Below are 288358 nucleotides of genomic sequence, written 5' to 3'. Positions count from 1 at the left end.
AGAGAACCGATGTGAATATCAATAGCTCTCTCTCTTCCGCTTGATATTTAAATGGTTTTACTATTACTCAAAGGAATGAAATCAGCAACTCTCTCCACACTCTAGTCAACACTCCAATTTCCAAAGCCGCAATTCGCAAACGTCAGTTGGGCGGGGATGGTGGGGGGTCTTGAAGTAATCCAAAAATTCCTTTCCCCTCAGCTAGTCCACCAAAAGATGTTAAACCAAATCCAGCCTATTGTAAAGCACGGGGACCTCCCTTCCAAGGACACGGGACACGAGCACAGACACCACTGCGAAAAGCTGTTCAAAAGCACCTAGCCCGACAGAAACGTAAGGGGCCCACATCAGAACGAATTAGAACCCTCAGGAGGGTCCCGCAGACTCAGCGGAAATGAAGGCGGCATTTATTCAGGGTAGACAGCTACGAACCAAAGAAAGTTACCCCAGCCAGTCTCTTGGGCCTCTCTCTACCCAAGTTCAGGCTTATGACAGAGATATTTATGGGGTCCCTTCCCCTTCAAACATCACAGCCCGCCTCCGAGGCTCACTGTCGCTCAAAGGGAAGACCCTTCAGCTTCACATCCGTTCATTTTGCCCTCAAAGGCAGAGGAGCTGTCGAGCGGATCTAGGGCTGTGGGGCAGTAAAAATGCCTTGTTCGGGCCACCCATCTTTGGGCCTAGCTTCATCTGCGATGTCAGCACCAAAGGGTTTTTGTTTTGTTTTCTTTTGTTTTTACAACGCACCCTGGGCGGGTGTATGCACTGGGGGCGAGGGGGGGCGCGTTGAACCGAGGAATCCAGGCAGTGGAGCCTGGATTACAGAACGCTCCTTCCTCTCCCCTCCTTCCAGGGTTGCTGTGCTGGGAGTGTCGGCCACGTCTGGCGCACAGTCCCAGGCCCTGGGGCGAAGATGGTCAGGGGAAATGGGGCTCAAGGATTGCTAAGCAAATGGCATCACTGGTGGTCTCCACCGCCTGCAGAGGTAGGATTGTCTTTTTTCCTTTTTCAAGGGGCGTGTTATTTTGTTCTTTTTGGGGGATAGAAGGGGATTCATTCGTTCCTCGCTGCGGGGCGAGGGGGGGGGATGTTACTGCACAGCCTGGGTCCCCGAGAGGGAGGGTGCGGGGTTGTCTGCAATGGTACAATAATTATTCCCGTGCTGAGAGGGCAATTAGAGAGGACGTGGTGGGCGGCACCTCGAGCTGTGGCAGTGGCAGCAGGGAAGGTCGCGAGGGGCTTACCCGGGCGGGCGGGCGGGCGGGCGCTGTCCTGCCGCAGGTGAGGGAGGGCGCAGGCTGGAGGGAGGAAGGGCGCGCGCGAGGCAGGCGCTAGGCAAGCGCGAGGAGGGGGGAGGGGAGGAGGGCGCGCGCGCGCACACCTGTCCCGGACAACGGCGCTAGCCGAGCTGCGCCTCACTCGATCGAGCTCTGCGGGCTGAGCAGGGAGGAGGGCGGGCTGGCAGGCGGGGGCGGGACGCCGAGGGGAGGAGGAGGAGGCGGCTCGGAAGGCTGGCTCGGCTCTCGCTCGTTCTCCCTCCCGCGGGCAAGTCCGGCTCACACCCAGCTTCTCCCCCTCACTCACAGCCCCCTTGGCTCTCCCTCCTCCTCCTCCTTCCCCAGCGGGATCCGCTCGCCGCCGCCGCCGCCGCAGACGGCAAGTCGTGGCAGCCAGACGTCGGCGCGTAACCCGGCGCTCCGTGCGTGACTCTGGGCGACGTCAGCGCGCGCTCCGCGTTCGCCACCCCTCCTCCCCTCTCCGTGGCTCGCGCCATCGGCTCGCGCGTCCCTTGGTTTTGGTTGCCGCCGCGCGGGCCGCCAAGCGCACTCTCCTCCGCCCCCTTCTAGCGCGTGAACGCGCGCTCTCCGCCGTAGGCGCGTGAACATCCCGCAGCCCAGGCCCCGGAGCTCGTCTGAGGGAGCTGTCTGTGGCCTCTCTGCCCGCACTTCCTCCGCCCACCGCCCGGAGCGCCCCAAGTAGGACTTATCCCCTCGTTGGGCTTCTGAAGGCCGAGGCCAGGCTCTAGCGGGATAGAACCTTGTAGGAGCTGCGCCAGCTCCAAATTAGGGCCCTCAGCGTCGCTGCGGCTTCCGCTACCATCTCGTCACACGCCCCTCGCCCTCACACCGCCCCCATCTCTCTGAAAGGCAATGGGCCTTTCATCTCTCCGGAGGGTCTCACCTTGGACTTCAGACACCCGCTGAGAAGGGTGGAAAAGCAGAATTAACATAAAGAAGAAAGGCTAGACCACATTTGGGTTCTAGCCCCAGGAATCTTTGACAGGAAGCGCGGGTTGCTGCCTTGCCTCCCACGCAGAGTAGGTGAAGCCGGGCCCCTTTGAGGGAATGTGACTAAGGACAAAACCCTGATAAATATTTTTATGCGTCCTCGGTCGAGAGGGAGAGAGTAAAAGTTAATTTTCATACATTGCTATGCAAAGGCGAAATGCAGAGCTGTAAAATATTCTTTTAGACAGTTTTCTTGAAATCTTACCAGAAGTTTGACAAGGTTTTTGGTGCACGGTAACTGTTTGCCTCGCTTTGTATGCTGTGGAATCTCCGTTCCGCAACACTGCTTACATAGAATAACATGGATCAGCTAATAATTATCTGCTGTAAGATAAATGGAAAACTGCCTTTACCAGCTTTATCATTATTTAAATATACCTCTGAGAAGTCAACCTGTGATTTAGGAAAACTTAGTCATTGTCCTAAGCTATTTAACTGAGTATATGTTATTCTGAAATTACTTTGCAAATACACCACAAATACCCTTTTATTAGGCAATGGTAGACTTAAACTCACTTCTCAGAGGACCAGTTTCCCAGAAGGTTATCTAGTTCAGCCTGCAAAGCAAGCAGGAATGAGGTATAATGAATCCCATTTTATATATGAAAAACATGGAGTTACCAAAGTGTAAGTCAGTTGCTCGGAATTTCAAGGAGCCTGTCACGGATAGAGGGAAAAGCCTAGGTCTGTTGTCACCTGCTTTATCCACTAAACCAGAAATCCCTCAATTGTTTTCTTCCAGGTATCTTTTGATGCCCCCTCTTATATATTGTAGACAGTGCTGAATGGCTGAGAAGAATCCCAGAGGACTCTTAAAAGGTTTGAGTTTGAAATTTTCTGCATAGAAAATTACAGCTCAGTGATAAGTTATTGTGAAACAATTCAACTTACTAACAACAACAAAAGGCTTATTAATTCCTACAGATGAGAAAGGCTTATTAATTCCTACAGATGAGAAAATTTCTGACACTGCTTAAGATGATGGGTCATTTCTTTCGAATTGCTGCTTTATTCACCTCATCTTTAGGTGGCAGCACTACTATATAAATATTTTTTAAACTACAGTGTTCTGCAACTTAATATCCTAAAGAGTATTTTGTCCTAAATGTTTCCAACTATTATAGATTAGAAACTGGTGGAAATATGAAATCAGAGCTGAGAATGAGAATATTTAGGAGGTTCTAGAGAAGGAAAAACAGGCTGTCAGAGACATTAATAAAATTCATGGAGCTACTGAGAGAAAAGAATAGAAAGTATCCACAAAATTTTTTTTTAGGTTGATGAAGAGTGAGTAGCATCTTTAAGCCTGGTCTCTTATTGAAACATAGCTCAAGATATCTTTCCAAAGCAAACCATAGTTTCTAAATACTGCATATTTATCAAGCATTTATATGTTTAAAGTTGCTGGTTGTATAGTTGCCAGTACTCTAACTGCAATTTAAAAAGTCATGTGAAGTTTTTTCCCATTAAATAGCATCAAGCTGATGAATACCCTAAATAGGACTTTATTGTTGACCCTTGTTGAAGAGAACTCTTCTTGGCTTCTTTTCTGGCTTTCCTAAATTGTTCACGTACAAAGTAAACTACCATCACTGAAACTTAGACAAGTGAGAAGACAAACTGAACCAGATGTAAAATGGTGTAATTCTGTATCTTAATTTCCTCGACATTTTTTAGGGTAATAAATTGTGATATATGGGGATTATTTTGATCAAGTGTTTTCTAAGTAGAACTTTATCATAAATTTTGTGTATTTATAATACTTCTCCTTGTGCCCCTTTATCCAAGCAACCCAATAAAATTGCATTTACATGCGTTTCAAAATAGACTGCATTCGATTTACTACGTAAATATAGTTACCAAAGAATATGGAGATATGACAATCAGGAATGGGAAATAAAATTATTTCTGAATAGAGGATAAAGTACTAATAAACACTTTCTTGATGGAAGCTTCCATTTTTCTCAAGTCAAACTTGAGGGAGGAGTCTTAAGCAAATTGGTAGTACTCAAACTCGGCAGTATTATGTTAAGATTTTAAAGCTCTTTGGTGCCAGCAAATCATGCAGCCTGGGGGCCTTTGCTCCAAACTTCTGCCAACTCCATTTTGGCAGTAAAATGTTCTGTTGAGCAAAGTTTGCACGTGTTTAGGGTGTGAAGTGGCTCCTCAGGCATTTATCTGGTTTTATTCCAGTTTAGGGACTTGAAGACAAGGGTCAAACTTGTAAGACTTGTACAGTTCATATGTGCTCTGAAACAACAGACTATACTAGCAATCTTGAATTTTCATTTAAACGAGAATAGCTTTTTTCTTTGCTGGTGTTGGAATTATTGAAGTGGATCCTTTAGTTTACTCCTTAAATTGCTAACATGATATCAAACTAGTTCTCCTAAGCAGGTAAACAGGACCCACTCTGTTGAGGGTGTAAGGCTGGGAAAAATCATTCCTCCTTCTCTACTTACACCACCACCAAAATGTGTTTATTCAGATGAAACTCACCAAATAATAATATGCAACTTGAGAGCAAAGGGACCAGTAATTATTTAAACTTTATCTCATTTGTCAAATTTTATGTAACTATGAGCCCCTGATCTTTTTTAGTGTCATTCATCGGGCTTCATCTTTTGGATTGACCTCCTCCCATCCTGCAGTCATTGATTAATAACGCCTGAGCCAGATGTGTTTGCTAATTTGTCTTATTCCAAGGGTTCCTTTTCCTACAGAAAACATATAACCTCAATTTCTATTTTTTTAAAGGAATTCTAGTAGAAAATCCCTGCAGAATCTGGAATAACAGTTTGAAAGTTGGAGTATTTTCTTCTTATTCCTCATTTAAGAGTGAGTAATGGACAGAAAAAAAAGACAAAAGTAACAGGTATTGAAATGATACTATTGTCATACATTTACCATAATCAGTGGGATATCAATTTGTAGGTTACAAGTATTGTAATTTGAAAATGCCAGTTATTCTTGATAGTATTGTCAAGAGTGTGGCCTAAATTCTTATTTGCACCTTTTCCTTTTCTTTCTTTCTCTTTATTCATTAATTTATTTTTTTTTGAGACAGATTCTCACTCTGTTGCCTGGGCTAGAGCACTGTGGAGTCAGCCTAGCTCACAGCAACCTCAAACTCCTGGGCTCAAGCGATCCTCCTGCCTCAGCCTCCCAGGCAGCTGGGACTACAGGCACATGCCACCATGCCTGGATAATTTTTTTTCTATTTTTAGTTGTTTGGCTAATTTCTTTCTATTTATAGTAGAGATGGAGTGTTGCTCTTGCTGGGCTGGTCTCGAACTCCTGAGCTCAAGCAATCCTCCCGCCTCAGCCTCCCAGAGTGCTAGGATTACAGGCATGGGCTACCATGCCTGGCCATCTTTAAAAGTAATTCAGATGTCAGAATTAACACGGGGAAGAGGTTAGAGATGGAGAAGAAAGCCGGGCCTTTCCAAAGAATGAATCTATCTGAACTAGAAAGCACTGTTGAACTTTGTTGTATATTTTGTGGTAACCCTAAAATTCCTTTGCTTGCTTACTGTAAATATCAAGATGTTGCCATTTTACTACCTGGAATAAGACTAAATACAGTAAATATATAACATGCATACATACAACTGGATACCACTGCCTTCTGAGGCTATTCCAGGTCATTTTTACAACCTAATGCAGTAGCACTTGGCAATTAGATGAAGAAATTCAGTGGGAATTCTTTATATGGTGAGTAAAATGTGTTGGTAGGGGGAGGGAAATAAAGACAATACTCCAAGTGAAAAATACAAAGAAATTTATTTCTTTATTTTGTGTTACAGTAATTTTTTTAACTTTTGAATATGCTTTTTTCTTCTTGTCTACTTAAATAAACAAAATACTCAAATAAAATTATTTATTAAATGTAAATGCAACGACAATGAGACATCATCTCACCCCAGTTAAAATGGCTTTTATCAAAAAGACGAAGAATAACAGATGCTGGTAAGGATGTGGAGAAGGGGGGACCCTCATATATTGTTCATGGAAATGTAAATTAGTATAACCACTATGGAAAATTATATGGAGGATTCTCAAAAAAGTAAAAATAAAATTACCATGTGATACAGCAATTCCACTACTGAGTATATATCCAGAAGAAAGGAAATCAGTATATTGAAGAGATAACCGCACTCTAATGTTTATTGCAGCACTACTCACAATAGCCAAAATAGGGAATCAACCTAAGTGCCCATCAATGGATGATGAATGGATAAAGAAAATGGAATATTATTCAGCCAAAAAAAGAATGAAATCCTGTCATTTGCAGCAACATGGGCAGAACCGGAGGCCATTATGTTAAGTGATATAACCCAAGCACAGAAAGACAAATATCACATGTTCTCACTCATGTGGGAGCTAAAAAGAGTGTATCTCATAAAGATAGAAAGTAGATTAGCAGTGTAACAGCTCTATTAGAATTTGTCTAGCAGGTCTTCCAGCCCTTACTGGAAGGCCCTATTAAAAAAAAAAAAAGAAAGTAGATTAGCAGTTACCAGCCGCTGGGAAGGGTAGGGGTGAAGGGATGATGAAGAGAAGTTGATTAGTGGGTACAAATATACACTTAGAAGAAGAAATAAGACCTAGTGTTTGATGGAGCAGTAGGGTGACTTTAGTTTACAACAATCTATTGTATATTTCACATTAGCTAGAGGTGAATAATTTGAATGTTTGTAGCATAAAGAAAACTTTAAGGTGATAGATGTCTCAATTACATCAATTTGATCTTTACAAATTATATGAATGTATTAACAATGTATCCCCAAAGTATACACATTTATTATGTACCAATAAAAAATAAAAAATTTAAGGTACCAAAAAGTAAATGTAATGATTAGTTTTACTTCTTAGTAAATCAGTATTTACTTGATAAGTATGTGTATGATAAAGAAATGTTTTTTGTATTACTATTTTGGAATCTCATTAATAGATAAAGTACATAAACAATACAATTTATGTTTAGATGGCTTCCCCCCCCCCCAATTTGAGCTTCTATGTGGAAAGTAGGTATGACCTAATGACCTATTATATCAGGACTAGTTCTTGGAATCCTTTGCTGTTTATCAGTCAACCTTATTTTCTTGGGTCATTTGTTGAACAATATTTTTCGAGTACCTATTTGACAGACATTGTTCTAGATTCTTGAACAGTAAGAAGTTTCTGCTCTCATAGAGTTTCTAGTCTATGTAAGATAGTAAGACAGATAGTAAACAAATACATAATGCTAGATAGTGATAAGAGCTAAAAATAAAAAAATAGGAAAGTTTCTGTGTGATTATGTGTGAATGTATGTGCATACCTCCCACCTTATATTTTAAATAGAGTGATCAAGGAATCCTCTCTGAAGAAGTAACATTTGAACAGATATCTTTTCTTTCTTTCTTTTCCTCTTTTTCTTTCTTTTCTCCTTCCTTCCTTCCTTCTCTCTATCTCTCTCTTCCTTTCTTTCTTTTTTTTCTTCCTTTTCTCTTTGTTTCTTCCCTTCCTTTCCTTTTCCTTCCTTTTTCCTTTCCTCTCCTTTTCTTTCCCTTCCCTTTCCTCCCCTTCTCCTCCCTTCCCTTTCCTTTCTTTTCTTTCTTGACAGGATTTCCCTCTGTTGCCTAGGCTAGAGTGCAGTAGTGCAATCATAGCTCACTGTAACTTTGAACTCCTGGGCTCAAGAGATCCTCCCACCTCAGCCTCCCCTGTAGCTAGGACTACAGGTGTGTACCACCACACTCAGGTAATTTTTTAAATTTTTTGTAGATATGTTGCACGTGTCCAGTTTTCCTGTTAATGTGGTCTTTCACTATCCTTTTCCTTTCCTCTGAATGCCTTTGGATAATTATGAGGCACCTTCTTTATTGTTGTGGTCTTGTCAGATGTAAGATCACATTAAAAATACAAGGATATACAAGGAAGTCAAACATTTCAATAGCAAAAAACTCCAAACAATCCTACTGAAAAATGGGCAAATGATCTGAATAGACATTTCTCAAGAGAAGGCATAAAAATGACCAAGAAATATATGAAAAAATGCTCAATGTCACTAATCATCAGGAAAATGCCAAATCAAAACCACAATGAGATATCATCTTGCCCCAGTTAGGATGGCTATTATCAGAAAGACAAAAAAATAACAAATGCTGGCAAGGATGCAGAGAAAAGGGAACTCTCATACGCTGCTGGTGGGAATGTAAACTAGTACAGCCATTGTGGAGAACCGTATGGAGGGTCCTCAGAAAACTACAAATAGAACTACCATATGATCTAGCAATCCCACTATTGGCATTTATCCAAAGGAAAGGAAATATGTATGTCAAAGAGACATCTACACCCCTGTGTTTATTGTAGCACTATTCACAATAGCCAAGATATGGAATCAACCAAAAAAATCCAACAACAGATGAATGGATAAAGAAAATGTGGTATATATACACAACAAAATACTATATGGTCATAAAAAATGATAGGAATGAAATCCTGTCATTTGTGGCAACACGGAACTAGAGAACATGTTAAGTGAAATAAACCAGGAACAGAAAGTTAAACACCGCATGTTCTCACTCATGCAAAAGCTAAAAAAAGTTGATTTCATACAGTTTAAAAGTAGAGCAGAGGATACTAGAGTCTGGGAAGGATGGGAGGAAAGGGAATATAGGGAGAGATTTGCTAAAGGATAGAAAATTACATTTGGAATAAATTCTAGTTATTTACAGCACTACATATGATGACTATAGTTAACAATAATATATTGTTATATTATTGCACTATATGATAACTATAGTTAACAATAATATATCATGTAGTTTCAAATAGCTAGGAGGAGTATATTGAATGTTCCCAACGCAAAAAAATGATAAATATTTGAGATGATGGATATGCTAATTACCTTACTCTGATCATTATACATTGTCTGTATCAAAACATCACTATGTACCCTTTAAATATGTCCAATTATGTCAATTTAAAAATTAAATTTAAAAAATTTGGATCTAGTTTGCTTAGCAGTGGCACTCATTAAATAAAGCTCTGTCACTGCTTTGTAGGGTTCTCTCACTCAATGAATTGCATAATTTGCTTTAGATTTGCTTTTACTCTAGGCATATTAAATTTGTATTTTTGAGTTGGAATTGATTTTGTTTTCATTAGTTTGTTCTCAGGTAAGAGTTTTCCCATAAACAATCAGAAACTGAGATAGTTTCTGTTATTTTTATTTATTTTTGATCCTATAAAAGCAGGATGGATTGAGCATGTATTGTATCATGAGATTTGTCAAAGACTCTATTATGACTGTGTGACATGGATAGGGTCCATTTGAATATGTATAGTATATTGAACTTTCCAAGTACCTGTTTTTGATTGTCCCAGAGATCTATTGTAGGCATTAAACAAATCACATTAGTTGTTCTCTGTGAAAATTACTTTGTTGTCCTTGAATACAAAGATGAAGGTTCTGACACACTGTCTGTAAAGCATTGTCTTTTGTGTAATATTGATAGACTTGTTCAGAGCCAAACACAATTCCTTTGGGGTCACTCAACAGCTCATGTTTGTTAAGTTTAGGGGTTTAGTTCATGGCCACCAGAGCTAAACAGGAATTAAACTCATTGATTTTACCTTACTAGCACAATGCTGAACCAAATGAGCAATCAAGTCAGTTATTGCCGAGAAGGAAAAAAGAGAGACTGAAAATATGTATATGTATTGAGATTGGCTATAAAGTACATCAGTTTATTATATAAGAAATTGAGGGTTTTGCCAAGGCTCACCTTGGGTAACTTTCTCCTTCTATCTCATGAGAGATCTAAAAAAATGAGGATTTTTGTCCCCCTAAGATCATGCCCCAGAGACATAGCTTTTCTCCACTAATTCCTCTGCCATATTTTACCACCATAGTGTCCAGCACAAAATTTTTGAGGCACACCAGTGATATTTACCAAGAAGTAACAATGTGTTGGGGGGTACAAGTTTAATAGTTAACAATTTACCTCAATTGAATAAAAGCACACATTAATGAATTCATGTGATAAACAACCTTAACTCTTCTGTTTTTCCTAATTTTTAATTGGGAGACCCCTCCTCTATTCGGTATGGTGGTCAAGAACATGAGTCTGTGTAACTTATAATTTCCAGGGTTCAAAACTCTGCCTTCAAATTCCTGTATGACTTTGGGCAAATTACTTACTCTTTGTAGACCCCAGTTTCCTCATTTATCAAATGAGGATGATAATACCAACTACCACATAGGTATATTATAAAGATTAAATTAGTTAATTCACTAACTAAATTAGTTAAGAAGCACTTAGAAGAATATCAGGCACATAGTAAGTAAGTACTCAATAAATGTGAACTCCCACCTCCTGAGGCACCACATTTTTCTGCCCTCTCCAGATCGAAGCCAAGCACGCTCTCTGTCTCTCTCATTCTTTCTTTTTTTCTCCATATTTCAGACTCACAGAGGATAAGGCCTTTTAGGGACTAGGCTCCCATATATTACTATCTTCAGGCCTAAGATTAAAACTGTCCTCTTTCTCATGACTAGATTCATCAACTACATTGTTCTTGAAAACCTCCAAGTATTCTCCTTTTTTTTTTTCTTTTTCATTTTGGGCCATTTTCCTTTCTCTATATGAACACTTCTTTATGGGTTCTCCTATAGTAGTATCTCTTCTATTTACACATTGAAAGGTTTTCCCCTGATTACCTGAGTGTGAGTTTCTTGAGAGTGGGGACTGTGTCTTAACTATCTCTGTGACTACAGTCCCTTTCCCCTCCCTGCAACAGAATCTATGCTAAAGAAAAGTTTGTTGAGCAAATACATTAATTAATTTAGCTTTTGTATTTTTCTTCATTTTCTCCTAGGTATTCTAGGCTGACTCCAGTTTTTCTGGAAATTCTGCTCCTTTTATCTCTGGAAATTTTAACTTTACCTAATAATACTGAGACCCTATTCAGCATTGTCACAATTTATTTCCTGATTGGCAGGTAAGAGGTTCAGTTTATGGTATACTCCATTAGCATGTTAGGGGGAAAATCCCATTGAATGCATATGGATTTAATTTCATTTACATTCTCTTGGCTCCCTTTAAAATCTATCCATAACTTTGAGAGGGATTCTATTTTCGCAGAACTCTTTATCTCATTCCTTATTTGAGGATAGGGCCATGTCACTCTTATTTTCTTTACATGCAGAGTAAAAATCATCTTTCTTATTTCTCACTTAGAGGAGGTAAGGATGAATTCGAACAATCTCTTTAAAATTTTCTTTTTAATATATACAAAAGAGATATGCAACACATATATTAAGTATAACAACAGGATGAAGACCTGTGAACCTCTACCCAACCCAAGAATGAGAACATTTCCTACTTACTTGCATCTACTGTTATATGTCCTCTCTTTCTTTCTTCCTCCTTCCTCCAAGGATAACCAGTATACTAAATTTTGTACTTATCATTCCATTACAATTTTCTTTTTAAAACCTAATTTCATCACAAATGTATGTATGCTAAAATAATATTCTATTTAATTCGCATTCTATTCATTAAAATGCTATCATCCAATATATAGTTTCCTGGGATTTGCTCTTTTCACTCAACATTGTGTTTCTAAGATTCATCCATGTTGTTGTATATAATGATAGTTTGTTCATTTTCAGTATGATATAACATTCTATCATATGAATATACTACAATTTATTCTTCTGTTGATACGTACTTGTATTGTTTTCAGGATTTTAAAAAATCATTACAAACACTGCTGCTATAAATATTTTTATGCATGACTCCTGGTCACATATGCAAGTGTTTCCATCTAGGAGTAGGGTTGTTGGGTTGTGGAGCATGCAAATATTTAACTTTGTGAAATCATTAATGCCAAATAGTTTTCTCTCTCCCACAGTTTATAAGAATTCTATGTAGTCTTTAATACTTGGCACTGTTATACTTCTTAATTTTTGCCAGTTTTGTGGAGGTAAAATGGTATGTATCTATTTTCTATATAATGGAAGAAAGAGTCATCTTTATTTGAAGTAAATTTCCTCTTCCTTTTTCTATTAAGAACTTAAAGCTTCACTTGATGTTGCTGTGCCTGGGATTTCTTTTGAGAGAAAGCCATTTATTTGTGTGGTAGTTTCTGCTAAGGATATAAAAACTGAGATGGGGTGGAGGCTACTAACTGGATTGCTTGAATGTTGCTTTTAAGTTGATCTTACAAATAAATACCAAATTATGCACACTCTAAAATTTCTTGTTAATACTCTACAGAAACAGAAATATGTAAAATCATATTTTTTACTATTCTTTACTATCACAAATTAATCTAGTCTTGAGGTTATATGTATTTGCAAAACTATTTTAAATAAAGGATCCTTTAATCTGTTGATCTGGAATATTTCCATTGAAATAAGTTTAGTAAATGTACCTTTGTGCCTTACCCTGTATTTTAGTTGTACCAAAGAGATTCAACTTACCCTTTTTTGACATGGTTACATGATGCAGTATCAATTAATCTCTCAATGAAATTTCAAAACCCCAAATGCTCACTGTATCCTTGTTATCTGCGGAATTGACCCCCACACATTAACCAGAAAAATAAGCCCAAAACAGATGGTGTAGCTACATTGTGCTCTAAAATATTTTTTAATTGAAAAGGCCATTTTGTATATAAACAGTTTTCATTAATAACTAAAAACACATGGAGATAGAAAAAGAGATCAAGTTAAATGGCAATATATGTATATTTTTAAGATGAACTTTTATGGCTACTTGTGTTTATAGTCTGTAAAAACAAATAAATAATGGCTTGTGATTTGTTTATTTTTTCCTGCCTTTGAGTGAAAGATAGTTGGAGGGAATGTGTATTTGTTTTATGTTTTTTTATGATATTGTTAAGTATAGTGGCATATCCCAAAGGGGCACTCAAAAAATATTAATTGAGTACAAAATCCCCTCTGTACTATTAATATTTATTGACTGACAAAAGACTGAGTGAATATTCATGATCAAACCATAAAAAGCAGTAGTTACTTTCTTCTTTACGGTACTGTAGCTATTCTTGGAAGTAATCATTCACCAGGTGAATACATTTATGCCAGTTGAGTGTTTTTCAACTTTATTTATATACCTAATACTGTGTTTAGTCAAGTTGCTATCAGCCATTGGTTTCTTCAGTGTTCTCTTTCAAAGACAAGTATTATGCCTCATTTCCTTATTCCTATAATGCTGAATATTAACTTCTGTACTGATCAAGGGATATCAGGTGCTGCTGAAGTAAAACTGACTCTTGCCAAACCTCCCTCTAAGTGGGGGCTTTTCTTTTATGTCATGCAATGTAAGTGAGCTTTTTGTTTGTTACTTTCTATGTGGTGATCTAGAAGATGGAACAAAGCTAGAGTTTGAGCCTTTACTTCTAACATGGATTGCAGCATGACCACATTCTTATTATATTAACAGTAGCCAGCATCCAAGATGGCCTTTAGTATTTTCTACACGTTCTTGCATAGCTCTCTCCCACGTTGTACAATGATTGGTTTATATGGCCAAAGACTATGGCAGTAGAAGTGGTGTGTCTCTTGCAAGATTAGGTTATAAAAGACTGCAGGGACCTAGTCTTTTATAACCTAATCTTGCAAAAACAATTGTCCACTATAAGGCTTTCCAACTCATTGGCTGCTATACTCCCCTTTCTAAATCTCTACTTAACTTGGCCCATCCATTTATTGTTCCTAATACATGGTGCTCATCCCCATCTTTCCTACATAGGAGTATTTAATCTCCTCCAATTTCTCCCTGAATACTACCCATTCTTTGAATTTTTCATGGAGTCTCTCCTGGATACACTGACCTTTCCCTCTCAAGACTTCATTAGCTAAAGCATTCAAGTAAACTTATCAGGGTACAAATAAAGGAGAATGATGTTATTATAATAAGCTTCAATTCTCTCTAATTTGTATGTGTATGAAATAATGTACAAACTCTGATACCTTAACTATTATGGATACACATTATTGTAACATGCTGCAGAATTTACAGTGTCGTACCACTATACTGAGGCATCATGGTTGAGAGCTGCAGGTGATATAGACTACTCACCTGGTCAGCTCTTGTGCTGTTGACTCATACTATATTATTTTTTCTAACATATTAATTTTACATAATTTTTAAACATACCACCAAATTGGAAAATGTTACTTAACACTTCACAGCTGTATTGCTTCTTTAGCTTTTTATATGTCATCACTCAATCCCAACCAGATTAGAAATTTCTTTGTCCCTTTGTCTGAGTTAAGTAGGCAATTAAATATTTTGTAAATGAATGAATTAAAACAAACCAGTGATGGGGAAATACTATAAAAAGGATAGTTCTATATAATTATAGTAGCAGCTTAACAAATCTATGAAGTAGAAAATGAATCTTCCTATTATTAAACTTGCTCCACGTATGTGTTCCCACAGTGTTTTATTCACATTGCATTTAAAACATAGGATTATAATTTATCTTTTTTCTTAACCGTCTCCTAAACTGTGAGCAACTAGAATGCAGCATCTGAATATTATTCTTTCTTATATTCCTGATTCATAGTAGATGTCCAGTTAATGTTTGTGGAAAGAATAACAGTTGATTTTGAGATCAAAATACTAATTTTACTGCCTGCTAAAATAAGAAGGACATAGCTCCTTAATCCTTCTACTTTGAATATTTTGATTCAGTTTTTCTTCTAATACATCTATAGTAGAAGCAATGAGTAAGGCTGGCTGGTTATTTTAGGCTAGAGGCACAGATTATTGTAGCTTGGTAGAGTAACTATAGTCTAACGTCTATTCACTAATTAATACTTTAGGCAGTAGCAACCTAGCCAATTCTTGAGCAAGGAAATGACATGATTGTAGTAAAGAGATATTAGTCTGTCCATGATTGACAAGATAGAAGGCTGTTGCATTAATCTGAGTATGAGGGAATAAGAATCTGATGAACTGTAATAGAAGTAATAGAGGAAACACATTCTCTATATCTATTTTTATTACATTGATTTTACTTTCTGATTTAAAAAGTAATACTTTGATTTTCAACAAGGGTTCCAAGACTGTCTAATGGAAAGAATAGTCTTTTCAACAAATAGTCACTGAAACAACTGATATCCACATGCAAAAGAATGAGTTGGACCCCTACCTTATACCATATAAAAAATTAACTCAAAATGGATAAAAAATATGAGTCATTATATTTAATAAGAGCTAAAATTACAAAACTGTTAGAAGAAAATAGTGTCAAATCTTCATGACCTTAGATATGGCAATTTCTTAAATATGACACCAAAAACACAAGCAACGGAAGAAAAAATAGATAATTAGACTTCATCAAAATTAAAACTTTTGTGTATCAAAGGACATTATCAAGAGAGTGAAAAGACAACTCACAGAATGAGAGAAAATATTTATAAATCGTTTATCTGATATCGTTTATGTGATAATCGTTTATCTGATAAATCGTTTATCTAATTGTTTATCTGTATCCAAAATATATAAAGAACTCTTACAATTCAACAATAAAAAACTCCAGTTTAAAAATGGGCAAAGAACTTGCATAAACATTTCTCCAGAGAATATTTACAAGTGATCAACAAGCACATGAAAAGATTCTCAACATCATTAGTCGTTAGGGAAATGCAAATCAAAACCAAGAGAAGATACCACTTCATACCACTAGGATGGCTATCGTAAGTAAAGCAAACAAACAGAAAATAACAAATGTTGACAAGGACATAGAGAAATTGGAACTCTCACACATTTCTGGTGGGTATATAAAATGGTGCAGCCCACTGTGGAAACCAGTTTGGCAATTTTTCAATAAATTAAATATGGAATTTTATATGATTCAGTAATTCCACTTCTGGGTATATACCTAAAAGAATTGAAAAAATCAATTGCAAAAGGACCAAAAGGACATATACCAAAAGGTTAAGAATGATTACCTTTGGTTATTGAGGTTATGGGTGCATTTTTCTAGTGTTCTATTCTGGCATGTATATTCTAGGCTTTCTACTTTGAAAATGAATTATTTGCGTAACTTGAAAAGAATAAACAATGAATATTATTTACAGCAAAAAATATATCCCAGAATCATTATAAAAATATAGAAAAAATTTTAAGAGAAAACAAACATCATTTAGTATCCCACAACTTAATGAGAGACGCTGTATTTGGGATATTTTCTTTCACATGCATTAGTGCTCACTCTTGTACCTACTTTGTGTGTATGTATGATATATATACATATGAATTAATAAATCCATAGAAATATATAATATGTTAATTACTTCAATTACTACATATTGATTACTATAAATTAATATTTGTTATGAAAGGACTATATGGTCATTGTAAAAATTTAAAGGGTAACAGAAACACTTTATAAAGTACAAGTCCCCTATTTTCCTAAGCCTTCTCCAATCCCACTGTAAATAAGTAACTACTAATAGTGATGTTGTTCCAGAAAATTTGAGTCATAAATATCACACACATACACAAGTATCTACATTTAGTTTTACCTAAATTGGATCATACTATTTGTATTGTTTTGAAATGTACATTATTTACTTAATAATACATCTTGGAGACTTTTCTACATTATTAAGCATAAATCTATAGTATTTTTTAAATAGTGTCAGAGTTTTACATAGTATGAGTTTATCATAATTAACTAGTCTCCTACTGATGCACATTTAGGTTACTTCCAAGATTTTTATTTTTTTGGCTATTACAACAATAGTAAAGGAACCACCCTGTTCATATGCTTCTGCATGCTGATCATGGTATTTCTCTAGATATTTATGACTTTTTTTTTAAGAGACAGGGTCTCCCTCTGTCACCCAGGCTAGAGTACAGTGGTGTAATCATAGCTCACTGCAGCTTGAACTCCTGGTCTCAAGTGATCCTCCCACCTCTGCTTCACAAAGTGCTGGGACTATTGGTATGAGCCACTGTGCCCAGCCATGTATGACATTTTTAAAAAAGAAATGATAAGACTTAGTGACAGGTTGTTCAGAAACTTGATTTTGTCAATTCAATCAAGAGTCGAATTGGGCATCAATTCATGCTAACCAAATTTATAAAACTGAATCATAAACCAGGATGCTATTTCATTAAATTATAGTAGCAGGTATAAGTGTTTATTTGAAAATGGAAATCCATTGTCCAGAGCACCCCTTTCTTGGTTACCAATTATCTAATAACCAGAAAGTTATCTAATAACAAGGTATCCTAAAATAAGGAGGTTAAATGCACTAAAAGGACTTTTTCAAACTGTGAAGGATTAAGTTGTTCTTCTTCACTGTACTATCTATCTGTTGCATATATTGCAAGGCTCACACCCTCTGGTTAGGTACTTTTTCACTTGGACAGTGATGGAGGCATGTGAACGTAGGCTTTTACTTATCAGTTCCATTTTTTTTTTTAAACACCTCTACAGTGAACTTGCCCTTGTTATTTATGATATCAGCTTTTGTCATACTGGGCTCCATCTCATTTTGGGACAGGTAGTCCTCTGTTCACTGGTTGGTTTCTTTAGATGAAATTCTGTGCAGTTTTCATACCAGGCTACTCTTTTCCTTTCCTTAGTTCTTCCAGCTCCCAGAGGAGCTGGTGGGCGGGGGGGATGAGGAACAACACTTCTTCCTTTCCTCTTTTTTAATTGGTTCTCCACTTTGTCTCAAATGGAGAAATCAGTCATCTGGAACCTTCAGGCTTTCCACATTTTAAGTGGCGACCCAGAGGAGAAAGAGGGCAGTTTCAGCTTTTAGGGGCTCTTGGCTCAAATTTCTACAGGAATGGTAGAAGAAGGGGGGTGGCTATTTCAGTCATGAGTGATTATGTTCTCCAAGGTTAAGCCTATAAATATTAAATGCCAATTTCGTGGTGGTAACTGCCACCAAATTGGATTGCTTTTAAAACTACACATAACCCTGGCAAATGTAATTTCAGCTCTTTTCTCACACTGCAGTATCCTTTTACTTACTCTATACTTTGACAGAGAAAGAATGGAACAAGCTTCATTTTGATTCATGAATGTTGTTTTTATTCTAAATGCCCCATGTGAGGGGAATGCAAATGGACACAAGATATATGCAAATTCACTTGCATACCCAGAGAAGGCAAATGAGGCCTAGTTCTTAGTTAGATTCCTTGATCAGGCTCCCTGGGTGAGAAGGCTAAGGAAAGAGGTGTCTGTAACTGAATTACAGAGAACGTCATGTTTGAGAAGGGAGGAGAGATGTTGGCTGCCATACAGCTCCCAGCATTCCAGAACCTGCATATAAAAGTGAGTGCAGCTGCCAAGGCAAGGAAAAGCGCTCAGTGAAAGACTGGCCTTCACTAGCATGAGGGTGCCTAGGGCACAGAATGCATACAGCAGGATAAAATGGAATCTCCAATATCCCACTTTAGGCTTTAGGTCTTGACCCCAAATCTCTGCATAAATCTTTAAACCACTAATTATGTCTTCCTGACTCTTCCCTCTCTCTTTTATAGTCCAGGCCAGGACTAGGATGCCATGAATGAGGGGCAAAACTTAAGGGGAGCGCTGGGCATGATTGCTCATGCCTGTAATCCTAGCACTCTGGGAGGCCGAGGCAGGCGGATCGCTCAAGGTCAGGAGTTTGAAACCAGCCTGAGCAAGAGCAAGAACCTATCTCTACTAAAAATAGAAAGAAATTAATTGGCCAGCTAAAAATATATATAGAAAAATCAGCCAGGCATGGTGGCGCATGCCTGTAGTCCCAGCTACTCAGGAGGCTGAGACAGAAGGATCGCTTGAGCCCAGGAGTTTGAGGTTGCTGTGAGCTAGGCTGACGCCATGGCATTCTAGCCAGGGCAACACAGTGAGACTCTGTCTCAAAAAAAACAAAAACAAAAAACAAACAAACAAACAAAAAAAAAACGCAAGGGGAGCTTAACACCTCAGGAATCAAGCAAAATAAATGTTTCAATGCTATATGTTTAAAAATTCACAATTAGTACAAAAATCCATGATGAACAAAATAACATTTAAAATAAAACCAGGATTCTATCCTATACTTGTAAGATCCCATCTCAGTTGCCTCACCCTAAACCTCACTCTGGTTCCAATAAAACTTTATTTGCAAAGCAAGTATCTAGCTATAGTTTGCTAATTTGATATTTTAAGTTGTTGCATTAAAATATTATTTATCTTGATTCCTGAGTGTTTCAGAGCCCTCTTCAGTTTGGTGCCTGTGGTAAGTCTCACTTGCTCACTCTAGTCCTGGTCCTGTTTCAGCTCCTCCTTTTTTTTTTTTTTTTAACTTTATGATGACTGTCCGTGAACAAGTGCTTGAACTTGGCTCAATATAGTGAGGAAATATCAGGAGATATCAGGATGTGGTTTTTGCAGAGAGCTTTTCTTATTGTCTACCCTTTTTCTTTTTATTTATTTATTTATTTATTTCAGCATATTACAGGGGTACAAATGTTTAGGTTACATATATTGCCTTTGCCCCACACGAGTCAGAGCGTCAAGCATGTCTATTAGGTATGTGTATACCTGTGCCCATCTCCTCCATCCCATCTGTCTGACATCTGATGAATGTTATTACTATATGTGCACTTAAGTGTTGATCAGTTAATACCAATTTGATGGTGAGTACATGTGGTGCTTGTTTTTCCATTCTTGTGATACTTCACTTAGTAGAATGGGCTCCAGCTCTATCCAGAATAATACAAGAGGTGCTAGATCACCCTTGATTTTTGTGGCTGACTAGAATTCCATGGTATACATATACTACATTTTATTCATCCACCCATGTATTGATGGGCACTTGGGTTGTTTCTACAGCTTTGCAGTTGTGAATTGTGCTGTTATAAACATTTGAGTGCAGATGTCTTTTTTATAGAATATCTTTTGTTGCTTTGGATGGATACCCATAATGGGATTGCTGGATCAAATGGTAGTTCTACTTGTAGCTCTTTGAGGTACATCCATATTACTTTCCACAGAGGTTGCACTAGTTTGCAGTCCCACCAGCAGTGTATGAGTGTTCCTATCTCTCTGCATCCATGACAACATTTATTGTTTTGGGAATTTTTGATAAAGGCCATTCTCACTGGAGATAAATGATATCTCATTGTGGTTTTGATTTGCATTTCCCTAATGATTAGAGATGTTGAGCATTTTTTCATATGTTACTTGGCCATTAGTCTGTCTTCTTTTGAAAAGTTTCTGTTCATGTTCTTTGCCCACTTTTTGATTAGGTTGTTTGATTTTTTCTTGCTGATTTTCCTGAGTTCTATATAGATTCTAGTTATCAGCCCTTTATTGGATGTGTAACATGTGAATATTCTCTCCCATTCTGTAGGTTGTCTCTTCTCTCTCGATAGTTTCCTTGGCTGTGCAGAATCTTTTTGATTTGATCAGGTTCCGTTTATTTATTTTTATTGTTGCTGTGATTGCCTTTGGATCTTTTTCATAAATTCTTTCCATAGGCCAATGTCTATAATATTTTTTCCAACATTTTCTTCTAGAATTCTTATAGTTTCATGCCTTAGGTTTAAGTCTATTATCCACTGTGAGTTGATTTTTGTGAGAGGTGAAAGGTGCAGATCCTGTTTCAGTCTTCTACATGTGGCTATCCAATTTTCCCAGCACCATTTATTGAATAAGGATTTTTTTCCCCAGGGCATGTTTTTGTCTGTTTTGTCAAAGATTAGATAGCTATATGAGGATGATTTTATATCTGGGTTCTCAGTTCTGTTCCATTGGTCTATGTCTCTGTTCTTGTGTTAATACCATGCTGTTTCAGTTACTATACCCTTCTAGTATAGCTTGAAGTGTGATAAATTGTTGCCTCCCAATTTGTTCTTTTTGCTATACTGGGTCTTCTCTGGTTCCATACGAAGTGTAGAATGATTTTTTTCTAGATCTGCAAAAAATTACTGTTGGTATTTTAATAGCGATTGCATTGAATCTGTAGATCACTTTGGTCTACCCTTTTTCTTTGGCTTCTTCCTCTGAAACCTGTTCCCTAGCAGAGCTTCCTTAATTGTCCTTTTCTGTCCTTTTGTTGTTTCACTTCCTTTTTTCCAAGTAGTATCTCCTAAATTTTTTGATCCTAGGTCTCTGAGTTCAGAATACTTCAAAACTTGACAGCTTCATCTGTCATTTCAAAAAGGCCCTCGATTCCTATGCTGATTTTAGACAACTAGGAGGAAAGAGAAATTTGCCCTGCTTGTGACAGAGGTTTGTATGCTTGGATAATGTCTAGGCACAGGGTAGGCCAAGACGGCTTGCTTAGAAGAATGGACTTTGTGGATATGCCATGACACAGACATGTCAAATACCCCTGAGGTACTTAGTCTTGGTGCTGCATTTGATAAAAGAGGATTTATTAACATTCTTTACTTTGGAGTATCCTAGCATTTATGTTTTATTCTAGATTTATATTACAGTGGAGTAACATCATAAGTACTATTTTAAAATTATGTACCTTCAACTATATATACTCAGTAAGAAAGAGAGAGGGAAGCCAGGCGCGGTGGCTCACGCCTGTAATCCTAGCACTCTGGGAGGCCAAGGCAGGTGGATTGCTCGAGGTCAGGAGTTCGAAACCAGCCTGAGCAACAGCGACCCCGTCTCTACTATAAAATAGAAAGAAATTAATTGGCCAACTAATATATATAGAAAAAATTAGCCGGGCATAGTGGCACATGCCTGTAGTCCCAGCTACTCAGGAGGCTGAGGCAGAAGGATTGCTTGAGCCCAGGAGTTTGAGGTTGCTATGAGCTAGGCTGACACTACGGCACTCACTCTAGCCTGGGAAACAAAATGAGACTCTGTCTCCAAAAAAATAAAAAAAGAAAAAGAAAAGAAAGAGAGAGTAAAGGAGAGGAGAATTAAATTTTGAAGGTAAATCTCAGCCATTTCCCTAACTGAGGATATATCCCAGAGAGAAAATAAGAAGGGAGATGTTGTTTTCTTACAGATCTATGTATATAGAACTGTACTTTATAAGCAATTTAAGGCATTTTAGGATAATTTGTCTATGTTTAGTTTCTTCCTTACATGTTGCTTTGGGAACCAACCCCCATTAGATGCTACCCTACTGTATAGTAACATATGATTGTTGATACTATGTTTCGCAAGAATGTTTTTCAATTGTTTAGTGCATTTGAATTCTCTTCAGTCATCTAAATTGACCTTCTGTGAAAAAAAATGTGAGGTCATAGCTATCACACAATATTACATTTAACCTTTTCTCCTCAGAACTTGCAGAGGGCACCAGTGAAGACCATGAGTTCCAAGGGTGGGCTGCTGGGTTCAAAGCCTAGCTCTGCCACTTATTAGCTGAGTGACCTTGGACAAATTGCTTATTAAGCCTCAGTTTTTCTCATCTTTAAAATGGGGATAATAATACTGACCTCATAGGGTTATCAGGAGGATTAAATGAAATAATGCATGTAATGTGCTTAGCCTAGTGCCTAGTATTTAATAAATATTCTAGAAATATCATTAATAGTAACTATTCTGGTAGGTCTAGGGTTGCATGTTGCGTGGTAAGTCTGCAGTTTGAGGAGTTGCCACTAAAAATAGTGATCTTGGACTATGATAGTAAGGTCCAAACAATCAGGCTTCCTTCTAATAGACATCTGGTCAGCATGTGATTCCAGTTGGTTATAAGTTTCTTTCTACAATAATATATTTAGTAAATTTACAGATTTGAATAATTATTCACTTCCAAGGACCACAAAGAAGTGACATACTTAAAGCATAATGTTAACAAACAGACTTAAGTAAAGTTTGGAGTTTTCTTTAAAATTAATAATTGCCACTAACAGTTAACTCCCTGGTTCTATTTCTAGGTGTTAATAGGAAATAGTCTTCCTCCTATCTATAACAAGCTTGCTTTGCTTGTTTAAAACACCAGCTTTGGCACTGGTGCTGAAAGGCTTTAGCAGCTTGGCGAAAAAGACCATACAGGCAGTTTTTTCCTTATTTTCAGTTTTCTCATTCTCTTATCTGGTTGGTGCTCAGTCCTTATTCCATCAGATTTCTTAGGGGAAAAGTCTCTTTACCCTTCTAGTGATTTTCTTTCTCTTCTCCTTTTAGCAAAACTTACTGGGAACGATAAAAAGAGAAATGTGACTATATTGTGCATACCCTTTTTATAATCAGAGGTTTTCTGAGAAATTCCCCAGCTTCTATCACTCTTTTTTAATCATTGCGTAATGTTATTATAATTGGTTTCTCTAGCACAGGGATTGGCAAACTACAGTCCACCTTGTCTGCCATCTGTTTTTGTAAGTAAAATTGTATTGGAACACACCCATGCCCATTTGTTTACCTATTGTCTGTGCCTGCTTTCCTGCCACAATGACAAAGTTGAGTAGTTGCAACAGAGACCATACGGCCTACAAGCCTAAAATATTCACTATCTGGCTCTTCAAGAAAAAGTTTATGGACTCCTTGGTCTAGAGCATTTATAGCTTTCAGCTTTGTGTTAGCTATCTATTGCTGAATAGCAAATTATGTCAAAACTGACCAGCTTAAAATAACAAATATTTATTATCTCACAATTTCTATGGGTCAAGAATTCAGGAGTGGTTTAGCTAAGTGGTTCTGGCTCGTGGTCTCTCTCTCGTTTTTTTTTTTTTTTGTTTTTTTTTTTTTTGAGACAGAGTCTCACTTTGTTGCCCAGGCTAGAGTGAGTGCTGTGGTGTCAGCCTAGCTCACAGCAACCTCAAATTTCCGGGCTCAAGCAATCCTGTTGCCTCAGCCTCCCTCCCAAGTAGCTGGGACTACAGGCATGCACCACCATGCCTGGCTAATTTTTTCTATATATATCATTTGGCCAATTAATTTCTTTCTATTTATAGTAGAGACGGGGTCTTGCTCTTGCTCAGGCTGGTTTCGAACTCCTGACCTCAAGCAATCCACCTGCCTCGGCCTCCCAGAATGCTAAGATTACAGGTGTGAGCCTCTGCGCCCGGCCTCGTGGTCTCTCTTGAGGTTGCAGTCAAGATGTTGGCCAGGACTCCAGTTATCTAAAGTCTTGAATGGAGGGAGGTTAAGGATCCACTTCTGAGAGGGCACACTCACATGGCCATTAGTAGAAGGCCTTTGTTCTTTGCTGGCTGTTGGCAAGAAGTCTCAGCTCCTTGCCACGTGGACCTCTTTATAGGGCTACCAGAGTGTTCTTACAACAGAGCAGTTGTCTTCTCCCAGCACAAGTGATCCAAGAGAGAGCAAGGAGAAGATTGTACCACCTTTTATGATCTAGTCTTGGAAGTCACACATCCTTGTTTATGCTGTACTCTATTTGTTAGAAGGTAGTTACTAAGTCCTACACACACTCAAGGAAAGGAGAATTAAGCTCCACCTTTTAAAGGAAGGAGTATCAAAGAATGTATGGAAATTTTAAAAAATTATTACTGTTTTACTAGTGAGATTTCTGTCAAGTTGCTTATCTTATAAGATAAGCTTCAGTTTTTCCATATGTAAATTGGGGATAGAATGTGTGCCTTATAGGGTGTTGATGGTATTTAATGAGCTCATTTATACAAAATGACTATCTTAGAGTAAGTGCTGTATAAATTACAGTAATATTATTGCCACCGAAATTATTATTGTAGAATAGCTTACATAGTATAGCCCTGCACAATATTTGAGTGGGCCGTATGGCTATTATTCATCTCATAGTCTCTTGTAATATACTATGTATCTCTTTCACCTCTCCTTTTCTAGTGTGTACAACAGTGCCTGGCTCACATTAGGTTCTCAGTTAATATTTGCTAAAAGAGAAAATTTATCTTTTTCTGGAAATCCACAGGTACTTCAAACTCAACATATAAGGAACCCAAAACCATTAGCTTCCTCCAAAGCATATAAAGTGTTTAGAACAGTGCCTGGCATGTAACAACTGTCAAAATAACAAGTTAATATGGGAATATTCTAAAACTACCATGCTTAATTCCAAATGATTTGGGGGAGGTTTTTTTAAAGACCTAAAACGGGTTGGCAAACTGTTTCTATAAAGGGCCAATTAATAAATATTTTTAGCTTTAAGGGCAATACAGTCTCTAAATATTTTTAGCTTTAAGGGCCATACAGTCTCTGTTCCAACTAATCAACTCTGTATCAGGAAAGTAGCCATAGATAATAGGTAAATGAATGGGCATAGCTGTATCCCAATAAAATTTTATTTAAAAGTAGGCAGGGAGTTAGACTTGGCCCATGGGCTGTAGTTTGCTGACCCCTAGTCTAGAAGATCCTTTTATAAGAACATAAATCAAGAAGTTGACTCACATAGAAGATGCATACTTGAAAGCCAGACATGTACTGTGCATCTTTGACCCTACCCAACAAGTTGTAAGCTTCTTCAGGATAAGAACCATGGCCTATGCCTCTTTTTATTTTCTTTCAGCACTTAATTAGGTTCTGGGCATGTATTATAGTTGCTATTTATTTAATACTTATTTATTATTTAATGGATTCATAGTATTCTATTACTATTTTAATACTATTTAATATTAATACTAATTACTAACTCTAATTACTAATAGTAATACTAATTACTAATAGTTTATAATTAGTATTTCTAATAGTATTAATACTATTAGTATTATTATAGTATTATATATTATATATAGTATTATATATTATATACTATTAGTATTATAGTATTATATATATTAATACTATATAGTATTATTAATATTATAAATTGTATTAATACTATTTAATACTATTCATAGTATTCTATTACTATTTTAATACTATTTAATACTATTAATATTTAAATAATTATTTCTGGTATTTTGTTAGTACAAACAGGCTGCGATAAATATGCTTTTACATATATGTGTGTTTGTGTGTATATGTTTATATGTATACTTGTACACACATGTGGGTATATTCTAGGATCTTGACTTGCTAGGTCAAGATTATGTATACCCTGGACACAATGGCATGTACCTGTAGTCCTACCTATGCAGGAGGACCACTTGAACCCAGAAACTTTGTTTATAGAATTATACTTGCTGTGTGATCTTCACAGGACCCTGTATGCTCTTTCTACAAAATGTAGTTCAATTAAGTACTGATAACCAATGTACCTATTGTCAAGGTGGGGTCTGGAAGTCACAGAGCAGGCAGAAATGAAATTTGTCTCCTGTCACTATGTTTTCAGAGACTTCTTGAGGTGCTTCATAGAACTTGTAGAATCTCTAGCACACGATATGGAAACCACCTCTAGCACTGTCCTTGCCATGTAAAAAATTCCTATCCTGAAGTTTTGTTAAAACACAGATATATTCAGGGGGCAGTATATCCCCTTATCTCACTATCATGTCATTGTATCCTAGGGAAGTGCCAAGGGATTGGCCTTGCATCAGTGCACCAAGAAAGGTGACATATTAAAAAGTCATTCATTTTTTTTTCTTTTTGAGACAGAGTCTCGCTTTGTTGCCTAGGCTAGAGTGAGTGTCATGGCATCAGCCTAGCTCACAGCAACCTCACACTCCTGGGTTCAGACAATCCTTCTGCCTCAGCCTCCCAAGTAGCTGGGACTACAGGCATGTGCCACCATGCCCAGCTAATTTTTTCTATATATATTAGTTGGCCAATTAATTTCTTTCTGTTTATAGTAAAGACGGGGTCTTGCTCTTGCTCAGGCTGGTTTCGAACTCCTGACCTCGAGCAATCTGCCCGCCTCGGCCTCCCAGAGTGCTAGGATTACAGGCGTGAGCCACCTCGACGGACCAAAAAAAGTCATTCTTAATTAAAAGAATTATCATAGGGCAGGAGAAGAAGAGACTAAACTGTATTAAGTACTTAGTGTCAGAGTCTTTACTCATGTTTCCTATTAAATTAGATACTATCATCTTTCTTTCATAGATGAGGAAACATGCTCAGAGAATTTATTAGCTTTCTGAACATGTGGCTATTAAATGGTGGTCAGGTTTGATTTCAACTCTGGTCTTTCTAATTCCAAAGCTCTTTCTCCTATATTCTGCAGCCTCCCAAAGTGCTCAGAATGCATTGATATCCCTAAGATAGAGACACAGAAGACTCCAGGGTGCAGATTTTCCTAGCCTGGCCTTGTGACACTAATGAATCAGGAAAATTTCAGCCACCGTTCTCTTTTGCTCAAAGGAGAAAGAAGTGGGAGCTGTCCATCTGAAAACAGACTTCTTCTTAGCGGGTAAACGGAAGCCAGTAAAAGATAGCCAGAATAGCAAGAAGTAATTACCTTGCTCTAGAGTGGGGAGAAATGTAATGATTAAACTTAGTCATGTTTTCTAGTCGTTCTGCTAGGAAATAAAAAGGGGAAAAAGAAAAGCAAATGAAAAGGAAAGGGGTGGTTGTAGGGGGGAATACCTGAGAAGGATGAAATTATTTGCTAATTATGGTTCCAGTGAGGCAAAATCAAAACTGAAACTTCTTTGCTTCTTATAATTTTACTTTAGGAGAAAAAAATCTATTTTACTCTGTTTCAGTTTCTCTAATAAATATTAGAAACAAACTTAGTGATCCTAATAACTTCTTCTCTGCCTGTCCTAGGAGATTGTTCTTAGATTGTATTTCTTCCTAATAAGTAATATATTAATATTTATTATAATATAATGAACAACCATTATAAATTTTATTCATTTGGACTCTAATAATTTAGAATTTATAATAAAAATTAGTCATATGTTGTGCTGACATTTCTGTCATTGGGAATATAGGTTTAAAAAAAGATAATTGTGTCTCTGAAAAAACAAATGATGCTATTCAGTTTATTTAAGGGAATTAGTTTCATGGGAGCAATTTAACACCCATTTCATACTTACTGCTTCAATCTGAATTCAGAACAAAAATGTTAAATTTATTCAGTAAAGAAACCTTTAAGCCAGGTGCAGTGGTGTGTGCCTGTAGATCCAGCTACTTAAGAGGCTGAGTACAGGAGCTCCAGACCAACCTGGGCAACATAGTGAGATCCCATCTCTAAAAAATGGGGAGGGGGGAGAAACCCTTATTTGCGTGGCATTAAATAACAGTTGATTAATTCCTAAGGGAATAATATGCAGCTTTTTAGGAATGCCGAAAGCAAGAGGTTAAAAAATAATATTTGGCTGGGTGCGGTGGCTCACGCCTGTAATCCTAGCACTCTGGGAGGCCGAGGTGGGTGGATTGCTCAAGGTCAGGAATTCAAAACCAGCCTGAGCAAGAGCAAGACCCTGTCCCTGCTAAAAAATAGAAAGAAATTAATTGGCCAACTAAAAATATATAGAAAGAATTAGCCAGGCATGGTAGCGCATGCCTGTAGTCCCAGCTATTTGGGAGGGTGAGGCAGGAGGATTGCTTGAGCCCAGGAGTTTGAGGTTGCTGTGAGGTAGGCTGACTCCACAGCACACATAGCCCAGGCAACAGAGTGAGACTCCGTCTCAAAAAAAAAAGATTATTTTTTAAAAGAAAGCTATTTCAAATGCCAAAAGGAAGTAGAGGACATTTAGGGTCTAGAAAATATTAGAATTGACATGTAAGAGGTTTTTTGTGACATCAAGGGGTAGTTTTGGTAGTGTGATATGAATGGAAGCAAAATTTTAGGGCTCTCAGGAATGATTAAATAGTAAGGAAATGGAGACTTCTAGAGGCTGGTCATTCCACATATTTGGGAGAAAATAAAGGAGAAAAAGGACAGTAACAGTGGCAATGAGTACAGGTGAGGATTTTTCCAAAAAGCAGGAGAATTCTGTATGACAAGATAGAGAAAGAAGACTATGATAGAATAGGACAGAAAAGAATGGGATTAAAAGGCTGAGTAGAAAAGGAAAAACAACAAACTGGACTTTAAAAACAAAAAAAGTTCTGCTCTTTGAGAAACAGAGAAGATGAGAAGACAAGACACATACTGGGAAGAAACATTTGCAAAACACATGTCTGATAAAGTTTTTGTAACATGGATATATAAAAGACTCTAACCTCAATAATAAGAAAACAAAATAGTCTAGTAAAGATGACCAAAAGATTTGAATGTGCTTTAGGGAACAGTTTGGCAATTTCCTATAAAGTTAAACACGCACTTACTCTATGACCTAACATTCCTACTCCTAAGCATTTACCCAAGAGAAATGTCAACTTGTACCCACACAAAACCTCTGTGGGAATATTTGTAGCATTTATCTATATTTAAAGAAAAAAACTGGAAATATTCCAAATGTCCATCAACTGGTGAAACAAATTGTGGTACATCTATACATTGGAATGTGGTACATCTATACACTGTTCAACAATAAAAGGGAACAAAGTACTGATACATGCAAAAACATTAATGACTCAAAAAATATGCTTTGTGAAAGAAGCCAGATTCAAAAGACTCCATATTATATGATATCATTAATATGACATTTTGGAAATGGGAAAACCATAAGAGACAGAAATCCAGTCAACAGTTGCCAGGGTCTGAGAGTGGGGAAGATTGACTGCAAAGAAGTACAAGGCAACTTTTTTTGGGTGATGGAAATATTATATATCTTGCTTGTTATAATGGTTACATGACTATAAGTTTGTAAAAATTTATAGAACTTTACACCTTAAAAGGGTAAATTTTATTATATGTAAATCATATCTTAAGAAACCTGAAAAAAAATCAAAAGGGCTGGGTAGAGAATATTTTCTTGGCATAAGTAGGAATACTTGGGCATGCATGTTTTTTCTTGCCTTAAAGTATTATATACATGTTCCCCCTATTTAGGGAGTCTCCCTCCTCCCCCGTTTGTTTCTTGAATAAATCCTTTTTCTCCTTTGGGTTTCAATAAAGTATTACTTCCCCCAGAAAACTTTCTCTGACCCCATAGACTAGGTTAGTTTTTCCTGCTATGTGCTCCTATAGCACCATTTATTCTTCCTGCGGTAAGGTATATCATACTCTGTTGCAATTGCTTATTTAATTGTCTTTCACCTCCTTTATCCTGCAAGCTCCAGGGGGCAAGAATAACTTCTATCTTAGTTAACCATTGTATTCCCTGTATTTGACACAGAGCCAGGAATGATATTTATTAAATAAATGGGGAGAAAGCAGAAGGTTTGGAATGGCTCAATGAAAAATTGAAAATTAAATTGATAAGGGATGAAAAATATGTTATTCCCCAAACTATGTCTCCAGTCCTGATCTCTAATCTATATTCCATCACCATAATTCTGATTGTCTGTGTGATATCTTCACGTGGATATACTGCTGTTACTTATCCTTAATATTTCTAAACAGAAGTAATGTCTCCTCCTTAGTTTCATTCAAATTGGATTCTTTCTCCAGTTATTCTATTTTGATCAAATAGTATCTTTATTTTCACAGTTTTCCAAAAGAGAAACTTTAGGATTACATTTAACTTTTCCTTCTATTTGCTCCCCTCTAATTTGATATTAAAATTTGTAGATCTTTTACATTCTTTTAAAACATTTCTCATTCACACTTGCTTTTCCATTACCACCGATGTTCTCATGGGCCAAATCTGGTCAGGGAGGTGAGGTAGGCACTAAATAAGGAAACACATGCTCGAATATATAATTATGACTTGTGATAAGTATTATGGAAGAAATAAACAGTGTTGTACAAAATTATGGGATGGGGGAGGACCCAATCTATATAGAGCGGTAAAAGAAAACTTTAAGAGGGATGAGAGAAAGCCAGCAATAGGAAGAATAGAAAGAAGACCATACAGAATGGAAGGAAAAGAACAAGCATAGGTGTTGAGATGGGAAAGAAACTGGTATTCAATGATAACCTGTTCAAGGAACTGAAAGAAGAGTATTGTAACTGGAAGTCAATGAACAGTGGGGGAAGAGTAGAGTGAAAGGAGATTGGAGAAGCAGGCAGGGGCCACTTCATGCTAACTATTGTGGTAAAGGGTTTGAGTATTATTCTTTCTCATGTAAAGCCACTGAAGGATTTTAATTAAGGGAATAACATAATGAAAGAAGAAATGGTAAGCAAGAAAATTGCTAAACATGAGCATATCTAAATAAGCACTGATTGTAAACAATATTAACAGTGATATTAATGTCTAAATTGAGAATATGTTAAAACTAAAACACTAGATAACAAGAATGAGCAAGATGGGAGGAAGGGTGATTGGAGATAAAACTTTGTAAGGCTCTTGATCATTCAGGAAGGGAATAGATAAAACGATTCACTTCAGACTTGCTAATGTGCATGTTACAAATGTAAGGATAATTACCAAAAGGATAGAAACATAAAGTCTCTCGACCTTCATAAATACCTCAATAAAGGTAAAGAAAAAGGAATAAATAAAACTAGACCAATCCAACAAAAGGCATGCAAGGAGAAAAAAAAGAGAAAAAATATCATTATACATTTTAAAAATCATATAATTATATAAATAAGTCCAAATATGTCAGTAATTTCAATATATAAATAGATTGAACTTGTCAATTAAAATCAGAACTCCTCAGAATGGAAACAAAATTTAGCTATATTATATTAACCATACACATAGCTAAACATGAGGGCATAGAAAGGTTGAAAGTAAATGAATGGAAAAGTATATGGTGGGAAACTATTATCCAAAAGAATGCTAGTGTAGCACTAATAATGCCAGAAAAAATAGACTTCAAGATGAAAATCATTGTTAAGAATAAAGATTAAAAAAAAAAACAGTAAAGAAATAAAGAGATGGAACATCTTTACCAAAGAGATGGAACAATTCTGAATCTATATGTAATTTCTAGGACCTTTTCAATACATGTATAGCAAAAATGTCACAGAATTGCAAGAAATTAACAAATCTACAATTACAATGGGAGATTTTTCTTTCTTTGCTATATTTCCTAGAGAAACAGAAAAAGCTGACAAAATGTTAATAATGATATAAAAGATATGAAAAACACAGTTAACAAGTTTGATTTAATGAATATAGCCAGAATCCTTCACCTAATGGAGAGTACGTGTTCTTTTTAAGTACACATGGAAAACTTGTAAAATGTGACTACAAAGCCAGTCTCAAGAAATACTAAAATCATTTATATTATTCATATCATATTCTTTTTTATCATAATATAATACACTGTGAATCTACAAAAATCCTTATACACCACAATAGAGTGACTTTTAGTTTCTGGCGTAAGCAGTTGGGTAGACAGCACTGTGTCATTTACTGAAATGGAAAAGACTGAAGGCAGAAAAGATTTTGAAGGTGGGTGGAAATGGGGTCAGAGGAAAGATGAATCAGTTCAGAGATGTCTGGCCAACCAACACCTAGTGAAGTATTGAGATAGATGTATCTCAACTGACTCACCAGGCATAGATTAATGTGTCTGTTGTAACCACACTTCTCTTTAAGTAAGCCTCTATTTTGGAATTTTGTAAATTTGAGTTTGAAAATCATGATTTAAGAAAGGGTATTGCCAATTAATTGGTCATGCCTCCACCTAGTGGTATATTTTAGAATAGCAGACATATCTTAATTACACAAATTCCTGTACCCAATTTTTAAAAAAGAAATCAAGGATTATAAGATCATTGGTTTCATTGTTCAGAATATTGCCAATATCACTATTGCCTTTATGTTAATTTATTAATATTATAAAACTTATATTCTCAAATGGAAAAAGTTTAATGCACAAAAATTATACAAATAGCTAATATTTGTTGAATGCTTACTATGTGATAGACACTGTAAGTTTTTTACATGAACATTTCGTTTAATACTCACAACAAAACTATGAGTACTATTATGTCTGACTTGAAGAAATTGAGGCATAGAAGGATAAATAATTTACTGAAAATCACACAGCTAGTAAATACCAGAGTTGGGATTTTGAATCTAGGTGATATGGTTCTAGAATGTTTAAGCTTAGCCACTGTGAACATTGTTTAAAAAAGGAAAAAAATGAAAGTAATTTAAATTTTTGACAATAAGGAAATGGCCTAGTAAGCTCTAGCATATCAATTTGATAGAATGTTATGCAGACATTTAAAATGATAAAAGATTATGTAATAAGATGGAAAACTATAATATGAAAAATCCAGCCAATGTTATGCATATAGTATGAGATCAAATAAGAATCATCAATAGGAATGATTCTTCTAAGAATCTAAAGGAAATTTTTGGTGAGGCGTAGGATATTTGCATCATCATAAAATGCAAATTTTAAGTGCCCCCCCCCACTTCTTATTAGTTGCAAGAAAGAAAGAGAAAAAGTGATTATACAATGGAAAAATAGGCATCATCTTGACTGGATGATCAAAATTAATATCACCTGTGAGAGATAGATGGACATGATGTGCCTCCAGATGGCACACCCTGTAGTTGTCAGGTCTCCATAATATATGACACTTGAATATATTTTTTATTTCTTAACTTTTCAAAGATTCACCTATTGCTAACATTTTACCCATTTGCTTTATTATTTATTCTCTCTCTCTTCACGTACACGTTATTTTTTCTGAACCATTTGTGATAACTTACATACGTCATGGCTTTTACCCTTAAATACTTCAACATATATTTCTTTCTTTCTTTTTGAGATGGGGGTGGGATACTGTGGTTGGGGCGGGGGTGTGGTCTTCCTACAGTGCCCAGGCTGGCCTCAGGCTCAAGCCTCCTGTCTCCACCATGAGTGGCTAGGACTACAGGTGCCTCACCACACCTGGCTCAGCATGTATTTCTGAAGAATAGGGCTTTGCTCAACAGTTATTAGCTTAATAAAATTGCATTGAGATGATGTTTTTATTTAATTTACTATTTTTCAGCTGATCTAAAATGTCCTTTATAGGATTTTCCCCTTCCAGTACAGGTTCAGTTTTAGGGTCAAATATTGCATTTAGTTGTCATGTCTTTTCAGCTAGCTGCCTTAAATCTGGAACATTTCCACAGCTTTTCTTTGTCTTTTTTGACATTGACATTTTTGAAGAATACAACTCTCCCACCTTTTTTTTTTTTTTTAATGGAACACTTCATTTTCTGTTTGTCTGATGTTTCCTCGTGATTAGGTTGAGTTTATACACTCTCAGCAGGAATACTGCATAGGCGATGTGGTAACCTTCTCAGCATATTAGATCTGGAGGAGCATGATGTCCATCTGTCTCTCATGGGTGATATTAATTTTGATTATCCAGTCAAGTTGATGCCTAATTATTCCATTGTATAATCACTTTCACTTTTTCTTTCTTTCTTGCAACTAAGAAGAAGTCTGTGGGGGGAGACATTTTAAGATGATGCAAATATCCTATTCCTCACCAAAAATTTCCTTCAGATTCTTAGAAGAATCATCCCTATTGATGATTCTTGCTTGATCTGATCTTTAACATGAAGGTTCCAAAGTGATGACTTTTCGCCTTAACACTCTGTCCACATTTAGCAGTTGTCCCTCACAGGACCACATTATGACTTCCTGGGCCCTGGGCACTTTTGTCTGCATGAGCCCCTTCCTCCATAAAATTTTTTTAAAGTTATGGTTTATGGTTGTGTTGTTATAAAGATGACTATAATCCCAGATGGATTTATTGATGTTACATTTATTTTTCTTCTGATTTTTAAAAAGAAATTAAAATTAAAACATTTTCATAGGCCTTTTAAAGTATCATGGGCCTCAGACACTGTGCCTAATGGATCATTTGGCCCTGGGCCCTCTGCATTCTTCTCTAGCAGAGCTTTCCCTTCTCCTCCATCTATCCATCTATCTATCTATCCAGCCATCCATTGCTATGGACTTGTAGATTGCTATTTTTTCAATGGTTTATAATTGATTACTGTATTTACTTAGTTTGGTGCTCAAGCTTTTCCAGATTTGGCAAGTGCGAGCCCCTTCAAGCTGGTCCCTATATCCTTGCACTATGTTCCCATAATTTTTTTAGCACTTTCTTATTTTTTGGGATAACAGGATGTTCCAGCCTCCAGTGTACCTATGCTGACCCAGCCCTGGAATCAGCCACTTCTCAAAGGAATCAGATTCCTTTTAGGGAGGAATGGTATGAAAAACCAAGATCCAAGGACTAGGCATGCTCATTGCAACAGGGTTGTATTAATATTTGCTTCTTGAACCATTAAACAGAGCTGGGAAATAAAGGCATGCATACACACATATGTATACACATACATAAAACATATACATGTGCACATACATATATCTATATATACATATTCATATTTTAGAAATCATGATTTCACACCAGTTTATCCAGTTCCAATCCATGTCCATGAGATTCTTTTTTGTCTTTCCCCATTCCATACTTACATGTTCTTTCTTCCAAAATATGCCAGTGCATGGGTGGTTCAGTGGTAGAATTCTCGCCTGCCACGCGGGAGGCCCGGGTTCGATTCCCGGCCCATGCAGCCCACTGTTTCCTTTTCAAAGAAAAAAAAAAAAAAAAAAAAAAAAATAAAATAAACAAAATGAGAATACTGGCTCCCAAGAACAGGAGCACATTTACTCATTTGCTCAACCTTATATTGCATCTAAAATAGTTTCAAAATTGCTTTGCCTGTACCACTACAATTAACAACCCTACTAAAAAGAGGTCAGGACTTGTTTGCACTTTTCTCTCCCCACTCCATCCCAAACTGAGGCTATACTGTTTCCATAAATTCTTTGGATTAGTTCTTTCTTTTTTTTTCCTATTCGATGTGGTCTGGTATTTATTTGAAATAAATTATGTTTATTTATTTCAATTGGCATTGGTTTTAGGTTTTTCCCCCCTTATTCTTATTGATTTATTTTTGAATATATAAGATATTAATATGCTTTCAAAAGTCAAAACTATACAGAGTTACACTCAGAGAAGGCTTACTCCCTCCTGTGTCCCTTCCACTCATTCCCCCCATCCCTACTCCTTGTAGAAAACAAATTTTATTGTTTTCTGGTTTATCCTTCCTGCATTTCTTTTTTCTTTTTCTTTTTTCTTTTTTTTTTTTTTTTGAGACAGAGTCTCGCTTTGTTGCCCAGGCTAAAGTGATTGCCGTGGCCTCAGCCTAGCTCACAGCAACCTCAAACTCCTGGGCTCAGGCAATCCTCCTGCCTCAGCCTCCCAAGTAGCTGGGAGTACAGGCATGTGCCACCATGCCTGGCTAATTTTTTCTCTCTATATATATTACTTGGCCAATTACTATCTTTCTATTTATAGTAGAGACGGGGTCTCGCTGTTGCTCAGGCTGGTTTCGAACTCCTGATCTCAAGCAATCTACCCACCTCGGCCTCCCAGAATGCTAGGATTACAGGTGTGAGCCACCATGCCCAGCCCCTGCATTTCTTTTTGTAATGATAATGTATATATTTTTTAATTTTCCCTCTTACACAAAAGATAGCATATTATATATGCTCTTTTGTACTTTGCTTTTTTGACTTAAAATCTCCTGGAACTCGTTCCATATTGATAGTTTCCAATATTTTGAAATTATAAATAATGCTACAATATATAATCTTGTGCATATATATTTTTGTATTCTTGGAGTGTAACTAAGGATACATTTCCACAAGTGGAGTGTGTTGAAGGGTAAATTTTGATGTGGTTTTGTCAGATATTACTGTATTCCCACTAGCAATGTACAAAAGTAGCTCACAGAAGTGAAAGGATGTGCCATATATTTTGAAGATTGAGTTGACAAGACTGGGATTAGATGTGAGTGATTAGGGAAAGAGTGAATTCAATGTCTTGCAGGAATTTTGGCTGAAGCATCTATGCAGAGGGCAGTGCAGTTTACCAAAATGGGGAGGAATAAGTTTGGAGATGGGATTGGAAATCAATGTTCTATTTTGAGAATGTCAAATTTGAGATGCTTGTTAGACTTCCAAGTGGAGATGTCAGATAGGCAATAGGATATGTGATTCTGGAGCTCATAGAGGAGGTCATATATAAATGTGGGAGTCATCAGCTCTCAGATATATTTAAAGCCACAAGAGTGGATGAGATTACTTAAGGAGTGAGAGTAGATGGAGAAAAGAAGTGGTCCCTGTACTGATGTCTGGGGAATACTAACAACCTGAGGTTGATTAGAGGAGAACTAATCAGAAGAGAAGACTTTAAAATAGTAACCAGTGAGACAAGGTAAAAATCAGAAGTGTGAGATATAACAGAAACCAAAAGAAGAAAGTGTTTAAAGAAAGGAGTGATGAATTTGTGTTGAACGTTGCTGAGAGATGGAGGACAATGAGGATGGAATATGAATGTTGAATTTGGCAACAAATTGGGATTTGTTGAGAGAGTAGTATGTGAGAAAGTGAAGACAGGAACCATAGACAACTAATTTAGGAAGTTTTGCTATGAATGGAAGTGAGAAAATGGAATAATGGGTGGAGGGGATATGGAATCAAAGGAAGTTTTTACAAAAATAGATGATATTAAAGCATGTTTATTTGCTGATGGGAATGAGTCAACAGGGAAAAATGGATGATGTAGCAGAAGGAAAATATAATTGAATGGAGTCCTTGAAAAGGAAAGAAAGGATGGGATCTGGAACACAACTGCAGGTTGCCTTTTGATAGAAACAAGGACAGTTCTTCCTATGTAACAGAGGAAAGGTAGAGAGTGTGAGTACAGCTGTAGAAAGGTTAGTATTTGGTGGTAGGAAGAAGGAGAATGCCTGTCTGATTTTTTCTTCCTTCTTCCGCAACATAGTTGAGTTCATCAAAACAAAATATATGCCTACTGTTATGTATAAGGGAGGTAAACTAGATAATCTCTAAATAGTCTTACTTAAGGTACAGTTTCAGTATATATTGCTCTCTAACAAACCACAGTTGATCCTTGAGCGATGCAGGGGTTAGGGACACTGACTTCCCCGTGCAGTGGAAAATTCACATATAACTTCGACCCCTCAAAAAAACTTAACTACTAATAGCCCACTATTGACCAGAAAGACTTACTGATAACGTAAACAGTTGATTCACACATTTTTTTAATGTTATATGTATTTTATACTGTATTCTTACAATAAGGTAGGCTAGAGAAAAGAAAATGTTATTAAGAAAATCTTAAGGAAGAGAAATATATTTACCATTCATTAAGTGGAAGTGGATCATAGTTCATGCCTGCAGTCTTCACATTGTGTAGGCTGGAGGGAGAGAGGAAGAGGAGGAGTTGGTCTTGCTATCTCAGGGGTGGCAGAGGTAGAAGAGGTGGAGGAGGTGGAAGGGGAGGCAGCCACACCCAGTATAACTTTCATTAAAAAAATTCCGCATACAAGTGGCCCCACACAGTTTAAACCTGTGCTGTTCAAAGGTAAACTGTACTTCCAAACTTAGTCACTTAAAACAACAATTTATTATTTTGCAGATTGTAGATTGTAGATTCTATAGATTGACCAGGTGATTCTTCTGCTTCACAAGGTGTTGACTGGGGTGCTGAGAATGGTAGAATGTTCAAAACAGCCTCCTCCCTTGGCTGTAAGTTGGTGTTGGCTGCCAGCTGGAAGCTCAGGTGGGGCTGTGAGCCAGAGGCCCTGGTTTCTTGGTTTTCCTCCACGTGGGCCTTTCCATATAGATGGTTGGGTTTCCTCACTACGAGGTGGTCTCAGGGGAAAAGGACTTCTTATATGTTGGTCAGCTGGATTGTTTGAAAGGGATTCAGTATTAGGTTAGTTTCAGCTTTGGGGACCACATTTTAAAATTTATCTACCCATATAGTCTGTAACTCAGAAACCATATCCATATTTTGACTTGCTAATTAAAACTGTCTGATAAGAATTCTTAACAATAGCAACAACATTCATGATTTTTCTTACACCTAGAAAATAAGTAAAGTTTCAGTTCCCCTTTTGGTGGTTTGAATTTCTTTTCCCAGATAGAAAACTGCCACCTGTTACCAAGACTCCTCTTATTTTTCTGTGCACATGGCAGATTTATATAGGGTGCAAAATTTAAAAGTCCCATTTCCCCCCATACTAGTTATAGCATTTTTCTGATGTGCTGTCAAATACCAATAAAAAGGGGAGCATTGAAACAATGATTGCACACTGGGGAAACAGAGAGCTCTTGCTCCTGACTCCATAGATGTAAATGTAATCAATGTGAAATTACGCTCAAAGCTTTGTGTTCCTAAGAGAATGGAGAAAAGAAAACCTGAAAATGTGGCATGTTGATCAGTAAGAAACTCCACTGAGTTAGAAATATGAAAGAGAGCTAACTGACAGGTCCAAAAAAAAAAAAAAGTAGCTTCTGGGAAAAACCACTTGGTCCATACAGATACCCCTATAGTTTTCCATTTTAAAAAAGTTGGAATGTAAGCATTATAATTCATTATAAAGTGAATTCTGTGTTCCCCTGGACTTATATCACAAAAATGCAAGCTAAAAAATACCTGAAATTAAATATGAAATTCCGCTGGAAAAATATTTTTTTGGTGAAGAAGTAGTTGGTAGGGGAACCATTCCATGCAATATTATAAACAGTGTATCATCCTTGTACTCTATGTCTACTACAAATTATGGTTAAATTGCAATTATGGTTAAGTTGGAAAACCTTATCTTTGCCACGGTGTCTGTATTTTATAGCATTTTCCCTACTTTTGCTCACAACTCCCCTTTTCCAGACCATGGGAATTTCTTTCATATCTGAGGTCCCTCTGCAGGGCTGTCCAATAAAACTTTTTACAGTGATGGAAATCTGTATTTTCACTGTTCAGTACAGTAGCCATTAGTCATATATGATGATTGAGTGCTTGAAATGTGGGTAGTGCAAATGAGGAACATAATTTTAAATTTAAAATGTTACAGTTAATTTTAATTATACTTACAACTAAAATGTAAATTGCCACATGTGGTTAGTGACTACCATATTGGATAGTACAGCCTGATGTCTCACTTGTAGTTCATATTAGTAGAATTCTGCTCACCTCCTTTTCTCTAGAAGCTGAAAAATCTGAACTGCAATATCACAATATACTGATGAGCATTGTCCTATCATATAATTTTTATTTGTAGTAATTTGACCAATGTTTATATCCCTCACTGAACCACAAGCTCCTTAGGGACAAAGGCTTTGTCTGTTTTTTCTCATGTTTATATTATGTCCAGTACCTAGTACAGTATACAGAACATAGTAGGTGCTTGATAAAGTAAAATGAACGAATTAAAGAACATTCATACAGCTTTGATATAAATGAGGGCTCCAGTATTTGCGTGTGTGTATATGTGTGTGTGTGTGTGTGTGTGTGTGAGAGAGAGAGAGAGAGAGACAGAGAGACAGAGACAGAGAGAGACAGAGAGAGGTTGCCTGATTCCAGAAAAGAATCCAAAGATATGGGGAGGAGAAAAAGACCAGATTTTTAAAGAGAAATAGTGCTGGTTGCATAATACTTCAGAATTAGGAAATTGGCTTTATGAATAATAAGACTCTTTTTAAACATTTATTATATGCTAGACAGTATCCTAAGTACTTTACATGAAGTGTCTTATGTAATTCCTCATAAGATAACCCTGCAGAATAAGTACTATTATTATCCCCATTTTATAGATGACATGAAGGATGACAGAAGTAATTTACCTGAGGTCACACAGCTAGTAAGTAGTAGAGCAAGCATTTAAACCCAGGCAGTCTGACTTCAGAGCCTACCTTCTTAACCACAATGCTGTATTGCTTTCTGTTTGATTGTGTCCATATGGTGACAGAAGCTTAGTGACCTCAAATGTCTGCATTGGTCTTTTGTCTAAATTTAAGCTTCAGTAAGCCAATGTCTCCTGGAGGTTTAGGCCTCTTTCCAGTGGTGCAGGTGGAGGGAAGGTGGGGGTAGTGGTACTGAGGATAATAGGATATGAAGATCTGCACAGGATTCTTTTTCTCAAAAAGTCAAACAAATATTTTTATAGCTAAGATTTTTTTTTTGCCTTCTAATAATAAAAAGAAAATAAAAGTTCTTCATAAATAAAAAAAGCCACAAAATAGTCAATCTCCCCCTTCTCCAAATCTCTGGACTAGTAAGAAAGATTAATGAAAACTGAGAGTTACTGTAGTTTTACTGTGAATTAGCTAGTTTTACTTAGTTTTCCCTCTCCTCTCCCCTCCCCTCATCTCTATCACAAATGTAGTGCTCCTTAGATAGTCCATAGTTGACATTCCCATTTAGTGGCTTCTTTAACTATTTCCTGTAAGGATAGCTTATCTTCCTGTGCTAATTATACTCTGTTTGCCCCGGCTCCCACTCATCAGATTCACTCTTCACCCTTCTTGTCTTGCTCTGAACCCTGGACACTGACCTCTGTGGGTTCCCTTACACTCTGACTTATGATAGGGTTCGTTCAACAGAAGCTCAGCATGGGGATAGGAAGAAGAGCAGGAAGAAAGAGAGATTGAAGAGTTTCCTCCCCAACTTTCTCCCTACTTTGGTGCCAAGTTCTCGCAGGAGCTGTTGAACAGCCCCTCCTACATGGCTCTGGCACTCACTGGGACCTGGAGGTACTTTCTTCACATTGCCTCTGCATGTTTAGGGAAGGAAAGGTTTTACCACTCTTGTTAGCCCCTGAGTACCTCTATGTACCACTTATTTCCCTTAATTCTGCCCACATCTTTGTAAATAGTCCCTTTAATAAATGATTTTCAGTAAACTTTTTTGAGTAGAATACTATTTTCTGCTTGGGACCCTGCCTGATATATTTCCCCTCTGGTGGTTTTCAAATTTCTTAAACAAAGAGAGGAGAAGAGAAGAAGAGACCTAGACGTCTAAGATTAGATAGGCCTCATGGCTCACTACAACCTCAAACTCCTGGGCTCAGCCTCCCAAGTAGCTGGGACTACAGACATGTACCACATACCTGGCTAATTTTTCTATTTTTTGTAGAGATGGGGTCTCACTCTGGCTCAGGCTGGTCTCAAACTCCTAACGTCAAGTGATTTTTCCGCTTGGGCCTCCCAAAGTGCTAGGGTTACAGGCGTGAGCTACCGTGCCCAGCCTCATCAGGTTTTTTGTTTGTTGGTTTTTTTGTGTTTTTTTTTTTTTTTTATGGTTTGAATGAAATTACCTCACAATTATTCATTCCCTTTTCCCTTAGACTCTGATCATCAAGCAACCTTGTGATTTCTAAATTGGCTTCCTAGGTAACATGATCCAAAGAAAGGGGTATCTTAGAGGATAGACACCAACAGTTCAGATCCTGAAAAAGTATAGTCTTCTTTTGTATTAATCAAATGGATTTTTTTTTAAGAAAGAAAAGAAAAAGAATGCAGTTTTCCTCTTCCCCTTTCCACAAGCATACTACCTTTTTCCTTTCCAGCTTGTATTTCTCAATCACACATCTTTGTTTTCCCTTATGGTTTAAGCCCTATAAACTAATCTGTATCCATTCTCTGATACTGTATCCATACTCTGTCTTCCTTTCTGTTTTTTTATTTATTTTTGAGACAGAGTCTCGCTTTGTTGCCCAGGCTAGAGTGAGTGCCGTGGCGTCAGCCTTGCTCACAGCAACCTCAAACTCCTGGGCTCAAGCGATCCTCCTGCCTCAGCCTCCCAAGTAGCTGGGACTACAGGCATGCGCCACCATGCCCAGCTAATTTTTTTGTATATATATTAGTTGGCCTATTAATTTCTTTCTGTTTATAGTAGAGACAGGGTCTCGCTCTTGCTCAGGCTGGTTTCGAACTCCTGACCTCAAGCAATCCGTCCGCCTCGGCCTCCCAGAGTGCTAGGATTACAGACGTGAGCCACCGCGCCCGGCCTTCCTTCCTGTTTTAATGGAATAATAATTTTTCCTATCAAAGATCAGCTCCTCTGTGCTCTTATGGCCATGCTTCTTGTTTACTCAAAGGCTTCCATTTACCCCTTTTCTCCCTCAATTTCTTCTTTCTTATTTGAAGATTCCCATTACCATACAAGCATGCTCCTAGCATCTCCTATTTTAGTAAAAACCTCTCCTTGACTCCAATTCCCTCTCCAACTAGTGCTTCATTTCTCTGTTTCTTTGCACGGCAAAACTTTTTTTAAAAGCTGTTTATACTGACTGTTGCCACTTCCTTACCTTTCATTGACTCCATTCTGGCTTCCTTCCAGGAAGCCATCACTCCATTGAAGCAGCTTTAGTCAAGGTCATTAGTGACCTCCATGTTGCTGAATGCTATTGCTGTTTCTCATCTTACTCAGCCTCTTATAAACATTGGACACAGTTGACAAGTCCCTTTTTAAAATACTTTCTTCTCTTGGCTTCCATGGCACCATTCTCTCAGTTTCGTTTCCTGAATTCTCCTCCTCCATTCAACCTTTAAAGTTGGTTTGCCCCAGGGCTCAATTCTAGACTTACAACATCCACATGCGGCTACTGAGCACTTGAAATGTGGCCAGTCTGAAATGAGATATACAGTAACATAAAATATGCCCTGGATTTGAAAGACTTAGAATGAAAAAAGTGAATGTAAAATATCTCAATAATTTTTTTATATGAGTATACGTTGAAACAATATTTTGGATACATTGGGCTATTAAAATTAGTTTAATCTATTTTTTTTTAAGTTTTTAATATGGCTGCTAGAAAATTTAAAGTTATACATGTGGCTCTCACCTGTGTGGCTCACATGTATTTCTGTTAGTGCTGCTTAGACCCTCTTCTCTATCACCCTTCTCATTTCATCATCTTATTTAGTTTCATAGCTTTAAATACCATCTATATGTTGATTCTGAAATTTAGGCCTCTAACTCTGACCTCTCATTTAAAGTCCAGACTTAGCTACCCAGGTGGCATTTGAATTTTCACTTGCATGTCTAACAGACATCTCAGGATTAATATGTCAAAAATGAAATGTTCTATTTCCTCCAGACCCATTATGTTAACTTGCTGAGTTTCTCATCTCAACCAATGGTACCATCCATCATCTGTCCAGTTGCTCCCAGTTGCTCAAGCCAAAATCTTGAGTCATCCTTGATTACTCTGTTTTCCTCACCCACTTTATCTAATCTTCCAGCAAGTCTTGTTGGTTCCAACTTCAATTTTTCCTCATCTCTACTGCCCAAGTGGCTCAAGTCTAAACTACTGTCATCTCTCACCTAGACTTCTGTGACTGTGATGACATGACTATTGGTGTGAATCCATGAGCTTCCCAACTCATTGATTCTATTCTTGCACCATTACAGTGTCTGCTCCATATCTCAGAGTAATCTTTTTAATTTTAATCATTTAATTAATAGTTATTTATTTATTAACTTATTAATAATTTATTTAATTATTTAATAGTTGTATATCTTTTCAGAGTGATCCCTTTTAAATATAAATCACATCATGTCATTTCTCTTTTTAAACACTCCAATGACTTCCCATTGTACTTAGAATGAAATCCAAACCTACCTTAGCTTGCAAGGCCCACCATGAGTCTGATCACTACTTATCTCCCTAACCTTATCCCATGCCACTCTTCCTCTTTGTTGTAACAATCTCTAACCTCACCAACCTTCCTTCTGTACTTGAATCATGTCAAACTTATTACTGCCTAAGGCCTTCTGTATGGTATTCTTCCCCCTGCCTCAAATACTCTGGTCCCAGAGTTTTGTATAGTTGGCTCCTCTTCATTCTTCAGGTTTCAGCTCAAATATTACCTTCTTAGACCATTCTTGCAAATAGTATCTTATCCTAGTCATTTTCAATCCAATCATACTCACATACTCTCTCTTTCTTTCTCTCATAGAAATGTTTTTTGTTTTTTTCCTTTTTAGTGTCTGTCTCCCTTTAAAAGTGTAAACTCTTCAAGAGTAGAGATCTTAGGTATGTTATTTGCCCTTGCATTCTCAACATTTGGTATAAAGTTTGATCCAGAGTAGGCACTAAAGGTATTTTTGAATGATAAGTTTCAAAATAAATATTAATTAAATGGATTTTTTAAAAGAACGAATGAATAAAAATATTTTTGGAATGAATAAATTCGTTTTAAAATAAATAATATGGAATGCCTTAGAAACTAAGGTATAACTTAAGGAGTTATGCATTAGGCCTTACAGATATTAATTCCTTAATGTTACTGAATTTGTTATATCAGCAAATATTGAGGACCTAGCATTCGCAAAGCATACTGTCTATTCCCTTAGAACTGGGAGAGTCAAAAGAGTAGTGGGACACTGAGCCTCTGAGAGGCAAAGTGGAGAGATGACCTTAAATGAGAAAGGGGTATGTGTGTGTGTATGTTTTGGGGGAATCCAGAGCAGGTGTTAGTTCAATTGATAGCAGCTCCCCTGAGTCCAATTTTACCTAAATTTTTAGCTCTAGTAGGAATCATGGCTATTATTTCTTTAGCATGTGAGTCAGTGCTATACATAGTAGGGTTTCAATAAATGCTTTTTGGTAGACTAAAGAAATAAATTTGTGGCTGGGCGCGGTGGCTCACGCCTGTAATCCTAGCACTCTGGGAGGCCGAGGAGGGTGGATTGCTCGAGGTCAGGAGTTTGAAACCAGCCTGAGCAAGAGCGAGACCCCATCTCTACTATAAAAATAGAAATAAATTAATTGGACAACTAACATATATAGAAAAAATTAGCCGGGCATGGTGGTGCATGCCTGTAATCCAGCTACTCGGGAGGCTGACGCAGAAGGATTGTTTGAGCCCAGGAGTTTGAGGTTGCTGTGAGCTAGGCTGACGCCACGGCACTCACTCTAGCCTGGGCAACAAAGCGAGACTCTGTCTCAAAAAAAAAAAAAAAAAAAAAGAAAGAAAAAGAAAAAGAAATAAATTTGTGAATTGTAAAGAAAACTCAAGAAAAGTAAAGTCTTGGCTGAGTGTGGTGGCTCACACCTGTAATCCTAGCATTCTGGGAGGCCGAGGTGGGTGGATCATTTGAGCTCAGGAGTTTGAGACCAGCCTGAGCAAGAGTGAGACCCCATCTCTACTAAAAATAGAAAGAAATTAATGGGCCAACTAAAAATATATAAAAAAAATTAGCTGGGCATGGTGGCGCATGTCTGTAGTCCCAGCTATTCAGGAGGCTGGGGCAGGAGGATTCCTTGAGCCTAGGAGTTTGAGATTACTGTGAGCAAGGCTGATGCCACGCACTCTAGCTCAGGCAACAGAGTGAGACTCTGTCTCAAAAAAAGAAAAGAAAAGTCTTAAAATGACTGACTTCATATGATATTGGAAGTGTCTAAGAACCAAATGAAAAAGAATGCACATAAACTGAAAATTATAAGGTAGAAGTTTGGTTGAATTGAACACTCAGAGGTATACTAGCCTGAGGATTTGGGATAAAAATAACAATTCATTCTTCTTATCCTGTTTCACGCCCCCAGAGTTGAATCAAACTCAGAGTTTCTGTTAATCTCACGAGAGGATTCCAAATACACAAATCAGGAAAACAGAGGGGGAGGGGAAATCTTTGAAAGTTAAACAACAAAAACATCCATCTAGAGGGCATCTCATTTTTTTCCCAATCCAAATTAGATCTACGATGACATGTAAATGAAAACTAAGGATGATGTCAATCATGAATGTATTATCCGGTTGTGATAATACAGGACAGATATATCTGTGTCCAGACTGTGCTTCTGTTGTGGTCTATTTTAGGGAGTTTCTGGATTTGGATCTAAAAGTGATATCTGGAAAAGAGATAATAATTTGTGCTTACATAGTGCTCTTCATCCAGATGTCTCAAAGCACTTTACAAAGAAATAAGTATTATTATCCCAGATGGAGCAACTCAGACAGAGGGGCTGCTGCCCTTTGTAGCCAATTGGGGAGTGGAAGCCCTGAACTCCAAACATAGCCCTAGGCTACAAACTATTGAATCATGGTTTCTTTTGATTGGGTGCTGGCGCTACCAATGAAGAGCCCCTTTTCCCTTTGAAATAAAGCAGAACATTAGGCTCTAATGTTAAGAATTTTAGCACATGTTCAAAATTTATGAAAATGGATGCTTAAAAAAACTGCTGAATTTTGGGCAAAGTATGGCTACTTAAAATAAGACAAATGGTTATTATAGCGAGACTAATAATGGCTAACATGTGCTGAACATTATTCTAAGTGAGTTATATATATTATTTTATTAAGAGCATAACATTTTTTCTTTTCTTTTCTTTTCTTTTCTTTTCTTTTCTTTTCTTTTTTCTTTTTTTTAAGAAACAGGGTCTTACTCTGTTGCCAGGCTAGAGTGCAGGGTATCATCATAACTCACTGCAACTTTGAACTCCTGGGTTAAAGCTGCACAGGTTCAGGACAGTAACCCTGGCTAATTTTTTAATTTTTTTGTAGATTTGGGGTCTCACAATTGCCGGCTGGTCTCGAACTCCTGGGCTCAAGTGATCCTCCTGCTTTGGCCTCCCAAAGTGCTGGGATTGCAGCCATGAACCACCGTGCCCAGCTTCATACCAGTTTTAATGAGGTAGGAACTATTATCATTTTATTCATTTTACAGTTGAGGAAATTGAGACAGAGAAGTTAAGTAACTAGGCGAAAATGTCAATTAAACAAGTGGCAGAGCTGGAATTCAGACATAGGCAATTTGACTGCATTGCCCTCACTCTTAGCAAGTTGCTCTGTGCCAGGTACTAAATGAGGCATTTTGAGTGAATTATCTAACTTAATCCTTACAAAACTCCTAAGAGGTAAATATATTAACATCAAAATTTTATTAGGGAAAGAAATTAAGGGTTAGAAAGGTAAAGTGACTTGCTCAAGCTCATATGCCAGTAGGGATGAAGCCAAAACTTTGAAAAGTAGACAAGAGAGCAATAGGGAAGGAGTCAGGGTATTAGGCTATTCCTTCCACTAACTAGGCTGTGTGACCTTGGACAAATCAAATAATCTCCATGGTCTTCATATCTTTCTCTGAAAGGAGAATGTTGAGCCTACATTGACACTAAAGTCTTTCCCAGTGCTAAAGTTCTGATTCTCAGTATCTGTTTTCTATTTAGTCTCTTGTTTGAAAATCCTTGGAGGAAAAGAAATTAACCACACAGAACCTGAAAGTGACTCTGGAAGCCAAATTTAGAAAGCAGATCTCAAAAGGAAAAAAAAGAAGTTTACAAAATGTCTTTATTTAGAAAGTGAGACTGTCCTGTAAAGTGTTTGGCTTGATTTGTGAGACTCAGTGGCCAGATAAAGGCCACACATAGCTCCTTGACTGGCCAGTTTTCCTGGATATAGTAAGTCATGTAACCTGCTTCAGTGGCACTTTTGCTTCAGTGGCCTATTATACTGGCTACACTGGCTAAAGCTGGAAGAAGCCCATCTTGTGTGGGAGGGATCTGAGAAAAGAAGCCAAGCTTTTCATGTGGGTGTTCTATCTTGAATTCAGAATGTCTATACCATTCTGTCTACTTCTGTTTTTGTTCTTAGTGATTATTATATAGTGACACAGCCCACTGCTACCATGAACCAGTTTTTTCACAACCCTGTGGTGAGCCATGGTGTAGTGAACAGGTCTGGCTTCCATTTCTCCATGTGGTTCTGTTCGAAAGTATGGGCTTGAGTTTGTGATAAATCTTGGCTAAAAAAAAGCTATCTGTAGCTTTGTGATCTTGGGAAAAGCACTGAGATTCTCTGTGTGTCAATTTTCCTCATCTTTTTTGTAAAATGATGCTTATCCTACTTGCTCTTCATTGTTACGGATTTCAAATAGTATATTTGTGGAAGTAGTTTGGAGAGATTAGAGACTTCTTAGATGACAATGAAAGTGATGCTGAGAGAATGCCTCTCACTCAGAATCCTGGTGGTGTGTGCACAGAGCAGGTGCTTTGGCAATGAGCAAACCTGAATTACAGTCCTTGCTCTGCCTGTCATTTGGACAAGTCATTAAACCTCTATAAATTTTCAATTTGTAAAATGCAATGTTGTTGATGCACAGAAGTAATAAACATGAAGCTCCTGACACACAATAAACCATTAATAAATAATAGCTATTACTATTTTTATTATCGACTATTGAATTATGATGCAGAGTTAGCAGGTTCAGAATACCAGGTCTTATTTTCTAAGACATGCATTCAATTTGAACTCCAGGAAAAACAATGAATTTGGTTGTCATTCTAGGAAACCAACTACCCTAAATGGCTGAGGCCAAATCTGGAAGTTTATCCTCATACACATCACACCTTGAGGAAATGTATTTTAAAAAGTACCTTTCTTTCCTTTAGAAGGCTCTGCCTAAATCCCTACCTTCTATGACTGCAAGAAGTCTAAGAGATTGTTAGGATCTCAAAACTTACCCTTGTATTCTAAGTTTCTCTTAACAGGATATAATTATAGTGAAATAATTCCCAACTCTTTTTAGCATGAGAATCTCATTTTAAGGTAAAAAAAATTTCAAGAAATTCCACATAATAGTTCTACTTTAAGTAGCCTTTGAGAAAATACATGATAAATATTCAGCAACACTGAAAAATTAGAGATAGTCCCTTTAAAAATTTTTGTAAGCACATGAACTTGATAGACTATTTACAGGGTACAAAAGGGAATACCATAAAAGAATCCTTCTTGCTACCCATCCTTCAGTCACATATTGCCCTTCCCCGGAGCCAATTATCATATCAATTTCTGCTGTGTCCTTTCAGAGTTAACTATTCACCACAAACACTTACATATTTATCATTTTAAAAAAGACAAAATGGTGGCATATCTTACTACCTTCTTCACCTCACTTTTTTTCACTTACCAATGTCTTGCTATACTTTGTTGTACTTTGAAATAGATATGTTAAAAAAAAAAGACTACATACTTTTATTCATCATGGCATGTGCTATTGAAAATTGCATTGCATTTTTTTTTTTTTTTTTTTTGAGACAGAGTCTCATTTTGTTGCCCAAGCTAGAGTGAGTGCCGTGGCGTCAGCCTAGCTCACAGCAACCTCAAACTCCTGGGCTCAAGCGATCCTACTGCCTCAGCCTCCCGAGTAGCTGGGACTATAGGCGTGTGCCACCATGCCCGGCTAATTTTTTCTATATATATCAGTTGGCCAATTAATTTCTTTCTGTTTATGGTAGAGACGGGGGTCTCGCTCTTGCTCAGGCTGGTTTCGAACTCCTGACCTCGAGTAATCCGCCCGCCTCGGCCTCCCAAAGTGCTAGGATTACAGGCGTGAGCCACCGCGCCCGGCCTGCATTGCATTTTTTAATATACAGAAAATCCTAGTGTGCAATTACTATATACCACTTAGAGATTCTCAGCTCTTAATTGGGAACCATGGGTATAAGTAAAATATCAATAATATTCAAGATAATTTTGGCCCTTACTCTGCACCAGGCATTGTTCTAATCACTTTACATATTATCTCACATAATACACATCCTCCTCATCCTTTTAGTCTCAGTTTAAATGTTATCTCCTCAGAGAAGCGGTCCCTTATCCAAGTAGACCTACCGTAGCTTTCCCCTTTCCATTATTCTCAATTGTTTCATCCTGTTTATTTCCTTCAGGATACTCCTCCCTACAAATAATTAGTTACTTATTTGTCTGCTTGTTTACTCTTGTCTCCCTAACTAAAGTACAAGCTTTCAGAGGAGGGACAGTGTCAGTTTGGCTCAGCACAGAATACCCAGTAACTAGTACAGTGGCTTAGTACTTGGCACAGAGGAGCCATTCAACTGAATATTTATTGAATAAGTACATATTGAGCAAAAAACAGCTTTATGAGATTGACTCTATTATTTATTCCATTATACTAATGAGGAAACTAACACCGAAAGAGTGAAATAGACTTAATCCCAAAGTTAGTAAATTACAAAATTGGTTTAAAATCCAGCTGTACTTGACTCTAGAGCACAAGCTCCTTTACCACTATTCCAGTCTTGGAAACAGAAGACTAAGTATAATTCTGGCTATCTGAGATCCTGAGTAAGTCCCTTTTCTCCTCTGGGACTTTTTCTTTCATTGAAAAAGAAGAGAGTCAATGTAGCCATCTTCCTTATGGCTATGTTTTGTGATTTATGAGAACTGTGATCTATGAGAATGAAAGAGGGGACATTGAAGTGGCCAATGAGCTTGGCCTGATGCTTTTAAGAGTGCTAATGTTGGCCGGGTGTGGTGGCTCACTCCTGTAATCCTAGCACTCTGGGATGCCGAGGTGGGTGGATTGCTCTAGGTCAGGACTTCAAAACCAGCCTGAGCAAGAGCGAGACCCCATCTCTACTATAAATAGAAAGAAATTAATTGGCCAACTAATATATATAGAAAAAAATCAGCTGGGCATGGTGGCACATGCCTGTAGTCCCAGCTACTCGGGAGGCTGAGACAGCAGGATCACTGGAGCCTAGGAGTTTGAGGTTGCTGTGAGCTAGGCTGATGCCACGGCACTCTAGTCTGGGTAACAAAGCAAGAATGTCTCAAAAAATAAAATAAAATAAAAAAAGAGTGCTAATGTTTACTTCTTTTCTTCTTTCCCACCTTCTTTCACTGAAAATTTGCTGATCTTTCTTTTATGCCAGGCATTTTGTTGGAGGTGACAGGGATCCAAAGACTAATAGGAGATAGTACTTAACATTGAGGTGCCTGGCTCGGTGGAAGATGCAGACCCATTAACAGCTGCTTGGAGTACAGTATGGGCCAGTGCCATAATAGTAATACTATGTGTGAGACACACAGTAATACAGAGGAGGACGGGATTAATTCCATCATGTATGTATCTGGTAGTGGGACTGGAGGCGGATATAGGAAAGGGGATGAGGTATAATACTGAGCTGGGCCTTGGGGACAGAAGGATTTTCCAGGTGGATGAGGTGGAGATGAGGCTTCCTGGACACAAGAGACATGGTGTGTAGAAGCGCACTGAGACACAGCATGGTGTGCTGCAGGTTGCTAGGGTAGGAGGTCAGCTCTCAAGCTATGAAGCTGGCTAGGTAGAAGTAGCCCATGAAGAACCTCGCAGAAGAGTTTGGACTTTACTCCTGAAAGCAGTGGCATGGCCAAATCATATTTACATTTCATTTTTAGAAAGATCACTCTTGCAGTGCTAGGAGTGGAGGTGGGCAATGAGGAAAAAGGGATGGAGTCTAGTTAGGAGGCTTTGAAGTTATCCAGGTGAGAGATGATGAGGACTTGTACATAGGTATTTGCAGCAGAGTTGGAAAGGAAGTGGATAAATAGTAGATTTTTAAAAGGTAGTGCCAAAGGACTCGGTGACTGATTGGAGGAGGGAGAATGAGAGATGAACTAAGGGATTTATTGTAATGGATTGGGTGGCCAAGTATAAAATGATGCTGTTAATAATGATAGGGAATTTGGAGTGGGGTGGGAGAAATCATGCTGTTGGCTTTGCATATATTGAGTTTAAGCTGTCTCTTAGACAGGAGGAAAAGTGTAGCTCCCTCCTTCCTTTCCAGAATAGCAATCCTAGCCTAAGTCAGACATCCTTGGGCCGGTTTCCTGTGGGGCCTAGTCAGGGATAAAATTCTCCAAAATCTCACTGGCATCCTTGAGCTCAACATCCTTCAAAGATAGAAGCTGGATATTGAAAACTCTCTGGACCTTCATTGATAGGAGAATGAATTATGAACCCCTTTTTTTGTTTGTTTTGTTTTTTGGTGGTGGTGGTGGTATGTATGTGTGTGTGTTTAAATCAGATACTGGCTTCAGTGGAGCACACTCTTCTGCCTCTTGCAAGCTTCAGACTTGGAAAAAGAAACCATTTTCATGGAGTGGCCTCAGCCCTGACAGGCTCTGCCTCTCAATTGGCTCCCAAGAAGCACCCCCACCTCTCCTGGGGAGCAGATTTTTAAAAGAAGATGAGGTTCTATAAGGCTCAGCCTGGTCCCATGTGGCTGCTGGAGAAAAGCTCAGAGTCTCGGCGACTGGATATTCTCCCAACCACCGTCTCTGGTTAGGTGTCCTCAATGCCAAGGCTCCTTGTAGCCCCAGCTCTTTCCAAAATGACAGGGCTGGGATCCTCCCCTACCTCAACTCAAATATCCAGCGCTCACCAGGCGGTGGCAGGGCCGAGCACGTGGGATCATTTAGGGGCTGGCCTCCAGGGTCTACCCAGGGAAGGGGACAGCCCAGGAGGCAAGAGGCTGGGGTAGCAACCTCTCTGGCTCCTCCAGCTGACGCCTTAAGGCAGGGGCACGCCCTGTGTCCCATTCCCACGTTCATAGGATGCTGCCAGAAGCCGTTATCTTTTCTTCGCCCTTTCCTCATGCACTACCCCCACTGTCATGCTATAAATCCCACGAGCAAAGGGTGGCACGATTCCTCCCGCGCCCCAGCGGGCTGAAGGCGGGCACTAAAGCAGTGCAGTCCCAAGCTTCCCCTGCAGAAGCCGCGCTCCCCACTCGGTCCGAGGGTAGAGGGGGCGCGAGAGAGCAAGTGGGCGGGCGTCCCATCCTCCGCATCCTCCTCCAGGTCCTGGCGCGCAGGGTGGGAGCGCTGCGCTGCGCCGCGCTGCGCATCGCGGCCCGCTTGCCGCCTGCCCCCTGCCCTAGCTGGGTCACCTCCCCGGGCCGCCGGTGGAGGGCTGCGAGGCGCTAACGTTACGCTGTTTCCGGTTTTCCAGCGGGCTCTGTTTCCCCTCCCAAGGCGGCGGCGGCTGAGCGGCGGAGCCCCCCAAATGGCCTGGCCAGATGCGGCAGGTTTGCTGCTCAGCGCTGCCGCCGCCGCCACTGGAGAAGGCTCGGTGCAGCAGCTACAGCGACAGCAGCAGCAGCAGCGAGAGGAGCAGCAGCAGCAGCAGCAGCGAGAGCGGCAGCAGCAGCAGGAGCAGCAGCAGCAACAGCAGCATCTCCCGTCCCGCTGCGCCCCCAGAGCCGCGGCCGCAGCAACAGCCGCAGCCCCGCAGCCCCGCAGCCCGGAGAGCCGCCGCCCGCTCGCGAGCCGCAGCCGCCGGCGGCATGAGGCGCGACCCGGCCCCCGGCTTCTCCATGCTGCTCTTCGGTGTGTCGCTCGCCTGCTACTCGCCCAGCCTCAAGTCGGTGCAGGACCAGGCGTACAAGGCACCCGTGGTGGTGGAGGGCAAGGTACAGGGGCTGGCCCCGGCTGGCGGCTCCAGCTCCAACAGCACCCGCGAGCCGCCCGCCTCGGGTCGGGTGGCGCTGGTGAAGGTGCTGGACAAGTGGCCGCTCCGGAGCGGGGGGCTGCAGCGCGAGCAGGTGATCAGCGTGGGCTCCTGTGCGCCGCTCGAAAGGAACCAGCGCTACATCTTTTTCCTGGAGCCCACAGAACAACCCTTAGTCTTTAAGACGGCCTTTGCCCCTCTCGACACCAACGGCAAAAACCTCAAGAAAGAGGTGGGCAAGATCCTGTGCACTGACTGCGGTGAGTCACCCCCTCCCTCTGCTAGAGAAAGGGGGGAGGGGCGAGGTGGTGGAGAATGGGGGTGGGGCGGGGAGGTGCTGCAGGTGCCCAGGCCTGGCAGCGTCCGGGCGCTGGGGGGTGGGGCCGCCCCTGGGCAGGGCGCCTGGCACGGGTGGGTGAGGGGGCTAGGGTTGGGGAGAAGGAGGATTAGGTTCAAAGTGTGCCAGGGGTGGGGGCTTGGGGGGGGGCGCCGGTCAGTGCCAGCAGGGATCTGCGGCTGATGTATGGCATGTGGGGCTGGAAAGCTGCCATCATAGCCCAGTAGCGGAAGGAAAAACGGAGAGGTCCAGGCGGTGCTGGCCTGAGGCTCAGTGAGTCAGGAGTGACCCACGGAGGCCTTGCCCGCTCGGCTCCCACGGGCCTGCTGTGCCCAGGTTGGCAGGGTCTGCAGGAGCAGCTGGGCAGACTCCCAGGCTGTGAAGGCCTCAGCTTACAAGTTCTCCTAGGGAATGATCGCCCCCCGCCCCCTCCTTCCTCTCCTGGGTTTGCTGCTCTGCTCATCCACACCGCTGGCGTAGGCAGAGTTGGACTTTTTCTGCTACTGTTTTCCGTCCTCCATGTGGCTCCGGTGTTTTTCTCCATCGTGATTGCCTGTCTTTGCTGAGCGGGTAGCACAGCCTTCTTTTAACCTCCAAGACTAGCAAGCAGACACCTCTTTTGGCTATTTCTGGGGGATCTTACTAGGTCTGTCGATTGTGATGATGATGAAATAGAGTAACTTACTTCTGCTGAATGTTTTAAGTTAAGCTCTGACATCTTACTGGCCGGATGTATTGACAGCATCTCTCATCTTCATGATGTTGGGTGCTGCACAGGAATGCAGGTGATTAGAAACAAAACACTGAGATCTATAGGTCCCTGCAGCTGGGAATGGACGCCTCCCATGTCAGAAGTCAAAGAAATGTCAGTCTAAGAGCTTTTTCTTCTTGTCCCTGGTCCAGTACTTACTTCTCAGTAAAATATTTCGAATTGAATTATCCCCACACTAGAGTATTTGGTGTTAGCCTGTCTTGTGCTTATTCATATTGGGGTTTCATTTTGTGTCAACTAAGGCTGCATTTGTTGGCATGCGGTGTGTTTCTCTGGACTGTATAATCACTGAATTATGATAGATGTTCTGAACTCTCAGAGAAGTTGGTATATTTGCCAGTTTACCAACTGATTCTGGGTAGTATAGACAGGCTTTAAATACCAAAATATGTGTAACAGCTTATAGTAAGTTTTGCTGCCCTCATCTTTCTAGATCAATGCTCATGACTTTTGGAAGCTTCCCTCCCCCCACCCCCTTCAAGAGACAAATTTTAGGAGTTTAGCTGTGGGAGTATATCTAGGTACTATGTTAAACTGTGATCACTTTAGTGAGAAGTATCTTGGCAGTGTCTTAATAAAGAGGGGAAAAACTTTGGGGATAATAGCAGTTTATTGCTCTGACATTATCCTAAGGAATATTGTTGACTGCTTTTTAATGTTGGTTTTATGCTCTGAAATGTTTTATGATGACAAGTTGAAACCAGCTAAGAATTTCTAATTTTTTATTCTATTAAGTATTTTATCTGAGATCCCTTGGGGAGCTGTGGAATTGTATTATGCTTTGAGAAATAGATAGTAAAAACATTTATTGAACCTTGTCCAAGGACAGCTTCTGTTTTGTTTTTTGGTGAGTAGCTCCTGAATATGCACAGTGCACATCTCCACATAATCCCTAGCCACTGAGGATTGTCAGATAACCCCATAAAAAGCTTCTCTGCTCCCTTGTCCCCCTCCTCCTACTTTCTCCTTTCCCCAACACAGCATGCCTTGTTAATTATATATTCTTTGTTTTAGTGAGCATTTAATAGCTTAACAGTTGAGTACAGAGATCATGAAAGATTTTAGGGTCAGAAATATAGTATGCTTTTAAGTTGTGATCATCTCATATTATTAAAATGTATAGTATAGTTCTCAAACAGCTAAATTTAGAACTGTAATCTTTGGTAAAGGGGAGGCCCTCACACATCACACATTATAATTCAAGGAGCAAGTGTGTATGGCAGTAAACATTTTGGAATGCAAAAAGTTTTGCTTTGAATTGGTTTTGCTTTGAATTGTATGGATAGTTGTCAGCTTGAGGGGCCTTATAAAAGGGGATTGGAAATTATAGGACATATATGTGAGACTTGTGGAGTTGGCAATAATATGACAGAAGAATATAAACTGTATTTTCTTATTTTGTATATGTGGTTAAAGAAAACATGTACTAGTAATAGTATAAAAAGTAAGGAAGCAAAATCATCCTAACTAACCACAACACTGTCCTTGTGTTCAGCAGGAAATAGCTAACAAATTCATTTTATGTTTTCTATTCTAAAGAAAGCCCTCTGGGCCACAGGGTCATTGGCAACCTTTTCTCCTTGGAGAAGATTTGCCCATTGCAAAATAGGGAAACTGGCACTTGGAAACTGTCATCATAGCAGTTATGTTGAGCAACTGAGGTTGCATTGTTACTTTGTTTAGCCAGTTTTAGTTCTGAGTGTGGGTTCTGAGAGGTGTAGTTCCTAGGCAGGTCATCTAGAAAGCTGTGGGGTTTTGGGGGGGGGTGGTCAGGATTTTGGGATAAAGAACCATATCAAGGGATATATTGTGCTTAAAAGTTGGCACATGCCTCAAGGTAGCATCAATGCAGGGGTCATACTGGAGTTCTTCTAAAAGGTCCTCATAAATGGCTAATTTACACTGTGAAATGTTGACTTGAAGTCTGTGATCTAAGGTGGGGAATGGTGTACAGGGGTCTTGCTGAAATAGCATGACCTGCAAGAAGGACATTTTGACAGATCTACTGTGTATCATTTATCCAAAAATGCTACATCTAGTAGTAAAGAGTTGAGTAAAATCTTTGCATTTCTAAGAAGATTGCATACATGGAGGAAAGTGTCTTCTATGCCTTCTATGGAAAGAAGAGAAATAATAGTTAGAAAGGCCTTGCAGGGATTAACAACTCTATACAATGTTATAAAGGCATCGCGTTCTGCGAATAGTCCTGCATTTTACAAGATGGTTGCATATATTTCAGTAAAATTATACCCTATATTGTTGTTTTCTTATATTCATGTTTTTAAGCTGCTTCCTTATTGAATAGATGCAGTAGATGGCATTTTAAAAAAGATAATTTCTTCCTTTGGGATTTTCTGATTAGCAGTTTTCCAGTGTGTAGTGTACTTTGTTATTAAACATGGAAAAGGTATATTCTTGGGAGACTTTACATTCTTTAGAAATAGTTTTAAATTAATTTGGCATCAAGATTCACATATTAGATGAAGGTGGTTCACAAAATTCAGTATAGCAAAAGCGACTGTATATTTTTAAAATGCTGTTTATTTAAAGAATCTTTTCTTCCCCAGCCAGCTGGAAACCCAGCTGTGCTGCAGTTTGAAGATGGGAAAGTGAAACTAGATTAGAAACTGACCAGTCTAGTGATGAAGACAAGTCTTGGTTATAGATTTAGGGTTTGAATTACTACCTCTAAATAATTACCATTATTTCTTAAAGTGGCTTGTTTCCTCTGCAGACTACAGTTCCTAGGGCAGGAATAGTATCTTTGAAGTATTCTTTCTCCTAGCTTCCCTGCTCCCCCCTCCTCAGTTTTGGTACTGTGCCTGGCTCATAGAAGGACTTTTCATAAGTGTCTTTTGAATGGATGAAGTCAAGTGAAGTTAAAAAAGAAAGCCTCTAGATTTCAACTAAAGCAATCTTAACTCTCAGATCCATGACACTAAGTCCTGTGCTGAAAAGCTGAGTTTGATGATAGCCTTTACCTGTCGCTATGGGAACCTTTTTTTCCAAAGGAATCGTTATCAACTAGAGTACTTAACCACAATGTGCTTAATCATTGTGCTGATTAGTGTTAATGGGATTTGAGCCCTGGAGAATAAAGGTTTTGCTGGAGAAGACTCTTTTTTCTTTTTTGGAGGGTAGATTACCACTGGCCCACCCTCAAATTTAAACAAAAATAAGACAACTATAAGTTTGAATTTACAAACACTTTTGGAGCTAAAGAAGATGATTTATTAACCGTCTAGGTGACTAACTTCCTCTTGGCCTCCACTCAAAGCAAGCGTGCCTCTTTACAATCTTCTATTATCTAGGGCATTGTAATTTTATTTCTTAATAACATTGTTTTTTCTTTATAAATTTGCATTTATATTTTTGGATATGTAGCACATTTATATGGCTCAAAATTCAGAAAATACATAAGGATATATGGTGAAAAGTTTCCCTCTTAACCCTGTCCTCAGAGCTACCCAGCTCTAAGGCTCTTTTGTAAAATAACTTATTCTTGCAGTGTTTATTTCTCTAAATTCACAATGTTTTTCAGAGCAGTCCAATACTTTTAACAGATGGAGAATGTTAATTAGTAAGCTAATTTTATGGTAAATACTTCCTAGGTAATATGTATTTTTTTTTGTTAACCTAGCCCAAGATCTTAACTATCTCTGAGTCCTTTTCTATCTCAAGTATCTAGTCAAAGGATCCTCTTTCTCCCTTAACGAGTACCTTTCCTCACAAATATAATCCTGGGGTCAGGAACGAAAATACCAATTTATTTTTCAGACACTTTGCCATTAAGAAGGTGTCTATAACAATGAATTTTGTAAGACTTAACTGGCATGCTCAAAAGAGAGATCCAAAGGTTTGTCACTGAGATTTAGGTCTGCAGCTTTGTCCATACAGCAGTTCCTACTGGTTCACACACTTGGTACTCTCACAGTAGTGTCCATGTGGGAAATCATACCACAGATGGAAAGAGAAAAACTACACAGTGCATGATTACTTTGATTTTCATTCAGAAGCCAAAGACCCCAGTTGCTGATGAAGAGTTTGATTTTGACCATCTTCATGCACAACTGGTCTGATTCCAGGAGACTTAGCTACCCAAATACTGTTTTGAAGTACAGTTTTAAAGTTAGCAGATTTGAACATAGTGTTAACATTTCAGAGGATCTTCCGATTGTCATTTGGATTAGTGGAGAAAAAGTAAATATGCAAATATCTAAACAGCAGGAAGTCTTAACCCTCTAAAGCCTGTTGGCATAGTGGCATCTGGCAATTTTGAACCTCGAGTTGGGAAGAAATGGTGTTATCATTATCATTGAAGTTGTCCCTGTGCAGTCTTCAACAATTTCTTGAGTCTTTCTTTTCAAGGCCTGAAGTGCTGTTAGTATAATTTGCATTCAAGGTAAAATAAATTTCCTCCTAAATTTTGAATTTGAATGGATGAATGGATGGACATGATATGGGGAACGTTTCTAGCAAATTAACCCTCTCCTCCCACTTTTTGGATTTATACATAGAAATAAATCCAGTTTACAAATTTCAAGAGATAATATAGGAAACTTCAGAAAACTTGGGAAAGTAGATAGATGAATTGACTAGAAGAAGTGCTAAATTATGACAGGTTGGAAAAGGACTATTTTATATGAAATTAAAGTAGACTCCTTTAAAAACAACAATATACGGATGAATCTTGCTGAGCTAGAGCGCCATGTAAGGTTGTAAGAGCTGAAGCAAACAGGGAGGATGATTAAAAGGCATTAGGATAACATGAAAGAGGACATGCTGTACCCAGGCAAAGAGCTGGGAAGTTTTGCTAATCTAGGGTCAAAAGACAAATTCACACTGATTGAGATTAGTTGCTGCTAATCAGCTGTGATGTTTTTGATAATTACGCAATGAGGTTAGGTTAAAGAACCTTTCTTCTCTGGCTAGTTGCTGCTGGGAGAGTGTGGCATATGAACTCCATTCTACAGTAACATTCCCTTCCATTTTGTACATGTGGTGAGATCCAAATAGCCACTCCAGGGACCTTGTCTGGGACAAAGGCCTAGCATCTCCAGAGCCTGTTATCTCTTCTCCAGGCCTCTGCTCAGGACCTGATTGTGTTGCTAGCCTCCTGGGGTGGGACAAGAGTAGGTGGTTAACATTCCATTTACCCTTGCAGATGTTTCCAGAGTGGCAGAGGCACAGATATCCTAGGGAGTATCTGTATTCTACTAGTAGCACAGACCCCCAAGAGGTAATGTTCAGGTTACTTTTATTCTCTCTCCAGAAACAGAATTCATAATGCTTCTCTTTATCATTCACATTCCTGCCCTGTGCTGAGGTCATTCTCTCTCCTCCCCTCCCTGATCCATTTAATAAAGACTGATGGTCTGTCTTTGTCCTTTAGATTGGGATGTTTCACTTGGTCATGATCTTGATATTGGTCCAACTAATGGAAATACTTGAATTGAATGAGAGGAGGATTACCACATGGCCAAATACCTGGTCTAGTCCATGCAAAAGTCAGGACATCATTAATTCTATCATGACATCAATGCGACTTGGAATAGAATCCCAAAGATTGTTACTAAAATAACTTTCTTTTAATTCTGTCTTTTAAATGTTTGCTTCAACAAGTTTTGAATATCCGTTCTGTGTAAAGAACTGGATACAACTCAGGAGAGTTGTATTATTAAATAGGTACGGTCCCTGTCATCAATGAGCTTATAATAACAGTAATTCAACCTAGGATATGATAAATACTATAAGATATGCTGGCATAGTGCTTTTGGGAGGAGAAGAGTCATAAAGGAAAGAAAGATCATATCTGGTTAGAGGATTAAAGAAAGTTTCTTGGAGAAGTAGTTTGAGATGAGATTCCAATAGTCAGAGATGGATGAGGTGAGAGTGGTTTGTGAATAAAGAAAGATGAATGAATTGATTAAATCTATTTCATGCAGTGAGAGCAGCATTTGCAATGGCAGAGGGGCATGTTTGTGTTATACAAAATAACCAGAATGAAAGGGAGAAACAGGTGAGAAGCCTGGAGAGGTAGGTTAGAGTGATATTTTCACCAGTCTTCCATGCTACGCTGATTTATTTATTTTTAATAATGTAAGTAGTATTTGAAGGCTTAGGTTAAAAGTAACTCAGTAATGTTTTGTAATTATCAGTGAATGGGTCTTGCATGTATTTTGTTAAATTTATCTCTAAATTTTATGTTTTTTGCTATGCTATTCATGCTATGTTATTATAAATTGTATTATTAATTTAATTTAATTTTCCAGTTACTCATTATATTATATAGAAAGATAATTGCTTTGTTTTGTTTTTATATTGATTTTGTATCCTAAGACCTTAATCAATTCACTTATTCTAGTAACTTTTTTTATAGATTCCTTGGGCTTCTCTATGTACATGATTATGTTGTCAGTTAAAAAAAGACAGTTCACTTTTTCTTGTCTAATCTGTTTGCCATTTGTTTCTTTTTCTTGTCTTGTTGCACTGGGTAGGACTGCCAAGTGCAACGTTGAATAAAAAGTGGTAAGAGCAGACATCCTTGTTTTATTTACTGGGGAAAGCATTTAGACTTTCACTATTAAGTATGAGGTTAGCTGAAAGTTTTTCTCAGCTACCCTTCCTTTAAAAAAAAGTCGATTAAATACAGTGTAATGACTACAACCTTGGGCTCTACAGTCAGATGGACCTGGTTTATTTTTTTTAAATTGAGGTAGAGGCTGGGTGCGGTGGCTCACCCCTGTAATCCTAGTTCTCTAGGCCGAGGCGGGTGGATTGCTCGAGGTCAGGTGTTCAAAACCAGCCTGAGCAAGAGTGAGACCCTGTCTCTACTATAAATAGAAAGAAATTAATTGACCAACTGATATATATATATATATATACATATATATATATATATGTATATATATATATATATAAAAATAAATTAGCCGGGCATGGTGGCACATGCCTGTAGTCCCAGCTACTCGGGAGGCTGAGGCAGTAGGATCGCTTGAGCCCAGGAGTTTGAGGTTGCTGTGAGCTAGGCTGACGCCACGGCACTCACTCTAGCCTGGGCAACAAAGCGAGACTGTCTCAAAAAAAGAAAAAAAATTGAGGTAGAGATTCACCATATTGCCTCCACTGCCTCAAATACCTGACTCAAGTGATCCTCCCACCTCAGCCTACAGAGTAGCTGGGACTACAGGCACGTGCCACTGGGCCTGTCTGGACCTGGGTTTAGAAACCATCTTTTGCATTGTCCAGCTGGGTGATGTTGGGCAATTACTTTCCATGTCTTAGTTTCCTATGCAGTAGGGGTAGTGATAGCACTTAATAGAATTGCTGTTAGTATTAAATGAAATAATGCGTTTAAGATAATTAACATATGAATTGCTCAATAAATCTTAATTATTAACAAAATCTTATTAACTTAGGACAATGTGAGCAGAAAAACTAGGTAAATGAATATATCAAGTTCTAGAAGTAGAATGGATAAGCAAGGGGAGAAATGTCCACAAACAACTATATTTTTCACTCTGGGCTGGTGGAGGTGTTGGTGAGAAGAGAATGGATTACATGTGTGGTCTCATTTGGAGAAGCCTATATGAGTCCCAGGCTATGAATGCTGGTCTTGTTGTGGAGGTGCCAGTCAGGCCTACAAATCTTGATGTGCCCATGGTTATCTCTTGGTCACTTTTTTGAGAAGCCTGCAGATAGATGTTGTTTTTCTCCATTTCATAAATAGGACTGAGAACTAAACCCGGTAGCATCTCTTTCAAAATCTCATCATGCTTATGGGGTAAACCAAGTTCTGGAGTCCTGCCAAGGCTACTCTTTGACTTCTTCAGGTCTTATCGTACATTTCACTGTTGTCGGGAGGAGTTGCTGAGAGTCCTGGAAAATGTCTGAAATCTCCCTTATTTTCAAAGAAGGGTCCCTGACTCATCCTGCTTTGATTTTGGGGCTTCAGTAGTTGAGAATTGGTTCACACTGAATCATATATCCTCTCTCTTTCCTTGTTTCTGTACTGAGTTGGAATGGATCTGGTGGCTGCCCAGCGTCAGAGGAGTAGAGATGTGATCATGTAACAGGTAGCATTTTTTGAGTTTGTGGGATTTTATTTTTATTTTTATTTTAAATAATGAATTAATTGATATGTGGAACCTGATAAAAGTATGAAACTTTACTCCTTAAGTGTTTGTAGAAAAAAGACTCCATGCTTTGAGTTCTTTTTCTAAATACTTTTTGGATATTATTACCCCTCAGGTCCTTGGCTGGCCACAGAGCCCTTGACCTCAGGAAGTATAATTTAGCCAAGTGATGTGGCTCATGCCTATAATCTTAGCACTCTGGGAAGCCGAGGCTGGAGGATTGCTTGCACTCAGGAGTTCTTGCCTGAGCAAAAGCAAGACCCTGTCTCTAAAAAAAATAGAAAAATTAGCTGGGCATGAGCCTGTAGTCTTAGCTACTCGGGAGGCTGAGACAGGAGGATGGCTTAAGCCCAGGAGTTTGAGGTTGCAGTGAGCTATGATGATGCCACTGCGCTGCACTTTCCCCAGACTTTGTCTCCAAAAAAACCAAAATAAGTTTTCTTCATTTTTTCTTAGAGTCTTCCTATTTATGGCCTATATCACTGACACTTATCATTTAATGTCATATATTGTTAATTATCCTTTGATCAATATCTTAAATCCTTTACCTGATTGTAAAATATCTGCGGACAGTAACTTAAAATATGATTAAGTAAATATTTGATTGCTGGCTATTGCCAAGTAAAAAGGAAGCAGTGCATCCATTTACTTTCTCTACTAACCACTTTTGTCCTAGACAAATTTCAAGATTCATCAAATGACAACCTAGGGTAAAGGACTAGAATAACCATAGAAAGTATCTTCAGACATTTTGACTAAGGGCAGAATTTTGCTTCTCAGTCATGTTTCAGTTCAGTTTTTCTTTTTTTTTTTTCCTTGGAGACAGGGTCTCACTCTGTTGCTCAAGCTGGAGTGTAGTGGCATGATCATAGCTCACTGCAGCCTCAACTACCTAGCCTCAAGTTATCCTCCTGCCTCACCATCCCAAGGAGCTGGGGCTATGGGCATGTACCACCTCACCTGGCTGACTTTTCTTATTTTTTGTAGAGATGGAGTCTCACTATATTGTCCAGGCTGGTCCCAAACTCCTGGCCTCTAGCAATCTTCCCTCCTCGGCCTCCAAAAGTGCTGGCATTATAGGTGTGAGCCACCATGTCCACCTTTTTTTCATAATGGTCCACAGTTTCTTCATTTTCCTCTTTTACTCAGTTTTAGAATTATCTCTAGGTAGTTTTCCTAATGTTTGTCAGTACTTTAGCTTGTGTTTTTTTCTGTCTTTTGGTTAGTTGGCATTCTACAAAATTCACCAGTTCTCACTTGCCACCTGAGCTTTTTGGATACCATTCTGGTCTCCCCATTCTGGTCTCTCGCTGGAATGCCCAGTTATACTCTATTAATCTGGCCTGTTTGTGCCTTAGGCTAAATACCTTAAGAGGCAAGAGGTATGACCAGGTGCCTTTTTTGTGATAAGCTGAGGTCATAAATTAGGAGTGGTTGTACCTTTTTGCCTAGTAGGAAATTTAAGGCTTCTGGAGGCAGTACTGTTTCTTAGAGCATTGTTTTTGTTTTTTGGATTTCTTTTTGAAAGAGGAGGATAGTGGGAACTCAATGTTTCTTTCTAATGTCTCTCCTTTGGCATGTTCATTCTTTTACCATTTCATTGAAGTGACGCATTTTCTGCCATGTCTGCTTGGCTGATGTATTGGGTGGCTACTTCAGAAAGAGTTCTCTTCCAGCTCTGAGTTCCTGCGGACTATTAGTTACCACCTTGCAGGAGGCTCTGGCACTCAGCTTCACTGAGTTGCAACGCCCAATTGATGACTCTCTTATTTGTATGGCTTTAAAGGGCTGGGTTTATTTACCAGTCAGGATGGAACAGGTAGATTAGGTAGATGATTTGTCATGTCTGAATCCCTGTCTCTGGGTGAAAGAAAACAGCAGGGATGCATCCAGTGCAACTTTCCCAGCATTGTCATTGGATGGCTTGATTTCAGGGGAAAAAATAGTGAAAAGAAGATTTTTTGAAAAAGAATGAAAGGAGTTTCATAACATGATCCAGTTGTCACAGAGCGAGACCAAGGCTTGGAAGTGAAGAGTTTTTTTCAAAGGACAGTGGGCTTCCAAAGGTAGCCTATCTGACTGCTTACTGTTAGCTGGTTTTTTTGTCATAGTCTGTTCATGTGGGTTTTACTTCTGACACCCTCTTATCTGAAGCTCCTCCTCTCCTACCTCACCTGACCTTGCTCCTCTTCCTATTGAGGCCTGCTGACATAATTGCTTTTGTCTAAATGTAACAACCACTCCTCAGCCCTCATTTGCAAGAATCAGAAAAATTTCTAGAAATTTCTAGTACAAAGTTCCCAACCCTTCCTTGGACTTTATGTCTTACGGACCTAGATGGGAAGGTAGAAACAAGGCCTGGGATAGGATAAGAGCGGAGCCACATCCAACGAATCTGCTAAATTTCTCTCAGGTCAGGTTCTTTTGGACAAAACATGGGGTTTTCCCAAGAAGGCCTCTCTCATACTTCCAGGTCTTATTTTCAAAGGAAATGCTTTCTCCAAAAAGGCTAGTAACAGACCCTGGCCTCTTAGTAACATGTACCTTAAATTGTCTTGGCCAAATATTAACAGTGATTCCTTTCAGATGGCACTTCCAGGGCTCAGCCCGGGTGATTCAGGCCAATACTGAGAAGATCCTGAGATGTGGAGCCAGGTAGTATCACACTCTGGGTAGAGCAATACATCACCGCCACTGACAGAAACGCCTCGCTGCTGGGAAAGAATCTAAATTGTAAGCTGAATGGAGGCATATGGAGGCCCCCAGATTGTGAGGGAGCTTTTTCTCTTTGTTTTTCGCTATGTAGATTATCTGAGTAGGTTTCCATTGTGCATGGTGTGCACTCAGCCGACAGGGCAAGTAGGAACTGGAGCTGAGACTGGCTCCCTGGGGAGCACTGAGTTCTCCTCTGCTAGATTCATCCTTTCCCTCACATGTACCACACACCGTGGGCTCCAGGCTTCTCCTGTGTGGTGTCAACCTCGGAGTCTCTGGTGAATGGTCTGCCTTAGGCCTAGGGCTTGTTGAACAGAAGTGAAGGTTAAAGGCATTGGTTTTAGATTAGTTCTATAAAGGGACCACTTAAAACTAGTGCATCCTAGGGAGCTGTGTCTAAGAGAAAACATCATGTTGGTAAAGAGTCCCAGGGTTTGATGATCTTCTGTGGGCCATGGTCATGAACCATACCTTTATTTAAAGTAAGGATAAGAGCTTACTTTCTTCATCTCTGAGGTTAAATAACAGTGTAATCATTCCAGAGTGAGGGGCAGTCATCATAAGAGGGAGAAAAGGGCAATAGTGCTGTTCTGTCCACATGACTCAGGCGTTAATCCAATGGACATTACTCTCCATTTTATGGTTCAAAGATTGCTTTCTTTGGGAGAGTTTGTTACTAGCAGTGTGAGTTTGGGAGAGGGGTTACATAGCTGGCAATGAGTTATGCAGTTATCCCAGTCGCTGATTGAAGCTGGTTTGTTGATCCTGCAATAGGTTCCTCTAGGAATGTTGTAGATGTAGTGTTTGATTTTTCTGACATGCTTCTCAAATCCTTCTTCCCCTTCTCCTCTCCTTCTCAGATCATTCCATCACTGTCTCTTCTTTTGATTACTTTGTAGAAGGTGCAGTTCCTCAGGGCTGTCCTTGGTTCTCTTCTCAATTGGTATAATCTGATTTGATGGTTTCACCTATACATAGCATAGTGGTTAAGACTGCATGTTCTGGAGCTGACTTTTAAGGGTGAATCTAACTGTGACTTATTACCTGTATAACCTTGGGCAAAATAATTAACCTCTTTGTACCTCAGATTCCCCAACTGTAAAATGGGGCTCATAATAATACCTATCTCATAGTATTGTGATGAGGATTTGGTGAGTTACTCTGTAAAGGGCTTAGAACAGTGCTTGCTTGTAGAAAACATTCAATGTAGGCTAGCGGCAGTTACTGTTATTGTCATGTCTGTTGTTAGTGGGAAGAGAGTGGCTTTGGATGTGAACTTGGGAAAAGTTCCTTAAATTTTTTGAGTCACAATTTCCAACTGCCTATGGCACATTGTTTCAGTTATTTATTGCTGCATAGCAAAACGCCCCAAAATGTAGTGGCTTAAAACAGCAACAATTATTTGTTATAGTCTCCCACAGTTATGGGAATTGAGGAGCTCAGCTAGGAGGTTTCGTATCTTCCATGTAGTTTTAATCAGATGGCGGCTGAACAGTCAGATAGTACCTGAGACTGGGTCATTTCAGAGTTTCTTCTCTGACCTTTCTAGCAGATGATGCTGGCTAGTTTTCATCTGGGAACTTAGCCGGGGCTGAGGGCCAGGGACCTTGCCTGGGTTTCCTCACAGCATGGTGGCTAGGTCCAAGATTGAGCATCCCAAGAGGGGCCAAATAAAAGCAGTATTGTCTATTATGATCTAGCCTTAGAACTCTTCCACCGTATTGTGTTGTTGGAAGAGAGTTACTGGGCCCCGACCAGATTCAAGGGGAGGAGAATACACTGCACCTCTTGATGGAAGGAGTGTCTAAGAATTTGCATCAGGCTCAGGCTCAGGCACCAGGGTCTGTTCTCTAAGTCAGGTCTAGGTGGATTTGAGGCTCCTCCAATGCAGTTCCGTGGGGATAACAACTTGAGTACTGTTCTGCTTGATCAGAAGACTGTGAATGAAGGAGACAAATTATCTGCCCTCCACCCCAAATGTGATGGTGGGATAGATAGAGGATAACTGCTTTAGATGCCTCTTTTTAAAAAATTGGTAATGCTTACATTTTAAAATGATTTTATTTTTATTTTTTTACTTTAATTTTGAAATAATTTCAGACTTAGAAGAAAGTTGCAAAAATAGTACAGAGTTCCCAAATACCCTTTACCCAGCTTCCCCAAATTACATGTGTAAAATTATCAAAACCAGGAAATTAACAGTATTGATGCAATACTATTAATTGATCTACAGACTTTATTCAAATTTTGCCAATTGTCTTACTAATGGCCTTTTCCTTGTTCAGGATCCAATCTGGGATCCCATATAGTATTTAGTTGTCATGTCTCTTTACTCTTCTATCTGGGGCAGATGCTTCCATTTAGAAAGGGGAGAAACATCAGTCACTAGTCCATAGCAGTTCTGAAATCCAGCCTGGCATGTGAGTCGGGCTCAGTCCTACTGCCTGGGAGTGATTCTGCACTGTTTTTGGTTCTACCATATGAGCTCCTGGTTCTGTCCTCTGAATTATCCTTTCTTTTCCATAAAATGTAACGTGTGCTTGCAGCTAAATAGTTTTATCAGCCTGCTTCCTATTTGTAGATATTCCTTTTAGTCCAAGCTGCTGGTGTTCTTATTACTACAATAGTCCCCACTTATCCTTGGGGAATATGTTCCAAAACCCCCAGTGGGTGTCTGAAACTACAGATAGTACTGAGCCTTATGTGTACTATGTTTTTTCCTATACATGTATACCTATGATAAAGTTTAATTTGTAAATTTAGGCATAGTATAAGATTAACGACAACAATAATAAAATAGATCAATTATAACAGTATATCTTATAATAAAAGTTATGTGAATATAGTCTTTCTCTCAAAATATCTTGTACTGTATCATGGAAAGTGAAACTGAGGATGGGGGTTGGCTACTGTATACTTCTTTTTTAAGATATATGGTTTTCCAATGAATCTTATTGGGTTTCACTACGTTAAATAAAAGCCACACTTGCAAATCTTTGCAAGGTAAGCTCTTCCCTACCTGGTCCCCCTGTGAGGCTGCTGGAGGATGGTACCCTTAGGATGAGTAGAATACCTGTTCTTTAATGGAGCACATTCTTAAGATCCTGGGGGACCTTTTGTCTGTCTCAAAGATTGTTTGAGGCATTGCCTTCAATCTTTCTGAGGTCTTAACAAAGAGTACAATTCAAAATGTCTCAAACTGAGCTCAATATCTTCTTACCATATCCTATTCTGTTTTGGACACTCCCGTCATAGATAGCAACATCTATCTAGTCTTCCAAGCTATTAGAAATGTCAAAATCATTTTTAGCTCCTTTCTTCCTTACTCTCCTGTATACAGGACATTGACAAGTCATGACAATTTTTACTATAGTAAAGTCTCTTCAATCCAATTCTTTTCATTCATGATTCTCTAGTTGGGTACTTTTGTTTTTAAGGGACTAGGTCTTGCTATGTTGCCCAGGCTGGAGTGCAGTGGCTCTTTGCAGGCACAATCATAGCGCACTGTAGCCTCAAACTCCTGGCCTCAAAGGATCCTCCTGTCTTAGCCTCCTGAGAACTGGGACTACAGGTGTTTACCACTGTGCTGGGCTTCTAGTTGGGTACTTACATCTCACTTAGACTGCCATAGTAACTGTAAATGCACTTCTCTAATTTCAGAGTCTCTGTTCTCTTTCATCCATTCTCTATTGCTAAAAGCTACTTTTTAAGACAAAGTAATTACCTCTCCCCAACACAGAAGTCTTTGATAGCTTTCTGTTGTCTGCGAAATAAAGTGAAACTTCTTCACAGGGTATGCAAGACCTTGCACAACTTGGCCCCTACCTGCCTGTGTGCTTTCAGCTCACTCTCTCGCACTTACTCTTTGACATAGCCAAAATGAACTGCTTGAAAATTTCACACAAATTTTACATTTTTCTTTTTTAATGTGTTTCCTTGGCTTAGTTCACCTTTCTTTTCCTTTCCTTCTCAGTCAGTTCCTAGCCTCCTCATCCTTCCAGGCTCAGCTCAGATCCCACTTCTCCACAGAGCTTTTCTGATCCCCCCAGTCAGAATGAATCATGGCCTCCTCTAAGTTTCTGTAGCAGGTCATAGCTGTTCTGTAAACAGAGTGGCCTAGTCTATCACTTAGCATAGACGCGTGGGGGAGGAGGATGTGTGTGTGTCCTGGCCTCCAGACCATGAGCCTTGAGTCCAAGATGGAGCTGTAGCAAAGGATGTATCTTATTTATCTTTTTGTGCCATACATAAGTCAGATGGCTAACAACTGCTTGGTGACTTAACGAGAGTCACCTTAGGATTTTACCTTAGGATTAGAACTGGTCTTTGGGAATAAGCATCTGGCTCACGGAAGGAGATTGGCCTAGGTAGGTAATATGTTGGTAGAGATATGAGGGCAGTTAATTGACATAGTCACTTTAGATAAAAGTTGGGAGGGGGGTTTAGTTACAAAGTACTATACTGGACTCTCTATTATCATTGTTGCTCCCATTTGTAAAGTTAATAAAAGCCAAATCTTTGATACATTGATTGGAGTCTCTGTTTTATTAGCTTCTATGGGGAGCACCTTGAAAAGATTATTCAAGGATTAGAGAATTTGGCAGTTTTGTATACTGCTGTATCCCTAGCACCTTCTTGGTACTTAGTATACAATAGGAGCTCAATAAATATTAGTTAAGGGAAAAATGAATGAAGAAACAATTTCTTCTTCTATGTGATTCTGCAGGGTACCTACATGTGCCATACCCGTGGAGCATAGCCAGGACAGCTGATTCAGAATCAGCCCAAGATAAGAGGAGGTGTATTTATTACAAGTGATTTATCCAGGGTCCTCTTGATACTCAGCTTTCTGCTTCACTACAGAGGAGTGGGAGATATGTGGACAAGGTGATTGGTAGTAGTAAGTGAATAGCAGAATTACAAACTGAATCAGGCAGTCAGAAGTGACAGCATCTTATTTTAGGTGGCCAGGAGGAGAGTTGGGATATGTGTCCTTAGTTGAGGAAGAGGAGACTAATCAGGCCTTGTCAGGGATTTTTATTTTGTTTTGTTTTTAAATGATGAAAGTCCTAGAAATCAGCCTCCTTGGGTTTAGTCTTAGTCTATACTGCATTCTGTATGGCCTTATGCAGGTTGTACTCAAACTCTGGGCTTTCGTTTTCAGGATACAAATTGTGTTTTCTTCTTCAGCTGTGAGAAATGGTGGAGAGAGTATTTTAAGCCAGTTAGGTAAGTGACATGGCATCAAAACCCTGTATGGGTTTATAGTTTTTCTTTGAAAATTTTAGCAAAATCCTGGGCTGAGGAATAATCTAAATGTCTGTAATGCTGAATTTCTTTCTTGAAGCTGGACTTCCCCTGTATTTCATTCTGAGTATCAAACCCAAGCAGCCTCCATGAGTCTATGATTGTGATAATTGGATGGGAGGGGTTTAGGCAATTTAGGAAGATGATGGGGGCCTGACCTCCTCCTGCCTTTGAAATCCACAAAGGAGGGAGAATGGGAAAATGATGAATAGTTGATCAAAAAATGGGGAGCATCCTTCCCAAATTAGGACAGCTGGCTCAGTGATAAAATTGTTTTACTCTGTTACTAGCCCTCAGGACCAGATGCCATGAAAACAGAAATTAAGCTGACTTTGGGCAGCTCTCTTCATACAGTGAGGGCAGTATAACTTCTTCTCTCTGCCCTGGCCAGTTATGGATTCCTCTGGGGTAGTTCTAAGAGTCTTTATGGAAGAGGATTATTGGGACTGTGTCACTGGATTCTAGGGATGGGGTAGATTCAGTTGACAGATGTCTCAGGGCATGTCACTTTTGCATCTGCTTGGCCTTTGGCTTCACCTTGTAGGTTCTGTGTCTTCCTGTTCTTGGTAGGGCCAGCTCAAGGTGACTTCCCTGTACTCTATAGATAGCAGAGTTGGCCTGCTTGGTCTCTTTGATACTCCTGAGAAACCAATTTTGCTACAGGGCTAGGTGAACCATATGGCATCCCAGATTACAGAGATTGTTGGCGTTTGTCAACAGAAAGAGCAGGCTTTTTGGCTATAGCAAATCCCCCCAGTAGGATTGCCATACCATCTGTGATCACAGCATATAGGCTCAGGTAGGTGGGTATGTAGTCCCATTCTCATTCACTTCATTACTCCAAAAGGAAGGTAGAGGCAAGTTCAAATCAAATATTGGTTAACGGGGTTTTTTAAAATCTCCTTGATTGGTATTTTCTTCTAAGGATGCAAGGAAGGTCTAGTTATTATGTATCTTGACCTTGAGAAGTTTACAGTCAAGTTGAAGATATCGGACTAACATGAATCAATAGCAAGTGACATAAAGCAAGAGATATGTAATAATGGCACAAAGGTAACATAGACAATAGAATTCAGATAAAGAGAAGATCAATTAGGGCTGGAAAGTTTCTAGGACAGAGTTGGGACTGGAGGTTAGCCTTGTAGAATCAATAAGGTTGGGGAATTTAGGAGGATAGGGGGAAGGCTGCAAAGCCAAGAGAACAATTACAAGCAGATGTAGAGACAAGCAAGCTGTCTTTACAGGACCATGCAGAGATTAGTAGGGTTGGGGTAAGAAATAGGGGAGATAAGATTGGGAAACTAGAGCTGGACTAGATTAAAGAGGATCTGTAGAGGCATACAAAGGAATCTGGACTTGGTTCTGGAGGTGATAGGGTGCCATTGTAGGTATTAAAGCAAAGATATGGTGGGGAGAAAGGAATGTTTGCAAATACTTGGTACACATAATTCAAAGTGGACTGGAATTGGGTAGTGATCCATGTTCTGGAGATCAAGGAGGGAGTCATAAAGTTCTAGAAGCCATGGAAACTGGGGAAATAGGCACATAGCCTAGACAGTTACTTTCCAGAATCTGTGAGCCTTGGTGATGAGCTGGGTAGGAGCCGTGAAGGGGAGAAAAAAGTCAAGGTTTTGATCTTGAAAAGCTGAGAAGAATAGTAGTGCCATTAACAACAATGGAGGAATTATGAGGAAAAGTAATTTTAAGGGGGAAAATGATGCATTTAGCAATGATTTTGTTTGCTTAACAAACACTTATTTGACACTTATTATAGACTTGGTACTGTTCAAAACACTTTATAAATGTTAACTCATTTAGTTCCTACAATAACCATATGAAATAAATACTGTTATTATTATCTATTACAAAGGGGAAAACTCAGGATAAAGAGGTTAATAATTTTCCCAGGATCACAAAGCTGTAATGTCAGAGCGAGGATTCTGAACCCAGGCCATCTATGCAAGGCTCCCTCTTATTGATGCGAGACTCAGTAGAAATACAGTAGATAGTAGGAAATCAAATATTTGTTGGGTGCTTCCTTTGTGCAGAGTCCTTTGCAAGAAAAGTAAAAATGAATATGACACGGACACACCATGAAGGGGCTTATAAAGATCTAGTGAGGGAATGGCAAATGGCCAAGTCATTATTAAGGATACTAAGACATGCTACAAGAAAGGGTAGCACATAAGGAAGTAGAGAGGGGGGGACCAGCATACTGCACTGTATACAGCTCAGGACCTAGTTCTGCAGATCTGAATGAGGATGGCAGGTGGTTTTAGTTTGGCTGCAACATAAAGCGTGAGTTCAGCTGCAACATAAAGAGAGAAGGCTGGGACTGCGTCATAGAGAGCAGGAACCTGGGTGAGAAGCTTGGACTGGAGATGTAGAATTGGAAGTCCAGGCATCCAAGTAAGGAGGAGATAGTTGATGTATACACAGAGGATGCCTGGAGAGATGACTGTAGGGGGGAAAGAGATGAGGGTTGGGATGGAGCCTTCTTGTTTTGTGCATGCAGATATCTAGGCTGTTCTAACTTCAGGATGAACTTAAATTTCTCTAAAATAAGGCCTGTTAGCTTGTAGCATTTGGTTTCTTCCTCTCCTAGACTGGGAGACTATTTCTGGCTCTCTGCTTTTGTTCTTCAGGGGGTCTCACAGCCACCTGGGGTAAATGAAGTTCTCATTGTTCTTGATGCCTATGTATTCAGGAATCCCAGGGCCCTTCTGCCCGGACTCAAGAAGGAAATAAAATACTGGGTCATGCTCATGTTATTGATACAGAGGTGATATTTCAGGGAATCACGAGTTCCTTGTGTGATATGAAACAAAAGTGGTAAGATTGCTCTTTCTTGGGTCATGGGCAGTGACTGCCAAGGGATAGGCAAAGCATGGATTATTCCAATATTCCATACTTATCTTAGGCCTTAAAGGGTCATTCTTAGGAAAGTAGTGGTGAGTAGAGACAGAATTAAAAAATACAGAGGTTAGGCATTACATGTAGAATTCTTCATTGACATTCTGAAATAGTCTTAACCTCAGACTTTGTCTGATAAAAACAGAGAGCACAGACCTAGGAGGAAAGAAATGTTGATTTAAACTCTAGTTTATCACTTACTAGCTCTGTGACCTTGGGATGACTGACCTTTTCAAGCCGGTTTTGTTAACTGTAAAATAGGGCTAATGATATTTGCTTTTCTTACCTAACAGGGATATTGTGAGGATCAGCAGAGATAACGTCTGTGAAAGTGCTTTGAGATTGCAAAGTGCTATATCAAAGTATGCTGTGATTATTACAACCAGGAACCAGTTTGCTCGCTCTTAAAGATTAATGCTCTGAGAGTGCCTTTTGCATAACCTATTCACAGTCCCTCTGCCAAGGACTTAAAGGGCAAGGCCACACAGTGGGAGTTAGAGACATTGGATAGAATATTTCTTCCTGCAGACATATCCTGTTTCATTGGCTCTAAGATATACTGACCAACCCCTACCCCCACCCCACCATCCCTATACATTAACATCTCTGAAATTTGGGTATGCCTTACAAATAATGGCATAGTGGATGTGATGAAATCAGCTAAAACTCTTTTCTGAAGCAGGTGGGCCATATATGCAAACTTTCCTTTTTCTACATGAATAGTTATTTTATCTCAGCTTTTGCTAGAGAAAAATCTTGCTAAGATGCACTGAGGCGTTTGCTGCTTCAGTAAGTGTAGAACTCCCTATGTCTTTGAGCATCTTGTGGTGTGACGTGGTCATCCTTTCTCATTGCACAGATTTCTGGAAGCAGAAGACTGACTTGAACGTACGTATGTCCTGATCCTGGGACATATGTATTGATTTTTAAAAAAATCTTTAATGACAGTTTTATCATCATTTCCTTCTTCTTCCTTAAAGTAGAAGGCAAGATGCATTTTGGTTAATAAACAGTTTATATTATCCTGGGTTTGACCTTATTGGGCTCTGGAGTGTTAGAAGGTGAAGAGCTGGGTCTCCTACCCCTGCCCTGGAATTCCCTAACATAAACCATCCAAGTGACAGGACAACTAGTCAGCTCTTCATGAAGCTTCACTTTAGTATGAATTCTGTACTTGTTTTTTTTTGTTTGTTTTTTTTACCTTTTGAAAGCTCTTCAGATTTGACTACAAATCCAGAGCCGCCTCCTTAGTACCAATTCTTATTGTTTCAGTCTCTTATTGATTATCTGGGTATGATAATCTACATTTCGAGATGAATGGCAAGGAGACTTCTGAGTCACTAACCTCTGTCCTCTTATTGTATGTTCAGGGAATTTAGATGAATAATTTATAATTAAAAATGTAAATCCTCAGGTAAAGAGGGATAAGAAAGAGGTACTAATTATTCATTGAGCATGTACTCTTAGACATTACTTCATTTGATTCTCATGATGACCTAGAGAGGTGGGCCTTCCCTTCCCAATGTTACATCTAAGAACTTGAGGCTCAAAATGAGTGAGTTCCAAGCTTGATCATACTAGTTATAAATGGTGGAGCTAATTTGAACCCATACTTTCTTTTTATTTTTTAAAGGCTAGTCAAGTGAAGCATTGGGAGTGGAGAAAAAATAAGGAAATCTGTAACTGGTTGTGATCAATTAATTGTAAATACCACTACACTGAACTCATACTTTCTAGGAAGAGTCAATCTGAAAACAAAGAGAAGTGATAAGGGGATTATTTGCTCTCACTGATTACCCAGTCATTCCCTTCTGGCTGAAGTGGAGGCTCAAGAGATGATTTGAAGTGGTTCTTTGAAGGGTTCTGTGTTTTCTTTCCCCTTCCCCCAATTCTGGGGGTGAGGTGGTGACCAAGCCCCCTGCAGGGAGCTGTGCTGTGTTTTTCAGCCTCTGATTGGCCCTCCTTGGCCCCTGCTTCCACTGGCTCTTGATTCAGGTCAGATGCTGCTTAGTGCCCTAGAAATAACCGGGTTTCTAGCCCAGCGTGACTCCCTTGAGCCCCTGGGCCTGCTAGGGCAGTGCTGACAGCACCTCTCCCCAGAGCTGTGTTTATTTCTCTTATGTCATTTGCTTATTATAGGCAGTTTACTAAATGTTAGTTATCACTTCCCTGTGATTCCCTGCCTTTTCTTCACCTTTCGTCTTCCCCAGTGCTCTGAGGACTTTGGATAACAGGGGACTTAGGTGGCAGCATTCTAAGTGGGCTCCTTCTCTATTTATTCTCCATTTGGAATTCAGCTTTTCTGCTAATTTTCCCTTGAGGATGAGCTTTTGTTAGAAATGCTGGCACTATAAATGAGTGTCCCCTCTGTGGTCCAGGAAAGGAGTGCCCCAAAAGGTTGAAAAGAGAGCAAACTGGAGGAGCAGGACCTGAATTGGGGAGAGAGTGTTGGTTTGGATCTGTAGGATCTAGTGCTGACCTATGATTTGGCAGTCTTTGCGTTTTGGTCTCCTGCTTCCTTGTCACCTTGGCATGCACTTGTCCTCTTAAACCTTTATATATTAGTGCTGTTTTTGCAGTTGGGCTAAGAGATGCTGATGAATTCTGATCCTAGAGTCAGAGCCATGGCTATGAGACAGTGAATTGGAGAAACTGTCCTGGATTCCAGGCTTTGGGGAGCTATTGGTTAGGTGGCTGGGCAGCGACTTGGGTGGCATTTCACTACAGACTAGTGTATAAAATAAGATCTTAGTCTGTTAGCAGGTGGGCTGTACCCCACTTCTCCTCTTCTAACTGTGCTTTTCCCTACTAACACACCCATTTCTCATCTGCAGGGTGGTACTTTGTGACTTCCCCTTGACTTCATAGCCATTTTCAATCACTTCCCCTCATTTGGCCTGGTTACCCCTGGGCCATCTCTTAGGGATCCTGACACATTACCTGTGAATAGCTCTGGTTGCAGTAGCTCTTATTTTACCTGGGTCTGACTCAGGAGCAGTACAGAAAAGGGAGTATGGTTTTGTACCAAAGGTCAAGGTAGGGCCCATAGAGGTTGTTTGCTTCTTGGGATCTACATTACGCACCCAGAACACATGCGCCTGTGGATTTCTCTGGGAAATGAGTGGAGCTAATTTTATGACTTTGTATGTTTCAGGCATGGCTATAAACTGACCTTCATACTTGCTCATCTTCTCTTCTTCTTCTTTGATGCAACAGATGTCCCTTGTTGTCTGCAGCCAGTCCTCCCCCTGTGTCCTGTAGCCTATCCCTTCTTACCTTCTTAGGAGCCTGACACCATCAACTATCCTTTCTCTCTACTGCCCTTTCTCTCTCTTTGTCTCTACTCAATCCTTTCTATTTATTTTTCACCATACTCAAGTCTGTCCCATCTTAAATTATCACCTATCATTCTTTTCTCTTTCACAGCTAAACTTCTTGAAAGAACAATCTGTACACCTTTCATGGTCTCTCCTTTCACATGCATTTGTCTTCCTTCGCAACTCCCACTCCATCAAAGTTTTTGTAAGTGAACTTACAGTCCCTAATGTGTATGTTTCATTCCCCATCTAATTTCACCTCTCAGCACCTTGATACTGTTGACTAATCCTGACTTTCTGAAATGCATTGCTTGGTTGGCTTCTATCATGCCGCACTCTTAGTTGTTCTCTTATCTCTCTGATCATTCCTTCCATTCTATGTTTTTTAGCTCTTTTCTCTTTGCCCAATTTTTATTTATTTATTTTATTTCAGCATATTACAGGGGTACAAATGTTTAGGTTACATATATTGCCTTTGCTCCACCCAATTCAGAGCTTCAAGCATGTTCATCCTCCAGACGGTGCACACTGCACCCATTAGGTGTGTATATGCCCATCCTCCTCCCCCTGTACCCCATTTTTTTTTGAGACAGAGTCTTGCTTTGTTGCCCAGGTTAGAGTGAGTGCTGTGGCATCAGCCTAGCTCACAGCAACCTCAAACTCCTGGGCTCAAGCAATCCTGCTGCCTCAGCCTCCCGAGTAGCTGGGACTACAGGCATGTGCCACCATGCCCGGCTAATTTTTTCTCTATATATTAGTTGGCCAATTAATTTCTTTCTATTTATAGTAGAGACGGGGTCTCACTCTTGCTCAGGCTGGTTTCGAACTCCTGAGCTGGAGCAATCCGCCCGCCTTGGCCTCCCAGAGTGCTAGGATTACAGGTGTGAGCCACTGCACCTGGCCTCTACCTCATTTTTAAACATGAGAATCTTTCAAGTCTCTCTCCTAGACTATATTTGTTTCTCTTGTACTACCTCTGTATACGGTTTTCATGGCTTCAGTTATCGCGTCTTTGGAAACTCTCAAATTTATATCTCTAACTCTGTAGTTGCATTCCATTGAGCTCCAGATTCACATATTTACCTTCTTACTCATCTTCTCTATGTGATATCTTGCAGATATCTCAAACTAGGCATGTCTCAAACTAAGCTATTACACTCCCTTTCCAAACTTGGTCCTCTGGTAGCGTTCTCTAATATAACTGCTTGGGTTGCACTTTGGTACTTTTTTCTGTCTCGCCCATGCCACATCTTTTCACTTTTACCTCCTAAACCTCTCTTGAATCTATGTGGTTTTCTACTGACATTACCCATGTGAAATACTGATTGTCTTCCACCTGTATCTTTACTGTAGTTGCTTCATAACTGGTCTTCTATATCAACTTGTGCTTCTTAGAGTTCATTCTCAACATAGTGAGGTTTTAAAAACACAACTTTGGTCACATTTCATTCTGCCACCGGTATTACGCTCCAGTCCCTTTAATGTATATTAGGACCAAACCCTTTTCATGGTCCCTGAGGCCCTGTTTGATCTCACCTGTGTTGCCTTCGTCAGCATCATATCTCCCTTTCTGCTCCTCACTCTGCACTTGGTCACACTGACCTTGACGAAACACGATTCCTGCCTCAGGGTATTTGTATGTGCTCTTTCCTTTCTCTGAAATGCCCTCCTTCCTTCTCACCTGGTTCATTCCTGTCTCTCCTTCTGAGCTCAGCTCAGATGTTACTTTGTCTGGAATCCCAGACTAGGCCACAGATGTGCTACATCTGTTCATACAGTGACACTATCACTTCTGAGTCTCTCTGGCATTTATTCATGGTAGTACCTAAAAAATAATTTGATGTTGGGTGTCTATCCCTGCTAGACTATAAGCTCATGAGGGCACAGACTATGTCTGTCATAGTCACTGCTATACTCCCAGCCCTAGCACAATGCCTGGTACATAGTTGACACTAAGATATGTTTGCATTTATAAATGAATTGCAGCTGAGCTGGGGAAGAGGGAGTCAAGATGAATTTGCAGGGAGGTGTATGCAGACAATTCTGTCCTCCTCAAGGGTCGATTTGGAGAAGTCAGTAATAGTTGAGTTTTATAAGGATCATATAGCTAGATTATCTGGTCCAAAGTTTTGGTTTTAAATATGAGAAAGCTAAGGCTCAGATAGTATAATGGCTTGACTAAGGTCATAGAAGGAGCTAGTAGCAGAGTTATAACCCCTCTCCCCTGACTTCTGGGTCCACACAAGCTGTCCTGGGCTACCACAGCTTGTGCCTCTCCTGCAGGGGACAGACTTTGTGTTTTCCAGTTGAAAGCAGGGCCCTGGAGCCGGCCAGGCCTATTGCTTCCTCCCTGACTTCAGGGTGTGGCAAGTAAGAGCCAGCTTCTCCCACAACTGCAGCCTAAGGAGCCGTTTCACTCCCCATCCCCCGTGTGTAAGTGAATGATGGCAAAGGTGTCTGAGCCAATGCCAGATTCACCTATTGAGATGTGGAGCCCTGAAAGGAGAAGGACAAGGGATGTGTTTGTTGAAGTAACTTGATTTTCCAGTTTCTGGGTTACCAGAATTTGGGGCCTGGAAACCTGACATAGAAGTGAAAGCTTATGGGAGCCTGTTTTACCTCTGTTATCTGTGAGGTCACTGTGTGTCTACCTGGAAACTCTATCTGTGCAATCTGATGGTGTAGCCTTGGTTAAGGCCTACAGGGAAGCTCTACTTCAGTGGGTTCTCCCTTCCTCCATTGTGTTTTCCTGACCAGTTCATTCCAATAATTGAGAATTATATCCTGGAAGATCCAGAAATGGAAAGCTCCAGGCTGGGGGTGGCCATGGAGGAAACAGGATGCTTAAAATGTGAACCTAGAATGCTGGTGCCTCACATTTCCAGTCTTACCTCATTCATTTCAGGTTTTTTTTTCTTCTTAATTAACCAACATTTATCGAATCCGCATTAATATCTTAGATACTGAGGACACAACGATGAATAAGTCACATCCTTGCTTCACAGCCTAGTGATAGATAGACCATTTATTTATTCATTCACTTTGTTATAAAATATTTGGTAGGCATCTATTATGTGATAGGCATTACACTGGGCTTATTCATTCAATAATATTTGAGTTCCTTCTATGTATTAGGACTTCTTCCAGGTGCTTGGAATACTAAACAGACAAAAATCTCTTCCCTCATGGAATTTACTTTCTGGTGGTGAGAGACCAATAATATACATAATAAATAAGTAAGCTAAGTAGTATTTAGAAGGTTGCAAATATTATAAGAAAAAAAAAGAATGGAAAGAAGTAGTGGGAGTGCAGAGGGGTGAGTTGCAATTTTAAATAGAGGGATTATGGTAGCCTGTATTACCAAGTGACGTAAGAGCAGAGACTTGAAGGATGTAAGGGAGTTAGACCTGTGGTTATCTTGGTGAAAGAAATTTCAGTCAAAGGGGGTTCTACCTAAGGTAGAATAGTGACCGGCGTGTTTGGGGAACAGCAGAAAGGCCCATGTGGCTGGAGTAGTAGAGAGGCAATGGTGTCAGATCATATAGGGCCTTGTAGGTCATTGTGAAGATCTGGCATTTTCTTTTAGTGAAAGAAGGATCCACTGGAGGATTTTGAGTAGAGGAGTAATATCTGACTTATTTGAAAGGGATCACAAAGTCTGCTTGTTGAGAGTAGACTTTCAGGAGCAAGGGTGAAAACCAGAGGCCACTGCAGAAATCTAGGTGAGAGATGATGGTGGCTCAGAGTACTGTGGCTGCAAAGGAGAGGATAAGAGAGGTTTGAGCCTAGATATTTAAAAGATAGAGCCCAAAGGACTTCCTGATAGATAAAATGTGAAGTGAGAAAGAAAAAGAGGAGTAAAAAAATGAACCCAAGCTTTTTGACCTGAGTGATTGTAAACATGATATTGCCATTGAGATGGGGAAGACTGTAGGTGGATTAAATTTGAGGGACACTTAAAGGGTTCAGTTTTGGATAGTTTGTGTTAAGTGGAGAGTAAGATATGGGCTGGAGATATAAATATGGGAATAATCAGCATATAGGTGGTATTAGAAGCCATGAAAAGCATGAATGTAGTTGAGATCGTGAAAGGAGTAAGTATAGGTAGGGCAGAAAAGAGGACCAAAGGCTTGAGCCCTGGACAATATAATATTAGGAGGTTAGAGAGAAGGGAGGAGGCAGCAAAGCAAGTTAAGAAGAAGGGACTAGTAAGGTAGGAAGAAAATCAAGAAAATGTGGAGAACTGGAAGACAAGTAAAGAATGTTCACCAAGCAGGAGGGAGAGATTGCCTGGTTCCATTGCTGCTGAGGAGTAAGTAAAATGAGTACTACTGCCAATAACCGCTGGATCTGGCAATGTGGATGACGTTGGGGATCTATCTTGACAAGAGCAGTTTGAGTGCAGCAGTGAGGGTTAAAGCCTTATTTGAGTGGATTTAACAGAGAATAGAAGGGAAGAGAAGGAATATGTGCAAGCTTGATGCAAAGGAGAACAAAGTAATGGGGTGGTAGCCGCTAGGGAAGTGGAATCAGGAGGGTTTTCATTTTATTATTTTTTATTGTGGTCAAATAAAAATAATATAAAAGTTACTATTTTAACCATTTTAAGTATACACTTGAGTGGCATTAAATGCATTCACATTGTTGTGTGACCATCACCACCATTCATCACCAGAACTTTTTCATCTTCCCAAACTGAAACTCCATTATATATTACTTTTCTTCATTTGGGAGAAGTAACATCAGGTTTATATGATGGTGAGAATGACCCAAGTTGAGAAGGGGAAATTAATGATGTAGGAGAGTGAAGGGAGATTGTTGAAATGCTTTCCTAGAGTAGGGGAGGGGTGAGATCTGGCACACAGTGAAGGAATTGGCTCAGGGACCGTGGATAATTCATCTACAGTAACAGGAGGGAAGGCAGAGTTATGTGTATGAATGCTGATAGGTGCATATATGCTGTGGTGGGAGTCTGTGGAAATTCTCTTCTGATTATTTCAATTTTCTCAGTGAAGTAGGAAATAAGGTCAACAGCTGAGAGTATGGGGGAAGAATTGTTAGAAGTTTGAGGGGAAAGAGGGTGTGAGGTAGTCATCTAGGAGAGTAGGTGGGTGAATAGAATAAACTAGGGAGGTATAGTATGATTGTCAGGCACATTAAGGGCTCATCTTTGGCTCGTGGTCATGAATTTAAAGTGAGACCAGTCTATGTGGTTGTATGCTTTTCTCTAGCTACATTCAATTGCGTGGGTGCAGGTACTGGTGGATTTAACTAGGATTGTGGTTTTGCCAAGTGTGGAAAGGAAATTATTATAAAGACTGATCATGAGGCTGGGCGCGGTGGCTCACGCCTGTAATCCTAGCACTCTGGGAGGCCGAGGTGGGCGGATTGCTCGAGGTCAGGAGTTCAAAACCAGCCTGAGCAAGAGCGAGACCCCGTCTCTACTATAAATAGAAGGAAATTAATTGGCCAACTAAAATATATAGAGAAAAAAACTAGCCGGTCATGGTGGTGCATGCCTGTAGTCCCAGCTACTTGGGAGGCTGAGGCAGCAGGATTGCTTGAGCTCAGGAGTGTGAGGTTGCTGTGAGCTAGGCTGATGCCACAGCACTCACTCTAGCCTGGGCAACAAAGCGAGACTCTGTCTCAAAAAAAAAAAAAAAAAGACTGATGATGAATGTAATCTGGGAGAGAAGGGAACAGAGAACACCATATTCACTGTGAGAACCTGTAAAGAGATGGATTGGAGATCATGTTAGGATAAAAGAATTGCTAGAGTCCAAGTACTAGCTGGAAGGTAGGAGGTGGTGGATAGAGAGTGGTATGTATGCATTTGATATCATGGAAGGGTTGTAGTACTTGGTGATTACAAGGACTATGCTATGAGCATGAGAGTCAGTGGGCAGAGAGGGTGGAGCACAAGATGACTACAGAAGAAGAGTTCAAGGAACTGAAAAGCCAAGGTATCGAAATGACCACTTATGAGTATAATGAAATTTCTAAAAGCTAAGACGGAGCTAATATATATATATATATATATACATATATATATATATATATATTAATAACAGACATGTGCCCTGCTCTCAGAGAGTTTACAGTCCAGCCCAGTAGATTAGCAACTCAAAAGCATTTATGGCATAATGTAGTAAGTTCTATGATTGGAAAAGTACAAGGTAAGGGGGAACACAAATGAAGGATACCTAAACCCAGCCTTGGGAGTTGAGAAATCTTCCTGGAGGAAAGAGATTTGAGCTGGGACTATGAAGAAAAAAATCAAAATTAATGAGGTAAAGAGAGAGGGAAGAAGTATTCCAGAAAGTGGGAACAGTAGGTGCAAAGGGACAAAGTGAGACGGGGGCATACTGAAGTATTTGAAAGAAGATCATTTACCCCAGGTGCCACGGCAGTGGGGGAAGATGAATTTGGGAAGGTGAGCTGAACTGAATCATCATGTAGGGCCCTGGGGGTTATATTAAGGAGTTTGGATTCATTCTGTGAGTATCGGAAGAGGTATAGATGGGCTAGGGGAGGGAATGCTTAATAGATGAGTGATTTTCAAGCTGAATCCTCTTCTCAGTTATCTGTAGCTACATAACAAATTACCACAATACTTAGTGGCTTAAAACAACAAACTCAGTTTCTATGAGTCAGGAATCCAGATGTGAGTTGACTGAGTCCTCCAGTCTAGGGACAAGGCTACAAATAAGGTGTGGGCCAGGGCTGCAGTCATCTCAGGCTCAACAGGGGTCTTTTAAGCTCATTCGTGTGGCTACCATCAGGCTTCAGGTCCTCGATGGCTGTCGGCCAGAGACATTAGTCCCCTGGTACATGGATCTCACCATAGGTTAGTTCATGACATGGCAGCTGACTTCGACTGGAGCAAGTGAGGGAGAGAGAGAGAGAGAGAGAGAGAGAGAGAGAGAGAGAGAGAGAGAGAGAGAGAGAGAGAGAAGGGAGGTCTGGGGCAAGATCGTGGCCTTTTTGTGACCAGCCGCAGAAATGACATCCCATCACTTTTGGCATATTCTATTTATTATTATTGGTCCGAGTCCAGCCCATGCTCACAGGAGAAGGATTGCACAGGAGCAGGAACACTAGGAGGTAGGATCACTGGGGCCATGTCAGAGGCTGCTGTCCACGGTCCAAAGGAGGGTTAAGGAGTTTGTCAGACAGAGATGAGGAACAACAGTGAAGGCTTTTTTTTTTTTTGAGATAGGGGTCTCGCTCTATCACCCAGGCTGGGGTACAATGGCCCTATCATAGTTCACTGCAACCTCAAACTCCAGGGCTCAAGCGATCCTCCCACCTCAGCCTCTCCAGTAGCTGGGAGTACAGGCGTACATCACCATACCTGGCTAACTTTTTTTTATTTTTTGTCTTATTTTATTTTTTAAGGATGGGGTCTTACTATGTTGCCCAGGCTGGTCTTGAACTGCTGGCCTCAGGGGATCCTCCCACCTTGGCTTCCCAAAGTGCTGGGATTATAGACCTAGCTCCTGGTCCTTGAAGGCTTTTATATAGGGAAGTTCTTGGTCTCTGGCAGCTATATGGGATACCGTTGGAGGGTCTGGTGACCAGGAGAACTCCATAAGTAGGATCTTGAAAAGATGCGTGGAGGGAAGAGGATGGCATGAACCAAGGCAATGGCAATGAGCATTGTGAAGTGGGGCAGATTCAAAGGATGTTTAGACAATAAATAACAAGTCTGAGAGAGCACAAATATATCACATGCTTTCAAAATTCTCCACCTGGATCACTGAGGGTTCTGCCTAGAACCCAAGGTACCGTCTACATCATAAGCAAGACACTGCCCCTGAGAGGGGAAATCAGTGCTGGTATACCTGGGCTTTGTCTGTGAACTTAAGGTGCACATTCCTAGTTCTGTTTGTTGACAATAAAGAATTATTTAATTCAAAGCATTTTTTTCTTTTATCTTGGAGAAGTTTTAGGTTCACAATAAAATGGAAAGGACACACAGAAATATCCCATATACTGCCCCCCACCCATGTACAGCCTCCCGATTATCAACATCCCCCATCAGAGTGATACATTTGTTATAACTGCTAAACCTACAATGACACATCATCACCCAAAGTCCATACTTTACATTAGGGTTTGCTCTTGGTGTTATATATTTTATGGGATTGGACAAGTGTATAAGGACATGCATTCATTATAGTATCAGAAGGAATATTTTCACTGCTCTGAAAATCTTCTACACTCTACCTATTTATCCCTCCCTTCCCTAACCCCTGGCAGTCACTGATCTTTTTATTGTCTTCATAGTTTTGCCTTTTCCAGAATGTTGTATAGTTGGAATCACATAATATGGAGCCTTTTCAGACTGGCTTCCTTCACTTAGTTATATGTATTTAAGTTTTCTCCATGTTATTTCATGGCCTGCTAGCTCATTTCTTTTTTTTTAAATACTTCATCTTAAATTTTTTTTAATTTATTTTTTATTTCAAAATATTAAAGGGGGTACAATTGTTTTTGTTACATGGTTATCTTGTATAATGCTTAAGTCAGGGCTCTGGTGTGCCCTTCACCAAAATGGTGTTCAAAACGTACCCAATAGGTAAGTTTTTATCCTATATCCCCCTGTTCTCTTCCCCACCACATTGGTTTTTCATGTCCTTTATATCGCTTTGTGCCAATAGCTTATTTCTTTTAGCACTGAATAATATTTTATTGTCTGGATATACCACAGTTTATTTATTCATTCACCTACTGAAGGAGATACTTTAGTTCCTTCCAAATTTTGACAATTATGAATAAACAGACAACAACAAATGCTGGTGAGGATGTAGAACAACAGAAACCCTCATACCTTGTTGATGATTGAAATGCAAAGTGGTACAGCCTCTCTGAAAGATAATTAAGTGGTTTCTTACAAAACTAATCTTAACTCTTATCATATAATCTAGCAATTGCACGCTTTGGTATTTACTCAAAGGAGTTGAAAACTTATGTCCCCACAAAAACCTGCATAGGGATGTTTATAGCAGCTTTATTCATAAATATCAAAGCATTTTTTTAAAGTATCTTCTGTATATAGAATCCCATTCAGAGTGTCATGGGGAATACAGAGTATAAGGCTCGAGTCTTTTTTTTTTTTTTTTGTAGATCTTTAAAAAAAATTTTAAATTATCATGGGTACATAATATTAATAATTGTATATCTTTATAGGGTACATGTGATATTTTGATACAGGCATACAATGTGAATTAATTAAATCTGAGTAATTGGGTATCCATCACCTCAGGCATTTAACATTTCTTTGTGTTAAGAACATTCCAATTCTCCTTTTTTAGTTGTTTTAAAGTATACCCTAACTTGTTGTTGATTATAGTCACGTTGTTATGCTATCAAATATTGTTCATTCTATCTAACTAACTATATTTTTGTAGCCATTAACTATCATCACTTTATCTCCCCCTCCCTCTACCCTTTCCAGTCTCTGGTAACCATCATTCTATTCTCTGTCTCCATGAGATCAATTGTTTTTAATAATTAGCTCCCACATATGAGTGAGAACATGCAAGATTTGTCTTTCTGTGCTTGGCTTATTTCACTCAATATGTTCTCCAGTGGCATCCATGTTGTTGCAAATGGCAGGATTTCATTATTTTTTGTGACTATATAATATTCCATTGTTTATATGTACCACAATTTCTTTAGCCATTCATCCATTGATGGACACTTAGGTGTATTCCATATCTTGGCTATTGTGAATAGTGCTACAGTAAACATGGGAATGCAGATATCTTTTCAATATACTGATTTCCTCTCATTTGGATATATACCCAGCAGTGGGATTGCTGGGTCATACGGTAGTTCCATTTTTAGTTTTTTGAGGAAGCTCCATACTGTTCTCCATAGTGGTTGCACTAATTAATATTTCCACCAACAGTATATGGGGTTCCCCTTTCTCCACATCCTCACCAGCATTTGTTATTACCTGTCTTTTTGATAAAAACCATTTTAACTGGGATAAGGTGATATCTCGTTGTAATTTTGATTTGCATTTCTCTGATGACTAATGATGCTGAGCATTTTTTCATCTATTTGTTGAAGAACACACTCTTGAAGAGCCTTCAGCTTAGTTCTGATTAAGAAGAGATCTAGTTCTTAGAGTTAGGACACTGACTTGAAGGACAATTTTACTCTGAGGCAAGGCAGATAAGAGACTCCATGTGCTACAGGCCTGCAGCAGCAGCAGCAGCAATTGTCTGAGATGCTGCTGATTTCTCAATGGGGCTTTGAAGAGTAGTAAATCCTCAGTATGTTGAGCTTCTACTTTTATTGGTTATGTAACTCAGGGAAGTCTGTGGTGCCATTTGCTAGGATCTTCTGGGGAAAGGGTAGGATTGGATTAGAGGATGAGCACTAAGTGGCTCCTAACTGCCAGAAATAATAGTTACTGAATATGTACTAACGCTATGTGATTATTTTGCTCTCTCATTCAGTCCTCATAACAACTGTAGGGGGTTGATACTATTGCTCTTGTCCCATTTTTCATATTTGAAACGGAGATTTAGAGAGGTTAAGTAACTTGCTCAAGGCCATACAGTGAGAAATAGAGGCAAGTCTGTCTGGCTTCTGAGCCCATATTCTGACCATAATACTATACCACCTGTCCTCATGCTTTTATTTCATTTTTTTTAACTTGTCAGTTTTGTCTCTGACTGTATCATTTGTCAGAAGGTTATTTTCCCTCCATCGATGGAGTAAATAGGCGAGTCTCTTTCCTTCTAGGTTTTAAGTTGACATTTAATGCCAACCCATCTGGAATTTATTGTCGTATATATACAGTTCATTTGGTTTTAGTTTTGCTCTTTTGGTCACAAGCCAAAGTTAGAGTCTCCCAAGCAAGGTCAGGTAAAGATGAGCTTATTGTAGATAACTTAGAGTGGTAAGGAGTAAGGGATCTCTAAGCAAATCAAGAAGAGGGCTGTAACAGGACTGGACCTTAGAGAGAGACTAGATCAGATCAAATGGCCTTTGCCCAGCTCAGTTTTTGGATCACAGTAGGTGCTTAATAAATGTTTGTTAAATAAATATGGCAAACAGTCAGCTATTCAGTAAAAGGGGGCCAGCAACAACTCTAGTAGGACCAGAGACCTTTTGTCTGGCTGAAATAAATTTTACTAGGCTACTCAAAGGATGTGCTAGTAGCAACACTGGAGATTTGCACCTGTTGTGGGATAGATCTCTGATTTCCCCATGCGTCTTCCTCATAGACTCTGAGCTTGTCTTCAGTGGCTGCAGCCAAATGGGACATATGGATGTCAAGCTGCCCGTGTGAACACATTCCTGTGTGGTTCCCCTCACATCTGTTCTTATGTGAAATGCCACTAAAGAGTGGCAGCTTCCTCGACAGGCTTGGTCATTTTGGGTCTCACAGCATCAGATGATACTGTTAAGGAATAGAGAGATCTAGGTTCAGGTATTGGCTCTGCCATAACTACATGACTTGGGCCTAATTCTTAGCTTCTCTGGCACTTAGTTTCCTGATCTGTAAAGGGAGGGGAGTTGGGCCAAGGTTCTTTCCAGTACTTGTGTCCTATGAGTTGCTAAGAAGGGCCCAAGGTCACAGGAAAAAGGAAATGCTGGCATCACCTTCATTTCCCCTTGAAAACCCTGGATAAGTCTAAGCAGGTGGCCTTGTGATGGAGGGAGTTTCCAAGAGGAGGAAAAAGTCTTTCTCAGGGTTTGGTAGAGGTCTTTCCTTTTCTCCTACCCTAGAGCTACTTGGAAACAAAGTCTAGCATGGTCACCCAAGACTCTTGAGGTCTTGGAAGTGAAGATGCAGAGGGGGGGGATGCAGACAGGCCTCTTGCGCCTCAGTGCAGCTGGCGTCTCCCACACCCCTCCACCCCGACACTTGGTTCAACTGCCCTCTTTGAGCTCTTGATCCTAAGCTGTGTTCTGTTTGTGTCTGTTATGACTCTAGAGTGAAATGAGCAATGTGTTTTTCTGCAGCTGGAACCAGAAGGTTGCTTAATATAAATAATAAAGTCCTTGGTGCTCTACACCCTGGGGCCTGTTAACTGCCAAGTCAGATCCTGTTTGAAACAGAAGGCTCTACAGCTCATGTAGGATGCAGAGCAAGTTGGAGGTTCCTGATGTACCTTTGAGCCACCTGAGCTTTTTCAAAGTCCAGGCAGGGATGGGGGGATAAATTCATGGTCCCTTCTAAACCAGGGTTTCTCAACAGTGGTACTGTGACCATTTTGAGCCAAATGATTCTTTGTTGTGGGGTACTATACTGGGCATTGTAGGATGTTTGGTGGCATCCCTGGCCTCTCCACTAGATGCCACTAGCATACCCTTTCATCAGTTACCACAACCAAAAATGTCTCTAAACATGGCAACTGTCCCTGGGGTGCAAAATTGCCCCAGTTAAGAACCACTGTCCTAGAGCTTCCACTGCACACATGCAGGCAGCTTGTGAGATGAGCTAGACCAGGGGTCGGGAACTTTTTCATGTCGGAAGTCTGCATTAAGTCAGCTGTAATCAAATAAGGCTGCATTCAAGAAACTTCAATTAGATATACTTTAAAATGTACATTATTTTGTAAAAGTCCAACTGCTATGTACTTAACAATTTCAAAAAATGAAAACTATTTGTCAATTTTAATGTCAACTAATCTTTTAATGCCTTTGTTGTGTCTGCTTTTTGTTGGAAAGCATTTGAATATTTTGTGGCAGCATGGAGGTTCCTCTAGATGGATATCAGTCATTTGTGACCTTAAGGGCATCTTGATTTGGGTTAGGTAGCAGGATGTAGATTTGTAGTAATAAGTGTTTGAAAAGCAAGAAAGCATTTTTTGAGCATGTTGCCAAAGGCGTGGGTATTCTAGTGCATTTTTCCATATTTCAATTGGATCTTTCTTAGCATCAAACAATGACTTTAAAATGTCACCTACTGAGAGCTCAATCAATTCAACTCAACTACCATCTGTATTTCTTTAGGGGCCTTGGTGGAATCAACTAGGTGAGGCTGAAATGCTAATTTGAGTGTGATGTCATGATTCTCAAAGTCAGTGAAACTTTCATTGTATTCTCCAATTAATAGGCCTATAACAGCTGCATATTCTTCAAATGATTCGCATATATCATCCTGCTCATCAATAACCTTTGCTAACTGGGAAAATTTCCTTTTGAAGAAGATGTTTTGAAAAAAGATAGCTTTTTTCGAAATGCTTGGATTTTTTTTGCCATATATCATATATAGACTTAGTTTTACCTTGCAAATAAATATTCAAGTCATTTTGATTTGACATGATATCACACAGAAATGCTGCATTCCTATAGAAATCTTTCAATAATTCACATTGCCTATTCTATTCTTCATAAAATTTAACTATCTGTTTTTGCAGATATAAAATTTTGGCTAACACCAGTCCCTGTGGTAGCCAACATGCTTTAGAATGATACAGCAAATCCACACTGAATACCTTGTCTTTCAGCTTTAGTATGTTATGAAACTGAAGATGCCATGTTGCATTTGCATGAATATAGTTAACAATACTTATAACTTGTTGCAAAGTGTCACTTAAAATAGTAGCTTTAGCATAGAGATTTTGCTGTTGCAAGATACTGCTGAAAAGAAATGCGAGAGCATCTCAATCTGTTAATAATTTTTTTATCTGTCCAATAAACCCTTCATGTTTTCCTGTCATGGAAGGTGCACTGTCTGTACATACATTCACTAAATTTACTCAATTCCATCCAACTTCAAAACATTTATCTTGATAGTTGTTGAAGATATCCATTCCTCATGTTCTGTTTGCAAAAGTACCTAAAGTAAGTAACTCTTCCTAGCAAAGAAAATCTTCTGTTATCTGAATGAAGTATAAAACCTGTGCCAAGTCAGTAGTATCCATTGATTCATCCAAAGTGATTGGATAATATGTTTTCCTTTTGAAGTATTATATGAAGTTGTTCTGTTAAGTTGAAGGCTAATTCATGCTGCTGATCTGTTATGGTTCTCCATGAAAGAGGCAGTTGTTTGTTCCTTGAAACATTATTGAGTCTAAGCATCCTATAACTTCGACAATGCATTCTTTCACGATTTCTACTTCACTGAATGGCTTCCCTTTTCCCCCCAAGTATATAAACTACTTTATAAGTTGCTTCAGTGGCATTATTTCCAGGTCTTATTGCTGCTTGATAGAATTGTCTTTGCTTTTGCTTTTCTTTTAATTTCTGCAATACAACCTTTCATGCCTCTCCCTCTAATTTAAAATATTTGTCGTTCTTGTGAGTGTTATAATGCTGGTGAACATTGAATTTCTATAATGTTGATATTGCAGTACCACAAAGCAAGCAAATCATCTTATCATTAGCAGAAACAAGATAATATTGCAATTCCCAATCCTCATTAAAAAGCTATTTTTTTCCTTCAGTGTTCTCTTGGTCTTCTTTGACATGATGGGCTGTTAAGCAGACAAGATTAAAAAATACTGTCAAGCTGTGCAACTATTCACAAATTCCACTTCAAATGGAAACACAGTGCACCGTTGTCAAAAGCTGATAACAGACTGGCGTACTCAACTCCCATAAACTCTTGCCAACCAGCCTCATGCAGTAGTGGTGCCAGTTAGGCAGGGGAAGTTAGAACTAAATCATGAGGTAGCAGCTGTCAATTTAGCTGTTATGGCTTACTAATGTTCTAATCGTGCCAGTCAACCTGGGAGGATTATTTAGTTGAAAATTATTTCATTCTTTGATATTTTAAATAAAAACAAGCACCACATGTACTCACCAGCAAATTGGTATTAACAGATCAACACCTAAGTGGACATACAGTAACATTTATCGGGCAGGTGGGAAGGGGGAGGAGGGGATGGGTATATACAAACACAATGAGTAAAATGTGCAACGTTTGGGGGATGGACAGGCTTGAAGCTCTGACTCAAGGGGGGAGGGGGACATGGGCAATATACATAACCTTAACACTTGTACCCCCATAATACACTAAAATAAAAAAAATAAAAAATAATAAAAATTAAAAAATAAATAATAAAATAAAAATATACAAGATGAACAAAAATATATTAATAAAAATGAAAGGAGTTGTTCTGTAAAATTTGGACTCAGAAGGCTGCACTTAAGGACTTAGAAGGCCACAGGTTCCCCACCTCTGAGCTAGGCTTTTGAGATCCATGGTCTTTATTTTTGGCTTTACTTCTGACTCACTGAATACTCTAGAGCAGGTTAATGAGACTCTCTATAATGGGAACTATGTATTTTTCTTATTAGAAAAATATCATATGTTTGTTGGAGAAAATTTAGAAGCAACAGAGAAATATAAAGGAGAAAAATGTAAAGAATCTGTCTGCATCTCAAACTAGAGATAATCACCATTAAGTATATTTTCTTCCTATATCTTTTATTTGTATGTTTCTCCTCCCCCACCCCACTCCCACCAAATGAAGATCATATCTTAATATATGATAAACCATTCTTGGAAAATGTGATTTTTAATGGACATATATTAGACCATCCTAGGAATGTCCCATATTTATTCAATCAACTTTCAGTTGGGGAACATTATGGTAACCAGTTTTCTTACTACTAGAGATAATACTGGGATGACAATTTTGTACGCTAATTTTGTGTGCATCTCTGACTTCCTTAGGATAATTCCTAGAAGTGGAATATCCAGGCCAAAGGATAGGAACATTTTTAAGGCTTTTAATACATGTTATCATGTTGCCCTCCAGAATGGTTGTGCCATTTCATATCAGCAGTATATGAAAGAGGCAAATTGGGGAATCTGTACTTAAAAGCTCTCTTTGGTAGCTCAGGCTTCTACTGAAGCTGAACAATGTCCATTTTGTTTATAATGCTGCACAAGAGCCCTACAAAGCACAGTGGTAGTCTGCTTTCATGATACAGCTGGGCACAACGTTATACTGACCAGGATGAGTGACAGATGGCACATTTTAGTATTATTGGCAGAAGTTAAGACTCAAGACTAGAGGGCCCTTGGCAAGTCACACCATGAGATAATCCTTTCTTTTTGGCCTGGCCCCAGGAGTGGGGCAACATGTGCTAATGGCCCTTTTCTAATTAGAGTTCTGAAAGGACCACTGATTTTCAGAGCCTTTGACCCAGTTATCTTTGGCATCTAGTTTTCTAGAGTAGGAACCCAGTGGCCTTTGTGGAAGGCCTAGAGGGTCATATCTGAGGTGGAGTTGGCTAGAAAGAATTATTACTAGTGTCAGTGCTTTCCTCCCTGTACCCTTCCCAGCACCCTACCCTCTCCCATACATCTCCCCAAGCTCCTTGACGTATTCTAGGCACTCTTGGTAAAAGAAACATGCTAAAAGTATAATTTCTCATCTTGACATGAGCCTACATATATATGACCCTAAGATGCCTGAGGAGCTAGGAGTAGACTGGGCAACAGAATGGGCACATGGTACCTAAGGTGTTGGCTCTGTGCAATTGCAGGCATGATTTTGATGGCCCCGCAGAGAATTTAGTGACCAGGAGCACTCTTGCCATGGCCGTCTCTGTCCAAGGATGGAGTCACTGTGGGGACTGGAAGATATACAGAGGGAGGTAGTGATGCAGTCAGAGAGACAGGTTTTAAGACCACAAGCTTGCCCCTTCCTATAGAGGAAGACACTGTCAGACAGTAGCATAACTCTGTGAGTAAAAGCACAACCAGCCTATGCTCATGGTGCTAGAGAGGAAGATCAGTGTGAGCCCTGCCGTGCTGCTGGGTGACAGTGTCTGGGGGAGTACCAGCTTCTGGTCCCTGACCACCTTTCTCTGGCCAGTGAAATCAAGGTCGCTAGTGAACTAACTGGTGTCATTAATGGCAATTTTGGGCCTATTATCAGACATTTGATGTTCCCAGGAGTGGTTCTTAAATGTAGGAAGAGCGTTACTTAAGGCTTTGGGCCTTCCCTTTCAAATCCTCACTTTTGGCCCCAGGGAGATCAAGGCCTAGTAGACATTTTTAAGGGGAAGATCCATTTAATTCTGAGAGAATGTCAAATTCATTCTTTTTTACAGGTAAAACTGAGGGAAAGGTGTAGAGTTGTAGGGTGATGTTTAATCAGTGGTAGATCTAGAGGCATAATCTTTCTTTTTAACTTTTTATTTTGAACTAATTTTAGACTCTCAGAAAAGTTACAAAAATAGTACAGAGAGTTCCTGTACAACCCTCACCCAACTTCCCTAATATTAACATCTTATATAATCATCATACAATTATCAAAAGTAGGAAATTAACATTGGTACAATACTATTAACTAAGCTATAAGCCTTATTTGAATTTCACCAGTTTTCCATGCATGTCCTTTTCTGTTCCATGAACCAACGTAGCATTTAGTCATTATTCCTTCTTTGTCTCCTCTAATTTGTAAATTTTTCAGTCTTTCCTTATCATCTACGATCTTGACACTTTTGAAGAATATTGATCACTTATTTTGAAGAATATAAGAATGTACTTTATACCTCAGTTTGGGTTTGTCTAATATTTTCCTCATTGTTAAAGTGAGGTTATGCCTTTTTGATGGGATTAACACAGAAATGATGTTGTGTGTCTTTCTCAGGGTATCTTACTGGTGATGATAATCTTAATTAGGTTATGTGGTGTCTGAAGTTACTATCTTTCCCTTTATAATTAAAAAAATATCTTGGAGGACATACTTTGAAACTGTGCAAATCCTTTTTCTCTTAGAACTTTCAGTCACTTATTTTAGCATCCATTGGTGGGTCCTGTCTGCAGCAGTTCTTTGTAGTGTTTACCTCACGGTGATTTTGTATTGCCTGAGTACTGTTTCCATTTATTAACACATTAACCGCCATGTGAGTTGTATTTAACTCATGCTAGTTTTGAGCCTGGGGCTTTGTGAAGCATACGTAACTCACACGTCTCTTTACTTTGGGAGCTGCATGAACTATTTTTCAAGTTGTGTGTAACTCATGCACAGAAAACAATAAAAAATAAGTTTTTTTTATCACATTCAAAAAGATTGTTTTGCTTTAAAAGTTTTTATTCTATTTTTGTGATAAAACACCGTGGCCCCATGGAAAAAAATTTTTTCTAGTGTGACAGTCAATGTGTAAATTGTAGAATACTGCACTGGTAGAGCTAGAGATATATTCTTGATGAGAGATATTACTCCTTGGTGTGGGCTTTACTCAAGAGCAGTAGCTCTTTACAAAATGTGATCTATTTATCTCATATCTCTAGTTTCCTATTGGTGCTCACAGAAAACTTGCAAAAATAATACAAAAGGCTCCCATGTGCCCCTCACCCAATTTTATCTAATATTAACATGCTACATAACCATAGTATAATTATCAAAACTGGGAAATTACCTAGTTCATTTGAAGGCTATTAAAACAACTAGGCATTAGAGAGATGATAAGAGGTAGTTGGATTCTGGATGTATTTTGAAGGTAGAATGTACAGGATTTGTAAAAGGATTGGATATGGAGTGAGAAAAGAGAGGTGGAGTAGGATGGCTCCAGGATTCTTGACTTGAACAACTGATCTGCCATTTTTTGAATATGAGGAAGATTACAAATGGCATCCAGGAAATTCTGTACAACAACTGACATACTCCCCTTTTCAGCCACAGTACTGAAGAAAAGTTACCACAAGTTACTCCAACTTAGTAGTTTTAAAAAATACACATTTACTGTGTTACAATTCTGGAGGTCAGAAATCCAAACTCAGTCTTAATGGGCTAAATTCAAGGTGTCAGCAGGACTGTGTTCCTTGTGGGGGCTCCAGGGGAGAATTAGTTTCCTTGCCTTTTCCAGATTTCAGAGTCAAGGTGGATTCCTTTGCTCCATCTTCTATCTTTAAAACAAGCAGTGAAGCACCTTCCAATCTCTCTCTCTGACTTTGACCCTCCTGCCTCTTTCTTTTATGGACCCTTGTTATTATAGTGGGCCCACCCAGATAATCCAGTATCCTTAATTTAATCACATCTGCAAAGTTCTTTTTGCCATGTAAGGTAAAATATTCACGGGTTGTGGGGATTAGAATGTGGACATCTTTAAGGAGCTGTTATTCTGACTACCACATTCTGCTTCTCTTTCTGTCCTTTCTATAATTACATTTTGTTTTATCTGCATTTCTTTAGTCAGGACTCCCATTGATGATGTAGCAGTTTGTCTCAAGCACGGGTTTTCTGATCAGTTATCCATCAGTCAGTTTATGAAGAGGTACGTTTAGCACCTCTCATGGTGCCAATCACTGGGGCCGGGAAGGGGGTTTTTCAGTTGATGAGTAAAATTGTCTGGATGTCTCTTATAATCTTCTCCAGTTAAAAAAAAAATGGCAACACTAGTTATTCAGGTCAAAAATCCTAGAGCCATTCTGGACTCCCCCTCTCTTTTCTCACCCCATATCCAATCCTTTTACACAGCCTGTTTGTTTTACCTTCAAAATACATCCAGAATCCAAATATTTCTCATCACCTCCCCAATTATCCACTTGGTCTAAGCCATCATTATCTTTTGCCTAGTTGTTTTAGTAGCCTTCAAATTGGTCTCTTTGCTTCCACCCTTGCCCCTCTCCAGTCTGTTCTGAACACAGCAGCCAGATTGGCCGAAAAATGAAAAATAAACCAGCTAATGTAATTTTTCTGCTCCAAGCCTCACATGGCTTTCTTTCTCACTCATAGTTAGCTGACTAACAGCTTACTTGCATATTCTGGTCTGTTACTGCTCTAATCCCAGCTCCTACCTTCTCTCTTCATTTTTCCCACTTAACTCCACTTGGCCCTTTTTGTTATTTTCTGAACCTGCCAAACATGTTCCTGTCTCCAGATTTTTGTATTGTTGTTCACTCTACTTGAAATATGTTTCACCTAGAAGTATGCACAGCTTGTGTTCTTACTTCCTTCGCCTCTACATATGCTACCTTCTTGGTGAGAATTTCTCAAGCCATCCTATCCAAAATTGCAACCCCATAACCCTTCCTATTCCCCCCCTCTTATTTTTCACCTTATCTCTTATCATTATCTAACATCTATATATTTTACTGATTTATTTTATAAATGTTGTCTGTCTCTTTCCACTAGAATTATAGACTTCAGGAGGACAAAGACTTTTGTCTTTTCCCCCCCTGCCACATCTCTAGGATTTAGAATAGTTCCTGGCAAAAAGCAGGTGCTCAATAAATATTTGTGGAATGAATGAATATCAGCCTTTATAATTGATAATATATTTATCAATTGCTTACTGAGGCATACCAGGCACTATGCTATATGTTTAGGCAGATAAAAAGAAATTTAAGACACGGGCTGTATTTTCAAGTTGCTTATAATTTGGTTGGAGTAACAAGATACCCATGTGTGAAAAGATAACTAATGGTCTCATAAGCTGTGCATGTGTGTTTAATACTATGAAGTAAAGGGCACAGTGGTAGGTACTAGGGGCAAACATATGTCAAAACACAATTTCTTCTTTCAGGCTTTTTAGGCTACTTGTTATGACACAAAGGAAAGCAAGCTCTGCCTGACTGGATGAGCCAAGTGCCAAATAAATGCTGTGGATGCTGATGGGAGATCAGAGGGAGCCTGCAGTGGCAGGCTTCATGTCAAAGGTCTCATCTAAACTGGGTCTGGAAAACCCAGGGAACTCTGAGAAGTCTGATGTAGCGAGAACATGGGGTGTGAGGGTAGAGAAAAGGCAGCAGACAAGGTTACCAAAGTAGGTTACAGAGAGATCAGAAGGACCTTGTGTCCTATGTTGGAGTTTGGATGTCATTCTGTAGGTGGTAAGGAGCCACTGAAAAGTTTCTGAAGAGGGGATTGAAGTGATCACATGTGATGTTGGTGGAGATGGTTTAGAAAGGTCTGAAGGTAGGGAGAGCAGTTAGGAAGTTCCTATAGGAATCCAAGGGGAAGGCGAAGAGGGTCTGAAGTACAACAGAAGGTAAGGGATTGGAGAGAGTTTGAAGGAAGAGTCAGTACACCTAGGTGAGTAATTACACGTGGGGTAAGAGAATGATTTATTGAGGATGATGCTGAGGTTTCTGACAGATGACTAGTAGAACATAGAAAGGTGAGTAGGGCTGGGGGTGACAGGAGCAGTGAGGGTGGAGAGTGGAGTTTGGAGGGTGGAGGGTGGAGGTGACGGGTAAGGAGGTCCATGCTCATCATCCTGCTACAGTCTGCCTTTGAGCTTCTTGAGCTCCCTGGTGTCTGGCTTATATAATTTCTATGGCTGCTGGGCTGGCAGGGATTAAGCCTGTCCCCAGGGCTGACTTCTGGTGCTCCAGGTCAGAGCTGCTCCTCTGCCTACTGCCTCCAGCTTCCAGAGGAGCAGTGCAGAGTCAATCCTGGCCCCAGCAAGAGGAGGTGTGGCACCTGGAGAGCATCCTTGAGGGCTCAGAAGGAGCTGACAGAGAGGAGGAAGGAGGGTTGCAATGCCTGGGAGCCAAGTTCAGCTCAGCTCTATTTTGGGTGACAACATTTACAATGTTCCTTCACCCAGAATCATTCCGCCTGCCTGCCCGCCTTCCGCATTTCCAGCTGATGGGTTCTCACGCCTACTTAACAACTGGCTTGGTTCAGCGGCTCCCTGGCTCACCGACTGCTGCCCTTCAGTCCCCTCACTGTTCAGCAGGAGGCCTAAGTGCCTGGGACAGCCAGAGGGCTAAGCTTGGTTCCCCGTGGCTCTTAGGCAGGCGGAGCTGAAAGATCAGTGCAGAAGCTAGAGGCCTGGAGGGGTGGTGCCACCACATGTCAGAGTTCGGGCATGAGGCACGTAGCACTGCACTTCACTTCCTCTGAGGGACCAAGTGGCTGAGGGAGAAGGCATTTGATAATGATAATATTTTGTGTCTCCACATCTCTTGTCTAAGAACCTCCAGGCAGAAAATCTGGAGTCTGCTGTTGTCCCACATTACCCCCTCAACTAAATCTGGGGGCGTTTATCGGTCATGTTTTGGGATCTGCAGATATCATGATGTAGAAGGGACAAATGTTCTTTTATAATTAAAACCCTAAGAGTATTACACATTCATTGTGGAAAACACATAAGAGTATAAAGAAAAGATTGAAAATGACCCATATGCTCATTACTCAGGGAGAGCTCTGGTTAATATTTAATAGTCTGATGTGTCTCCCTTTTTTCTGGGTATGTGTGTTTTTCTGGGTATGCGTGTGTTTGTGTGTGGCACACATGCATGTTCTATTTTCTCAGGCTCCCTCTGGGTGGGCACAGGCCAGGGCACACATTGTTAACACCAGAGTGTTCTCATGCAGAGTGTATATCCGGTATAGTCTGGGTGATCTCCCTCCTGTGACTCTCCTTTTTCAAAAGTGAAGTCATGCCCCTCGTAAAGACTCTTTGTTCTTCCAGGAGGAAATGATGTATGGAGGAGCTCAGCATGGGACAGTGGACAGTGGGAAAGATGAGACTGAGGCTGTATAATAATCTTCCCTCCTGAGCAATGATTCCAAGTGCTACCGGGCTCTAGTGGGGACCTTCCGCTCCCTTCCCTCCTTCTGTGAGCCATGCTGGACAGGGCAGTGCAGGCTGGGTTTGCCATTAAGTTGAGTAACTGAACGTGGTGCGTGAATGGCAAACCAAGGGCATTACAGAGAAAACTTTTCAGAGCCATTTGGCATTCCTTGAAAAAAGATGCCAAGTGACCCTAGAACTCTTCAACCAGTTTATAAATCCCAAATTCTCCACTGATATTTTGATTTGGGTTTACTTGGAAGCAGGACCTGATGCAGGGATCGGGTATAGATAGTAATAGTTCATTTGAGAGGTAATCGAAGGAAGCAGGAGTGAGTGAGCAGTATGAGTGGAGAAGGAGGAGAAGCTAGTACTAGGGTGTGTTATTAAGATTCTTACTGTGTGCAGTGTTGACTCAGTTTCACCAGAACTTACCGAGAATCACACAGAACGCCTTGTGGGATTATCTGTATGCAGGAGGAGAAGCCGGAACCCCTCATCCCGCAAGCAGGCTCGCTTCTACACCCCACTGGCTGAGTGTTGTCTTTGGTCAGAGAAGGCCCTGAGGGATTGTGTGTTTGAATTGTGGCCCTTAAGCGGGAGGTGGGGCTGAGCCCACACAGGACAGCTGTGCTGAGATAGGAGGTGGGCCAGGGGGTGTGATATAGGGATAAGAGGCTCCTCCTCTAACTTAGGAAATTTAGAACCTTCTTTGGTTTCACTGATGTAAATTCTTTCCCTTATCTTTATTCTTCTTCTTGTCTTCCCCTAGTCCTCCAGTTCTCTGGTCTTACCGCCCATTTCCAGTGATAGGATGTTTCTTTGACTTTGGATGGTAGATGGTGTTTGTTTGTTTGTTTGCAGCCAACTTCAAAATTCTGACCCATAATTCAAAGCTCATAATTCTTCTTCCAGCCTTGTCAGGATCAAACATTAGGCCTCTTGAGAATTGAGATTCTCTACCTCAGATGACTTTGAGTTCTGTACTTCTTGGTACATCCAGTAGAGACCAGACCTGAGGAATTGGAAGGGATGAGAAGAATAGAAAGGGTGAGACAGGTTACCGTGAGCTGCAGGCCCCTGGCTGGATTGGGCTCCAGTTTGAATAGGGAGTGGACACTGTGTGGCTTTGTTTTTGGGTTGGTGTGCCAGGAGACCCTAACATAGGCATCCGGAATGTATCTGAGAGGGAGAGATGGCTGGCCCTCCCAGGCTTTCTTGGGTTTAGTCTGGATGTATAGATGTTGACTACAATAGAGACATTTTTGCAGCCCTCTGGGTTTGTTTTGTTTGCACTCCCTGCACTCCCAGGCTGGAGTGCTGTAGTACAATCATAGTTCACTGCAGCCTTGAACTCCTGCATCAGTCTTCCAAGTAGCTCAGACTACAGGTACATACCAACACATCTGTAAATTTTTAAATTTTTTTTTGGTAGAGACTGGGTCTCACTCTGTTGCCCAGGCTTGTCATGAACTCGTGGCCTTAAGCAATCCTCTTTTGTCGGCCTCCCAGAGTGCTGGTATCCCAGGTATGAAACATGGTATCGTGTGTGGCCCCTCTGGAGTACTTTTTTTTTTTTTAGAACCATGTTCTGAGCTGGTAGCTTTTCTGTGGGCTGTACTGGGATTAGACTTTAATTTTTCTAGTGTAAAAACTAGAGGCCTAAAGAAGTTAAGTGATGTACCCAAGGCTGTGTCATTTTTCACTGGTGACAGAGCTAGAATGAGAGCTATAATCTAGGCCTCCTGACTTCTAATCTAGAGTTCTTGACTTTTGACTCACCACCTCCACCCTGACCCCTGCCCACCAACATAGAAACAGAGCATTTTTGTTTCTATTCTATCTCTAACTTCAAGTTTCTGGCCAGACTATAACTCTATGAGGAGAAGGGTCCATGCTCTATTTCCCACATACACTGCTGCTCTTAGCCCAGATGTAGGCAGGGCAGGCATTTAACAAAGCTTTGGATTTATCTGGAGAGACAACCCTCAGAGCAGCTGAATACCAGACAGAAGAACTAACTTTGGGCCCTCCCCTGGCAGGACTCTGGCCCACGGCACTCCCTCAGTCCCAGGCCCCATTTAGAGGGGAGCCATGTCCCTCACGATAGACCTTAGCCTGTCAGCAGCAGGCTTGGAGGTTCTGCCTTCTTTTTTTTTCTTTTTTCTTTCGGCATATTATGGGGGTACAGATTTTAAGGTTCAATAAATGCCCATTTCCCCCCCCCCTCGGTTCTGCCTTCTTGATAAGCAGGATTCACGGGCTAGCTTTTCCTGGGAATTTGCTTCATTCTGGGGCCTGTTGAGGGCTCGGTGAGGATATCCGCACTGACTACTGAGCCCTTGGCTCCAGGGGCTGTTTTCCATCTATTTCTGCTCTTTGGCAGATGACGCCCCATATGGCAGAGTCAGCTCTGCTGTGTCTGTCCTTAGCCTGGGATTAGGCAGTGCCCTTAACCTTTGCAGGCAGGTCTGTTTTGTTGACCTTTGTTGTCCCCCCACTTTCACTAAAGAGCATGTAAAGTACTGTTTGGAGATAGAGACAGTTTATTGCTTAACTCCTCAGAGCCTCCAGCACTGGCAGATCACGTGCTAGATGGTCTTTATAAGATCATTGCATTTATTCCTGCTGTTCTTTGAGTTATAGGCAGAACTCTGATTGTTTAGGGCCAAGGAAATGAGGCCTGGTCAAAGGCAGAGTGCCACCCATTAGTAGTGCCTTTGGATGGAAAAGGAAGGGTGGGCTTTTTTTCTCATTCTCAATAACTACCCATAAGTCCTAATTAAAATGAGAGGATTTTTCCTTACGTTTTCACTCAAGCTTTTAAATGAAATAATCTAACAAATGTTTGAGTACTAATCACATGTGCTATCATTTGGGGACTAAAAGAAGTATTTGATGTGATCTCTGCCTTCAAGGGTCTCATGGTATAAGAGAGAGACAAGGGGCACATATGGCAAAGGCCAGGCCAGACAGGTTTTAAGTGCCAAAGGAAGGGCGTGACTGCTAAGCAGGGCATCAGCATACTAGTGGGGGAGAGAAAGCACGTTGGATTGGTCAAGAGAAGCCTTCCTGAAAGAAACAAGGTTTGAGTCAGGTCCCCAAAGGGACGTGTGCTTTCCTTATGGTAGGTATTGCAGGAATTTTCCTTCGGGTGGGATTTTACTGCACATTCACTACAACAACATTAGGATCCTGGGGACAAGGTTATTTGGTTTCTAGGCGTTTGTTGTAGTATTATTCATAATAGCCAAAGATTAGGAACAACCTAAATGTCCATTGATGGGGCACTGGTTAATTAGACTGTTGTCTCCCATATTCCCCACATTATAGAATACCACACAGCCCTTTCACATCATTTTTGTAAAAGTTTATTTATGGACATAAGAAAATATTCACAATAGATAGTTTGTTGAAAAACTAGTATGTACAGTACGAATCCATTCATATTCGTTAATGTAGTAAATGCTAAAACACACCTTTTAAAAATCTTTTTCTGGTTTATCCATTTTCTTATTTTTGCTACATGTTCATTAACTTGTAAATAAAATAGCTTTCTGATGTTTTCCCTTCTTTTCAATAAGCAAGTTGGAATGCCCCATAATACTTGTGGGTGGACAGGTCCATTGAAGTCATATGTTCCTTATTTTGTGGGGACCATTGCCCATAGCTCACTCTGGTTTTCAATGCCAGAGGACAAGTTAGCTGGTTGGACACTGGAGTTGCTGGGGTGCGTGCTCTCTGCTGGTCAGGAGAGCAGTGCCTGGGAAGAAACCTCAGAGTATTCCCCTCTAGTTCTCAGGCGTGCAGCAGCTGGGGCTGAATTGCTCCTGTCTGTATCTGTGGGAGCCCTACTTTTTAATCCAGCCTTCTTCATACTTTGCATTTTAGTCAGGAAATCACTGCTGTCCACTGTCTACCTAATTACAGTGCCAGGAAGAAAAAAGGGCTTTTGCAGTTCTGAGTCTCTCTGGGAAAAGGTTAGGAGACAAGAGTGATGGAATCCATCTTTTCACATTAGTGGTGGGGGGCAGGGTCTCTGTTCCCTGAAAAGCTTATTCAGATGACCTATTTGGTCTAGACTCTGTCTGTCTCAGCAATAGCTGTCATCTGAATGTCAGATTAGGAGATTTGGGTGCTTCCTTTTCCTTCCCTTTCATCAGGTTTGACATCAATGTGTACTATATTCTAATTTGAATGCTAATTAGTATTTTTAAAGTATCCCTTTTATCACATATTTCCCAAATCTAAAACCTTCCACCTTTTCTCATTGCCTCTAGGCTCAAGTCCAGATGCCACAGCCTGGTATCCAAGGCCTTTCACATTCTGACCAAAGCCACCTTCACACCCTTACTCCAACTACCCACCTTCTTAAATCTGCTGTGGTTCATCAGAACCAGTCTATCCAGTCACTGGCCTCAAATTCATTTGTATGTGGGCTCTTGCATAACCCCCTCAGAATCACCCTCCTTCCTTACATGGAACCCAGGTCTACTTCTCTTTCCTAGGCCAGCTCAAGCCCTTCCTCCTAAAGTCTTCCTAGACCTCTTATGTGCACAGTGATCTTTCCTGGTCTAAGCTCTTAGCACTATCATCTGTACCAGCTGGTATACTTTATTTGGCATTTAAAAAGAAATTGTGGTAAAAAAAAACACATAACATTTACCCTCTGAACCATTTTTTAAGCATACAGTTCAGTAAAGTGTATTCATATTGTTATGCAACAGTTCTCCAGAACTTTTTCAACTTGCAAAACTGAAACTCTATACCCGTTAAACAACAACTTCCCATTTCACTTTATTTGGCATTTTATCAAGGACCATGCCATGATGTGGTATGTGCTGAACTATTTAATTCCACTAGCATTCAGTGAGCACCAGTGTTCCAGGTAAATCACTGGTAGGTTCTACTGGGTTATGAGGCTGGGTAAGACACAGCCTCCAAATAAGAAAAGCTTATAGTTATTAAGAATTTGCCCTTTTATTTGTGTGTATCTCATGTCCCTAAATAGATGACATGAGACTGATGTTCTTACGAGTCATAACAATTCATTTTTTTTAAATAATGAAGAATAAAGTGACTAAATAAATGCAGATATAATCCTTAGGTTCTCTATGACACTCAGGATAGGGATGGACATACACCTACTATGTGTTGTTGATAATTATATATGCTGATGTAAATCAGTTCTGGGCCATTTGGGGAGTCTTTATGGTCTCTCAACTAGATCATACATTTTTTTTAAAAAAGAAATTGTTCTTTCATCATAATAAGGTTACTTTTATCATTTTTTCTTATAATAAACACAATATGTGCCTGTCAAAGAAGTAAAAAAACCAGAAAGGACACACAAGCAAAGAACATAAATATTAGTAATAATGATGACTGCTGTTAGCCCTGTGTTTTTGTCCTTTCAGATATTTGACTATATGGATTCAGACACACTTACAGATATTTTTTTTAACAAAAATAAAATATTATTATGGATAGATACTCCTTTTGTCAGCTTAAATATAGTTTCAGTATCTTTCCCTACAAATAGATAAATTCTTGTAATATAATTTTGGTACAACAAATGTTTATTGAGGACCTACACAGTGCCAGGCACTAATTTAAGTGTTAGGATTAAAACAACGAACAAGAGTCATATAACACTTACATTATGGGTTGGGGTGAGATGATAATCAAATAAATAAGTGAACACGATGATTCCACATGTTGATAAAAGATTAAAAACAAGTGATATGAGAGTGTCTAGGGTGCTACTTAAAATTGGATAGTCCAGGAAAGTCTTCTGGAGGAAGGAATTTTGAGCTGAGACCTTAATGGTACTAGGAAGCTCCCATGTAAACATCAGGGGAGAGCATTCCAGAAGAGAGAACAGCTAACACAATGGCCAAAGCTTAGGAATGAACTTAGCATGTTTGAGAAACCATAACAAAGCCACTATGGCTACAACACAGCGAGGAAGAGGAAAAATTGTACTTTAAGTCAGAGAGGTAGATGTAGGTGGGACTTTTTGTAGGGCCCTTTTGGGCCTCCTAGGCCATGGTCAAAACTGAATTGTTTTTCTTTTTCTTTTCTTTTTTTTTTGAGACAGGGTCTCGCTCTGTTCCTCCTGCTATAGTGCAGTGGCATCATCATAGCTCACTGCAACCTCAAACTCCTGGGCTCAAGCAGTCCTCCTGCCTCAGCCTCTCTAATAGCTGGGACTACAGGTGTGAGCCACCATGCTCAGTTAATTTTCCAATTTTTTGTAGAGAGGAGGTCTCACTCTTGCTCAGCTTGGTCTTAAACTCCTAGCCTCAAGCAATCCTCCTGCCTCCCAAAGTGCTAGGATTACAGGCCTGAGCCACCACGCCCAGCCTCAAAACTGGATTTTATCCTGAGGTCAGTGAGGATCCATTGGAGAAAAGTGACATGATTTGATTTGTTTTAGGAAGATTGCTCTCCATAAATATAATTGACCTCATTAACAAATTAAAAGAGAGAACACCTCCCCTCCACACACATAGTCATCTCATTGGATTCAAAGAAACTTTTGATAAAAATCAACACCCAAAAAAGGAAAGCACCTTTCCTTCTAAAAAAGGAAATGACAAATGATCTGGTATCTTCACCTAATGGATTGCAAGAGAGAAAAAAAAAGAGATGAAGGGACAGCCTATAGATCAAAAGAGATCCGAAAGACATATTTAAAAATCAGGCAAAACCAAGCCATAGTGTTTCTGGACTCATGTTTGAGTGATAGAACCATGAAAAAAAAAAAAGTAAGAAGGTGGTCAGGCAATTACTGAAAAGTCAGGAGAGCAGTTATTCTTAGGTAGGAGGAGGAAGGGCCTCATAACTAGAAAAGGACACATGGGGGAACAGATGAGGGGCTAATTTTGTCTCCTTTCATGGGTAGTGGTCCAAAGGTGTCTTATAATAATTAAGCTCTATTTTATGTTATTTTCTATATTTGTGTTATTCTAGCTATGAAAAAGTTTTTCTTTTTAAATCAACAACTATTCATGATAAAATGGAATGAAAGGGAACTTGTTAACCAAATAAAAGTGACTGTAAAAATACTATGGCAAACATCTTTCTAAATGGGGAAATGTTAGATGTATTCACTTTAAAACAAAGCATGAAACAAAGATGCCCATTATCACCAGTGCAAAAAGACAAGAAAATAAATGAGATGCATAAGAATTAAAAAGGAGATGAAACAGTCATTTTTTTGCATTGTTTGTCATTATTTGCATAGAAAGCCCCAAAATAATACACAGACAAATAATTAGCCATAATAGGAGAATTTAGCCAGTTGGCTTGATATAAGATGAGTATGTAAAAGTAATTTGCATTCTATACACCAACAGCAAGCTAGAAATAATAAAGAGCAGACACATTTAAAATACTACCAGAGCAAATCAAATACTTAAGAATAAATCTAACAAAGGGTGTACAAATCTTCTACAAAAAGTATGCAGTTTCATTAAGAGATATTAAAAGAGAACTAAATAAATGAGAGGAGATAGCATATTCATAGATAGGAAAATTTAATATCATAAAGGTATCAATTCGCCAGCTCTCCCCTATTTGACCTATAGGGTTTTTCATGATACCTGATAGGGATTTTTAAAATTCTGAAAAAGAGGCCAGGCGCGGTGGCTCACGCCTGTAATCCTAGCACTCTGGGAGGCCGAGGTGGGCGGATTGCTCGAGGTCAGGAGTTCGAAACCAGCCTGAGCAAGAGCGAGACCCCATCTCTACTATAAATAGAAAGAAATTAATTGGCCAACTAATATATATAGAAAAAATTAGCCGGGCATGGTGACGCATGCCTGTAGTCCCAGCTACTTGGGAGGCTGAGGCAGCAGGATTGCTTGAGCCCAGGAGTTTGAGGTTGCTGTGAGCTAGGCTGACGCCATGGCACTCACTCTAGCCAGGGCAACAAAGCGAGATTCTGTCTCAAAAAAAAAAAAAAATTCTGAAAAAGAAAAGTAGGGAGAAAAGACTTGCCCTACCAAATATCAGGACTTACTATGAATTTAAGGTAATTAAGACTGTGATATCAACATAAGGATAAACAAATTAATCATCAAAATAGATTAGAAAGCTCAGAAACAGACTCACATAGATAGGGAACTTTGGAATATGACAGTAGTAGCATGTCCAACCAGTGGGAAATAAAGAACTATAAAATAAATGGAACTAGAAAAAAATGTATATGTAAAAAGGTGAAATTGGATCCTTGCTTGTACCTTATACAAAACATCAACTCCAGATGGCTTAAGAATTGAAATGTTAAAAACATTCCATAACTTTAAAACTCTTAGTAGAAAATGTAGGTGACTATCTTTCAGAATTGAGTAGGAAGATATTTTATATAACACAAAAAATATTGATTATAAGTGAAAACCCAATAAATTTGATCATATTAATATTAAGAATTTTGTATATAAAAAGACACCACAAAGAAAGTGAAAAGACAGTTTATAGACTAGAAAAAGATCTTTGCAACACACACAACCATCAAAGGATTAATGTTAGGAATACATTAAAAAAAAACTCCCACAAATTAATAAGAAAAGCACACACAACCAATTGAAAAAAAATGGGCAAATAACATAAAAAGGATTTAACAGAACAGGAAATGCTTAAGATTAATAAAAATATGAAGAGATGTTCAACATCATTAGTGATCAGAAAGATGCAAATTAAGACCACAATTAGATAACTTTTAGTACCCATTTATTAATAATTGGCAAAACTTAAAATTTTGCTAATAGCAACTGTTGGAAAGATGGTGGATCCACAGAATCTCTTTGAAATTGTCAGTGGGAGTATAAATTGGTGAACAATTTGGAAAACAATTAAAGTTTAATATTTCTATACCCTGAAATGCAGAAATTCCACTCATAGATATATAATATTAATATATCCAAGAGAAGCTCTTCCACATATACAGTGTTCATGGCAGCATCATTCACAATAATAAAAACCTAGGGAAAAAACCCTTAAATGCCCATCAATAGGAGCCTGGATAAACTAAGTCTAAAAACACACTGGAATATTACACAGTAGTTAAAATGAAGAAACTACAGTGACAACAATATGCATGAATTTTAGTAAATACTACTAAGGACAAAAAATATTGCATACAATGATACTCTTTTATCAAATTAAAAGCAACCTTAAAATATGCATATTTAGAAATTCTTATAGATGCAATAACAGTAAACAATAAAAAGGAGAGCAAGGGAGTGAGGATTCAGGATTATGGCTGCCTGGCATGGGAGGAGTTCAGAGATGGCACATGTAGGGACTAAATGGTTAGATGTAGGTGATTATCGAGATCCTAGCTTTTACTTTAGGTAATGAGTTTATGTGCACTTATTATACTTTAAACAGTTAGCTAGCTAGCCATCTGGCAAAGTAGACAGCCCTGGCTGCTATGTGGAGAAATGGGTTGAAGGGATAGAAGTGGGAGCAGGATGGCCAGTTAGGAGGCTGTTCACGAGTGAAAGGGGGTGGTGCTTTATACCCGGATGGTGGCCATTGCAATGGAGAATCATAAAAAGAATCATAATTTATTATTTTGGAGGTAATGGAGAACTTGCTCTGATGGCTTAGATGTGGGAAGCAAGGAATATTCTATTTTACAAAGCTACCATTAATTTATTTAATACTCTGTGCTTATTGTACATCTAGATTGTTTACACTATCTTTTGCTCTATAAAAAGGTCTAAAGTGAACATCCTTGTAGCTTAATCTTCAAATTAATTTCTTTTTTCATGGTGCAAGGTAGGTTCCAATTTTATTTTATTTTATTTTATCCAATTTATTTAAGACTTTATTTTTTAGAGCAATTTTAGGCTCACAGCAAAATTAAGAGGAAGGCACAGAGATTTCCCATACCCATACCCCCTACCCCGACACATGCACAGCCTCCCACTTATCAACATCCCCCACCAGAGTGGTGTATTTGTTACAATTGATACTCCTAAATTTACATACCATTAGCACCCAAAGACCATACTTTACATTAGGGTTCACTCTTGGTGTTGTACATTCTCTGTGTTTGGATAAGTGCATAAGGACTCTTATTCATTATAGCATCACACAGAGTATTTTCACTGCTCTAAAAATCCTCTGTGGTCTACCAATTCATCCCTCCTCCCCCTAACCTTTGGCAAACACTGATCTTTTTACTGTCTCCATAGCTTTGCCTTTTCCAGAATGTCATATAGTTGGAATCACTATATGTGGAATCACTAAATAACCTTTCCAGAATGGCTTCTTTCACTCAGTAATATGCATTTAAGTTTTCCCCATGTCTTTCCATGGCTTGATAGCTTATTTCTTTTTAGTTTATTTAACCATTCATCAACTGAAGGACATCTTGGTTGCTTTCAAGTTTTGGCAGTTATAAATAAAGGTACTGTAAATACTCATGTGCAGGTTTTTGTGTGGACGTAAGTTTTCAACCCATTAGAGTAAGTACCAAGGAGGATGAATATTGGATTGTAGTGGTAAGAGTATATTTACAGTTTTGTAAACCATCTTTCAAAGTGGCTGTACCATTTTGCGTTCCCACCAGCAGCAACTGGGAGTTCCTGTTGCTCCACATCCTCACCAGTATTGTCAGTCTTCTGGGTTTTGGCAATTCTGATAGATGTGTATCTTGAACTAATTTATTAAAATCAGCTTCCAGAAATGAAACTGTTATACCAAAGGATATGTGCATTTAATAAGGCTTTTGATACATAGGACCAAATTACCTTCCTGAAAGTTTGTACTACGTTAACTCCAACCAGCAGTATGAGGCAGTCGCCCCACCAGGAAGTGGTGTTCTGTCCTTTTCTCCATCCAGAGCTCTTTCTGGCTGTGAGGGCAGGTGTGTCTTTCTAGTGAATCTCCCCTAGAGTGCTTTATTTGTGGTTGCCCGGCACCCTCTGACCAGAATCTCTACTATTCACAGAGCATTGTCCTGCTTGCTGCAGTGGGTGTCCTTAGAGTGCTGGACTCCTGCACCGGTTCCTTTCCTGGACCGTGCAGTCCACAATATGAGATGGCATAATCTCCTTTTTTTTTTTTTTTTTTTTAAGGAAAACCTGTTTAGCACATGGGTCAAAGAGATCTCTTCTCTTCTTTCCTGGCTGGAGTCTTCCACTCAGACTCTGCACACCCTCAACCCCCAAAGAGCTTTCAGGATTTCTAATAAACCTGGGATTTTTTTCTGAGTCAGTTTGGTAAAGGTTAAGCAGGCATATAAAAGAATTAGTTAACTACTCAAGTTTATGTCCTCTTATAGCCTCTAGAGTTGCTGTCCAATAGCCACAGGTGACAATTTAAATTGGAATTTAAATTAATGAAAATAAATAAAATGGAAAAATTCGGTTCCTTGGTTATACTAATCACATTTCATGTGCTCAGTAGCCATTTGTAGCGAGTGGATACCATATTAGACAACCAAGATATGGAATATTTCCATCATCACAGAAAGTTTTATTGGACAGCAATACAAAGGTTGGGTTATGCAAGAATATTCCCAGGGGTCCTTTTAGATGTGAGGTTGAGATGTTCAGTGAGGGTGGGTGGAAGTTATTAGTATCAATTAATATAACTTGCTAGATTTCTCTTTGCTGATATAGAAATCAGTTCTCATCGTATCTAGGTTCTTTTATTTAACCTCTTCCTCTCTGGTTGAGCAAGGGACTCCAGTTCTGTGACAGTTGTGTCTTAAGGACTGTTTGTATGTGTGTTTTATAGGAGAAGTCTGATCACTGATTTATGTCATTGACTGACTTAGGCCAAAGCCCTTTTCCTCTAGTGCAAGGTCCTGAGGGTGTGGGGGTGGTATCCCAGGCGCCACACCTGACCACCTGACATGCAGACAGGCTGTGGTTTCTCCTGGGTTTGCAGTGATCCTAAGGAATGATGTTGGGGCTGGAAGCAAAAATACTGAATTCTTTTTTTTTTTTTTTTTTGAGACAGAGTCTCGCTTTGTTGTCCAGACTAGAGTGAGTGCCGTGGCGTCAGCCTAGCTCACAGCAACCTCAAACTCCTGGGCTCGAGCGATCCTTCTGCCTCAGCCTCCCGAGTAGCTGGGACTACAGGCATGAGCCACCATGCCCGGCTAATTTTTTTTTTATATATATATCAGTTGGCCAATTAATTTCTTTCTATTTATACTAGAGACGGGGTCTCGCTCTTGCTCAGGCTGGTTTTGAACTCCTGACCTTGAGCAATCCGCCCGCCTCAGCCTCCCAAGAGCTAGGATTACAGGCGAGAGCCACCGCGCCCGGCTTGAATTCTTAATTCCTTCCTTTTGCCTCAGTTTTCTTGTGCAGTATGAAGGTGGAGTTGCTCCTAAGCATTTTGGAGATTCAAGAAGAAAGTGCTTGGGGAGGGGGGATGAAGCCCAGATTCTTTATTCTTTCTGGAGCTGGTGTTAGCATTTAACTATGTTTATACCCTGCCTATGTCCAGACCCTACTGTGAGAAGAAGCACCTCTTCCCAGTGGCCTAAATATAGCCCCAGGAGCCCCAAATGCCACATTCTAGTCTTGGCTTGTACCCTGACTCATTGTATGACTCTGTGAAAGTTATTTCCTCTCTCTTCCCAGTGGGTCATTGGGAGTAGGGGGGAGGATAATGGCCCTGAGTCATTTCCCAGAGAGGAGCTAATTAGGGCTCACTGAGGCAGAGAGGTGCAAGCTGAAAGGGCAATGGAGAATCAACTCCAGGTTGGGCTCTAAGGAGGGGCCTGGCTTACATAGTGTCTGGGCAAGCTGTCCACTGAGACATGGAAGCCTGGGGTCTATGGTTAGCTTCAGAGGATCTGTAAACCTCCTTGAATTATGAACAGGGGCATATGTGAGCTTGCATGCATTTTTCAGGGGGGCGGGCATAGCTTTCATCAGATTCTCAGAAGTTAACCCCCCAAAAAGGTTCTGAATCACAGCTTTAGGAAGTTTGACTCCATGGGTCCATTGGATTCTGAGGAGAGGAGATACTGTTCCTACTTGAGGAGGGGCAGCAAAGGCCAGGCTTCCTCAGGAAGTCAGAGGGCAGCTGTTCTAAGTGCTTAGAGCAACCCATGCAGAAGGCCCTGGCCGGCAAGTATTTAATGAGCCCCTACCAACCGCCTGGCACTGTATCTGGCCCTTGGGGTGGAAATGAAATACTTTTTGACTCATCTTCATTTCCTATCCCCTACTCTGAAGTCTGCTCTTCCCAGACATTTGGCCCTAGTGAGGTTGGTATCTGTGTGGGCACACCCCAGAAGACAAGGTTGAAGTGCATGTGCCAGGCTAGTCTCTGGGCTGAAAGTAAATCATGACTAAGGAATAGGAAAGCAGTCATCTGTGGAGGCCATATGGGGAAGCAAAAGGGGTCCTGGGCTGGGTCTGAGGACACTTGGGTCCTCATTCTGATGTTGACCCTAAATCACTTTGTGACCTTAGTGGTCACTTAGCTTCTCCGGGCTTATTATGCCATCTGTGGGCAGGCTAACTTCCCCTGCCCTAAATACTGACAGTGGCTATTGTGAGAAATAAAAAGCAATTTCATAAAAATTAGCATTTGTTATGTTTTCTTATTTTAAAGGTAATAAGTACTCATTATAGGAAATATGGAAAACCCAGAAACATATGAAAAAAAGAAAAATCATTTATAACCTTACCATGCTAAAGTACATCCTCTTATACAGTCTTGGTAATTTTTCTTCCAAATAATTTTTCCAAGCATATATTTGTTTTTCTTTATAAGATCTTTTTTTTTTTTTTTTGAGACAGAGTCTTGCTCTATTACCCAGGCTAGAGTCCCGTGGCATCAGCCTAGCTCACAGCAAACTCAAACTCCTGGGCTCAAGTGATCCTCCTGCCTCAGCCTCCTAAGTAGCTGGGACAACAGGCACTCACCCTCATGCCCGGCTAATTTTTCTATTTTTATTAGAGACGGGGTCTCGCTCTTGCTCAGGCTGATCTCAAACTCCTGCCCTCAAGCAATCCTCCCACCTCAGCCTCCCAGCTTACTAGATCTCAGTGTTCATGTAATTTTATATACTGCTTTTCTCACCTAATGTTAGTGACCATTTATCCATGTCATTAATTGTTCTTCAGAAACCTGATATTAAATGGTTAATGTTCCATCATTTGAGGGTACCAACATTTATTTAACAAATCCCCAAATATAGACCATTTATAAGCTGCTTCCAAATATTTCATTATTATAAATAAAGCTATGTTGAATAACCTTGTATATAAATCTTTGTACTTATCTCTCTTACCTTATAATAAATTCTTAGAACTGAGATTAGTGTAAAGTGTAAAGCTGATACAAAGTATAAAGCTGACACAATTAAATATTTCAATATATATAGTTAAAAAAAGTTTAAGGCATTAATGAGAATGATGATGAATACCTATTCATTCATTATGAATATAAATCCTTATATGCCTATTATAATTGAGGCATTTCTGTGTATGTGAAGTGAATATGTCCATGATCCTGGAGCAGGGAGTGAAATTTTGCATTTTACTAGTGGAATAGAGTTAGTGTCTATTTCTCTCTTTTGGAATTATACCAGGAAAGCAAATGATTTATGGTAAAGTTTTCTGTATGAGAGGGCAGGGAGTTTAGGCAAGGTATTAAAAAAGGATAAACAATCAAGCCTAAGTGATGGAAACTCTGAGTTTCAATCCACACCCTGTATAACGTGTTAATAACGTGAGCAAGTCACATTATTTCTCTGATTTCAGTAGCCTCTCCTACAAAATGGGAGACTGATCCTTAACCTATTTGACATAAAGGAACATGGTGAAGAGCTAATGGAATCGTGTGTCTGTGGAAGTGTAATAATGTAAGCAAAGGTTGTTCTTTTGCCTTCTCTTTATACTGAGGTTGAGGGCTGATGGGAGGCCAGCTGTGTCCTGGGGACCACTCTCAGACTCAGGGCATTGATGTCTCTCAAGAAGCAGAGATCTTTCTCACTTGACACAAGGTACCTTGAGATTTAACTCTCTGGAAAGCAGTTTTAGCGGCTAGCCTGGTCAAACTCACAGCCACATTCTCTTCCAAATCCTAAGATAGGCTCCTGTTCTGTGGGAATGGGGGAGGGGAAGGAGGCCGCTGTGGGCCATCTGCTTACCTCCAGGGGATTGACTGTGAGAATCAAGAAGGAATATCCTGTATAATTGGCTCCTCCCTGTCCACAGGAATGTGCAGCACTCCCCAGCCTCCAGCAGCCAGAAACCTAGTGTCATAAACAGAGACTGTGGTACTGAGCGGTCAGGGAGCGTTAATCCTCCAGACATCAGAGCTTGGCCTGGTAGAGATGGAAGCTGGGCTGATAAAGCCTGATAAAGGGGAGCAGCAAGCAGAGAGAAACTGCAGAGATGTGATGTGCACCCCTGGGAAGGCAATTTCTGATGAAGGCAAATCGTAAAAAGTCCCTTCATTTGTTCCTCTGCCTCTGGGCAAGACGACTTCTCAGCAGCTAAGAGTACTGCACAAAAATCTGCTCTTCAGAGCCTGTCTCCTGCTTACTGGTCTGGGGAAAGCAAGGCACCTTGCAAGGGAATGGAAGGAGGATAAAACCTGAAAGTTGTAAAGAAATAATTACTGCATTTTCTGGGCCTGCCTCGAGCCAGGAGAGATTCAGAAGAACAAGTCCAACATGGTCCCAACTCTCAAAGAACCGCAAACTTGCTGCATGGGACAGAGCCCACAGGCTGATAGAGACAGATTAAATGGCACATGCAAAGCACAATAAGCATCTCCTTTCCAGGCAGCCTGAAGCCTCCAATGCTGAACTGGGCCTTCCTCACAGTGCCTCTGGAACCGTGGAGCCCTAGATGGAGTTCTGGGAGTCCTGGGACCTGTCCCTCGACCACTTCCTTATTTCTGAAGGGAATCCCTGATGTTTTCATGCCTGGGATAGAACCAGAACTTCAGCCAGGCACTACACAGCCACCTGGACTCCCTTTGGATTAGCACCCTCATGTTAAGAGGAGAAAGGCCACAGGGGATGCCTTCCTGCGACAGGACTCAGACACTGTCCAGCATGTGGGTAAAGACTCCGTAATAGTCCCACATGAAGAAGATCTTGAGCAGGGAGGGCAATGGCTGCTGGAAAGACCACCCCCTTACCCGCCGTTGTGGCAGTGCAGGGTGAGTGGGCTACATCTTCCTGCCTGAGGACTCCAGCCCTGGGAGTGAGAAGAATGGTCCAAGCCACCTCTGGGAGAAGGGGATGTGGGAGGGAGCAGTGCCCACTCCCAGATAAGCAGCTGGCTCAGGCTCTGGGCTCAGCAGCCGCTATCCTCTGCCTGGCCTCAGAGCATGAACAGCAAGCCCGGCCTGGATGCTGCTGGCCCTGTTCTGGCCCTCCCTTTTGCATCAATCAAACCCCAGGAAGCCCTTCATAGGGAGCTGCTGCCACTGTTGATTCTTTTGCCCACTCTTCACAGCCACACAGCACCCCAGGAGCTAAGGCGCAGTGTCTCCATTCCTCTGCCTGCCCTCTCTGAGAAGCATTTACAGAAACCTCTTCTCTGCACAACCAAGCTCCTAATAGGGGGTAATTAGGTCAAGAGATGCATAGATTTCAGCCATTTGGGACAGGAAAGTAGGAGGGTGATTCACCAGGGAGAAGGAGCTGCCTGGCTCCTCCAGGGTTTGGAGGGAGGATCTTTAGTGGTGGGAAGTAGGGACAAGGAAGGAAACTGGGTGGCAATTCTGTATGGGAGCCAATCGATTATAGAGATTCGTGCTGGTATCCAGGTGGAGTCCATCCTGTCTGAGCAGACAGTTTTCTCTCCATCCTTTCCCCACTGAGCTCAGTAGGGTTGGAGGTGCTGAATGGCAGTCAGAGATTCAGACTCTTCTTGGAGGGTGGATTGTCTTCCTGTCCCCCTCCCTTCAAGGATTCTACCTGGTGGGAATGGGGGTAGGTTGTCTGTCCTAGAGGGGACATACTGAAACCAGATTTGGGCTGAGAGCACAGCATATTTGCCTGTGCATGCCTATGGGTCTAAGGCTTGGACTCTGATTTCGAGAGGTTCTCTGTATCCTGGATGGCCTCAGAAGGAATAAAACGAGGTACAATGGAGATGTCAATTTTTTGGTGATTCAGTGAACATCCTGTGAATTAGAAAGACAAATCCCCCAAAGAGCTGAGGCTGAATATATCTTGGGACAACTGTTTGGCTTGGCCTGAAGCACAGCCCCTGCTTTTTTAAGAGTCAGGAGAGAGCTGGGCTGCCTCACCTGAGTGTCCCTGGCCCCCAGAACTCCTGAGTTCTTTCCATTGTGGGGAGAGTCTCATGGGCTGTCATCACCAAACCTATCTGCCTCCAGATGTTCAGGAAGTATGAGAAAGGAAGAGGCAATGATATGCAGAAATGGCATGGGATGTGACAAACTGAAGGGCCTTCCATGGAATCTGATGGGCCTGAGGGTTTTGTGTTGTTTTGTTTTTGGCTTTACCAAATTTCTTAGTTTCCAATGAAGTGTTTTCACAGATAGTCTCTTATAGTAGTTATTTATTGCTGGATTCAAAATTTACTTCAAATTTAGTGGCTTAAAACAACAAACATTTTTTATCTCATAGTTTCTGTGTATCAGGAATCCAGGTGCGACTTAGCTGGGTGCTTCTGGCTCGAGGTCTCTTGTGCAGTTGCAGTCAGGCTGTCATGCGGGACTGCAGTCATTCAGGGTTCAACTGGGGCTAAAGGATCTGCTTCGAAGATCATCCACATGTCGTTGGCAGGCCCACAGCAGAAGATCTGCTTCCAGGCTCACTCACATGAGGCTGTCCCCAGGGCTGCCTTGTAACATGGCAGCTGGATTCCCAGGGACAAGCAATCCAAGATGGCAGCCAGTCTTTTCATTCCCTAATCTCAGACATGACATCTCATCTTTCACCATATTCTATGTGTTAGAAGCAAGTCAGTAAGTCCAGCCCACATCCAAGGGAGAAGATTACACAAGAATGCAAATACCAGGAGACAGAGATATTTGAAGGCTGCCTACCACATCTCTCATCTTGACCTCACAACAACTGTGCTCTAGACAGGGAGAAACAGTCCGCAAGTGAGAGGAAAAGGAGCTCTGGGAGCTGAGGGGCTCTGCTCAGGATCTCAGAGATGTGAAGTGGGAGATTTAGAATTTGAACCAAGCTGTCTGTCTGACTTCAGATTTAGTAGTCTTTTTCTGACACCTTAATGCCTGTCAAACCCACTGCCTATGGATATCCATGGTTGGAGATTGGACCAGACTTGAGTTGACTGAATATTAAGGGCTTTGGTGCTGGCTGGCTTGCTGCTTGATTCTTTCTGGCTGTTTCTGGATTTTTAGGGACATGGCTCATAATCATTCCCTTCTATAACAAGGAGAACTTCTACTATCCTCCTTTATATATTTTTAAATAAACTTTTTGTTTTAGAAGTTTTAGATTTACAGAAAAATTGCAAAGATAGTCCAGAGAGTTCCATATATCCTAACCCAGTTTTCTCTATTATTAACATCTTATATTAATGTGGTACATTTGTTACAATAAGTGAACCAATATTAATATATTATTATGAACTAAAGTTTATGCTTTATTCATATTCCCTTACTATTCCTTTGAAATTGAGCCAGGCACTGGGGCTTTACATTATTTTGATTAATTCTTAGACCACTCTTTTGAGGTTGGCACCATTGTTATCTGTTTTACAAAAGAGGAAAGTGAGACACAGAGAAATTCAGTCACTTGGCAAGATCACAGAGCTGTCCAGAAGCAAAGTGAGCACTTGAACTCTGAGCTCTCTCACTGCCATGTAGTGCTCTTAACCATTTATGCTTCTCTTCCTCTATCTGATCTTTAGACTCTTGCTTATAGGGAGGGGATTATGCACCAAGCACTAATCTAACATATGGCCCTATCACTAGGATCTAAGTTTATGAAAAAAGATAAGAACATGCCTGAAGACTGACAGTGTGTTAGTATCTCCTCCTTCTGCCTCAGCTTTCTCATCTGTGACATGATAGATTTAGGTTAATGACCCTGGGGTCTCTTCTGGCTCTGACTTTCTGCAACCCTGTGAGTCTGTCCCAAAGAGCTTGTCCAGAGGACTTTGGGGCTGCTGGTGGGAAAATTGGGGAGGAGGTGGGTTCTGCTTCCCCAAGCACGGAGTCATTGGCCCCTCAGGGAATGAGCCCTGCCTGTTTCACCTACTCGCTTCTTCTGCACGTTGGTACAACAGATCAGTCATTCTGTAGGATTGACTTGCGTGGCTGCCCTGCCAAGTTAAGGCACCAAAACTGCTAGCTCTGTATTTGAGGTTATTGCCCTTAACTGCTTCAAAGACTTCAGGAATAAAGCCTCTGGAGAAGGCACTCTGAGCAATATCTTCTCTGGAACATAAATGAAACTTACTCTTTGAGGAGCACAAGCAATATGCAAAGAATTTCTCTATGCATATAAAGTGTTAAGGAGACTCTGACAACCATGACTTGTCAGCAATCTCCAAAGCAGGATCGTCCAGTGTGTCCCAGAGTGGTGAAGAACATGGACTTGAGAGTCATACAGACCAGGCATGCCTCTCATGTGCCGGTGACCTTGGGCAACTCTCTTAGCCTCTCTCTGTTTCCATTTCAGGAATATGAGGAAAATATTAGAATAGCTACCTTATGGAGTTGTTCTTAGGATTCAATGTAATAATTTAGGTAAAATGCTTAATTGAGCCCATAATCAATGCTTAATAAATGGTAGATATTTTTAGGATTTGTTTGAATAATAGACCAATTTTAACTCCAGCTCTAAAAGTTATTCTTTCTTTTGATTCTGAAGTCTCTTGTCCTATGGGAGGCCAAAGTAGCTAGATAGTGCCAATTGCTGGGAAGCATGTTCAGCCCTAGGATACAGGGGGCTTTATTCTCATGGACTGACGTGCGGGTGGCGTGGGGACTTGTTTAACTTCACCAACTATTTCCTTCTCCTCCAGCTGCAAAGAAGGCCTGCAGTCTTGGCAGGACAGTCCCAGCCCAGCCCTGACTGCCCAGCCAGCCCGCCTTGGTGCAGCCTGGTATTCCCCAGGTGGTTCTTGGGCTCTGGAGAGCCTCCTCCCCTGTCTAAGGAGGTGAGCAGGACTGTCCGCAGGGCTACTTCTAGACTTTCTGGGACTGCACCTGGCATTATGTCAGCTCTCTCTGGCTTTCCACAGAGAGGCTGGAGTGCTATGTACTGGTCAGGCTGGGGGTCCTGGACACCAAGCTCATAGAGGGGTCATGAATCCAGCTCCTCCATGAAAGCAGGACTGGGGTGAGGGTGGCAGAATAGGCCTGGCTTGGCCACACAGCTAGACTGACTACTCTAGCAGGAGGCTCCCCTCTGTGCCTCTGAGGCCCTAGGGGCTAGCAGAATAGGCAGAGGAGTCTAACTGTGAGTCCCTGCAGTGCTGAGAAAGCTGTTTAGACCAGGCCTTTGGGGGTATTTTTGTTTTGTTTTTCCCCTTTTCACCAGAAAGTACCATATCAGAGAAGCTGGACTTAATTTTGATTACAAGTCCTTGGCTGACTGTGGTTAGAACTGGCTAAGTGCTTCCAAGAGATTTAAGAATGGGGAGGTACAAGGACATTACTATATTACTGAGTGTGGCCTGGACATTTGTACACATGTAGTATACATGACAAGTAGACATTTATAACCTAACATGTGGCGCCTGTGTATCGGCATTCAAGAAACCTCTTTTCCAGAGGCAGCTTGGCTGCCAGCCCATTCAGGGGGCCCATGGCCCACATTCAGACCAGGAAATGGGTTTTCCACATCCAGGGAACATTTACTGCATCTAAGGAGTCATTCCGTGGGCCTGTCCCCACTTTGGGTTCAGGAAGGAAGCAGCCTAAATCTGTGGATGGGAAGCAGAGGTCTGCTGAAGGTGCAGTGCCCAGCGAGTGCCAGTTTGGAGAGCTGCTATCCTCAACCTTGGTGCTGAGAACAGTTGGTCCTGGGGTCTGGGTGGAGGACCCATATCTGAAGCTTGCATCCCATGTGAAGAGAAGTAGGAAATGGAAACAGCTGAGGAAGAAGAGGAGGTTGGAATTTTAAATTTTTAATGATTTAAGTTCTGACTGGCAGAAAACACTATTGGTAAATTATGGTAAAAAAAATACATATATATATATATGATTATGACGATTATGGCCTTAGTTGAGTGTGTGATTGCCTTGTTTCTGCTCACAGACCTTCAGGGAGCCCTGACCTCTCTTACCCAAAGCCGTGCTGTTTTGTGTTTTGGGTGGTAGCTCATGATCCTCACATTCATGTGTTGCCAACTGAACCCGAGCTCCCCTCTTTGCCAGCCTTCCCCTGGCTCCGAGTGACCAGTGTTGCCGTGCCTTGTGTAGTGCTCTGCTGCCCTCCAAGGAACTGTCCTTCCCCATTTTGCAGGGACAGAGGTACTCCCCTTAGAAATGGAGGGAGGGGAAGAAAAATAAGGGGGAAAAGCGGGATCCTTGTCATGCTATGTCATCTTTTGCCTTTTGTGGTAATTCTTAGTTTTCTTGGTGAGGAGCAAAAACCTGAGTGAGGAATTGGAATGAAACTATTTGAATGGGAGTGTATATGTTTCTAAGCCATGGGGTTATCTCTTCTTAATGAAACATTTTTATCTCCATAACAAAGAGGGCCAGGGAAGATTGGATACCTAGGAATTATAAGTGGCTCCTAGTGGTTTTTTTTTAAGTTATAATTACACAAAAGTACTTAATATCAAAAAATTAGAAAACATGAGTGATTTACAAAAAGAAAAAAACAAGAACACTCATAATCTCACCATTCAGCAATAAAACTAAACATTTTGGAGTAAATTCTTCCAGAACTTTTATTATATATTTAACATAAAAACTGTTTTAAAAATGGGATTTTACTATACCTACAGTCTCATAACCTGCCCCCTTTATCATGTGAAAGTATATGAAGAACATATTTCTATGACAATATATGTATTTTTATGTGATATCATTTTAAAAGGTCACATAGATATTTCATTGTATGAATACATCCATAATTTATTTTATCAATTATTATAAGAAATTTAGTTTAGTTTTAATTTTTTTGTTAATGCCAGTTGTGCTTCTAGATAAAGCTTTTCGCATATTCTTACTTCTTTAGGGTGAATTTCCAAATGGAACTGCAGGGACTAAAGACATGCACATTTTAAAGCTTTTGATACTTATTGCTAAATTACAGTTCAGAAAGACCGTGCCAATTTATATTTCACTACCAGTATGTGAGCGCTAATTTTGGCACACCCTCACCAATGTTCTTTTTTACTTTTACAAATCCGATATGCAAAATGTTATTTCATTTTACTTTCTATTTTGTGGGTTTTTAAAAATGTCTTCACCCATTTTTCTATTGAGGTATTTGTCTTTTTCTTATTATTTTGCAAAGTTTTTTATATATCTAGAGCAGGCGTCCTCAAACTACGGCCCGTGGGCCACATGCAAGTATTTTTGCCTGTTTGTTTTTTACTTCAAAATAAGATATGTGCAGTGTGCATAGGAATTTGTTCATAGTTTTTTTAAATTATAGTCCGGCCCTCCAATGGTCTGAGGGACAGTGAACTGGCCCTCTGTTTAAAAAGTTTTAGGACCCCTGATCTAGAGTATTAACCTTTATTTTGATAAATGTTGCATGTATTTTTTCCAGTTTATTGTTTGCCTTTGGTTTTGTGACATTCTTTAACACAAAAGGTTTATATTTTTTAATGTGGTAAACATATCACTATTTCTTTTTGGTCTGCCTTTTGTTCTACTCTTAGAAAAACTTTTCTATTCCTATATTACATAAACATCCACTTAAATGTCCTAGCGTTTTATTTAATGTTTAAGTCTTTTAACTGTCCGCATTTTATTTTTCAAAATTATAGGTATGGTATTTTAAGAGTTTTGTTAATTTGTTATTCCAGTATCATTATTGGATACTTCATCCTTTTTCTCTTCATATGAAATGTCACTTGCCATCCTATATGCATCTGTAATATTATATTTTATACAAACACTGCTACCCTTCATGAAGCCTTTGTTAAACACTTGCAGTTGTTTCTTGGCTTTATGTTATGTTCCATTGATCTATCTATTCTGGTACCTGAACCATACTTTTTAAATCATTGTAGCTTTATAATACATTTTAATATCTGGCAGTACAAGTTCCTTTTTTTTTTTTTACTATTCTCCTACATTTATTCTTCCAGATAGATTTGAGAATCAGTTATGCCCTTGGGATGTTTATTAGATGGTGTTAAATTTAGAGGTTAACTTGGGGAGATTTATACTGTAAAGTACTATCTTTTTCTATTCATTTATGTCTTTTTGTTTGTTTCCTTTAATAAAACTAGAGCATGGTTTTCTATTGCTGGATCTTGCATGTTTCTTACTAACTTTATTCTTATCATTTTATGTTTTTATTAATGTTAATAAATGGTATTTTCTTTATATTTTCTAATTGTATATTGCTCTTGCATGTGTGAGCTCTTGATTTTTTTATATGTTGATTTTGTAACTGGAAGGCAAACATGCTGTCTTCTGGCTTTTCCTTTTGGGGGTTTGTGCCAAAGGCATGTTTGACCTAATTTGAGGCCATTTAATTTCCTTCTGGGTCCAGGCCACAGCTCCTCCCTGTCATTCCCTGTTGTTGTAACATGGGGCTTGGGGAAAGAAGGGCAGCTCCTTGTCAGCTGCTCCTAAGGATAGACATTCTGCGGCATAGGTGCCCACTTAGTTCTTTCCCTACTCCACCCCTAGCCATTGAGATGCTGGGGAAGTGACTTACCATCTGGTGAAAAGTAGGCACAGGAATCAAAGCTGAGGCAGGCAGAGTGATCAGGGAGGAGGTGAGTATTGAGATGAAATTTGGTGCCAACTCCAGGAGGAACCTCTTAAAGACCTATGAACGTCATCAGCTTGGTCTCTGGGGTGCCCAAAGGCATCTGACTGAGTTGGTCCTTAACGGTGGTCCAGACGCAAGACTGGGTTGACTTCTTTTCTCCTTATGTTAGAGAAACTGAAGCTGAAGAAATGCAATGGGCTCCAGGATGGTTGTGTCATATTTGTGTAACCCTTCTAAGAAGAATGGAGATTTATCAACTTTCAAACTCAAAGGAAAAAAAGAAAAACTGTTCATGGAGACTGGCCTCATTGTCAAGTCTGAAGCAAACTCACATTTGGAAAGGTTTCGTGAATAGTGCTAACTAAGGATTGCTGTCAGGTTTTACACATTCTACTTTAGTTACATGTAAAGATGAGCACTGCCATTTCTGTCTGATTTTTAGCACTAGGGTTATATCCCAGTAATGGACACTCATTCAACTCTCCACCTTCCTACTAGTCCCTACCGCAGCCACCGCCTCTCTTCCTGGCTTTCTGGTCTTTTGTGCACAGGTTGCGTGCTGAGGAGAAGATGGCCCCAGAAGTACCCTCGAAAAGGAGATCAGCCCCTCAGAGGGCCACAGGGCTGGGATAGTTAGGGAGAGATGTGGAGGGACAGAGGAAGTCAGGGGACCCGTGGGCACAGAGGGTCAGAGTGCAGAGTAAAACTTAGAACTCGATGCTCTGCCCAAATCAACCTTGCCTGCATCTCTTGGTACTCATTCTGAGTGCCCCTCTAGGGAACAAGGGATGCTGCTCTAGTCCTGGTGTCCTGGGGAGGCGACCTCCTTATTATGTGGAGTTTTATCAGCCTGGTCCAGCCATGTGCCCAGACCCTATCCAGTGACCAAACCAATTCATTTTCTCTACTCTCTTCCTCTTATCACTAGAACCAAATGGAAATCTAGGTTGTCTTTAAAGTCTTCCAAAGAAGGGAACATCACAGTCTCGATGGGTATTTTACTCCAATGTTTTGGACCATATTATTCCCAGAATGTTCTACTCTATAGCTATCCTGGTCTTCTTGCAATATAAAACCATTGTCCTAGGGCATGAATGAGAGAATGAGGAGGTCAGATGCCTTTTTTTGTATAGCCCTTTAAGGACTTGAAAAGGTATTAAGTTTGCCTTGGAATTTCTGCCAGCACAATAAAGTAAAAATAATACTTGTGGGGGGCACAATGCCTGGCACATAGTAAAATGAGGTTGGTTGTTTTATTGCTATTATTTATACTATTACTCTCAGGTCATGATAGCACACCAAGTTTGCAGTATTATTTAAGTTCATATGTCAATTGGAAACATAAATTGTTCCAACAAAGATAGGAAGGGTACATAATATTTCCCTTGCTGTTCTGTTTGAGAGGTAAACATAGTGTAAGCCAAAGGTCATAATATATTCTTTGGGGCGGGGCTAGAGGCTAGAAGCTCACTATTCCACTAAATTCTAAAATCTTTAGGGGCAAGAGTTGTGTCTTATTAACCTGTGAAATCTTTGGTGCCAAGCATAGGGTTGAATCAATAAATATTTGTAAAGAAAGATAGGGAGAGAGGGATAAGCCGTTGTGGTATCTCGGCATTGGAAGGGACACTAAGATCCCTGTAGAAAAATTGCCTCTTTATCATCTCTGCCAAGTAGGGATCCTGCCTTGCTAGAATGCACCTGTTGCCTGGTAGCTCACTCCTTTTGAAGGCTGACAGTGGGGTCAACTTGAATTAGTAGAAATGTTCCTTCCATTGAGGCAGAATCTGCCTCCCCTTAACTTCCACCTGTTAGTTTTATGTCTGTCCCTTTGAACCTCACAGAATAAATTTAGTCCTTCTCCCTATGGATATTTCTTGAAATAACTATCATTCCTTACTTCCTTTTGCCAAATCTGGAACTTGCTTCAGAAACACTGTAGGAAACTCTGCGTCAGAGTCATAACAGGTTGTTAAAAGCCAGCTATATTGGCCCTAATCTTGGAGGGTTAAATTAGAATGGTCTTTTCCTAGTACTGCCTCAGGGCCAGAGTATACTCCCTGGGTTAGAAGAATATGATATGGCCTCTGAACCTCTGCGCCAGCCTTCCCCTCCCTCTACCCAGGTCAGTCCAGCAACATCCCCCTCCAAGTCCAAGCTTAACCCATGTGCTACTCATTCCCGTTACCTTTGGACAATATATCGTACTGATCAAGGGTGCCAGCTCTGGAGTTAAACTGCCTGGGTTTGTATCTTGGCCTTGCCAGTTATTTAACCTCTCTCTGTTTCAGTTTCTTCTTTTGCAAAATGAGGTTAATACCTCCCTACCTCATAAGGACTTAAATTAGTTCATATAAGCACTTAGCATAGTGCTTTGCATATAGTAAGCACTCAATAAGTGTTAGCTATTATTATCATAATTAAAATTGTATCTGTTCTGGCTCATGCTGTAGAGAGAATTTTGGATAAAATTCTGCATTAGCCCTGCCCAATATTCTGTGTGTAATTGTTAGTGTGCTTTTTTGTCACTCCACAGACTATGAGTGTCCCTTGGAGAGGGGTCATTCTTGTTCGTTTCTGTTGCTATAGTGCCTGACAAATAAATATCAGGGACTGGAAGAATGTTTGTTTAATGCAAAAAAAAAAAAAAAAAAAAAGCCCTGGGTTTGTATTTAGGCGCTACCATTTAGCAGCTGTGAGCCTTCGGACAAGTCATTTAACTTCTTGGAGCTTGAATTGTTTCAGTGTAAGGTGGGAATAATAATACATACTGCTCCAGGTTTTGATGGGGAGGTGTCGGGAGGGAGAGAGAGAGAGACAGAGAGAGAGAGAGATTACGATTACTCAGGTAAAGATAGTAGAACCTTAGTTCCCTAAGGGCTAAGATCAAGTCTTGTAACTTATTCCCCTTCATAATATCCACAGTACCTTACATATAGTACGTGTTTCTAAGTATTTGGTTGGATGGATGAGTGAGTGGTTGGATGGATGAATGAACTGAATTAATTGGCTAGGTATGTGCAATCGCATTGTCTAATCTTTCGTGTAATAAGCTTTGTTTTCCCTAAACAACTGTGAGTCTTGAAGTACTAGGGTCATGCCCTAGGGCACTACATCCTTCTTATTCTAGCCTGGGACTGCAGGTTGCCAAAGGGCTGCATGTGAGCTCCAGAACCTGCTGCCCAGCTTTCCACCAGCTGGCAGGGCTCGAGTGCCTTCCTCCTTTGTCCACCAGGTGGCAGGATAGGCTGAGTATCATTCCTGCGATGGCCTCTGGGAGGGAGCCCCTCCTGGGCTGAGGCTAGGAAGAAGCCTAACCAGGCTGTGGGTGCTTTTAAAGTTCTCCTGCTTCCCTCCCCAGGGAGTGCCGGCTGGTGCCTCTGCTGCCCTGTGGAAGGGGTGGAGCTGGGCTCTGCTGAGCTCACTGTCGAGTCCTGTGCAGCCTGGCAGACTTCGATGCTGCTCGTCAGTGTGTCCAGAATACAGCCAGACAGGAGTAGGCCCTCGCGAGTGTGAGCTGCGTGGAGAGCTCCTGGCGTGGATGGCTGATGGATGCTGCAGCTCAGACTGCCTCTCCTGCCCTCGCCATCTTCCTTCCTCCTTCTAAACCTGGCAGGTCTTAGAGGGAGGTGGCTGCTGCCTCTCTGGCCCACCTCCTTTGGCAAGGATCTACTAGGTTCCTCCCCTCACACAAGTGGGATAAAGACCAATCTCAGGGCTGGATTGCAGAGTCCAACAAAATTCTAGTTCCACAGGCCTCTTCTCTGAAGGAAGGTTGTTCAAATCTTGGCCTGCTCCTCTTGGGACTCAATCCCCAGGCCCCCACTCTCCAATTTCACCCAGGGCCCCTCAGCTCAGGGCCCATACCACGGAGTCCCTTTCATTTTGCATTCTGCTGCAACAGCTGCTTTCAGCTTCTTGCTTCCATTTCCTTCCATTTCCTTCCTATCCCTTCTCAGATAGTCTGATAGATGTGGTGATGCTGGGCCTGACCTTGGTGTTTCACTGGGATGGGCCTATCAGAGAGTGGGAAGGTCCAACATGAGGCTGTGGGGAGGAGGGTATATGTATCCTGAGAGTGTCTGAATGGGTTTTCTATTCCTCAGCCCAGGAGGAGTATTTCTTGGGCATCTACCTTGTACCTAGGGCTGAGCAGGATATAAGAGATTAATGGTAATAGTCCCTGGAATGAAGGTGCTTGGAATACAGGAATGAGATGGACTCTAAAGAGCTTTTTTGAGTCCTATGGTCCTTGGCTCTAGCACTGCTCTTTGCCTCTTCTTCCTCTCCAGGCATTCCCATGGACCCCTACCCCGTGGGCTGTGCTGTGTGGGAACCGCTGATGCATACTTCCCACATGACTGGATGACTGGCATCTTGGGTCTCCTGTAATCCCCTGGGCATCTCTGGGAGCAAGGGACAAGCAAATATCTGTTGACATGGAGCCACTGGGGAAGGTTGGGGGCCTGCATGACTCCTGTCTCCTCCCAGGCCTCTTTTTGAGCAGCTCCCATATTCCCCTTCCCATCTATGAGGGACAGAAGGAGGGCCACTCGCCTTCTGCCCAAACAGGAGTGCTCTGAGCTTCCTTTTCTACACACTAAGGAAATTTAGATTCCTTTACTTTTCTGTTCACAGCCCATCAGAAGCTTGCCACAGAGTTTTCTAGGCCCTCTAGGCCCTCCTGCTTGCCTCTACAACCCCCTCCCTCAGCATTTCCTCACCATCACTGGCCACTCTGAACTTGCCTTCTCTCCTTGTTTAAGCCACCTACTCTATTATTCCTAGACTCTTGCATATATTGATCCCTTTTAATGAAATCTTCTTTTCTTCCCGCTTTCCTCCCCCAACCTTTGCTGGCTAAATCATACCACTCCTTGGAATTCATCTTAGATGTCCCTTCTCTGGGAAAGCTTCTCAGCTCCCTCAAACTGGGGTCTGCCCTCTGATCTTACCTCTTATGGTACTTGTCAGACTGAGTTGTAGTCATTTGTTTCTTGATATGCCTTCCTTACCAAAGCGGCATCTCCTTAAGGGAGGAAGCCAGTGGCTTTGCGTGCATTTGTTTCATGGAGGAGTCCTCAGTCGCCAGTGCAATACCTGTCACAGATATCAGGATGGATTTGTAGAATGTGGTATCAGTGGGTGGGTGGATGGGAGAGCTGGTGGGCCCTCTTGAAGAACTTTCTGTCATTTCTAATCGGGATTCTCTGGTGTTTAGGCACATCACTCTTGTGTCTCTGTGGCAATGTAGCACAGTGCACAGGGGCTTTATGGACAGAGACGATTCATTCATTCAATAAATATTACTGAGTTCCTCCTATGTGCCAAGCACCATGTTGACACTGGGGATACAATAGTAAATAAGATAGACATGGTCCCTAAACTCGTGGGCCTTACAGCCTAGTAGAGAAAACAAATAATAAGTAAGAAAATATAAAAATAACATAATTACAAATCATGAAAAGTCTTAGAAAGAATATGAATAGGCTGGCCGGGCATGGTGGCTCATGCCTATAATCCCAGCACTTTGGGAGGCCAAGACAGGAGGATCGCTTGATTTCAGGAGTTTAAGACCAGCCTGGGCAACATAGTGAGATCCCATCTCTAAGAAAAAAAAATTAAAAATTAGCTGGGTGTGGTGGTGCATGCCTGTAGTCCAAGCTACTTGGGTGGCTGAGGTGGAAGGATCACTTGAGCCTAGGAGTTCAAGGTTACAGTGAGCTATGATTGCACCACTGCACTCCAGCCTGGGCAACAGAACAAGACCTTGTCTCTAAAAAAAAAAGGAAAGAAAAAAGAGAAAATTAATAGGCCAATATAGAGCAATAGAGGGTGGTATGACAGAATAGTGGGAGGGGACTTGCCCCAAATCCCCTCTCCCCCTGTGGCTAGCACATCTCTTCCTCTGCAAAGGCCTAGAGTCCCCACATCCACCACATCAATTGGCTGTACCTAAGACGCATATCCTGACAGCTTTTCCTTTCAGCACTGACTGCGTCTGGGGCAAAGGGCTCTGGGAAGGAGATGTGTCTGGGCAGAAAGTATAGCTCTGTGCTTTGCTACTGCACAGAGGCCTTCAGGAGGGCCAGGACTCATCAGGAGATGTGGCAGGGTCCTTTAGTCTGAGGGCCTGATGGGGTGAATGTTCAGTCCCTGATTTTGTACTGGGGCATCAGCAGCACTGGTGGGGGTGGCACGAAAACCATAGTCCCCTGCTGACACCCGGGCCTGCCGCCATCACTTTTCCGGAGGATTGCGTCACTCTGCTCTGGGGCTGGGGAGTGCCGTGCCTCCAGTTCTGCTGGCAGCTGAGCTGGTGTGGGCTGCTTTCTCCTCTGAGCAGCTGTTTGCCTTCTTGGAAAACCTGTGGATTTTTTTGAGGGAACTCATGTCAAGGGAGTCGGGGTATCCCTCTGGGGCACTGTCCTCCGACCCAACCTGGAACATAGTGAGCTATCTAGCTCCTCACCTCTCCCCCACCTGGTTCCCCTCTGTACCACTCATGCAGGCTCTTGAAGTCTTAGAGGGAACTTGTGCCACTTGTGCCTGGGGAGGAGGTTGCTGCTGTGGAGCCAGGTGGGGAGATGGAGAGCCAGCCTGACTAGGAGGGGTTAATAGGGCGGTGGCAGGGTTCTTGCCCTGGGGTGGTGCTGATGTGTCTACTGCCACCAACAATCCTAGTGCCCTTGCATCAAGGCACCTTTGTTTCCCCTTCAGCTGGCAGAGTGGATGCCAGCCCCAGGTTAGAGGCTCCTGATGGCCCAAGGCCAGAAACTTCACTCTCCTCCAGGGAGACACAGTGGCGTCTCCTGACAGTTGGATACAAACCATCCTCTTGGCATGAGCTTGGCCTCTATTGGCTCAGGACTAGACAGGCTGTGCTTTGGGTGAGGGACCATGGGGTGACTTGGGAATGGCCCTCCTCCCTCCCTGGACTGGATGGAACCCGACCAATTCAATAACTTCAGAGATTTGGTAAAGCAGGGGGCTGAGAACTAGAGGTCCCATGAGCTTGGGGACCACTCTGATTCAGGGGTCTAACTCCAGCATCTTTTGTTCTTTGGGTCTGTCTATAAATGCTTGTGCCCAGGGACCTGGTATAAACTACCCAAGCATGCATGTGACTATGTTTGTGCCTGGGAGAAAGGGTGTGTTTATGGCAATGTTTGAAAATGTGATTGAGCGCACACACTCATGATTATGTGTCGTAGCTTCAGGGGGTTTTCTGTCCCTTATGGTTCCGAGTACCTCTGTGAATAACACTGGGCTGGGATATGTATATGTTTAGGACAGTCTGCGATTCTAGTGTGGGCATCTGTGTGTGGCTAAGTGTGTGTATGTACATGTCCATGTTTCTGTGTGTGACTAACCACACATTTCTCTGGAGCTACTTCACCAGGCCAGGAAGAAGATACACAGAGTCCCAAGAGAGTAGGTTACACATGGGGCTAGGAATTAGAAGTTATTATGATTTTCCAATACCTTTCCTTGATCTGCTTTTCTTCCTATCCTTCCTCATTCTCTCACCCCAGCCTTGGCCTATGGATACATGGAGGAAGAGAAGACCCTAAAAAGGCTTTGTGACCAATGGTCCTGCCAAATTTGGGGGCCAGGCATGGCTGGACTTGTCCAAGAGTCAGAGAAGTAAGAAACTGGGTAGCACAGAGAGAGATGTTACAGTTCCTGGAACAGAGCTCTCTTTTTTTTTCTTTGTTCTTTTTTCCTGGCTTGGAAATAATAGGTCTTCAATCTGAGATTAAGAGAAAAGGAAACAACCAGAAAAGGAACCAGTTTGAACAAGGACAAATTGCTGGACATGAACAACCCCACCCCCCGCCGTCGCCGTTGTGATCTCATATTCTCACCTAGATGAAGTTCTGCGTGCTGGGGTGGGGGAGGGGTGGAAAGGGAGCAGTGGGGACATTCAAGACCACCAGGCCTAGGGAGAGGCAGGACAGCAGGAGCCGGTGGGAGGGTGGGTGCTAGAGTCAGACAGCCCAGGGCCCAAGCACACCTCTGTAGCAGCCAGACTTCACCTCTCTGAGTCTCAGTTTCCTGTTCTTTAAGCTACAGGGTGGTTATGAGGACCAAATAGGAACATTATACAGTGTTTGGCACAGTACCTAGCACATGGTGAGCATAAATGGTACCTATATGGATAGAGCTCACTTCTTGCCCTATATGAAGAGCATTGGGATAAAGATAAGGAGGAATTTCAGGGAGGTAAGTCTTATCAAAAAAAGACCCTTGGTTGAAATGGGATGGGTTTTCCCCCACAGGCTAGTGCTTATACTTTATTTGTACATGTAAATACATATGTACATGAGTGTGTATGTAAGAATAGATAAGGAGGCCGGGCGCTGTGGCTCACGCCTGTAATCCTAGCTCTTGGGAGGCCGAGGCGGGCGGATTGCTCAAGGTCAGGAGTTCAAAACCAGCCTGAGCAAGAGCGAGACCCCGTCTCTACTATAAATAGAAAGAAATTAATTGGCCAACTGATATATATATAAAAAAAAAATTAGCCGGGCATGGTGGCACATGCCTGTAGTCCCAGCTACCCGGGAGGCTGAGGCAGAAGGATCACTCGAGCCCAGGAGTTTGAGGTTGCTGTGAGCTAGGCTGACGCCACGGCACTCACTCTAGCCTGGACAACAAAGCGAGACTCTGTCTCAAAAAAAAAAAAAAAAAAAAAGAATAGATAAGGAGGGAAGATATCCATGTTTTCACAGTAAGAATGTGGCCTAAGAGTATCTCTAGACACCCCCTGGGCAGTGGCTATGCATATATCATGTCAGGTTGTTAAGGGAATTTAGGGATGTTGGGGGACTTCTATCTGACATCTGCTTCAGGGAGGTCAAAGTGTTGTACTTGTCTGGAAATGATTTGTTTGTTCATTTATTCACCATTCATTTATCTTGTCACAGTTATGGAGCCCCCAGTACATGTGCCATGTCAGTCATGGGAAGCTTGGTATAGAGAAGAAAACTGTTGAGTTAAACCTGGAACAGAGAAATCTGAGGGGGAGCCCCAAAATGACTTCAAATCTAGAGAAGGCTTTTATATAACTCCATCTTGCCTGTGAACCAGAGAAGTTGTATGTTTAAACCACAGCAGAAAGGATTCAGGCTAGATTTGAATTCAACAAATATTTGGCAGTAGTTGTTTAAAAAAAAAAAACAAAAAAGGCTTCCTGACATGGTTAGGCATAGTCAGAAGCCCATTTGTCAGGATCCAGACTGCCTGGGGCAAGAGGTGGAGTAGGTGATCTCTTGAGGACCCCTCCAGGCCTGGGCATCCAGAATATTCCACTGGCTTTGATACTGATTTGCTGTAAGATCTTGGGCCGATGACTAAGCACTACTGAGCCTCAGTTTTCCTGTTATATAGTGATGAGAGTGTTTTCTTTCAGTTCTTCCCTGCCTGCCAACCCTTGGAAAGGATGAAGGAGCCCACCTCTCTAGGGCTGTTTTAATTTCTGCAGAAAAGGCCCTGTCTTTTCACTTTGGAGAGTTCCCATGGACACAGTCTAAGCCAACTGCCCTGGCTACACCTGTACTCCCACCCTGGGTCCACATGCTTCCTCCACTGCCCAGGAGTCCCAGAGCACAATATGGGGTCACTCTTTATTTCTGCCCGGCCTGCATGCCCTGTTGAAGCTGATTCTTCTACAGATGTCCAGCTACTTCCTGCCTCCTCTTCTTGCTCATGGTAGTACCCAGCCTGGAATGCTCTTCTCCAAGCATATCCCATTCTGTCCCGACCATTCCAGCCATGCCGTTTTCTGACCAGCCCTTCTCTCACTGGAGGTTTTGTTTTCTCTCCTCCCCATCTCTAGAGCTTGTCTCCAGCATAGCCTTCCTCTTTCTATGCTTGCCTTAGCTATCCCCAGTTCTGCTGCATTATCTGCCATAGGTGCTTGGCAGCACTGGTGGAAGGAGGACTACGGAGGGCTGGACTTGGGAGGAGGGGGAGCTTGAGGGAGAGTGGAGAAGGGGAAAGGATGCCAGGGGTCAAGGGCTAGTTCTTGAGGCCAGAAAGACAGATAGATCAAAAGAGGCAAGCAGGCGACCCTGTGCAGTGCCTCCTGCCATCTGGCCATCCATCCCCCAAATGACCTGTTGCTGTTTGTACTGGTCAGGAAAGCAAGAGCCTCAGTGGAGAGGAGACACCTTGGGCAGCCAATGGGCATGTGCTTGGGGCTGCCTCCACTCCCACGTCACACTAGGATCTAGGGCTGGATGAGTTTGCATGTCTGTCCCCAGGCTAGTGCCAAGGTCAGGACAGATGCTATTGCAGAGGCTTCCTGGAATTGAAATGAGCTGCCAAGGAAAGAACTCTTCTTTTAGGGGAGTGGGGAATGGCCTGATATCAGCTGCTCTCTGCTTTGCTGGCCCCATTTCCACCTCCAGTTCTCAGAGGGGAGCAGGGGACCAACCACAATCTGGAAACTGAACTGGTGATACGTAGCAGAAATGGCCTGGCAGGGCCTTCTGGAGAAGGAAGGGAAAGCCTCCCTTCTCTGGTCAGCTTCCCATTCGAAGCTCCCCAGGGGGAAGGAGGGACCTGCAGCATCTGACCAGATGTGGAGGTCACAGAGGGAGTCCAGCCCCATGCTGATCAGTCCCTTCTGGATTGCCGTCCCTGGGCTGGTGGAGGGGGGCTGGCCTTGGGGAATGTTTTATTCTTCTGGCTGCAGCAGCCTAAGACCATGGTTTCCACATGTTTATAAACAGGCTTGATTGTCCTCTGAAGTGATGTGTCACATGCAGGGCTGGAGCCTAAGTCTTGGCAGGAGGGGGAAGAGGTGGTGAGGAGGCAGCCATGGGAGTGAGGGGTAATGAAATTCTCAGGGAGGCAGAACAGTAGGGGCTCAACCCAGGGAGAAACCTAGAAGCCCTGAAGAAACCTAGGTCATGGTAGATGCACTGGCATGGGGTAGTAGGGCAGATGAGGGCACTGGCCAAGGCTCCCCCTTCTCATGCAACCACAGACCCACTCAACACCCCCACCCCAGTCCTCCACTACCAAGGCCTAGAACCCTAAACAGCTTGAGTCAGAGCTGGGCAGCAGCTTACGAGCGTGTTGGTTCTGTCATTAGCTGTAATAGCAGCATCTCACCTGGCTGTTGTGGCCTTTCATCCGAGCCTCTCAAAGAACTTGACAGAACAGCAAAGCGTTCTATTATCTTCCTATTACTAATGGAGAAACCAAGGCCCAGACGAGACTGGCAACTTTTTCAGAGTTCTTAGAGGGGCTGGCAGAAGGCTGGGAAAAGGCAGGTCGCTGGATCTTGGACGTGTTGGCCTATCCTACTGCATTCCTGACTATGCTGACATGTGCCAGAAGGCTGTAGGGATTGACTTGCCCCCCAGACTGGTGTTGAGAGGTTCTGTCCCACGTAGGAAGTAGGTTCTGGTTTCTTAGGTATCTCCCTGTTTATTCTTCCTTCCATAGGTTGCCAGTGTTGAATAATTAACAACAGTAATAATTGCTACAACTTACATAGCACTTACTATGAACCAGAGGATGTAGGTGCTAGTATTACTTCCATTTACAAATGAGGAAACTGAGTTACAGAGAAGTTAAGTAACTTTCAGGTCATACAGCTAGTAAGTGATAGAGTTAGGATTCACACCTAAAAGTCTGGTGCCATAGTTTTACCATTCTGGATCATACCTAGGGCAGATCCCTCATGTCAAGGCAGAACTCCAACCTCAGCTTTGAAGAGAGGAAAGCTCCAGTCCCCTCTTTCTTCCTCATGTGGGGGAAATTGTTCTGGGGAATGAGGTCCCAGGAGCCTTGGCCCAGATCTTGGTTATAGGGATGTTGTGGAGGAGATTCCTGAGTGGCAAAGTTTCTGGTGCATCAGAGCCTGGGACCCAGGGACAGGGGTGCAGTATCACCAACCCTTACTCACCTTTCCCTCAAAGACAGCTGTCTAAGAGCTGAGGGCAGAGAGATGTCCCAGGCTATTGGGGCAGTGGCCAGTACAGTGAATGTGCTGTTTGACAGGAGCCTGCCACCCTCACCTTCTAAAACAGGAAAGAAGACTTTTTCTCTGTCTCCAAGCCCACAGTGTCGTCTCCACAATGCTCACCTGTTTCAATGATGGGCATGCCAAAGCACAGCCACAGGTGGCCACTTATCCTGGCTTCCTGGAGAGGCCCAGAGACCCTGCCTCAGTCTGCCCTGAAGCATTTCTGGAGATGAAGGTGACAGCCTGGTAAAAGCCAGACTGGGGATCTGGTTGTGCCTAAGTTTGCTATGGGACCTAGGGCAAGCCACTTATGCCATTGGTGGGCCTCAGTTTCCCTATCTATGAAATGAGGATGTTAGCACAGTGCTGAGGTCTCCCCAAGCACTCACTTCAGTGCTTGGCTCCTGGGTCTTGGTTGCCTAGAAAGGAAGGTCTCCTGGGAGATGCCTGGATGTATCTGAGGCATGAGTAGTGGGCAGGGATGGCAGGAAATAGTGGGAAATTGTGCTAAGCAAGGTTGCCAGCCATTTCTATTACATGCTTCTATTTCAGCTATTTGTAACTTTCTTAAAGTTCATGGTTTGGAGATTTTTATTTTTTTGGTCATTTTTTCCTTATTTGGTCATGGCCTAGGGCAATGATTTTTGGAAAGATAGACTAAAAAACCCCTTCAGCTGTTTGTGAGCATTGCAAACACCCGCAAAAAATATCCTTTTTCCATCTAGGAGAAATAACAACTTAGTTATGTTTTCCTTTTCAGTTCAAATAACTCCCAAACAACTCCAAAGATTTCAGACTTGGCTAGTAATTAATCCTTAACAAAGAGGACTGTACAGTGTGTGCTCTGCAAGGTTTGGAAAAGAGAGGTTTCAAATTAAGAAAATTATTAATGCTTTAAAAAGCTCAGCATTCTTTCCCTGCTTGCCGGCCCCAGCCTCTATACAGCAGCCCCTTTCTAGGAAGGCCAGAGTAGATCCCCAAGGCTCATGTGGGAAGGATTTGAGAGCAAGGTAGCCATACCTTCTGCTTGAAGATGCTAGTTGTTTCCTTCCCACTCTGGTGGTCTTTGTCTATTTCACAGACTGAGGGACTGAGGCTGGACAAAGCTGGAGTCAGGCCTTGTAAGATGAATTAAACTGGGCTTTGGAAAGCTTATGTTTGGGATCCTCGTCCCAGGAAACTTACAGAAGGTGCCTTACAGTCCAAGCCCAGGAAGCCAGGGAAGTCATTGGTTCTGACGTCCAGGACCCACCAGAGTGAGAATGCAGAAGGGATGACGTGATGATGGCTCAAGTGCCTGTAGGAAGTAAGGGGCTCTCCCTTGGGTGAGTGAGGAAACCCTCCTTCCATGAGGCTACATCCCCTGGATCACATCCCTCAGAGACCAGTAGTTGGGGCCTCCCTTCTGCCATCTACCTACTCCCTTTCTTGGCTTCTTTTTTGGGGCACTTTTATCCTGCTTACTCCAGGAGGAATGTTAGTGCCAACCTGGAAGAGAACTTGCCGTCTTTCCATTGCTTTTCCTCACTCTAACACCTGCATGTCACCTTCTGCAGCTCTGGACAGTTAGCACCTGAACTCAGGGAAAGAGTCTCTCTCCATTCTGCATATCAAGGCAGAAACTGGAAATGGCAGTTTGGGAGATGGAGCAGAGTGGGAAAAGGGTGGCAGTGTGGAAAGACACTAGACTGCTGAGGTCTGAGATCTAGGCTACTAGAGCTACAACTGACTTCCTCCCTGCCCCTGCAGACCTCACCTTCTCTCTTTCTTTGCTGCCTTACCTAGATAGCAAGTGGGTGGGGCTACATCCCTCCACTATCTTTTTCAGGGCCAGGGCTCTGACTTGGCCTCTTGTTCTCAGGATTCTTTATGTGAACGTGCACATACATATATACATACATAGAAACACACACAAACACCACCGTCTCCAATTTTTTTACTGGGGGATGGTGAACAGCTAGTTCCCAACTCCACGGAACAAGAGAATGCATTGATTCTGGTGTGGACCAAAGCCAGACATGAGAAATTACTTGGCCAACCACGGGAGCCTGCATCCTGGGGCTACATGACCACAGGAGGTGTGCAGGCAGGCATGGATGGAGGTCCTCGAGAGGCCCTGCCAGCTGGGAGGGTTGCGCGTAGACCCTAAACCTGCCTACCAGCCAATGCCAGGATGTCATGTTCTCACATCTGGTTCCACATCTGGAACCAGCCAGATGTTCATTTCAAAGTGCTGATGAGGCCCACCCTGATTGCCTTAGGGAGAAGGCGGTTTGGTGACACTCTCCCTGGCCCTGTCATCTTCCCCAGATGGTAGCCCGCTTTTCAGCTTGGCTTCTTTGGGCACACTCGCTGTACCATGAAGCTGGGGAGGGCTTGACAGCTGCCTAAAGTGAGGCATTGCCTTGGACCCCTTTGTCAGGCACTAGAAACTGCCAATTTGGATCACAGCACTCACTGTGCGGCTGCTTTAGCCTTTCCATCTGCTGGCCATGTGGCCACTGTTTCCAGCTTATGGCCCTTGCCTGGTGAATCTGATTTGGTGCATGTCAAGAGAGACCAATCTTCTCCTCCTCTCACTCCCTGGAACCCAACTCTGGCCCATCCAGACTGTCATGTCCTCTTCACACCTTCAGAGAGGAAGGAGCAGGAAGCAGTAACCCAAAGCCTTTGGGAAGCCTGTGCCGGGGACCCCGGAGGAAGCTGGAGAGGCAACAGACTGACCCTGCCCCAGAGAACTTAGAATCTCAAGGGTGGGAGGGACCATCTGAGAGCACGCAGAGGGAAGTCAAAGTCATGTACTTCATGGTCATGTACTCCAGGTGCTCCCTGGAATTGCAAAAGGTCAGAGAAGTGAGAGATTACTGCAAGTTGGGGGTCAGGGAAGGTTTCCTGGGTGGGTGCCAACAGGCAGGACAGGTACAGCCTGAAGCCATCTAACCTGATTCTTCAGGTGCCTATATTATGCAGTGTGTTGGGAGAGGGAACTGGAGGCCACGGATTGTTACCAGCAATTCTCACAAGCTGGAGAGAGAGACGTGGGCAGAGGGGCACATGCGGAGGGGGTGGGGGAGTTGCTAAGAGGCACACATTTGTTTATTTTCCTGATTGGCTTGGGCTCCCTTCATCAGCCTCCAGAGCCAGCTGCATGGTGGGTCCCCTTCTCCCTGTCTCAGCATCTGCTGCTTCTGCCTTTGGTAGCAGCGTGCCTGTACAGGGCTTTCCCCTGCACTCTCAGGTGTGGTGGGCAGGTGGACAGATGGCTTGAGTCTCACCTTACAGAGGAAGAACCTGAGGGTGAGGACATCACCTGGCTTTTCTCAGGCTGCGTGCAGCTGGATGCTGACCCAGGCCCCCTTCTCCAAAGTGCAGAATGCCCCTCCTATACTTCATGGCCTCTCTGACTTTGTCACATTTCCCTTTCTCCTCCCGCAACCCTTCAGACTGGAAGGAGCTCCCGCTGTATGCATGACACAGTGTGATCCAAGGTCTGCCTCCAAAAAGTGTCACATAGAGAGCTACTTACTGATATCCTACCTTGTGGAAGAAAGGGATGTGAGACGGCTCTGGGGACAAGACTGACAGATGTGAAATAGTTAATAATAGCCCAAGGCCCGTGTATTAAGGGTCAAAGTGAGCACTGCAGTCCCTCCCACGAGTCCCCATTTTCCACCATACTGGGCCCCAGCATCCTAGCCCAGCTCACACAGCCTTTCCCGGTCTGGCTCCTGCCAAACGTCCCCAGCTGCAGCTTTTGTTATTCCTCCTCTGCAGCCCATCCTTAACCTTCCTGAGCTCCTTGCAGTTTCCCGAGCCACCACCCTCACCTTCCCCTCCACCCATGCTCTTCCTCCCCCTTGCAGCAACTCTCCCTCCCTCCTGTGAACTCCTGGTCAGCTTTCGGTCCCCCTATGCATCACCTCCTCTGAGAAGGCTTCCCTGCTGTCAGTGCCAACCCTCCCTCTGCACCCGTGTGTGCTCGGGGCTTGTGTACTCTCGGCCCAGCACTTGCACAGCTCTGGTAACTGCCTTTCACTGTTTAACTCCCTCCAGACTGTAAGTTCTTTGACAGCAGGACACAACTACTCTACTTCCTCCCTGCTGCCCGGTGCCTAGCAGAGTGTAGGGTTCCCTGCACCCAAATATTGCATGAACAGAAATGAACTGGGCTGGTAAATGTGAGAAGGAGAGTAAGGAAAATCTTGGATGGGCAGATTAGGTAGATAACACTCTAGAGAAGGCAGAACTTGGGCTCAGATGGAAGGTAATGACCAGAACAATAATAACAATAATAATAGGTAACATTGACTGTGTGCCAGGCTCTTTCCCAAACACTTTCTAATTTTATCCTTACAAAAACCCTATGAAGAAGGCATTATTACTCTCCCAATTCTACAGGTGAGTGAAATATCAAAGGGGAATAATAATGAGTTGGTAGAGAAGAAAAAGCATTTTAGGTTCAGAAAATTGCATAAGCAAAGAGGGTCTTGGCAGGACATGTGCAGGGACCTCTGCAGAGAGTAGCTGGGGCGGGGCCTTGGTTTGCAGAACCGTGGGAGTTAGAATTGATGACGTCCAATGTTGCTAAATCACAGACACCTTTTCAATTTGGGCTTGGAAGTTTATCTGGATTGAGGCATTGGAGAAGCCATTGCCACTTCCTCAGCACGAGAGTGGTGGGGTCTGGCCACGGTGAGATAGATGAATTAGGAAGGAGAAAACAGGCAAGACAGCCAGAAAGAGAATGTTGGGATGATGTCCCTCTCTCCTCGCTCCTCCAGCATGTGAATTCTTCTCTCTCGTCACTGCCTGCTCTAGGTGCTGCCATGGGTAACTGTGGAACCCCAGGGCTGGATAGCCACTGCAGCTCTCCTGGGCCCTCAGCCTGCTCCTCTCTGGCTTGGCTGAGGCTGGCTGCTCAGTGCTGTGACCGTGACCTGGGCTGGGCTGGATTTCTCCTCCACAGTCACTTGTGCTAATGAGAAGCAGTTGTGCTTGCCACACTCCTGCAGGAGAGGGGAGAGGGCCGCCAGCCTGGCCCCTGGCTTGTTCCATGTATCTCCCACCCCTCTCAGGGTCTCATTCCTCACCCCACCGACACCCCCCCACCCCCACCCAAGTGAGCAGTTTACCTGCCTTCAAGGCTGGCACATTCTTTCTGGTTCTCTGTGGGTTTCCAGTGCAGAGGAGCTGCCTGGGGTGAGGGCCGCAAGCCCATTGGATCCTTGTCCCGGCTTCCTCCTGCCACACACACCCCTTTCTTCTCTTTCTCCCTATGGTCAGATGAAGGGCTTGGACCACCTATGCTCTGAAGTGCTTCTAGTTCCCATGTGATTTTTCTCTTTCACTCTTCCTTTCTCTGTTGTCCGTCTCCAGCTCAGCTTCTCAGGGACCAAGGGCCCTCCTACACTGAACAGAACATGCCCTTTCCTCTCTCATCATCTAGCCAAATTCTGCTTATCTTTTGAGACCTCATATCCTCTAGTGAAGCCTTTTGTGACCACCCTACCTTGTCAGTGTTCCAGAAAAAGCTGGCTGGGCCCAGCCCAATGCCCCTAGTAGTGAGGCAGCCCAGCCCCCATATCCTTGCTTTGAGACTTTGTGGCTTGTCTGGCTGGTTCTCTCAGGAATGGGGGCGGGGGGCACAATGGAGAACAGAGTGAGGATGGAAGTGGGGAAAGTAAAGAGGGGAGGAGTAGACAGATATCCTAGTGCTTTTCCTGCTGGAAGCATCCAGAATACCTGGTTTAATGAAGGCAAGAGAAAGAGGCCCAGAGTTTTTCTCTGGCTTACCTTTTTCTTCCAGCTCTTCCCAGACTTAGGAGCCCCTTACCCCCAAATCACAAAGGCTCCTTTTGGCTGTCCATGGCTTTGAGTTTGTGTTAATAGTAGCTCTCTCTGCCAGGCAGGAGCTACACCTCCCAGCTCACACCCCCTCCTCACAAGCACAGGGGTGGCGAGGGCCCAGGGTCAAGTGTGAGCCCAGACTCCCTCCCCAGCTCACTCCCTACCCCAGAAAGTGTGTCAGAGGCCCACTGACAGCTCTTGGGGCCTTGCTCTTTCTTCTTCTCTTTTTATTGAGGCCTTTTTTTATGGCGATGCTGTTGATAGTGCACATATTCCAGAGTAATATGTTCAGGATTAGGCCGTACAATAAGGTTATGACTTCCTCCTGTGCAGCCCCCACCCAGGGGAACTTGCCCTCCATCTGGCCGGCTCACATCTGGCTCAGGCTCACAGCTGGCCAGATGTTGCATCCCTCTGAACCCAAGCCTGCAGCCTCCTCTGCTAGGGCCTGGAGCTGCACACACGCACGTGCGGACGCACACACCCCTCCCCACAGCTAGCACTGAGGTCATCTGGCTCTCCAAGTGGGGGGAGGAGGGAGCTTGGCCTTGGTGCAATTATTCCTGCTCTACTCCACCGTGGTAGGGCAGGCAGGCTGTTGGGACACATCTGCAGAGGTATGTAAATATCAGGTTCCCTGCTTCCAGCCCAGACAGGCTAGTGGGAAGGACCTGCTCGAAACCAGGCTCTGAATCTGGAGCCTTCCCCCACCCCATCCAGGGGCCAGCTGCTCTTAGCAAATTCCGTTTGTACTGATCTTGGGGTGCTTTGGGGCCCTGAGCCACACAGGCTCTCTTGTCTCGTGCTGAGGCTCCCCTCTTCCGCTTCCTTCTGCCCACCCACCTTCTTCCCACCCTTGTCTTATTTTCTCTTTCCCTTTTCCCACCTCCTGTAGTCACAGACTGTGCAGTTTAAAGGACAAAACACTCAGAGGCTGGCCCTGGACCCTCAAATAATTGAGATGTGATCTGCCAAATTTGTTTGCCCATTGGTGTTGTCAGAGGCTGGGCAGGGGGAGCAGGGGAGGAAAAGGAAACCACATTTATTGGGTGCCAACTATGTGCCAGGCACTGAGCAAGGTGCTTTAAATGTATTATCTTGGTTCATCCCTGCAAAGTAGATGATATTATCTTTGTGTTACACATGAGGAAAGCGTGGCTCAGAAAGGTTAAATCTCTTGCCCAAGGTCACATGTCTAGGAAGGAGCAGAGCCAGAATTCCACACCTCGTGTGTTTGACTACAAATTACATGCCCTTATGCCATGCTGTCTGCCTGGCAACTTAGTTGGTAGATTCCTCTACCCATCTGTAGGTCCTCCTTCCTGGCCAGTGCATTTCCTGGCTCTTCCAGGGCTAAGACCCTGAGGCTGCGAACTTTGTCCTTCCTGCAAGGGCAGGCAAGGCTGCCTGGGGAAGCCAGGGGAGGGTACAATAAGAGGGTGCTGGGGTGAGGCTGCAGTGTTGTAACCAGTTGGGTTTTCTGCATGGTTGGTCAAGGGCCTGGGGATTGAGGTCTCAGAAACACAATTCGGAGTTGGGAAAGCTGGGTGGTGTAGGATGAAAAGCAGGCAGATGGGCTGAGGATGCATCTCTGGGGAACTTGGGAGCTTTCCATGACTGTGGGACAGAAGGAAACTCATTAGAGGGAAAGAAGGGAGCCACAGAGCCTAGGCTGCTATTGTTACCTTATCATTCCATCAGCCCTCCAAAAGGCTCCCAGCAGATGGAACATTCCAAGGGCCTTTCAGGGTCCCCTCTTCCTAACCACAGAATATGGCACCCTAGAGAGTCAGTAGGGGGTGGACAGGCGCCCTCTAGTCTGGCCATGACTGACTAGGTCCCCATAATAGCTCTGTCATTTGATTGCCCTGGGCTTAGAAAGCATAACAATGGATGGCCTCACCTCTGCCTCCCAACATGTAGCCAGAGATACCCACAGACACCTAAGATACACACAAACGTTGTTCTGTATCTCTCTGCCTCAAACAAAACCAACATTTTAGAGATGAAAGTGCAGCACAGAGAGTGAGTGACTTGTCCAAGGTCACATTTGCATGTTCTCCTTCTCAGTCTGCATCCAGAGCTTGGCCCACAATGGGGAGACAGCATGGGGCAGTGGAAAGAGCATAGGTTCTATCTCTTCTCTGCAGTGTGACAGCGCCTTGGAACCACGGTTTCCGTTTCAGTGAACGTGCATATTTTCAGTGAGGATTCACAAATAATTGTTATGATCACTTCAATTATCACTGCCACCACTTCAACCCACCACTCAGCCCCTCTCCTAGCCCCCACCCTAGCTGCATCCCAGCTACTAGCCCAGCCAGTGTCCTGGCCACTGCTGCCACTAACACTTTACACTCATAGAGCACCTGCTATGTTGTCCCTAATCCGCATTACCTAAAGATGTAGGAATGGGAAGGTGCTCTTTAGGTTTCAGTGAAAGGAGAGACATTAGCTCTCTCAGCAGCAGGGAATATTTTACTTTGAAAGAAAGCTAAATGTTCTACAGAAGGTGTATAATACTCTGGGTGTGAAGGAAGTATTAGAATGCCCAGAACTGTATTCCAGCTCCTAAGAAATGGAAAATCCCTCCAGCCCTCCCCTGGGGTGAGTTGAGATGGTTCTGCCAGTCAGGGAAGGAGCCAGCATTGACCATCTGTGTCCCTGGCATTGGGAGTTTGGTCTCTGGTGTGTGGCTCACTACAGCTGACCTTTTGGGGGACATATTAGAAGTGCTGAAACAGACCTTGGTTCAAAGGCAGCTCTACCCTAGGGACCCTGAAATTTTTCTTCTACTAATGATCTTTTGAAATAATCCTTTTAATGAGGTTTCCCTTAGGAAGAGTCTGGGACACCACTCTCTTAACAAATTTTCACTTGTCTCTTAGTCACAGACATGCCAGTCCTAGCAGCTTTTTGCTATTTAGACAGAGGTGGGAGCCATTCAACTGGTATAGCAATTCCACTTGCCCTTTGGGAGACCTCCTCCCCTGCCCAGCCCCCTGCCCAGCCCCCTGCCCAGGCTTTAAGGGTGTCTATTACTTCCATTTTTTTGTTCCCAAAAAGAAGTGAGCAGGGCTTGTACAGAGGAAGCTGGTAAATGTGAACACCTAGCCATGGCCAGACACCTAGAAGGGCCTTATATAGAAGCAACCACCTATATAAACCTGAGAGACGTGACTTCTGAAGGTTTGAGAAAGTTCTCTGCACCAAACAGCAGCCATACTGGGGTCATTCCTTAGGCTAAGATGTTCCTCTTAAGTAAAATATGAATCCCCTAGTTAAAATAGAAGCATAAAAGGAAAAAATAGCATAGAAGTCTGACAAGATATAGACAAAATGTTTATAATAATTCTCTTCAGGTAGTAGATGTTCTAGTAGTTTTTATGTCTTACTTGTACTTATCTGTGAATTACTTTTATGATAAGAAAAAATTATATTAATTCAAATTTCCCTTAAAGGAAGATCACATTGAGACATTACTCATTGGGCTTCTGTAAAAATCAGTTCTGGATCTTTTCCTAAGAGCATCATTTGCTTTTAATAGAAGGAGGGAGATCACTTCTGAATCCTTAAGTCTAGAATAGTGATGTCATACTTGGTAGATAGCAGGTCCATTACATGTCTATGGAATAATTTATTGATTGATTTTTAAGGGCTAATGGAGAGAGAGAAATGATGGAAATTTGGTAGAGAAAAGATGGAGCTTCCTGAAGATCTTTTAATATGCAGCTTCTTTTTCCCTTAAAGGATGAGAGGAGAAAGGACTCTATTTCTGTAGTGGTTAAATTAGTCCTATCAGTTTTATTCCTCACTGAAATGCCTAGATTATAGATCTTTGGGGAACCATTGGTAGGGATCTGAGTGATCTGGTCTTGGAAGCCTCAGGGATACCAAGACTCACAAGCCTTACCAGTTAATGAGAGGCGGCTGCCCATGGCTGCTGAACATCGCCTATGCTGAGGGAATCTTGACTCTAGCCTTTGCCTTATCCCCCATGTCCAATTTGAAATTGAGTCTTATAAATTCCACCTTCTAAACACATCTCAGATTCTATGACTTCTCTTCATCCTTACTGTCACTCACCAGGAATTATTGCAACAGCCTGCTAACCAGGCTCTCTAACTCCAGTCATACTTCTCTATGCTCTCTTTCTACAGTCAGAATAAATCTTTTAATAGGCAAATATGACCATATGATTATATGGCTTAACACCATTCTATAACTTTCCCTAGCACTCAAAATAAGGTCCAGACCTCTTGGTATGCAGGTTTGCAATGAGGATTAGAGACAACATAGCAGGTGCTCTGTGAGTGTGAGCTGTCAGTGGCAGCAGTGGCCAGGGTATTGGCTGGGCTAGTAGTTGGGATGCAGTTATGATGGAGGCTGGAATGGTGGCAGTGATCATCAAAGTGATGGTAACAATTACTTGTGAAGCGGACGTCTGTTTTGGGGATAAGAGTGGTCTATCCAGGTTAGGTCTCTCAGGAAGCCCAGAGCTGAACTTCTTTCCAACCACTAGAAGGGTTGGTATGTGAAAGCCCTGAATTTGGATATGACCAGATGTCTGGTGCAATGAGTTGGTTTTGTTCTGGCATGTAGAGAGTATTTGTCCCAAAAAAAGAAGCCCGCTGCCTGTTTTGGTATGGTCCATTGACATTATGCTAAATGAAATAATCCAGCCACACACACAAAAAAATACTGTATGACTTCATTGATATGAGGTACCTGGAATAATCAAACTCATAGAGACAGAAAGTAGAACAGTGGTTGCCAGGGGTTGGGTGGGGACCGGGTAGGGGAGATAGGGAGTAGCTTTTTTTTTTTTTTTTTTTGAGACAGAGTCTCACTTTGTTGCCCAGGCTAGAGTGAGTGCCGTGGCGTCAGCCTAGCTCACAGCAACCTCAAACTCCTGGGCTCGAGTGATCCTTCTGCCTCAGCCTCCCGGGTAGCTGGGACTACAGGCATGCGCCACTATGCCCGGCTAATTTTTTTTTATATATATATATCAGTTGGCCAATTAATTTCTTTCTATTTATAGTAGAGACGGGGTCTCGCTCTTGCTCAGGCTGGTTTTGAACTCCTGACCTTGAGCAATCCGCCCGCCTCGGCCTCCCAAGAGCTAGGATTACAGGCGTGAGCCACAGCGCCCGGCCTGGAGTAGCTTTTTAATAGATACAGAGTTTCCATTTTTTAAAGATGAAAAGAGTCTGGAGATGGATAATGGTGATGGTTACACAACAGTGTACATGTACTTGATACTACTGAGCTGTACACTTGAAAATGGTTAAGATGGTAAATTTTACATTATGTATTTTACTACAATTTTAAAAAATTGGAAAAAAAATGAGTAAAGGATCTGAATCGGCATTTCTCCAAAGATATACAAATTGTCAATAAGCACATGAAAAGATATTCAACATCATTAGTCATTAGGGAAATACAAATAAAAACCACAATGAGATACCACTTCATACCCACTAGGATACCTAGAATAAAAAAGACACACAATAACAAGTGTTGGTAAAGATGCGGAGAAATGGGAATCCTCTTATATTGCTGAGGGGAATGTAAGATGGTGTAGTTACTTTGGAAGATAGGCAGTTCCTCAAAAGGTTAAACATAAAGTTACTATAAGACCCAGCAGTCCCACTACCAGGTATGTCTATACCCAAGAGAAATGGAAACATATGTCCTTACAAAAATTTGTACACAAGGATTCTTTTCCCCAGTGTATGTTTTTGTCTGCTTTGTTGAAGATTAGTTGGCTATATGAGGGTGGTTTTATATCTGGGTTCTCGGTTCTGTTCTACTGGTCAATGTCCCTGTTCTTGTGCCAGTAAAAAGCTGTTTTAATGACTATATCCTTGTAGTATAGTTTGAAGTCTGGTAGACTAATACCTCCTATTTTGTTTTTATTGCCTAGAATTGATTTTGCTATACGGAGTCTTCTCTGATTCCATACGAAGCATAAAATTATTTTTTCTATATCTGTGAAAAATGATGATGGTATTTTGATAGGGATTGCACTGACTCTGTAGGTCACTGTGGGTAGTAGAGACATTTTAACAATGTTGATTCTGCTGACCCATGAGCATGGTATATTCTTCCATCTGTTTACGTCCTCTGCTATTTCCTTCTTCAGTGTTTCATAGTCCTCCCTGTAGAGGTCTTTTACCTCCTTAGTTAAATATATTCCAAGGTACTTTACTTTCTTTGTTGCTATTTTGAAGGGAATTGAGTCTTTGATTTGGTTCTCACTTTTACTGTTGTTGGCGTATATGAATGCCTCTGATTTCTGTGTATTGATTTTGTATCCTGAGACTTTACCAAATTCGTTTATCAATTCAAGGAGTCTCTTGGTTGAATCCTTGGGGTTTTCTAGGTATAATATCATGTCATCAGCAAAGAGTGAGAGTTTGCTCTCTTCTGTTCCCATTTGGACGCCCTTAATTCCGCTCTCTTGTTTAATTGCTGTAGTGAGGACTTCCAGCACTATGTTGAACAGAAGTGGAAATAGTGGGCAACCTTGTCTTGTTCCAGTTCTAAGTGGGAATGCTTTCAGTTTTTCCCCATTCAGTATGGTATTGGCTGTGGGTTTGTCATATATGGCTTGTATCATTTTTAGGTGAGCCCCGTATATGCCTATTTTGTTGAGCATTCTTATTATAAAGGGGTGTTGAATTTTGTCAAATACTTTCTCTGCATCTATTGAAAGGATCATATGGTCTTTGTTTTTGCTTCTGTTTATATGGTGAATTACATTTACAGATTTGCGTATGTTGAACCATCCCTGCATCCCTGGGATGAAATGCACTTGGTTGTGATGAATTATTTTCTTGACAAGCACTTGGATTCGATTGGCTAGGATTTTGTTGAGAATTTTTGCATCTATAATCATAAGGGATATTGGTCTGTAGTTTTCTTTTTTTGTTGCATCCTTACCTGGTTTTGGTATCAGGGTTATGTTCGCTTCATAAAATGTGTTGGGGAGGATTCCATCCTTCTCGATGTTGTGGAATAATTTCTGCAGGATAGGCACCAGTTCTTCTTTGTAGGTGTGTTAAAATTCAATTGTGAAACCATCTGGTCCAGAGTATGAATAGATATTTTCTCCAAAGAAGAAATTAAACCCATTTTTAACCAGATTATTTGTTTTATTATTGTGGATAACTTGACGTCAACTTTAAAAACAACTTGAAAAGTATATTCTTAAATAGTGAATAACTTGATGGCTAATGTTATTAAAATGTTGGCTCAACTTTTGTTTTGTGATAAAGGAAGTGTGTGATATCTTTCTTTCCTTGAAATATACTGTTGTTATTATTCATTCTTTCATTTTTTTTGCTTCATTAGAGTAAATCTGTCACAAAGCTTGAATATTTTTGACATTTCATTTTGATTCAAAGGTGTCATTTGGTTATATGTGAAACCTTTGAAAGTTTGGCCGAAAATGCATGCAGATGTGTACATTCTGAACATTTTCTGAAATTTCTCTTAATTCTGATTTGAGTTGTAAGCACTCTTTATATATTATAAATGCAAATCCCTTATCAGAGACATGATTTGCAAATACTTTCTACCATTTGATGGGTTGTCTCTTCACTTTCTTAATGATGTCCTTTGAAAGACAAAAGTTTCTAATTTTGAGAAAGTCCAATTTGTCTATTTTTTCTTTCCTTGCTCATGCTTTTGGTGTCATATCCAAGAAATCACTGACTAATCCAATGTCACAAAGATATGCATTTAATTATATATTTATGTTTCATTTTGAGAGTTTTATAAAATAGTTTGAGCTCTTCTATTTACGTCTTTGATCTGTTTTGTGTTAATTTTTGTGTAGGCTATGAAGTAGGTATCCAACTTCATTATTATGCATTCTAGTTGTCTCAGGACTGTTTGTTGAAAAGACTATTCTTTACCCACTAAATTATTTTTGTGCCCTTGTTGAATATCAATTGACCTTAAATGTTTATTTCTGGGATTTATTTCTGGATTCTCAGTTCTAGTCTATTGATCTATATGTCTGTCCTTTTTCCTGTACCACACTGTCTTGATTATAAGGCTTTATAGTAAGTTTTGAAATTGAGAAATGTGAGTCTTCCAACTTTATTATTCATGTTCAAGATTGTTTTGGCTATTTTGGGCACCTTGTCAGCTTGAATTTTAAGATCAGCTTGTCAACTTCTTCAAAGAAGCCAGCCGGGATTGTGTTGCATTTGCAGATTGATCTAGGGAGTATCATCATCTTAACAATATTGAGTCTTCTGATTCATGAACATGGGATGTCTTTCCATTTATTTAGATCTTTGTTAGTTTCTTTTGACAGTGTATTTTGCAGTTTTCAGAGTTTAAGTTTTACACTTCATTTGTTAAACTTATTTCAAAATATGTTACTTTTTAATGCTATTATAAATGGAATTATTTTCTTAATTTCATTTTCAGATTGCTCATTGCAAGTATATAAAAATACAGTTGGCTGGGCGTGGTGGCTCACGCCTGTAACCTTAGCACTCTGGGAGGCCAAGGTGGGCGGATCGCTCGAGGTCAAGAGTTCAAAACCAGCCTGAGCAAGACTGAGACCCCATTTCTACCAAAAATGGAAAGAAATTGATTGGCCAACTAAAAATATATAGAAAAAAAATTAGCCGGGCATGGTGGCACATGCCTGTAGTCCCAGCTACTCGGGAGGCTGAGGCAGGAGGTTTGCTTAAGCCCAGTAGTTGGAGGTTGCTATGAGCTAGGCTAATGCCATGGCACTCTAGTGGGGACAACAGAGTGAGACTCTGTCTCAAAAAAAATAAAAATAAATAAAAAATAAATGAAAATAAAAATATAGTTTATTTATGTGTATATTGGTCTTGTATCCTGCAACCTTTCTGAACTCATTTATTACTTCTAATTGTTTTTAGTAGATTCCTTAGGATTTTTCTATATGCAAGGTCATATTATTTGTGCATAGTGAATTGAGATAGTTTTACTTCTTCCTTTCCAATCTGGATAACTTTTATTTAATTTTCTTGGCTATACATTTGTTTTTGAGACAGAGTCTCACTCTATTGCCTGGGCTAGAGTGCCATGACATCAGCCTAGCTTACAACAACCTCAAACTCCTGGGCTCAAGCAATCCTCCTGCCTCAGCCTCCTGAGTAGCTGGGACTACAGGCATGCACCACCATGCCTGGCTAATTTTTTCTATATATTTTTAGTTGGCCAATTCATTTCTTTCTATTTTTAGTAGAGACGGGGTCTTGCTCTTGCTCAGGTTGGTTTCAAACTCCTGACCTTGAGCAATCCTCCTGCCTCAGCCTCCCAGTGTGCTAGGATTACAGGCGTGAGCCACCATGCTTGGCCTGGCTATACATTTTTTAATGCCTGAAAAAAATCAAAGAACAATATTTATGATGTGAAAATTTTGTGAAATTCAAAATTCAGTGTCTGTAAATAAAGTTTTGGACATGCCTGTTTGTTTGCATATTGCTTATGGCTGGGTTTGCACTACAATAGCAGAGTTGAGTAGTTGCTATAAAGACTGTATAAGATGCTCTAATCACTGCACTGCTGCAGTACAAATTGCAGTGATAAAATCATAACCTGACAGCATTACAAGTGACATGTGTATCACTGTACTATGGCATTCCATTTTATTTTTAATTACCAGTGCCTACTTATCATGTTAAAACAAGTAAAGAAAAGAAGACTTTGAATGTCATGCTTTTGAGGCACAATGGACTGCAGATTATTTTGTTATTGAATTATATGGAAAATAATTATATTTATTACTCAATGGCATTATAGCTATGATAAAAGAACACAATATATGTCAACATTACCAAACCAAACATTCATCACAATATTCCCAACTCACAGAAAGTAACAGTCAGAAAAATGAGAACATTTAAAATAAAATATCTCATTATAGCAGAATTTCTTCACAAAAATAAAAAATGAAAATCAGCTTGCAACCAAAGTAAGTTTCCAAGTAGCTCATTTGTTAGCAAAGCAAGGAAAGCTATTTACAAATGATGAGTTAATTAAATTGTGTCCAGAGAAAATAAACTGTTGTTTGAATCACAAGTTATGTCAAGCTGCTTTCATCAAGAATAGTTGTTCAAAGAACTGAGGACATTGGGAGAAGCATAAATAGTAAATTTAAAGACAAAGCAAATGATTTCAAATGGTTTTCCTTGGCTCTGGATGAATCAACAGATGTGAACAATACTGGCCAGTTATTATTGTTTATTTGAGGAATGAATGACAAGTTTAAAGTGACTGAAGAATTAGCTTCTAAGAATAGTCTAGATAGAACAATTGTAGGTGAGAATAGTTGAGAAAACATTAATTCAGTACAACCTGAAGTGGAATCTGCTAAGACCTACTAATCAGTAGCGTTAACAGTGAACTTCATTCACTCTTGGAAACTTAACCATTGACAGTTTTGTGAATTTTTGTCAGAAATAAGAGTTGATTTTATAACTTGAGACTTTGCTGAATTTATTTATCAGTTCTAAGAGGCTCTTGGCAGAGTATCTGGGGTTTTCTAGATATAAGATCATATCATCAGCAAAGAGAGGGATATTTTGACCTCTTCTTTCTCCATTTGGATACCCTTGATTTCTTTCTCTTGCTTGATTGCTCTGGCTAGGACTTCCAGTACTATGTTGAATAGAAGTGGTGACAGTAGGCAGCTTTGTCTGGTTCCAGTTCTGAGGGGGAATGCTCTCAGTTTTTCCCTATTCGGTATAATGTTGGCTGTGGGCTTGTTTTATGTGGCTTTTATAATATTGAGGTATGTTTCATCTATGTCTATTTTGTTAAGAGTTCTTATCATAAAATGGTGCTGTATTTTGTCAAATGTTTTTTCTACATCTATTGAGAGGATCATATGGGCTTTGTTTTTGCTTCTATTTATGTGGTGAATCACATTTATAGATTTCCATGTGTTGAACCATCCTTGCATCTCTAGGATGAAGCCCACCTGATCATGGCAGGTTATTTTTCTGATGTACAGCTGAATTTGATTAGAGTGAACAGACAACATACAGAATGGGAGAAAATATTTGCATGCTATACATCCATGAAAGGGCTAATAACCAGAGTCTATAAAGAATTCAAGTGAAACAGCAAGAAAAAATCAAACAGCCCATTAAAAAGTGGGTAAAAGACATGAACAGAAGCTTTTCAAAAGAAGAAAGACTAATGGCCAATAAACATATGAAAAAATGCTCAATGTCTCTAATCATCAGGGAAATGGAAATCAAAACCACAATGAGATACCACCTAACTCTAGTGGAATGGCTTTTGTCAGAAAGTCCCAAAACAACAGATGCTGACATGGATGCAGAGAAAAAGAAACACTTATATTCTGTTGATGGGACTGCAAACTAGTGCAACTTCTATGGAAAGCAGTGTGGAGACCTCAAAGAACTAAAAGTAGACCAATCATTTGATCCAGCAATCCCACTATTGGGCATTTACCCAAAAGGAAAAAAAATCAAATACTGAATGGCTTTGGAAATTAGCTTTTGCTGCAGATTTGCTTTTTCTTAATGAAATCAACCTAAAATTATAAGGCAAAACAATGCTTATTTGTGAAATTTATATAGTTGTAAAATAATTTTTACTATAACTAATGTTTGTATCACAAGTAACATCCAGCCACTTTATGTACTTCCCATGCTATTGGAAGTTGAAACAAGATCTCCATTCCTACACAAATTTGTGGTGGATATATTTTCTGGGTTCAAAGTATAGTTCCAGCAGTGTATTTTCCAATGTTATGCAAGTGCAAAGGAAATTTCCATACTTCAAAATTCATTTAACTGTGCAATTGAAGAACTTCCACCTAACCCTCAATTGGCAGTGATTAATCTGTAATGTAATGACAGGTTAAAGGCAAACATCAAGAGAAGAATATAATAGAATTCTATAAATGCCTCCCAAATGATGAATGTGTTTAATTAAAATCATATGCTTATGGATTGATATCAATATTTGGCAGTACTTAGCTGTGGGAAAAAGACATTTTCAAAGATGAAAGATCTCATTACAGATCAGCATTAACAGATGAATATTTGCAATCAATTTGGATAATAGGGAACACTTTGCCCCCCAATTAAGTGAAATGTTATCCCCCCCAGTAATGGAATAATTCCATTATTCTCATTAATAGACCTGTACTACAAAAAATTGTACACAATTATTATATTTTGAATTTTTTCAACAAAAAACTGTAGAGATTTTTTTGTCTTATTGTGTAAATACCTACCAAAAAATCTTTGATTTTTGCCTCTTGGCTGATAAAGTCAAAAATCTTTACTATCTGGCCCTTTGCAGAAAAATCCTGTTAACTCCTAGCTAACAAGATAAAAATCCTAGCCCCTATGTCTCATATTTGCCCTTCAGTGTTCCAGGTCAACAGAACTACCCTGCAGTAGTTCCCTGCCCAATGTCACATTTTCTTTCTTTCTTTCTTTGGTGGTCTTTGTATGCACTGTTTCCTCTAGCTAAAATGCTCTTCTTTTTCTTCCCCGTTTCTGTTGGCTAACTCTTTATTGTCCTTACAGTCTTAGCTTAAATATAACTTCTTCAAAGAAGTATTACGGACACTCTCCACCACTGTGAGATAGATACCCCTCCTATGAACTTCTATAGCATCTTGTGTCTCCCTATATCAGTAATCTTATTTTTTTAAATGTACATGGCAGAAAATCCAAAAATGCATAATGAAAAATAAGGTTTCCTACCCATTTCAAATTCTAAACACTGAATTCCTATTCCTAGAGGCTACCACTATTACATTTTCTTGAGTATTTTTCTAGAGATATTCTCTGCCTATGTGATACATACCCGTATGTTTTTACCCCACAAATTATAGCATACTATATACATAGTTATGCACCTAGATTTTTTTCACTTAACTATAAACTTAAGAGTTTATTCCATATGTACTTTGTAGAACTGCCTCATTTTTAAAATTTGAGATAGAATTAAGACACAGTAAGTTTCACCAATTTTAAGTCTACAATTTGATGAGTTTTGACAAATGTATACAGTCAGGTAAAAACCACTGCAATTGTGTTATAGAACATTTCCATTACCCACAAAAAGTTTTCTCATGCCCCAAGCAATCATTGATTTACTTTCTGTCCGTACAGATTAAATTTGTGTTTCTAGAATTTCACTTAAAGGGAATCACATAGTATGTATTCTTTTGTTTCTGGTTTCTTTTACTAAGCATAATGTTTCTGAGATTCATCCATGATGTTGTATGTATCAGGTAGTTCCCTCCTCTTTATTGCTCAGTAGTATTCTATTGTAAGGATATGTCACAATGTGTTTATCCATTCACCTGGTGATGGACATTTTGGTTGTTTCCAGTTTGGGACAGTTAAACTGCTGTGAACGTTTGTGGACAAATTGTTGTGTGGCCATATTCTTATTTCTCTTGGATAAATACCTAGGAGTGACATGGCAGGGTGGTATGAAGGTCTATGTTTAATATTTTAAGAAACTACTACCAAACTGTAACATTTTACTTTCCCAATGGCAATTAATGATTGTTCCAGTTGTCCACATCCTTCCCAACCTTTTCTGTTATCATTCTAATTTTGGCCATTCTAGTGGGTATATGGTAGTATCTCATTGTGGTTTTAATTTGCACTTCTCCGATAACTAATGATAGTAAGCATCTTTCCATGTGCTTATTTGCTATTGATATATCTTTTTTGGTAAAGTATGTGTTCAGATCTTTTGCCCATTTTTTGATGGGGTTGTTTCTCTTTATCTTACTTAGTTATAAGAGTTCTTTATATACTCTAGACCTAATTCCTTTGTCAGATATGTTTTGCAGAATTTTTCCAATCTTTAGTTTGCCTTTTCATTTTCATAACTGTCATTTGGAGACCAGAAGTTTTTTATTTTGAAGTCCAATGTATTTTTTTCTTTTATGTTCATACGTTCTGAGTCCTAATTAAGAAATATTTGCCAAACCTGAGGTCACTCACTGAGAATTTCTGCTATGTTTACTACTCAGAAGTTTTATAGTTTTAATTCTTACATTTAGGTCTGTGATCCATTTTGAGTTAATTTTTGTATATGGTGTGAGTTAAGGGTCAATGTCAATTTTTTTATATGTGGCTATCAAATTGTTGCAGCACCATTAACAATCACTGTTAATATACAGAAATACATTTGATTTTTCTGTAATGACCATGTATCCTACAACCTTGCTAAACTCATTTATTAGTTCTGGTGACTTTTTAAATAGATTGCTTAGGATTTTCTGCATAGACAACCATGTAATCTGGGAATAAAGACATTTTACTTCTTCTTTTCCAATTGTATACCTTTTATTTCACTACATTTTTGCACTGGCTAATATCTCTAGTACAATGTTGAATAGAATTGATTCCCTGTCTTATTTTCTATCTTAAGGAGAAAGCATTTAATTTTTCACCATTGAGTATGATACAGCTATAGGGTTTATTTTTAAAGATGCCCTTTATCAGATTAAGGAAGTTCTTTTTGTTCCTTAGAGTTCCTGTCACGAATAGATGTTAGATTTTATCAAATGCATTTCTACATCTATGAAGGTAAGCTTTTTTTTTTTTTTGATTTGTTCATAGAATGAATTGCATTGATTTTTGAATGTTAAATCAATGTTGAAATCCTGAGATAAACTCCACTTGGTCATAATGTATTATCCTTCAAAATATTGTTGGATTTGATTTCTAAAATGAATTAATGAATTTTATGTCTATGTTTATGAGGAATAATGGTCTACAGTTTTGTTTTCTTATAATGTCTTTGTCTGGTTTTGGTATCAGGGAAATACCAGCCTCATAGAATAAGTTGACACATGTTCCCTTGTCTTCTATTTTCTGAAAGAGTTAGTGTAGAGTTGGTGTTATTTCTTCCATAAATGTTTAGGGTAGAATTCACCATGAAGCCTTCTGGGCCTGGAGTTTTGTCTGTGGGAAGGATTCTAACTACAAACAAAATTGCTTTAATAGATTTAGGGCTATTGAGGTTATCCACTTCTTCTTGAGTGAGTTTTGGTAGTTTCTACCTTTCAAGGATTTCTTTTTCCATTTCATCTAAGTTATTAGCATAACACTGATCATGATATGCCCATACAATCCCTTCAATGTCTGTGGGGTCAGTAGTGATGTCCTCTGTGTCATTGCTGATATTGCTAATTTGTGTCTTCTCTCTTTTTTCCTGCTTGATCTGACTAGAGGTTTATCAGTTTTATGAACCACCGTTTAGTTTCATTGATCATTTTTATTATTTTTGTGTTCTCTATTTCACTGACTTCATTGCTTATTTTTATTATTTCCTTTTTTCTGTTTACTTTGTGTTTAACTTGCTCTTTTTTTCTAGTTTCTTAGGTGGGAGCTTATTTCATTGATTAAGACCTTTAAGGCCGGGCGCAGTGGCTCACGCCTATAATCTCAGCACTCTGGGAGGCTGAGGTGGGTGGATTGCTCAAGATCAGGAGTTCGAAACCAGCCTGAGCAAGAGCGAGACCTCGTTTCTACTATAAATAGAAATAAATTAATTGGCGAACTAATATATATAGAAAAAATGAGCCAGGCATGGTGGTGCATGCCTGTAGTCCCAGCTACTCGGGAGGCTGAGGCAGCAGGATTGCTTGAGCCCAGGAGTTTGAGGTTGCTGTGAGCTAGGCTGACGCCACGGCACTCACTCTAGCCTGGGCAACAAAGTGAGACTCTGTCTCAAAAAAAAAAAAGTCCTTTATTATTTTCTCATGTGAGGGTTTAATTTCATAAGTTGCCTTCTAAGTACTACTAAAGCTGCATCCCACAAATTTTGATATGTCATGTTTTTATTTTCATTTGATTTAAAAATAAATTCCAGTTTCCCTTGTGATTTCTTCTTTGATCCATGGATTATTTAGAAATCTATTGTTTAATTTATAAGTATTTGGGGACTTTCCATATATATTTCTGTTACTGATTTCTATTTTAATTCTGTTATTATTAGAGAACATACTTTGTATGATTTGAATCTTTTAAAATTTATTGCGATTTATAGTATGATCCAAAATATGGTCTAGCTTGGTAAATGTTCTATATGCATTTGAAACAAATATGTTCTGTTGTTGTTCAGTAGAATGTTCTATGAATGTTAATTAGGTCAAAGTGATTAACAGTATTGTTTAAGTCTTCTATATCCTTATTGACTTTCTGTCTATTTATTCTATCAATTATTGAAAAAAGGTTCAAAGAGTGACCAAGGTTTTAAAGAAAAAAAAAAAAAAAAAAAAAAAAAGAAAAAAGGTATTGAAATATCCAATTATAGCTGTGAATTTGTTTATTTCTCCTTTCAGTTCTAACAGTTTTTGCTTTATATACTTTAAAGCTCTATTATTAGGTAAAAAATCTTTAATATTATTATATCCTATTAATAAATTGACCCCTTTGTCCTGAAATGACCCACCTTATCTCTGATAACATTAGCTCTGAGATATACTTTGTCTAGTATTAATATAATATGTTCTTTGGGCTAACATCTTTTTCCATCCTTTTACTTTAATCTACATAGTTGAGTCTACCTAATTTGACAATCTGCCTTTGAAATTGAGATGTTTACACTGTTGGCATTTAATGTGATTAATTGGTATGGTTGGGTTTATATCTACTATTTTACTATCTGGTTTCTATTTGTCCCATCTGTTCTTTATTCTTTTCCCTCTTTTTTTATTATTTCATTACATCTTTTTTATTATTATTGGCTATAATTTTTGCTTTGTTTTGATTTGTTTTTAGTTGTTCCTTTAGGAATTTCACTGGCTATAAAAGTTTTTGATTGACAGATTTTTAAAAAATATCTTGTTTCAAGATGTTCTGGCTTCCATACTATCTAATGACATGACAACCATTTACTTACCTCATTGTTGTTCCCCTGTGTGTAAAATGTCATTTTCCTCTTACTGCTTTAAAGATTTTTCTCCTTATCTTTGACTTTCAACAGTTTGACTGTGTCTCTAGAAGTTATTTTTTTCTTTGTATTTATCCTGCATGGGTTCTGTTGACTTTTTGGATCTGTAAGTTAAGGTTCTCCACCAAATTTAGGGAGTTTTCAGTGATCATTTCTTCAGACATATTTCTGTCCCTTCTCCCCCTCCATCTTTGCAATTACATGTATGATGCACTACTTTATACTGTCTCATAGGTCTCTGAGGTTCCATTTATTTTTATTCATCTACCTTCAAGTTAACTGATTATTTCTTCTGTCATCTTCAATCTTCTGTTGAGCCCATCTAGTGGCTTTTTATTTCCATTGTTGTACTTTTTAGCTCTACAATCCATTTTTTTTTTTTTTTTTTTTTGAGACAGAGTCTCGCTTTGTTGCCCAGGCTAGAGTGAGTGCCATGGCGTCAGCCTAGCTCACAGCAACCTCAAACTCCTGGCTCAAGCAATCCTCCTGCCTCAGCCTCCCAAGTAGCTGGGACCACAGGCATGCGCCACCATGCCCGGCTAATTTTTTGTATATATATTAGTTGGCCAATTAATTTCTTTCTATTTATAGTAGAGATGGGGTCTCGCTCTTGCTCAGGCTGGTTTCGAACTCCTGACCTCGAGCAATCCGCCCGCCTCGGCCTCCCAGAGAGCTAGGATTACAGGCATGAGCCACCGCGCCCGGCCTACAATCCATTTTAAAAATTGTTTTTATTCCCTTGTTGAGATTTCCCATCTGTTCATTCATTGGTATATTTTTCTATAATTATTTGAATATATTTATAATCAATTCTTTGAATTCTTGTCTGCTTATTCTAATATCTGGAACCATTTGGAGTTCTTCTTTAAAGTTGACTTGTTTATATTAATGCTTAGCCCTTGGACTTCACTCTTTAAATTTGACCCCACCATTTTTCCTATGGCCTAGGAACAGAGGAAGGGCCTCTTCTCTATTTCTTCTCTTCATACTCTGCTCTCAGAGATCTTGTTAATCTCTGAACTGCTAAATTTAAATTTGTATCCTATTATATAGTGCTGGATCATATCCTGTTGTTCGCTAATGTTTATGTAATTTGTCTTCCTAACTGGATTATCAGCTCCTTCAGGACTGGGAGTATGCCTTTTTCTCTACCATATCAATAAATGGATATGACAGGTCTTCTGTGTGACAGGTCTTCTCCTGAGCACTTTATACTATCATTTCATCTAGTCTTCTTAATAGCCTTCTAAGGCAGGTATCATTATCCCCATTTGCTATATGAGTCCTCTTTTCCCAAGACTCAGAAAGGTTAATGAATCCAAAGCAGATAGTGAGAATGAATGACTAGGCTAGCATTCAAACTCAGATCCATCTGACTCAAAGCTCACGTGTCCTTGGCTTTTTATTTTAGCTGGACTTGTGACTTCTTTTTCTTGCTGGCCTCTAATCTGGCTGTCACCATGTGAAAAAGACCCAGATAAATCTGTTGGTTCTTTGTATGGTGTCTGGTGGCCCAGTGTTCTCTGCACAACCTCTCGTCACTGCAGTCAGCAGCCTGTGGCCTGCCTGTCTGCTTTAGCCCAGCCTACTCTTTCCAGCAGGATCCACCCATGGGCTGCTGCACCTGAACCACTATTTCGTAGCTCATGTGGTCTTTATTTTCCCCTGGTAGGTTTTCCCTAGCCATTTTTGCCAAGTGGGGCCACGTGTAGGGACAGCAACAGACGGTGAGTATCTGGAAGCCAGTGAGTTGTGCACTTTATCATCAGAAACAGAAGTGTATTCTGCAGAGATGGAAAGCAGACCTCCTGTCAGAGAGGAAACACAAACCAAAGGGAACCTTCCTAAAAGTTTGAACTGAACTCTGTTCCTTTTCTGTCTCAGAGACCTGGAGGAGTTTGGTTCTCTTTGTTGAATCCTTTTCCAAACATACCCAACGCATGGCTAAAACAGATAACACGTAAATTATCTCTTTGTGGGGATTCTTTAGGACACATCTTGCTTTCAGTACCTTATAGATGTGATCACCTTCTTGCTGCTTAGCCAAGTCCTTTGGTTTACTCTAGCATCAGCAGACTAGAAGAGAAAACCTCTCTTTTAACTCACCTTCCTCCCACCAGAAAAGTATGAAACAGGAAATTTGTAGAAAGAAACAAATTCTTCATTAGGCTGGTTCTTTGCTTATGTCTGAGAGGGAATAAACCTGTCCTAACTGGAAGTAGGAGAAACTTAGGAAAAAGGGATGATACCATGGAAAAAAACTCTAATCCTGGTTTGTCCCACTAACATCCATGGCTGGTACAGAAGCCCCTCTGAAGCTAAAGGGAATGCCTTGGGTTCAGAATCATGTTGAAATGAAATGGTTCACTCTAAGTGCCATCATGAATTCAGACAAATGAGACGTGACTGTCCCATGTTGCAGGATGCTCTCCTATTTGGTGATTTTTTCCTTTTCCCCTAAGTTTGAGTCAGAATTCATTGAAATATAGGGCTGATTCTTCTCACTAACAAAGTGACATAGCAGCCTATGGGAGGGTTTAACTGGAAGGAAGAAGCCTGACTGTTGGAGGGGTCTTTGCAAAGTTATGGTATTCACTCTTTTGATTAAGGGGAGAAGCAATCCTGTGGTTAAAAACTTTTAGAGAATAACCTATAAATAGCCTCTTGGTTGGGTACTCTTGCATTGGTACCCATATGGAAGTGTAGCTTCTTTGCTTGGCAGACATTTCTTTACAACTGCAACCATTCTCTATACCTTCCTTCTGAGGAGCTCATAGCCCGCACCTGATCTTAACTATTTTCTTGCCTTCCCCGGGAAACAGGAATTATATTTTCATTCATCTGACCAGCACTAAGAACAGCCACTGTTAGGTGCTGGGAGTACAGTGAGGAATGAGAAAAGATCCCTGTAAGTTAAAGATTATAGTCAGGACAATGAGGCTGTAGGAATCATTGTAGTAGAAGATATGACATGCTTAATGTCACTGGAGGGAAGTGACATCTGCTTCTCTTCTTTAGGGGTAGGTAGGTTAAGAAATGACAGATATGCCATAAGGGTCAAGGGGCCAGAATAAGCAATGTTGGGAAATAGAGTAAGTTTGGGAACCATGTGGCCAGAGGACAGACTATATGAGGTAGAACAATTGCAAAGGACACAATATGGAATGCCTTGAGTGGCAGGCTATGGGATTTGGACACTATTTGAGGGGTCAATAAAGAGCTCAAAAGGCTTTTGAGCAGAGGAGTCATAAAAGGTTTTGGGGGAAGATTAATCCAGCAACTTTGTGTGAGACTTTTGTGGGATGATAGTATAGAGAGCCAGGATGAAGGGGAAACATTGGGAGGCTCTGGAAGGCTTGGCTGTGATGACCATGATGAGAATGAGTGCAGATGCATTAGACAAACACTGTGCAGGCAGAATGAGCCAGACACAGTGAGTGACAGGATGTGATGCTACGCTGACGATCAGAGACAACTTTTGATTTCCAGCTCAAGTGACCTAGAAAATGCTGAAGTAGGTTAATAAAAGTCAGAAAAGTCAAGAGCCAGAAGAGAGGCTCAGGGAGAAGATACTAGGCTTCATGCGTAGTGTCTGAGCTTCATCTTCCAGGGCCAGGTATCCAGCTGGAGTTAAGAACATAGGTTTGACCATCAGGAAAGACAGGGTTGAAGACACAGTTTAATTCTTCTAGGAGAAGCAGTGGCTGTTGCTGTTGGGGTTGTAGAAATACTTGAATGGAGAATAAGAAATAAATGGCCAATGCCCAGCCCAACACCTAGCCCAGAGCAGAGCTCATATATGTATGGAAGGGAGGAGTAAATGAGTGGATGAATGAGACCAGGGCAGAATCCTGAGAAGCACTTACTTGTACAGAGTGGTCATCAGTGAAGGAGAAAGTGAAGCAGCCTTCAGAAAGCTGGGAGAACCAGGAGGGTGGCCCTGGGAGAAGAGGACAAGAGAAGAGAGAATTTCAGGAAGGAGGTTGCCCACAATACTAATTGCTGCAGAAGTACAGAGCTCCTGAGAAGGCTGTCAGCATGGATTGCTCTGACTGGGCAAGTCACATAGCTGGCCTCAGTGATGGGACGTAGACCCTGGGCATTCATGCTCATTTGTTCTCTTTCCTACTTCATGATGGCTGCTCTGATCATAAGAGTATTGATCAGGAAGGGCTGACTTAGATAGCAAGGGAGCTCCTTTTTGTCCCTTTCCTTTGGCCAGTGTTTGGGGACAGCACCGTATGCAGTGGGGTGATGGTATAAAGACTGGAATCATTCATGCTTTCTAAGACAAAGGGGCTTTTCCTGGGGTAAGGAGAAGAATAGGGATATAGCACCCCATCTCTGTAAAGACCACATCTTGGCCTCCCAGGGAGAGGGTAGACAAAGCTGTGAGCTGTGGCCATCTTATTCAAGGCCAGCTAAATAATTCTGGGGATAGTTTCCTTTGGAAATAAGATGGAGAGAATGGAGCCAGAGAGTGCTACAGACTCTGCCAGATTTATTTTTTATAATTTTCATTTTTCCTGTTTGGTATATTCTTTGAGGAGCTATCCCATAGCCTGTGAGCAGGCTACAGGCTTCAGGACCAGGAGAGAGGTTAAAGGTGGGGTGGGGAGATAAGGGGGATGGGTAGCTGCCTAGAACTCACTGCAGTGAAGGTTCCAGAGAGGACAGGGCAACAGGGCAGGTGTGAGGCAGTTGAACCCAGAGTGAGCCAAGAATAACCACAGCGGGGAACAGGAAGGAAGGAGAGACTACTGCTCCTACGTGCATGGTCTACCAGCATGGTCTCCCAGAGAGGCAGTGGTGACCCTTGCCAGGTACCACATCCTCTTATTAGGTTCTTCTTTGCTTCTTAGACTAGAACTGTATGAGAATCTTGACTGTGCAGAAGAAACTGAGGTTAGGTATAGTAAAGACATACCAATAGTGCAGTCCTGGTAGTGGGTGATTGGCACAAGGCCCTGGATGCCATCCCTGCAGGAGCTGGCAGCTTTTCTTCCTCCTATGGTCACAGAGGTGCTGTGTTCAATTGGCTGGGGGAAGGTCAGCTTGGAATGTGCTTAGAAGGTGAGCTCAGGTGATATATCTCATGAGTGGGGCCTATCACATCTGCTTTGGAACGCAAAAAGAGTTGTAAGCAGTAACATCAGACCTCCCAAAGGAGAGGGAGTGGGGGTTTCATCCCTGGAGGCAGTTACTGAGCGTTCATTTATCACCTTTGGGCCAGAAGCGGCCTTGCTTGAGCTTGGATGCTGGAGGCTGACCATGTTCCACCTAAGGAAGTAAGGAAGCAGAGACAGCACAGGTGGACTATTTCCCTGCCCAGAGGTACACAGGGGCCCTGCTCACTCATGCTCAGCTGCACACTTGATGAAAGCCATACTAAGGCCATAAACATAGCACCAATCACTCACTGCAGCCAGCCTGGATCTGGCAAGCAGGAAGAATCAGAAAGGGGTAGCTCCCAAGGCAACCTATGGAAAGGCGGGCTTATGCCACTGTATGTGACTGAGCATGACCGTGCCTGCTGTGGTGTGCTGCTCCCTGCAGAGGTCACACATCAGCACTGCCTCCACTGCTGCCTCTGTAGCGTTATCCTTCCTGGTCAGCACCCTCACCAGGCTCAGAAAGTGCAGAGCCAATATTAAATGCAGGGGGCCAAGATCCCCATACTCACACCATACTGACCTGGCAGAGCAACCAGAGCACGTGTGGCACATTACTTCTTGGGGACCTGAAGAAGTAAATATGTTGTGAGTGGTAAAGGTTCTTCTGCTGTTTGTGTCAGAAGAAGGCCCTAGGGCCTCTCCATACCTTGTTGCTGTGTTAGGGGCAATTGGGATGACTCAGTGGCTGCAACAGCCGGATGCATGTGGCAGGGGGCTGAGTTGGAAGGAAACAGGGTGAAGGTGCTTTGGGCAGCCAGAGGGGCCTTTCCGGCTGGCAGGAGCCACCTTCCTGCTTCCATGGATGGGCTGCTTGGAAGACCCTCTTGAGAGAGTAGAGAGGTGGAGCCTGGTAAGCTGTGCTGGCTGGGCAGTTGAGGGAGGGTGGACCAGAAGAGCACCCTGCCACCTTCCCTCAAGCGCTCTATTCCTGCAGAGGTCCTCTACTGACCTCAGGAGCCTGTGCTGCAGGCTTCTGCCTGCAGCCTCTGCCATCAGTTGTACTTCCCTCGCCTTGATTTGGCAGCAGGGCCTCTGCTTTTCCCTTTGCTCGGTTGGCTCAAGGGCTCAAAGAGTTCTGCTCCTAGCACTCACCTCTACTCCAGGCGGCTGGGCTATCTGCAGAATAGAAGGACCCCTGGTGGGACTTCTAGTCCAGATGGTAGTAGAAATCAAAGAAAATATCCACCAGGAAAGAGCTGCAACCTTTCCCAGCTATGTAGCTGAAAGCTTCCCTTCCTGTGACCTTCATGGTACACAGATTCAGCAGGCTCCAGACCTCGTGATCTGGGATTGTTAGAGCTTTGGGAAGCGTCATCTCAATTTCCCACCAGTATAGAGACTCCTTGAGGGTGGAGGTGGGTCACCCCCAGCGCAGTGTTTCAGGCCTCGTGAGTGTCCAGGAAATGCCGACAAAGCTGAGGAGCAGTGGAAGACAGGTGCAGATGGCCATCCCAAGCAGCGTCATTCTGAACACAGGACATTAACACCATAAGAATTCTTGTACTCTAATAGTCGCTGGTAGTCAGGAGTTTGCTCCTGACCAAGAAAACAAGAAAGAAGAAACCCAGACAGTAAAAGTTTTGGATGAACTCACAGGCTCCATCACCCCTACTTTATCTGAGTTCCTTTGTTAGCTTCACATCTTCCTTGATCTCTGGGCTGTCCTTGTGTTCCTGCCTCCTACTTCCCTCCCTGTGGGCTGCTCCCAGTTTTGACATGCCCTGCTGTCCGGAGACTCAGGCAGGCCCTGGGGCAGATCTCTACACCAGTGTCATTTTCACTCTTCTACCTTGACACTGCCCCCAAAATGTGTTAGCAACTTAATGCCCTTGTGTTCTTCAGAGGGACAGGCTCCAAGTGAGCAATGGTCTCTGTCTCAGAAGTAGCAGCAAAGGGACCTCAGTGAGGCCCTGGAAAGGGAGGTGACCGAGGAAGCCTGTGCCAAGCCCCATCGGCCCAGGGAAGCCTTACAGAAAGATTCTTTTTGGAGGAAAAAGGAGATTAGCCGAGCCTCCCCAAAGAAGACATGTAAAGAGAACACAGAAATATTTCCTTTAAAAGGGAGCAAGAGCAGATGGAAAGAGGGTTTATATTAATGAAATCTCCGGATATTAAGGATGAAATGAATGCCAGAGAAGGTTATTATCATTTCATTAGAACACAAAGGAAGAAACAAACACGTTATTATGTGAAACCAAGAAGTTATGAACAAGGGAATCCAGCAGGGAAGTTATTAACTGGGTTAATTAAAACAGAACAAGCGGGTTGAGTAATTCCGTCTGTAGAACCCAACAAGAAAGGCATAATTCATCGCCCTTAAGAAAAATACTCAGGATGTTTTCTTTTTCTCATTTACCAGAAATTCTGTACTTTTGATACTGTCTCAGAAACCAAAAAGATTTATTCATATCAAAACCTAATTGATTTAGTACTCTCTTGTTAAAGAGTGTTCAATTCTGATCAGAAGAAATGGAAATCCACTAGAGTTCTTAAGCCAGACAGCCAGGGCCCCTCCCCTATTCAGGATCATGGGCCCCTCAAAGATCCCTTCAGGGCTCAGCCTGTAGTATTGTGGGAGGTGACAATGGGAAAGGTGGGACCAGACCTCATTGTTCCATCCTCGTGATCCTGGGGAGGGCTGGCCCACACTGAGTTTGCTTACTGTCTTCTCTTCACTGCCTCCTCTTGCCATGCTGAAGCTGGGAACACCTTGGCACAGTATGTGCTCCTTGTAGCTGTCAGACCCAGTCTTTCCAGCTAGCTCTGTTGGCACCTAGCACAAGAGGAAATGACCAATAGAACTGCTGTTGCAGCATCAAGCTGCCTGGTCATAGGGGTCTGGGATCAACTTGTCTGCATAGAGCCCATATATCTGAGTTGCTGCTCCCTTCAGGGGGACTAGAGGTCCCAAGGATGACACTCCCCAGCAGGCCAAATGGATCTCATCAGCCCTCAGAATTTTGCTCATCTCTCATTTGCCAGACCTTATAAATTAGAATTGGGGCTGTGGGTTTGGCTGAGCGCGTGGAAGTTGATCTCCAAAGGCTACTTTTCTAGTTAAGGTACCAACCAAAGAGCCAGAACTCTGAAGTTCTTTGGCCTCAGAACACAGTTGTAGGATGTGAGAGCTGAAAATGGGCCTTGCTGAGGGTATAGTCCAGGGGTCCTCAAACTTTTTAAACAGGGGGCCAGTTCACTGTCCCTCAGACCGTTGGAGGGCTCTTGGAGAGTGTGGCGCACATTCCACACATGTGCACTGTGGGCTCGGGATGAGTCAGCTGCTAAGCAGGACAGGCAGCAGTGGCAAAAACACCTGGCGGGCTGGATAAATGTCTTCGGTGGGCTGCATGTGGCCCACGGGCCATAGTTTGAGGACCCCTGGATAGTCCATATAAACCTTTTGTTGGAGAGGAGGAAACTAGGGCCCAGAGTGAGAGAGAGGAAGAATCTGAGACCTATCTGAGGCTGCAGAGGTAATCAGTGGCTGGAACAGGACAGGACAGAAACCAAGTTTCTTAGCAAGTCCTGGTAACCTACTTCTGCTCTGTGTTCCTCATGCTCTGTCCCTTTGTTTCAGGGTTGTCTACACAGCCTGGAAGTGCCTGGGAGACTCCTGGAGAGTACAGGATACATTTTAATGAGAGAATATGTGGCACAAACACTGTTTCATAATCAGCAATTGCTTTTTTTTTAATTACTAAACTTTATTTTTTTTAGAGTAGTTTTAAGTTCATAGCAAAATCGGGCAGAAAGTTACATATACCCCCTGTCCCCATACATACACAACCTGCCCCATTATCAACATTCCCTGCCACAGTGGTATATTTATTATAATTTATGAACCTATATTGACACACCATTACACCCAAAGTCCATGGTTTACACTAGAGTTCATTCTTGGTGTCGTACATTCTATGGGTTTGGACAAATGTATAATGACATGTATTCAACATATTAGTCTCATACAGAATAGTTTCACTGCCCTAAAATCCTCTTAGCTCTGCCCATTCATCCCATCCTCCCCACCCCCAACACCTGGCAACACCTGATCCTTTTACTGTCTTCTTAGTGTTGCTTTTTCTACAATGTTATATAGTTGGAATCACACAGTACATAGCCTTTTCAGATTGGCCTTTTCAGCCTTTTTTCCCATTTTTTAAGTGGGTCATTTTTTTATTGTTGAACTTTAAGAGTTCTTTGTATATTTTGGATAACAATCCATTATCAGATGTGTATTTTGCAAATATTTTCTCTCAATCTGGGGCTTGTCTTCTCCTTCTTTTGTTACTGTCTTTTGCAGAGTAGAGTTTTAAATTTCAATAAAGTCCAGCTTATCAATTACTTCTTTTTTTTTTTTTTTTTTTTTTTTTTTTGAGACAGAGTCTCGCTTTGTGCCCAGGCTAGAGTGAGTGCCGTGGCATCAGCCTAGCTCACAGCAACCTCAAACTCCTGGGCTCCAGTGATCCTTCTGCCTCAGCCTCCCAAGTAGCTGGGACTACAGGCATGCGCCACCATGCCCGGCTAATTTTTTATATATATATCAATTGGCCAATTAATTTCTTTCTATTTATAGTAGAGACGGGGTCTCGCTCTTGCTCAGGCTGGTTTTGAACTCCTGACCTTGAGCAATCCGCCCGCCTCGGCCTCCCAAGAGCTAGAATTACAGGCGTGAGCCACAGCGCCCGGCCTCAATTACTTCTTTCATAGATTGTGGCTTTAGTGTTATGCCTAGAAAGTCATTGCCAAACCCAAGGTCATCTAAATTTTCTCCTATGTTATCTTCTAGTGGTTCTATAGTTTTGAATTTTACATTTAGGGTTAATTTTTGTGAAGGATATATTTTGAGTGAATTTTTGTGACACTCTGTGTCTAGATTCATTTTTTTGCAGGTGGCTTTTGAGTTATTCCAGCACTATTTGTTGAAAAGATTATCTTTGTTTCATTGTATTGCCTTTTTTCCTTTGTAAGAGATCAGTTGATTATATTTGTGTGGATCTATTTTGGGGCTCTTCATTCTGTTCTATTGATCTATTGGTTTGTTCTTTCACCAATACCAGACTGCCTTGATTACTATAGCTTTATACTAAGTCTTGAAGTCATGTAGTGTCAATCGTTTGTCTTTGTTCTTCTTCAATATTAATTTGGCTATTCTGGGTCTTTTGCCTCTTTACATAAATTTTAGAATCATTTTATTGTTATCCACAAAATAACTTGCTAGGATTTTGATTGGGATTGCATTGAATCTATAGCTCACATTGAGAAGAACTGACATCTTGATAATATTGAGTCTTCCTATCCATGAACATGGAATATCTCTCCATTTATTTAGTTTTTCTTTGATTTTGTTCATCAGAGTTTCATAGTTTTCCTATTACATATCTTGTACATATTTTGTTAGATTTATACCTATGTGTTTCATTTTGGGGGTTGCTAATGTAAATAATAATGTGTTTTTAATTTCCAATTCTACTTGTTCATTACTGATATATAGGAAAGCTATTGACTTTTATTATTAACCTTATATCCTACAACCTTGCTGTAGTCACTTTGTCATTTGATTTTAAAACAGATACCTCCTCAGAGGATGGTTAAACTTATTGTAGTTCCCATACTTTCTCTCCCCTTTGGACTTTCTTATATGCTGTTTCCTCTGTCTGAAACATTCTCTCTTCCCTCCACTCAGTCTCCACTCCAGATACCCCATTTTCAAACCTGATTAATCTTCATGGTCTTAGAGAAGCCATGGTATACACTGGGAAGCCTTCTCTGGCCACATGAGTCTGAATTACCTAACCACTCCCCACTTCCCCTCTTCTCAGGAAGATGTAATCCCTGCCCTCCAGAAACATATGGCTTATTTGGAAGACAAACCACAAACATGATAATAATAATTAACAAACACTTAGCTCTGTTCTAAGAACTTTACCTGGATTAACTCATTTAACCTTCACAGATGTGAAGATTAATGAGAATTGCTGCCCCAAACCCTCAGGAACCCTCCTCAACCTATAAAATAGAATCCAAACAGCTTAGATTGGCCTATAAGCCTTCACATCAGGATCTAAATCTACTTTTCCAAGCTAAGCTGGTTTACCCACTATGCTCTGTTGTAGTGTATACATTCCTACCTCTGAACACTTGTATGTGCTAGTCTCCCTGTTTGGAATGTTCCTTGTAGTCTCATTCCTCTATGGCTGCTTCATCCTCCACACTTCTATAGCATTTGTTTTCTAGATCATTCATTTTTGTTATGAAGCTAAATAAGTTTACAGGAAGAAAACAGGAGCACCAACCAGGTACATTCTTACTGCCCTCTACAGTCTCTAAGATTTGGGGTGAGAGTTTTGCACAGCTGTCTCTGATGTGGTCTCTGCCTAGTTCAATTGCTGTATTTTATTTACAGTCTTTGTCCATTGACATAACCAACATATTTGTCATTGAAGTGGTTACTTAGTATTGTGTGGTATACATTCATTGCTTCTCTCTTAGAGCTCCATCATGGTATTATAATTCAATTTTGTTTTCCCCAGCATCTGTGTGCCAAGTATGTACAAGAGACCACATCTCTTGTCATTAGTCTGGTAGTTGTGAGCTCCTCAAGACAGAGACTGTCTTCAGCATTGCTGTATCCCCCACCATCCTTAGACTGCAGGTACTAGATGCTCATAGAACCCTGCTCAACTGAATCAAACTATCACAAAGCCAGGCATTTAGACACATAACTTTACGCCCTACCTCTACCCTGACACAAACTAAACCTATAAGAACTAAGATGTGGAATGAGAGAGGAATTTGGCACTCTTCCCCGGATGTTTGATCAGTCTAACATTGCATGTGTCATCTTGTCACCTCCTATGGCCCCTCCTCTCTCCAGAGTATCCTTTGGCTACAGGGATTCAGGGAACCTTAAAGGTCATTTTCTCAAGCAGCTAATCATACAAGCTAAACATAAGAATCAGGTCCCTGGCAAGTGCTTCTTGCTTCTCATGACACAAGGCCATATGAGGCCCAGGGGGACATGGGGTGGGCTGGGTTAATGATCCCATACTTGCCGTTTCCCTGGCTTTGAATGTAAGCTCAGAACTAGCAGCATTGCCTGCTTAATCTCCACTTTAGACTGCAGAAACCTGGCCTGGCTCCCCTGCCTTTGGGAAGAAAATAATTTCAGAAGCATGTTGTGCACACTTCCATAGGCAGGCATGGCTATGTTTAAGCAAAACTTTCATGTAAAAATTCTCTGACAGGGGAAGAGAGAGAGAGAGAGAGAGAGAGAGAGAGAGAGAGAGAGAGAGAGAGAGAGAGAGAGATTATTTGCTTTATAAAACAGTTGAAGAAAGGTTTTCTTCTAGTAACACAGTCCCATCAGCACTGAAGTGTGATCCAATGGCCAACACTTCACAGTAGTGATCTGTGACACACCCCAACCCCCTCCACTAGCCACCCCCACCTTTTGCAAGTTTTTTACCCTCTTGGCTGTTTATTCAGTGTTTGTTACTGGTTGACCCAACCACCTTCTCAGAAAATTCTCTTAGTGTTTTTCCTATCCACTGTCTCTCCTCTTCCTGGCCTCTCCACCTGTGATTTCTTCCTGGCCTGTGGGCATCTCCCCATGAGTCTCTGCCTCAGCCTTTCCCTGTCTACACTTTCTCCCTAGCAGTGTTGCCTGCCCTGATGACTTCAATGGTGCCCTGCATCAGTGACTCCTCAAACCCAATCTTCAACCCCAGCCTCTTGGCCGACTCTAGTGCTACATTTTCAGATGTCTGCTAGACATGTCCTGCTGGCACCTAAATCCAACCTGCCTAAACAGCTCAAGTGGTTCTTTCCCCTGTTTTCTCAACTTCTATCAGTGTTCTAGTCACTGATGTTCAGGATCTTGGGGCTTACTAACCACATCTCAGACCCTCAGTTTCCTCATCTGTTATGTAAAGATAATATTGCCCTCTCTCTTCCACTAAGTGCACGAGAATGAGACAAGATATGTAGAAGCATGTTTTAAGCTGTTAAATGGCACAAAAAGGATAGGTGTCCTCATTGTATTGTTATCTTTGGCTTTTTACTAGCCACCACCTCCACTCCATGATCTTGTGTTACCATTTCCTTTATACCTATATCTCCCTTCCATCCTTTAATCTCAATTCTTGATATCATCATTGGAGTCCTTTCACCCATTGCCTAGGCTAGTTCTATATCCTCTAATTCAGTGGTTTCCAGACTGCACCCCACATAGGAATTAATGGGAGGAACTTATAAAAAATTTTACTATAGATCTTTTTAACAATGATGTTGGGACAACTGAATATCCACATGCAAAAGAATACCTCACATCATATACAAAAATTAACTCACCATGGATCAAAAACCTAGCAGTAAGAACTTAAAATACAAAACTCTTAGAAGAAAAAATAGGAATAAATCTTAATGACATTGGATTAGGTAATGGCTTCCAAGATATGACACCATATGCACAAGCAACAAAAGAAAAAAATAGGTAAGTTGGAACTCATCAAAATTAAAATTGTTCATGCTTTAAAGGATACCGTCAAGAAAGTGAGAGACAACACACAAATTGGGAGAAAATGTTTGTAAATCATTTATCTGATAAGAAATTTGTGTCTATAACATATAAAAACTCTTATAATTCAATTATAAAAAGATAAATGGCCCCATTGAAAATGAACATATACAATTTTTATTTGTCCATTATACCTTAATAAATCTAGAAAAAAATAAGCCAAAAATCTGGATAGACATTTTCCCAAAGAAGACATATAAATGGCCGATATGTACAAAAAAAGATGCCCAACATCATTAGTCATCAGAGAAATGCAAATCAAAACCACAGTAAAATAATATAATATTCCAAACACCATTGAATTTTATACTTTAAATGGGTGACTTGTATGCTATTTGAATTATATCTTAATAAAACTGCTTAAGAATAAAACCACAAGATATCATTTCATACCCACTGAGATAGCTAAAGTCAAAAAGTCAGATAATAACAAGTGTTGGTGAGGATGAGAAAAAATTAGAACCCTCATACACTGCTGGTGGGAATGTAAAATGGTGCAGCTGCTTCAGGAAACAACCTGACATTTCCTCAAAAGGTTAAACACAAAGTTACAATATGACCCAGTAATCTCACTTCCAGTTAGGATTTCAGGTATTGTATATACCCAAGAGAAATGAAAACATTTATCCACATAAAAGCTTGTATACAAATGCTCATAGAACCACTTTTTATAATAGCCAAAAAGTGGAAACAACCAAATGTTCATCAGTTGAGGAGCATATAAATAATATATGGTATATATACATATAATGGAATATTATTCAGCTAGCAAAAGGAATGAAGTAGAGATACATGCTACAACACATGTGAACCTTGAAAACATTATGCCAAGTGAAAGAAGTCACAAAAGGCCACATATTATATGATTCCATGTATATAAAATGTCCAGAACAGGCAAATGTATAGAGACAGAAAGTAGATCAGTGGTTGCTTAGGCCTGGAGGGGACAGTGGGGCAATGCTAAAGAGTATGGGGTTTCTTTTGGGAGTGATGAAAATGTTCTAAAATTTATTGTAGTGGTGGTTGCACAATTCCGTGAATAGAACAATGAGTTGCGCACTTTAAATGGGCCATTTGTATGGTATGTGAATTATATCCCAATTAACTTTAAAAATGAAGTTATAAGGAAAAATTGATGGTGGGGACATGTTACAGAAACCTTTAAATGCCGAGCTGAGCAGTGAGAACTGGAATCTCTGGGCAGTTTTCTCGAAGTATGTTTCATATACCATCTGCATCAAAAGAATTACAAATACCAAGTCCTGACCCTACCCCAGAGACTGTATTTCTGAATGTTTTGGATGGGATCAGTACTCTGCATTTGTAGCAAGCATCCTGGTGAGGTTGTAACAACAGGTGGCTACAGCCCATTGTGTAAAATGTTGCATTGATCAATCCTGCTGCCTCTAGACTACTCCTGCTCCAGTCTGCCCTGTGCATTGCTGCCAGGTAAGCCACTAAGAGTAAAGCTTGGGTTGAGTCACCTCCCTGCTCAGAACCCTTTGATATCTTCTCCTTTCCTAAGCATGAGTTCCAAGTGCTCTGAGTTCCCACCCACTTTTTCCAGCCTTATCTCCCATGACTCCCTGCATGTGACCTGTATGTCAGTCAGACTGGATTATTCATCATTCTCTGAACCTACTTTGTGGGTTCCCACTCTGTGCCTTTGCCAGGGTCCTGTATTCCAGGAAAGCATCTCCTATATTCTTATCTTTTGCAAAACCAAGGTCACCATGATCCTTTCATTTTAATTAGCTGATCATCTATAACTTAGTACATAGCTTCTCGGAATCTTTTAAGCTATGCAGTTCTGCTGCTGGTAAATCAGATAACAATATTCAGAATGGTTGTGAGAGAACACCTGTAGATCAGGCGCCGCAGCCGGACACCTGGGCAGAGTACACTAACTGAGCAGGTCGCGCTTAAACAGGGCCTTCGGTACCTAGGATGTGGTGTGGAGATGGTAGCTAGCGCTGGCATGCCGGCAGTAAAACTCTGGTGGCAGTCTCTTCTCAGGAGTTCAGTGTCCTCCCTTGTGACCCAGAGATCAGGGGCCACCAGACTCCACTGGAATGTGGGCAGGACCTGGGGAGTCCAGGCCACTACCAGGCCTGTCAAGCCTTGGCAGCTCAGCTGGCGCCAACTGAAACTGCTGAGCTGAATCCTCATTTCAACTGGTGACCCTGAGCAGAAAGCCTCTCCTCATCCCATTGTTCTCTACCACCAACTCACCCGGTCTCCGCAGCAGGAGAGAAGGCTGGAAAGCCATTTACAGCCTATTCACTAATGAGCTCTTAAAAATAAAATAATGATTGTCAGATAATTACTTTCCGATGTAAAAGCCCCCTTGCAACCATTTCTGTAATTACATTAAGCCAGTCTATTTGTAAGAAACTAATAGGAAACAAACCATTAATTAGCATTTTGTCTTTCCTCCCACTGCCCCTTCCCCCTTAAATTACTAGGGCCACACACCCTAGGGCCATAGAGTGGAGTGCAGCCTTGAAGGTGGAAAAGGCATGGTGACAAGGGCTAAGGCTCACTGGGAGGGAAGAATGGAAAGCAGTGGAAGGTACCAGGCTCATTGTGGCCCCAGCATAACCAGCCCCAGGGCCCAACATGGCCCAGGGCCCACCTGAGAGGGGCCTCAGGCCTGCCCTGTCCCCACTCCGTTGGACCTGGAATGGAGTAGCTGGTCGCTGTGGGGCAAGCTGAGCCCAACGTGGGCATGTTCCCAGGGGCCTCAGAGCTAGTGGGTGGGGCAGGCACCTGGGCAAACAGAACTATGAAACAGGCAGGAATGAATCAAAGACAGTTTAAATATGCAGAAATGCAGCTCATACCTCTGGGCAAAAATAATCCCAAACAGAGTTATGTAATGGGTGGGAGGGATGTGATAGGAGGGATGAGGCTGCAAAGTGTATACAAGTTCGAGTGAATGGGGGTGTGGGAACTGAGAATCCAGTGGGAGGGTCCCGGGGAGTTTGGCAGAGGAGCTCATGCTGACTTGGGGTGGGTGTGCACGTGTGTGCGCACATACTGGGAACCCTGGAAAGCAGCTAGGGGAAGGTAGTCCTGAATAAGGCTGAGCTCCATGACTAGATGGCCTTTAGGCCACTCCAAACGTGTGTGTTCCTTGTTCCTGAGGTGGTAAGGACAGGTAAAGGCCACAGGGCACAAGTGTGGGGTTGGGGGCACCACAGTTTCTCTTATAAGTCAGTGCACCTCCCTTTGACCACCATACTCCCATCCCCAGTTCCCCTCCCACCTCCGGCCCTTTCTGCTAATTGGACTCTCCCCCTTCATCTTTATAGGAAGCCACCTTGACAGGCTACCCCAGGTCACACTTAACTCTCCCTCCAAGGAACCCGCAGGGTACTTAGTCAGATGTTTTCATAGGAGATTATCCATTAACTGCTGTGACTTCTGACCATCCTTGTAAGGATTGTCCTCCCTCTAGATATTAGGTTCCTTGAGGACAGGGCCTTTGTATTCTGCAGTCCCCAGCACGGTGCCTGCCACAAAGCAGGTGCTGAGCAAGCATTGTCTGGCACTGGGCCTAGTAACCCAAGGAACAGGCCAAGGCAAGGCAGGGGAGAGGGCACAAAGGCTCTGGTGGGGATCCCTTCAGGCAGTGGGGCTACCGAGGCCACTGGCTGCTAGGGGAGCCCCTGGACCAGAGGGTGGGTTGGTGGTATTTGAACTACAGAATGATCTGGAGGTGAGATGGTATATAAAGTCACTTGAAGGAGGCACTCAGCTGGACATCAGTCAGAAACCCAAAATGTGAACAGTTGACAGAAGCTTGTGGTGGGTACCATAGTGACTGCAGTTTTCAGGACCCATGGTTTCAGAGTGGGTGGAGAGGCAGCCAGACTCACCAGAAGCCTTGGTGACTAAGACAGGGAATAGGAAGCAGATGTAGGGGTAAGTGTGGGCTCAGGAGGACCATTGAGGTCAACGTCACTGTCCTCCTCCTCATTGTCATCATTGTTGTTATCATGAGAGGTCTGCTGATTGGAAGCTGTTGCCTGCAGCCCTAGGGAGATTGCAGAGACTTCTGAAGCATCCAAGGTCCAGGGGCAGGTGCTCAGAGCTCATGGCAGTTCCCCTTGGTGGCCCCACTTACACTCACAGGCTAGGCTTAGAAGAGTAAAGGTTTCCAGAGAACCAGTGGTTGACCTTCCAAAGGTAGGAGGGAGGCTGGTAGAGGGCCAGCTGTAGGGCAGCAGCAATGGCAAGGAACAAAGGTCCCAGAGCTGGGAACATATTTGGAGACTCAGAGCTCCTCTTTGAAGGTTTATTGCTAGAATGGCTTTTGGAGAACATTTCAGTTTCCCCTTGGTTCACAGGTAGGTAGACACTGAGTCCCAAAGGGAAAATGTGACTTCCCCCAGGAACCACCAGAGAAAAACAGGCTGAGCTAAAAGGGGAACTTGGGTTTCTTGACCCTATCTCCATATCATATCTGCTTGGAATTTGTGTATCCTGCTCCATGGGGTTCCAAGAGCCAGCAGCCTAGAAGGTCTAGTGGTTCTTGCTTTGTGGTTAGGGCTGGAACTTTCACAAGCTGTGAATGGGGGCTCTGAGGAGAGGAAAAGGGTTGATAGGAGGAGAAGAGAAAGGCAGGGTGATAGGATGAAGGAGAACAGGACCAGAGCTGGGTCTCCAGGGTCCCTGAAACCTGCCATAGCCACTATGAAGTTGGCATCTGTGAAGTTGTCCATTGGAAATTCCCAAGAAAGCTAAATACGGCATGGGAACCAGCGCCCAGACCAGGCCAGGGAAGTTGGGCTGTGGTCCCAGGAGGAGCCAAGCCGAGGTGACAGGGCTGGGCTGGGTAGGGCTAGGCTGGGCAGGGCTGAGAGATAGAAGAGAATTTTTTGCCTCCGGGTTCATAAATGCCTATATTGGGCAAGGCCTCTTGTTTCCTTGGGCGGTGACTAGGAGTCTCTCCAAATTTGCCAACCTGGCTTGAATTGTCTCCCTCTGCCTAGAAAGGGACTGTATCCTTCTCAGGGATCCTCCTCTGTCCTCAAGGGGATGGGAATGGGCACTGGCCCCTCCAGCCTGACCCACAGAGTAGACGGAGAGATGTGAGCAAATTTCATCTGAGAGGGCTGCCTCTCATTACCTCTGCTAGGCCAGGACAGGCCTACAGCAGGGGACAACTGCTCTGGGAACCATGACTCCCAAGGGTTGCTAGTCCATGCAGTCACTGTGTCCCCAGGATGGTATAGACAGTAGCAAAGCCCTTGTGCTTGGTCCCCACAACCCCCAGGCTAGCAAACAAGTCATTATGTCATTACATAAATAAATTATGTACTTACATAGGACTTGGTGTATAAGTGCCAGTTATTGTTATTGCTATGTAATTATGCAGTTAGCTTGAAGACGGAGGCAGGCAGGAGAGTTGAATCACCCCCGACCCTGGAGAAGGTAGACAGTCGTCCACCTCTCAGCTCAGTGAGAACTGTGGCTCTGGGTCACCTAAAATATAAGTGCTGGAATCTCCCAGGTATTTCCAGGCAGGTGGGGCAGCTTGCCTGAAGGCTATGCCCTGAAAGAGGAGTAGAAGGCATCCAGGGCTTACTCACCTGCAGCAGGGCCTGGTACCACGCCACAGGCAGTTTCTGCCAGCCCCCAAGTACCTCCCCCAGCCTAACAGAGGGGCTTGCAAAGAACTATTAAGGGTCTCTGCCAGGCCAAGGAGCCAGAGAAGGCAGGGGCTGAGGGAGAGCCTGGGGCTGGGAGAAGGGCCTGTGGATCAATGACATCTCCTGCTCATCTGTGGGAAGAGGGGCCATTCACACTTCCACTCCCAGCCCTATCCCCTCTCACTGGTAAGTCTGGAATCCTTAGGTTCCTCGGATGGGAGAATCTCTCAAGATTATCTAGTCCAACCTCACATTTTCCAGCTAAGGAGGCAGGCCAGAAAGGGGAAGAGACTTGTCCAAGGACATGCAGCAGGCCCTGGGGACACTGAAAGTAGAGTCTGGCCTGTCTCCCTTGAGCCTCTGCTCTGCTTCTCTCCTTTGTCCTCCTGCTCACACCCCCTCACCACTGGGGTTGCTCCAGCCTCTCACTTCCGCTCCCCATCCTGCTCTCAGCCCTGCCCAGGCCTGCCTGTTGCCTCACCTCTCCCCTCCTTTGCTCTCCCATTGCTGCCTGGCTTTCTTCTCCCGGCCCCTGGAGCCAGGGGAGGCTCCCCACCTTCTCTTCGGCCAATGCTTTCTTCTCTCCTGCTCCCTCCCAGTTAGCTCCTGCGGCTCCTCCTGGGATGGGCCTGCCTCTTCCCTTCCACCTCCTTCTCTCTCCAAAGAGGGCCTGGACTGAAGCAGGGAGCATGAGTTCTTTTCTGGGCTTAGATTGGGTGGGCTGAGGCGAGAGGAGCTTCCTAACGGTGGAGGTGGGGACAGAAGTGCTAACCCATAGCAGCATCTACAACCAGGGGCCAAGCTCTGGCACTGGAACATCAGACCTTGTGTCCAACAGAGGCCAAGGGAAAGAGGATGGGGTCAAAAAGGCACAGCAGGGAGCTGTGGCTCAGCACCGTAGCACTCTTGGTGTGGGCCTTTGAGCACAGGGAACTGCCCACAACTGGACTCTTTTTAAGAGTTCTCATTTCTAGGAGATCAGACATGAATTTCCTTGTCTATTCAGTGAAATCCCTGTGAGAAAGGCCCATGAGTCCTTTTTTTTGAAGGAGAAACCAAGTCTTGTTCAGAACATAGTCTGTGGAGGACTAGGGTGGGAGCCTGGGTGAGTTGATGTCAATCTCTCTGCTGTTCCAGGGCTAAGTGAAGTTCACGTACGTAATGCTGAGTGTGTGCATGTGCATGTGCATGTGTGTGCTGAGCAGGTAGGCACAACTCTGAGGGTAACAACCAGGGTTTACAGGGCTGTGTATGGCTCCAGAAGCTTCTCACCTGGCAATCAGGAGCTTTTTTGCAGTGATCTGGAGCCCATTACTCCTTCAGCCACTGGGACTCTTGTTGCCTTTCTGGGTTGGCAGGCAGAGGAATCTGGAGGCATGTCTTCCTATTTGTAGCCTGTGTCCCTGGTATGGAAAGTGATTTGTTCAGATTAACCTAATCTCAGGGGCAAAAGTGGGCCCAAGTCCAAGTGTCCTAGCATCCAACCCAGCCCTTATTACCCAGGTCAGACACCCTCCTTTTTGGCCACCCAGTGCTCTGTAGGCTGTCTGAGGGAGGTGGCACGAGCACACTTGTGCAAGAGAGAACCCTCTGTGGTTTACAGTGACGCTGAAGCTACTACAGGCCATGATGCAGATTTGGTGAGAGGCCTACCCCTCAGCTCTAGTGGGACCGGGCCCTGTAGGCCTGGTGAGCTAGGTCTGGCCCTATGCTCTCCTCAGGGCAGGCCTGGCTCCAGCCAGGACCCCACTGCACCCTGGAGTCTTGGGGGTAATAGGCTTCCAGGCTTTGCATAATCCTTCTGGGTGAGTAGCAAATTTTCTGGTCCTGCAGGGAGTGGTATTTTGATCTGTTTCCTCCTCTGGCAGCTTCATTGGGTGGGGAGTGAGAAAGGAGCCCCATGACCTGGAGGCACTAAAATGGGGGTGGCTTAGGATAAGAGTAGCCTCATCTTCTCTAAGGAATTTTAACTCACAGGCGAACATACCATGGGCTCAGGAATGACTTGGGGTACCTTGTCTGGGGAGTGGTCTCAAGGGACCTACTGAGGCCCTCTCTGACCTGAGGTCACTGAAGCTGTTCTTGAGAATTGCCATAGAATACTGAGTCCAAGGGGAGAAGGCAAAACCCTAGCTCAGTCCCTGAGACCCCTTCACAGGAGAATTTTATAGGAAAGCCTTCTGGAGCCCCAAAGTTTTAGCTGGGGGAAGGGTATTGTGGGTTTTTTCCCCTTTTCACTCAAAGGCATTTTTGCACATGACTCAAACAAGTCTAAACTTTCCTAAACTTCAAAGTTTGTCCATGGCACAGCCTCAAAGTGGAGGGGAAAATGTTAAAAAGGAAAAAAGAAGCCAGTTAAACATTGTGTTTTTGCTCTTTAAAGGAATTGAGTTAACTTGTTATGTTACTATGAGTGTCCCATTGTGAAACCAGGGTGGGTCTTTTCTGGGTGATGTGGTCTCTGGGCCCATCCCCAGGTCCCGCTCACTGCACATTAGATTGTACAGGGTGTTGCACAACCTGTGGTAAGAGGAAGGAGCTCCCATGGCAACAAGCCTGGCTCACAGGGTCATTTTCAAGCTCCTGGCAGGAGCTTTGGTCCAGGCTGGGGGTGCTCCAAATGCCTGGCTGTGCTTCCTCCCCCGAGAGGCATGTGCTCCGGGAGCTGGGAGGCTGGGGCAGTGGGAGCCCTCCTGGCGCACCCCGTGGTGCCATGGGGCTCGCTCTACTTGCTCGTGACCTAGGTGCAAAGCATCTCTCAGGAGATGTGCAGGTCCTGGGGCCAGCAGCTGGGCTGGGGTGTGTAGAAGTTTCCTTCCTCTACTCTCTCTCTTCTCCTGTCTTCTCAAGCAACACCATAGGGCTGTGCCTGAGAGTATGGGCTCTGGGTACCCAACTGCACAGGTTCCTAACCCTGCTCTGCCACTTGCTTGTTATTGACTGAGACAAACAAAAATGACTTCATCTGTCTATACTCCAATTTCCTCATCTATAAAATGAGGATAATAGTAGGCCTACTTTATAGTGGTGTTGTGAAAAATTAAGTGAGTTAATACTATAATATTAGCTACTCTTCCTACTACTATTTTCACTACCTTTACCCCGGTTCAGGCACTCCTTATGTAACCTTCAGGATGTTCAGGGCCTGGCACATAATGGGCTCTGAGTAAATATTTGATGGTTCACCTGCTTCACTGGTCCACTTGCCTCCTTGATCTTCTCCTTTCTAGTCATCCTGCACACTCCAATCAGATTAATTTTTTAATGCACAAGTCACTCCCTTCCTCAAAAAAGCATCATTGAATTCCCATTATTTACTAAATATGGTCCAAAAGCCTCAGCCTGGAAGTCCAGGTGTATCTCTGACCTGCGCACAAGCAGTCTAGGCTCACAGGAGAGAGCATAGACCCTAGTGAGCACTCGTGAGGGACGGCTGAGGTGTGAGGCCTTGCTTTGCAGCCTCCCAGGTATATAACTCTGAATGGCAAATCTCATTATTCCTAGCCTTTGATCCCTCTCTGTAAAACAGGAATAGTGATTACCTACCTCAGAAGACTGTTGCGAGGATTACAAGAGATACCATGTATAAGTGCACTGTGAGCTCTGGCATAGAGTAAGTGCCCAGAGTTTTATGTATTTGTGGTAGCTCCCATAGTTTCCTACCATAAACTAGTCTCCTGAGCAAGTGCCCAGGGAATACCCCTCTAGATCTTTGCTGTATCCTACCCATCTGGAACCCTCACCTGTCCCCCATTGAAATCCTACCCATCCTTCTTCTACCCCCACCTCTCACAGCACTAGGTCTGGATACCCCAGCCCAGGGACAGCACTTGTGCCCCCTTTGAATTCCATGGCACTTCTGACTGGTATCATTCAGTTGTTACCAAGCCATGAGCTGCTTTGGACTGCCAAGAAAGCTACACCCAAGAGAGGTTATCTTCAGCTGGCCTGCAGGCTCCCACTTGGAGACATATTTTCTTGCTGCTACCCTTGGCCATTCTTTACTAATGTAAGGGGGTCACTTACCTATCCCCCCTACCACATGCCAGGTATTATGGTCACAACCATCAAGGGGTCTTACCCTAGTGGGAGAGATAGATACCAACTAAAAACAATATAAAATGAAGTGCTCTTATAGGGATACATAAAAAGTATTAAGGCAGCAGAATATCTCATCTTTGCCCTTTCCTACCCCTCACATGCTGAAAAGCTTTAGTAGCAGAACATCACTCTTAAGATAAACCCCAGTGTCTTCACTGGGCCTATAATGTCCTGCTTGATCTGACCACTCTGCTCGCCTCCTCTCCAGGCTCCTTTTACCACATGTGTACCCCTCCCACACCCCCACATACCTCATGTCCACACACACACTCATACATACACACAGCTCATACACACATATACATCCATACCTATACATACACACAGCTCATACACACATATACATCCATACCTGTACACACACACTCTCTCATACACTCATATACACCACACACACACACACACACACACACACACACACCTCAGCACACTTTTTTGCAAAGGAATTAAAAGGTCCTTCCTGCCTCGGGGCCATTGGACATGCTATTACTTCTGCCAGGAATTCTCCTTCCCAACCTTCCTTATAGTCTGACCCACTCCTCATACTTTCAAATCCAAGTTTAAATGCTTCCTAGGGAAAGCCTTCCCTCACTACAGTTTGTTTCCTCCATCAACCTGAATGTCAACATCATAAATGTTTGTTGAATAAATATGTCTCCTTAATATTTAACACAAATTTTAATTAATCCATTATTTGTATAATTATCTATTTGTCTATCCCATCAACCTTCATGTAAGAAGGGACCGTGTCTGTCTTGCTCACTGCCATATATATCTGCAGCACAAAGCACAGTGCCTGAAACACAGGAAGCCTTACTGCATATTGTTAAATGAATGAACAGGGAGGTCAGCTAGGCCATCCTGGGCAGAAAGATTAGTATAGTATGCACAAAGGCATGGAGAGGAGACAGGGTATAGAGCATGTGGTTGGTAGGTAAATGTCGCTGAGGTGTAGGCTTGGGACTAGCAGGCTATGAGCTGGGATCAGCTGGAATAGGACTTTGGATGGGTAACAGTGAGTGAAATGATCTGGTTTGTGTTTTAGAAATCTCACTCTTGTGGCCTTGGAGAAGTCAGACTGAGAGGGCAAGACTTTAGGCAAAAAGACTAGAGTTTGTGGGATAGGAGGAGGGAGTGAACTGAGGCAGCAGCCAGGTGGCTGGGAATGCATGCGAGTGTCATTTCAGAAGCTGAATGAACAGGGGGTTGCCGAAGAGTGAGACCTGGCCTCTGGCTCTGGCCCTGCCCAGGACTCCTTGCTGCCCACCTTGCAAAGAGTGATATTACATAACTTGGGTTGGGGTGCTCACTATACCTCAGACAGTGTGGGGTACAAGGGATATCTCTCACACTACGTCTGCCCAGAGCGGGCCCCTGATGAGACAGGCTGAAGGCCCCAGGAGCACCAGAGATCAGCCCTTTGCATGAGCATCACTTCCATCCTCTCTCTTTCTGTGCTCCCACCCCCCAACTTTGGCCTCATGTTCTGGCCAGGCCCCCGGGCAGCCCTGGAGCCCCAGAGTCCCTGGCCTTGGCCCAGAGTCCTAGCCTGCTTGAAGCTCTCCTAAGGAGAATACTGTCCAGAGAGGCCTTGGGACCCTCTCCTGAGGAGGCAGAGGACTGGCTGAGATGATCTTTGACTTGGATTCTAGTTGGGATGACTGTAAGGGGACACCTCAGGCAGAGCTAGGCAGGCAAACCGCAGGCTCAGGCTTTCTGGGAGCCAGAAGAGGGAGAGCCTTTGCTATGTAACCCTTTCAGAACCACATCCCCGCAGGAGGCAGGATGCTGTCCTCTGGCAGCCCCTACCCGTGGATGTGGTGAGGGGGAGGTGTGTGTCAGTGTCTGAGTTCACTGCCACAGGCCTTGAAGAGAGGAGCCAGCTGATGCCGGCAGCCTGGGCAGTGAGAGTGTGGGTGGGAGGGGGCTACAGGCCACCTGGGCACGCAGGTTACCCCCGCAGGCACAGGCGGGTGCAGGCGGCAGCTGGCCCTGGCTGGGAGGGGCTCCTGGCCACGGACCCCCTGCTGCCTGGCAGAAATGGTGCTTGCATTAAAGGTGTTCCCCAGATGGTACTATCCCACGCAGTCGAGGCCAGACCTTCAGGGACGAGGAGGCACAAACTGCCCCGTAAGGCTGGGAGTGCCACAAGGCTGTGGAGACCAACTGCAAGAGGCAACCCCGCTGGGCTGGCCCGTGAGCTTCATTTTGATCCCTTCCTGGGCCCTTCTCTCACTGTCTCCCCACCCCCATGCTGTCCTTAGCCTGGCCCTCGCTGGGGGATCTCTACTCCGCCCTCCCCAGTCATGCTCAGACCCCCACCCCAGCCCACCTCGAGCCCCTTCTCCCGCGAGGAGGTCTGTGGCGCTGCGTTTGGGCGCGGGTCCTGCCTACCTCTGTGGGCCGGGGGAGGGGGCCCAGGGCCCAGACCTGGCCGCCCACAGCCCCCCGCGGCCTCAGCCTGTGGGGCAGGGGTGGGGGGGTCGAGGGCGGCGGGCGCGGGAGGGGAAGAGTTAAGGCTCGCTGCTCCCCTCCCCCGGAGGGTGTGACCGCCTATAAGAAAGGCGCCGCGCTCGGGCACTGGGGCTGCGGGCGGCGGGGGCGCAGCGCGGCAGCGGAGAGCTGAGGCCGTCCCACCGCCTGGGACCCCGGGCAGAATGTCGGAGCCCAGGAGGAGGGGCCGGGGACGCGGCAAGAAGCACCGAGAGGGGAGGAAGCGGGAGCGGGAGCGGGAGCCCGACCCGGGGGAGAAAGGTAGGGCAGCTCGGCGCGCCCAGAAACCCAGTTTCGCTGGGAGAAACCTGCCGCCCGCTCACCCGCCCCCAGCGCCGCGCGGGTGAGTCTGGGGCTGTGCGAGCAGCAGCCGAGGTGACAGGCACCGAGGGCGTGCGTGCCTGCGTGCGAGCGGGTCGGCTTGGCCGGGTGGGCAAGGGACGGCGCACCCGGAGCCCGGCGGTGGCTGTGCGCGCCTCTCCCCGAGCTGCCACCCCGCGACAGAGAGGGCATGCGAGAGGCGCTGCTCTCGGTACCGGCCTGCAGGCGAGCAGCCCCGAGCGAGCAGCGGGATGGAGCTGGGGGTGCGGACAGAAAGCGGTCAAGCAGACGCCGGGCCTGGCCTGGCCACAGAGCGCTTGGGGAGCTGTCACTGTCTTCTCTTCCTCGCTGGGGATCCAAAGCCCGAGTGTGCTCTGGGGCTTGCCCCCACCCATGTGCCACACCTCCATCGGTTCTGCTCTGTCATTGGAGCAAGGGCAGGAGCGCCCGCCAACTCCGGAGACTCCGAGGGGATGCCCTGATCAGCTCGCACATCCCGGGGAATAGGGAGCCGCTGCTTCTGGGACAGATTTCTCTCCCAGAACGGGACCAGGCATTGGGTAGTTGTCCTACTCTGGTCTGCTGGAGTGATTCACTTAGGACCTTGGATTCTGTCTCCATCTGGGTGAGACCCTCTTTGATGCCAGCCCTGAGTAGCTACAGGATGAAGGCAGAGTGCATTGGGCTTCTGAGAGGTGGGCCTCGGGCATGCACATCCTCTTCTGCAGAGCCAGGTTTGCATTGGGACCCAGTTGGGAAAACCTTGGATTCTCACTTCTTTTTTCTTCTTCAAGCAAGCGTCTGTTAATATCTATTTTGTTCTAGTCAGCAGGCTAGGCATCTTCAAATGCTTCATCTTCATTTAATCCTCATAACCTTGGGAGCAGGTGGTCCTATCTCCATTTTCCAGAGGGAGTAACAGAGGCTTACTGGGGTTAAAGTCACAAAGTACGTTCCAGAGATAAGACTTCAGCTTCCAGCTAGCATTCTCTGGACAACAATACCCATCTTGCTGCATCTCTAGCCCCTACTGGAGGTCCCACTGGAGCGGCAGCATAAAAATGGCTTCAAAAGAGCACTTGAGTTGAAGTTGGGAGGCTTCAGTTGTGCTTGAGAATTTGGCGAAATCCCTTTCCTTTCCTGAATTTCTGTATGATGAGGGAGGAGGGGAGGCAAGGCTATGAGGTCTCCTTATTGGGAATAGCCTAGAAGTCAAACATTATCTTCGGCTTGGTAGAGAGAAGCACCTAAGAAAAATTAAAGGCCAGGGCTGCATTCTCTTCTCCTTAAAGAAAGCCTCTTTGCCCATTTCTGTGGGACAAGTGTGTCTGGGAGCCCTCCCTAAGAACACTGTTGGTCTGCTCTAAGTAGTCCGTGGGTCAGCTCAGGTTGGGCTCCTGCAGTGTGTGATGGGCTCCCAGTCTGAGACCTGAAAGAATGTAGGGGTGCCTCTTTTTTAAAATGTATGGATTTGACTCAGTGAGCCACCTCCATTACTACTCCCCTCCTCCCTTCTTCCTCTCTATACACGCTATCTTGGGCACCTTGAAAGGTTGGCTAGGTAAGGGCACCCTCTCAATTAGTGGGCTTCAGCTGGTGGGAATCATTAGTGCTGGGGCAATGAGCCTGCCTGCTGCCAAAGGCAGAGTATGCACTGGGGCATAGGCGGGGGAAGTGCGCTTTGAGGGGGAGATTCCACAGGCCTCTCGACTGTCTGTTGCAGCATCTTCTACCCCTGTGAGAAAGCTCTTCTTTTTATTATTATCCTTATTGTTGTTATTACTAGAGATAGGGTCTAGCTCTGTTGTCCACACTGAAGTGCAGTGGTGTGATCATAGCTCACTGTAACCTCGAATACCAGGGCTCAAGTGATCCTCGTATCTCAGCCTCCCAAGTAGCTGGGAACTGCAGACATACACTATAACATGCAGCTCTTTTTTTTTTTTTTTTTTGTCTTAATATTTTATAGAGACAGGGTCTTTCTAGGTTGCCAGGCTGGTCTCAGATTCCTGGCCTTAAGCAATCCTCCTGCCTTCGCCTCCCAAAGTGCTGGGATAAAAGGCATGAGCCACTCGCCCAGCTGAGAAAGTTCTTAATTTTCAACTATAATCTTACCTGCTGTCTTTTCTTGCCTGCTTCCCAGTGAGCAGCCAGCTCTTTAGAATGCCTTCTTTCAGGGAGTTAGCTGGTGAGTGGATACCAAATAAACCCAAGGCCTGGGCTGGAGGAATTTTGGAGACCCAAGACACTCTAGAATGGGGAGAGAATGAGGAAGGATCATGCTCCAAAACAAGATATCAGGAGAAAGTACCATGTCAATGGGAACTAACAGTCTTAAATCCCTGGTATGTGACTGGGGGCAGGGTCTGATTTCAAATCCAAGAGGTTGGGTGATTAAGCTAACAGTGGCCTACAGAGCTGGAGGCCTCCCCTGTCATCTCCCTTCCAGGGCAACCTGAGGCTGCCAGGATTCTCCTGTTGTACTCACAGAGTGCCCAGAGAGATAGAGGATGGGCATTGGGCAGCTGGAAGAGGGTCTTAGTCAGGACTGGGCCACATTTAATTGAAAGATTGGGAGGCACAAACATGGAAAATATGAACAAGTAATTCTCTAAAACCTTTAGTTCAGATATTGAGAGTGAATCTGGAAAGTGGGAGGAAGAAAGGAGGGAGAAAGAAGAGGACACTAATTATATCAGCTCCTTCTGGTCCTTGATCACACGCCCAGCACCCCCCAACAACTCCTTAGTAAATAGCAGGAGTGGGTACGCCCCTCCACATCCACACACACCCGGGGCTTTCCCCTGCCTCAGTACAGGAGTGCTGGGTGGGGCTGACTGCAGGTGTGAGCCCTGTTCCATGACTCACTGAGAGTTTGTGGGGCTGATGTCTGGTATCCCTACCTGCGGCTGGGTTCCCCCCTCCCCCATTTCCCCCTATCCCAGGGGCGTAGCTTTGCCAGCCTTGGCAACAGTGTTGGGGGCTTGGGTAGTAAACCTACTCATGGTGTAGTAAAATGGCACAACTGGAAGCCAAGCACCTGGGCTTCAGCCCTGCTATGCCTCTGTGTGACCTGGGCACTGCCTTGCCCCTCTCTGAGTCTCCAGAAATGCACTCTCCTCTCAGCTCTACATGGACATGGCAGAACCCATGTCTCTGAGAACCACCGGGGGAGGAGAGCTATGAGATTAGGAGATGGAGGTGGGGGAAGCTGGCCCTAAAGAAAATGATAATCCCTGGAGATGCTGTGTTGTTTTAAGGAATACCTTTGGAATTGGATTTTAAGTTGCTGGCCTTTTCTATAATATATGCCCTTTGATAAACCAGTTCGGATTTGATGGAAATGCTTTCTCTGCTAGAGTGTCCCTGTGAATTAGGAATCTGCATCTGCCCGCAGGAGCACATGGGGCAGGCTTTGGTCTTCACCAGGTAGTCCTGGAGTATGAAGGTAGATTAGCGTCTCTATTTGAGAGCTCCGGACACATCTCATTTGAATTCCCTGGACACAAAGAAATTTTCGCAGGGTCTTTCTTTCCCATCTTTCCTATCTCTTGCCTCTGGTAAAGATAATGCCCGGCCTTCTAAAACAGACTCCTGTCTTTAGGCCGTCCAGAGCCAAGTCAGAGATGGGATGTGTTCATGTGCACGTGTCTGGGCCACATCTGGGGGTTGCTTTTGGCAGCCTCCACCTCTGGGGTTGGCCCCTGGCTGACCCTGCTGAGCCAGGCTCTTGGAGCAGTCCTCTTGCCACTCTGGGGCTCAGCCTATGCCTCACACTCTGCTCTGGCTCGCTGGCACCTCCAAGTTCATTAGGTGTTCATTAGGTGTTCACAATAACAACAAGCAGAGAGTAACTTTGTACTTCTCCACAGTCTTTTATCCTCAGAGCTCAAAGCAGTTTACAGACCAGGACTCATCAGTTCTCAGCCCAGGTCCCAAACATTCAGCAGGGGTGAAAAGGGGACAGAGAGCTCTAATCTTTCCAGATTGGCACAGCAGTAGAGCTGAGGTGGGGCAATGAGTCACCTGGGATGGCCAGCTGGTCTGGGACATAAGTAAAATTGGGTTGTGGGTGTCAGGTTACAAACAGAGGGGACAGTCTCCCTTAAAAGACTATAAGCTGGGCCCTCCTTTCTTCCAAGTGGAGGCCTAGGCTGTCTGGCCTGTATAGGCTCTCTGGCCTTCTGAGTTGCTGAAGTAAAAAGCAGCAGCTTCATGGGAAGCAAAATCCTGGACTCAGATATTGGCAGGAATCTCAAAGTGATCCCTGTGACTGCCCTCTGCCCTTGGTGCCAAGAGCTTCAGGGCCAAGTCAGGGCAGCCTTGGCCTTAGAGTGGTGCCAGCGCGAAGTATATGTGAAGGAAAAGGCCCGGAATAGGCAGGCCTAACTCTGGCTTCAGGGTTGACTTCCAGTTGGCTCCCCATGCCTGGTCAGCCTACCTTCTCCTTCAGCCCACCTCTGCTCTCTGGCCCACCAGAAGATTGATATAGGGAAGAGGGACCTTCTTTAAAAAACCAAAACAAAAAAAACCGCGGCAAAGCATTTCCAAACTTGAGGTCTGGGGTCCCGTGAGAACCATGTTCTTACTGTGTTTTCCCACCATTTCTGAGCCATAACACACCCCATCATAACTTCGTGGGAGACAAGTGGCACCTGTCTTCCTAGTCGTCCTCTAGCCCAGCTATCCATTCATCATGACTTCCAGGGCCTGGCCATGTGGTAGCCACACAGATCGCATGTACTTTCACTCACTTTTGTATATTCAGTTCTATCATTAATGGAGCTTCTACTGTAAGAACAAACCACAGCCCCTGCCCTCAGGAAGCTCAGAGAGACAGATCCTTACACAACTACCTATGATTGGAACCAAGTGTAAGGCCAGAGATAAGTGTGCAATATATGGTGAGGAGAAAAACTATTTGTTCTTCTTAGAGGGTGTAGGGAGGACTTCACAGAGGAAGCAACATTTGAGCTGAGCCTGGATGGTGAATAGGAATTCACCAGGGAAAGAAAAGGCCTTCTAAGAAGTAGGGACATGCCCATTCCCAACTTTCATGGGAGGCAGAGGGGACACCTATGATTTACTGATCACTTACTACATGCTAGTACTGATTCGATAAAGTATAGGTATTATTTTATCATCCTCACTTCACAGATGAGAAAACTGAGGCAGGGAAGGTCCAGGACTTGCTTGTGATTGGCCTTGAACTAGTGGCAGGATGAGTCTTCAGCTCATGTCTACCCCCTGCCCTGCCTCAACAGGTACAGTCTACCTGGCTCTAGGCTCTCCCACATCCTAGGCCCCTCAAGACAAACCAGCAAGAGGAAGAGGCTCCCTGTAGGGACATTTGTTAGAGCAGGCCGTCCCCATCAGAGCAACTGGGCAGACATTTACTTCCCAGGCTCCTGGGTAGGATTTAGGGCATACAGAGATGAGTAGGTTGAGCCCCTGCCCTCACAAGGAGCTTACAGTGTCTGTGGCAATAAGGTGTGAACAGGAACTGTGGACACTGACACAAGAGGACAGCCTCAAGGCCCTTAGGCTGCACCAATGGGTTGGAGTTCCCGGGAAGATGGAGGTTATTATGGCCAAAGGGCCTAGCCAGAAACCAAACTAAGGGTCCAGAGAGTCCAGCTAGAGCTAGCACCGGACTAGGTAGTTATCTGGTCCCTTGTGCAGAAGACAAATGTTTAAATTGGTGGGAACCTGATTTAAAGCACAAACTGGGAACGTGTTAGAAATACAAATTATTGGGCCCCACCTCTGGCCTACTGAATCAGAATCTGTGGGGGTAGAGGCCAGTAATGTGTGTTTTAGCAACGCCCCCCCTCCCCGCAGTTGACTGGGATGCATGCCCAAGTTTGAGAACCACTTGTTGAGTCGGGTGGCCCAGCCTCTAAGAGCAGAGCCCTGCAGAGGGCCTGGCAGTCTTAGATGCTCACCCAGCTCCTCAGTGCCAAGCACAGGGCTTGGGGGCTGCAGTGGTAACTTAGAGCCTGTCATTAGGGAGTGGGCTCATCACCTTGCAGGATGGGATAGACAAGGGCAGACCTAATTCCAGCTGTAAGGCTGACCCTGGCAAGGGATGGCACAGAACAGAGAAGGAGAGACTAATCCAACCAGAGGAATCAGAGGTGGCTTCCTGGAGGAGGAGATGGATTGAGTGAGACTCTGGAGCATGGAGGGATTGTGGTGAAGGTGCTAGGCATTCAAATGGAAGAAGCCACTTGAGCGACAGTGTGGAGGCTGGGAACAGAGGGTGTTTGGGCAGTAAAATGCAGTCCTGAAGATGTGCTGCTCAACACAAGATGGGGGTCTGGGGAGAGACCAAAGGGGCCAAACAATAGATCTGCTGAATTCCAGGCTGGTGAGTCTGACTTACCTGGATCAGTAGGGAGTGAAAGGCTCCGTGCAGGAGAGAAACTTGGCCAGAGCTGCTCTTGCGGCATCACAGCCACCGTTGGTTCGTGGAAGGGTGGGCAGGGGAGAGCACGGTCATGAGCTCTGGCAATAGTCCCAGCCAGATGATTGGGATGTACGTGTGGCAATGGATGGTAGGGGGCCATGGGCTTTGCCTTGGGGTAGCTGGCCAGCTAGAAGCACTTTGGAAGGAATCTGGAGGTTTAGGCCTGGCCAGGGGGCTGTGACTTCTCATGTAGTCAGATGAGGCTGGATCTGAGCTCCCAGTTCACTCTCTTTGCTATGCAGATGGGGAAACGGAGGCCCAGAGAGGGAAGTCCACACACCAACAAGGCAAAAGGCTCAGCAGCTATAGTGCAAGAACGAGGGCAGCAGCCTCTTGAGGCAGCCGCCCTCCCTGCCACTGCAGCTCCGGGTCTTGCCCCTCATACCTTGTGATCCGGTCAGACAAAATTTCTCTTAGTTCCTTGAGTGCACTATGGTTCCCTGCTGCCTCGACCCCATGAACATGCTGTTCTCTTTGCCTGGCACATGCTCTCCATTCTCTTGGCCAACTCCTGCTCATCCTTCAGGCCCAGCCTAGGCTACACCTCCTCCACAGGAGGGGCTCTCCCTGGCTCCCAGGCTGAGCAGGGAGGGTGAGTGCGTCCTCTGGCCCCACAGCACCCAGCGCCTGCCCGACACAGTACCGACCCCACTGTGTGAGCACACCCCACTCAGCTAGGACCTCTGCCAGGGCCAAGGCTATGTCAACTGACCAGTAGCACCAGAAATGTGCTGAGTGCTCAACCCATACTTGAACAAAGGATGAATGTACGTGGAGACCTAGCTGGCTCATTCTCTTGGAAGAGGGGCAGTCTTGTACATGGAAGGAGGCAGCCTGGTTGAGCCCCTGCCCAGGCCAGAGCCCTTTGGTGGTTGGGCAGCTGGGGATTGGGTGGTTGGTCTTCCAGTGAGGCCCCCTGGTTTCATCATCTGCTCTGCTGTTCTGGGGCAGTTGCCTATTTGGGCTGAGGGGACGGCAGAGGGAAGAGTTGGAGAGGAGGATTGGGTGGGAAAGGCCTCTGGGATTAGCCATCAAGGGGCTTCACTCTTGCAGCAGTCTTGATCTGGGCCGCTCAGGGGCACCAGTCACAGTCCAGCCTTTCATCTTTATTTCATTTGCTCAGCAGTGATCAATAAGTACCTACTCTGTGCCAGACACCAGGGACATAGCGATGCTCTAACACAACTCTTCCTACAGGTCCCCACAGTCTAGAAAAACAAGAATCTGGTTTGCTCCAAGGTGAGAAGCTCTAGCAAGAGCAGATAAAAAGCTCAGGGAGTCTGTGTGGGACTGCTTCTGGGTGGGTGGATTAGAGAAGGCAGTGGCATCTGAGAAGATCTGGAGGGATTTAGATTAATAAGAGCTGCCAGTTATTAAGCTATCTATCTGTTCCAGGCACTGTTGTAAGTGCTTGACATATATTACCTCCGTTTAACTTAACCGTAATGTTAAAAGTGGATGAGATTGTCCCTGTTTCACAAACAAGAAAATAAAGGCTCAGAGAAGTTAAGTAACTTGCCTAGTTATACAAGACTCCAGGCAGAGCTAGAATACACACTGAGCCTCCCCCCGCCTGTACGTCTGACCCTCTTTCTGTGCGGGAAACAGCATTTGGGGGAAGCAGGAGCAAAGGGCATGGAGGCAGGACAGAACAGGCATGTTTGGGGAGCATCCAGTGATTTTTGTTTGCCTGGAATACACGACTCCTTGAGGGAAGTGGTTGGGGGAAGTGGAGAGGTGTGTTTGGGAATGGGGCCCATTCACTGACCCAGCAAGCGTCACCCAAGGGCCCTGGCTTCCAGGCAAGGAAGGCGGGCAGCCTTTCTCTACAGACATCACGGAGCCAAGGAAGTTTTTTGAATGGTGGCGAGGTACACAGAGGTGAGTCTGCCAAGTGTACGCTGCCAGCATAGTGGTACTGTGGCACAGGGAGCAGTATGGCCTGAGCCAGGGCCTGGAGGATGACAGAGGGTTATAAAGGGTAAGAGGCTTGGTGGAAGTTGAATGGATGCAACCTTTGGGGAAAGTCAAGAGAGACAGGATTGTCATGGACAACAAGGTGACTGAAAGAGGGAACCCAGGAGAAAGAGCAGTTTGGGGAAAAAGATGAAGAAACTGGGTTTCCACGTGTCATGTTTGAGCCAGTGACTAAACCCCAGGGAGGAGGCATTCATTTAGGGATAAGTTCTTCCCAGCCCCCTTGCCCTCACCAGTCTGGACCACAAGGACAAGGGCCACACTCATCTCAGCCCTCCCAACCCCCAAGAGTGCCGAAGCATGGGCATGATTATAGATGCTTACAGATGAATTTGAAGGGAAGGAGGCAGGGCCTCTGGTGGCCTGGGCCCCTGTGGTGAGCTGTTCCTTACGTGCTTCATGCCTGCTAAGACCTTTCCCCTGAAACACATTTCTTTGAAGCCCTGTATTTTTATTTTATCTTAAAAGTCCACATGAGCTTGACACTCTTCTCCATCATATGTCTGTTTGTTTTAAAACAAAGGTGCTGCTTTTCCTTATTAATGACCTTGGCAGACCCACAAGAAAGAGGCCCCAAGATCATCCTGTGGCTCTGCCTGTATCCCAGTTTGAGAAGCCAGTCTGGTCTGTGTGTGCAAGATGCTCCCCCTTTCCCCATCCTGCCCCCAGGACCCAGAGTTTCAAAACAACTTTCTCCAGCCAGGCTGCGGAGGCAGGAAGCAGAGGCCCACACCAAAGGGGTTAGGGCTCTGGGATCGCTCCTTTGCCCTTTCCGCACTCCCCAAGCAAGGGCTGGCTTAGCCCACCAACAGCAGGCCCTCTCCACAGAGGTTCTCCTGGGCCAGGGCCCAAAACTTTGGCCCAGGGCCCAGCCTTCCCCAGTGGGTGATAAAAGAGAGTTTGGTAATGGTTTTCCAGAACTGTCATCTCTGCTTTGTCCCTGACCTCTGCCCCCCGCAGCTGAAGAGATGATAATGGTCAGAAGCCTTTCATCCTTCCATACAGAGCTTTCTCCTACTCTGTTCCTCTGAAATAGACAGTGTGGTTTATAGATGAATCCACTGAGGCCCAGAGAGGCTAAACAATTTACCCAGGGGCAGAAAGCTGAAAAATTGGGAGACTGGGCCAACGATCTGAATCTCCATATCCTCACCTGCCACTCTTCCTGTGTTTCTGTGCTGCTTCCTCCATGCCTCATCTGTGCCCCAACCACTGGTAAGACCCCCAGGGAGACTGCGGTGTCTGTGCAGAGTGCCCCTATGCCTACCCTGCAGCTGGTGCCTGCTCCGGGAACCTGTGCAATCTCCCCCAGACATAGGTGGCATGCCCTCACTCGCCCATCTCTTCTGCTCATGTGCCTGTGTCTCAGCCCTGAGCTCAGGTGGTGCACTGCAGCATGGACCTGCCTGACTCTGGGGGCTGGGCATCTCTGTCCCTGGCTTTGGCAGAGCCCTGAGAAGGCCAGGGTTTCTCTCAGGATACCTGGCTTCTGGCAGAGGGGCCTGGGAATGGGCGTAGTATTGGTCCTGGTGGTCAGGTCAGGGCCTGTGCATGCCCTGCTCTTGAATTGTAGGGTTGGATGTCAGTGGATGGGTACTGCTGGATGCGCAGGTGAAGGTTTAAGGTAAGAACCATTTCTTTTGGTCTTGATGCTGCCAAGTTTTGTCTCCTCCCCCTTCCTCCCTTTCCTTCCTTCTTTACCACTCTCATCGCATAGCATCCCCTCTTTAGCTCCCATCAGCCAGCCCTGGCCCCTCTTCTTTACCTTGGAGGTGTCAAGGCACCTGGCTGCCTGAGCTGAGAGCCCATCAGTTCTGGGCTAGCTTTCACTGTGCAGGGAAAGTGGCCCTTTTTGAGGCTCTACTCCCTTCCCAGCTTCAGTGGGAGCCCCAACCAGGAGACAGAGCCCAGTCTGAGGGGCAGGGCCATGCTGGTGTGTTCAGCACCACATCCCCAGTGATTGATAAGTGCCTGGTACATCACAGGGACTACTGGACATGGACATTTTTGGATGGATGTACAAAGAGGGCAAGCAAGCCCAGGGACCAGGCTGGGCCTGGATGGCCAAGGAGATGTGGCTCAGGGAAAGCCAAGAGGCCCAGCTGGGCACATGCTCCCCTTGGAAGGCCTGTCTTATGAGTGTCAAATGGCCCTTCTGTGGCCAGGCAGGGGAGGATACCTGGCTGCCTGTTTCACAGGATAGGTCTTCTGTGCCCCCTTAAACCAACTGTGTTTTTTGTTTAATTTTTTTTCTTTCTTTCTTTCTCATTTGAACTTGGAGTCTATAATTAACCTCCAATAGGTTGCAGTCACTTTGTGGGTGGGAGAGGGGTGGGGAGGGGGCTGGCCCACAGCCCGCCAGCAGCAGGACAGTGGGAAACTTTGATGCCAGGCAGGCTGGCCACATTGTCTCCAGGTGTTGCCCTGCAAAGGGGACTGCTCAGCCTTAGTCATGAGGTGAGGATCATTAACCCTTTTAAGAGTCCGCTGCCCCTGCCCTCTGGTTGCTGGGAGGGAAGCAGAGCCAGGTTCTCCCTGACTGGGTTGCCCGGCCATGTCCCGGGCGTCTGTCTTGCTCTCAGATCTCTGCAGGCTCCGCACCCACCGCCCACTGCCGAGAGGAATGAGGTCAAGCTGCTGGCAGCAGCGGCACCTCCTGGCCTCAGGGCTGGGATGTGGGAAAGGAGCAATCCTGGTTGTTGTTGCCGTTGTTGCTATCTTAATGAGGGCCTTTCTGGGGATTGCCTGTCAAACAGACACGGGCCAGATGCCGCAGCTTGGGATGATAGGAAGCAGAAGCCACCAGATACCCATGGCCTAACGCGTGGCAGTTGTGGAGATATGTCCTAAGGTTTTATGGAACCCATCCTCGAGGGAAATCCTTTTGTGGAGACCTAGACTATCGTTGAGAGACCTTCCTCCTAATCTCATAAAGCTGCTGAAGAAGCTGTCCCCACACCCCCACTCCAGAGAACCCTAGTCCTGCTGCTCAGGCAAGCATTGCCCCAAGAGGAAGGGAGCTAAGTGAAGTGGCCTCTGGGCTCCCGCCCACCCCAGGGAATATGGGAACTCAGCAGAGGGGGCTTGCACCAAGGAGGAGACATTAGGGGATGGGAGAGCTGCCCAGGACCCAAGGGCCTGCCTGGCCCACCACCTTGCTGCCTGCCCCTCCATCTGTGGGGAAGGAGCAGCCACGGGGCTCTGGATATCGATAAGTGGTCATAAGGGCAGGGTGCTGGGAATTTCCTCCCTCTTCTTATGCACATAGATCTTCCTCTTGCTTTTATCTGATGCCTGTCATCTGTCCACTGTCCTGTGTGCTGGACCTTTGAGAGTCCCCTTTCTATATGGGGAAATACACACGGCCCCTCAGGACTCCTCCCTTTGGCCACAAAGTTGACTTTATAGACTTGCAATATTGTTAATATTAGCAGAATATTGGAGACCACCTAGCAAATTCATCTGAACAATGAAATATTATGCAGCCATTAAAATGATTTAGAACTGTATTTCTAGAAAAATGTTTTTATAATATCTTAACTGAGAAAAATAGGATATAAAGCATTTTAAAGAGAAAGTCTTTATTTGAAAGTGGTTTCAAATATCTGAAATATTTGAAAGCCCATAGTGGTTTTCTTTCTGATGGTAATTGAATTGATTTAAATGTGTTTTTTTTTTTCCTTACTTGTATAATTTTTCTGCAACAAAAATGTGTTTCTTGTGTAACAAAACAATAACAAAAGGGGACAAGCTAAACTCATTGGGGCAGGGCATGGTTACTCCATATATGGCTAGATCATTTCTGCCTAGGAAAAAGCACAGAACCTGGCTGTAGTAGGCACTCAAAAAATACATGCCGACGGAATGGGAGACAAGTGCCTGCCCACTGTGCTGCTTCAGCTCTTGCCTTGACAGATCCCATCCACCCCAGGAAGCCTGTTCCTCTGCTTCCTTGAGCTCAGGCCCTAAGACACTCTCAGGACACAGTACAATGGTCTCCATACCCACACACTAGCATTATATTCTAGACCCTAGGGTGTAAAAAGACCCAGACAATACTGACAGCTTAGAGAGTGTCCAGGCAGCTTAAAGAGAGTGTCCAGGCAGGGCACTGGAGCTAGCCCCGTCATGTGTGAGGCCCCATGAGAGCTGTCTCCAGGTACACAAAGGTCTGTTTTGCAAACAGCCTCTCAGCCTTGTCCCAGGTGACCCTGGGGGCTGGTACTGGATCTGATGGCTGGTAGACACATGGTTAGAATGATCGTGGCTCAGGGTAAGAATGAGCTTAAAATGCAGAAAGTAAGACCAGGTCACCCCCAGCTTGTACGCCTCTAATGCCTTCCCATCACACCTACGAAACAAATCCAGTGCCATCTTAAGGAGGGCACTCTCGTCCTTGCTGAGGAAAGCCTGGCAGGGCTCTGGGCCCAGGAGTGAGGGTATGGAGGTCCTCTGGGCATTGTTCCAAGGCCATCTGGCATGAATTCTTCTCTTTCCTGCCACCCGAGCTGCTGCCACTACCCCCTACCCTCAAGGATCTTTCCTGATAGAAAAAAACAAAAAGCAGCCTACAAGTTTTGCCCAACCCTGCTTTCAAAGAGCTGTGAACTAGGATGTCCATGAGCAAGGACCAGGCCTAGAAGCTGCTAGAGCAGGAAACAGGGCTTTTAGCATCTCAGACAATTCTTGTGAGGAACTGTTAAGAGCTATAAAAGAAAACTCCTTGTAAAGAACATGGCATGATTCAAATGTATGGTTATTTTTATTTTGTCATCCTTTAGACCAGTACTGTCCAATGGAAATATAATGCAATCCACATATATAATTTAAAATTTTCTAGTAGGCACATAAAAAATTAAAAAAAAAAACCATGCAAAACAAATCCAGACTTCTCATCCTGCCTTACACAGCACCATGTCAGCTGGGACCTGCCTGCCTCTGCAAGCTCCCCTCTTCCACTGTCCTCCATCCATATAGGCTTCTTTTAGTTCCATGAACTCACCGTGCTCATTCCCACCTTAGGGCCATTATCCAGCCACCTGTTAAACTGTCTCATATTTCCTGTTGCTTATTATCTACCCCTCTTACTAAAATTCAGTCTCTGTAAGAGCAGGATGCTTATCTCTCTGGTATACCCAGGGCCCAGAACAGTGCCTGGCATGGTTGAATGAATGAATTGTTCTGAAGTGAGTGGACTATCGAGAAGTGGCTGCAGAGTCACAGCAGGTTCTCACTAGATGGAATGGGCTCCTTGTGATCTGGTGTGTGGGCCTGTGTTTTATGTTATTGGCAGAGAATGATTTTGGAGGCCCCAGTTCCTCAGGCCCTCTGAACTGGGGTCATGCCTGCTGTTTCTGGGGTCAGTCTCTATGTAACACACCCACCTAACCCATTACCACCACAGGCTCAGTGCACAATATTGCACCAGAACTCATGTCAGGAAACAAGGTGGTAGAGTGACCACTGCCTCATTCCTCCCACCAAGTGTCACTCCCATCCCCACCACGGCTCTTTGGGAGGGAGGCAGTCCATGGTGGTAGGGGCAGAGGGGTTCCCTTGTTTCAGAATTACAAGAAAGATCAACGCACGGCAAGTGGGAGAAGGGCACACTTAGAACCCAAGAAGAGCTCTCTCTGTCCCCAGTTCACAAGAATGGTGATAGAGTAGGGAACCTGTGGCCTTCTGATTTCGAGATTGTTCTTTATTAAGCACCAAAGGAGGCAAAGAAAGGCTTATCTTTCTTTGCTGCACTCCTTTTTATAAAAGAACTTGTTCTGTAAAATTTGGATTCAAATGGCCACACTTAAGGGCCTAGAAGGCCACAGGTTCCCCACCTATCACCAGATGTCAACCCAACCTTAGAGCAAAGCCATCTGTGCATATGTGTTTAGTTTGTAACCAGTCATTGAGCTATACACTTACAATACGTGCACTTCCATGTATGTCTATTTCCAAAAAAATGTTAGAAAGACACCTGAGGAGCCCTTTAAAGCCCACACACCTGGATGCACACGCATAGGTTCTGCTTCAGAAGGCCTAGGATATGTCCCAGGCACCTACCTGAGTTTTAAAGCTTCCCATGTGATTCTAATTAGCGTCCAGTGTTAAAGACTGTGATAAGGAGCAACATGAAGGTGGGAGTGGGTATAGGTAAGGAGAGGAAGCTGAGGCAGGGCTTCAGTCACACTTAGAATAATGAAGTTCCAGAAAGCCCAACAGGTTGATAGGTTAATATGCATAAAACCTCGAGATGCCAAAAAAAAAAAAAAAAAAAAAAAGCCAGCATTATAAAATGTGTGAAGCAGCTAACTAGGGGGGGAAAGCACTGTAGCAAAAGGTTAATAGCCTTAATATTTATAAGGAACTCTTACAAATCAGTAAGAAGATGAGCACTCAATAGGAAAACAGACTGCAGACATGAACAGGCAATTCAAAACGAAGAAATACAATGGGCCAATACACTTATGAAAAATGTTCAGCCTCATCAGTAATCAAATAAATGCAAATTAAAACAACAAAGAGACGTTATCTTTTGCCTAGCTAATTGGCAAAGATTAAAGACATGATAATACCTTATGTTGGTGAGGGTGTGGAAAAAACAGGCACTGTCATTCACTGGGGAGAGTGCAAATTGGTGCAACCTTTCCAGAGGGCAATTTGGCACGTGCACAGCTGAGGAAGATTGCATACCCTTTGACGCAGCAATTCCACTTTTAGGAAGATTGCCTTAGGAAATAATTGTGGATAATAATAACAATAATAGCTAACCTTTATTAAATGCTCTCTACGTGCCAGGCTCTACATGCATTATCTCATACAATCCTCACAGCCATAATCCCATAAGGTAGAAGCTATTATTTATCACCTGTATTTTACAGCTGAGGAAACTGAGGCACTAAAGAATTAAGTCAACAACCTGGGGACACAAAGCTAACAAGTAGCAAAGCCTGGATTTGAACACAGGCAGTGTGAGTCTAGAGCCATACTTCCCATACAGCAGTGGACACTGGATGTGTGCAGAGATGAAGCTGCAAGGATGTTCCTGTGGGCTTGTTTGTAATGGGACGTGGCAGCAGGAATCAGTTCCATAAATTATGATATGCCCATGCAGGAATATTATGCAGCCATGAAATATAATGCTGTAGAAAAAAATGTGTATGTGAATACTGGGTTGTTTTTTTTTTTTTATATGCATAAAAGATCTCTGAAAAGATGTCAAAGGGACTGATAAAATTGGTTGCTTCCTGGAAAGGCAGCTGTGTGGCTGTGGTCAGAAGTTAGAGAGAGACTTGTTTTATAAGCCGTTTACCCTTTTTCACTTCTTGAATTTTGAATCATGTTAATATATTATTTCTTAAAATATATATCTATAAATACATGCACCTATAAGTTATGTTATAGAACTTGTCCCACCTACCTTTATTTCCTTGAGATGCTACTAAGTGTTCCAAGAAAAAAAGTTTCAAGGCCCTTAGAGAATGACGCTAAAGTGAATAAAGATGCTTCTTTAACTGTGTTTACCCACATGTTCTCCAAAGTGATTTGTTCATGGAAACTTCTTCTCGAATAATATCTTTTCATCTCTCTATATACTCATGTCTTATAGAAATCAGTTTGGGAAATGCTGTTATTAATATTTAATACCCAGGTAAAAGTGTTACATTGTTTCATTAAGTGAAAGAAACATATTATTGGCACATGATCTCGTTTTGTTTAAAAATGAGGGGTGTTAGTTATGAGTACTGGGATAATAAATGGTTTTGTTTTCTTCTTTTTACCCATATGTATTTTTTAATTTTCTAAAATGAACCAAATTATTTCACAAGAATCATTGTGTAAGCCTATGCAATACATTTTTAAAGGCTTTCTCTCGATGTTCCCTCTGTTCCCTGCACGTGACTTTCATCTATTCCCTGCTTAAAAGGAGCAGCTCAGGGTTGAGTTCAATGAGGGGACACCTATGTCTAGCCAGGCCCTCTTGCCTGCCTTTCTCCAGAGCCAGCCCTGGTCCAGTGTCTGAGCTCTGAGTTGCTAAGGAAAGGACCAGTAGTTTAAACAGGGCCAGTCAGTCCCAAGACAATTCCCTGGCTCCAGCAGACCCTCTCTTCTGCTGCTGGAAGGATTTTAATCATCTCTCTTTGAGAGATGAGGCTGCAGAAGTAGACACCAGCCTGCCACGTTACAAACCCAGATACCTGGGCTTTGGTCCCAGCTCCGTGACTGCCTGGCTGTGCGGCTTTGGACAAGTTTCCTGACCTCTCTGAGTCTCATCTTCACCATCGATGTCAGTGTGACCCTTGGCTTACAGAGATCAGGGCAAAATGAGAGCATGGGTAAAGGTATTGTGTATCCTGTAAAAGGCTATACCGATGGAAATTATTATGCATCCCAGTAGGAAGCATTGGCTTGCCCTTACCTTCCTGAGAATAGCGTACTTTTTCCCTTTTTTTTTTTTTAGGGTGGTGAGAAGAAGAAGCATGGGAGATGAGGGCATGTGGAAATAGAATGGTGTTTTTTAAAAATTGGAAAAGCCTCCCAGCTCAGTATTCAAAGCTCTGCATCTGCGACTGGGCCTGTGCCTCCAGTGCAGCCCATGCTTTGTACCCATGATTTTAGATCATGACACTGAAATCAAGGAGATCTGAGTTTGAATCCAAGTTCCATAACCTCCTGTTAGGGAGGTGACTTTAGTATTCTGAGCCTTGGTTTTCCCATCTATAGGTGAGTTTAATCACTGCAATGAACTCGTGGGGTTATTGTGTAGGTTTCATAAGCTAATGAAAAGCTTCTGGTACCATTCTAGTACCTACCACTGCAGACCCTCTGTTGAATCGAACCAGGAAAAACGACACCAGGAGGTGCAGCTCCCGGGCTCCCCCCTTCCCTCCACAGTTCCAGCCCTAGGACAGTGGCCCTCACCCCAACTACGCATGCTCAGCACTGCCCCCACTACCAACCCACTCACCTGCCTGCCTTGTACCCCACAGCCACCCGGCCCAAGCTGAAAAAGATGAAGAGCCAGACGGGACAGGTGGGTGAGAAGCAATCGCTGAAGTGCGAGGCAGCAGCCGGTAACCCCCAGCCCTCCTACCGATGGTTCAAGGACGGCAAGGAGCTCAACCGCAGCCGAGACATCCGCATCAAGTATGGCAACGGCAGGTGAGCAACGTCCCAGTCAGCTGCCCGCCCTTCTCCCCAGAGTGGGACAGGATCCAGGACTGTGCCCCCAGACCCTCCCAGAGAACCACTCCCAGCCCTTCATACTCCCCTTCCTTGCCACTCCAGCCTTCTCCCTGCAGCTCTGGGCCCCTCTGTCGATCTTGGCCCAGTGTCTCGCAGACTGTAAACGAGAGTAAAGCAATTAATATCTCGGGATGGTTGAAGGCAATTTGATTGTCAAGGTCAGCTTTACCAGTGAACGCCCCTGCTTGTCCGTAAAACTTCTTCTCAAAGGACTTCCCCCAGTGTCTGAAAGCCCCATCATTTGGCAATCTTTGTTGAAAGACCCTGACTCCAGCCAGAATGCCTCTGGGAGGTCACAGCTGGTTTCTCAGCTTAACAAGCTGTCACTTGTCAGAGAGCTAAGTAAGAGGAAAGGGAACATAGCTTCAATTGGTGTTGGGGAAGCCTGTAGCTTGGACAGTTTCCCCCTATGACATGAGAATTGTCTTTAATCTTGAATCAACGCTCCAGGGAAGTGAATCAGAAGTCCCTAAGTCCCCAGGCTGTGGAAGATGACCTCTCTTCCATCTTGGGTTGATGAGGCAGAGGCTTCAGGCACCAGAGAAGCCAGGAGTCCAAGGGCAGGTCACTCCTGCCTCTCAGGGACACATAAGGGAGAAATCTACAGCCTGTCAGCAAAACAGACATTCGGCCTGATCTCTGCTCTGTTGGCTCTGGGCACCAGGCGGACTCCCCATTCTGACTGAGGCACACCCCAGCCTTTTCTGCCCCTCCAGAGTGGATTGCAACCAGGCCTCCACAGCTGTGATTTTCCTCCTCATCCCCCCCACCCCCACCCCAGTACAAAATGTAAATGAAGGCTGGGTGTGGTGGCTCACACCTGTAATTCTAGCAGGTGTGAGCCAAGGCAGGTAGATTGCTTGAGCTTAAGAGTTTGAGACCAGCCTGTGTAAGAGACCCCATCTCTACAGAAAGAAAGAAAGAAAGAAAGAAAGAGAGAGAGAGAGAGAGAGAGAGAGGGAGGGAGGGAGGGAGGGAGGGAGGGAGGGAGGAAGGAAGGAAGGAAGGAAGGAAGGAAGGAAGGAAGGAAGGAAGGAAGGAAGGAAGGAAAGAAAGAAAGAAAGAAAGAAAGAAAGAAAGAAAGAAAGAAAGAAAGAAAGAAAGAAAGAAAGAAAGAAAGAAAGAAAGAAAGAAAGATTAGCCAGCAACATGCAGGTAGTCCCAGCTGCTTGAGAGTTGGGAAACTAAGGCAGGAAGATCCCTTGAGCCCAGGAGTTTGAGGCTGCAGTGAGCTATGATGATGCCATTGCACTCTAGCCTGGGCAACAGAGCAAGACTCTGTCTCAAAAAAAAAAAAAAAAAATGCAAATTAAGATGATTTTAGAAAACACCCATTCTGCTCCACCACAGAAAGCGATGCAAAGAAGGCCTGGGCTCAGCCACTCCTGGTTTGCTTGTAGTCCTGGGTGTCCACGCCCTGCCTCTGGGCCTTAGTCTCTGGAACTTGTGAAGAAGGATGTGGGAGGCAGCGGACAGGGAGCTGCTTCCAGTTCTGACTCTCCTTCCCAGAGTGTGGTGCAAAGGCAGAATTGGTCATCCTAGAAAGTGGTCCAGGCAGAAAACAGAAGGCAATTTAGGAAGGGTTTAGTTTAGATCAAAGATCCATGGCTAAAAGAATGCTGCTTCCTAAGGAAATTGCAGGGGCCAGTGGGGTGGGGTGGGGTGGGGTATGGTGTGTCCCAAATCTACAGCACTAGCAAGAAATCCAGGGTGCCCACCCAGCTCACCTTCTGAGGCCATCCCACCCCTTCCAACTGCCCTGCTAAGACCAGATCCAAGCTGGAGAGAAGGAATGGACAGGCTTATCAGAGCTGGAGCCTTTGGGGCCCTTCTCCCTCCTGCCCTCTACTTCCCTGAGACAACAGGCATCAGGGGAGAGGGCTCTCCCTTCCCCCCTCCTTACTCTAAACATGCCCGCAGCCTGCCCATCTTCATCCCACCCCGCCCCGAGCCGCACACTCACACTCCCGCACACACATGAACACACGCCCCTTCAGAGCCCTGGTACCACCAACTCACTCCCTTCCCTGGTAACTTCAGCTTTCTCTCCCTGCCAACACACCCACACCGGTGGCTTTTCTTCTAAAACACTTTCCCTCCATGCTGCTGTTTCCGTGTCCTTCAGCGGTGGCCTCATCTAACTTCTACCCTCTCCCACCATGTGGAGTCGAGAGGGAGTTCGCTTCATGCCCCTGCCTCCACACTCGCTCACCCTCCCCTCACTCCTTGCCCTCCAGAATCTGCCTTTTAAACACATCCCCAAACTCTCTGTGGCTGCAGCCCTTGAGGACCCGCAGCAACCTCTGAGCCCCCTGGTCCCGTGCCTCCAGGTCTCTCAGCAGCCTTGGCATGGGCCACCTGCCCCCTTGGCCCTGTGGTACTCTTCCTCTTCCTGGTCCTCCTGTGAGCCCAGCCATTCTCTCTCTCAGTTGCCATCAATGCTGGAACTTTCCTGAATGTAGGGCCTCACTGCTCTCTTTCCTCCTTCTCCACCTGTGGGTGACTTCACCCCCTCCCATTGCTTTAAGTACCTGAGACTACAACTCTCCATCTCCAGGCTTGATGGCTTTTTTACCTGCGTTCCAGACCCATGCTGCCAGCGAACAGCAGATACCACCTCTGAGATACCCTACAGACATTTCTGATTCAGAATGCCCAAGCCAGCCTCTTCCTGCCCTTTCCAGCCCTTCCCCTCCCTCCGTGTTCCCTGTCAGCTGTGGCATAGCTACACTGCCTGCTGCTCAACATCTACCCCCTTGCCATCCCTTGGAGGGAGGGGGGGTACGCATCTCTGGAAGGAGGCACCCTTCTCCCTGCCCTGCACGTGTCTCATCTGCTCTCCCTGCCTCTGGCGTCTATTCCTCCACTGTCCTCTTCTCGTCTACTCCCCACCTTTTCTGGGCCACAGGCCTCTTTGCAAATTCATTTCTGCATCTGACATACCTGTATTGAGTATCAACTATGTGCCATGCTCCCCTCTGGAGGCTCAGGATACATCAGCGAACAAAATAGACATGGTCCCTACCATTACAAGCCTCTAGTCTAACTTCCAGTATGGAATCTGGTAGAAAGGTCAACGCTTTCTTCAGAAAAAAAATGTGGCTTATGCACCCAGTTTGCTTTCAATTCTAGAGGTCCACAGTCACTAACCACCTCTGTAAGTGCCTGAAGGGGAATGATCTCCCTAACAGGGACACATATCCGATCCTCCATTCAGGACTTGACAGATCTTGAGAGCCTGCTGTGTGCCAGGTACAGCCTTGGGGCTCTTCCGACTCTCCTCTTCCTGGCCTACAAGTCACTGCCCCGCTGTTCCCCGACACTGCTGCACTCCCTACCCCTGATCTTCCCTTTCGAGACCCTGGACTTGGGCCTAGGCTGTTCCCAGTGTTGGCAGCTCCCCTCCCTTCTTGTCCCTGGCAAAGTTCTCCAAGGCTCAGCTTAAATGTCATATCTCTGGGACAGTATCCTCAGCCCTGCAGGCAGCTATCATTGTCTCCTCCCTGGGTGCCTTAGACATGGCTTCATTGCATTGTTGAAGACTATGTCTCTCCAAGCATGAGAGAGACTCAGAGGCTGGGACCCTGCGACCATACACCCCCTTCTTCCCTTTAGAGCCTGGGCTGATAGCTCTATATGGAGTGCCGAGTTGATGGAATCTTCCACGACCCTCCTCTCCTGGGTGCAGGGTCCCACCAGAGCTGGGCAGGAGGCCCTTGGGATTGTCCTAGCCTCCTAAACAAGGTACTGTCCTGGGGGAGCCTCAGTTTCATCTGATGAATGGGTCACCCAATCCAGAAACAAGGCCTGGTCCTGTCTTCTCCTGGGTATTATAGACTCCTAAGAGCCTGAAGCTCCCCCTGCCCGCTACCTGTCAGGGCCCTACCCTATTTGCTGCATCCTGAAACTTCCTTGTTCTACCTGTCCTGCCCCTGGGCTCTCAGCTAGGAATTGTTAGTGGTGGAAGACAGGGAACTTCTGATTCCCTGTGACCGAGGTGCCCTTGGAGTGACTCGGAGAGAGCTGCCACCTCCATATACTACCCACCCACACACTGTACACACCTCACCTGGCACAGGGGCCAGGGACAGGGGCAGCAGTCTCCCTTCTGGCAAAATCTCCTCTGTCCTCCCTGCCTGCATGGCAGCTGGCCCTGGCTTCATAGTACTCTGCCTGTCCAGGCCACACTCAGGGCATCTCTGTTGGCCCCCAGAAACCCCATCCCCAAATTGTGCTGTCTGTCTCTGTGCCTGCTGCCCTGAGACATCTCACCCAAGCCTTCCTGTGCCAGGAGAAAACTGCCCCCCCTCAAGTCCTGGGCACGGGGCCCTCCCCTGCAGAACCACATGTTCCTTTGTTTATGAGGGGCAGGCTGGAACAGGCCCCTCAGGCAGGCACTGGGGAAAATGTGGAGGATGCAGCCTCCCAGATCCGTTCCTGCCAGCAGAGACCCAGCTGGGAAGGAAGGGAGGGGCAGCCACCTCAGGGTAGGCCCGGGTCAGTGTGGCCATGGGGCACCCGGAGTTCAGGGCAGCGCCCAGCCTGCCAGGAAGGCAGGACAGTCCTGAGTCCCTAGGGATTCCAGCTGGAGCTAGGAGAGCGGAGAGAGAAGGCAGCGGCTCCGGCTCCTCCAGGGAGCCCCACCCTTCAGCTCTACTGAACCCCCTCGTGCATCTCTGGGACCTGCCTCCCTGAAGTCACCAGGCAGCTGGTACACCAAGATGTCCGCAGCCAGCAAACGTGGGGGTCCTCATTGCTGTCCCCTTGCCTCTTTCTTGTCCTCAAAAAGGAGGAGCTCTCCCAGAGCCCTGCGCCTCCTTTCTACAGGTCTCATGCACCTTCATGGGACGAGCCCTTCCTCAAAATCCTGGTGCTTCTCCTTTCCAGTACCCTGTGAGCCTCTCCCCACCTTGTCCTGTTGCATCTGACGTGTGTAAGGGAAGCTCCTTTGAGTTCAGGTGTGGGTGGCAAGGAGGATCTGGCTCTGGGTCCCCCAAGCAGTGACTTCTGACCCTCAGGTGGTCCACTGCCCTGCTTATCCGATGTATGGGGAAGGGAGAGAAGCCTTCTTCCGGGGAAGCTGGGTTTGGGGCATCTAATTGGGCTGGAGCAGGGAAGGAGATGATGTCTCAGTCAGAGGAGCCTCCAGGGCTCTGCTTAATAAAGGGAACAAACTCTAATTGACAGAAGAGGACTGTGGGCAGGCACCAGGCCAAGAAGACAGACCAGCTTGTGCCAGGAAGGGTATGGTATAGTCAAGCAGCTGTCACCATGTCAGTGAGAATGTCACCACAGCAATAGGGTCTGTTGACAAGACCCTTATAGCACCCTTGTTTGGAGGATCTTGGGGTGAAGGTGTCTGGGAAGAGGCTCACCCCAGAGGTGGAGGCAGAGCCCAGGTAGGGACTGCGGGCCAGTTTGTGTCTCTATAGCCCCTGCCCAGCCTCTCTGCTTACCAACCCCTGTCCTCCTTGCCCCTTCAGCTCTATGGCTTGGCTTTATGTCCCTGCGGCTCAGTACAGTGACAGCTCCACTGCCCTCCTTCATGCGCCACCACCCCGTCAACCTACTGCGCATGGTCTGGGAATCTGGTTTTTTAATTCTGCACTAAAAAGAGGAGGAGATTAAATTATGTAAAAAATGTTCGTGTTACTTCTTGCTTCCCCTGGGGTCTGGACTGGGGTACTGGGCTCTATCCTGAGCTCACACTGGCCCCTGGAGAGCGCTGGGATGAAGGGAGGGGTGAAGCTGGGAACAAACCCTTGCAGAGCCTAAGCATCCTGGGGTAGGAGCTGGAAACTCTGAGAAGGAAGGAGAGGTTTGGGTGGAGCTTCAGAAAGAAAAGGGGAACCAGGGCCAGGTGCCCTGGGGTCACAGCACTGGGGGGCCCTGCCCAGGTGTGACCCCACAACTCTCAGCATCAGGCTCCTAGAGTCGCGCTTGTCCTCACCTGCTACAGCTCCCAGTCCACTTCTGCCTTGGCCTTGCTGGGTGCCATTGGCCAAGCTAGGAAGCCCCACTGGGGCTGTTTTCCCATCCATAAGCAGAGAACCCCCAGACTGGCACTGAGGATCAAGTCCAGGATCTTTTTGTTCTTTGAGGTATACAAGGTCCTAGCACACAGAAGGCGCTCAGTCAATATTTGTTGAATGAATGAATGAGTGAATAAATGAAACAAATATCCTCGAAGAGGTCACAGACTGCCCCTTAGTGGCAAGGCTGATTTGAAGGCAGAGGAGAGCCACAGGTATGGATGGGAGTCTGGGCACAATTGCCATGGGAACCTGTCAGACAGTGGCTCTCCCAGATACCTGAGAATTGGCCCTGCGCATCTGCAGTGACAGGCCAGGGCAGCTGGGAATGAGGGAGGTGGCCTTGTGGCTTCCCAGGGGCTGGCTTTCCTCATGCAGGAAAGTGTTACAAAGAAGGTCCAGTCCTAGACAAGTGGGCGTGAGGAATCACAGATTTAGAATGTATGAGTAGCCGTGAGCTGCACCCTGTGTTGTACTGGGGGCTCAGTCTCCCCGCAGTGCAGGGACTTGTGTTCCACCCAGACCCCAGAACCAGCTGTGCTGAGGGGGGTCTACCTCCCATCCAGCCTGTGCAGCCACTGTGGCTCTGTAGGGAGAGGTGACCGCCGAGTGACCGCTGGGGAGCCACAGCCAGCCCTGGCTCATGCCTCTCCCCCCTTATCCCTCCCTAACCAGAAAGAACTCACGACTACAGTTCAACAAGGTGAAGGTGGAGGACGCTGGGGAGTATGTCTGCGAGGCCGAGAACATCCTGGGGAAGGACACCGTCCGGGGCCGGCTCCACGTCAACAGCGGTAGGTGTCTCCCAGTGAAGGGAAGGGTCCTGGAGGGGTTTGGCAGGACAAGCCCGCTGCCCCCAGCCCTGGGCCGCACATGATTCATCTGCTCTCGACTCCTCTCCCTCCTGCTGCCGCTGTATCAAGCCCTAGATCTCAGCCGATTCAGAGAAATGCAGTCGAAGCATAAATGTTTAGCTTTGTTATCTAGGCCTGGAAGAGCCGCCAGCTCTCATTTTAAATACCCTGAAAACTAAATATTTTGAAATCAAGAGGTGGGGGTGGGGGGAAGGATATTTTTAGAAGGCAATTATAGGAGGCTGGCCTGCCAGGAGCAGGGCTGGGGGAGAGGCAGGCCCGGGGCGTGTGCAAGCGGTTGCCTTGCCGGACACCTGAGTGCAGGCTGCCATCTCCACCGGGCCAGGGTGGCAGGCTTGGGTGCCTGGGCCCTGGGGGCAGCCCCTGTTCAGGGAAGGCAGACCCTTCCCCCACGGGCATCCTCTCTCCTTAAAGACTTGCAAGGTCAGGCCCTCACGCACCTCTTAGCTTCTCGCCTCTGCAGTGGCAGATCCAGCTTCAGAGCACAGGCCGCCTTCCTGCTGGGCTGTCCTTCAGGCCCTCGTTCTTTCCCTTGGCTGGGAAGTCGCCTCTCCTCTCTGCCAAGGCTGCCTGTCCTCAGGTAGCGCCCCTCCACCCCAGCCCCAGTGCTCCAAATCCCATGGATCGCTTTCCTCCTCTGGCTCTCACAGACTGAGTGGGCCATTTGGCTGCCTATTTACTGGGGTTGCTTCCAGTCTGCCCCTGTCACAGCATCCAATCCTGCGTCTGTCGTCACCTGCCTGTTTTTCACCAGACAACCTTCCAGTACTCCCTAAACCCAGCGTGGCCTAAAAGAGAACTTGGGACACTCCCTGTCCTAGGACCTTCTGATGAAAACCCAACTCAGACCCTGTCTGTCCCACGTTGGTGAGGGGGACCCCTATTCTCCCAGCCTTTTGGGCTCCTTAGTCTCCCCTGCCACCATGTCTGATAAGTCTGAGTCTCCACCTCCTGGTCAGTCTTCTTTTGGGATCTTTCTCAGACCTGTCTCTTCCACTCCACCTGCACCTCAAGGATAACACTAGCTCAGGTTCCATCCCTGCTCATCTGAACCAGAACAGTGGCCTCTTAAGGCACCTTTATCCTGTCATGACCTCTGCTCCGTGGAACCACAGAACAATGCCTTTGTTCAAACCAGTCTGGCCCAAACAATCTTTCCAACCTAACCACAGTCAGTGCCCTTCACATCCCATTCTTGCTTTTTCTCCCACGCCAGCTCTCCCAGGAAGCTTCCCTCCTTGGCCACCCACCCCACTGTAGTGTCACTCCCAGCTAGGGCCCCACTCCCAGGCCATGTCTTTGCCAACTGTAGTCTCGTGGCATCTACTGAGTTCTAGCCTCGGATCAGTCTTCACCTCTCATACTGCTGCTGAATGTTCTCTGTGGGCTTGACCTCCCCATGAAACTCTCAGCAGAACAGGGGTGTTGCCTTCTCCTACAGCAATAGCTGTTTATGGAGCCCACTCCACATTATCTCGTGATCCTTTACTCAGTCTCAGGGTCTGTTTTACAGATTATGAGAAGCTCAGAGAGGTTAAATATTTAGCCCAAAGTCAAACAGCTGGTTAATGATAGAACTGTACAATGTAAAAGTAGTTGGCAAACACTTAGCCTTCGAGCTTTGTGGGCTATGTCTAGCCACAGGGCCTGGGACAGCACCTGGCTCATGGTGGGTACCTGGTATTAACAAATATTATATTAACATAAAAGAACTTATAAGCTCCTCCAGGGCTTTTTCTGCCTCAGACATGGCCCAGCCTGGCATGGGAGGTATGGGGTGCCCAAACCCCTCTCCTCTCCACCTGTTCCGAGCTTGGGATAGGGGCTGGTCCTGGGGTCTAGCACCTGCCGCCTCTGCCATCATGTGCAGACGTTCTCAGGTCCACTTTGGATTTGGTGCTTCCTGTTTTATCAGTCTAGACTTTCTTGGTTAGAAATGATTTAAATCTATCTTGAGGAATTTATTTATTGATTTGCAAAACTGGGAAGTCCAAAGGTAGAACTGGCCCCAGACATGACAGAGTCCAGGAACTCAGAGAAGGGGTCAAGACACCTTCTCCCACTGTGTGTTGACCTCTTTTTTTCCTGCTGTAAAATGGGCTTCTCCTGTATTTGGGGAACAGAGTGGGAAGAGAAGGCCATGGCCTCAGATAGCTCCAGGTTTACATCATCCCAGCCCACCGCTGCGAGAAAAGAAATTGCTCCATCTTTGCACGCATACATACAGCCACAGGATGGGTTCTAACTGACCCTGCTTAGGTCAGGTGCCCCACGTGGCCCAGTCCCTGTGCTTGGGGTGCAGTCTTTGCCAGGCACGACTGTGTGTGCGTGCAGAGGCGCTACTGAGAGGACAGGCGGAGTGCTAGGAGCAATGGCCTTGCCAGGATCCCATGTAAAAGTGCTTCCCTAGAGAGGCGAGAGGGAGAGGCTGCCACACAGAAACCCACACGAGCACCCTCTCTCCGGCACGGGCATGGGGCCTAAGGCTGGAGACGTGGTAAAACCTTTAGATAAACCACCTTCCCGCCCCACACACGGGCTCCTGTCCACTCTCACCAGGCCATGAACTGATCAGCTTGGGAACCAGATTGTGGAGCCTTTGGGCCATGCACTGAGGGCGTATCTGAATCCCAGCTTCCTACAGGGTTCTTGCCTCTTGTCCCTCCAGCCTAGCAGGAGAGCGTCTGGGCAGAGCAGTGGAAAGAGTTCAGAGATTTCATCTGGTCCCAGCTGTATGTTGTGCAACCTTGAACAAGTTACTGCAGCTCCCTAGTCTTCAGTTTTCCCATCATGGGGCTAAGCTAGATGATCTATAAACCCCTTCCCCCTAAAATTCGGGGATTCTGAGTTTGATGTTGAGGCTGACATCCTGTTCACCCAACCAACACACAGTCCATGGCAGGCAAAAGCCTACCTTTGAGGCCGGGTGCGGTGGCTCACGCCTGTAATCCTAGCACTCTGGGAGGCCGAGGCGGGCGGATTGCTCAAGGTCAGGAGTTCAAAACCAGCCTGAGCGAGACCCCGTCTCTACCATAAAAATAGAAAGAAATTAATTGGCCAACTAATATATATATATATATATATATATATATATATATATAAATCAGCCGGGCATGGTGGCTTGTGCCTGTAGTCCCAGCTACTCGGGAGGCTGAGGCAGGAGGATCGCTTGAGCCCAGGAGTTTGAGGTTGCTGTGAGCTAGGCTGACGCCACGGCACTCACTCTAGCCTAGGCAAGAAAGCAAGACTCTGTCTCAAAAAAAAAATTATTAAAAAAAAGCCTACCTTTGACGTGGGCAGGTGGACAGGGCCACTACAGGGACCAGGAGGCCCTGCTGGGGATGCCCAGGACCCTTGTTTACCCATGGAGCCCAGGAGACCTATAGCAACCACACTCTGGGGAGGGGAGTGGAGGGCAGGCAGTTGTATCTGCCCCGCTCTGACTCATCCCAAGGTGGGTTGGCTTGGCCCACCCGGCCCTAGGGAAGCCAGGGCTACAAGGGTGGGGCGGCCAGAAGAGGGAACAGGACGGCTGTCAAGGGGCAGCAGGCTGCTCAAGAGACATCACTTTGGCTCTTGGGTGGCTACTGCTCTGTTCAGGTGGAGCACGATGCTCCTTGCCCAAATCAGAGCAGGCCCTCCTGGCAGTCACAGCCCTGCCAGCTCACAAGAGCCTTCCTGCCTTCCTGAGCTAGCTGAAAGGATGAAGAGGGTCAGCAGGCAGTTTGTGGTGCTCGTAACACAATGATCAACTTGGTCCAACCTGCTTCTGAGTTAGGGAAATTGGCTGCCTTGTCCCAGGTGAAAGGGAGCTTGGGAATGTCCTGAGGAGGCTGGACCAATCCCAGGATGTTGGGCTTTGCCCCAGAGGGCAGGCAAGGTTGACCTGGGGCATCATGGGACCATGGAAGCCTGGAGAGGCCCTTGGGCCTCTCGCTTACCTGAGGGCTTTAAAAGGCAAGATGCTTACACACACACACACACACACACACACACACACACACACACACACTCAGCCACGCACTCAGCAGGTACCTATTCAATAAGACCTTGCTCTGAGCTCTGGGGAGTCACAGTCTTGGTTCCCCACGAAGTCCCTCAGGTGGCAGGAAGCTAAAACCTGAGCTCAAAAGTGTTTGTCTTTTCTAACAGACTGAAAGGAAGGACAGGCAGTTTTGCCAAAGGGAGAGGGGCCACCACGCAGGTAGGGAGGGAGCCCTAATGGATGAAGAGGATGAGTGATCTGAGCCTGGAAAGATAAACAGAGGTTCTCTCTGAGTGCAAGGGCAAAAAGCAGCCGCAGCCATGGGCAGCATGAAGACGCCTCCACTGCCCCAGTCCCATCCTCGCTACGCTGGGCCCTGATAAACTCGCACCCAGGCCCCTAGGCGCTGTGGCTGGTAAAGACTCCCTGGGCTTACCCCTGCCAGGCATGTTTTTAAACTAATTTTTTGAGCTATAATTTACACACCATAACATTCACCCTCTTAAAGTATACAGTTAAGTGGTTTTTAGTATATTCACACAGTTGTATAACCATCACCACTAGTTTCAGAACATTTCTACATCCCAAACTAGGCACTGATGTTGTCAATGTCCCGGGCAGGAGAGCACCTAGCTCCTTAGAGGAGCAGGGCAAAGACCAGTGTGGTCTGAGCACACTGAAAGAGACCAATGGGCGATGAAGTGGGAGAGGTGCTGAGGCCCACATTAGACCTGGGGAGGACTTGAGGGATTTATTCTGAGTGCAAGTGGAAGCCACTGGAGAGCTTAGATAATGGGAGTGATCGGCCCAATTCGCATATTTTAAAGACCACCGTGGCTGCTGCATAGTAAAAAGAGTAGAGATGAAGGTGAGAGTGAGGGCAGAGAGACCAGCGAGGAGGCTGCTGTGGTCATCTGAGAAAGAGACCAAGGTGGCATGGCCTAGGGATGAGGTGGTGAGACAGGATGGAGTCTCTTGAGGAGGCAGAAACAGCAGCCCTTGTGGTGCAGGCGACCTTGGGGAATAGAGGAGGAGGAAAAACGAGAGATGTCCTTTAGGTCTTTGATTTGTGCCATTTGATCACTGAGAAGGGGAGACTGGGATGAAGGTGATTGGGCAGATGACTGAGAGCCCAGTTTGGGTGTGTTGGGTTTGGGTGCTGTGAGCCACCCAAGTGGGGGTATCAAGGGAGTAGCCCAACCGGAGTCCCTGTGTCCCATTCACTTCTCCAAACACAGAACACAGTGAGGAAATACAGCTACACTGACAAGGGAGCGTAGAGCCCACATGCACTAGGATAGCATAACTACGCCACTGCGTGAGCACAGCCCTCCAGTGTGCCATCTCCCTGCGTGTGGCTTCACCACCAGCACAGTCAGGCTCCAGTGACTTAGGAAGGCCCTGCCATTACTGGGGGTGGCCTCTCTGAGGTGGAAAGGCCTGTGGTAACTGTTCCCCCACACCCACTCACTGTCCTCCCTCCTTCCTTGCTGGGGCCCTGGCCTAGTCCCCAGATGACATGGTGCTGGCAGCCCAGGCCCAGCACATCCAGCTGGGGAGGCCCCCCCTTTCCTCAGGGGTTGTTGCCTGCCTCCCAAGGCCTCAATGAGCACAGATACCGAATGTGTGACAAGCCCAAGTGTGCAGCACGGTCCCTGACACCCCCACTGCCCAGGGAGCAGAGCTGGGCCTGGCAGTCCAGGCCAAAATGTCTCTGGCTTGGCCAGGGCCCACAGGAGGACCCAGGCCTGGGGCCCGCGTTGCACTTGCCTTCATCTACGCAAGTCAAGCGTTGGTGCGACATGCTCGTCCACCAGGGCTGAGGCCAGTGTGGATACGCAGCTGGGACTCAGGAGACCTGAGGCTTTGTCAAAACACACATCATGATTCTGGATGGGCACTTCGCTGGCTCCTCCTCTGCAACGTAATGAAGGACAGGACAACCTCCAGTGCCCTCTCAGCAATCGGATTTTTACAACTCGCAGGCGTGGTTGCCTCAGCTGTCTCTCTCTCCGTCCCTTCCTTGGTTCCCTGGGTCTCACTGACCCAGAAGTGGGGCAGAACCAGCAGGAGGCCTCCTGCCTGGCTAGCATGTGGGTGCCAGCTGCGTTTGGGGTTAAGCAGAGGCGGGTGACCTTGGTGGGGACAGGGCATGATGTGCAGGGGAGGGTGGAGCCGCCCCTGCCCGCTGGGTTTTATCACCGAGCTCCTCCGACATACACAGACCGGAGCTCTGTATACACTCGCAGTCCCCACGCTCTATCTGTCTCCCGCATGTCTAAACACTGAGGGCGCCAAGTGCCTGCCCCCTCCTCCTCCTCTCACCTCCCCAGCACTGAGGGGAGCGACAGAGACTCAACACCCCGAGCAGACAGGGCAGCCAAGGCAGGATGGGCCACCACGGCCAACACGCCAGTGCTGGGTAAGAGGCCCAGAGAGATGAGAGAGCAGGGACCTGTTTCTGGCTGTACAATCTGGGTAAAACAGGCTGGGTGTCATCTTACACATGAAAACTGATGTTTGGGGTCAGAATTTTTACTTGAGACCAGCTTTCTGGATGCCATCTCCTAACGGGGGCACAAAGCTTTAGTTATTTCCATTTCTCAAGTGAATCTGATCAGTCAGATGTGCAGTCTGGGTGAGCAGCCTGAAACCAGTCTCACTCTCCCCCAGCTCCACACCCCAGCTGTCCCCACCCCTCTGCTCACCCTGTCTCTCCTCAGCAACCTGAAGCCCATGATTTACAGCCTGGGCTGTCCAAGGCCTGGAGGCTCCCTCCAGAGGCAACAGTGACTAGGTGGGAGAGGAAGGGACTTGCCTGGTGTGGGGGGACGTGGGGAACTCCGTGGATGCTTATGGAGACAGCGCACAGTGGCCTTCGTAGCATTCCTGGGAGGCTTAGAGCCGGCCCAGCCCTGGGAGAAAGGATGGAGAGAGTAGAAGCTAGAGTTCCCCCTATATCTTTCCAGATCTTAGAAAATGACAGTGTTCAAAAGATACCATTCCCCTGAAAGCCCAGCTCCCTTCCAGCCACTCCCCGGTCCACCGTGCGAGTGCAAGCAGTGCACACAGGTGGACGTGTCTCTTCTCTGCAGCACCTCCTGCCTTTGTTTCCCACATTAGACATCAGCACCTCATCTACCCACAGTGGATCCCCAGAAAACAGGCAGGGCAGAGGAGAGGTGGGCCCTTATTCCAGCAGAGGAAGTGGTTTCTGCTATCTTTTCACCCTCTCCAAAAGAAGAAAATCTTCCTGGCCTTTGGAGGTTTGGCCAGAGCGTGGGTGCAGGGTCACACTGGGCAGATGGGCAGACCTCATGGTGGCCTCCCATTTGCCTTGCTGGAGACTGGAAAGGACCGCCAGACCTGCCCAGTCATTTCCTGCAGTCTCTGGTGGTCTTCTAATTTTGAGATGGGACATGAAGGGCCATGAAGGATGTGACTCCTGGGGCCCAGAGGTGGTCTCAGTGGGTCACTGGCACGTGTCTCTCATACCCTCAGTGAGCACCACCCTGTCGTCGTGGTCGGGGCATGCCCGGAAGTGCAATGAGACAGCCAAGTCCTATTGTGTCAATGGAGGCGTCTGTTACTACATCGAAGGCATCAACCAGCTCTCCTGCAAGTAAGTGACCAATGGGGGTGGGCATGGGGCAGGAGCAGGGTTGGAGATGCTGGGGCAGAAGTGGAGGGCTCTAGGAAAAGCAGCTTCAAGCTGCTGACAAGGGGTCCTCAAGGGGTATAGACAGGGAGGTTTGCCCCACTTCCTCGCCCTTTCCTGGAATATAGGGAGATGTAAGCTCTAAAGGGCACAGGGGCTTCCGCTGTCCCAGTTTCCCAGGCCCTCCCATCCCCGTCTCCTGATGTCTACCCTTTCCCTGACACCCTTTAGGGAGATGGGCATGCCAGTTTATCTACGCTCTAGGCACTGGGGCACTGGGTTCTCTCCCTCTCTCTCTCTCTGTCTCTTTCTCTCTCTCTCCTCCCTCTACCCCACCTCCTTCCCTCCCCACCTCTCAGCAACTCCCCAAACTTTGTTCTTGAGGAACACGTGCCAGGCTGCAGTTCCCCAGCAGTGAGGAGCCTGGCAGGCTCAGGCAGAGGGTAGGTTCCAGACCCCTTGGCAGCTGAGAGTCCTGCTCCTGTAGACTTGAGAAGAAGAGAAGGATCTCCCCAGAACCCAGTTCTGACCTTGGGATCGGGCTGCTCTTCCTGCCCTACAGGACCCCATTGCCCAAATAGGCCCCAGCTGCTGCCTGTGCCCCTTAAGCCCCTAGCTTCCCTCCATGGGGTGGGAACACCAGCAAGGATCTCATTCTGGCTGTGGCCCAGCGAGGGAGTTGGGGTGTAGGAGAAGCTCAAGCTGGGGCCTCTCTGCCTCCCCAAGGGCCAGAGCCTGCTCACCAGCCAGGCAGGGTGGCCCCAGCAGGAACTCCAAGGAGCTCAGAACCACCCACTCCCCACAGCAAACAGGGCAGGCGGGAGTGAGGCCATCAGGGCCGGCTTGTTCAGGTCCAGCCAGATCTTCCAGGGCCCTCAGTGCACCCCTGACAGAGTCTCGTAGGTGTGTGAGGAGGGGAGGGCAGCACAGGCTCCAGCCAGATCTTGGGAAGGAGGAGGAGGGGGTCCTAGTTAACAACTTTGGTTTTTCAAAGCAGCCCAAGCCCAGAGCCCTGGCCAGGTGCCAAAGCTGCCCCATTCCCATGGCATCTGGGCCAAGGCCCCCAAAGTCCTGATGGAGAGTCAGAGAGAGGTGTTTGACCTCTCCACAGGCGAGGCCAGACTCAGCACTTCTTGGCTGTCCTGCCTCTGCCCTTCGACTCCAGATCTGCACCCCTCCCTTGCCACTGCCTTTCCCGGACTGCAGCCTGGTAGGGAGGCCAGGACTGTTAAAGACCCTTCCCTCTGATGTGCTAACGAGGGCCAGAGCCATGCCTCCTTCACACCTCCTGCAGGGGTGGCTTGGCCTGCACCACCAGGCAGACTGTGGCTCTTGCCCCAGCTGGCCTCCTTCACTGGCATCCTCCCGTCCTGCCCTTCACCTGCTGCCATCCCTTTCCCGCCCTCCCCCATCCTGAATCTCAGGAGACAGTCCCAACAGCAGGTCCACCGGGGAAGTTCTCAGCCGAGACTCAGCCCCTCATCCTCCCCCTCCTCCTGCCTCTAGGATGCTGTCACTTTAGTGTCACAGACCCTAGGGAACATTCTAGCCTTGAAAATGCTCTGAGCTCTTTGGAATCTAGATATACTAGAAACTCATAAGTCCTGGATACCTCACAGGGACAGCCCAGCCCTGTACCCCTTTTTCTTGTCCTCCGAACACTCACACCAGGCCTCTCCTCCTCCCTAGCCCTTTGGACCCCTGCAGGGAAGCCAGCACTGTTGCTGAAGTGAGCCCTGGCTCCAGGCAGGGACATTCTCACCCCATCCCCAGGACAGGTGCCAGGGCTGAAGGCCATGTGGGCCCGGGCACCAGTGCTAGAGCTCAGTGTGGGAAAGGGGACAATGTGATACGTGGGCTCCCAGAGGGCCCGGCCAGCAAGGCTGCACCCCTAGGGCCAGTGGGTCCTGCCCAGCTAAACCTGAGAGGAGCAGAGGGCAGGAGCCTGAGCTACCATGAAGGTGGTACCCTGTTTCCCCTCGCCCCCCGGGCAACTGGGCTTCGCTGCTTAGAACTTGAACTTGGTCCCAGAGCCAGCACCTGCCCATCTCAACCCCCTCCCTCCGGGTCCAGCCAGGGCTCCTGAACTGACTTCCCTGACTCCCCTTGTCAGCCCTCAGGGGAGAGGGACATCCCTGGTGGGGATGCAGGTCCTCAGAGCTGTGCTGGAGAAGGGCAGGGGGGAGGGGGGCAGGGCAGAGCCCAGAGGCCATTCTGGGGGCGGGTGAGCGGGAAGGGAAGGGGGGAAGGCCTCTTGGGGTTCCTGATGACACCTGAATGGAATAAAAAGGAAAGAACTTAGGAAATGGAACTCACGTCTTACCATTTGTGCTGTTTGTTTACTTTTTATTTTGATTTTTTTGCATTTCCGCTTAGCTTGGATAATGAAACTACACTGGTCAGTTTCATTCCAGTTTCTATAAAACTCAGTTTTCCTTCCTGGTTTTCTTACACTTGTTGTTGTGTATTGGTTCAGAGTCCTGCAGGGAGTGTTGGAAAGCAGGCACACTCCGTCCCTCCTGTTTTTCTGGAATTCAGTGCCAAAAGAAACAGTGTCACTGATACTGAATTTTGTTTTAAAAAACAAAACTTAGGGGGATTTGAAAATGGGAGTCCAAATCAAGGTGACTGTCCCCTGTCTGGGCCAGACAGGGGCCTCTGCACTCCCTCTTGCTGCTTTCTCCTCTTCTCTCCGTGTGTTTGCAGAGCACAGTTGGTGCGTGACTCTTGGGGACTGGTTCAGGGGATGATGACAGAACAAGACTCTCTTTCCAGCCCTGTGCACATACCAGTGGCATGCCTCCCCCCATCAGCTCATCCCCATCCCTCCCTCCATGTCCAGGCGATTCCCCGTCCCACGGCCATCTGCCTGCTCATCCTCACCACATCTCCACCCCCATAAACTCGGAGCCCCTCCCCCCTCCAGTGCCCTGGGCACACCTTCATCCTCCATCCTCCCCTCCCCTGGGTGAGGGCAGCACACATGGCATTATCCCCAGGCTACCAAAAGGAGAAACTGAGGCCCGGGAGGTGGGGTGGGGCAAGGGGAAGGCAGAGGTCCTGACCTCTCTGTCACCCCAGATGCAGCCCATGGGCTCTCCTCTCTGCCCCTTTCTCAGCCTGCTCTTCTCCAGCCCTGGGGACAGTCCTTCCCAGAGTCATAGCTGATGACCTGATGGGAAGGGCTGGGAAGGCTGTTACCTGCTGCTCCTTCTAATCTGTCCTCTGTGCCCCCGAAATTCAGAGGCTCAATCCCTGTTCGCTCAATCCCAGACTCCCATCCTGGTTGGTAGGTTACCATACCCTGTCCCCTCCTACCCTGGTCGTGGGTGCAGGTTAGAGAGGCTATAGCCCAGCTCACTCTCAAAGCCCTCTCTAGGGAAGCCCCAGCCTCCTGGATATGGCCCATCCTCAACAAGCAGGACTCAGGAGAGAACTAGGAGTGTCCAGAAGCCCCTGAAAGAGCAGTGCCCCACAGCACAGCACCAACTATTGTCCTCCGCACCCCGCCCTGTGCACCCCCCAGTGCCCTCTCTGTTGCTCAGCCCATGGAGAGCACACTTTCTCAAGGCAGGGAGGTTAGCACCATAATGTTGCATAGCTGCAGGGCGCATTCACGTTGTGGACTATATAAGTGCTGCCACCTGGAGTTGTGCAACTCAGTGGCCATGAAAGGTATGAGGATCCAGTCAGGGTAGTCCAGGTTGGGTATGGGAGCAGCGACACAGGGACGTATTTAGTCATGGGACAGCAGCCCGGCTTGTTAGCAATGGGAATAAATTTCCCCTTTGTCCCCTCTTGCCCCTGCACTCCTCCATTCTCTCTCTTAAACACACACTCATACACACTCACACACAGGTGTCCCTTCCTCCAAGAGCCACGCTGATCTCAGACATTGGACACAGGCAAATCTATCTCTTTCTTGTTCCTTTGTGGATTCCAAGAGTCCTTTTGTCAACTTCCTGGGTCTTTATTCACCACCTCCAAAGACACTTCTGTTTGAAAATTCACTTCTCCCCCCCCCCAGTCCCCATCCCAAGTGGGTATCAGTTTCCAAGAGCTGGGGAAGAAGAGCTGAGCCTGGCTGGAGTTAGTTGGGAAGTTTTAGCCACCACTTCCATTTTCCTGGGTTGGGATGATTAGGGATGAGGGCCAGGGATCAGAGAAGGATGTATTGACAAGGGACTGATGGTGGGCTCCTCCTCCAAGCCACCCTGTTTCAACAGGATGAGCATGCACTCACCCACCCACACCACTTTCCCCAGACACTCCCAACCCACCTCCACCCCCAGGGCCCAGGCACAGCGCACACACGCACACTCCCACCACCACAAGGACCAACCTCCTGCCTCCCCTGGGGGAGATGCCGCTGAGGCCCAGAGAATCTCTAACTCTCTGCTCACCCACCACTCCCATACCCCTTCTCTAGATCTGAGGCCACAAAGTTTTCATGAGTATCTATCACAGCCAATGGCCACCGCCCACTAGAAGCCCAAGGGCTGACTGATGGAATGTACTGGAATGCTATGAAGTAGAGAACACTGACCTCTTGAGGAAGTTTAGATTGATTATTGTTGAACAGCAGCCTATTACCGAGAGTGACAGTGGGCTTACCTGATTTCCCAAGGAAGAAGAGCCAGAGGCAGTACAGACCCATCTCTGAGCAAGGAGATGTGGGGAAGGGGTCAGTCTACCCCTGTCTGCAAGCTTCTCCTTAGGTCTCTGGCCTGGCTGGGGTTCAGATGAGAGTACAGGGCTGGGCCTGTCTGCCAGAAATCTGCAAGACTGAGATTGACTGGAGGAGAGAGGTAGTAGTCAGACAGCAGAAGGAAGTGCACCGTGGGGTTAAGGACAAGGTCAGGAAGATGAGAGTGAAGGGTGCTTCGGGGCATAGGCAAGGCCTGACGGGAGATCCAGGGCAGAGTCAGGCAGCAGTGGAGAAGCAGGTCCCGGGGAAAGGACAGGATCTTCCAGGCTGGCTGCCAGCAAGCCCCAGAATTGGAACAGGCTTTGGGGGTCCCCCTGTGAGCCTGCTGCAGTCCCCATTGTGATTCTTGCCACCTACAGTCACAGTCCCTGCACCTGTTGTCCAGAACGCCAGCTTTGGGATGCTGTTCTTTTCTCTTTCCCTACTAAGCTTTTCCCACATAAATTGCTCTAGGGCAGCCTTCCCAAACCGTGTTCTACAAGGATTCTTCAAAAACAACTTCCATGGTCAAATAAATTTAGGACATACTGGAAAGTTCAGCTATTTCCTTCTATAAAACTTTTTACAGCCTTTCATATGCTAATGTGCACTACAGCTCTACAAGGAGCCCTGGAGTGGATTTCCTAAACTTATTTGGCCACAGAACCCTCTTTGAGAGAACAGATAAAACACCTCCTAGGTCACTTTTGTCAGGGACACACAGGCCAGGAACAGCAATCCAGAGTTCTCCTCTGAGCTTTCCGGGGGTTGTTTCATGGATGAGAAAACCTGCAAGGGCCAAGGAGACAATCTTCAGTAGGGCCTGGGAGCAGTGGCTCCCAAGAACTGTCCCACTGCCTGGCACAAAGGGGCTACAGCTCTGGCTTCATGGGGCACAGGCAGGTAAGAAGGAAAGTCTCAGTGACCAGTAGGACAATTAGTCAGTAGTTTCCCATCTTCCCCCACCCCACTTCCCTAAATCATCCTCCTCCCTGCCCCACCCCACCTTCCCTGCCACCCACGGAGCCACATCTATTAGAGAGATGTTTAAGGATTTCCGAGCCCTCCACCCAGCCCCGACTCCAGCCCCTTCAGCTACAAGTGTGACCCCAAGCGCCTGACTTGGTTTTTCTCATTCATCACTGTGCACTTTGATTTCTAACCTTAGCCTCGTGGATGATGCCAGTTTGTTCTGTGATTTTTCCCCTTTTCCTTCTCCAGATGTCCAAACGGATTCTTCGGACAGAGATGTTTGGAGAAACTGCCTTTGCGATTGTACATGCCAGATCCTAAGCAAAGTATGTTTGAAGATACAAACACAAGTCCCTGCTCCTTAGAAAGCTTCCGGGTGCAGTCCCCCCAATGTAGGGCATAGGGCCAGGGGTGTTGGTTGTTTTGATCTTTGGCTGTTTTGTTTTGTTTCTCTTTTCTTTTTTGTATTTTGGTTTGTTAGTTCTTTTGTTTTGTTTTGTTTTGTTTTGCTTTGTTTTTCATTTTTGGCCTAATCTTTGGGTTTAAAGTTCAGGGCTGCAGGTAAGGGGCAAAGTGGCAAGGCCAGTACAAATGGTAACGGTGGCAAGGAACCCAGCTGGCATTGGCAGGAGCCCGTGCCGGGGTGTTGCAATGCCTGTGTCTTGCTATCCTGGCTCTCTCTTTCTGGTTTTCTTTCTTTTGGTAGGTGTCCTGTGGGATACACCGGGGACAGGTGTCAGCAGTTCGCAATGGTCAACTTCTCCAGTATGTCTCTTTCTTCTATTTCTTTTCTTCCCTGGTGACTGACAGTCTTCCCCTGTGGGAGGGATGGGGCCTTGCTTAGCAAGACTGGGGGGAAGTAGGGAGTGTCCTGGGCTCCTCTCGGTCCTCAGTGCTCACCAGAAGACTGTGCAGAGGAGACCGATACACCCCTGGCACCCCAACCTGCATACATCGGCTGTACCGCCCGGGCACAGCAACGCCGAGTTCTCTCTGCAGCAGTTGGGGCCACACTCAGCCTCCTCCCCACTTCTGGGCTCAGGCAGCCTGGCCAGAAGGGGAAGAAGCGTTGTCAGAACCTTCACCTGCCTCTGAAGGCTGTGTGAGGGTGCCAGGCTGCTGCTGGGGCCAGGCAGTGAGTGTGTGTGCCTGTGTGTGCTGGCATGTTTGAGAGAGAGAAAGAGAAGTTCTCGGAAAGTCTGTCTTCCAGTTTGGCCAGGGTTTGTTTTCAAGTTTGGAAATGTGGGGTGAGAGGAAGGGGGATCGAGAGAGAGCAGGACCCAGGGCAGTGGTTTCCATGGATGCCAGCAACATTATATGGCTACAGGCTGCTGCGTGGGTGGGGAGTGCTGCAGATGCTAAAAGACAAAGGGAATGAGGACTCAAGGGATAATTGGTGACTCTCTCCAGGACCTCTCTAGTCTTAATACCCATCTAGGATTTCATTCCCTTCTTTACTTCCACTCCTGACGTTGGAGCTTTATGGTTTACACAATTTGCTAAGAAAAAAAAGAGTGAGCCTCGTGGCCCAGGGACGCATAGGTAACTGGGGAGTGTTTTATTTGGGGCCTGAGAGCAGTTCCACCAAGTACCACCAGGTGGAGGTAGAGCAGAGCAAATAGCCACTGGCCAGCGGTAGATTCAGTTTGGGGTCCTGTTGGTCTGCAAGGCCTGTCGCTTGTCACCCATCCCAACCTGCAGAAAAGCTAGGCCCCTGCCCAGCCCACCCGATACCTCCTTCTCTTCAAGGAGGCCAGCTGGGTCCCAGGAGGAGTTAGGAACTGGAGTGTGCAGATGGTACCTGGATGTTAGGAGGTAAAACTCGGAGAAACACCAAAGGCGGGGGGTCCAGGGGACCATTTAGGTAGCCCTCGGAAAAAAGGCATTTGGGACTTGGGTCTCTGGGGGAATAACTCAGCCTTTCCTGGCCCTCCTCAAATCACAGCATAAAAGCCCAGAAATTACTCCCAACCCAACCCAGCAGGGGAGTAGAGGCCCCACAGGGTGGGGACTGGTCAGCCCAGAAGGCTGACTGTTTTAATGAAGTTGGAAGGCAGTGCTCTTGCCAGGCCCTTCTGTTAGCAGAGGCCAGGGAGGAAGACTATGGTGATAAGGACAGAGCTTATGGATCAGACATGTGACCCAACAGAATTTCTCTAGAACCCAGGCTCCGGAAGAATTTCAGAGTCATGTTCAGCCCCATGTGGAGGATTATAGGGCAGGAGGGACCGCAGGTGGATGCAGAGCAGCCAAGCAGAGCCATGGGCCAGGTGGGAGAGGCAGTGGGGTCATGTTCCTTCCTGCCGAGAGCCTCCTGGGCTGATGGGACTGTTCTGGACAGGGAGTCCCAGCCTGTCCTGAATCAGAGCAGCAGAGCCTCGGGACTCGGGCCGCTGTCCAGGGCGTCCCTGCCAGCTGGGCTGCTTCCGCATTCAGTTCAGCTCTGCTGAGCGGCTGAGCAGGGCCTCGGGAGCCCAGAAAAGAGCCCACAAAGGCAGCCCAGGCCTTCCTGCCTAGTGTCACCAGTATCACAACTGTTACCTTTCTGTAGAGGATTTATGCTCTTCATGCACTTTCCCAGAGAGCACTTCATGCACTGCTCTGGCAGACAATTGCTGAAAAGGTAGTGTAAAGTGCTAGTTAAGTGTTCTGGCTTTGAATTCAAATAGACCTGAATAAAAATGCTGGCTGCTGAGCTTACTAGTTCTGGGGCCTCCTTTAACCTCTCTGAATTTGTTTTCTCCTCTGTAAAATGGAGATGGTAGCACTTATACCTGTAAGGTTGCTGTGAGGATAACATGAAGTGCTGCCTGTGAAGGGCCCAGCAGGAAGCCTGCCGTGGTTGTTGGGATTCAGTGCCTCTCTCAGCTCTAGCTGCACGCGGGGCAGCACTGCCTCTACGGGCTGACTCCCAGACCTTTGCGGCCTGCCCAGATGGCATCTAGACCAGGTTATGTTTTGCAAAGACCAAGGAAACAGGGCCTGTGACCACAGTAGCACTTTGAAGCTTCTCCTTTTTCCACTGACAGCTCCTTCACTCCCCAAGAGTTAAAGTGTGTACATCTGTACACTGCCATGTAAAAGAACACACATGCCTGCACATGCAAGCACAGGCACACAAGCCTGTCCTTACACACCTGCACACATGAGCAAACCACAAGCACGTGCTCACACCTGCACGCACATCGCTGCCTCCTTGCCTGGGCACCCTATCACTGTGTCATGGCACATGTGCAGGATGAAGAATTTGCATATTTTCTCATAAGGCTGACCCTACTGGGAGTCTGGCATCAGGTTGCCATGGTTACTAGTCAGTATACACATTTGTGGCTGATAGGACCTCCCTGTGACTTAGTGGTGCCACCCCATCCTGGCTGAGTGGCAGCCCATGAACATAATGTGTGGGAAACTATTGACTTAGCTGAGGCAGACACAGCCATAGGCCCCTCAGAATCCAACCCATGCTTCTCTCCGAGAAGGCTGCCTACCTGGTGACTGGCCAAGCCCTCAGTGACCTTGCCAATCATGCCAGCCACCACTGGCCTTTGACTCAAAGAGTCAGTAAGCCAGTCAGGGGCCCCAGAAGCTACTGCTGTTGCTACTATTTGGTTCCCAGAGGAATGGTGCAAAAGAAAACTCTTAAGGCTTTGGGATCCCTGCTCCCTTCTCCAGATGCTCACTGCCCTCAAGCCTTCCCAGAGATTCAATGAGCAGGAATAGCCATGGCTTGGCCCCAGCAGACCAGAGACCTGGCCTCCAGCCTCCCTTCTGCCTCCTAATTTGCTAGGTGACCCTGGGAAAGTGTGCTGGCACCACTGGGCCCCAGATGCCTCATCTAATACAACCACCTTGTCCAAAAGTGGGGCACAGCCCAGCTCTATGGACCTAGTCCCCTTAGTGTCCCAGGTGCTGTGGTCAAGCCGGGCTGTACTCTCTCAGGGAAGCATGGCTGGATATCCAAACCATGTGAGCTCCCTACAGCTGCCTGAAGGGTCCCTGGGCCACAGGATTACTCAGTAAGAACTTCCCTAGGCCCTTTGAGAATTATAGAGTGTGTACTGTCTGCTCAGCACAGCTTGCCACCCCCGTGAGAGCCTGGAACAGAATGGACAGACTGTTATCATGGCAACTTTTTCCTACCTCTGAGAAGTCAGAGTAAAACTGAAAAGCAACCAAAAATTCCAGATCACTTGGGCTTAACAGGAATGCAAGAAGGGCTTGTGTTTGGAAAGGCTGGGATTCATGCTTCATTCGTGTGGTCTCTGCATGGAACTGGGGGTCAGAGCCTCAGGATCTTCCTCAGGGCTCTTTCAGTCAGAGCCATTTTAGTCCCTGGCTCAGAGTACCCTGCTCTCATGCCCTTTTCCAAACGGAGAACCCTCTGGAATCCCTATTAGGAAGCAGATGAGAGATCTAGGGGTGGATAATGCACAGGACTTCCTGCTGACTGCCCCATGCTCTCCTCCTCCTGTGGCAGATGAGAGTATCAGGCACAGTTTCACAGGCTCTATGGATGTCAAGGAGCTGATGGTGCAGACAGGGAAGCCAGAGAGTGAGCAGGTCCAGGCTGGGCGGGAGCGGGGTGCTGGCACACGGACTGAGCTCATGCTGTCCCAGCCCACCACATCTTCCTATAGCTGCGTACGGGCTCAGAGGACAGATGGGGAAACAGAAACTATGACATACTCACATCCACGTAGCAAATTAGGGACTAAACTGAGATTCAAGGCCTGCAGACAGGTGCTGGCTGCTACATTAGAATGGTAAGTGAGCTTTTTAAAAACACAGTTGAGATTTCTGAGTCCCCCCCCCCCCATACACACCAGAACCCGATTCTATTGGTCTGGATGATTCGGAACCTCAACCAGGTTTGCAAAGCTCCCAGGATCCTGTGAGCAGGACTGATCCCTGTTCAACACACAAGAGACGGAGACCTCTCTAGGTTGGGTCACACAGCAGGTCAGGAGCAGAACCGACCCTTGAGTCAGAGCCCTTTTATCTCACCCCTCAATGGCATTGGTGTCTACCTTGCAGGGCCCTGAAGTCATATATTCAAAACATGATCCCATTTCCAAGACTGTAATTTGCCCAGCGCTGGAGGAGTTCAGGTGTTCCACAGGTGAACCCACCCGCCTGTTTCTCTGAGTTCCAGCTTACTATGCTAAGTGGTGAAATCTATGGCCCAGCCTTGGAGCCTTCTAGGGTGTTAAGTGGAGAAGTGACCTGCTGCCTAGAGCCTCCTCCTGTCCCTGCTCCTGCTCCCCCACAGGCTCTGAGGCTCCCTGCCCAGGCTCCAGGTAGATGGGCAGGCCAGCAAGGCCTGTGGGGCAGGGCAAGGACACGGGGCTGCTCTGGGGACCTCATGCCCTCATTCTGAATAGAAAAAAGGGCCCCATGAGTGAGCTAGGGGCCGGGCACACTGTCTGCAGGGGGGGCGCTGCAGGCCTGGTGCTGACACTGGGAGAAAGAGAAGGGGCTCTCAGACCCCCGACCCCACCCCCCCTTTCCTCCTGGGGGACATTTGCCGACTGACTCTTGCGCCTGTGCCTCCCCACCAGGTACTAACCCCACAGCTCATCTCTAAAGAAACCCCCCTGCCTGCTGACTCTAACATTTCCTCTCTCTACCCTTCTCGGGGCTCTTGGGGACTGGGTGCCAGGGATGGACCTCAGGAGGCTGGGAGGGGACACTACTAACCTGCTTTCACCTCACAGGCTGGCTGCTGGTGTCTGAGGAGTCCTGACCAACGTTTCTGTCTCTCTCTCCCCCGCCCCTCCCATTTCTCTCTACCTGTACCTCTGCCTCCACCCCTTCCCTCTCTGCCCCTCCTCTCTTCTGCACTGCCAGAGCACCTGGGATTTGAACTGAAGGGTACGGAACCTCTGTGTGTCACTCAGCACCATCTGCACAGCCCCTCTCCACAGCCTCTGACACCACGTGTGCCGAATGTTTGGTTTCCTTTCCAAAAAATGGAAAAGCAGTGGTTCCAAAACTTTCCCCTGGCCCCATCAAGATGTCCTACCACAAACTATGTTGATTTAGGGTAGACAAGAGAAGCTCGTGAACAGCAGGGTAGCCCAGGGTCACACTGTGGCCCCAGTTTACAGTGGCACCCCCTTGCACAGGGGACATCTATCGCCAGGAGGCCTCAGAGGGCAGGGCCCCTCCTGAACTGTGTGCAGCCAGCAGGCAGCCAGACAGGAGACGGCCCCACGTGTGAACATGGTCCCGCAGCGGGCCAGTGTCCGGAAACCACAGAAGCCTGGTTCGGAGCGTTGTGCAGAGAGGCGTCCCTTTCCATCTGAATTCAATCCTCCTTCCTTCTCCCATGTCCATTCCCATCGCTTTTCATTCTGCACCAGGCTCGTAGCTGGTAATTCCCTGTCTGTGTCTGCCCCTGCCCTGTGTCTGTCTGCCAGGCTTTGCCATCTGCTTGAGGCTGTCACTCCCTCCATGATCTGTCCCCACGATGGCACGTGTGCATCTGTGGACAAGACCAGCAAGGGTCTGGGTTGGGCTGGCCTCTGGTGCCTGCCCCTAGTGCCCCAGCTCAGAATCTTACACATGCCTCCCCCGCCACCTGCTGCTACTGCTATCCGGCCCCTGGAAGACTTCTTGGGCTGGAAAGGAGTTGGAGGCGTTGGTGTTTCCAGCTGTCTGTGCTGAGAGGCTCCTCCCTGGCCTCGAGTGTCCAGACGTATCACAACAGGAGAGATGCAGGGGCTCAGAGGGCAGAAGCTTTTGTGGGGCGAGATCTCAAACGTGGTGCAGAGCCTGCGGTTATGCAAAGGCTGTTCTCATGGCTGGTTTAGGGAGGCCTCAGTTCCCCACCACCTAGCTCCCATCTGCTGTGCTCAGTGGAATACAGAGCTCAGAGTCTGTGCATAAGAGTATATCTGCCCATATCTGCCGACCGTGGCAGGATGGAGAGGACAGGCGTTGAGTCTGTGTGGGGTCTGTGACCGTGGCAGGGCATGCAGGGGTGAATCTGCAGGTATGTGTGTATGTGTATATGTTGTTGGGGGGTGAATATGTGTACCCCTGTGAGGTGTCTCATGGCAGGATGTGAGTGCTTGGTGGGGACATCTTTGTGTTAAGCATTGTGCATTGCGCAGGTGGAACTGTGTGTGCTCGTGAGTTGAGTGTGTGATGTGTGTAGGTCTGTAAAGGTGGTCTATATATTCACTCGCCAAAGCAACAAACATCTGCTCAACACCAGATTTTACCAGACACAGAGTCCCTACCCTCTTGACACTCACGTTCATGGGTATGACAGAGAACAAACAAACAGGCAAGATGTCAGGTGGTCATAAGTGTGGTATGGAAAGTAAAATGAGGTAGTAGGATAGTGCCAGCTGGAGTGGGGAGCTACTGTAGCTGAGTAGTCTTGGAAGGGCTGTATGAGGAGGTGATATTTGTCACCTGTGTCTGTCTGCAGCTACCCCTGCAAATGACCAGGGAGACTCTGAAAACAGGGGCCCTGCCAGCATGGGGACCACGTGGCAGGAGTGAGATTGCCCTATTCCATGGGACAGAAAGACTGCCAGCCACTCCAGAGCACAGTGGACATGGGAGAGAGGACCACAGATGAAATACAAAAGGAAGGCTGGAACCAGATGATCTGGGGCTTCAGAGGCCATGGCAAGGCTTTAGGTTGTATTTGAATTGCAGTGGGAAGCCATTGTGTGTTTCTAAGCAGGGGAGTAAGATGATCTACTTTGTGGCTATAAATAAATGTAGCTTTGAGTAGACAGTAGCCTGGGGTTGGGGGCAAGGTAGAGAGGAATGGAAGCAGAAAGACCCATCAGAAGGTGACCATCTCCAGCAGAGAGGTGACATCATCCCGGACTGAGTTGGAAGCCATGGAAATGGTAAGACGTGGTCAGATCCAGCGTCTACTTGGAAGGTGAAGCTGAGAGGACTTGCAATGGATCAGGTAGGGACAGTGGGAAGAAAAGGAGTAATCAAGAATGATTCCAAGATCTGGGGCCTGAGTAGCAGGGAAAGTGGCGTTATGCTCTTGACCTGGGAAGAGTAGGGGAGTGGTTAGGAGAGAGGATAGGGAAAAGTGCTGCTGTTTGGCCATGACCCTTGGACACAGGACTCTGGAGCACAGGTAGAAGTCAGGGCAGGAGATACAAATCGGAGAGTCTGCATAGAGAGGGATGTAAAGTCTGAGTCTGAATGAGATCACTAAGGGAGAGAGGGCAGGTGGAGAAAAGCAAGAAGCCTGAGCTCAGCCAGTGAAGTAGGAGGAAGCCCAGGAGAGAAGGGACGTTCCAAAGCTCAGGGGAGTGGGCCCCAGAAGGAGGGGCCAGCCGAGAGGTAAGCAGGTGGTCAGAGGACTTGGTGGCATGGGGTTGTTGGTGACCATGACAAGAGCGATCTCAGAGGAGTGGTGGAGATGGATGCCTGCCTGGACTGGATGGGGCATGTGTATGGGGCATGAGAACTGGAGCCAGGGCTGCAGGCATCGAGCCAGGAGCTGGGGACCTGGGGCAAAGGTCTAGTTGTCCAAGACCCCACCCGACTGTGTCAGTGGGCCTGAGCATGTGTGTGCATGATTGTGTCTTTGTGAGGGGTCTGTCTGTGGATCAGACAGGCGTGGTTATAAATGCAGGTGTGTCTGGAGGGTCTGTACGCTTGGGCATTTGCTAGTGTGCACACCTTTGCCACAGGAGATGCTGCAAGCCCGAGAGGTTAGGGACATTTCCCAGGGTTCCACCAAGGCATCAGGGTGCAGCCTCTGCTCATCCCTGAGTTGGGAGGAGGGGCAGCCAGCAGATGCAGATGGGGCAGGGGTGGGTCCCTGGGCTATAGCCTTGACTATGGCTAGTTCTGTCACCTTTTTCCTTTTCTTCCTCCTGGCTTTCTCGGTTCAGGAAGGTAGAGGTTGTCCCACCAAGCAGTGGAGCATAGAAAGGGTAGTCAGGCTTTTTTGAGAGCTTTGAGGTCCAGCCCAGCTCAGCTCCTCAGAAAGGGTGGGAGCTGTCCCTTGCCACAAAGACTGCCCTAGACTCCAGGGGTCTGTGCTGCCACTAGAGGGCTTCTCACAAGTAGAGATGGGAGGGCTGGAATGGGCCAGGGCCACACCCTGACCAGGCCACAGGAATAAACAAAGGCCTTTCCTCCCACACCCCTACCATGGGCCTGGCCTGCTCTGTCTCGCTCCTGGCCCTGGGTCTGATGTGCTGTCACCAGCCGAAAACAAGCCACTCTCCACCTTCTTAGAGAAGCTGAGGTGACTGAGCCAGGCCTTTGCCCAGGGGCTACATGTTCACTGCCATGAAGAACAACTACCCTTGGCCAGCTAAGGTTCTTTGCAGCTGCCAGGCCACAGTGGAGCAGGGCAGGGTTGCTAGCCGGGCTGGGCACCCCCCTGCTCTACCGCCTCGGGAGCCTCCCCTCCCCTCCATCCCCTCCCGTGCTTCTCCCACTCATGTGCTCTGGGCAGGCATGGGGCTTGGGCAGGTAAATGCAAGGGGACCTGTGTGTGACCAGATCCATGGGGGTTGGGAATTGGTGGGGCTGCGGAAGGCAATCCAGAGCATGTGGGATGAGGAACGGGCTGGGGAGGAAAGGGATGGACAGGAGCTGGGCACAACCCAGGCTGGAGGGAGGCTAAGGCTTTGGGGGCAGGGGGGGTCTCTGCACCACTGTCCCCATGGGGTCTGCCTCCGGCCTTGGCCCTCATGTCAGCCCTGCCTCTGCAGAAGCTGAGGAGCTGTACCAGAAGAGGGTCCTGACCATCACCGGCATCTGTGTGGCTCTGCTGGTCGTGGGCATCGTCTGCGTGGTGGCCTACTGCAAGACCAAGTGAGTGTCAGGCGCTCAGGCTGGGGCCAGGCCACGCCAAGGGATGGGCCTTCAAGACTGGTTTTGTGAGCACAGGCTCTTCTCCCCTACCCCCCTGTGCCTGGCCTTGGCCCCCCACACCTTCCTGTGCCCTGACTGTCCTGCAGGGGCTTCTGCAACTGGGGGTGGGGACAAAGGGCTGGGCCAGGGAGCAGGAGCAAAGGTGGTGAGACAGGCCCAGAGGACTGAACAAAGGTTGGCCATGAGCACAGACTTTGGGAGAAGACAAATCTGGGCTCAAATCCAGCTCTGCCATTTCCCACATGACCTTGAGCACTCTGAGGAACCTCTCTGAGTCCTCACGGGAGTGACCCTAATACACACCTCAGAGGAGACTGTGAGGACCTGAGCAGGAGCACGTGCCCTGTCCAGCAAGCAGGCTCGGGGGCAGTGCTGGGCATGGCTGGGGGTGGGGCTGGGGAGCACAGAGAAGCCTCCATTCCCAGGAAAGACAGACCCCTCAAAAGGCACTGCCTGACCCACCCTGGGACCAGTTGAGACAAGAGGACAGAGCAGGTGTCTGGGCAGGGGAGAGGTGGGGGCAGAACCTCAGTACAAGGTGACTACATGGGCAGAAGGGAGCTGGGCAGTTCAGGTAGAATAGAGCAAGCTCAAGACCGCACAGGTGAAGGTCAGCTGTGAAGGTGAAGGTGTCCCCAGGCCATAAGCAGCCCAGACTGAGGGCTGGGGCCAGAAAGAAAGGGGACATGAGTCTTAAAAGATAGCTGGGAACCAGAGGGCAGCATGGGCCTTGAATGCCAAGCTAGGGAGTCTGGGTTTATCCTGCAGACAATGGGGAGTGAATAAAGGTTGTAGAGTGATGTCATGCAGAAAAGTGATAGGTTTGTCATATTTGTTCTTATCTGGAGAGCAAAGATCTGGACGTAGCCACCATTTCAGGGACTGAGTCTCTGGTCTTGACTCTTGCTAGCCCCATCTGTGGGATCTAAGGCCCTGCTGGCCTTGTCTCAGATACGTGCAGGACCAGAAAGGCTGGAGGCAGGTAACGAGAGAGCTGGGACTCAGGGAGCCCAGAAGGGGAGACAGGACCAAAGAGGGAAAATTGAGTCCAAGAATTGGAAAAAAAGCAAGCCCCCATTGTGACCCCCACTGTATTTACTCATTTCTTCAACAAACATTCATTCAATGCCTGCCGGACACCAGGCCCTGCCCCAGGCACAGAGCCCGTGCTCTGAGCAAGCAGTCCGGTGTCATGGGACACATTTTAGAAGCAACTAACCTAGGCTGGAGGGCAGGAGGGGTTTCCCTGAGGAAGCAGCATTTAGCCTGGGGTCTGCAGGTTGAGCAGGACTTAGCAAGTGAGGGGAAGAGAAAGTAGTCTAGGCGAAGGGACGAGCGTATGCAAAGGCCCAAGAGCAGAGAGGGCAGACCACAGTGCAGGACCAGAGCGAAGCTCGCCAAGGCTGCAGCAAGCTGGGGGAGGGGAGGGCAGCAAGAAAGGGCAGGGAGGGAAACGGGACTCTGAGGGCCAATGAAGGGTTTTAAACAGGGGAATGATGTGATTAGATTTGTTGATTATAAAACAAATCAACTGAGCATTTAATAAGTGCCAATGTAAAGTAGTCCCACAGGCCCTGACTCCCTAACCAGAGCACCCTGTTTTTTATTCTTCATAGCATTTTGCTGGAAGTATCTAGTTCATTTTTTTGTTTTTATGTTTATCATTTGCCTCCCCTACTGGCCCACAGGGTAAGGACAGGAGTCCTGCCTGTCTTCTCTGCTCCAAAACAGTGTCTGGAACAAAATAAAAACTCAGTAAATACGGAATGAATGAATGAGGGAGAGAGTCAGCACTGTGCTCAAATATTTTATATACTTTTAGCCCTCAACAGTCTTTGGGAGGGGTAAACGATCCCCCTGTTGTACAGATGAGAAAGTGAAGCGTGGAAAGCGTAACAGCCCAGGGTTGCACAGCTGGGAAGCAGTAGACTTCTACTCCCTGGGCAGGGCCATAGCTCATTACCACCATGACACTTAGGTCCTGGACTCAGGGTGGTGGCAATGGGGTAGGGACAGCTTGAGCACAGGGAAGAGCAGTAGCCACAGCAGGCCAGGGCAGAGGGAAGAGTAGCTTTCCTGGAGGGCAGCCAGGCGAGTTCATCTATGGGAGGGGGGAGCACGCCAGGTTCACCCACTCTTCCCTGTGCAGAAAACAGCGGAAGCAGATGCACAACCACCTCCGGCAGAACATGTGCCCAGCCCACCAGAACCGGAGCTTGGCCAATGGACCCAGCCACCCCCGGCTGGACCCCGAGGAGATCCAGATGGCAGACGTGAGTGGCATTCCCGGGCCCCCTTCTGAGCTCTCAGCGGACAACCAGCATTCTCGTGCCACCTGCGAGGATGGGCCAGGGCAGCAGCCAGCACATCCTGTGACCAGCCTTGCCAGTCTGTCATTGCCTCACAGGATGGCTGACGTCACTCTGCCCACTTCCATACCGAAGGAGGAGGGCTGATTTGCTGGGGCCCTGACTGCCCCAACATCAAGTCACTTCTCATCCAGTGGACACCCGCAACCTGGAGCTTAGTGCTTGTCACTTTCCTATTCCCACCAGGAAAGAGGGTTGATCTGGTCTCTCGTCACTAACCCCTACCCAACTCTGTCTGTTACAGTATATCTCCAAGAACGTTCCAGCCACAGATCATGTCATCAGGAGGGAAACCGAGACCACCTTCTCTGGGAGCCACTCCTGTTCTCCTTCTCACCACTGCTCCACAGCCACGCCCACCTCCAGCCACAGGTGGGCACCACCAAAGCCCACAGAAACTTGTAGACACCCCAACTTTATCTGGTGTGACATGCCTAGCCATTCAAACATCCACAGCCATTCAGACCCGCTTCTGGGTTTGCCACATGAATCATAATCCACCTTACCCTTCTCTCCAGGACCAGGGAGGCCTGTCCACACAGCACAAAGGCCACACAGCTCAGGAAGTAACATGGTTGGCTCCTTTCCTCCCCGGGGAGCACCACGGAATAGTCAGGGCCACCACTTGGAGGCCACTGGGGCTGGGCTCCTGAGATAGGGGGCAAAGGACCATGGGGGTAGAAGGGTCCCAGACAGGTGCCCCAGGCAAGGCTGGGGGAGGCTGGTTGCAGGAAGGAAAGGAAGGGGTCTCTGCCCGTTACAGCTCACCCATGCACAGAGCCCTAGCCCTCCCTCTCCCAATATTGGGGTGCAGTACCCCACATCAGCCCAGAGTGGAGAAGGACAGTGAACTGAGGGAGCTTGAGACGGGATGAAGAGCTAGGGAGGGAATGGCCGTGGGACCACACCTGCTGGGCCACCCTGCCCCTCTCTGATCCCTCGCTTCGCCCCCATCTGGCTTTCCCAGACATGAGAGCCACACATGGAGCCTGGAACGTTCTGAGAGCCTGACCTCCGACTCGCAGTCGGGCATCGTGCTGTCCTCGGTGGGCACCAGCAAGTGCAACAGCCCCGCGTGTGTGGAGGCCCGCGCCCGGCGGGCGGCAGCCTACAGCCTGGAGGAGCGGCGCAGGGCGGCCATGCCACCCTACCACGACTCTGTAGACTCCCTGCACGACTCCCCACACAGCGAGAGGTCAGTTCCTCCCCCTAACCTTGGAGGGCATCACTGACCCAAGGCTGACCCTTAGGGCCCCCCATACACACTCCAAAGAGCCTCATCTCTATTTCTTAGATAGGAAAACAAGGTCCCAGAAAGGTTAAATGGCCTACTCAGGGCCATCAGAATGTTAATGACAGGCTGGGAGAAGAGCTGGGCCAGTGGACCCTGGTGTAGAGTGACCACCAAATTTAATTGTCCTAGTAGGATACTTTTCAGAGTAGAAGGGGACATTATCAATAATTTCACTGGAACATCAGGAACAAATGGGGGCTGTTCATACAACCGGGATAAATGGCTGCCCTGTCCTAGCATCAGCTAGAGGCTCCATGTCCCAGCAGGAACAGAAAGACACAGGACTGAGCAGATTAGCAAGCGTGAGGGGAGGTTGTCTCTGAGGAGACTGGCCAGTGTGGATGGACGTGAGTGAAGAATGATCGCAGGCCCCGGCAGTATCAGCAATGAAGCCCCAAGGGTCAGGGCATTGTTGGGCTCCTGAGCGATGGATGCAGTAAGAACCAGGACACCCCCTTCTTCCCTGACTCCAAGCCAGGAATCACAAGGGCCAGCCCCGCACCCTGCTCAGCGCTTGAGTGGCCCTCAGCAAGCAGGGTCTGTGAGGACAGCAGTGGAAGGTGTGTGGTGCCAGGAACTCCAGAGTGGGGAGTTCAGAGGGGAGCAGATTTCTCCTACTGTCAATGCAGCCTCCTCCATGCCAGGCCCTGTGCTGGGCAGGCCTGCCAGAGCATCCAGATGTGGCCCACCTGGTCCCTCTCCAGAGGAGCTCCTGGCCATGGAGACAAGCCATGGAAGCTCACAAACACCTGTGGAAAGCACAGGATGCCACAGCAGGGCAGAGAAACCCAGCCCGACTGCGGGCTCTGGGAAGCAGCCAGGTTTCCAAGTCCGACCTTTCCAAGCCCAGCTCCACCACCTACCTGTGTGATCTGCAGCAAGTTGACCACCTCTGTACCCTGTTCCCTCAGCTGTACAACAGGGAGAGCGATGCCCATTATGCATGGTTCAGGTGAAGGCCACCTGAGATAACCTGCACAAAGCTCTTTGCCTTGTAAGTGGCTAAGAGCTGGGGCTCACTAGGTGTAGCTGTTGTTATCAGTAGTAACCATGGCAGCAGGACTCCTAAATGGTTGGTAGGAATGTGAGAGGCAGAGGAAGGGGAAGAAAAGTATTCCAGACAGACACGGGGAACAACACGAGCTGTTCCAACAGAGGCACGTAAGAGCATGGGTGGGGAGCAAGGTGCCTGGAGCAGGGTGGGCTGTGAGAGCAGTGGAGCTGGGCAGGCTGGGGCTGGACAGACCCATGGACAGGGCCCTGGGCTTCTGCTCAGGTGGTGCCTGGGTGTACGAGCAGCAGGGGCCGCCTTAAGCAGAGCTGAGACTTGAAGATTGCACTGGGAACAGCATAGAGGGCAGGGAAGCCTGTGGGGTGGAGCGTGACCAGAGTGAGCAGCAGGGCCCAGGGTGGGGTGGAGGGTGTGCTCCAGGATGAGGGAATGGGTAGGACTCGCTGGTTAATTAGGTGCACAGGTGGGAGAGGGAACAGAGGGAGTCAGGTGACTCAGAAAGAACTGAGAGAATGGGGACTCTGGGCTGGTCCAAGAGCAGTGAGGTACCCCGCTATGGGGTCTGGGAGAGAGGCATGGAGGTGGGTGGTCCCTGCCCTGAGGTGGACAGTGGTGGGGCAACAGACCAATGGGCTAACAGGTGTGTGGAGAACAGGAAGGGACAGGTACCCGGAACCCAGACTGGGAGATACCAGCAAGGGCAAGCTTGGGAAGGAACTGGGGTCTTGAGCGGCAAGCAGAGACACCTCTATGGAGTCTTATCTGTCAGCCCTGGGCTCATGGCCCTGCAGGGGTACGAGCAGTCACTTCCCTGGGGCAGCTTTCAACTTCACTATAAGAAGGAATATTTCCCTCACTGAAGCCGTCAGGCCATGGGATGAATTGTCCCCGCAGGAGCAGTGAATCTAGGTCACAGGGGTATCAGAACGGGATAGTGGCTTCTGGGACTGGGCAGTGTGAGGCCTGGTTCCTGCCCAGCTTCCATTCAAATCCCAGCTCTGCCTCTCCCTGGCTGTGTAAACCTTGAGTAAGTCACTTCAATGTCCTGGTTTCCTGTGTGTGGTGTGGGACCGGCGTAAAGGTCTGAGACAATTGCTATATTAAATGAGATCGTACATGTGCCTGAGCTCCACTCACCACTCAAGGATTACCACAGCAACAAGCAGTCCTGGAGGCTTACAACGAGTCAGGCCCTGGGCTACGACATCCATCCCCCGATACATTTTTGGAATCATCCCAACAACGCTATGGAATGAACACTACAGTTATGCCAGCTTAACAGATTAGGAAACTGAGGCTCAGAGAGGTTAAGGAAATTGCATAAGGTCACTGGGGATCGCCACAGTCATTCCTGCAGGCGGGATCGCCGGCAAGGTGACTGCGGGCCTGGCCCACCCCTGGCACCCCCACCCCTCCCCCGGCCCACGCCTCTGCCTCTGCCCGCAGGTACGTGTCGGCCCTGACCACGCCCGCGCGCCTCTCGCCCGTGGACTTCCACTACTCGCTGGCCACGCAGGTGCCGACTTTTGAGATCACATCGCCCAACTCGGCGCACGCCGTGTCGCTGCCACCCGCCGCGCCCATCAGCTACCGCCTGGCGGAGCAGCAGCCGCTGCTGCGGCACCCGGCGCCCCCCGGGCCCGGGCCCGGGCCGGGCGCGGACATGCAGCGCAGCTACGACAGCTACTACTACCCGGCGGCGGGCCCGGGGCCGCGGCGCGGGGCCTGCGCGCTGGGCGGCAGCCTGGGCAGCCTGCCCGCCAGCCCCTTCCGCATCCCGGAGGACGACGAGTACGAGACCACGCAGGAGTGCGCGCCCCCGCCGCCGCCGCGGCCGCGTGCGCGCGGCGCGTCCCGCAGGACGTCGGCGGGGCCCCGGCGCTGGCGCCGCTCGCGCCTCAACGGGCTGGCGGCGCAGCGCGCACGCGCGGCGCGGGACTCGCTGTCGCTGAGCTCGGGCTCGGGCGGCGGCTCGGCTTCGGCCTCGGACGACGACGCGGACGACGCGGACGGGGCGCTGGCGGCCGAGAGCACGCCCTTCCTCGGCCTGCGCGCGGCGCACGACGCGCTGCGCTCGGACTCGCCGCCGCTGTGCCCGGCGGCCGACAGCAGGACTTACTACTCCCTGGACAGCCACAGCACGCGCGCCAGCAGCAGACACAGCCGCGGGCCGCCCGCGCGCGCCGCGCAGGACTCGGCGCCCCTCTAGGGCCCCGCCGCCGCCGCCACTGTCCGAGGAGGACACACCGCCGACTGCAGAAAGGAGGAGAAAAAGAAATAAAAATATTTTTATTTTCTATAAAAGGAAAAAAGTATAACAAAATGTTTTATTTTCATTTTAGCAAAAATTGTCTTATAATACTAGCTAACGGCAAAGACGTTTTTATAGGGAAACTATTTATATGTAACATCCTGATTTACAGCTTCGGAAAAAAAAAGAAACAACAAAAAAAAGAGAGATGGGCCAATTTTTTGACTCTTTAATAGAAACCTATTTTGTGGTGCCTTTTGCTGTACGCTATCCTGGGGCTCCTGGAGAAAAGTCTGGGTGGCGATGGGGGGCGGTAGGATCCGGAGCTGGCGGGGCTGAGAGAGCAGGGAAAGGAGAGGCTGCGGGGCTCTGGTGGGGCCAGGGGTGAGGTTGGCCCTGAGGAAGAAAGTGAGGACAGAAGTAGCTTTATTTACCCCCCGGGCAAAATCTGGAAGTTCTGGGCCCCTTGGGAGGACAGGGCGGGATCCTAGGCTTAGCTGGGGTACCTTCCAGGGGGAAGACGAAGGTCCAGCGACAGCTACCAGAATGGGGAGAGGGCCTCCCACTACTCACAGCTCTTAAGAGAGGGGGAACAGAGACAGGTCTCCCCAACAGCGTGGGCCCAGGGAGGGGGCAGCCCTGCCAGGGGCCCAATGTTCGTGGCTCCTCCTCCCCTACGGCCTCCAGGACGCCCCTCTGTCCTCTGCAGCACCTTCGTTTACAGGTCGTCTTTTCTATTTTACGCCTGCATGTCCTTTGCATTTCAGATTCTTTAGATTGGATGCATGGTCACGCTGGGACCGAGAAGAGCCACTGGACAGTGTATTCGATTCCCCTTTTAGCAATAAAGTAACACCATTTCCTTCTCACAGCCCGCCTCCCAGCCCCAGCCCACCGGTGACTTCCACTCCCACTCGTCCTGCCCTCCCCACCCCTGAAAACTGGGTCCACTGCTAATTTGTCAAAAAGGTAATTGTTTAAAAGAATCCCAAACAGAAACAAATGGGAACCCTGCCCTGAAATGTCCCAACACCTGACTGTTGACACTTGAACATTTTTATATTATAAATAAAATCAGAAATAACTCCTGTTTGACTGTGTGTGCCTAGCCCCCAGGCCAGGAGGGAGGTCAAGGATGAGGACCCGTGGTGGAGGCCGATGGATGTTGGCGGGGAGGTTGGTGAGGGCCAGGGCAGTCCCTGGGGGGAAGTGACCAATCTCCCTGGCCCCAGCTCCTAGGACAGCCCTCCTCCCTCTTCCAAGAACATTTACCAGGTGTCGCCTCTGGCTCTGGGGAACCTGGCCAAGGGACTGACGCATGTTACTCTGCTACAGACTCAGCCTCAGAACTCTGGCCCAGTTCCTGCTCCGGATCCACCAGGCCGGACTGAGCAAGAGTTGCCAGGCACAGGTGGGCGAGGAGAGCAGGGTTGTGCAGTTGGCACTGGGGCAGCCGGAGCAAGATGACCCCTGGGGCCTCAGGCACGTCACAGGCAAAGTCTGGACATGCAAGGTGGCATGATGGGTACCCTTGACTGCCAGGAGGACCACAGCTGTGCAGCTCAGAAGCCCACAGGGTGTTGCTTTTTCCCCAATTTTATAAACCCTCAGAGCCTGGGCCTGTCCAAACCCGCAGCCCCTGGTGCAGAGTACCTGGCTTCGTATGGAAAAGGCAGATGGAGGTCCAGGCTTAAGCAGCCTTTCTCCTCACCAACCAGTTTATTAGACCAGTGCCCAGCAGTAGGAGCCATCCAGTTCCAACCAGACACCAGGACGTCTTCAAAGAGCCGAGGTGGTCGGTGTGCATGTGCGTAGCTCTGTGTGTGTGTGGGGGGGGGGGGTTTATGTCCCTAGGACGTGTGTAGTCAGAGACCTGCAGATGGGAAGGACAGAGCGGCTTGTGGTTGAGGGCTCAGGCATCCACAGGCCTGAGTTGGACTCCAGCTTGCCCCTCACTAGCTCTGTGACTTCTCTAGGCCGCAGTTTCCTCGCTGTGAAATGGTGCGGCAGATCCCTAGTTCGGAGGGTTGCTGTGCAGGTTATATGTATGAAGGGCCCCGTACTGCCTCTGGCACGTGATAGATGCCTACTAAATGGCTCATTTCATGGTGGTGATGACAATATCCTGTGCTTCACATCCTTGAATCACACAGCCAGAGAGTGGCAGAAACTGGGTTGGGGGGTGGGGGTGATGGAGAAAAGTAGAGAAAGAACTGAAGTCATTGTATTCATTGTTGTGGGGCTGGAAAGAAAAGTACCTGTTACAAAGGAACAAAGGCAAATAAGGACTAAATGCTGCATAAACCTGCAAATCACTGACTCCTCCTAGCCCCCATCGATGTCTGTGCTGCCTCTGAGTTTATGCTTGGCTTTAAAATTGTCTGAGAGCCAGTAATTCTTCTGTATAACCTCTGACCTCTATGGGATCCCAAATTAACTCCATATGACCTCTTGGTGAATCCATTGACCTTTGTATGAACCAGCTTAGTGTCCTCATTTGACCCTTCCAAGGGCTCCGTGTCACTGCTGCCTTCTAAATTTGAGAGTCAGAAACTACTCCCATGACTCAAATGAACCCACGGATCTCTATGTGACCCTCAGTTCATTCTGAATGACCTCTTGGTGAGCTCATTGACTTTCACATGACCTATTTGATAGGTCATTGTCTGCTCTGGATTCTAAGATGCCTGCCACACCTGCCAACAGTCTAAGGCCAGAACCTAGTACAGCTCCTGGTTCTTTCCTCGTCATGCCGTCCTGGCATTTGCTTCACAGGTGTGGCTGGGACCTGGGAATACACTTGGCCAGGGAGGCCCCTTCTCCACTCTCAAATCTCTGGCTTGGGGAACCTTTAGTACGGCCTTTCAGGAAGAGTTGCAATCCTATGAAGCAACTTCCTACTACCACTCTGTTACCTGGAACACTTGGGACATTTGTGCAGCTTCCTGGGTCCGAGTCTTCTTCCCCACGCCCTCAATTCTTTCTTTTCTCTTCCAGGACATTTTTTGCTTCTCACCCCAACCCGTCTCAGAGTCCCAAACGGTAATGGTAATCGCCTGTCCCTCTCCCCACTAGACTGTGAGCCCCACGAGGACAGGGAGCTAGCCAAACTTTTTCTCACCACAGTGTCCCCAGCACCCAGCGTCCAGCCCTCATGTGGCACACGGGTGGTGGCTCTCAATGAGAGGATGAAGGCACGAGAAAAACTCTGTCATCAAGGCTCAGCCCTCCAACAAATCCCTCAGCCTGCAGCCACTTCCTAGAACCACCAGGTGGCGCAAACCACTTACTGCATCTCATCAGCCCCTGGATTTGGAAAGTCCTAGAAAATGGTCATATTAGAGGCAGAGGTTGTGGAGAGAACATGAGCGCCCATTAGAATGCAGGAAGAAATATTAGAACTTTGACTTACATTTATTTTCATCTCATCTTTTTTAAATTTCTATTTTTGTGTATGTTTTATAATGTACATAATATTTTAGTACAGTAGTACATGTATATAATTTACAAATAAATAATTATACAATTAAGGAAGCAAACTAAAAATGTTTTTACTGAGGGGAGGCACAACCAGTGCTCGGGGAAGCACATCTGTCTGCAGCTGCCAGAGCTTGCATCTCTGCTTTCCACTCTCCCGCCCTCTTGGAGCGGAGGGTGGGACACTGACCCTGAACACCAAAGGACCTTTGAGGCAGCATGGAGAAAGTACAGAGAGCTCTTTCATGTTGCCACATCGCGTTTTCAATTTCAGTTAAATGAACATTTACTTCCTCTGAGCAAAACAAAGGGGCCAGATGGTTTAGTTATAAAACACACTTCAGCTGATCCAATTTAAATAATCTGGATTTAAATCACTACCTCTCTCCGCGTACTCAAACGTCTTTCGCATCCAATGTGAGAGGGCTTGTAACTGTTAGGTACTTAGTTGCAAGGCTGGCTTATTTTATTAACTAAATACATGGCCACAGAGGTCCAATTGCTGACCGAACTACAGTGATGTAAACAGTAGAGAGGGCTGCTCAGCACAGCCGCTCTAGCCTGCCATCACCACCACCCACCTGCCAGTCCGAGGACTGCAGGGTGAAAGGGTGCTAACCTACGATCATCACGTGGCAACGTTCTCTAGTCTTCCCAGACATGTTCTTAGCTACGCCTTTCTGGTTCACTAGAAAAATGAAAGAAATAGCAACCTAAAAACAACAACTTGTCATTCCACCCTTTCCCAAGACCAACAATCAGTGGCTTCCACTACCTTCCCCACCACACCACACATCTTTGGGCTTGTTGACAAGTGGCTATTTGCAAGGCAGAGTGTCTTTTATTCCTGTAGTAGTAGATCTGTCCAAAAAGTCACCTCTGGAGCTCAGAGACCTGGCAGCACCAACGCAGGGACCCAGATATAAACAGGGCCATCGTCCCATCCCACTCGCACCCCAGAATGTCCATGGGACAGATGGGGTGGTGCACACGCGCTCTGTTTTTCCCAAAGGCGTCAGCTGTGAGAGCAGTGCGAGTCCCAGGTCAGCCAGCAGAGGGCAGAGCGGGGCGAGGGAGGTCGGCGGCTCCCCCTCGCCCCCACCTGAGCGCCAGCCAGGGCGGCCTCCTCCCTACCAGGCGGAGCTCCGAAACCGGTCTTCCTCTATGTGACTTCGTGCTCTGACGGTGGTCCGTTCCCAGACCGTCTTTACAGGGGTTCCTTATACACGTATTCTCCTTCGATGTGTACGTTTATGTCTGTATAAAAAGGAGGCAGCAGGGGCCTCTGCGGGCGGCAGGAGACGTGCGCACACACGTGCGTGCAGCCCACTCGCCACTGAGCGAGCGCCCGGCCTGGCTTATCGCGACGTGAGGCGGGAGCCCCGCGCCCGGCCGGGGGCGCCGGGAGGAGGGCAGGGAGGCTGGTGCTGGTGGTCCGCAGACCCGCTGCTGCTCAACTCAGGGGAGGAGGCGGAGAACGGGTGGGCGCCACGCTGGGACCTGCAGTCCAGACCTGTCCTTGCAGATGAGGACACGGGGGAGGAGCTTGGTGAGAAAAGGAAGCCCCTTCCAGCTCCTCCGGCGAGCATGCGCACAGCTGCCCTGCACGAGGAGGCTCTGTGGCGGGGAGGCAGGGAGGGAGGGCTGGAGAGAGGGTCCGAGGCGCGGAGATGCCCAGGATACAGGAGGGTCCGCGCCGTGAACGGCATCGCCATCTCCTCGGCCCACGGGCTCTCCCCGCGCCCCTGGCTGCGCGTCCACTGCCCGAGCGTGGTCCGCGTGGGCCCTGGCTGGAACTGTGCTCACTGACCCCTGTGGGGGCATCTGCCTGCCTCCAGGGCCTGCGCAGCCACCCAGCTAAGTGTCATGCCCAGTGGCATCCTTTGTGGCTTTGCTGCCAGTCACAGGCCCGTGGCCCTGGCTGAGGGCAGGGCTCGAGTGTGTCTTCCGGAGAGAGGGGTCGTCCCCTTCCAGGGTGGCCAGCCGGGCCTCAATTCGCTCCAGATCGTCAGAGCCCACTTTGATTTTCACAGCCAGGAGGTGGACATAGGTCTCATAACGGCTTTTCTGGGGAAAGGGCAGAGAAAGGCCAAAAACAAGGTCAAAAGACAAATAACAAAATGGGAAAAGATACTTGTACCTTATATGACAAAAGACCAATTTCCTTAATATGCAAAGAGCTCTCACAAATCAATGAAAGGAGAAAAGTCATCTAATTAAAAAATAAGGGACTTGTACATACATTTCACTCATAATTTTAAAAATCCAAATAATTGGCAATAATTTCTTGGGTATGGCACCAAAAACAGGCAACAAAAGGAAATATAGACAAATGGAACTATATCAAAGTTTAAAACTTCTGTACATCACAGGATACAATCAACAGAACGAAAAGACAACTGATAGAATGTGAAAAAATATTTGCAAATCGTATATCTGATAAAGGCCTGGTATCCAGAATACATAAAGAACTCTTAGAATGCAACAACAAAAAATAAACAACCCAATTTAAAAGTGGGCAAAGGACTTGCATAGACATGTCTCCAAAGAAGACATACGAACAGCCAATAAGTACGTGAAAAGATGCTCAACATCACTAATTATCAGGGAAATCCAAGTCAAAACCACAATGAGATATCACCCATTAGCATGGCTACTAGAAAAAAAAAAAAAAACCAGAAAATAAGTGCTGGTGAGGATATGGAGAAACTGGAACCCGTGGGCACCGCTGGTGGAAATGTTAAATGCTGCCACTGCTATGGAAAACAGGGATGGTTTCTCAAAAAGTTAAAAATAAACTTCCCATATGACCCAGCAATACCACTTCTGAGAATGCAGCCACATGAATTGAAAGCAGGGTCTGGAAGGAGTATTTGTATACCGTGTGCACAGCAGCATTAGGCACAGTAGCCAAAAGCTGGAAGTAACCCAAGTGTCCATTGCTGGATAAATTGATAAACAAAATGTGGTGTACACATACAATGGAACATTATTCAGCCTTAAAAAGGAAGGAAATTCTGACACATGCTGCTACATGTATGAACCTTGAGGACATTATACTAATGAAATAAGCCAGTCACAAAAAGACAAGTTCTGTGTGACGCCACTTACGTGCAAAGCTAGAGGAGTTAAAATCACAGAGACAGACAGTAGGAGGTCGGCTGCGGGGCTGCGGGGAGGGGAGTCGGGGAGCTGGTGTTTAATGTGTGCAGAGTTTCAGTTTGGGAAGATGAAAAAGTTCTGGAGATTAGGTGCACAGCAGTGTGAACAGACTTAGCACTACTGAACTATACATTTAAAAATGGTTAAGATGGTAAATCTTATGTGTTTTACCATAAATTAAAATTTTTTAGATCAAAATCAAAACAATAATGAAACACCAATTGTCACAACTATCAAATTAGTAAAGATTAAAACATTTGACAACACCGAGTGTTGGTGAGAGCATGGTGAAGGGGGTACGTGCATAAACTATCGAAGGGGTTATAAATTGGTATGAACACTCAGGAGGAAGGTGTGCAGTGTCTGAGGGCTTGGCCTCTGAGCCTCAGGCCCTCGGCGTGGTTGGGGGCGGCTGTGCATCCTGGAAGAAGCAGGGACTAAGAGTCAAGGGACCCTGTTCTCACCCGGCTGTGCCACGTGAGCACGACCCTTCCCTGAGCCACACAGAGCCAGGTGGGAGTGAGAAAGACAGGGCACTGGAGCACAAGCTATCTCCTAGGTTAGGATCTCTCCTCCTGCACTTCTCAACTGTGTCACATCAGGCAAGTGCTCTGACCTCTCAGAGCCTCAGTTTCCCCATCTCTGAGATACACAGGAGCACTATCTCACATTTATCTATCTGTAAAGTGGGCATAATAACAGAACCCATTTCATGGAGCTACCATGAGAATCAGGGCCAGGCGCAGTGGCTCACACCTGTAATCCTAGCACTCTGGGAGGCCAAGGTGGGAGGATCCCTTGAGCTCAGGAGTTCGAGACCAATCTGAGCAAGAGTGAGACCCCATTGCTACAAAAAATAGAAAAATTAGCCAGGCATGGTGGCATGTGCCTATAGTCCCAGGTACTCAGGAGGCTGAGGCAGCAGGATTGCTTGAGCCCAGGAGTCTGAGGTTGCTGTGAGCTATAATGACACCACTGCACAATAGCCAGGACAACAGAGTGAGACTCTGTCACCAAAAACAAATAAATAAGAATCCAATCAATCAATATGAGGGCAGTTGCCTGTAGTCCCAGCTATTTAGGAGGCTGAGGCAGGAAGATTGCTTGAGCCCAGGAGTTCAAATCCAGCCTGAGCAATGTAGTGAGTCCCTCATCTCAAACAACAAAACACAAGGGAAACGCAGAGAACCGTGCCTGGTGCCTGGCAAGAGATCAGTCCGCTGTAGCTTTGCCGTTACCATCTTTACATTGTAGAGAGTGGATCTGAGAAGATTTCCAAAAACTATAACGCTTTCTGTTCTACAAAAGGTCAAGATCTATCGTGGGAACTCTCCTGTCTTCCTGCACTACAGTAAGATGTCACTGTGGAAACCTAGAGACTGGGACTGGTGACATCCTGCCCCTCACGCTCTGGTGGCCTTACTGGCTCGGTCTTGGGCTTTCTGTCTGTGCCCCCACCTGCAGGGCAGTCCAAAATAGACCACTGGATCCTGCCTCCCTCCCCTAGCCCTCACCCAGGAAGGTGGTGCTTTTCCAGCCCCACGTGCTACGGGTGGGACCCTGGGCAGGGAGAGACAGGGCGGGGGGAGGGAGAGCTCGCAGACTAGGTGCCCCGCCGCCGGTCAGCACGTGTGAGGGGGCTGAGACACAGGGGAAGCCATGTGGACAGGGCCTGGGAGTCTGGAGCTGGTTGTGAAAGCATCTAGAGGGGCTGGGCCAGAGGGGGAGGCGGTGCGCGGGAGGTGCTGCCACTGGACCACCACCACCCGCCGCCCCGTGCTCTCTGGGCCTCCCGCCAGCTTCGCAGCCCACCCCCAGGGCCCACCTCGAACGTGAGATAGTGCTCCTTCAGCCGGAACTCCTCGGCCTCCTTGGACTTGATGCCCCTCTCGACTGGGTGGCACCTGTGCTCGGCCAGCTCTGCAGTCACCTGCCTCAACTTATTCTCATGGGACCGCAGCTGCTCCTCCTGCAGAGACAAGCCCCGGGCACCGTGAGGCCCTGCTCTCGCCACGCGGTAGGGCTGGGTCTAATCCGGCCACCGGGAGCTGCTCCACCAAAGGGAAACGAAGGCCTGGCCAGCGTCACCAAAACGCAAGGGGGCACAGCACTAGGGGGCGCTCCTCCCCCCTTCCTGCTCCCCCTGCTGCATGGCATCAGCTCTCCTCGGCGTCCCCACCGGGCTCAGGAGATGCAAGACCCTCACACTTGTCTGTGCACGTGGACACTCCTGACACAGACACGCAACGGCCCACTCACACCCCTGGCTCGTGTGAACTCCCGCACGCACACGCACACGTTCCCTCACGTTCATGGCCAGACCCAGAACCACACCCAGACAGGCCAAGACACTGTCACTGATGGACAAGCGCATACATCCCACCCACCCTCTGTGCTGTGTGCGTGTGTGAAGGCACCACGTGTGTGCGTGTACAAAGCGTGTGTGTATTGTGTGCACACCCACAGTGGCTCTGGGCAGAAGTGGAAGCCACGAGGGCCCAGTGGGCAAAGGGCCGGCAGGTGACGAAGACGGGGAGTTTGCAGTGTCCCGTGCCCTTGACCTCTCAAGTTCAGGCCCACCATGTATCTTTTCCTCTCCAAACCCCCCCAAAAAACCTGGAGTATTGATGACTTGGACTTTTTTAGGATTACAAATAAAACATTTAAGCAGCAGATGAACAGTCAGTCACGTGCCATTTGTCCCCAGCTCCCGATGACACACATTCTCTGGCATCCGTGCCCAGATGCACACGACACCACAGACGCAGGGTCACGTCCGCGGGGACACACTCACTGCCTTGGCAGAGGAGCAGCCCAGGCCGAGCGCCAGAGCCTGCCAGACTGCGGAGTGGCAGGCGCTGTGTGCGGCCTCGGTCCTCCCACCTGTGCGTGGGGCGGGGGAATGGCTGTCCCCGCCCAGGACCGGGTGCCCTAGCAACTGGGCTGGGGTGGCTGTGGAATGGGGCCTGGGGGGCAGCCTGGGGAGGTGGCAGCATGGTCCAGGCAGGCCCGTACCTGGCAGAGGCGGGTGGTGCAGGAGGGCAGCAGGGGCCGGCAGAACTTCTTCATGGAGCTGACCGCAGCCGGGAAGGCCGGGGCCGAGAAGATGGCCGCCACCAGGTTGATCCTAAGGATCCAGGACAGCATTTCTTCCTTGCTCCTGGGGACAGGAGGGAAAGGGAGAGAGTGCTGGCTCCTCACAAGAGGGCTCCCTGTCCCCCCACCCAGCACCCAGCACCCCGCCTTGGGCCTGGCCCAGAGAAGGCAGGGACGCCTTTAGGTAGGTGGGCAAAGGAGGGAGGGGAGGGCGAGTGGCAGGGTGGGTGGGCCTGGCCAGAGCCGCGCGGGGAGTGTCCCTTCCTGGCTCCCAGGCGACCTGGGTTTTCATGTGAAAATAAAACTGCCCAGGGCCAGGGCCAGGGGCCTCAGTGGCCAGGGGCCAGGCAGCACCAGGGGCAGTGGCAGCCGGCGGTGTCCCCACAGCCCACCTGCCCGCCCTCGGCCTGCCCAGCACAGGCCACCAAGGCTCACCTGCTGGCCTCCCTCCCCGAGCTCACCTGACACAGGAAAGCCCAGTCTCCAGTCACAGAAGGGGCGGGCAGTGGGAGGAAGGCCGTACAGGTCAACCGCGGGCGCGCCTTTCCCACCCATCCCCCACGCTTAAAGCCAAGGGTGATTCCTGAAGGCGCATCTGCCCGGCCCCGGGACTCGCACGCCTCGGCATCCTCTGCAGGGCTCCTGTCACAGCTGCTGGGCCCGTCCCCAGACTTCCTGATTCAGTGGGCCTAAGGCGGGGCCAGAGACATCGCACTGCTGCCCAGTTCCCTGGTGACGCTGAGGGGACCACACTGTGCGCACTACTGCTGGGGGCCCCAGCTGTTGTTCTGTGTCAAGTGCACATGCTGGCCCTGAGGGCTGTGCATGGGACGTCGGGGAGCACTGCCGCCCGGGCCACTCACGGTGCCTGGAAGAGGAAGACCCTCCAGTCGGCCGTCTTCAGCTTGAGCACGTTGGATTTCTTGCTGTAGTCGGAGGCCCGGGTGGCCAGGGCATGGTGCACGCGAATGGCGTTCTTCAAGTCGCCCTCTGACAGAGCTTTGTCCGGCCTGTACTCATCCTGGACAGGGGCGGGGTGAGCCTCCGTGACGGCTCTGGCACACTGACCCCCTCTCTCCGCCCCCCACCGCTCCTCCCTCCACAGCCCTCCTCCCTCCCCAGTTCCCACTGCCAGGATGCCTCGACCACCCCAAGAAGAATCACTCTGGGCAACCCTCCCCTGTACCCCGGGTTGTCCCAGAGGCCTGAACTGGCCTTACACCTGGGTAGCCCCTGAGCCACGGGCATTTCAGAGACCCCTCCCTAAACCTCTGAAGCCCTGAGTGAGCCCGAGTCAGGAAGGCTGGAGCCCGAGCCCCGGTCCCGCCCAGGACCCTCTGGGTACCACAAGGCAGGGGCTGGGTGGGACCGAGCCGCCCACTCTGGGTAAGGCCTCTGGGCCTCTCACCTTCTGCAGGTACAGGATGGTCCCTTTGAGCACCGCGTAGAATTTCTTCCAGCCACGCCTCCCACGGGGCGCTAGGGAGGGTGGCACGGGTAGTGTGGCCGCAACCACACACCCGATATCTCCTACCCCGCCTCCCCCCACCCGTGCATCCCCAAAGGAGTGGCCATGGGACAGGCCCCTCTGTGCCAGCATCCCTCCCCACACCCCTCCCCGCCTGACACCCACTCCTCTTGCCATCCATGTCGGCGTGAGTCTTCCGGGTCAGCACGCCATGCTTGTAGGTGGTGGCACTGAGAGCCTGCGGGACATCCAGGAAGGGGTTGCCACCATCCAGGATACGTGTCACCTTCTTCATGCCTGTCCCAAACTTGTCATCCACCAGCTCAGACAGGGATTTCCTCAGCTCGTCCTCATCACTAGGAAGGTACTAGATCTCAGCGCCACCTCCAGAGAGGCCTCGGACCCCCATGGGCATGGCCTTTCCCCACCAACCACCCCCCTGGGGGCCAGGAGCAGCTGCAGGAGGGAGAGATGAGGAGGTTTCGATCCCAGATCCAGATCTCTGACCCCTCCCCTCGGTTCAGTTCTGACCCCTGACTTCTAATCTGTGATTTTTGGCCTCCACGTGCCAGTGGAGAGTTAGCTCTAGGTCCTGTTCCCAGTGTTCCTCCTCCTCTCTCCAACCCTGACAGCCCAGCCCCGGAGCACTAGCCTGTGGCCAGACTGAAGCTGCTGGACAAACCCCTCCAACATGCTGGCAAGGGCAGGCCAGTAGGCGGGACCCCTAAAGATCGGGCCCCCCATGGGAGCCCTGGCAGAGAGAGCCAGCTCTTCCCAGGGGGTTGGGTTCCTGCCACTGCCTGCCTGGGACCTCTGCGTGGACCTGAAGGCACAGGCTGCCCTGAGAGCACAGCAGACAGGGGCTCCCCCAAGAGCCTCTCACAATCTCCCCAACCAGCAAGGTCACCACCCCTCTCTCCAGACATCTGGGCACCTCCAGGTCTCACTGCCTCTGCAGGGGAAGAAGTTAGGACCCATACGCACTGCTGAAAGCAGTCGCCAGCTAAAGACAGTCATATTCCTGAGGTTATAGGGGACCTGTGCCTCCTGCCTGCCTACCTCCCAAAAGGGAAAGAGCTGTTATCACTGGGAACTGTGGCAGTATCCTCAGTACAGAAAACCAGTTGTGGACATCATGAAACTACAATCGCACTTCATCTATTCCATAGCACTGTGAACACTGCACACTTTTTTATCAAACCCAAAGGGGAACTCAGCACTGCATGCTGGTCCGCTGGACAAGGTTGTCAGGGCATTGGGCTGGGAGAGATCAGCACCATGGAGAGTGGTCAGAGTAGCCAACCTGCGCCCCTGCCCAGTGATGCAGGCTCCCCATGCCTGTGCCCGTGGGCACTACTCACATGGCCCATTCCAGCTTTTCATTCTTGATGGAGTTGTAAAGGGTCTGGGAGAGGAGGAAAGGGGAAAGAGAGAGAGGGTAGTTTAGGTGAAGAGTCAAAAAAACCCATCGACCTCCAGCAATGTGGGTACAGTGAGGGAGCCCCTGTTCAGCCAATGGGGCAGAGTGGGTGTTGGATTCAGACCTGTTTGTTGGATGGATAAGTGAGTGGGTGGGTGGATGCAAGGATGGGTGGTACCTGTTTATGTGATCATTTAATGTCTGTCTTCCTGGAGAGACTGTAAGCTTCATAAGGTTGGGAGTTGTCTATCTGTTCATCACTGAATCTCAAATGCGTAATCCAAAACTCAGCATACAGTAAGTGCTCAACAGGATGGATGGATGGATGGATGGATGGATGGATGGATGGATGGGGAAGTGGATGAGGAGGGATAGATTCATGAGTGGAAAAATAGGCAGGTGGATGGGTGAATGAATAGGGGATGGATGGGTAGATAGCAAATGGATGAGGGAGTTTTGCATGGGTGGGGGGTATATGGGTGAGGGTATGGGTGAATGGATGAATGGGAGGGTGACTGGGTAGATGATTGGGTCAGTGATTATGTGGACAGATTTGAGGATGAGTGGGTGGATGGGTTGGTGGATAGGTGGGTAGATGGGTCGGTGGATAGGTGGGTAGATGGGTTGGTGGATAGGTAGGTGGATGGGTGGGGAAATGGATGGGTAGGGGGATGGGTGAGTGGATAGGGGGGTGTGGGGAGTGTTTGGGGTGAATGGGCAGGCATGTGTATAGGTGAATGACTGAGTGGCTGTGTGGGAGGGTGAATGGCTGAATGGAGAAGTGGGTAGATGAGTGGCTAAGTAGATAGGGAGAAGTGGATAGGTGAGTAGAATTGTTTGATCTCACATACAAATATGTTCTTAACAAGTGCTTCCTGATGGTGAAGAAGAAGATAATTATGGTAGGAAGAGTGACGGAGACAATGTTCTATTTTTTTACCTCCAAATTCACTATTCAACTACCCCCCTGGTATCACCAGGCTCTTCAAACCCACCGTCTGAAAATGAACTCATCACCTACCCACCCCACCGCCCCAAAAAACCCTGCTCCTCTTCCTCCTAAGTGGAGAACTGACCCAGCTGGGAAGACCACAGTTCCACCCTGGGCTTCAACCTCAAAAGAAAACTGGATCCCCTCAATTCCTAGCAATGCTGGAGAACTGGGTAGCCTTTCCTTGTAGTGATGGTAATGATGGTGTGGTGACGGTGAGGGCTGTGGTGGTGGTGGGTGGAGCTGTGACAGTTGGTGGCAATGTCGGTCATACTGTGACAACAGCAATGACAATGGAGCACTAAAACCAAACCTCACGAAGCACATCCCTCTGTCTAACTTGGGGAACACAGAACAGTCAAGTGTTGAGCTAGATGGTCTCCACCTTGGTCCCAAAGGCATGGTGGCCCTGCTCCCAGTATTAAAATCCTGGAATGCCAGGGTTTAGTGGGACAGAGACTCTCTCCTCCACACCCACCCAGGGCACAGCCAGGGGCATGGGGACCCTTAGCAGGTAATACCTTCAGCAGGTCTTTGGCAAAGTCTTGGCCGTCATTCAACTGGTCCAAGTTGGCAATGAATTGCTGGCAGGACATCTTCTTGCCGATGTTCTGTAAGGGAGAGACGGCGCTGCCTGAGCCGGCGCGGGGAGAAGGCCGGCGCGGCCCGCACCCTGCCCTGCCCTGCCCTGCCCTGCCCGCCAGAAGGGATGAGGCAGCATCAAGAACTGCAAAGAAAATAGAGTCGCTTGAATTTCCCTTTGTCTCCGAGAGTTTGCAAAGCTCTTTTGCACATCCAAGATTCTGTCTGATTCTCAAGCACCCTGAGAGGTCAGGGCTGTCCTCAAACCCAGGGCAAGGATCAGGGCTGGGCGAAGTATTGGAGTAGTTGACGTTTGCCAGGTGCCTACTGTGTTCCAGGTGCTGCACTTTCCATTCGTTATCTTATTTCTTCCTCGCCACACGGAGAAGGTGTTGTTATTATCCCCATTTGACAGATGAGGAAACTGAGGTGCAGGATGATGAAGTGACGTGTCCAGGACCACACAGCGAGGAAGTGGCCTTAAGGGCCAGTGTGTCTGGCGCCAGGCCCCATGCTCTCACCCGCTGCTCCACGGTTCACTCTCCCCAGGCCTCCCGGCACAGGACTTGAACCCGGGCCTCGTGGCGTCTGTGTGTTCCGCCACGACCGCCTCCCCCTCACCTGCACAGGGGGCAGCGAGACTTCCAAGAAGTAGGCGGGGTGAGGGAGAATTTGGTCTTATGAGAGTCAAAAATCACTTTCCACCAACACCCATGGGTACCCCATGCTGAGCTGGGCTGGGACACCCCGAGCAGTCGTTTCACCCCTGGAGTCACAAACAGGCTGGAAATGGCTGTGTGCCCACATTGTGCCTTCCTTTTCCAATCACTGAGTAGCAGGGGGCTCAAACCCTCCAAACCAACAGCTGACAGTCACACCTCCAGACTGTCCTTGGAGTGCACCCATGTGAGGACACCCGGGTGGCACTTCACCTCTGTGAGGATGGAGACCCTCGAACACCAGACACTCGCCGCGCTAGGGTATTGCCGATCGGGTTTGCTAGAAGGCAGTAACCCTGGTATCCCATGAGACGGAAATACGTATTTTCTCAAAGAATGATTTCATAATCAAAGAAGTGTATTTACATGTTTCAGTCTTTCACATGCTTGTGTGTGTTGCTGGTGCCCAAAGAGAGGATTCCATGTACAGTTCCCCAAATTTGTTGACCTTGGCACCATTTTAGCAAAGACGACCTATTAACATGATGAGGGACATTCACACACCACAGAAATAATTCAGAAAACAATGATATAAGTGAGGCTTTATAAGCAAGAATTTTCAATGCCGTTTCCAAAGAGAAAAGGTCCTATGTGTGCCTTGATATAAACGCATTCTGTATGTGCATCGTTTTGCATGTACATCTGTGTGTGCGTGTATAAGTACATTGCTGAACATCCCCCAGCCACCAGTTAGGAGGGCAAAATCAAAAAATCACCAGGCAAGATTTCTAATCTTAGCAATATCCGGCTACCCTGTCATGGGTGAACCTTCCCAGAAGAAACAACTGCCGGTCAAAATATTCATAAAGCACCTGTGTGATGTTTCCTCACTGGAGGAAGTGCAAAAGCAGTGAAGACCCTGCAAGGGAGGGAAGTGTGGAAAGGTGACCGGCGAGGGGCACCTTCCCCCCGGGAAGCCCTTGCTGATTCACAGCAGTGGCCAAAAGGATGCGCAACCGAGCTGTCTCGTAGGACAGGAGGACAAAAATTGGAGTTCAGGGCCCACCAAGGACAAGAGGTCCTGGGAAACACCCAGTTACACTTCAACAAAAAAGCTGAAATTAAGAAAGGAACAGAGAAAGGGAAAATGGTCCCAGATGGAAGAAGCATGGAGAAGCAGAAAGGGATGAAAAGCACAGAAAGAACAGGTAACTCCAAATGAATATTGATTATGTGGAGCAACAATAAAGTTTTCTGGGGAATAAAACACATAGAGATATACTGGAAGGCCGTGGCAGGCAGATTGCTTGAGGTCAGGAGTTCGAAACCAGCCTGAGCAAGAGCAAGAGCCCGTCTCTACTATAAATAGAAAGAAACTAATTGACCAACTAAAAATATATATACAAAAAATTAGCCGGGCATGTGTAGTCCCAGCTACTTGGGAGGCTGAGGCAGGAGGATCGCTTGAGCCCAGGAGATTGAGGTTGCTGTGAGCTAGGTTGACGCCACGGCACCCACTCTAGCCTGGGCAACAAAGTGAGACCCTGTCTCAAAACAAAACAAAACAAAACACATAGAGATATAATAATCAAAAACACTATAACAGTAGCACATAAGTTAAGAGAGCAGTAAATGGAATTAAGGTGTTTTGAAGGATTTCATTGCCCAGGAAGTGGGACTAATACTTTAAAAAGTCAGGGATGCATGCTCCAAACCACAAAAGAATTCTGAAAGAATGCACAACTAACGAGCTCACAGAGGGAGGAAATGGAATTCTAAAAAATACTTAATCCAAAAGTAGGCAGAAAAGGAGAAGAAAGGAACATAGAACAGATGAGTCAAAGAAAAAACAAATAATAACCTGGTATACTTCAACTCAAATACAGCATATTTCATTAAATGTTCAAATTAAAAGACAACTATGAGACTTGATTTTTTTTAAGTAGATGTTACAAAAGATATACCTTAAATTTAAAGGCACAGAAATCTTGGAAGCAAAAAGACAGAAAAGGATATACCACGTAAACACTAACAAAAAAACTCCAGCATTAGCATAGCTACAGTAATAACTGACAAAATAGATTTAAAGGCAAGAAGCATTATTAGAACTAAAGAGGAATATTTTCATAATGATAAAAGGATAGATTCACCAGAAAATATATTCATCCTAAACCTGTATACACCTAGTAGTATAACTTCAAAATATACAAAATAAAAAACCAACAGAACCAAAGAAGACATAGTCACAGTGTTGATTAGAGATTTTAACACTCTGTCTTAGTAACAGGAAGAACAAGCAGACAAAATACCAGCCAGAATACTGTGCCAAAAATTGGATAACCTAGATGAAATTGACAAATTCTTAGAAACACACCAACTACCAAAACTGGCTCAAGAAGAAACAGAAAGTCTGACTAGACCTATAACAAGTAAAGAGTTTGAATCAATAATCAAAAGCCTCATGACAAAGAAAAACCAAGGACCAGATAGCTTCACTGGTGAATTTTTCTGAGCATTTAAAGAAAAATTAACACCAATCTTTTTCAAACTCTTCCCAAAAATTGAAGGGAAGGGAACACTTCCTAACTCATTCTACAAGGGCAACATTTTCCTGATACCAACATCAGACAAAGAAAACTACAGGTCAATATTGCTTATGAGTACAGATACCCAAATCCTCAATAAAACACTAGCAAACTGAATCCAGCAGCATATTAAAGGGATTATACACCATGGCCAAGTGGAATATATCTTATGTTATGTGTATTTTACAACAATAAAATAGATCAGTAGGGATATACAAGATTTTTACAACACGTTTGGGCACCTTATTTGCACATATAGAACATTATGGCCAACACTGCAGAATACACTTTCTTTTCAAGTCCACTTGAAACATTTACTAAAATTGATCTCTCTCTAGGCCAAAAAGCAAGACTCAACAAATGGCAGAGAAGTGAGATCATACTGGGTAACTTAGCTGCTTTAAAAAATAATGATGATGATGATGATGATGATGATGATGATGACAGCCAGGCAAAAAGACATGTACCAAGATTATTTCAAATTCCAAGGGAGGTACGGGATTTGGGAGCTCCAAGTCTCCAGTTCTTCCCTCTCTCCCACCCCCATTTGGATCATGGGAGCCTCCCAGCCTGCCTGGGGACCTCAGGCCTCTCCCCTCAGCCTCTGCCTCCCAGCAGAAACACGGCACAGCCGGTCTGACGACGGCCCCCTCTCAGGCCAGGGTGACCCTCTCCCTAAGCCCATGTCCTTGCCCAAAGCAGAGGCTGGATGGGGCTGGGTACTGCTCAGGCCACCATCCAGGTAGTGAAACTTCGTCACTGCCTTTGACCCCACAGAAGCCAGGCCTTTTCCCACGGTCTGGCCTGACCTCTCTGTAGGCCTGGGGTCAGAGCAGCGCTGACCTGTCTTTAAGGCTCACCCAGAAGCAGGATGAGGCAGGTCAGGCAGAAAGAAAGCAGGTGTCATCCCTCAGGGGGTGGGAGGGGCTGGGCAAACGTCCTGTAGGTAGGGAAACCCTTGGCACTATTGCAAATCAAGGCTTAACCTTAACTACACTTCATGCATTCCCTGAAGGTCCTTGCGTGAGAGCGGGCAGATCTCCCAGGGTCACACCAAAAATTCTGGTCTGTCCCCCATCCTCCACCACTCACCCCAAACCGCCTGGCCAGCCACCCCTGCGGCTGCTCTTCAAGCAGCCCAAGGTTGCAAGGAAATTAAGCCTTTCCTAGAAAGCAACTCACCTTGGCCTCCCCTGGAATGACCTCTCCTGGCTGCCCCTCTCCTCTCTGTCTGCTTCATCTTGATGGTTCCCTCCTTTGCCCAACGTCCAGTCTACAAACGTGCTGCAGACGGAGGCCAAAACGCCTCTGGAATTTCTCCCCTTGACTCCGTCTCCAGTTCTAACCCAAGCTGCCGTCTTCTCCTGGCTGACAGTTGCCATTCCCTGCCATCCTCCCCTTCCAGCGCATCCCGGGCTCACCCGCCGACCACCGTCACCAGCATCCGCACCAGCCCTAACCCCCGTCTGGAGTACACACCGGCCCGCCAGGCGGCCAGCAGGGCCGGCCCGCGGCCCCTCCTCCAGGGGCCGTCTAAACTCTAACGCGAACAATGAACACCGTTGTTGTTCTCCTGTAACATATTACTCATGACAAAACCCTTCCCAGGCGCCAGACCCAGACACTCGGCTTTGTGTGGGTTACCTCTCTCAGTCCTGAGCGTGACACTGCGGGGAAAACCATTATCCTCCCTCACAGACACAGAACCTGAGACTCAGAGAGGGCCAGTGACTTGCCCAGGGTCACACAGCTACCACGTAGAGGCAAGAGCAGGACCTGAAATGCCCCTGGGGCGGAAGGTCACTCCCCGCTCTTTCTGCACCTCACGTCCCCTGGGCTCTCCTGGTTAACTCCGGCACCAGACACGCTGGCCTACTGTCCCCATGGGTCACTGAAATATCCCCGAAGTGGGGGATCGGGCCACGCTGGGTGAGCAATGACAGGGAAGTGATTGAGTGGGGCCAGATGGTGTGATGGGGACACCGAAGGTGACGTGGTGACCGGTGGTCGAGGCGCAGGGCATGCACACCGCTAGCTACACTTACCACCTGCAGGAGGGCAGGAGAGCCCAGAGCGGGGTCCCGGAGCAGACAGAGGAAAGAAGAAGGGGTTACTGAGCCGCGAGAAGCACCAAGACAGCCCAGGGCCAGGACCACCCCCGCCTCGCAGCCCCAGGCACTCACGCCAGTCACTTCCCTTCTGGCCGGTGGGACGCGGGGCTGCCCGGGGCATGGTGTCCCAGCACCCTGCACCCAGGGGGCAGCAGGGAAGGGCCCATGATCTTTTAGACACAAATCCACGTGTAGCACGGCCTGAACTAGGGGTGCGCATCTCGTTCCGCTCATCTGCACTCCTGTGTGCCTCAACTGTTCTCACGGCCCTGCCTAGGGGCGGGGACTCAGGCAGGTCTCACGGGGAGGAAACCAGGGCAGGGCCAAATCCGGAAGCCAAGCTGCCCGGCTCCCAGGCCTGGCACCTGAAGCCCTGCCCCTGATGGAGAGGTGTCAGGGAGGGGGCTGGACCGGGGCGCCGAGGCCCACCCGGGGGCTGAGCGAGAGGACGCCCTCCCCCGCCTCCCCCACTCACGTGTCCGTGCAGGTCTGTGTTGAGCAGCATCAGGGCGCAGGTGAGCGTGTGGATGCCATCTAAATCAGAGACAGGGGCGAGCTCAGCATGAGGACCCCTCTCTTCCCGCCCTCAGCCCCCATCCGTCTCCAGCTAGAGCCAGCCTGGAGGCCTCGGGGACAGGAAGAGGCTGGCCACCTGCCAAACACACCTCAGGGCCCAGGGCCTGCGTGATGCTGCCTGCCCACCCCCACTGCAGCACCAGAGCCACTGCCTGTCCCAGCCAGGGCCACCCCTCCCTCAGAGGGAACCTGGCCACCCTGGGCCTGCTCCAGCCCGGACCTCTGCCTCCTGTGGCCAAGCTCACCTTGAACCTCAGACCCAGGAGTGGCTCTGGGTCCCAGGCCACGTCCCTGCATTGGCCTATGTCTCCCCAATAATGGGCCAAGACCCCCAGTTCCTGGGACTCAGAGCTCTCTTGCTCTGCAGGCAGACCTCATCCCATGTGCTGTAGCTTATTCAATTAACATTTATTGGGCACTTACTATATATACCAGAGAGGACAAACCTTCTGGGCCTGGTGGCAGGACAGAAGTGCCAGGTGGACCAGGGCTGGGAGGAAGCCAGGGTTTGGCTGGGAGGGGCCGGGAGGGTGGGGCGCAGGGGGGCAGGTGGCCATACCTTCCGAGGTGCTGTCATCAGGGTTGCATTGGCAGTACCGGCGGGAGAAGTGGGTAAGGACCCGCTCACGCTCTTGCGTCTCCCCCATCAGTGGGAAAGCCTTCAGGAATGTTCTAGAAGGCAATTCAAGGCTGCTGAGGGCGGTCTGGGTCCTCACCCAGGTTAGGAGCCCCCTCCCTGCCACACACACAAACACACACAGACACACCTGCCCCAGGGGGCCAGGCCAGCCTCTGGGTCTGGACACCCTCTCCAGGCCTGGGGAGACCCCCAGCCCCAGGATGGCCCCTGGAGTAGTTTAGAGTTTTAAAGTCTCATCGCCCTCCAGGGGATAGATTGTGAAGCGCAAACTCAGCTGAGCACCTCAAGGCCAGCGCCAGCTCCTCTTTAGGGTAGATGCCCACCCCTTAGCCCCTCCTATGGCTGGGCCGGCTGTGCACAGCTGCCCCTCAGAGGGCTCTGCCCCCACTCGTCCCCCCCCCACATGCTGCCCGCTGAGCCCCAGCCCCCCACCCCACCCCTGAGCTGCCCCCACGTCCCAGTGGTTTGTCCTTCACCCTCCATCTCAACTCCTCCTCCTCCTCCACTCTCATCATATGCCCAGGACACCTGCAACAGCCCCAGTGGTCCAGGCCTGCCCCTCCCCACATGGTCTCTCTAAACGCCACGACGCCAAGACTCGCCACTGCTTAAAACCCATCACTGGCTGCCCAGAACCCTCAGAACAGCACCCCGGCTCCTCGTGTCACAGCCATGCTCACTGCCCTCCCGTCCCTCCCGTCCCTCCAACCTCGCAGCCACCAGCTGCCTCCCCATGCTGTCCTCACGGCCTGGACAGGACAGGCCCCCGGGACACCCTTCCCTTCTGCTGGGAAGCTCTGGAAGGAATTAGAATTCCCCTCGAGGCCCAATTTAAAGGTCACCTGCATTTCAGGGGCCTTTGGCAACTGATCCCAAAACCAGAGGGTCTGGGAGATGTGGCCAGGGTCCCTCTCCCAGGGCCTGGGCTCAGCCCTTCCCTTGGGAAGGGAAATTGCAAGCTGAGCCGCTTCGTGCTTCCCTCCATCCCGAGCTCATGAGATGGTTGGTTCCTAATGTTGCTGAGGTTCATTTGGTGCAATGCCCACTTTGCTTTCTTCTCTCTCATGCTGTCCCCTAAGGCACCTGGGACCCGCAAGCCACATCTTGGCACCCCTTACCCTCCAAGGCTTCCCAAGGCATCCAAACCTGCAGACCATGTTCTCCCAACTCAATCCCAAGCAACCAGCTGCTATACAAAAGCACTCTCCTACCTGACATCTAGTTGTCCTCCTCTCCCTGTCCCTCCTACTCCCTGTCCTCTTCCCCTGCCTGTCCCCCAGCCCAGCCCCGCCCTCTTCTCCTCACACTCCACCAGGACCTTTCCAAATCCATCCCCCAGCCCAGCCTCTCAGGCCTCCTTGCGAGCCACCCAGCCCAGCTCCACTCCCCAAACGCCCCCTGCCCAAGCCCCAACCCTGTACCGCCACCACCAAACCCTCAGCTGTCCCTGGGTCAGCCTCACCACGCCCACCCTCTCCCCGCATCTCTGCACGACAGCCTTCTACTCCACCCCTGTGCAGCCTCTCACACTGACCTTTCCCCTCTGGCCCCTCTGCCAACCTCCCGACTGACCCCCTGCAGTGGCCTGCACGCCTGGGCCCAAAGGCCGCCAGCACCCTGGGGCCAGCACTGCCTCCCATGACACTGCTGCACACGAGCACCCCCACGCGGTCCCCGGTGCCGGCGCAGTCGAGCCTCACTGGGCACCCACGCCTCTGACCATGACCTGACCCACCGAACACCTTCCCTGGCTGATCTTTCTCATTCTGGACAGATCTCCACCACTCAGCCCAGGACAAAGTGGCTTGCGGCACCCCGCTGAGAACAGCGAGTTTTCTCAAGCGATCAGAAAAGTGCTGACAAGGACCGGGAAGGGCCGAGACTCTGGAGGGGAGAGAACCGACTTTCTGCCTGTTCCCTGAGGGCACTGCTGGTGACCGGCAGAGGCCAGAGGCCAGACGCCTAGTGGCCTCCCAGGGCTGAAGAGACAAACCTGGAGACTTGAGGGGCTGTAAACACGTGGCCAGTTTTCCCTTTGAGATATTTGCCAGATTTCAGAGCTGGGTGAAAAGCCCAGCACCCTTCCCACTGCCTTGCAAAGAACAATGTAGAGCCACTACAATTCTACACAAAGTACACAGCATATAATAAAAAAAAATGACTAAGCATGAGAAGGGACAGGATATAGGATGGAAAATTAAGAGAAAACAAGGCGATAGAAACAGTTACGGGTGACTTGGACGATGCAGATATTGACGTTAGCAGCAAGGACTTTACAACTAACATTTCCAAGAAAAGAGTGGGGAACATGGATAACATGAGTGAAAGATGGGGAATTCTCCAGGGAATTTGAATCCATTAAAAAAATGTTAATAAAATGGAAATTCTAGACCTTATAGAAAAATATAATTACAGAAAGTTATTATAAAACTCAGTAAATGAGATTCATGGCATACGAGACACAGAAAAGGGGTAAGGGAACTGATTTCAGGTCAATAGAAAATATCCCGGCCAGGCGCGGTGGCTCACACCTATAATCCCAGCACTGTGGGAGGCCGAGGTGGGCGGATCACTCAAGGTCAGAAGTTCAAAACCAGCCTGAGCAAGAGCAAGACCCCATCTCTACTAAAAATAGAGAGAAATTAATTGGCCAACTGAAAATATATAGAAAAAATTAGCCGGGCATGGTGGCTCATGCATGTAGTCCCAGCTACTCGGGAGGCTGAGGCAGAAGGATCTCCTGAGCCCAGGAGAGTTTGAGGCTGCTGTGAGCTAGGCTAACGCCACAGCACTCTAGCCTGGGCAACAGAGTGAGACTCTGTCTCACACACACAAAAAAGAAAATATCCCAACTAAAGTAAAGAGAATGGAAATGACATTTTTTAAAAACTTGAGACACACAGGACACGGTAAAAAGGTCTGACATGCATGGACCAGCTCACCCCTTAGCTGAGGGACGGCAGTCTGTCTCTGCCAGGGCCCAGCCTGGTGTCCCCCCCCCACTGGCCCTGCCGCCAGAGCTGCTGGGCCTGGGCTGCATCCCCCCATCTGGCCCTCCCGCCCCGGCCCTGCTCCCGGGCCTCCTGCCGTGTGCTCCTGGGTGCAAACACCAGCGGCCCCAGAGCAGATCCCAGCGTACCGCCTCCTCCCCAGTGACTGTGGGGAGTCTCCACCCTCCGGCCCCCCAGTGTCTTCATTTGAAAACTAGGAATGACGGGGCCTCCCGCAGGGCGCCGTGTGGCTGGAGCAAGCCGGGGACCCACAGCATCCGGCCGGCATGGAGTGCCCAATACCGGCAAGTCCTTTGCCTCCTCTCCTCTCCCAGAGAGTCGCAACCACATTTCCACCTTCAAATCCTCGGCACCTACCACGCAGGTGGCACTCGCTCAGTGGCTGGACTGCTCTTAAGGCCCCTTCCCACGGCCTCACCAGAAGGGCCAAGAGACTTGCCCAAGGTTGCACAGCAAGTTTACGGCACAGCTGGCGTGGGAATGCAGATGTGCAGCCTACAGCCCTGCGGGCACTGTCCCGTCCCAGCCCCACTGACCTGAGCGCTCGGTCCAGAGTCAGGCCTGAGAAGTCGAAGAAACTGAGGTACTCCCCGGCCACCAGCCTGCTGAACTCATTGCTGCCAGGAGAGCATGGGGTGTCGGTTAGAGGCAGGGCCCGGTCCAAGGATGACAGAGAATAAGGAGACGTTGGGAGTGGGCCCCAGGGTGCCCTGACCTGCCCACCCAGACCTGCCGAACCCCTAGCCTTTCCTCCCTTTGTGGGACAGTCAGGACCTGATAATTCAGCCTTGGGCCGGGGGATCAGGAAAGCTTCCTGGAGGAGGTGAGGTCTCAGCCAACACAGGAAAGTAACAGCCAGCCAGGTGAAGGGAGTAGGGGGATGGGATGACGCCGTGTCCCCACATGGAAACTGCGCAACATGTCCAAGAGGCCACCAACAGGGCCACGTGGCCAGAGCCTAGACGGCAGGGAACAGCACCTGCGGGCCACGGGTCAGGACCTGGTTCTGGGTTTGAGGCAGGGATGGCCAGATCTGTCGTTTGGAACACTCCACCGGCTGCGTGCAGAGCCACCGGGAGGCCGCAGCAGTTGTCCAGAGAGGTGCAAGGGGTGGGGGGAGGGAGATTTAGGAGGCAGGATCCACAGGACACGGAGATGGGACGGGTGTGGGGCAGGGCCCAGAAGGTGGCCTCCCAGGGGGCGATCTCAGAGCTACAACTGAGATGTCAGAGGACAGCGGGTGTGGCTGAGTGCGTCCCTGTGACAGTCGTCAGTCTGCAGCCAGCGACTGGGGGCGGGAGAGGAAGGCTGTCCAAGAGGAGGAGGCACGGACAGGCCAGCCCAGGGCCCCTTCCAGGGTGTGACAGAGGAAGGACAGCCAGCGAAGGAGGCTGAGAAACAGCACCAGAGAGGGGGGCGTGTTGTCCCCCAGGCCGTGGAAGAAAGTGTTTCAAGAAGACTGGCATGAGGAACTCTTGTTGAAATCAGAACAAATTCCCACCTGATTCTCATTAAGCCTCAAGCTCTCCCTCCCACGTGCCGGACCCCTGGGAAATGGAGAACCACGTTAAATAACACCAAGAGGACACCACACCCAAAATGTGGAACATTCCTTGGGACAAACAGCTCAGTGTCCTCAGCAAATACCTGGCATTTTAGAAAGGGCAGGGGACTGTTGGACTGTTACTGATTAAAAGAGAATTAAGAGACGTAGCCGTCAAATGCAACGTGTGGGCCTTGCTGGAGCTTGATTTGAACCAGCCAACATTTGTGAGACAATCAGAGAAAATTAAACACAAAACGAATGTTGAAGATACTAAGGAGTTTGTGTTAATTTTGTTAGGCGTTATAATGGAATTATGATGATGTAGAAAATTCCTTATCAGTTAGAGATACACACTAAAGTATTTATGGGTCGAATGACAGGATGTCTGAAATATGCATTAAAACATTCCAGCAGACGAGAAAGAAAGCTGTGGGTAACGGATGAAAGGAGAATGCAGAGATGGTGACCTTGAAGTTTGGCGAGGGCTATGCGGAGGTTTAATGTGTTACTTTCTCTGTTTTTGTGTATGTTTGAAATTTTTATAATAAAAAGTTTAATTAAAGAAAAAGAAAGGAGTGGCTGGTCCTGTTGATCCGCCGAAGGGGGCAGAGTGAGGTCGGGCTGGGTAGCAGCCACCAGCAGCAGATTCGGAGACACAGGCCGCCCGTGACCTTGGCCAAGGGGTTTCTGCAGGGGTGGGTGGGTCAGGCGAGCCAGTCTGGAGGGGCTGAGGGTGGAGAAGGGGAGGGTAGAGGCCATCCAGGGCAGAAAACCCGAACATTCCAGCATTCGGTTGGGAAACGGGATGAGGAAGGATGTTCAGTGTTCAGTCTCACCTGGGCACAACTAACTGCTGGTGGGAAAACGCCCGCAGAGGGCGTGGTTGAAAAGATGGGGAGGGAAGGATAAACCATAAGGAAGGCTCCCGAAAGGATGTCATTAGGTTCGGGGTGCTAGAGGGTGGGGGTGATTGAGCTGTGACTTCTGGGGGGGCAGGGCACGGAGGCAGCAGGAGGGAGAACAGGAGGGCCCTGCGAGGCCTGGCGCCCCACCCCCATCAGCGCCACCTCCCATCCAGGGTCCTCACTGTCTCCCTGAGCCTGGGCGGCGTGGAGCCAGGCCAGCCTCTGCGCACCCCACACCTCGGCGTGGGCTGGGGGACCCAGGACAGAGGGGCCAAAGGCAGGCGGACACGCTGGGGGTCAGTCTGACGCAGTCCCACAGTCCACGCCTGTCCCCTGGCCCCCTTCAGGACGCTCATCCGGCTCTTTGGCACCAGTCTGCAGGCCAGGCTCCTGCTGTGGGGACTTCAGCCCCTTCAGCTAGTCCCAGGGGACAGCAGGGCTTAACAAGGGCCAGGAACCCCTACCTGGGCTCTCAGCCACAGTGGTGTGGCTGGCCCAGGTTCCCCCTGGCCCAGGTTCTCCTCTCGCCCCGGCCCCATTAGGTGGGCCTCGCTCCCGCCCGGCTGCTTTGTCCTCGCTGCCAGCCATCGTGACCCATAACCGCATCCCACATCCTGCGCCGCCAGCCCCGAGGGCCCGCCCCGAGCGCAAGTCCTCGCCCAGGCAGCCCAGAAAGGAAACAGATTTAGGGCGAGGCCGGGAATGAGGACAAGGGTGGGAGGAGGTGTCCTTGGGGAACTTGGGCACCCCCAGCACCAGGCACCCTTGCAAGGAGACACCCACACCCCGTTCAGGCCGAGGAGGACACGGGTGCCGGGGTGGAGGGCGTGTGACATCGCACTCACTTCTTGCCCAGCTGCCGGGCCACGTCGCAGCGCTGGAAGCCCTCCAGGTGGTAGAGGCGCCGTGCCAGCCGGCGGGCCGCTTCGCTGACCCCCTGGCACCCGTTGGCCAGCGGGTCTGTGCCACCGGGCTCCAGCCCCTCCGAGCTGCTCAGCTCTGAGTCCGAGTCCGACAGGCCATCCTTCAGGCTGGGGTCGCTGCAGACGGAGGGGGTGGAGAGGAGGGGAGGCCCAGGGTCAGAGGCCCTGCGGACAGACTGGGGGCCTGGGCCTCTGAAAACCCACGCAGGGACCAGAGCTCCACTGCAGCAGGAGGGAATCCAGTCAGACTTTCAGAAGAGCCTCTCGAGTGAAATCCCAGCACAGGGCCCTGACCCTGTCTGAGCTGAGACCTGGGAGAGCAGTGGGTTTCCCTAACTGGCTCTGCCTCCTCGGGGCCTCAGTTTCCCGCCTGCACGGTGGTTCTCCCAGCTCCCAGCCCGGGGCCCTGCCTCACCTGGCCGAGTTCAGCAACTTGTCCGTATCCTCCTCCTCGTCATCCTCGTCCCCACCTGGGCTCCGGGGTCCGTCTGCGTGGAAGCCGTTGGGCATGGCCGTGAGAGACAGGCGGCTCAGGACGTTCTCTGAGCGGCTGCTGGAGATGGAGCGCCGCAGGGGGCTGCCCAGCTCCCCGTCGCCACCCGCTGCCCCCATGCTCCCCTCGGGGCCCATGTCCCCAATGCCCAGCCCGGCCCCGGGCTCAGGGCTGTCGCGGGCCCGCTGCTGGATGAGCGGCGTGAGGGGGGCCTCGAAGCTGACGCAGCTGTCGCTCTCGTCCGTGAGGCTCAGCACGTCCAGCGAGTCGAGGCTGCTGTACTGGGTGCCCCGCAGCAGCTCTGACTCCAGAATCTTCTCAAACGTGGCACTGAAGCCGTCGCGCACATCTGGCTCCCCGGGACCGCCCAGCCTGCGGGGTGCAAGGAGCCGGTCACCACCCGGCCAGGGCGTCTCCCGTACGGGGGCTGGGGACTGCGCCGGTCTGGGTCTGGGAGCTCGCTGGGGGCAGAGAACAGGTGAGAACTGTGTCCTGTTTGTTTATTCCTTCAGCCAACACATACGGGGCGCCACGTGCCAGATGCTGGGCTGGGGATACACAGTGAAAAGAGCAGACGTGGTCCCTGTCACCCGGGCCCGGCCCACAGCAGGCATCGGATATCTGTCCAATTGAACGAGCCCTCTAGGCTCCCAGAGCCGTGTGGCCATCTCCCTATCACAGCTAGTGTCACATTGGGTCACAACTTCACTGTTCCTGCAACCTGCAGGTTCTTGGCTCTCAAGTCCTGCCTGAATGTCCCCTCCTCAGAGAGGCCGGGGAGGCAGGCCCACACCGTGCTGGCCTCCTCCCCAGCCCTCCAGCATGTACCACTCTGTTCGAATAAATATTGTTTACCGTGCGTTCTCCAGCCCCAGAGCAAAGCCTGTGCAAGGCCAGGGAGCACCCAGCACACGGTGGGTGCTCAGGAAATCTTGCCGAGCGATGCGCGGGGTGATGACCACCTGCTTGCCAGCCACGCCCACCCACGCTTCCCAGACCTCGCAGGACCCACGGGGGCCTTGGCACCGGCTGTTCCCTCTGCCCAGAGTGCTCTTCCCTGAGCTAAGACCCCCTTCTTTCCACATCCCTGTCTCAGAGGTCTGCCCTGCCCCCCTACCTCTAACTGACCTGTCCCCCAGGACCCCAGCCCCTTTTTCCTACTTTATTTTTTCCAAAGCACTTGTCCCTTCCAGCATACTGCATAATCATTTATTATTTTATTATTGTCTGTCTCCCCACTGGAGCCTGTGAGAGCAGGGATTTCTGCAGGGTTTGGTCATCTGTGCAGCCCCGGCACCTGGAATGGAGAGGGGGGGGGCAAGAAAGAGACAGGGAAAAGAGATACAGAGACAGAGAGTACGGGAGATAAGGAGAGAGCCAGAGAGACAAAGACAGAGACAGAAGCAGAGAGAACGCAGCAGGCTGAGCCGGCCCATTTCAGATAAATCAAGGCCTGCCATTTGCAAGGAAGTGCACCCCTCCCTCCACTTCAGCCTCCCCCAGGCTCTGGCTACACCCTGCTTGGCCCCAGCACCGGCTGCCTAGGGGAGGACTAGACAGTGCCCCTTCCCCTCAAAACTCGACCCTAAGATTCGAGCCTGCGTGCTCCCTAGAGAAGCCACCTCCTCCCCAGCCCCGGCAGGAGCGACTGCAGCCTCCTTGGGCGCTCTCCTACCAAGGACCACAGTGGGGAGGAGGGCAGACTCCTAAAAGGTGGCAGGAGGCCTGGCAGGGGCTAGGGTGGAAGTCGCCTCGGCTGACCTCCAAGAGGAGAGAGGGAAGAGAAGGATCACCTGGCCACCAGGGCAAATACCCAAAGTCTGCCCAGCAAAGGCCTCTGCCTGTGCTGGGTATAGAGACATCCGCACAAGACAGCCTTGCCCTTGGGGGGCTTCCAGCCCATTGTCAGAGCCATGAATGGAACCCCCATCTCTTACCCCCTCACGCAATTGAGCGGATCTGAGGGTAGCCCTGGCAGGGGCTTGATGACAATCATCCCAATCTCCAAAGCTCTGTCTGTGCCCACCCTCGGCCACCCTAAAGAGGATGTAAACATGACACCTAAAGAGGAACGGTGTGCTCTAAGAAGCCCCAGCCCCTGCCGCCACCCTACTGCCAGCCAGGGTGCACCCTAGCCCCTGCACGGGTGGAAACTCTCTGTGGCCATGGCACGCCCAGTGCAACAGGGACCAACCCCAGGTACTCACATTCCCAGCCACATGGGCCTAGAGACATTTAGCCCTACACAGCACGTACACGCCCAGAGGTGCACCCACAGATGCCCAGGCCGGGCACACACCAACACCCCCACCCACAACAGTACAGCCACACATGCTAACATGCCCACACATGTGCACATGCCAAGGTGTAGGCCAGCCACACACATGCATGCCCCCCACACACACTACACGCTCCCCCCGCTGTTCAAGCCAGGGCCTGTGGCTGTGTACACCAAGACTTCTAAATGCTTCCTTTTCTCAGCCCCCCCTGAAACCTTCTAGACATCTCAATGCCCCATCTCCACCCTCCTTGTCCAATTGGCCCCCCAAGACTCCAGGTCTCTCCCGAGCCTGCTGAGGAATATAGAAATGGGGCTGGAACTCTAGCAAGTAGGACTGAAGGGAGATTCCTGGTGGCACTTCCTGGTGGCAACCTCGGATGAGAGTGCCTGAGAGGGGTTAACCTGCACAGCCTGCTTTCCTGGAGTCAGCGGCAGGACTGGAGACTGTCATCTCCAGGAGGCGGAGGAATGGACCAGATGACCTTTCACATCAAGGCCTTTCAAAAGGACTCTCACGCCCAGCCCCAGGGGAGGGACGCAGCGCACAGAAGCAGCCCGTGGCGGTTTGGGAAGCTGAGGGCTGGGAGGCACGGCATGCCCACTAGCCTTGAAGTCCTTCTCACTGCTCTGGCCTCCCCAAACACCCTGAAGCTGGGCAAGATAGGGACAGGAAATCCCCGCTTCATGTTTGAGAAAAATGAGACCCAGAGACACTCAGTGGCCAGGCCCAGGCCACATGGCAACAGAGCGGCGGTGAGCTCCACCCCACTTACCCCAGCTGAGGATCCTCGGGGTCTGAACAGAGGCTCCTGGGGGCATCGTCCCCCTCTGCCAGCCCACCAGTCCTCCAGGGCCTGGGATCTGTTGAATCTTCCAGAATGCTCGAGTCTGGCCCTAGGACGAGGCCATTGGTGAGAGAGAGGTCAAGGCTGAGGCCACGGAGGGCCACATCTGGGTCCTTTGTGGGCTCTTCAGTGCCCACCAGCATGCCCCTTTGCTCGTGCCCTGGGCTGCTGAAGCTGCTGCCCAGGCCCTCGCCAGAGGCTGGTCCACTCTGGACCCCGGGCTCCTCCTCAGGTTCCAGGCTGGGGTCCCAGGCAGCACCACCTTCCTCGGGCAGTGCAGAGGGGAGCTGATCCTCGTCCATGGCAGCCACTGGGTCCACCCCTTCCTGGCTGCTCCTGGGACTCCACTGGACCTGGCAGCAGAGGGAGAGATGGAGGGCTTGGTCAGCCAGGGCAGGGGCTGGGGGTCTTAAGCCCGGCAGAGCCGGCCCTAGAACAGCAGGATGGCCGAGATGATCTCTGCAAACACTTCGGCTGGAGTCTGGGTTCCAGCCCCCTCACGGCCCTGCCAGGCCAGCCCCCAGCCTCCCCTGACCCCTGCCAGCCCCTATGCCCAGTCCCTGCCTTCCCTGTTACCTCTTGCGTCTGTTGTGCCCTCCAGAATGCACCAAAGCCCTCTGGAGAAGATCCAGGCAGGGAGGAACTGGGGAAGGGTCCAGCGCCCCCTGCAGGCCCCTCCATTCCCACTGGTGAGCGACAGAGACAGCCCCAGGCTGCCAGCAGCCAGCCTGCTGGCCTCGTCCCACGTCCTCTCACCCTGGCTCGGGGAGCCAGAGTTGAGTGAATCTTTGTGCTTAATGGAGGGAACTGGGCTTGGGACTGCCTTTAAGGGGGAGTTAAGAGAGGAGGCAAGGAAGACAACAGAAGAGCGGCTTTATCAGAGCAGGGGCCACCCCAGAGAAGCCAAAGCGAAGCTGGTAGACAGCTGTCGGGAGGCCCAGCGCGTGGCGCTGTCCAGGGTGCTGGGCGGGTGCGGCGCCACCCTGGAGCCTCCCAGCAAGTCCAGGCTGCCTCAGTCACACCCAGTGCCAGGCGCCCTGGCTGTGCCAGGTGGAAGGACTAGGGGACCTGGGGTTCCCCTCCACTCCCAGACCCCCACTAGAGCTCGTTCAGTCTCAGGACGGACTCATGAGGGGGCCACCAAGGGCACTCTGGGCAGAGCACTGGAAGGGGAGTCAGCCCTGCTCCGCCTAGCCTATTGTGGGACCACATGTGGGTCCAGGCCAGCCCCACTCCCCTCTGGATCTGTTTCTCTCCTGTAAAATGAGGAGACCCACTTTATCCATCATCTCCCCCCACCCCACCCCTGTTTAAAATGGATCAGGACCAGCCCCCGTTTCCCAGAGGCTTCCTGCCCAACCTGATCCCAGATGGGCTGTGTCCCGGATCTCCCCTCCTCCCCTCTCTGCCCCTGGCCCCACCTAGTCTAAGCTATCCCCCTCCCACCGTGACTTCTGCCAGCAGGGACACAGACCAGCCCCTCCAGACGCCCTGAGGAGCTACAGAGAATCAGGAAGCCAGGGCATTTCTCCCAGTTCTGTCTGGGCCACTTCTTTCCTCCCTTCTTTGAGCCTTGGCTGCCTCCAGACCCCCACTCTCCCCTGGAGGAACAATGCTGGGGAAAATAAAGCCTGAGCAGCCTTCTGGGCCACAGCAGGACGAGCTGCAGGTGCAGCAACAGGCATTTAAGTGAGACCCAAACTTCCTACACCTGCCAGGTCATCAGTATCCCCGGAGGGACTTGTCAAAATGCAGATCACCAGGCCGACACCAGACCTGCAGAATCTACAGAGAAGGGCTATGGTAATCCGTTATTCTTATAATGGGACAAGCGTGGGAAACCCTGAGCTAGACTCCAGGAGAAACTTCCACTTGTAGAAGACAATCCTGGAGAGGAAGGTGGGTCTACTTCTCCAGGAATTCTGGGCCCTCGAGGGGAGGTTGGCCACCACAAGCCAGCTAAGGTTCGTGTAACCTGGGTTTTCAAGCATGGAGTGCAAGAGCAAAGGGCAGGACAGAGACCTGGGCCCTGCTCACCCACCCAGATCAACACCTCCCAGAACTTTCACTGCTGCATGACAGTAAGATTTTACTTAACATGAAAAAAGCCCACAGATTTTTTAAAAATCTGAAGAGCCAGGCTCTAGAGTATCTGGGCCCCGATCCTAGGACACCGGGGACCCCTAGGGGTTCGGCGCTGAGTGAGGGATTCTTTCTGGACTGCCCTAAATCCCCGCCACTGCTGTTGCTATTTCAATCTGTTCCCTCCGGTTGTGCACTCAGAAGAGGGAGAACAAGAGGTCACCTCCTCAACTGAGACTCCTGGGGAGGGACATTTAGGAAGGAAGGGGGGGCTTTTGGCCCTCTGCCTGAGTTCCAGTGCTCTGACCTGCTTTCTAGCCCAGGGCCTGCGTGAGCGCTGGGGCCCAGGCGTTCAGCTGGACTCCACCAGGACGCCTCGGGCTCCCCCAGCTGTGCCTAGAGGCTGAGCCTGGCAGGGTGGGGACCCCCTTGGTCAGAACTCTGCCTCAACCCCCACTGAAGCCTGAGATTTGAGATGGCTTCACTTGGTGCGAAGTGGCTTCATTTGATGCTCCATCTACACCCGCCTGAAAGCCAGGATTGTGTATAAACCAAAGACCCCTTGGGAGACCCATCCACCACCGCCCCAACTCCCAGCAGCTGCCTCCGGCTGGCTCCAGCCCTACCTGCCCAGCCATGTCCCCTACAGCTGGGAGTGGGCTGGCGGCTCTGCCAACACTGGGCACTGGGCCGTGCCCTTGCTTTCTGGGGGTAGGCAGACAAAGGGCAGCATTGAGCTCTACCCTGGGTGGGGGGCCCAGAGTCCCCGCCCGGGCTGAGGGCCAGCTGAGCCCAGAAATAGCTGAGCCAGGACCCCTGCTCTTGCTGAGTCCAAGGGAGGGTGCACAGAGGAGATGCTTTAGGGCAGAAGTAGAAAACAAGGCCCCAAGTCCTCATTTTAGGTCCTTAACCTACGTGCCCTGGGACTCATCATTGCAAAGATCTCTGGCCTTTGTGAACCCATCTGTAGAATGGGAGCATCACCTCTGTTCTCCGCCCTCCCCCAGGGCTGGTGGGACACTTAAGGTCATGGATGCTCACAGAGCTGAGATCTATGCAAGGGCAAACTCACTACAGAGGTCAAGGATGAAAGGCAGCTAATGCTCTACTTTTTCCATGACTATATTTGACCAATGGGGAGACTGAGGCACAGAACCTGGCAAGGCTTTGCCTGAGCCTCTCTCGGCCTGATCTGGGCCCCTTTGCAGGCAGGGGCTCCCCCCACCCATGGCCCCTGGGATGACCCTGGGCTCAGCTGCCTCTTTTTTGGCACTAGCTGAGACGGGGACCACGATGATAGCGAACCCCTGGCTGGGCCGGAACTGACTGCCAAGCCAAGCACTTTCTGGGTTTCAGCTGCTCCTGAGACAACCCTGTCCCCTCCCCACTCTCCGTGTGGCAGCTGGAGTGAGCTGTGAAAACACAAATTACATGACCCCCCTCACTCACTCATAACCCCGTAAGGATTCCCACTGCCCTTAGATTAGAATCCCGGCTCCCCACATGGCCTGAAAAGGCCCCGCCTGCAAACCGTTCTGCCGCCCTCTCCCCGCCCTCCCCCTTCAGCCACACTGGCCTTCTTTCTGCTCCCTGAGCTCATTCCCACCTCAGGGCCTTTGCACCAGCTGTACACTTGTCCTAGAATGCTCTTTCCCTAGATCTTTAAAAGATTGCCTCTGCTGCCATCGGGGCTCAACTCCAGGGCTGGCTCCTCAGAGAGGCCCTCTCTGGCCACCACACGCTCCACACCCCCCACAGCACCCCGGCACCTAGCAGAACCGGAACTCTCCTTCCTGTTGTGTACTTACCTCCTGCATCTCCCCCCCGCCACAGGGTGGAAGTTCAGTGCAGGTGGGGACTATGTCATGTTCATGGCTGTCTCCCCAGAGCCCAGTGCAATGCCTGGCACGCAATGGGTACTTTAAATGTCTGTTGACTAAATGACCTATTATCATCATCCCCATTTTTGGCAGGCGTTAAGAGAGGTCGAGGAACATGCTCAGAGTCACAAAGCTGGAAAGCCAAGCTGTCACAGGGATAATCTTACGGTCCCTTCCATGCTGGAATCCAAGCCAGGGACTGTAGGAAGCTCAAGAACAGGGCTGGAGGTGGGGACCCAGCAGGGAAGGCTCCAGGGACCACATGCTCTACGAGACACAGGGGTGACTGCATGGGTGCTGGCACCTGTGAGCAAGCGCAGGATGCAGCCATTTGTGGTGCGCGCACACACACACACACACACTCGACACATGCACACTCAGACACATGCACAAAGACACATGCACACACACAAACACTCAAGACATGCGCACATGCACATGTGCACACTCAGACACATGCACATACATACACACAGGCACACACACGCATGCACAGACACATGCATGCGCACAGACACAGGCACACACACGCACACACACTCAGACACATGCACATACATACACACAGGCACACACACGCATGCACAGACACATGCACGCGCACAGACACAGGCACACACACGCATGCACAGACACATGCACGCGCACAGACACAGGCACACACACGCATGCACACTCAGACACATGCACGCGCACAGACACAGGCACACACACGCATGCACACTCAGACACATGCATGCACACAGACACAGGCACACACGCACACACACTCAGACACATGTACGCACACAGGGAACAGGGCAGCCACTCTGAGGCTGTCCCTCTGAGTGGGGAGGTGGAGATGAGCTGCAGGCCTAGGGGCAAGGTTAAGGGCAGCTAGACCTACATCACTGGGCATCCAGGGCCAAAATCATTCTGCTTTGGGAGAAGCCAGGGACAGGGATGGGACAACCCAGAGCTTCAAGCTGGGGCAGAGGGTGGGGAAGACAGGCACCTACACTGGCCACAGCCACACACAGTGTCAGCAGGGGCCTGGGTGGGTGTGGGAGAGAATGGGGAACACAGATCTCCTTGAGGGAAGTGGGGCACAGGAGGCAGAGTGGGGACGGGTCACAGTGCTGAGCACCACCCATAACCGGCAAAGTCTAATAAGCCTTGGGATGTCCAGGGTTGCCTAGAACCCAGGCAGGGTATGTAGAAGGACTGGGACCAGAGAAAATTGCTCTGGAATGTCAGTGTGGCAGCCAGGCTGAGACCACAGCTATCCCAGGGAGCGGCCTAGGATCCAGGACCCTCAGGGTTTGCCTCCAGTGGGCTAGGGCAGCTTGGGCACATGAAACCCCTCCCGGTTCCATGTCCCCACATGCACCGGAGATTCCTAACCCGTTCCTAGTCTTGGACCTCTGTGCATCTGATGGAGCTGTGCACCCGCCCCACAGATTCTCACACACATGCTTATCTGGAGGATATTTGGGGAGGCTCACAGGCCCCTAGAGCCCATCCATGGGCCCTGGGCATAAGCCCTAACCTGCATAATCCCCAAGGACCTTCCACCTCTGACACTGGACACTTGGAGAGAGCACCACAAGGGCTCCTCGGCAAAGAAAGATAGAAACCTTTCATCGCGCGACCTATTCTCTGTCCCCTGAGAGCCGACCCTGAACACCTCATGGGTCCACAGCCCCTCCCCCAAATTCCTCCTGCACTACCTGGCTCCCTAGCTCACCAGATTTTAGCACATGGGCTGGGATCTTCACACACACACACACACACACATGCATGCACACACACAGGCACTCAAACAAGATGACTGATGCAAAGGCTGGCATGCAGGAAGTGCTCAGAATAGACCCTCACCAGCTGTGCCCCACACCACTGGGGCCCTAGGCTGGCCCGGGACACTCCAGGGCTCCACGGGACCCTGCCACTGGCAGCATACGCAGCAGGGAGTTGCCGGGAAGACCCCTCAATTGGGTCCCAGGTCACACAGCTCTCCATGCTGCCCTACAGCCTCTGCAAGCCAAGGTACCTGGAGGTCAGGATCTTCCGGTCGTCCCCAAGCTCCAGGCCACCTCTCTAGGCCCAGGTCAGCCTCCTCAACATCCCAACTGCCCAGGACAATGTGGAAGGGATGTCCACCCAGGAGTCTCAGGAACTTCCCCAATTCCACACCCCAAAGTGGCCCTAAACCCTCCTCACCCACATGGTCTTCCCAGCTTGGACTCCGTGCAGCAGCAAGTGCCTCAGACTGGGACAGTCCAGGACGGTGGGTCAGTGCCCTACCTTTGCAGTCAGAAAGACCTGGCTTTGAATCCCAGCTCTGCTACCCACAAGCTGTGTGACCTTGGGAAAACTGCCCACCTGTCTGAGCCTCAGTGTGCCGCTCTGTAAAATAGGGGGTGCTACCAACACCCGCCGGAGACGGCGTGCTCGTGGTGCTCAGGGAAGAGTGGTGACCCAGCTGGCTGCCCCCAGGGGTGGGATGCCCCAGAGAGCAGCACACAGCACAGGTCATTCAGTGGATGCGGTTTGTCCTTAACAGCTGTCAGAGTGGGTTCTGAGGCTGGGGCTTCAGAGGCTGAGGGTGGAGGCAGACGAGACTTCTGTGGGGTCAGAGAGGACACCCCTTCCTTTCCCAAGGAGGCTGGGGACCCTACAGTCCTGTCCCCCCAAGGCCAGGCTCAGCCTATCTTTCCATCTCAAGGCATAAGAGCTACACCAGGTGTAGAACAAAGACCAGGAACCTGGGCCTCGCTTAAAGGTGCCCACCTACCTCACGTGGTGCCAATTTTGGGGTAGAAACAAGCCAAGCACCCCCTGTTTTCCTTCTCTCAATTTGGCCCCCAGGGAACTAGCCTTGTGCCTTGGGTTGTGGGGGTCTGTGGGCCTCTCTTTGCTCATGGTTGGGCAGACAGAGGTCCCCAGGGCTGGATGCACATTTGCATCTTATCTGCATGTGCCCCACAGCCTGCTGGGATTCTCAGGGGCCCTTAGGCCTCACTCCACAAAGGTCATTCCTGGACATCTCCCAGCTTGCTTCTCTCCCCAACCCCCCCAGCCAATCGGCATCCTCATTTGCTTATCATTTGCATACATCTGCATGCACATTTGGAGCGCCCTTAACTAACAAAATCCACAGAGTCGGCTGTCAAATCCCAAATCATCTTTATAGCTGGTGACTCTGCCCCCAGTTGACTTCCCCACAGGGTGAACATTCAGTTATCTGGAACCACAGAGGACCAGGCTGTCCTGGTTAAGGGAGTCTGCCACCAGACTGACCACGGCTCTGCCTCCCTCAAACTTCAGCAGGCACCGGGACTCTGGAGCCCACATTTGACCCATGCGCCTGGGGGCTGAGTCACATCCTGAGAGCTGCAGTGGGATGACCAAGTGCAAGTGCTCCCGGCCAGCCCTGTCTCAGCCACAGTGCCCGGGCAGGGCAGCCTGAGGGAGCCAGGACAGCTCAGTCTCTGAGCAGTTTCCCGTGGTATCTTCCACAGCGGAGAGAGAGAAAACAAGACATTCCATCCTCCCTTCTCTCTGCCTAGTTTTCACATAACCCACAGCCCAGGTCCTCACAATCTGTAACCCCCCAAGCCCTCTCCCTGTCCGCCCCCTCCCCTGTGGCCTTCCCCCACCTGTCTCCCCCAGCTCTGTCTGTGTAGCCACTCTCCCCCCTCCCTGGTTGAGTCCTTCTCCACCCTCCTCCCCTCCACTTCCCCCTCCTCTTCCCCCTCCTCTCCCGTCTCTGCTTTGGGACTTCAGCTCAGGTCTGACAGGGCTGTGAGCTCCTGGTGGCGACACAGCAGCACGCGGTACAGGGAGCAGGTGGGAAAGGCTGTGCTGGGTGTTCCACTACCACCTCCTCTCCCACCTGTGGCCACCGAAGGGGGACCTGGCACTGGTAATGTCTCCTCCCTTGGGACACCGAAGGGGGACCCGGCATTGGTAATGTCTCCTCCCTTGGGACACCGAAGGGGGACCCAGCACTGGTAATGTCTCCTCCCTTGGGACACCGAAGGGGGACCCGGCATTGGTAATGTCTCCTCCCTTGGGACACCGAAGGGGGACCCGGCACTGGGTCCTCCTCCCCACAGGGGGGAGGAGAACAGGAGAACAGGTGTCCTGGACGTCGAGGAAAGTACTTCAAGGAAGAAGCAGACTGAATGTGTGAAATGCTGCAGGTGAGACTGAGAACTGGCCGTTGAGTGCAGCAACAGGGAGGTTCCTGGTGACCTTGAGAAGAGTGGTCAGTGGAGTGGAGGGGGTGAAAGCCCGATCCGAGTGGAGCCAAGAGTGGGAGGGGAGGGCGAGGAGACGGCGTCTGGACAGCCCTGCTGGGGAGTCGCGCTGTACAGGGCGGAGAGACGCACCGCAGCTGCGGGGGAGCAGTTCCAGGGGAGGGGAGGCATGTTCTCAAGCAGGCACCAAGGGACAGGATCTAATGCATGCGTAGAGGGTGGCCTTAACCAAGAGCAGAGACACTTCGCCCACAGGGACGGAGGAAGCAGGGCAGGGCGGGCAGAGGCTGGTTGATGCGTGAGCGAGGCTCTGGGGGCTGGGGACGTTCTGACTGCGTCCATCTTCTCAAAGGCTGGCGGCTGGCAGGGAGGAAGGGACAAGAGAGGCTGGGGCTTGCGGGTAGGAACAAGTATGAAAGAGTCACCCAGCATGGGGGGAGGTGGCGGGCTCAGGACCGGTGCTGTGACTGCTGGATGCTATTAGGACCCACCTGACGTTCATGGGTTGGACTTGGCGTGAGAGCAGGCAGGGCAGTGGTCTCTCTCGGCCCCATTTGGCAGGCCGGGCGCGGCATCTAACGGGGCTGGGTTCGCCACGTGCGCGTGAAGAGGCAGAATGAGGCAAGGGGGTGGGGGCTGCAGGGGAGAGGTTATCCCGCCTTTTTCATCCTGCTCAGGCCCCTCCCCTGCTGGCGCCTGCACCCGCCATTCCCCGCAGTGGGCTGTGTGTGGCCCTTTCTCTGCTCTGGTCTCACAAGGAGCTTTTGAGAGGTGGCCACGGGTGACCACCCACACCTGGGGAAATGAGCTTCCTGCACAGGGTTCCTCCGACCCAGAAGGCGCTCAGACCCCACACACCCAAACCCCTGGCCTCGTCACCCTTCCGGAGCCACCGCGCGGGCCGCCTTCCCACTCTCCCATCTCCAGGCAGACAGGGCCGCCGTTCTGCCTCCTGAGTCTCTCCTAACTCCACTCCCTTCCAGCCCCATGCCAGCAGGGCCACCAAACCATGCAACTCATTCCGTCTGCACGTCCCCTCTGTGCCCCCCATGCCACCCCCAACTCCCTCACTCCCCTACCTCAACCCGCTTCCTGACCCTGGTTCCTGGCACCTCGTGCTGCACGCGCCACAGCGTCTCTTTCCACGTGCCCAGCCGGTCCCACTCTATGCTCCCCGGAGGCTTCTCCAGCACTCCAAATGCCGTCCTTCCCCTCTCTGAAACCCCGCAGAGGCTCCCGTGTCCTTGGGGGAAAGGCCAGCTGTGGGCTGGGCCCACCTTCCTGTCTGGCCCCCGCACCCTCCCCCCTCGCTGCGCCCCTCACTACGTTCTCTGGACCCTGAGCTGTGGCTCACCCCCCCTCACCCCATCAACGCCTGTTTGGGCTCCAGTCTCCAGGGTCTGGCCTGAAGTAGGGTTCAGTCAGCTTTGCTGACCTGGTGTATGGTGACCAGGTGGGTGAAGCTTCTGGAGGTAGGGAACGGGGTGTGGGGACAGGATTTAAACAAAAGGAATGCCCTGATCCCTCAGCCAAGTGACAAAACAGCACCACCTACCACAGGACAAACCAATAACATGTGCCACCTGAGGACAGGACTTCACCTATGGGATGTTCCTGCCCAAAAATGTTTAAGCTGAACCTAACCATGAGCAAGCTATAAGACAAATGCAGAATGTGGGACCTTTCACAAGGCTTCAAAATTGACAACGTCATAAAAAAAATGTTTAAAGCAGGGGATTAATCCAGATTAAAAGACACTAAAGAGACATAATAACTAAAGGTGATATGCGCTCCTTGATTGATTTTTTCCTAAAAACAACTATAAAGGACATCACTGGAACAAACAGAGAAATTTTGATATGGACTAACACATTAGGTCCTTACTAAATTTTTCAGGTATAACAGTATAGTTGTTTTGTATTAATAGAAAAATGTCCTTGTCTCAGGAAATTCATGCTGAAGCATTTAGCGGCGAAGTGTTATAACGTCTGCAACTTACTTTCAAAAGGTTGACAGGGAGAGAGAGAGAAATTCGGCAAACGTCAACAACTGGCAAATGTAGGTCTCTGGGTTAAGAGCATTTAGGTGGGTGTTCGTTGTACTATCGGGTTTGACAGGATAAAAAGTTAGGTGGGAGAAGGAAGGGAGTGGAGGGAGACAGTTCAAAGAGGGGAGTCAGAGGAGAGGACAAACCTTTCTCCAAGTGGCCCACAAACATGCAGCGAGCTGGGCTGGGGGCCCCCCCGAGACTCGCCACCGAAGGGGCCAGACCCCCACGGAAGCAGACTCACCTTGGAGCACAGCCGCTCACTAGGGAGACAGGGAAGCAGCCAGGCCCAAGGGAGAGCAGCAGGGCCGCCCTCCGCCCCCCACTGAGCTGTGGCAAGGAGCCAGGTCTGGCTCCAGGCCCGCCCCACCCCCGAACACCCCTCAAGGGGCAACAGCCTGAGTGTATCCTCCTGTTCGAGGAGCCAGGCTAAATATGGAGTCCCAGACATAAGATGCCGCTCAAAACAGATTTTCCTGGAAAAGACCATCTGGCAAAGGAGGTCTAGAGCATCGTCTGTCGCAAGAGGCAGTGTTGCTCTCCTGCAAGCCAACGTCCGTCCAGAATGGGAATGCCTTGATCCCACCTCCCTAGGAGACCCCAACGTAGTGCCTCAGTTTCCCCCAAGTTCACCCCCTTTTCCAGACGGAGAGACGCTCAGTCCCACCTCTCTGCTAAGTTGTATTTCCACAGAAGAAGCGGGTGAGGCTGGGGACATAGGTCTGAGTATCTGCCCAGGTGCAGATCCTGACTCTGCCACGTACTAACCAGGGGACTCTGAACAAGCAACTTCTCCCTGAGCTTTAGTGTTCTCAACCACGAAATGGGAATAATGGGAGCACCTCCCTCTGAAGGCTGCTATGTTTATGAGAGTACTTAGCACGGTGGTGCTTAATATATGGAAGCTGGGTGAGGTCATACCCTCCCAGCCCCGCTCTCTCTCTCAGTCTCGTAAGAGCAGAAAGTCATTCTTTCCAGCCACCTTTGTTCCCTGCCTTCAGGAGGGACCTTGGGTGGCACCATTGGTCAGGTCTGCTTGGGGAACATGCAGCCCATAGCCGTCAGATCAACATAAGCCAAGGAGGGAGACCTCTCAGCCTGGCACAGGGCACCTATGGGGCTACAGGGTGCAAACCACCCCAGCACTGAGACTTCAGCTTGCAAGAGGCACCAGTGGCGGAGGCCTTCCAAGAACAACCCAGTCATCCCTCTACCTTTGGTTGAGCCACCACCCACCTACTCCCCCCAATGCATAGGAACCTCTGGGGGTTCTGGCCAAACCCTAGGGGCCTGCCATGCTTCCACCAGGACCAAACTTCAGAGGCCCCACTCAAACACCACTGCCTCCCACCACATACTGGGGAAAGGGAGCTGTTGGGAGGGCAGGTCTGTCCTCCAGAGATGGGAGGAGGGCAGAGGGGGGCAGCCGGTTGGTTTGACTGAGTCAAAGATCCCAGATCACAGAACTTGTAGCTTCCCTGGGAAGCAGGTTCCTAACCTCCTAGGGGAGGGGGCGGAAGAATGACTATGTCCAGGGCCAGGGGCTGGGTATGGAGGTAGTCCCTGTGCCCCTTACCCATTCAAGCTGCCTCAATAGTCCCCCATTAAGCAGCTCTTATTGCTTCTCAGCCTTTTGGCTAAGATCAAGTATAAGCAGCTCTTGTTTCCAGGGTCTGGAAGAAGGAACTAAGGAAGCCAGGAGAGTCCAAATGCCTCTCCCCAGACCCAGGCTGCCCATCTGCCCTGGAGAAATGCTGAGTGCTCTCCCTGGCCCCCATCAAGCTCAGCCTGGCTTATCCTGAGCCTGCCAGGAGTCTTAGACCCTCTTCCATTGTGACTGGTGCTGCTGCTCCAGTTCTCTTCCTGGGCCCCCCAAGATGGCCCCAAGACAAAAGGGTGGGCTTGAGACAGTGGCCCCCTGGGCCTGTGCAAAAGCAATGCCCCCAGTTATCATTCCAGGGAGCCCCTAATCCTCCGGGAACAGCAAGAGTCTGACTACCTCCTCCTAGAAGGGCCAGCTGGGCAGAGTGGTCCCCACATCTGGACTCCCTGCCCCACCCAGCCCCAGCAGCCCTCCAAGGACCCCTCCCTCCCTGCTGCTGCCTCGGCCATTATGTGCCTCCTCAGCCCTGCCAGCTGCCTGCCACGCCCCCATGTTAGCCCCTGCTCTGGAGCAGCCAGGGAGGCCTGGCCACCAAGCCCGGCTGTCAAAGTTGGGAAACTGGAAACAGACATAAATCCTCAAAGCTCCTCCATCGTGAAGGTGGCTGCCAGCAGGCCCTGGCACCCAACACCCTGATCCCTGGCCACCAAGCTGCCACTAGCACCCCATCAACACACACATACACTCAGATTATACAAAAGGGGGAGAGGGAACCAGGAGGCAGAGCCCAGGAGACAATCGGGCTGGCCGGCCCTGACCCTCCTGCAGGCTGGGCTGGAGCTCTCCAGTGGCGCCCCCATCCTGGCCCAGACCCGGCCATCCCGGGCTTCCTCGCTCGGCCCCATCTCCATGACAACCGTATCCTTCGGATGCTCCAGCCGCCGCGGAATTGATCTCGAAATGCAGCTTTGTTAGCAGACCCCAGCGGGCACAGAGGGCGGAGGGCGGCGCCCGCCACCCAGCATGCGCCCCCTCCCCCCCTGCACCCTCTCCTGGCCCCCAGCTGGCTGCGAGAGGGAGGGGCGGGGTCCCGGAGCGCGCGGGCCCTGGGGACGAGGTGGCCCCGCGGCCCCACTCACCGCTCCTGGTCCCAGCCGCTGGGTGCAGCCTCTCACGGCGGGGCCATGCGGAGGCCGTGCTGGACTGACCGTCCAGCTCCGCCGCCGCCTGTCGGAGCTCCCAGCGCCCGCTTCTGTCCCTTCAGGTGTCAGAACCGCGGCTGTGGAGAGGCTGAGCAGAGAAGGGGGGACGGACGGCAGGAGGGAGGGAACGAAGGCAGGAGGAGGGAGGGAGAAAGGGAGGAGCGGGAAGGGCGGGGAAGGGCGGGGGGACTGCGGGCGGGCAGGCGGGCGAGCCCGGAGCCCGGAGGTGACAGCGGCCACCCAGCCCGGCCCGCCCACCGCGCCTCTGCACGGAGCGCTCCACCTAGTGCCCCAACGCTGGTGGGGAGGGCGTGACCAACCCTGTCCCACGCGGCCCCGCACCGGGCCCTTTAAGAAAGTGGGGGAGGGGAGTGCCGCGAGGTTCCGCCCCCTCCTAGCCCCACCGGGACCCTCTGTCCTGGAACCCCAGGCCAGACCCAACCAGCGCCCCCTCGGCAGGACCCTCCCACCGCAGACCCTGAGTCCTCAGGACCTGCTCGGCCATCCTGGAGGTGCTGGAGGGGGCGGGTCCTTTCCTCGTGGTAAGACTCCTGCCCTCTGCCCACCCCACCAGCTCGGGGACACCCGCACTCCGGAGGGGCAGGGAGGCAGAGGCAAGGCGGAGGGCCTCAGAGAGAGGGAGGCTGAGCGAGACAGAGGGACAGCAGACCTGGGTGTGGGGTGAGGAGAGTTTGAGACAAAGTTGGAGGGGAGTGGGGCAGAAGAGAGAGGAGAAGGACAAAGGAGAAAGACGTCGAGGGAGGTGGGAAGTGAGGAGCCTGGCCAGCCAAGGATGCAAGTGCCAGTGCCAGGTCAGGAGGAAGCCACTGGAGGCAGCTGCAAGGTGAGGGAGAGAGAGTGCTCAAGGCTGTGGAAACCATCTCCCAAGTCACCTGCCCCACAGTCTCTCCCCTGAGGCTAGTCATGACCTTGAAGCCCTCCCTTCAGGCCATGACCATAACTCAACAAGGGTTGACCACACTGTACCTGGTCTAGACGTTAAGAACTTGGGGCTGTGAGGCTTCTGCAGAGCAAGACAGGTCCAGTCCCTGGGGGGGAGGGAAATCAGGTTAGAGACAGGCCCTGCCACAGAAGGCTACTTTCTTTTGCTCCGCGTAGAGTGCTGTGGCATCAGCCTAGCTCACAGCAACCTCAAACTCTTGGGCTCAATCAATCCTCCTGCCTCAGCCTCCTGAGTAGCTGGGACTACAGGCACGCAGCACCATGCCCGGCTAATTTTTTCTATATAGTTTTAGTTGGCCAATTAATTTCTTTCTATTTTTAGCAGAGACAGAGTCTCACTCTTGCTCAGGCTGGTTTTGAACTCCTGACCTTGAGCGATCCTCCTGCTTCGGCCTCCCAGAGTGCTAGGATTACAGGCATGAGCCACCGCACCTTGGTCCACAGGAGACTACTTTCTACCTCGCTCCTTCCATTCCAGCCCCAGGGACTGTTCACCACACCCAGCTCCATCCCACCTCCAGACCTCTGCAGATGTTCCACACTCTGCCTGGTGGGGTGTTGATCCTGCTGTGCTTAGTGAGCTCCTACTCAACCTTCAAATCCCTGCTTAAATGCCCCTTCCCCCATGAAGCCTTTCACCTTCTTTCCACCCATACATACACAGACAGTCAGGGACTCTCTTCCTAGGGAGCAGGAAGAGAATTTGTTGACCTCTGAGGGGCGTCTGAGCTATTCAGAGTGACAGTAGTTGCAGGTGTGGGATCTGAGCTGTGATTAGTCTCTCTTCAAGCTTGGCTATAACTGGAGCTAGGGTTTCATCAAGCATGGTGACAACCTCTGCTGTTAACTCTGCATCTACCATAAGCCACAGCTCACACTAAAAGCTTTCCATGTGTTATGTTTAACCCTCAAAACAATCCTGCAACCCATTTTACAGATGAGAAAACTGAGGCTCCGAGAGCATAAGTCACTTGCTCAAAGTCCCAGGTCTGAACCTGTGGACACAGCTAGGCAGTTGAGAGGGCACTCAGATCACAGCCCTTCACTGCCTATGGAATGCCAGGACAGTCCCACAGAGCACAAAAACAAGGGGGCCACTCGGTGGAGGTGCCCAGGATCTTCTTGAAGGGCACAGAGGGAGCGTGGCTTCCCTGCTGTCTCTCCCCTCTGCCCTCTGCTGCCTGTAGGCGGGGAGGGGCTGTGGAGGGAAATGCAGGTGACCCGGCTTTGATTCCTTGCTCCCCATCCTCAGGACCCGTAACCTCAGGTCACAGCAGGACACCATGCTGGGCTTCTGCTTCCTCACCTGCTCGCTGAGGACGGTAAGAAGCCCTCTGCTGTGGGGCCGGGGTGGGACAAAGGGCTGATGTGCACAAGCCTGGCACTCAGGTGCACTGGACAGGCCGCGCAAGGATGACTTGCTCACCGAACGGGTGATCTAATTTCCGTCCACCCGAGGACTCTGGGCCGTCTGAGGGCAGGGTCTGCCCTGTTCACAGCGAGTCCGCGGCACCGAACACGCAGTCTGGCTTAACACATTCCGCAGGTGGAAAGAACAGAAGGGCACGAGCAGCTGTCTCCCCACGTAACCTGGGCCAGGCTGGCCACAGAACCTGGTCTCTGCCCCGGATCTGCTTCGCGGTTCTGGGAACCTGTTGCAGACAGAGCACTGCACAAGGGCACTGGGGTGACAAAGGGTGGAGAGGGAGCTGAAACCCAGCCTGCTCGCCCCTCACCAGACTGTGTGCCCCCGTGCAAGGCCGCATCTACCAAGGGAGGAAGGGACACCTCTTTCTTTACACCCTGGTGTCTGCCCTCTGTGTGCCTGGTCCGTCTGGAATGCCGCCCCTTTCTAATGTTAGTACAAGGTGCTGGTCCTCAGTGACTGCCACAATGCCAAATCCCAAGTCAACTCACAGGCCTCAGCTTCACTTATTGGCAGCATTTGACACATTGGATCATCCCCTCCTTGAAATACTTTCTTCCCTTAACTTCCAGAACTCCTTACTGCCCTGCTCTTCCTCCTGCCCCCCTGGCTGTGCCCTCTCATCGTCCTTGCTGGTTTCTCCTCCCCTCTCTGACCTCCAAGTGCCAGAGCGCCCCTCCCTGGTCTTCTCCCTCTCACACTCTCCCGTGCTGCTCCCTTGGCTTCAAAGCCCAGCCAAACCCTGGTGACTCCAGAGTGATTCTCCAGCCTGGACCTTGCCCTCTGAGGTCAGACCCAAGTGCTGACCTGAAGTCACCACCAGGATGTCCAAAGAGCAGCTCCATCTTAACCCAACCCAAAGTGACCTCCTCTGCCTGTTCACGGTGAATGGCACGACCCTCCTTCCATCAGCTCAGGCCCCAAACCGGGCAGTCACCCCTGCCTCCCTTTCTCGCACAGCCCACATCCACTCCCTCGACAAACCTGTCAGATGTACTTTCAAAGTATGTCCCCATCTAGCTACATCTCATTAGCTCCACTGCCACCACCCTGGCTTGAGCCACTGTCGTCTCTCACCTGCTTTATTCCTGTAGCCTCTTGACGGGTCTCCCTGCTCCCACGCAGAGCCACTACCGACATTCCCAACACAGCCACCAAAGGGATCCTGTTAACTCTAAGTCAGATCACCTGGTGCAGTGGCTCACGCGTGTAATCCTGGCACTCTGGGAGGCCAAGGCAGGAGGATCGCTCGAAGCCAGAAGTTAAGACCAGCCTGGGCAACAGCGAGACACACACACACACACACACACACACACACATACCCCATCTCTACAAAAACCAAAACAATTTAATCCAGCCAGGCACCATCTCCTGTGTGGCTCAGAGTCAAACCAAGTCCTTACATTGGCCACAAAGTCCTACAAGATCTGGCCACCACCACCACTTCCCTGACCGCACTCCCCTCCAGGCACACCAGCCCCTCCTCCTCACCGGGGCAGGCACACGCCCGCCCCCTCAGGGCCCACACATGCTGCTCTCTCTGCCTGCAACGCTCCAACCCCAGGTGGCTGCACGGCTCCCCTCACCGCTCCAATGTCCCCTTCCCTGACCTCTCTACCTAAAATACTACCCTCCCCCACCCGCACCTCCCACTTCCCCGCTTTCCTCCCCGTCACGCATACGTGTGGACTGCACGTTCACTGGTGTGAACACTGGTGTGTTCACTGGTTACCATCCGTGTCCCACCCCACTGCCCTCGCTAGACCGTCAGCTCCATGAGGGTAAGAACCGCATTCTTTTACTTCTGTACCCCCAGGGGCCAGACCAGCGCCCCTGACACAGTCAGCACCCACTCATAAAGCACTCAGCTAACCAATGCCTCAGCTGATGAAGAAAGAGGATAACTAGATACAAAAAAGGACGTTGAAACAAACACACACACACAAACTGGTGTGTGACAGCAGCTGGCTGGAGGGCTGCGGACTACTTCAGCCTGTGTTCAGTGAAGGCCCCTCTGGGGAGGTGCCCGAGGCTGGGCAGGCGACCCCCAGGCTCCCACAGCGCCGTGGCCGTCCCCCAGCACAGCGCACACCACGCTGTGTGGCCGTGCCGGGACTCCACGCTGCGCGCGGCAAGGACCCTGTCACTCCTCTCTGCGTGCCCAGCTCCTCCTTGAGCCCAGGCCAGCATAAAGCAGGCACTCAAAAGCTGAGGAACCAGAGCATGAAGGAATGGGAGGCCGGGGACAAACCCGTGCCCAGCTACTCTGACAGTAGCCAGAGAGGCCTGGGGTCTCGTCTGTGAAGGTGGAGAACGTCACCACTCCTGTGGTGGCTAGC

General features: G+C 46.5%; 3 protein-coding genes, 1 long non-coding RNA gene and 2 other non-coding genes across 10 annotated transcripts in view; 4 read left to right on the top strand and 2 right to left on the bottom strand.

The window, feature by feature from the left end:
• The window catches only part of PURA (purine rich element binding protein A), a 7457-nt gene extending 5776 nt beyond the window's left edge, over positions 1-1681 (bottom strand). The window contains exon 1 of one of the 4 annotated variants that reach the window (XM_075996120.1): positions 1245-1681. The gene's annotated coding sequence lies outside the window, so the exon portion shown is untranslated. Of the gene's footprint in view, positions 868-1244 lie in introns of those variants that run through there. The other 3 variants (XM_012749058.3, XM_075996122.1, XM_075996121.1) reach the window with 3 other exon arrangements.
• LOC105862623 (uncharacterized) lies at positions 864-7094 on the top strand. The gene is made up of 3 exons (XR_012913964.1): positions 864-985; positions 3031-3107; positions 5046-7094. It is a non-coding gene; the product is annotated as an uncharacterized LOC105862623 (long non-coding RNA).
• LOC142863428 (U7 small nuclear RNA) lies at positions 6712-6773 on the top strand. Its single transcript, XR_012914194.1, has one exon. It is a non-coding gene; the product is annotated as a U7 small nuclear RNA (small nuclear RNA).
• A 28470-nt stretch (positions 7095-35564) lies between the features above and the next one.
• On the top strand, positions 35565-35635 carry TRNAG-GCC (transfer RNA glycine (anticodon GCC)). The gene has a single exon. It is a non-coding gene; the product is annotated as a tRNA-Gly (tRNA).
• Positions 35636-53208: 17573 nt separating this feature from the next.
• Positions 53209-243221, top strand: NRG2 (neuregulin 2). Of its 2 annotated transcripts, XM_012748926.2 has the most exons (11): positions 53209-54431; positions 202538-202709; positions 209501-209619; positions 217187-217307; positions 223709-223767; positions 228850-228873; positions 232716-232818; positions 235028-235151; positions 235492-235619; positions 236215-236442; positions 239000-243221. In XM_012748926.2, the coding sequence occupies exons 1-11, from the start codon at positions 53741-53743 to the stop codon at positions 239760-239762; spliced, it is 2532 nt and encodes an 843-aa protein (XP_012604380.2). In that variant the 5' UTR covers positions 53209-53740; the 3' UTR covers positions 239763-243221. The 2 variants fall into 2 exon arrangements, with proteins under 2 accessions (XP_012604380.2, XP_012604381.2); XM_012748927.2 differs by lacking the exons at positions 223709-223767; positions 228850-228873 and adding an exon at positions 223252-223328.
• Positions 243222-243268: 47 nt separating this feature from the next.
• On the bottom strand, positions 243269-283759 carry PSD2 (pleckstrin and Sec7 domain containing 2). The gene is made up of 15 exons (XM_075996119.1): positions 283568-283759; positions 270504-270928; positions 267372-267821; positions 266879-267073; positions 264119-264199; positions 260491-260603; positions 259831-259889; positions 253940-254029; positions 252369-252412; positions 251173-251363; positions 250948-251018; positions 250403-250560; positions 249459-249603; positions 248269-248412; positions 243269-245348 (listed from the first exon to the last, which is right to left on the bottom strand). The coding sequence occupies exons 2-15, from the start codon at positions 270875-270877 to the stop codon at positions 245139-245141; spliced, it is 2325 nt and encodes a 774-aa protein (XP_075852234.1). The 5' UTR covers positions 270878-270928; positions 283568-283759; the 3' UTR covers positions 243269-245138.
• Between the last annotated feature and the right edge of the window lie 4599 nt (positions 283760-288358).

The sequence above is a fragment of the Microcebus murinus genome, chromosome 21, assembly GCF_040939455.1.
Source record: "Microcebus murinus isolate Inina chromosome 21, M.murinus_Inina_mat1.0, whole genome shotgun sequence".
NCBI classification, from domain to species: Eukaryota; Metazoa; Chordata; class Mammalia; order Primates; family Cheirogaleidae; genus Microcebus; species Microcebus murinus.
This window is presented reverse-complemented; position numbering and strand designations above follow the sequence as displayed.

Coding starts and splice junctions, on each gene's coding strand:
- NRG2 (XM_012748926.2), top strand. CDS start 53,741: ATGCGGCAGGTTTGCTGCTCAGCGCTGCCGCCGCCGCCACTGGAGAAG. Junction 232,819..235,027: donor GTGGCCTACTGCAAGACCAA/GTGAGTGTCAGG, acceptor TTCCCTGTGCAG/AAAACAGCGGAAGCAGATGC. Junction 235,620..236,214: donor ACGCCCACCTCCAGCCACAG/GTGGGCACCACC, acceptor TGGCTTTCCCAG/ACATGAGAGCCACACATGGA.
- PSD2 (XM_075996119.1), bottom strand. CDS start 270,877: ATGGACGAGGATCAGCTCCCCTCTGCACTGCCCGAGGAAGGTGGTGCT. Junction 254,030..259,830: donor ACACAGACCTGCACGGACAC/GTGAGTGGGGGA, acceptor TCTCCCTTACAG/AACATCGGCAAGAAGATGTC. Junction 251,364..252,368: donor GAAAAGCTGGAATGGGCCAT/GTGAGTAGTGCC, acceptor GTACCTTCCTAG/TGATGAGGACGAGCTGAGGA.